This window comes from Eupeodes corollae, chromosome 1, assembly GCF_945859685.1.
Source record: "Eupeodes corollae chromosome 1, idEupCoro1.1, whole genome shotgun sequence".
Lineage (NCBI taxonomy): Eukaryota > Metazoa > Arthropoda > Insecta > Diptera > Syrphidae > Eupeodes > Eupeodes corollae.
In genome coordinates this window covers 272,278,525-272,566,882 of record NC_079147.1, presented here as the reverse complement: position 1 = coordinate 272,566,882, position 288,358 = coordinate 272,278,525, and the positions used below count along the sequence as shown (strand labels likewise).

The window sequence follows — 288,358 nt, the reverse complement described above, 5'->3', positions numbered from 1 at the left end:
CCATGCCATGGATAACTCTAGCATTCTTATTTTTGAAAAAGCTATGACTAGAAAACAGTTTTTGCCACCAAGTTTAGTCTTTATTTTATTCACCCAAGAGCTAGCTTCTTCTTTTAAGTCTAAGTTTTAGCTTTATATAATTTAGCTCACAGAAATGTTTGATTATTTAATGAATAAGGAAAATTACAAAACTCTAAGTTGTGCAAAATTTTAGGTCCGTAAAGATGGAAACACCGCATTCAAAATTTTAAATTTGAATGATGTGGGAATTTTGGTCTATTTTGGGCTTATTTAGTGCTCCGAAATCCCTTTGCCCTCCAACTTGTGGTGTTTCAATCTAGACACAAAACAAGATAAAAAAGTAATGATTTTGGTATTTAGTTTATTTTTTTAAGGAAATCAAATTTTTGTAATTAAATTTATGACCTTTCAAATTAAGACGAGAACCTCAAAGTTTTAGAGACCCCCCAAATTACAATAATGGATGAATTTAGATTTTTGTGCTCTATAGTTCTCTAGACTTTACCATTACAAACCTAAGGTGTGAAATGTCGAGCTATTAACACAACAGGTTCTGGCTATTAGCACAAAGGCACCTTAACTTCTGCATCATTGGAAATTTCAATTTTAATTTTGTTTAATTTTTAGCTTAACGTAGCCCAAGATTTTGATTCAAATTTCAGTAACAAATGGATTTCATTTTCCTTCCATGTAAAGCTGTAAAACAGTTTTGTAACTATGGGCTTATAAGTACATTAAAAGTAAATTCTTTAATAATTTTCGTAAACTATTCAGAAAATTGCACATATCGTTATTAAAATTTCAAAATATTTAATCCAAAAATTCCATTAAAGCTCATTTGTTTTTTGTTGACGTATTGAAATTCCTTTTAAAATGAATCACTCTAGAGAAATGTAAGGGAGGAACACTGTGTTCTTGTAGAAATGGAGTGGTAATGTTTTAAAAGAGATTTATATAACAATTGGGGATTACGTAATTGTTTTCATATTCATAGACAACAAAAAAAAAAACAGATATATACACAAATTCCATATGTTCCAAAATGATTGATAGGGTCATCCTCTCCGTTAGTAACCAAAAAATAAAACATGTTATGTTTACGTGTTCTCATTGCTTTTTGTTGATGGATGACGCTGCGTAAATTTTCTTTTATATATTTATCTAAAATTTTACAAAAACTCCTTGTAGCAGAATTCAAAGGAAGAGGAAACACATTTTCCAACCGGAAGTGACTACAAGATTATTTTTCTCACATCCATTCACATCAGGATCAACAGAATATTTTAAATACAGAACTTAAAAAACATTACCAACAGAAATATGTTTAAACAAAATAAATACTTTTTATAAAATCCATTTAGGATTAAGATTATAAATAAATTTAAAAAATAATTATAAAATTCATGAGAATTCCATTAGGAATAAAAATATAATACATTTTCTCTAGAACTTTCTGCCGCAATTAGTTGGAAAAGCGGAAATTAGGTGCTCATTAGGATTAACAATTTGAGAGGGAGCGCGCGTTTGTTGTTAATGGAAAATTATTGATTTTTGCTGACTAATGGCATCCGCAGCTATCCAAGGATGAATAGTGGTTTTTATAGGGGGTTTCTGGGAAGCGAGATTGAGAGTGGGGCTTCGTGGTGAAGGGAAACTGTTTTCTATATATACTTAGTTGGAAATTGTACATCACACTTCCTCTGCATGGGGATGTATATAGTCTATAGAGTAGATAACATTTGAACCACGCCAAGCGAGTGAGTAATTAAAGGAAAACTAATTATTATTATAAGTTTGCTGTATACATTATAGGGTATGTTATATGTGTTTATATCGATCGATATCTTATATTGTTTTCTACATACACTGAAGGAAAGTTGAATAGACTCAACATAGATGCTTTTATGTAAAATGCTTAGACTGATATTCTCATGAAACCTCTTTTCAATCAATAAAGTTAACATGTAATGGTTACATCTCAATTACGCTTACGTATTTAGTCAATAATAAATTCCAGATAAAAAAGATACAGACAAAAAGCACTAAGAAAATAAGTCTCACAGATAAGATATGTCTTCAATAATCCTTCATCAACATCCAGCGAAATAGATCACAGAAAAAAAGAAACATGTATTTGTACTTATTTTTTAAGTAATGAACGCATATAGCATAAAGTAAAGTTAATGTTCGATGAAGTAGAAAATATATGTATCAAGTGTCAAGCTATTCACTTTTGTTACAAGCGACATAATTTTGAACTGGGTAAGGGCTTAGTGGTTTGTATCCTTGCTTGATAACTTGAAGAAATATGTGAAAACATAAATAAGGCTCATGCAATGAGTACATAAATGTATGCTAAGAATACATACATTTATTTAATAAGTAAATGTGTTTATGTAATGAGTACTTCGATTTATGTAATGAGTACATATGTGTATCTTCTCAGTACGTATAATATTTTAATATTAATTCATCATCCTGTGCTTATTCTGGATACGTTGCGATTAATTTTTGTAATAAGTACAAAAAAGTATTTAAACTCATGTCATATTTACATAAAATCGTTAAGAAAAAAACAAGTGCTCGCAGTTGCCTCGTATAATGTTTATTTAATAATTCCTTTATTAAAGATACGTATGTGATAAGTGATTAAGATAATGACTGAAAATGCTTATGAGACCATGAAGTCCTTATTGACTACATGAATACCTTTTAGGCGTTAAAGTGGCTGTCAGGGTTGAAATAGGAGCCTCTTTAGAGCAATTGTGATATAACGAGAATCTTGAAACTTTCTTCAAAATCTAAGAAGTCGAAAGGAGAGGCCTAGTTTTATCCAAAGCAAGCAATGATTTCATAATGTAATGAATACATAAAATAAGGTTTTAGATCAGTAAATACATGTTTGTACTGAATTCATATATATATTTCTCCCAGTGCACAAATGTATATAATATTCAATCCTATATACACCGATACATATGTATATGAACATTTACATGTATTTTATTTTATAGATTATGTGCAAATGTTTGTCATCATTTATCTCAAGGCGGCAGAAGGCTTCATTATGTATAGTAATTCGTAACGTATAGGTGGTTTGATGATTTTAATCAAAGTGGATTTTGGTTTTGAAGCGACAGACACAAGTGTCACACAAACAGTGGAAGAAATTCACTAACCAAACCACTGGAAACTAACAATTAATTGGAATCGCATAGTGGAAATACATAAAGACGTACAGTCAATTTATACACATACATACATTTGTCTGGTTGTTTGTTTATTTGTTTGTCTGTGATAGATATTTCTTTTTCCATAAATAGCCAAATTAAGAGGAACTTTATAATGCCAGGAAACCCAAGGAGGAAATGGTCATTTGATATGGTGTTATAGTCACACTAAGCGACTGGAATGGCGCCTGTCGTCCCCGCATAGGTGGGGGTGAGAATGAGTTTTTAATTTTGTTCGATATTGGCAACATGAGTGAAGCAAGTTGTTGGCTGTAGATGCTTTTAAAAATCCATAGACTGAGATTAATGAGTTTTGTATTTTGGAAAAAAGCCAATAGTATTATTTGTTTTTGGTTTCAGCAATACAATACGAAGCTATAGGTGTACATATTTTTAAAGTGTTACGTAAAACTTTCCGGAACTTATGACGAAATCATTAAAGATAACGTCTTCCCAATGGTTTTCATATTTAAACTAAGAGAAGATATAACATTTCTTAAAAAATGAATAGATAGGAATTACTTTTTAAGCGATCTAGAAGAGGCTTTTACTGTGTATATCATTTTATGGTACTCGTAGACCTCAAAATTCTAGAGTTATTTTCAACAGCCTGATTTTTTTTTTCAAAATTCATGTTCCAACAATTCTAAGTTTTTTTTTCAATTCATGTCCGATTTTAAAGTTTTAATGATAATTATGGATTTTTTGCAATAACCTTCAAAATCAAGTCTACAGTTTTTGGTTAAATACAAGATTTTCTCATATTGTTATACTTTTTTTATAGAAGTTTTGAAATTGTATTTCTTTTAATATCTTAAATATAAATTATTGAATAAGAACATAGCTTATTTTTTCACTTATCCAGGCTTTTTACTTAAACTAAAAAAAGTAAAAGCCCGAGCTTTAAAGAAGACGATTTTGAATCCCCAGTATCATTCAAAAAAGTCACAAAAGCCAAAATTAGCAAAAGACAACTTCAAGCACCCACAACTGGGCAAGGATTCCACAAAGAAAATTGTGACCATCAGTCACAACATAGGTTAAGGCCACCCAAGCCCAAAACATAAAAAGACACACTTCAACAAAGCAAAACCCCAGGCATTGTAAGGAAATAGATCTCTTAACTTTACTCCGAAGAACCTCAACACGAAATCAATTTCAATCAGCGCTGGAAACAGATAATCCTTCGACACCATAAGAAAATTCTAGCTAGAGATGAAAATACGCTCCACAACATTTACGCCAAAGGAGGACAAGAAGAGCTACCTGCTACTTAAAGGAATCCACTATTCGTTTGCTTCAAAAGGGGGGTTAGACCAATTGAGGATAGAGGGACTTCCTGTGATCAAGGCATTTCTGTTCAAATCAAAGAAGGCATAAGGGAAGACTAACAACAACTTGCCAAACTCTACAGAAAGACATTGATCATGAGGACACTTTAATTCACCGACATCAGGCCTTATCATAAATGTCAGAGTCTTTTACACGTCACCATTTGCGGAAGCAATTATGTGTGCACCAAATGCAAGAAGACCAAGAGGGACAGTGCAAAAGTAATGAAATCACCGTGTTTGAAGTGTGGTAAACAAACTGCCAAAGAATTCAACAGTATCCAACTTCATCTCTCAGCGCTCACAAGCAGTGTTTGTATTCCTGACTATCGTCTTCAACAACTGCCTCAACAATGACTACTTTCCCCAAAAATGGAGTTTTCTTACATCGTGGCAATTCCCAAGAAGAAGATCGGATGAACATCTGCATCCAGAGGCCCTTAGCAATATCAGATAAGTTGCAGTTTCAACACAACATCACCTCAGCCCTTTTTTGATAGCGTATGGATTGAAGGCCTTATCCATAAGCTTAACATGCTTCGCTTTCCAATTGAATTAATACAAATTATTATTTCTTTTCTTTCTACCAGATAATTCTACCTACAACTGGAGAAGTGATCATCGTCAATCAAGAACATTAGGGCTAGAGTTGCCAAGGTTCGAAGCTCGGCCGGTTACCATATACCATCTTGACTTCCAAACAAACTTAAGGCGGTCAACTGCGAGACTTTTCTTTAAGACGATGATCCCTTGACCTAATGCTTCTCAATGTCACTACTTATAGCTGTGAGGAAAGCAGAAGCACGCATAACCAACAACTCTTTGATTTTTACCATAAGTGGGTTATTGAAGTCAATGCTGCAAAGTTGGAACTCATTTGTTTCAGAAGACCGTAACTGTCGTTTGTAAAGGATCTCAAATAGCGACAACCCGCAAAAACTCCCAGACGGATCTGTCAGCCAAGAGGACCGTCCAGTACTTGGGAATTTTGATGAAGAAGAGTAATGTTCTAGGAACAGACCAAGATATACTGATGTACAAGCAGGTTTTAAGACCAGTCATTAGTTACAGCTTTCCCATTGGGTATACCAATTCCAAAACTGACATGAATCAGCTAAAATCTTTCGACAGGGAGGGTCAAATACAAGTCAACAACGAAGTTGCCGTTGCATTCTAAGCTGACACCGGGTCAGTCCATCGCCGCCTTGGCAGAGACTGCCACCAACCCTTAAACGAATCAAAAATAATAACAGGGATAGAACAACCTAAGAATAACCAAGTCAACCGACTTTAATTATAATAGTGTGGTACATATTAAATAATATTTTAATTTAATCCTAAGCCAATTTATTAAGTTAGGTCCCCGGTGTGCCAAAAAACTATTTTATTATTCAATGCATCTATTTAATCTTAAAACTATTAAATTGTATATACAAAATTTTAATAAACATATCTTGAAACTAAAAGAATAAATCTTGAAATTAAAAGTTCCATAAGCGGTTGTATTTTTTCTTTGAAGTTGTGAATGAAAAAGAGATAAAAACGTTCACCTTATTTTAAGTTTCTTTAAATGGCCAAAAATGTAGCTTTATTATAAAGAAAAGGGTTTGCTATTATGTTTAAAAAATGATTTCGGATATATGGATATCATGCTGCCATAGTAAGCTCGAATAAACTCCAGCCTAGAGGTTCAGGTTTTGACCACTTTTTGTAGCAGCTGTGACCGTATTTCAGCAATAATGGGAAAATAGTGTTCCAAGGCGTTAGTTGTATCAGACAGACAAGTGACTTTACATAACATAATAGAGGCTTTAAATCGCACGATCTATCATTAAAAGTTAACTTCTATAAATTAATGCGTCTCTCGTAAACTTGCACGATTTCTAAAGGCGTTATTTAGAAGTAAGTCTCTTCATTGTAAAATGGCAAACTAAACTGAGCAAAAATCAACTCACAACTGTCAAACACAAAAACTCCAACAAAAGTATTAACAGATAGAAAAACACCTGTTCAAAAACAACAAATTTACCCAAAAATCCCCGACTAATACTCAGGGATGAACAAACATTTTTCACATCTTAAGCTGGTTTTATTGTAGTTTTTATTCTTTTAATTAAATAAACAGATTTGTTATTGTTATTTGTTATGTCATAAATAAACTGTTCTAACTGCACTCAAGTCACTTTTGAGAAAACAGAGATTGAATTTTTGTTTGTCATTAAACTGGCCTAAGTGTGTCCGTTTCCATCTTGGACAGCCACTTCAACCTTGGATCTATACGAGTTTTTGAAAACACAATTTTTTTACTAAGTAATGTTGCAATAAAACGTAGTTAAAAAAATATAGAACCTTCTTACTCAATGCTTAGGCATTTGAACATAGAACAATAAGGTTCTTACCTGATAGAACTTAGTGCCATGATACAAAATTTAATTGTACAGACAGAACCTTGTTAGCTAAAAGAAAAACACATTTTTGTAAAAGGAAGTATAGTTAGTAGTTGTTATTTTTCATTTAAAACAAAAATAAATAAAGTCTTAAATTTGAATTTATAAAAAGTGGAAACAAGTTTTTGTTTTGTTCACCTTCATCATCTTAAAAAAAGTTTTAAATATTAAATTAAAATCACATTTTTATACTTTTGCTATACATACCAAGCTTAAGAATGGTCTTGAAATAAGCTTTGTCAGACGGACTCATTTATTTGAACATCGACAAAAGATATTTCTCTGTTCTTCGAGATACCGCCTCTTTCTGGACCACTTTAGATATTATCTATGGGTAAGGAAGTTGGTGTTTCTAAATGTGCAGGTGTTATTGTTTTCTTTCTTCTGGTTTTCGCTAAAGTCTCCTTTCGTATTAAAAGTCGTCCTTTCGTATTTCGTCATCATCGACGTAACTCAATGAAAACCCAACTTCATTTTCTACTTGGGTTATTTTTAATTTTTAAGCTTCGTGAACGGTACGTTCTTATATTCAAAACAGGTTTTTGAAACTTTCGCGACATCCTTGCAATTAGTACATTTCATTTGTATCATCACTAATGGGTTCCTTCTGTTCAGAGCTTTAAGGAGCCGGATGAGTCCCATCGGTGAAAAATACTCATTAACAGACAACTGTTTTTCTATTTGGCTGTGAGCATTGTCAAATTCCTGCAATCCTGAATGACCTGGTAAGGAGTACTTCATTGTTACTTTTTCGATATCAGAGTGAGCTTTTATACAATTCTGGACAGCGAATGTCATAAATCATAATGGAATTTTTATTTGTGGCACGTAAGAGTCGGACCAGGTTATAAAATTTGTAATAACATTTTCTTTGAAGACCCTTTCCAATATTTTTGGTAATTCTGAGGCAATGTCGTTTAAACTTCGCACACTGGTGTATTCGGTCAAATAGCGTAGTATTTTTTTTTGTAGTGGATATTTGAGCTGTTAAGTTGTAAACGTTTAGGTTTGAACCATTAAACATAGGACCAATCTCAGCATTGGGCGTGATAAAACATTTCGTAAAAAAGTTAAAATAGGAATTACTGATTCTTTGTCATAAGCTTTTTTTCTCTCATCATCTTCTTTAAATTTAAATTCATCTCATGTTCCTTTGTTAATTTGTCACTTTACGCTTTCTCTTCTTTTTTTGCTGCATTATAGGCCATATTTATCCGACTTGGGATGGGTAAAATCAAGGTTAAAGTTCGTATTGAAAAAATGCCTAGAAAAGCTTTCATTTACACGATCAAAAACAGTATCATTATATAAGGTATACATTTTCGTTATATTTAAGTTTGGATCTAAATACAGTTTATTTGTTTTGGCTCTACAATAATACGATTCTATTGTTGGAAAAGATCGTATATTACAGACTTAACTCTTCGTTTGTCTTTTTTGGCCATACTAGATGTTGCACTTTTTTTCGTGCGCATTTTAAACGAATTTTTGGGAAATAGAAAATGTTCAAAGGTCAAAACGACTTGCAGACCTGGATCTTGTTTCCAAGTACCTCCAAAAAATACTAAAATGTGAAATTTCGTCGAGAAGGAGTAGTTTTTTTTTTTTGTTTTTCGAAAAGTTTCCATTTTAGTTGTCGATTTTAAAATTCACGATCTCACAAATAAAAGTATTCCAAAATTTGCTTACGTTCTGATGTTATCAATTTCTCGGTACAGTGCAGTGGAATGCACTTAGGTTAACAATTTTTTGTCGTTTTAAGTTCTTTTTTTTTACCCCTTTTCCCCCGAGAACTTGACTCACCAGCCTGATGTTTTCTTTTTAAGATATTCTTTTTTCAATTTTTTTTCATCGTGCACATCCGCAACGGATGTACAGCTGTTCTTCCTGACAAAGTTTTCTTCTACTCCTGAAGAAACAATTAAACAATCCTGGATGACAAGTGAAACATTTTCTTAATTTATTATTTCTCCCTCCAAAAGAAATTGCGAATGCGAAGTCATCTGAATAAAGTTATCAAAGAAGAGGATATTTTAAATGAGTGATATATTTAAAACATCGAATCGAACAAAGATCTATGTAATTTAAAATGCATTTCTGATAAAATTCAAATTTATCACAAAATTCATAGCCTACAAAGTTTTAAGTACGGGAAACGTTTAAAAATAGTTAAAAGCAACACATTTCAATCTGCATCTTGTTGTGTAATAAAGTTTTATCTAAATCTATATATAGGAAGCTAAAAGAGATAGACAAATATGGATGAAAGGAATCGAAAGAGCATACTCGATTTACTATACGACCACATATGTATAACTTAGTTTTTTTTTACTTTAAATGTCAAATAGAACCCTGTTGTTCTAAGGTCGCTATTTACCTTGGATAAGACGTTAAAATCGGAAATTGCGATTTGAAAAGGTACTGAAATTTGAGCCGTAATAGAGCACGTAATTTTTGTAAAATTGTTCAGGTTCACATATAAAGATATTTACACTCTGGAGAAAATAGTTTGGTTTCATGTTTTTTCTATTTTTACAAAAGTAAGCTTTAAAACAAATTATTTGAATTCAAACTCTCTTTAAAGGCTTGAATGATTTTTTCCACGCACATGCTTCAAGAAATAAAAATACTGATAAATTAAAATTAGTGTTTTTCAATAGTTTTTCCCTCTAATTTATTTTGTCTATATGCAATGCTGAGTCACAATAGCAACTTGGCGTGCGATGCATTTTAATCTTTCTACATTCTTTATGATGTCAGATCGGAACTTCCAAATCATCTCAATGACTCATCAAAAACTAAAAAAAAACTAAAATAACAATAATGGCGTGAGTCGCTCTTCAGAAAAAACATCAACACTGACAATATAGATACTTTACGTTTTCCACAATCTCGTCTCGTTTCGTCTCGTCTCTAACCATCAAAAGAAAATTTTGAATATATAGGAAACAAAATAAAATAAATTTCTACATTCCATGCAATTTCTAGCTATACATAAGATGGAGCTTGATGCTTATGCTTAACTCACCTGCCATGATTCACAGACATCATCTTTTCTTCATCGTTCTTGAACGAGAGGTGTGAGTTGTTTTCTTCTTTCATCAACAAAAAAAAAAACGAAAATGAAAAACCATCTTACATATGTTTGGGAATTTTCACGAAAGAAGAAAAATCACTCTTCAACTTACCAAAATATATATTTGGTTCATACCTACTTTAAAGAAATATGCACATAGATATTTAGATATGATGCCAGGAAATTTCCTCAAGCAACCATTTTATCCTTGTATTTTTTAGTAGATATTTTTTTTTACTTTCATACTAAAAATGTTCTTACAATGGCTTCCCGTCCTTCAAAAAGAAACCCATACCCAACCCATATTTCATTTTAATATCTTAAAAAAAAGATTAAAATTAAAAAACTTTATAAATAACTCATACTCGTGTCTTATAAACATAGTTATATACACATAAATACATATATGAAGTAAAATGGAAACATGAAGTTATGAAAGGAAAATGATAGATGGGTATACTGCCCTGAGGGAAAACATAAGAAAAGTACCAACAATTTTCCATTAAATTATGCTCAAAAATGAAAACTTCAAAAAATTTGTTTTGATATAATACGTGTGTATAAGTATAACTACGTTAGTATGTATGTATATAATTTCGTTTGTTTCTTTTCTCTGACACTTCAATTCGTTATCTTATTGCACAATCTAATTTGAACCAGGAGAATTTCACCAAAAATAAACAATTTTATGTTTGAAAATGTTGTTATTCACGATGTTCTTGGTTTACAAATCCAGTTTGTTTTTTTAAATTTGGTATTTTTATGTGAATCGTCAAAATTATCAGGATCTTTAATGTAAGAAAGTATGAAAATGTATGTATATTCTTATCACACTGATATATAAAATTATTAAACATAAAATATTATATATTATATTTTCTTATAACACTTTTCCAAAGGTTTATATGCTCATAGTTCAAATGCTACTTCAAAATGTTCTTTAAAGAAAAAAATATTTTTTTTACAGATGAAACCTATTTTAAGAAAAATATTTTTTTAAATTTCATTTCATTCATGACTAATAATAATTTCTAAAAACCAAGTAAGACACTAAATTGTTCCGCACAGAAAATGGTTTGTACTTTGAAAAATCATCTTACAGTTAATTTTTTGAATATTATGTTGAGTTTAACTAAACGGTGATTTTTTAAGAGCTTGAGAACTTTTTAAAAAAAAAAAAAACGCATACAATTTGCAAAATCTCATCGATTCTTTATTTGAAACGTTAGATTGGTCCATGACATTTACTTTTTGAAGATAATTTCATTTAAATGTTGACCGCGGCTGCGTCTTAGGTGGTCCATTCGGAAAGTCCAATTTTGGGTAACTTTTTCGAGCATTTCGGCCGGAATAGCCCGAATTTCTTCGGAAATGTTGTCTTCCAAAGCTGGAATAGTTGCTGGCTTATTTGTGTAGACTTTAGACTTGACGTAGCCCCACAAAAAATAGTCTAAAGGCGTAAAATCGCATGATCTTGGTGGCCAACTTACCGGTCCATTCCTTGAGATGAATTGTTCTTCGAAGTTTTCCTTCTGATTGCTCTCCAAATGCGGCAATTTTGCTTATTTACGTAGCCATTCAACCAGAAATGAGCCTCATCGCTGAACAAAATTTGAACATTTCGAACCGAACACTGATTTTGGTAATAAAATTCAATGATTTGCAAGCGTTGCTCGTTAGTAAGTCTATTCATGATGAAATGTCAAAGCATACTGAGCATCTTTCTCTTTGACACCATGTCTGAAATACCTCGTGATCTGTCAAATACTAATGCATGAAAATCCTAACCTCAAAAAAATCACCCTTTATAACCTTAAGAACATCATATTAGGCTTTGTTTTATAACATATAAAAAAGCCTCTTCATTCGCCGAAGGTTATCGTTTAGATAAGTGTAGTAGCGGAAGGATTCAAACAGTTGTTAAACGAATTTATGCTGCCGAAACCGTGACGGAAAAAGAAACAAGACGAACCTGGTTAAAAGAAGACGGTTAGTGGAACGTTTCATACCGCCGCTCAAACTATGGATTGTTTACGCAAAATGTTTGGCAAATTATCATATGGTCATCCAAAGTGTGTCAAACTAAACCGCTGAAATCTTCGTTCCACAACATTCTGCAAACATTTCAATAGCTATGATAAGGAAAGCATACGAATCACATTTAACTTCTTGGAGCTCTTAACTCCAGCATCTGGCCATGCTCTTCGAATGAGAGAAGAAAATCAACTCTCCCCGTAAATTTAATTTAACACTAATCATACCAAGACTTAATATATACCTATTTCTACCATAGCGGGTAAAATGACCCGACTTTATGTTTCATGCTTGAATGTATGAAATATGGATGTTAGGTAGGAAATAAAAATATAAATTAAATTTATTATAATTAAACAAAATGGTATGTTGAGCATTTCTATTACAAAAGCAAAAAATAAAAACTTTTAATTCATAGTTCATCGCATTTTTTACATATAAGTGTTTCCATTGTACATTTTCCGCAAACATATTTTTTACATTTAGTGCAAATTTTGTTGGTTTTATTTCCTTTACAGTATCCTATTTGACATCTTATACGTTTATAAGCATCTGTAGTAGATTTAGGCAACGATCCTTTCGTATTTGTTTCTTGTTTTGGTTGTTCACGGGCTTCTCGAAAATCGGCGCCAAGTTCTTCTGCTAGCTTGAGTAAAAAATCTTGTCTCGAAATATTTTCTCCTGTCGTTTGCTTGTACAAAATCCAGGCATTTATGCCAGCTAAATCAAGGATATTGAAAAAAACTTGGAGAGGCCATCTGCAAGACTTAGATTTTGTAGTAAATTTTCTCGCCATTTGATCGGTCATGTCCACACCAAATTTGGTTTTATTGTAATATGAAACAGTTTCATGTAAACGTTTATTATTGTTTTCTACTTTAACGAATTTATGTTTAGAACTAAGTAAAAGTACTTTTTTTGTTGGCTTACTTTTATAGATTGTAAGAGTACAATTATCTTATTTTCGATGAAAATCGTTCCATATCATCTTTCTTTTTCTTCGCAATTAGTGGTAATTCTCTTTTATTTGACCGAATAGTTCCAACTAACGTAGTTTTTTTGGCTAGGAGTTGTGTTGCTAGGGATTTGCTTGTGAAGAAGTTGTCTGTGGTCACATTTCTTCCGCAACCCGTAAATGGCTCAATGAGTTTGAGTACAACATATTCAGAGAGTGGTACTGAAGAGGGCCTATATTCATCTTTTCCAAGATATGGAAGTGCATTTATGACGTATTTGCTATCAACGTCCGATGCTAACCAAAATTTGATTCCAAATTTATCCGGCTTGTTAGGCATGTATTGCGTGAACCGACATCGTACTTTAGTCGGAAATAGCTGTTCGTCTATAGTAATATTTTCACCCGGTTTGTAACAGTTTTGGCTGTTCTCAATGAAAATATTCCAAATTGCAGATACCATAGCGAATTTATCTGTGTTCAAACGTTGACTCCGCTGACTTTTTTTATGAAAACGAATAAATCTAAGAATTTCGGTAAAATTATTTCTGCTCATAGTTTCAGAAAAAAATTTAGGCCCCCATAAGTTATTCCACAAAAAGGAAATATTCAAATTATTTGCTCCATATGCAGCTCGAGCATATAAAATTGCAATAAATGCTTCTAATTTTTTTTTAGATAAACTCCAATCGGAACCTAACACTCTCTTTGCTTCTTCTATTGTGCATGTTCTTATATGGTTCATAATACGGTGGTCAATTATCAATGAAAATGAAGTACTAACTTTACCTTTCATTATATGGCGTTTTGCATATCCTGTTGGGCCTACTTCTTGCCTAAAAATGTTATGAAGTGGTGCTCTTCCAGGTGTGCCACCTACTTGCATTTGTTGCCAAACAGATCCATCATTCGCAACATTTTGTTCATTTATTTCTACTTCACTTTCTTCCGAACTTGGGAGTAATCTTATTCTTTTTCGGCCACTACATACATTCACAATATTTTCCTCTTCATCGTCAGTATCTGTAGAATCAAACTCATTTTTATTTGCCACCAATATATCTTCATTTTCAGAAAATTCATCTTCACTAATCTCTGAAAACTCTTCGCCAATATTATTTATGTGTTCTAAGAACTTGTACTGTCTTGTTTGCTTCGACATTTTTCTGGGTAAAAAATGATCTGTATTTCTATAGCTATCAAAATAAAATATAAGCTAGGTACTTACCAAGACTTTCAATTTTTGCCACTTTTTCTTACACTAAAAAGCTATTTTCAATCTAAATTTTGATATTATCTTGAAATTATTCTGAGCTATTTTCGTTGAACTACTTTACGCAACAGCCTTTGGAAGAATGTGCAACTTACTGACTACAAATATGACTAGATAATCTCATAAAACAAAAAATTCTCAACGGGTCAAATGACCCGTTGTGGTAGATATCGGTATATATACAACAAGGATTACTCAGAATAAACAAAACAAAACAAAACAAAAATATTTTTAAACTGTACATTAATTACATAGAAAAAGTCATGAAGTCAAATGTGCAAACGCAATAAAATTATACGTGCATTTTCAATGCAAAAGTTTAAAATGGGTCATTTGACCCGTTATGGTATGTTTAGTGTTAAAATCAGACATTTTCAAAGGTGCAGGGTCCGGCAAAAAGATCTCCCATGTTTTAAAAAGCAATGACAAATAATAAACAATTTAACAGGCAAATTAAATTTAATACTATGCCATTTTACATAAAATAAAATAATTACTAAGTTTTAAACATTATGCGTTGAAAATTTTCCTCTATTATTATTGCTCGTCGAGTAATTTGTGGTGTAATGGCTGCCACTTCCTGAGAGATTGCCTCCTTAAGTGCTTCCAAAGATGTTGGGCGATGAGTGTAGACTTGGGCCTTTAAATGTCCCCAAAGAAAAAAATCACAAGGTGATGAATCGGGGGACCTTGGTGGCCAGGTAATATCTCCTCGTAAAGAAAGAAGATGCCGTGGAAACATCTCTCTCAAAATGGTTAGTGAACTCCGTGAAGTGTGTGTTGTGGCTCCGTCTTGTTGGAAACAGACTTCTTTTGTGGTTTCTAGTAAACTGATTAAAGTTTGGTTCGAGGAAGGTCTCAATCATTTGTCACTAACGATATTGCAACGAACCAAAATCATTAATGCGTCAAGACTTTTTTTAAGGGTATATTCGATAGGATCGAATATCAAGCAATATAAAGGATATTTTTTCTCAATAAAACGGTCAATACTTTTTAAATCGAAAAATTAACTAAAGTATGAACATGAAGCTTCTAAAGAGAGTTCCAAAAAAAGTGGTGCAAAGATTTGTATGTTTATAAAGGGTGATTGTTTTGAGGTTAGGATTTTCATGCATTAGTATTTGACAGATCACGCGGGATTTCAGACATGGTGTCAAAGAGAAAGATGCTCAGTATGCTTTGACATTTCATCATGAATAGACTTACTAACGAGCAACGCTTGCAAATCATTGAATTTTATAACCAAAATCAGTGTTCGGTTCGAAATGTGTTTCGCGCTTTACGTCCGATTTATGGTCTACATAATCGACCAAGTGAGCAAACAATTAATGCGATTATGACCAAGTTTCGCACTCAGTTTACTTTATTGGAAATTAAGCCAACCACACGAATGCGTACAGTGCGTACAGAAGAGAATATTGCGTCTGTTTCTGAGAGTGTTGCTGAAGACCGTGAAATATCGATTCGTCGCCGTTCGCAGCAATTGGGTTTGTGTTATTCGACCACATGGAAGATTTTACGCAAAGATCTTGGTGTAAAACCGTATAAAATACAGCTCGTGCAAGAACTGAAGCCGAACGATCTGCCACAACGTCGAATTTTCAGTGAATGGGCCCTAGAAAAGTTGGCAGAAAATCCGCTTTTTTATCGACAAATTTTGTTCAGCGATGAGGCTCATTTCTGGTTGAATGGCTACGTAAATAAGCAAAATTGCCGCATTTGGAGTGAAGAGCAACCAGAAGCCGTTCAAGAACTGCCCATGCATCCCGAAAAATACACTGTTTGGTGTGGTTTGTATGCTGGTTGAATCATTGGACTGTATTTTTTCAAAGATGCTGTTGGACGCAACGTTACGGTGAATGGCGATCGCTATCGTTCAATGCTAACAAACTTTTTGTTACCAAAAATGGAAGAACTGAACTTGGTTGACATGTGGTTTCAACAAGATGGCGCTACATGCCACACAGCTCGCGTTACCCAAAATTGGACTTTCCGAATGGACCACCTAAGACGCAGCCGCGGTCAATATTTAAATGAAATTATCTTTAAAAAGTAAATGTCATGGACCAATCTAACGTTTCAAATAAAGAATCGATGAGATTTTGCAAATTTATGCGTTTTTTTTTTAAAAAAAAGTTCTCAAGCTCTTAAGAAATCACCGTTTACATTTTTTGTTGCTAAAAGTTTTGAAAAAAGGTATTTGAATCTTTGAAATTAGGAAAAATACAATTATTAGAAAACAATTGTATCCAAACAAAGGTTTTAATGAAGTATTTGGCTGTTTAACAGTCGAATTGTTTATTTCCTGAACAGCGTTTATTTTAAATAAATATGATTTAAAATCATGAATGAAAATAAAAATAAACCAGCATAGGTGTTCATATATGCGTTTCGCCCCGATATGTAATGGTTCAGCCCATCTTCTTTGAAAACTTGTAGCAACCATATAATTCGCAGTAGCTCTATGTAGCTCAGATTATATGGAATCTCGATGTATTCGAGAAAATATGCGTCAAGACAAGGTGTAATGGTCATCTTCTGATGAGCCCAACCATTACATGGGGGCGAAACGCATATATGAATACCTATGCTGGTTTGTTTTCATTTTCATGATTTTAAATCATATTTATTAAAAAAAAAAGGTTTTTATGTTAAGGAAACAAAAAATATTAATTTTAATATTTTGAATATTTTTTCAAGAATATAATTCAAGATTTTGAAGTAAGGTATTTCGTTCGTCTCAATTTTTCTAAAAGAAAAAGGGCAATGAAAGACTACAATCCTAACTTTTGAGCTTAAAAGTGCAGAGGAAGTTCGAAAAAAAATGTTTCCAACACTACTTAGAACAAAATTACCCTTTAGTATTTAAAGTCTGACTCAAGGTTTCTAAAAATTTAATCTTTAGCCTCTGATAAAAAATAATTGCGAAATATTGATACAGCCATTTTTCTAAACATACATTTATACAATTCATTTGCTTCTTCTCTTTTGTTCGCTATTATTTAACACTCCTTCTTAAATTTCATTTTGTTTATCCTGATTTGTATCTCCATTATCTATATCCAGTTATTCTTCCAAAAATGTTTTGTGGTGAAATTTCTTCAAATTAAGATTTTTTCAAAGAGATGCCTCCAGGTAATTGGTGTATGGCTTCAAATCGGAAAAGAACTTTATTGCAGGAAAGTTCCCTTAGTTTTTTTTTTGTTTGTTATGGTACTTGTATCTACACCTACAACTGTGTATATAAAATAGGTAAGGAAAGTACCTCCTGGGGGAGCAATACTATTTAATTTGTTCAATCAAAGCAACCCTCATATTATTCAAATGCAAAAGCCCGATTATTGCCAAGAAAACTTTGTTGTTTTGCCTTTTTTGTTGTTGTTGTTCATGTACTTTCTTTTATTCTGTATCTATAGTCAAGTACGGGTACGAGTTGCAGGTTCCAGCCAGGCTTAAAGATGACAATGATTTAGGTATAGTTAGCTAGTGGCCAAAAATAAGTTACATGAGCAAATTGCCGCCAGCTATCCGATACCTTCTCTTTTAAATGTGTGTCCAAAAAAAAAGGAAGAAAGATTCTAATGAAGGACATTCTCCTAGGGGGGACTCAAAGCTTATTATATGTTACATGTTCATAGCCTCAGATATACATATGTATGTATGTGTCACAAACAAGAGGTACTACTTTCAAGGTAAGAACACAGTTTCTTGGGATAATTCAATTGTATACAAAACCTTACCACACTAGCACATATACACATCGCATTACATACACATTCTCATGATGTCATCTTCTGGGATACAAGAAGATGGAAGTGCGGTGGTGAAGAAGGAAAGGGAAGTAAATTTCACTGAGGTGCTTAGTAGCACGTTGACAGTTTTATCCTTTCTTTTAAGGATGTTTACTTTCACTTGCACCGAGTGAAACTAATTTTCCTATTTAATTCTTAATGTGTGGGTGTGTATATTTTTGTATGAACATAGTATATGACTAGGGTTGCCATGTCTTAAACTAATTAAAGACACCAATTTTAAAAGTTTATGTTTTAAATTATAGCCCAAAATGCTAGCCGAAAAAGTGGCCTAAATTTAAACCCAATAACTTTATCGGAGTAATTTTATTTTGCGCCGTAGTTAATTTTTTAATAGCTTTAAGACCTCGTACTGACTGATAGAATTGAAGTTAATGTAGAAAACTTTCTTGAAAGTATTATATGAAGAGTCCAAAAACATCGACACTAAGGTATTCTTCATCCGTTCAGTCATGAAATTAGGCTAAACGAAAAGCTTTAAAGACTTCTAAAATTATGCGAAGGGTATTAACGGAACTAAATATAAAAATGGTACAAGTATTTTAACCGAAATCGTTGCCAATTAATTTAAGGGCCTACTCTACAGCAACTCTAGAAGAGCATTCAAACCGTTGAACCTTTAGTCATTGATCGAACGTTAGATGTAGATAGAAAGTTTGACGAAATACAGGATAGGGTGGTTCAGGGGAATGGGACAAAACAAAGTAGATATAACTCATGATGTTTTAGAGGTAAAATTATTTTATTAATATTTTATCATACACAAATAAGCTTCATTTTAAGTTTTGAAAAGAACATCGAGAATATGATGTCTATCTTGTTCGTGGCATGAAAAAAGTCTTCCTTAAGTTCGTCTAGTGTACGTAGTTTTGACAGATAACTTCAAAAGAAAAATCCTACACCCTCAAGCATTTTTGTAATAATTTCCGTTGTTCGAAAAGCATTGACTCTTCTCATTATTGTTTTCCAATTTGGTACTGGACCGTGACGGCTAATGTAAAACATTAATTCTGAATGCACGCTGTATTTTTAATACTGATTCGCGAACAAACGGCGAAGGACACTGCACTGCGCCGTTGTGGAAACTAAATACCATTATCTAACGGATGGAATGAGACCTTTTCGACTTACTCACACCCAACCTACGTCAAAAAAACCCATCTATTTTTAGGCCTGTTCCTTGAACAACCCCGAACGCAACAAATTAAAAAATCGAAAAATATAAAAGCACCTGGTGAAGATGAAATTACTTACAGTTTTTTTTAAATGCAATGCCTACGCTTTTCACTCATTTAAAACCCTTTTCAATAAAATCTTTCCAATAGCCAACATACCTTCTTCACTTAGAAAATCTGTAATATTTCAATTCACAAAAAGGCTCTCTAAAGTGTTTTGAAAACTATATAGGCATTTCATTAATGAATATAATAGCGTAAATATTCTATGGCGTAGTGTAGTCAAGACACTAAGCCCAGAACAAAAAAGTTCGTTGACTTCAAAATTGCCTTTGACCTAGTTAACAGAAACCTACTTGTTTATAAGATGTCAGGGATCGGGCTGTCTACAAAATGCATAAAAGGCAGCTTATTGAGATGGAGAAGAATTTTCGGAATGGTTGAATATAAGTACAGGAATAAAACAAAGATGTCCGCTAAGTGCTCCTGTGTTCTCTTTGTTTATTAACGATATTGCAGATGATCTCCCTGGAAAAATAAGAATTCACAACACAACTGCTAGCATACAATTGCAAGCCAATGATCTCATCGTGATAACTGCATTAAATGAGGACTTACTATTAACGCTGATAAATTCAAAATAATTTTCTTCGCTAGAACTTTAAGTGACTGAAATATTAGAATATGGAGCTACAATGATACTCCACTAGAAACAGAAAAGGAGATTAAATATCTAGGTCTGAAAATAAATCAGACATAAGTTTACAGTAAACACCTATTTGAGAAATCCAATAGTGCTAAAACCTTGGTAAATCGAAAATGAAAATGAAAATTTTTGATTCAACTGTGTAATCAACTTTGTGCTATGTTCTCCAAGTTTGGGGACCAGATGAATATGAATACATCGTTATACTGCGTTATACAAAAGAATGCGGACTCAATTCTACGTGATCTAAAAGCAAAGGCTCGTGTATCTGACAGCAGGATAATTTACTTTTTCCTAAATTACAATCTCTCTAGCAGAAACTACTTCAATTAAGGGTATGTTGCGAAGTTCTTCGATTAAACTGCAATCCTTACAATGGTAGTTTTAACCAATTTAGAACATTATGTAATTTAAAATAAAAAAAAGATTGTCTCCCCTTCTTCAGAATATTTCCAATATTCAAACCACAAAGGCGTTCTTTTTTCGTACAAAATATTCCTATTCTGCAGTAAACTATCTACATCCTAAACGAGCACGACTGGAAAACTTTAATTACTGAATCACCAACACGATTCAGCTGCGTCTGCGTTACGATGGGCCTGGTTCGAGGTTGCTTTGAATGACATTTCTATTACTTCATGTCTCCAAAGAGCAAATATTTTGTCAAAGCATGCATTCAATTCCTATGGCTGAACTCATAAACGTCAGGTGAAACCGAAACTGAATCATGTTTCTGATTCAGCCATAAAGAATTTTAATCTTTAATATTCCAAATATTGTATTCAATTGTTAAGAGCTGAATGTTAATACATTAATTACTTACTTACTTACTGAATGGTATCGGTCTTTGATCGATCATTTTCTGATAGTCCTGAAATGTTCTTGTACAGGGTCTTTCAACAGGGATGCTTCAAAAGCAGAGCGACAGTTACAGCAAACGACGCCATATTTCTTGCCGCTCTTTTGACACTTCTCTTAAGTAAGTTTTGCCATATCATGATGGAAAGATATACGAGCCATTACCTAGTCCAAATTATTAAAATTTACTACCGAAATTTGGAGTCAGTTTCTTCAACGTTAAGAGCACTACGTCCAAATAATGGTCATCATAATCGTCCTAGCAGGTCAACAATTGAGCGTCTAGTGGAAAAATTTGAATCTATAGGAACAGTACAAAATGTTCCTGCCAGTTAGGCAAGGAATTGCTCGTAGTGTCGAGAATATTGCTGCCGCTGCGGCTTCAGATGCAAAAAGCCCAAATGTGTCTCTCACACGTCGTTCTCAAGCGTTGGGCATCTTTGTGACGTCGTTGTGGTGAATTTTGCGAAAAGATTTTGGCTTACATCCTTAGAAGATTTTTCACGGGTACTGCCTCTTGCGAGGAATTCACAGATTCTCCAAGAGTAAAGTGCTTTCTTAAGTTTGCCGTTTGGATTCGGCTTAAAACTGTAGTTCCCTTCCATCCCTGCCAACAGTATTCGCACACAGCAATGGTTGAGACTTGTCAGTCACTAGGCCCTAATTCTCAAACGGTACTTGTGGTACTTCTTCCGTGATGATCAAGACAGGCACATTACTGTGAATGTTGATAGCTACCGTTCAATGATAACCGAATATTTTAGGCCATAATTGGATGATATAGACTTGGTTCCACGAAGCCACAAGCCACACAGCCAATGTCACAATCAATTTATTGGAAACCCAGTTTGGAGAACGCGTTATCTCACGAAATGGTCAAGTCGCTTGGCCGAATCGATGGTACGATTTGACGCCGTTAGACTATTTCCTGTGGGACTACGTTAAGTCTGTGGTCTATGCCAATAAGCCAGGAACGATTGATGAACTTCGTATGAATATCGCAATCGAAATTGCAGCAGTATCGGCTGAATTATGCTTGAAAACCGTCGAAAATTGGGTTCAGCGTCTGGAAATTTGCAAGCGTCCCCGTGGTGGCCATGCAAAAGAAATCGAGCTTACAAAATGACAGCAAACGTACTTTTACAGGAATAAAGAATTTCATTGAAAATAGACTATGTTTTATTTAAAACAAAATTGTAGCGCTTTTATTACTTCCCAAATTCCTGTATTTAATTGGCCTCCACGTTTTCCAGATTAAACTCTACCAGACGTTTAAGTTTTCGACGTTAATAAACATACCTCAGTTCTGCAATCGAAGGAGAACATTCGTGCTAAAGTACAGACTATGATCCAGGATTTTAGCATGAAGCTGATGCTTATTTGAGGGACATTATATTCAATACTTACTTTATGATTCTAAAATAAATTAATAATATATAATAATTAAATCTATAAAAGATAGGTTAATTTGAATAAGGAAACCATTTTTGAGACTCCCTGTATAACTTTTATTTGTACATTGAAAAAATGCCCCGATATAATATTCGGTAATATTTATAGTCAAATTATAATTTGCCTTTCATAGATAAAGATATAGCCCAATTTTCGATAATATCCCAATCTGGCAAGCCTGCATACGATTACCCTTTTGGGTAGACAGACATAGATAAATGCTGCAACCGTCAACTGTCATGTATTCCATGGCAAAGCTTAAGACAAGAGACAAGAGAAACGAAGAGAAGTTTGCCATGCGATGCGATGAAATGTCAGAAATTCTTCTGGGGATTAGTTTAATACAATTTCCTGTGTATTAGTATAACGGTATAGTAACTATAGTAGAAAGTGTGTATAGAGAGAAAGTATACGTCGTCGCAGCACTAAACATTAGCCCCAGGCAAATGTGACGGCGGCAGTGGCAGCAGCGGCGGCGGTGTAGCAGCGGCAAACGGCAGTATTATGATAAAAGTTGGATAGCATCAGCAAACCCTTGGGATTGCAGCTTACATAATTAAATTTACTGTTTTTAGCACTTCCGCTGCTGGAGAGGATGGCCTTTTGGGTTTGCCAAACAGGGGGATCGTGTATAGGTATATTCAAATCATAAGATTAAAAAGGTTACTTATTGAAAGGTCCTGGATGCTGGCGTTCGCTGTGCTGAGTTGGGAAAGAAGGGGTAAGGTATATCAAGTTAATTTCACTGTAAAACACACAGATTGCCCTTCTTTTAAAAAGGATCAGTTGGAGAGTGAGTTTTTCAATCGATTTGGGATTATTTCTTATAAAGAAGATGCGAAAAAGTGAGTTTGTTAGTGAAGATTGGAGTTTTGGTAATTATCTATCAGCAAGTAATGGATTTATTTTTTTAATTTTACCCTTTTTGAGCAAATTGTGATTAAATATTATTTACATCGGGTGATTAATCTTTTGCCTTTTCTTTAGTTTTAAGTTCTTTATTTAATGGTTCAAGGTTTGTATGAGTTGACTTCTAAGTCAAGAAAGCATGCACAAGATAATCGAGGTAGAAGGAACATAGAGGCAAAATTGCAGCAGTGGCATTTCATGAAATTATGTCCATGGCTTAATCACACGTTTGTATGTCATTGATATTTTCCTGAATTCCATCTTCAAGGCCTTGAATCGATTGTAAAGCATTCATTTTATCTCTTACACGGCCCTTAAAGTTAAGTCAGCACTAAAGATGATTTTTCGATGAATATATTGATCCATTTTAAGTACTCATTCGCGAAAATACGACGACGTTTTTGTGTTGATTAAGCTTTTGAAGAATGCATAAAATATATCGACGCGAAATCTAAGTTTTCGTCAATACTATGGGCTAGAATTTTCAGTTTCTCTTCGGTATATAATCAGATTTTTTACACCACTAACTTATCCTCGTTGCTCAAAGGTTTTCTACTAGTTTCAATATTACCTTTCTATATGGTTTTAATATACAAAGATATCGTCAAAAGTTTAAAAATTGCACTTTGTATTCTATCGGAAAGTCGATGAATATTATTTTTTTTAATCATTCTGAAGTATTACAATTCTTTTTAAGCAAAATTAAGGCTGTCCTTAACAAAAAAGACTTATGTATAGCTGGACTTAAATCTAAGAAATTACTGATCTGGAAGTGACGTTGTAAGCTAAGCGCAGTATTCTTGCAATACGTTCAAAAAGGTCTTAATTTGTATGGTCATGAAGAAGTCGAAAGAGAGGGGCTGTCTGATGTTCCTTGGATTGACATAAATAGAAATCTTTCCTAATAGAAGACATTGCTAGTTTAGAAAAAGCGACTTCGCTGCGATTTTGGAGTGCTTGCATTAATAAGTTTAAAACGATGTTTATAGGTGATAAGAGTAGATTAAGAAGACCGCAAAGTGCAAATCGAAGAAATCATAGTTGTGTTAATTCAATTCTCTGAGAGTGTGAGTTCTGATGGAAAAACCAGACTTGACTAGCGTTGTCAAGTTAGAGGTCTGACAAAGGTGGTGGATTAAATGATATAGGGTTCAAGAATTCTTTAGACCAACGTTTGATGAAGCCAAGGGATAACTGGACTTGTTAATAATAAACGGTTAATTTTTAAGAGCTTGAGAACTTTAAAAAAAAAAACGCATACAATTTGCAAAATCCATTCGGAAAGTCCAATTTTGGGTAACTTTTTCGAGCATTTCGGCCGGAATAGCCCGAATTTCTTCGGAAATGTTGTCTTCCAAAGCTGGAATAGTTGCTGGCTTATTTGTGTAGACTTTAGACTTGACGTAGCCCCACAAAAAATAGTCTAAAGGCGTCAAATCGCATGATCTTGGTGGCCAACTTACCGGTCCATTCCTTGAGATGAATTGTTCTCCGAAGTTTTCCCTCAAAATGGCCATAGAATCGCGAGCTGTGTGGCATGTAGCGCCATCTTGTTGAAACCACATGTCAACCAAGTTCAGTTCTTCCATTTTTGGCAACAAAAAGTTTGTTAGCATTGAACGATAGCGATCGCCATTCACCGTAACGTTGCGTCCAACAGCATCTTTGAAAAAATACGGTCCAATGATTCCACCAGCGTACAAACCACACCAAACAGTGCATTTTTCGGGATGCATGGGCAGTTCTTGAATGGCTTCTGGTTGCTCTTCACTCCAAATGCGGCAATTTTGCTTATTTACGTAGCCATTCAACCAGAAATGAGCCTCATCGCTGAACAAAATTTGTCAATAAAAAAGCGGATTTTCTGCCAACTTTTCTAGGGCCCATTCACTGAAAATTCGACGTTGTGGAAGATCGTTCCGCTTCAGTTCTTGCACGAGCTGTATTTTATACGGTTTTACACCAAGATCTTTGCGTAAAATCTTCCATGTGGTCGAATAACACAAACCCAATTGCTGCGAACGGCGACGAATCGATATTTCACGGTCTTCAGCAACACTCTCAGAAACAGACGCAATATTCTCTTCTGTACGCACTGTACGCATTCGTGTGGTTGGTTTAATGTCCAATAAAGTAAACTGAGTGCGAAACTTGGTCACAATCGCATTAATTGTTTGCTCACTTGGTCGATTATGTAGACCATAAATCGGACGTAAAGCGCGAAACACATTTCGAACCAAACACTGATTTTGGTAATAAAATTCAATGATTTGCAAGCGTTGCTCGTTAGTAAGTCTATTCATGATGAAATGTCAAAGCATACTGAGCATCTTTCTCTTTGACACCATGTCTGAAATCCCGCGTGATCTGTCAAATACTAATGCATGAAAATCCTAACCTAAAAAAAATCACCCTTTATAATCAAAATGGGCTCGAAAATTTAAATGAGTGTCTCTTATAACTCTTAGGTCTCGAATAGAACAGACAGAATGAATAGTGCTGACTGTAAAATCGGTATTCAAGATGTAAATGTTATGAATTGGCATTCACCAACATTAAGATCTAAGAAATTTGTATCGCACTAAGTTTGAAATGAGTCAAGATTAATTTGGAGGAAGATGGAGTAGAAATAACCAATGTAATTTTCATGTCATCAGCGTAAATGAACACAGTTGAATTATCAATGACATTAATAACGTCGTTGATAGTTAAAACAAATAACAAAGGACCAAGGTGGCTCCCTTGAGGAACTCCTGAGTATTCCTAAATACGACCTAAAAACAACTCTATATCGGGCGTTCTCAAGGTAAGATCTGAGCCATGAAATAAAAAAGGGTACGAAATCAAGGGCTTTAAGTTTAAGACAAATAATTTGAGACTGATTTTATCAAAAGATTTACTCAAGTCTGTAGTGATAATGTTCACTTCATTTCCTTTCTCTAATTTGTTTAGAGGTTTGGACACAAATTCAGTAACATTGGTTTTAGTTGATCTTGCTTTTAAGAAGCCATGTTGTTGGGAAGTAAAAAAGTTCTACAATTATAATAGAGAGAGTCGTAGACAATGCTTTTCGGTAGATGTAATTTTAATGTTAAAGGTAAGCCATCGAATTTACGTTTAATGTTTATAATTTGGTAGAAGCGTCTGGGCTTCGTAATCAGCCTATCAAGCATTTTTGTATTCTAGATATAGGAATTTACAAAGAGATGAAAATTTGCATTGTTTTATAGGTGGCACGATGACAAAGGAGAACGTTAGGATTTCGTTCTAAAAATTTGATTTTTCAATTCGTTTGGTCCAATCTTTGAGGGTCCAGGTTACACCAAAAACTACATTGTATTTTTGAAAAATTATCGGTCGCAGCAACTTTGATAAGAAGTGGTATTGGTTTCAAGTTAAAGGGGAGTATAGGAAGTTAAAGAAGCTTATTGATGACGATGTTGACACATAACCCCCAAGAATTAGTTAAACATGAGTAACAGCTTTGAATATATTTGAGTCTTTCACAGAACCTATAAACTCATCAACGTTTTCCCTGGTTGTCACAAGCTAAAAACTAAAATTACCGATATATTTCATTGCGTCATCAATAAGAGAAACATTGACTTGATTGATTAAAGAAATCACTTGAGAAATACTTTGCAGCTAAAGGGTTAGGTCTGTACGGATGGAATTAATAATATTCGCGGAAGAGTTTAATTCTTTTCGTATCAAATCTTACGCTATTGAGTTCGGATTTTAATTTCGATATATATTGCAAGATCTGAGGTTCAAGTTCGTGATCTGAGAGAGATGAATTTCTAATCCTGCTCTGACACCAATATTTTACTTTTAGATGATTTTAATTTACCACACATTGACTGGATACATTCGAAAGACGAATCTTGCTTTGAAGCCTCTCTCTCTTCTTCACAATTGGAACTATCTTTTCTCGATAAAATCCTTTTTACTGCCTTACAGCAAACAAATTGTATCAAAAACTCAAAAAATCGAATTCTCGATTTAGTATTTTCTTCTGACGCTCTTGTTGCTTAAGCAATCACCTTACTGAGCACAGTAATTCTCAAATAATTTTGATTTCAAAAGAGATAATTTCCAGTTGTTGTCTAAAGATTTACAAATTTCTGGAATTGCTGATACTTTACCATTTTCTAATATTAACGAAGCAGTTTAAAATTTTTATTAGATCATTAATAAATGTTTAGAAAAAATCTAAAAACTTTAGCCACTCTTGGTACACGAAAGAATTGCGTTTATAGCGTAACAAAATAAATAAGAGATAGAAAACTTACCTCAAAACTCTGTCTCCAATCAATTTCTCTTTTTATGTTTAACTCTTTAATGAATGCATGTCTCTTTCTTATTTTGTATACGCTAGGTATTTTTTTTTTTTTTTTTTTCAAATTCATTTTTATTTATTCAATCTTAAACCTATCTTAAAGCTAGACAAAAATTCATAAAACTAGCCTAATTATCCATAACTTACAACTAACTTAATGGTCCCATACGGACACTCTAAGCTAAACTATAACACTAATTACTAATGCCTTTCGGCCTTAAGATCTATTTTACTTCAATTAAAATTTTATTTGTTTTGTTTTTATTAGAAAATTTTGAAAAAACTAATATCAATAACCTTTTTTTATTTATTTTTACTTACAAACTACTTAACATAAGGTCCTTAAATAAAACTTAAAAACTAACTTAAACTACCTATTCTACCTATAAACTACTTAAAACTAGAACAACCACAGCAGCAAATCTAACGTTTTTTGTTTTTATATTTTACTGTCTTTTTTGTATGGTTTTTTTTTTTTTTTTAATTTTTTTTTTATTCCATGTTTTTTTTTTTCTTTGTTTTTTTTTCTTTTTATTTTTTTTTTGTTTTTTTTTTTTTATTTTTATTTTTTAATTTTTTTTTGTATTTTTTTTTTGTGCCACCATGCCTATTCTACTTAAAACTAAACCCTAAAACTATAAAACAAGTATGTAAGCCGGCCAAGGCTTAAAGCCCCATCCCGACTACCCAATATCAAGTGCCGATTGAAGCCACCAAAACTGGTTCTCCTGCTTCCCGATTGTACAGGAGTCGCCTATCCACGGTTCTTCGTCTGACGTGGTAGATTAACGGAACTGCCAATCTATCCTGTATCAGACCGCATTTGTCTAAAAAGAGGAATGCCTCTGGTGGAATGAACCCGCTCAAGCGTGCACTTTCAAAATACTCGTCTTTCGGATAGAACGCCCCGAAAATTAAATTGTTGGTCGAAGACATAGCTCTTGCAATGTGACCTCGAACGAGTTTTATCACGAAATTGTCAATTCTGTTGATTCGAGCCCCGTTGTATAGGACCTCGTTGGAATAGTAATGCACATAAGAAGATTCGGCTGTTCGATATAAGCCGGTACAGCGTCGTAAACACTGCCGCTCGAACACCCGAAACTTCTCCATCTGGGAAGGGGCAACGTTGAACCACACAGGACAACCATAAACGATCATTGGCCGTATGAGGGCCATGTAGCAAATTACCTTCACTCTGGGGTCAAGCCGACTGCTAAAAAACAGTCGTTTCGTCAGAGCGAAGGCTCCTCTGGCCCTGGTCAGAGCAGCATTTATATGTCTGTCGAAATATAAATACTGATCTAACCAGATACCGAGGTACTTCACTACACTTCTGCTCGCCAATGGCTGCCCGTGAAGATCAACGATGACCATCTTGCGCCAATTCTTACACGTATCCCTCGTGGCCCTAGCCAACGGAGTCCGGAACAGAATTGTCTCTGACTTCTGGACATTTATTTTCAGTTTCCAGTCGTCGCAATATCGCTGAATCTTGTCGAAATCACGCTGCAAGAGAATTCTAATAACCTCAACCTTTCGGGCCGTTCTGTACGCAATTAGATCGTCGGCGTACGCAATTGCCTTTGTAAGACTACCTATCAGATCGCTGGTGTAAATGCTGAAGAGAATCGGCGAATTCACCGCTCCCTGTTGAAGACCATTTTTAATTGCGAATGTTGTAGTAGAAGTTACATTGCCACTTTTGACAACAAACTTTCTACCGTTAAGCATATCATAAAGTATATACAACAATGGCTTGCTTATGCCAAGCCTGCTCAGTTTTAGGTAAAGACCCTCTAACCATACGGTGTCAAAGGCCTTTTCCAAATCAACCAGAACAGCACCTGTGCATTGTTGTTTTGATTTATTCCATTGGATATCAGAAACGAGTTTAGACGCAGCATGAATTGTGTCATGACCCGCCTTGAACCCGAACTGTTTATCCGGAATTATTTTGTTGTCCGCAGCCCACTTAGTCAGAGCCCTATTAATGATCTTTTCGAAAACTTTGCTGATGCTCGGAAGAAGACTTATCGACCGAAGATTTGACGGGTTGGAGTTGTCCCTTCCCTTTTTCGGGAGAGGATGAACCACAGCGGTCTTCCAATGCACTGGATAATATGCATTATTCAGTGCATTGTTGAAGAGTGTGGTGTAAATGTCAATTGCTTCCGTCGGTAAATGTCTTAGTACAACGTTGGATATACCATCGAACCCTGCTGACTTTTTATTTTTTATTGAATTGAAGATGAGTTGAAGCTCAACCTTCGTCACTAACAAGGGACTTGGTCCCGTTTGCTCGGCGATTATGGCATTTGCCAAGGAATCGTCATTGAACCGCATGAAACCGCGGTTCTCAGATCGCCATTGTGTCATATCATTTCGAAGGTAAAAGTGATTAAGTAGGGCTCTGTTTTCCAGGTCGTGGTTGGGGCGAATGCTAACATTCACCTTGTACACTTGCTGGAAAGCAGCTCCCACCGCCTCCACTTTTTCCTTCGGATCTTCAATTATATAAAAGTCATCGTCAAAGATGGCTTCTTCTGGATCTATTTGCGCTGTCATGAGTACGTCTCTGTTTTCTTCGGTTCTTTGGAGTTTCAGACTCGGAAGGTCATTGTCGTTCTTTTTTCTGAATATTTTGTTGATTTTAGGGAACATACTAGGGTCGCTCGAATTAACTGACCGGATCTTGCGGTCCCAGTACTTGTTAATTGATAGCCTGTAGTTCTCCTTAATCAACAGATTGACATTTTTTATTGACGACTTCAGTGTCCTAACCTCCAAGTCGTGTGGGTCTGTAAGTCGTCTGTACAAGTTTTTGAGTCTTGTCAGTAAGCCACTCTTGTGCTTTCGCAGTGCGTCAATTGTCGCGTTTCTGTAAGCGTCCATTTGGTCCCGTTCTCTGTACTTTGGAATTGTCCGTTCCATCGTTCGTTTTATTGTTTCGTCCATCTGTTGTAAATGTTGGTCAATCTCTGTATTTGTCAGGTTTCTGTTGTTTGGTGGGGCTATGTCACTCGAACGAAGTTCTCTCGCTAAGGCGTTGGTGAAACGAGGCCAACGCATCTTACTGTAATTGTAAGAGTGCGTTGCAACGTATTCCTCCAACTCTACGCGTTCGTTCGGAATCTGCATTACAGCAGCCAGTCCGCAGTGATCACTGTCGTACTCGACTGTCCGTAAGCAGTTTCGAGGGTGATTACCCACTTTGTCTGTTACTGTCAGTCTAGTGTCGTATAGCAAAAGATCCAGAAAGGAGCCGCTTCTTGGATACGATGGCTTTTCGGTAGCCAGCAGGTCGACGCCATATTCAACGCTGTAAAGATTCATCAAATTAAAAAGATGATTACCTCTCGGATTACTATGTTGATTTCCCCAATCTTCATGTTTTGCGTTCAAATCACCGGCCAAGATGAAATAGTTTTCTTCCAAGCTCAGTTTCAGTTCCCTAAAAAGAATATCGAGTTCTGAAGCAAAGTAAGTAACCTGCGGAGCTCCAGCCGCATAAGCCGCAATCATATACATCCGCTTCCCTTGAGTGAGAGAGATGCATACAACGCAAACTTCTATCGTCTTGAGCTTTCGCAATTCATTGTTGTATATGACTTTATAATTAATGCCTTTTCGTATAAAGAGAGCGACACCACCCCCTTGAGTGGAGTCGGGCCGGTCTCTTCTTACGATATTGTAATTTTTATGAGTCAATTTGTGTTTGTGGTTTAGCTTAGTTTCGCTAGCCATAAACACATCGGGACTGTAGTCTGTCAACAATTGGAACATATTGGCTCTTCGTTCAATCCTAATCAGTGAATTTACATTCACAGCTAGGACTTTAAGGCGCGTCTCCGGCAGCGCGCCCATTATGATCTAAATTGCGCCAGGCCAGGCAACAAAGAGTAGAGATGATCTACCCTTTTGCCTTGCTCCTTTATCTGACTTTGCAGTCCTGTTAGTTGACCTTGAATGCTCAACAACAAGGCTACAATGTCAGGCTGCACCTCTGGTGCCTTAGGCACAGGGGCCTTTGGGGCAACCGTTGGTGGAGCCTGTCTCGTGTTCCCATTCCCTGACACCATTTGGGCGTAGGAAAATTTGGGATCTACGAATTTTTGTGTTGGAGCCTGTCGACTAACTGTTCGACTTTTTTCGGCTTTTTGACTGGCCTGTTTCTGTTTCATTTGTTGGACCTTAGGGCAACCCCTATAGTTAGCCGGGTGCCCTTGGTTTCCACAAAGGACACACTTGAGCAGGGTCAAATCCTCAACCCGCTCATTCCCCAGCTTGCACTCTCCTTCTTTGTGGGTTTCTCCGCACCTCACACAACGCAACTGCATATTGCAGTTGGCATTGGCATGGCCTAACCTCTGGCACTTCGTACATTGTAGAATGTCGTCGTGCCTTTTTAATGTCTCCCAGCGTACAGCTTGATTGTCGAGAGTTGTGATTCTCTCGACACTATTCAAACTGCTTTGGGGCGATAATGTTACGAGGAACATTGGCAGCTTATAACCCCCTCGTCTTGACTTCACCGTAGTGAAAGGCTTGACCCCGATAAAATCGAGATCGTCACTGGCTTTTTGGCGGAGCTCAGCTAAGAGCTCCTCCGGTTCCGTGCAGGAACTTATGCCCTTCAGAAGGACCGTCTTAAACTTTTCACTTTTTGGCGTGTAGCTGAAGAACTCAGCTGTGGCCTCTTTTAACAATTCTTTCACAAGCTTGTATTCGGCCAGTGAGAAGCACTGGACCGAATAATTCTTTTCTTTTTCGCTTAAGAGTTTAATTAAAAATTTGCCCTTAGTGGCCGACTTACATACCTGTTTTATGTCGTCCAGGTCAACTCTATGAGTTCTTATCGGTGGTATTTTTTCTTTCTTGGGCTGTGGTTGTTTCTGTTGTTGCTGCTGCTGTTTCTGCTGCTGTTGCTGCTGCTGCTGCTGTTGTTTCTGCTGCTGCTGTTTCTGCTGCTGCTGTTTCTGCTCCTGTTGTTGCTGCTCCAATGCTTTAGTTGAGGTCGATGGGCCCTCAACATTTGGGCCTGTCACTGCTGAAGGCGGTTTTTTCTTTTGCTCCGCTCCTGTGTTTTTGGTAGCGAGCTTGGTTTGTGGTTGGTTTTGCTGCTGTGGTTGTTGTTGCTGTTGTTTTTGCTGCAGTTGTTTTTGCTGCAGTTGTTTTTGTTGCCGTTGAGCTGCCTCTTGTTGTCGGCGCGCCTCTTGTTTTAATTTTAACTGGCTGAGGAGGGGCTCCATTTCCTCCTTGAGCTTTCTGAGGTTTTCCTCGAATTGGCTTATTTGTGCTTGTTTGGCTTGCAGGGCCTTTACAAGCGTTGTCTCCTCTTGGAGGTCCGCCTCTACCTCCAAAGCCTTCGTTGTCGGCGGGACTGGCTCTGGCTCCGATATGATTAAATGCATATTCGGAGACCTGAAGAGCCCCTCTCCACCTTCGGAAACATACTCTGTTTTCTCAGACTCGGCGTAGTCTGAGAACTCACTCTCGGTGGTAATTCCTCCCTTACCACCTTCCATTTCTCTCCTCATATCCCGCCGCTTAGCAGAGTTGGCCCTCTCCACTTTATTTGGGCTATGTTTTTTGATTTTTCTTTTTTTGTTGGTTGTTATTTTCATCCATTGGTCAGTTGCCTGACCTGATGTTGTTGCAGTTGCTTGCGGTACCGCTGCTGGCACCACCGCAACATCGAACGATGTGTTGGCAGAGGTATCTTTCGATACCCCTGCTTTCTTCTCCTTAACCATTTGCTTCTCTTCCCAACTAATAAAGTCCACAATTTCTCGGTTGTGAAAAAAAGCAATTAATTTTTTGGTAGACTCCGACTGGGACTCGAACCCACGACCCTTGGATCTGCCTTCGGACGCCACCTCCACTAAGCTATCGATTGTTAATTTCTTTGGTGGCAAACTGCCAACTTTACTTTTTAAATATAACTTGCACTAATTTAACTTTGAAATAAAATATGAAATACACTTCTTTACACTTTGGAAGTCAAAGAACGACTGATATACGCTAGGTATGTTACTGATGATGTGGGCACGCTTTCTCAACCAATTTTCGTGAGTCATTTGTCAATAGCCCTGAAGTAGTTGATGAAGTATATTTTCATAATTTTCACTGCTTTTCGCAAACTTGCTGTAGTCACATCCCTTTGCTACAAAGTACGGTCCTTAATCTTTTATCCGTGTTGACTGCTCAGCCGGTCCCTATGGTATTCCCCCAATAGTATTAATAAAGTGTGGTAATGCTTTAGTTGAACCCTTTACATTCATATTCAAACTTTCTCTAAAAACAGGCAAATTTTCAAGTATATGGTAAAAGTAATTTCTAACACCAATCCTCAAGGAAGGTAACAAGGCGAATATAACAAACTACAGGCCCATTGCAAAGCTTTCTTGCATGCCGAAATTGTAAGAAAAGTAAGAATCTCATTTGCGAACATGGTGGTACCCGTTACATTGGGATGTCACGTCAAAGGTCTTGTCTTGGTTGCAGTCTCTGCCTGTGCCATCTAAAGTTTTTTTTTTTTCACTGGTACTGCCTCTTGCGAGGAATTGACAAATTATCCAAGATTAATTCTTGTCATGAAAAGTGCCTTTTCAAATCAGACATTCTGATTCGGCTTAAAACCTACAGGTTGAGAGTTGTAAGTCACTAGGCCCTAGTTCTCAACGGGCTGTTGAGCCACCTAATTTATTTTATTTTATACTTCACAGGCTTGTTCAAGGTTATAATAGACACTTTTTCTGAAATAATTATAACTTTTGTTATTTCCAGCAAGATCTTAGGTTCAAATTCGTTATCTGAGATAGATGTATTTCCTAAGCAACCCAATATAGGAGACTTTGGTCCTATAGGTCTAGAATACAGCTTAGCATTATATCCATTGACCCTGAAACAGTGCCTATTACTAGTATAATCTTGACTGACTAAAAAATTCTAGGTGACATCATAATCGATAAACATATGTTTTGTCATATCAGCATTTAAATTTTCTATAACAATAATTGCGTTAAATAACTTTTTGTTTTCATTGCTTTGTTTAAAAATCGAATATATGAATCAACTTAAATCGATGTGTTTACAAAAATCATTATAAAGTCATAATTTCATATGACCTTAATTACAATCATCAAATTTAATTATAGATAATTATATTTTTCCCATTTTTGCTTATTTTTCGATTAAATATATAAGCAAACGAATCACAGAAATCAGCACGTTTATCACGTAAATATACTAAATAAAATATCACAAAATCACATTTTTCATATATGTATATACAAACCTATATAAAGATTTCTAGGAATTCAAATCCATTAATCATTGATTGAGAATTAAATGGAATCAACATCATCAAAAACAATAATATGGTGCGTAATTATTGTATACAGAACATGATTCTATTGTTGTGTCAAAAACAAGTCATTTATAGGCTTAGAGATGCACAGTAACAAAACTAAAGATCTTATTTTGTTTTTTAAATAAATTGGAAAAAACCACCCAGAGCCATGCGAATAAATATCGAACGTGTTTAATAAATGATGAGGCTATTAATGGAAAGTCAAAAGCTAAGCAATCGTTTTTCGTGATAAGTTTTCGGAGAAATTTGCAAGTGTTTGTTAAAATCTTTATTAGAAATGTTTTTCTAAAATACAGACACTGTTTGATTCTTTTTTATTTATGTGAAGATTTCAGACACAAAAATCTTATAGACATTTGTACATGACACTAGTTAACCGTAGTTAACGTTGTAAGCTATCATTACACAGTGTACAATTAAAAAAAAGGACATTGTATATTTCAAAAATATTATGTGAGAATTTCAAAGCTATTGGTCTAATATTCTCCTAATAGCAACCCCTTTGGATCTTTAAAAGTCTTTTTTTATAAAATAAGATTTTTCAAATTTACTAACATTACTCATTTTATTTAAAAAGGAATACCTTTTGCCGAGGTACAAGTGACAGTTCTACTTTGCGCTCATGACTTAGTATTACGGGCTGACAATGTACAGGCTGAATACTTTCCGACAGAAATGGGGAGTAGCCATTAATACAAGTAAGACTAACGTGATGATCTTTGAAGCAAACAGAAGGCAGCTCCAAGAATTGTATTCACTGAATAATGTAAATTAATATTGCAATTGTGCAAGAATTTAACTACCTGGGTGTTTGAATTACACATACATTTAATTTTCCAAAGCACTATAAATAAAATAGCTGGACGGCTAATTGGTCTTCGAATCCAATCCCGAGGGACGGCGCAGTAGAGGAAGACCGCGACTCAGGTGGCGCACCCAGGTGGGAGAGGACCTCAACCAACTTGGCGTGCGAAACTGGAGACAGCTAGCTAGGGACCGAGCTGGCTGGAGACGCTTGTTGGTTGAGGCCCAGGTCCGCCCCGGACTGTAGCGCCACCTTAAGTAAGTAAGTAAGTAAGTAAGGACGGCTAATCTGGCTTTGAGATTAATGTGGCCTAAGTTCTTTGCTAACCAGGATATCGATCTCGAGTCAAAATACCGTGTTTTCCATGCAACGGTCAACGCATGTATGTACTATGGTGCACAGGTTTTTGGTTTTGTGTTCTTTGAGGTGTTTAAAACGGTGGAGGGATACTTCTTTAAAAGCTTATTGAGACTGCCTAATTCATAGCCAAACTATGCCATCTATGTGTAATCTGGTATAATGTCTCTGTACAAACAAAATCCGACGATTGCCGGCAAGCTCACGCAGCCAGACAAGAGGCATACAAAACGGCGCTGCACAAAAGGACTAGAGCTGCTCGCGAGCTCTACGAGCAGAAGAGGAGAGAGGAACACCGGCTTCTTAGACGGAAAAAAGAGAGCATGAGAAGCACGCGATCGAGGAGATAGGGGGATGTCACAACAGGAATGAGGTTCCTAAATTTTCCAAAAGGTAAAAAAAACCTCCCAAGGGTACCAGCCACGAACCGAAGCCTGTAAAGACGATCAAGGGAACATCGTAGTAGAACCACAGTCGATGCTGAGAATATGGAAAGATCACTTCTCCAAATTATATAACGGCGATGACGAACCGAATTCCGCTGTAAGGGAGATAGAACCACTCAACCTCGGCGACGCAGATCAACAATTCCGCCTACCCGACCTTGACGAAGTGAAGATAGCTATATCTAAACTTAAGTCAAACAAAGCTGCTGGAGCTGACGGCATCGCTGCCGAACTATTCAAAGCAGCAGGCGATGACTTGGTACGGAGCATGCACCAACTCATCTGCAAAATATGGTCAGAAGAAAGCATGCCCGATGAGTGGAATCTCAGCATAGTGTGCCCAATACATAAGAAAGGAGACCTTCTAAACTGCGCCAACTACAGAGGCATCAGTGTCCTTAACATTGCGTATAAGATCCTCTCTGCCGTATTATGTGAACGTCTGAAGCCATTCGTCAACAACCTGATTGGTCCTTATCAGTGTGGCTTCAGACCAGGAAAGTCCACTATCGACCAAATATTCACAATACGGCAGATCTTGGAAAAAACCCAGGAGCTTCAAATCGATACCCACCATCTCCTTATCGATTTTAAAGCCGCGTATGACAGCATCTATAGGGAAGAGCTCTACCGAGCAATGTCTAGTCTTGGCATCCCTGTCAAACTTATCCGTTTGTGCAGAATGACGATGGAGAATGCACGCTGCTCTATCAAGGTCGGAAAAGATCTTACCGATGCATTTGATGTCAAAAAAGGTTTTAGACAAGGCGATGCACTGTCATGCGACTTCTTCAACATCGTTCTGGAAAGAATTGTGCAAAACTCAACCGTCAACACTAGAGGCACAATCTTCCAAAGATCCATCCAATTACTTGGCGTGCGAAACTGGAGACAGCTAGCTAGGGACCGAGCTGGCTGGAGACGCTTTTTGGTTGAGGCCCAGGTCCGCCCCAGACTGTAGCGCCACCTTAAGTAAGTAAGTAAGTAAGTACAAACAAAATCATAAAGCCAACTATTATTATTTGATAAGGGTTATGAAAATAAGTTTAATAAGTCATCATAAGTATAACATGGTTAGACTGTTTGAAACAAACAGGCTCATCATTCAAATACTCTGACGAAGCTATTAGCTTAATTTTTAGATCACGTGTTGAAGTTTTTAACTTAAACTTTATGCCCCATAGAGCTGATTTACCTCAAATCTGTAATCTTTGCAATAGACGCGAAATTTATTTTCTTGACAATTTTCTTAAACTGCAAGAACTGCAACAGTTTTGCCTTTTAATACATCCAGTCACTTAAGTTCAAAATACTCTCGTAAAATAATGTACAATTTTTGCTTTAAATACGGTCGAAATTACTGTGCCAGTCACAAACGTCTGGTTTTAATAGCATGTTATTTATAAATAAATATTAATTGAATTATTCTAGATCTGTTCAATTATCGAAAACGTCCTTTTTTTTAATCCTAATGATTCTAAAGGTGAAGGTATCATAATCGTCTAAAACAACGAGCTTTCCTACATACAAACAAATACATAACTTTAAAAACTATTGATTTATATTCAATGATTCAAAATGGATACAATACGAGTTTGTCTAATATGATTCAAAAAACCTTAAACTGTTTCTTGCATTACCCGTGTTTTTTTGGCATTCTATAAATAGTATAGTAGAAAGTTCCTAAGAAAACCCGTCGGCAGTAGACAGATTTTTGTATTTAAAAATTGGCACAACTGAAAGAAGACCGTCAGAATAATAATAAAAGAAAAAAATACAGATAGAAGAAAGTTTTGTGAAAATCAAAAGTTGAAAATTAACTTCAGCAAAAAAAAACTAACTAAAACTAATAAAATGGAGAATTTTCAAGAAGAAAAGGCAAGAAAACATATGGAAATTGAGGTTATAAGCTAAAATTACTTTTTTTTAACCTTTTTCCTGTTTTCTTTTTATTTTTCATTTTTCAGTTTCACACTTGGCGGTCGATTTCAAACTTTTAACCAAACAAATTGACATAAAATAATAAATTCCAGAAGGCGGTTTGTTTGTAGACTCCTACAATAAAATGTGGTGTTGAAGCGAGCTTGAAGCTCGCCTTAATTCTTTACATACCTGAAATGAGCTCAAAGGCGGATCCAGACTTTTCATCAGTGTGCACACTCTTAGATGAATTTTTACTCACCGCTTAAAAATGTTCTTTAATGCTTTGTAAAGGAGGCTAACAAAATTTAATAATTGCTAAAATGACAACTTTAGTTATCAAATTTTTAAAGAACACTGTTGTCCATCAAGGTATGGTTTAACTATTTAATTTGGATGACTCCTTAAATAGAAAGCATTCCAAGATTATAACAGTTTTCTAAACATGCCATATTTAAGAGCTAAAACACAATAGTTTAGAGAGTTTTTGGTGCATTTCGCGCAGAAATTGTTTTGAAACGTTGTTTTTTTTTCCAAAAATACAATACACTTTTCTTGTTTTCATTTCTATTAATGCAAGAAAATTATCGAGGATCTGATGTGTATGTCAGGTTTTTTTGAACAAAGTTTTTTTGAACTCAATTTCCGGGAGTCTCTTATTACTATCGTTATTAATCTGCTTATTCGTATTTTGATCTTAAAGGCGTCAACATAACTTACAAATTGTAGCGATATAAAGGTTTTGTTCTTGAATTTAAGGAAATAGTTGCATTTAAGTACACAATTTCGCAAAAAAATAAAATTAAAACAAAGTAAGGTAGGTAAACAAATAAGTTGGGAAGAAAAGTTTTTGTGGCTCCCTGAAATTACGCCATAGGAAATCACGCCAAAAAAATAAAATGGAAAAAACGCCAAAAATTCTCCATACAATTGTTTGCCTTTTTTTCGTAGGAAAAAGAACCTAAAGAGTTTGTTGTTAATTCCGGATTTTTTGGCTATTTTTCCGTTTGGCGTTTTTACCTTTTAGAATAATGAAAAAAGGCAAAACAATTTTTGTTTGAAAAAAAAACGCCAAAAATTTGCTTTTGGACTTTTTTTCCAAACAAAAAAGGAAAAAACGACCAAAAATAAACTTTTTAGTTTTTTTTCCAAATCTTAAAGCAAAAAACGCCACAAAACAACTTTTTGGCTTTTTTTCCTAATCAAATAAGGAAAAAAAAACTGAAAATTAACCGTTCGTTCTTCCAAATCAAAAACAAAAAAGTACATGTTTGTCGAATGTATTCATAGGGTAGGGGAAGCCGGGGCATAATGGGCCCTTTAAGGATTATTGTTAATAAAAATTTCAAAAATGTGTTAGGAATATCTGAACAATTTTTATTTAAAAGAAGGTTTATTAAGGAATAAATATAAATTAGACAGTTTGTTAAAAATAAATGATTAAATATTTTTTTTTGCAATTTCAAACATCATTCAATTTGCCCATTGTGCCCCGCTGCTGGGGCACAATGGGCATAGGTGGGGCATGATGGGCATGGAGCTAAATTGGATTGCAACGTGAGCATATGTGGTTGGATTCATCATCAACATCATCCTCTCCAGCACATGAACAATGAGCCCACTTGCCGCAAGCTCTACAGGAAACCCATCCTTCGATAGACTGGGAGTATAAATACCCACAATACAAGCACTCCTCGTCTTCTTCGCTGTCTGAAGTTTCTGCCTTTTTGTTTTTTTTAACTTTTGCGATGATTTTCTTTTTCCTCATTGTGGGAGGCTTGGACTTGGTGATTTCAGCCTCCAGCTGCTCTTTGTAAGGAGAGCTTGTAATAATTGCAGTTTTTCCCCGACACTTAGAAGCTCTCTTTTTTTGTGGTGCTTTGGGAACTGCTACAATCTGAGATGGTGAACAATTATGGAAAGAAGTTGAGGGCGTTGGCGCATCGTCAATTGCTAAAACATGGTTTGTAGATTGTATCAATGCATTTATTGGCATTTCGGATTTCTGGTAAGAAATTGGTGTCGTGGATTGATCATTCAGTCGAAACAGGGGTTGTAGATAACGTAAGTGGATGGGACAGCATTGATGCGTCTACCGCTCTTGTAAATGAAGCTTCTGTTAACATAAGTGGATCAGTGGTTGATAAGCCTGTTTGTTGCACTTGAGAAGCTTGCAAATTTAGGTCAAAAGTAGGTTGCTCTTCATATAACATATCCGTGGTTTTGCAAGGCAAGAAGTCATGGTCTTCGAATATATTTGGGTTTACCGGCCATGTGCCAGGGTTTTGTCTGAGCCATTTCTTTACTTCATCTCAATAATATGAGCTCAGAGGCTTCATAAACGTTACATCCAAGGGTTGCATTCGATGTGTGCAGTGTGGTGGAAAGCAGAGCATGACAACACCACTTGCTCTTGCAACATCTATGACTTCAATGCTCTTAACATGGCTTGCATGCCCGTCTAAAAGTAACAAAACTGGTTGTTCTTTGGTTGCGCGTGACCATTCTATAAATCTTTTGAACCACTTCAAAAACAGATCCTTAGTTATCCATCCATTTTTGTTGCATTCGCCCCATGAATTAGGTGGTGTTCCATCCATCAGCTCGGCTTTCATTCTTTTTCGAGGGAAAATAAACATTGGCGGCATATACGAACCATCAGCGCTCATACAAATTTCCACGGTTAGTAGTTGTCCTCGCTCTGAAGAAGATAACGATCCTACTTGCTTCCTCCCTCTAGTTGCTAGAATTTTTCCTAAACTCTTTGCAACGGTAGTGATCCCAGTTTCGTCTACGTTGAATATCCTGCTTGAGGAAAATCCATATTTTTCAATACACTCCTCCAGCAAATTATAAAAATTTGCCACAGCTACTCGGTTAAACCCCATAGCTCGAGCCGCAGATGTTGCTTCTGGCTTTCTTAATGAAATTGTTGCATTACGTTTCAAAAAATTGTTTGCCCAGTCTTCTCCGGCGATTCGTGCTTCGGCATCAAAGTTATTGGCCAACCCATTTTTTTCCGCTAGCTCATACGCTAATTCACGAAATTCTTTCATCGAGAAGCCAAATAAGCGGCCTTCCATGTCTTTAAGATATTCGGCCAGCTCTTTTTCTTGAGCTTCTGAAAAACGGGCTTAAAGTTTCCCACTTTTGCAATCACAAGTGGAAGGTCGGGGTTCTGATCAGCTTTTTTTACAAATCTTTGCAAGGTGCTTCGAGGAATTTCGTAATTTCGAGCAGCAGCTTTACAGCTCATTTTTTTGACCTTACATCTTGAACAGCTCGGAGCATCCTGTCTTTGCTCCATTCTTGTCGCTGGGTCTTCCTCACATAGTTCCGAACCATCTAAAATAAGAAAAATGCTGATAGGATCGTAGTTCAAAACAAAGGAGTAAAATGGCTTTTCATGCAAGTAAACGGGGCATAATGGGCACCCATGCCCATTATGCCTCGCCCATTCTGCCCCGAAACACTTTTTATAGACACATTGCAAAAATAAGTTACAAACGTAGCATAAATGGAAAAACAAACTGATATATATAAACTATATTCACTTACCTTGATAAAAAATAAATGGAATCAAAAATTCACTTGCCCAGTTTTCAGAAAAATACACTTTTAAATGCCTCTAAATAACATAAACACTATGTAAAATCTTATTTGGCTCAAAACACAAAGCAACTGCGATCTCAAATCAAAAAAGGGTTTTCCCCCAATAGCGAGCGATATGTCTGAGCAGGTAGATTGCGTTTCAAAGCTGCCACTTTATTCGATATGGAAATACAAACAGGACCCATTATGCCCCGGGTGCCCGTTATGCCCCGCCTTCCCCTATACAGAATTATATAACGGCAAATAACAGTATTTTACATGTATTTCACGAATTTTGAAGAGCATATTTTGTTAAATTTTTTAACGTGATCAGTAGTGATTGATAGTTTGTTGTTTCCCTACCGTTAGTAGAAGAGCATTTTGATAAAGCGATGGACAAAATGGAAAGTTTTGATTATGAAATTATAAGTGGTAAACAAAAAAATAGCAAACTTTTGTACGTAACAGAACAAAAACAAATATACAAAAAAAAAAATGTGTGTATAAAAAAGATATTCGTTACATTTGTAATATTAACAATTGTAGTGCTAAAATGAAAGTAAAAAGTGATGGATTGTGTGTAAAAGCAAAGAACTTCGTTGACCAATGTCCGTGTTGTCGGGAAAATGTGGCAGATGTCCTTCAGGTTTACATTTAATAACTATACAAAAATTGACAAATTGAAATAAACAAATTTATAAGAAAATGTGTTCTACAAAACAAATGCACAAGTACCTATGATAAAATCAACGGCGGGGGAGGCAGCAAGTACGCGTCGCGTTCGCCGTTGCGGCGCGACGCGCGCGGCGCCGCGCCACGCGGGTTGCACCGCGCCGCTCCATGTTACGTCGTACGTTTAGATTCTTTTATAGACTTTTTGGGCTTTAATTCCAAATTAATTTTGGAAATTAAGCCAGAAAAAGCTCTGTTCATTCTTTAAAGGCTTAATTTCCAATACTAACTTGGAAATTAAACCAACAAGTTCTTATTTTTTGGCGTTTTTTCCATTTTAGTATTTTGGCTCTTTTTCCAAAAGTTTGGCGTAATTTCCACACTTTTTGGCGTATTTTCCTTTTTGTTTTTGGGCGCTTTTTTCTATTTTTTTACGCCAAAATTATTTGGGCTTTTTTTCCAAAACAGTTTTTGGCATAATTTCCTATGGCGTAATTTCAGGGAGCCGTTTTTGTAGCCCTCACATACTACACGTTTTGAATATGAAAAAAATGTTGTCCCCTTTCTGAGATATCGAGTTTCGTAAACAAAATTAGTATTTTTTTAAAATAAAAAAAAAATACATTTTTGATCATTGATGATCTCTTATTCAAGGTTTATTCTTAAGAACTTGAATATTTACTCTTTTTTAAAGCAATGTCTATTAAAATAATTTTAAGTATGACAAAAGTTTTTTCAAATTCTAAATTGAGTAAAAATAAAAGTTTTAGTTGTTTTTGACAGCAAACCACTTAATGGCGAATATCTTTAAATTACTAACAAACCTTTAGATGAAATCTTTACTTATACAACTTAACTGTATAGGCTATATTATATCATGGCTCATATGACTCCCCCCCTGGATCGTCCATTGGTCAAAAGTTGAAAAATTTGTGCTGTGTTTTTGGAATAGGGCTGAATATCCGATTTATATTATGATCATAATCCAATCTTCAGTCAAAAGTAGTACTTTTAACAACAAAGTTTAAGGAAGTAAACTACAAAATTTTGTTTTCATATAAAAGAAATTAATAATTTAAAATATAATGGGGGTCATGTCCATTAACGCTACACGATTAGTTTTGAATTAAAGGGAATTCCTTCGAAAAAAACAAACAAATTATCTCCCTGGGGGGGTAATGACCCCTATGACCCCCCGTGGTTCCGCCATTGAATGAGCTCAAATCAGGTGATCGGAGTCGAGTCAACATTTGTGGCGAAAAACCTGTGTGGAGGAGTTGATCTTGCAGATAATGCATTATGATCTGTTTATTTTATTTTTAGTTTTGTTTTAATCTAATAAAAAAAAATTGAACATGGAGTAGGTAGCATATTCTTATATTGTGCTGAACTATTCAGTTCTTAATTGTTTAACACGAATAAAACTAACTCACTTGCACTTCATAAGAAACATCGGAACACCATTTGCATTTTAGAAAGTGCTGTCAAACTTAATCATTTTTAAATCTCCTTCTGCGGTGGAAACACCAACAAGATTTATTTAATCTTAACTGAAATAAACCTTTGGCGGAAACAGAGTAAAGCTTTATTATCTTCTCTGTTGTTTTCTCTTGCAAAAAATGTCAGTTAGTCCATTTTCATTAACAAAACTAAATAATATCAACAGTAACAGATTGATTTTTTCCCTAATGAAAACCACATGATTCAAAATGTATAACTATCCGCAATTGCGGATTTTTCGCAATAATTCCAACATCAGCATCCGCATCCGCATAAACTGATGCGGAGTTTGTTGCGGATGCGGATGTTTTTCAACGCTTTTTTCAAATTCAAAAAATAGCAATACACGGCATACGGTATAGTATGATCAATAAAAACGACCCTTTCAACCTTAGCAAAAATTTAAAATTAAAAAATCTAAAATTAAAAAAGACTAGAATTTGATAATAATCCACTTAATTGGTGGAAAGTCCATCAAACAGACTTTAAAAGGCTCTCCAAAGTTGCATTAAGGTATTTATCACTTCCACCAGCCAGTGTTCCTAGCGAACAACCATTTAGCGGAGCTGGATTAATATACGATCCACTAAGAAACAGATTACAGTTTGAGAAGGCTACAATCTTGCTTTTTATTAAATATAACTCACCCATTTTTAAATTTAATTATTAAATTCAAAGATAATCAATACGATTTTCCTTTATTTACGGACTTAAAATTGTTTTTGTGTAATAAATTCTAAAATTCGCATCCGCATCCGCGGATGTGAGTCTCAAAAAATCCGCATCCGCATCCGCTTCCGCGCATGTCAAAATTTGTAGATCCGCAACAACCCTGTTTCAAAGTTCTACTATCTAAATCAAAGGGTTCTAGAACGATGACTGATGTGTTTGTGTGCATTAGGGCCTCCCCTAACAAAGTTCTGCGTCTAGATCGTGGCGTGGGCTTGGATTCGAAATTTTTCGACCCGGAGCATTTGTTTCCATGCGCTCTACCATGACCCAATCATGACAGTCATTGGACTTTTATCCTTGTTGAAAAAAGTCTACGTCACTGTATTGGTATGAGGGTCTTATATATCTCGAGAGAGGGTCTTACTACTCAATTCCTTCAATTCGGCGCCAACATCTTGAGAATAAATACAATCGGTGTTTTTTTATCAGACATACAAACTTTCAAACAGTGTTATTAAAATTGGTAAAAATGGATTTTGACTAAAATATCGATCCCTTCCCGCAAATTTAACTTAAGCGCCAAAATAAATTGTATATAGTAAACGACCAGCTTACTGCTGGTCTTTGAAACAACCTGTACCCATAGCCAGCATCGGAAATTATAAATTATGCTCAAGTTTAGACATGACAATTGCCTTTAAGGTTCTATGTGTTACTAACAAATTTTAATACTTAAGTTCTCTTTCTTATTGAAAATGTCGCTTATGATAAAATGGTGGGAAGGGCTCGATATCTCGGGAACGAAAACAGATTTTATAGAATGCAAATATTTTTGCTAGAATTTTTTGGAAAACCAAACAACAACTAATAACCTATACAAAATGGATTTCGACTCAAGTGCCTTAAGAACATAGAAAGACATGGACTTTATCTTTAACAATATATTGTTTTTATTATATTGTAAGACTTTTAGACTTGTTTACAGACGGCCACGAATGGGAAGAGTTACAGTGTGGGTCTTATCCCAGCTTTGGTCCCTATCGCTACTTACTATTTATCTTTACCAACAAAGCGTTTTTTGATTTAACTGTACGTATTGGGATTTTGAAGGACCTTATCCATGCTTAAACATCCTGTTATGGTACCTGAATCGAACAATAGCACTCACTCATATCGTACATTATAAAATATAACGATGACGTGATAGCATCACACAAACGATTATAATTATTATAAAAGCAAAGCACTACAGTACATTATATTTTATACAACGTACAATATTGAGAGTGCTGATATTCTGACAGGAAAAAAATAACATTACATTAAGTTTAAGTACAATTCTGTAACATTCCTATATACGGTACAGACATCATATATGTAATAAAAGTACTTTTATGGCATTAAATTGGGATTTTTATGGCGACATTTAAAGTATTAAGTCGGTGTGGTTTTTATTATGGTCATACAATGTTTGTTCTATAATGTGCAACTTTATATTATATACAAACATATAGAATACATAAGTACGTGTGTGTGTTTATTTAAAAGTTATAAATATTTTGTGTGTTCTTATGTTAGGGTGATTCAAATGAATTAAAACATAGTATTTAGTATACAACCTGAAAATTCGAACTGGGGTCGATATACTGTAAGGGTCTTAATCTTTTTAGAATTCCTATGTCAAAACTCTGTATATCAAAATTATATATTTCAACATTGGATTCTGTAATTCAAAATGTGTTTTGAGAATTTAAAAAAGTGTTTATTTGAGAAAATTCTCAATTCTTTATTTTGACCGCTCCCTTGAATTTCTTGTTTTTGTCCAAAAATATTAAAGTTAATATTTTAATCTTTGAAATCTAAACAGTCTACACTGCTGTTCAAATAAAAGGGTGTTTAAAAAGTATAAGGCTTGAATTCGACATCTTTCAAACTAAGTTGTTAAATCAATTTTTTTAGTTGAAAGTCTGACATTTACGAAAATGGATCGCTTAATTATTCAACAACGCATACAAAATGGCCGCGTAGTTTCTCGTCGTAGTGATATGAACTGACCACCATGATCATGTGATTTGACACTGCTCGACTTTTTTTGCGGGGCTACGCGAAAGACCGTGTTTATGCATATAAAACTTTATCTCTTGAGCACTTAAATACCAACATTCGTCAAGTTATGGCTGAATTACCGCCCAATATGTCCGTCCAAATGGTCGAAAATTACGCGCTGTGGTCATTTAAATGATGTAGTGTTTCACACTAAAATTTGTCAACGTTCAAACTTTATAATAAAAAAGAAATATCATGAAACAAAATATTTTATATGTATCTTATTTAAGTTTATTATTGAAACCGCAAAATGGATAACCTCGTATTTAACAAGAAGCACTCTTTGCCCTATTCATTTAAATAATTAAATAAAATATTTATAAAATAAATAAATTATTAGAAATAAATTATACTTTTTCTAATGGCTTTAGTTTCAATCCGACTTCAAAATCAATCTATCACGATAGGTTTTTGTAGTTCAAAAAGAACTTATACTAAGCGTTTTAAGGCTATATATTATGAAGTAATACTAAGATGGCTTTGTCACGTAGAGCGCATGGAAACCAATGCTCCGGCCCGGAAAGTCATCAAATCCACACCCACAGGACAGCGCAGTAGAGGAAGACCACGCATCAGATGGCGCGCACAAGTGTGAAAGTGACCTCACCCAACCTGGAGCGCGAAACTGGATAAATCCAGCTAGGGACCGAGCTAGATAAAGAAGTTTTTTGGTTGAGGCCCTAGTTCACACAGGACTGTAGCGCCACCATAAGTAAGTTTTTTTTCAACAAAATTCGTGATGGCAATTGCTTACTTCAATATTCCGTATAAAAACTTTCGGCGTTTCACTTATTTTTTAAAAATCCTCATAAGTTGTAAGTATTCACCTGCCATTATGAACTTTAAAAGAACGCTGAAGTATTTATGCCAATACAACTCTAAACAAAAAACCTTAAAACGGTAATAAAACAATTTTTCAATCTTATTATAAAATTGAATTATTAATTACGTGACGAGCAAAAGGGGGCAAATGTTTTCAATTATTTGAATAACTTACTAAAACTGAGCGTTTAAAATAAAATTAAAATATTTTTATTTTTTATTATGAAGATTATTAACCATACGTTTATTTTATTTATAATATTTTTTTTCAAAAAAGGGTATATTTTACAAAACGAACATTCTTTAAATTATTTTTTAACTTGTCCAACTATGCACGCTTAGAAAAATGTTTCAGAATTTTAGTATTTAGTACATAATCCCTTATTTTTTATTACTTGTGAGCAAGGCTTAGGCATAATTTCCACCCAATTATGAAGAAATTCTTTTGGAATATGACTCCATTCCAACTCTATTCGTTGCCAAAGCTCCTGAATATTCGATGGGTGATTTTGGTTATGCCCCAACCGTCGTTTCACAATTGACCATACATTTTCCATTGGATTGAGGTCAGGGCTTTGTGCTGGCAATGTCATTCTTAACCATTCTGTGACAATTTTTGAAGTGTGTTTGGCATCTCCGTCCTGCTGAAAAGTTATTTCACACTCATTGTAGCCCATTGATGCAGTAAAAGGCGGTAAATTTATGTTAACAATATCCAAATAATTCACTTTGTTCATGATACCATCGATTTTTACTAAAGGTCCGACAGAGTTCCACGAGAAACAGCCCCAAGCCATTACCGAGCCTTCTCCATGTCTTCTGAACTTGATGTTGTTGAAGTCCTTCTCCAGGACGTGACCAATAAAAAGCTCTTACATCCGGTCATATTCTATAGACCTTCGTCTCATCGGACCAAATTACTTTTTTCCATTGGTCTATGGTCCATTGTCTATGCTTTTTAGCTTTAATATTTTTCGCTAAAAGCAGAGGCTTCCTTGGATGCTATTTAGCGAGTTATCCAATTCTTTTGAGTGCCCGGCGTGCAGGCCATTCATTAACTGACTTGTCTATGTTTTTGGCTGCCTGCTTATGTGTTTTGGATCCACAACTTCTCAACTCCCTTTCCATTCTTCTAGAATCCAAATCAGTAAGTAGTCTTTTCCGTCCTTTTTTTTATTGATGGTACATCGATATTCACCCTTTTTTAATATTAAGCACAGAAGTTTTTGAAATTTGTAGTAGTTTTGATATTTTGCGAGATGATTCACCATTTTTTAGTAAAAAAAATAGCGCGGTCCACAATATTTTTACAATTTTTTCTCATTTTAACAATAATACGCACTTGACGTTTAAAAATGAACTTTTATTTACAAGAAACTACAAAAATGATAATTATCTAAACTGTTAATTGTAGAATAACAGTAAAATAAACAAAGCACAGTAGAGATTCAATTAAATGACGATGTTTAATCTCTTAAAACTTAAACGTGCATAATTGGACATATCGAAAAATTATTATTATTTTAATTTTTTGTTTTTTTTTTTTTTAAATATATTCTTTTTTAAAAATCTTTCTACACATAATAATTGCTAGTTGAATAAAGAAAATAAGAAAAATTAAAAAAATGTTAATTTTATTCAAAACTCTTACTTTTGAACAATTTGTTTAGATAGTCGAAAACATTTGACCACTTTTGTTCGTCACGAATATCGTCAAGTTTTTGGAATATGTTTAATATTAATGTAAAAATAATAGTGAAAATAGGTATTTCTGAGATTAAGAGATTGAGATGGGAATTAGAACTGAAAATTAATTATTCAAAATCATAAAGAAATTTCATTCAAAGTTTTTCAAAAAGGTAAATAGAATCAAATTTTTAAAAACTAAATTAGATACTTAAATGACAACAAATTTTAAAAAACCTGGTTTGATAGAAAATTTTAAAGAAAGGATTCCTATTCAAGACATCTAGCACGACTGAGTCTGTTTAAAAATATTTCTTGTATTTTATGATTTAAAAATGTACCTGTATAAAATGTGAACATATTCAAAAATGTAAATGCCATTTTACGAGTATATCTCAATAAAACCTTAGTTTTTAAAATTTGTATTTGAAATTCGTTGGACGTTTTTTTTAAACACTTTTATTATATATAACATTTTTCAATCTGAGTTTAAAAATGTTTTTAGCATGTAAAGGGTGATTTTTTTGAGGTTAGGATTTTCATGCATTAGTATTTGACAGATCACGCGGGATTTCAGACATGGTGTCAAAGAGAAAGATGCTCAGTATGCTTTGACATTTCATCATGAATAGACTTACTAACGAGCAACGCTTGCAAATCATTGAATTTTATTACCAAAATCAGTGTTCGGTTCGAAATGTTCAAATGTTCAAATTTTGTTCAGCGATGAGGCTCATTTCTGGTTGAATGGCTACGTAAATAAGCAAAATTGCCGCATTTGGAGAGCAATCAGAAGCCGTTCAAGAACTGCCCATGCATCCCGAAAAATGCACTTTTTGGTGTGATTTGTACGCTGGTGGAATCATTGGACCGTATTTTTTCAAAGATGCTGTTGGACGCAACGTTACGGTGAATGGCGATCGCTATCGTTCAATGCTAACAAACTTTTTGTTGCCAAAAATGGAAGAACTGAACTTGGTTGACATGTGGTTTCAACAAGATGGCGCTACATGCCACAAAGTAATTTGCTCGCGATTCTATGGCCATTTTGAGGGAAAACTTCGAAGAACAATTCATCTCAAGGAATGGACCGGTAAGTTGGCCACCAAGATCATGCGATTTGACGCCTTTAGACTATTTTTTGTGGGGCTACGTCAAGTCTAAAGTCTACACAAATAAGCCAGCAACTATTCCAGCTTTGGAAGACAACATTTCCGAAGAAATTCGAGCTATTCCGGCCGAAATGCTCGAAAAAGTTACCCAAAATTGGACTTTCCGAATGGACCACCTAAGACGCAGCCGCGGTCAACATTTAAATGAAATTATCTTCAAAAAGTAAATGTCATGGACCAATCTAACGTTTCAAATAAAGAATCGATGAGATTTTGCAAATTTTATGTGTTTTTTTTTTTTAAAGTTCTCAAGCTCTTAAAAAATCACCGTTTAGTTATTTAGATCTAATTAAAAAACGTTTTACATTTGATTTTTGTAAAAAACTAATGACCCATTTTTGTGATATCGAATTTAAAAAAAAAATCAATAAATCAAGAACCAGAAGATATATCGAATTTAAATAAACTTTGTTATACAAATAAAAACGCAGAAAGATGCAGAAAGGGCTCTCAGGAAAATTGCGTGTTGGTTTTTTTTACCATAGCAGTTGAAAAAAAAATTGAAAATTTTGGTCAACTCTAAATATTTTACGAAGAAAATCGCTAGAGACTTAAATCAAATTTTATATAATATATTGTAAAGTGATACCAAATAAGTATACTTTTTGAAAAAAAATCCAAATAACGTTATTTTTTTAAATCAAAAAAAAACTGAAAAAGAAATTTGTTACCTCGAAAATTTTACGATTACAAAACGATTTTACTCGAAAAAAAATTTTGTGCCACAAAAAATACGAAAAATAATGTCCTTACCATCTGGTAAAATTTTGAGAAAAATCAAATTGACAGTTTTTTTTATAAAAAATAAAACCTGAACAAAAAAATTAATAAAAGTTGGTAAAAATTGATTTTCGACTCAAATATCTTTTCATAATTTGAGATTATGGCTTCCAACTAATTTTAAATTATGAGAAATATTGTTCATGATTCGGAAAAATAAAAGTCGAATTGACAGTTTTCTTACAAAAAATAAAAACTTAACTTAAAAATTTAACAAAAGTTGGTAAAAATTGAATTTCGACTCAAAAATCTTTTCAAGACTTTATGATATTGGCTTAAAACTAATTTTATCTCTTAAAAAATACTGTTGTCAACACTGAGTAAAATTTTGAGGAAAGTATATTTTTTCTACAAAAAATAAAAACCTAAACAAAAAAACAATACTAAAAATTGGTTAAAATTTACTTTCGACAGAAAAAGATTTTTAAAAATTAAAAATATTGTTTTCAATAATTTTTTTTATAGAAATCCAACAGTCCGTTTTTCCATAAAAAGATAAAACCTACAAGTAATAGTACGCAAATTTGGTAAAAATTGATGTTCGGTTCTTGATATCTCTCAAATTAATTTCATTCATCCAATTTGTAAAAATTTAAGAAATGCTACTCGAATTGGTAAAAATAAGTTTTCGACTAAAAATCTGTTTAACAAAACTAGATTTCCAAACTAAACTATTTCTTTATATGAAAAATATGTTTGGTAATTTAAAATTTGTTTAAGAATAATTCAACTGACAACTTTTGTAACCCAACATAAAAACCTACAAACTTTTAAGCAAAACAAATAGACAAGACAGACGGGATGGGAAGTTATCAGTGTGGGTCACATCCCAGCCTCTTTTTTTGAAAAATAAATTCAAACACTAATGAACTAAAATCCTCAATTTCCAGTTGTTCCGGCTGTAGGGACGAAGACAGACAGATGAGCAGCAACCACTTGTATCCGACTTCCTTACCATCGTAGTGTCATGTTTGATTAAATTCTCTAGTTCGAAATTTTGTACGAATGAAAAACTTGCTATATAGTTCATATTATGTCGTAAGTAAAAATGAAGCAGCAGTTAAAATGTTGGTTTAGTACAAAAAAATTTAGTTTATCCAAATTACGTTTTAAGCTGTAAATAAATTGCCCCTTGCAGATTCTGGTTCTTGTTGCTTGCTAGGATTGAATTGTAGAAAAAATTTAGTAATACTTTTTGCTTGGTTTTTTGCTCTAAGTTTTATTTAAAAATAAATAAAGTGTTTAGCTTATCTTTTTCATCTCATTTATTTATTTTACCAAATAAATTATATGGCACATTTATTTCTGTCAAATACACTAAAAACTTTCAAATATTGATCTCTAAAAACTTTTGACCTTTAGTAGATTTAGAAAAATTGATAAAATTCAGAAGAATTCTATGGAAATAGAAATATAATTCTCAAGGACTGATATTTTAATTGCATTTAAATCAGAACTAAACTTTGAGTCTGTTTGCAATTTTTTTTTCTGAAACACCCCAATACTTCAAATATATGTACGTTGCTCGATATATGTATGTATGTATATATGTTTGTAATTTTATATATGATTATTGTGTATGTAAAGAAATGTTGAACTGAAAGTTTCGCCCACGCAACAAACAAACAAACAACAATCATCGACAAGAAAGAAAAAGGGGCGAAGTTGGGATGACGGATGGAGAGCTTTTGTTTTTGTAAACATGTGTGATTTGCATTGTTTTTGAGAAATTCATCATCAAATGCAATTTATTTCATTATGTACATAAATAATTTAATTTATTGTGAAATTTAAATGTTTATTTCGTTCTTTTATCTTTTTTTCTTTTCTTTTTTTGTTTGAAATATGATAACTATAGTCATGTGTTTGTTCTTGGAAATGATATATCTACAATTCGAGATATTTTTAAATTATGTACATACATTTTGTTATTGAATTTCACTTTTTATTAAAAATATACTGTATACCGCAAAGAACTTTTCAAATTTCTTACTACTGAAAATAATTTTAGTCAGCTTCCTATCGGAAGTTACAATTTAAAACGTCAAATGTCTCACAAGAAAATGTAATGCTGTCGGCTAAAACTAAATGTTTTCTAAGCAGCAATTTGATGTTATATAGAACTAAAATGAATGTAAAAACTTCAAATATAAAAATAAATAACTTCTGAAAAATTGTATATTACGAGGAAACGTTTTTGGATGTACTTACATACAGTGATTTGCATAATTATAACCGCATCTGTAAAAATGCGTTTAATAGAAAACTTGAAATGGAGAAATAACTCCTTATTATTTTATTTATTGAATAGCATCACTCAACAATAATTAAATTGAGGGATTATGCTGCCTCTATTTTCAAGTTTTCAATTGTCTAGATAGGAGTTCCGTTCTTTCACAGTTGGCTCCCCAGCTCAGCTAAACTGAAAAATTGCTATTATGTTCATAAATTTTGTGCGTCAAAATTCCCCAAAGATTTTTAATAAGTTTACAAGCTCCGGCCACTCCATAAAATGAATGTATTAGACCCGAACTAATCCATACTTTGATGACTAATGTGAATTGTGGCCTTATCTTGCTTGAAGTCATGCTGAATTCGAAAAAAAACCGTTGTTTGCTCCATATGTAACTAAGGAGGATTCAATCATGAACTATATGCAATTTACCTCGAAGCAGACATTGTATGAGCGAAGAGGAACAAGCTCGTAGAGTCCTTTGTATTACGTTTTATTGTAAGTACAATCGAGAAATGCCGTAAACCAGGACGCCCGAAGCCTTATAGTGCGCAACTGGATAGCATGGGCTAGCGATCGGGATCCGGCTTATAGGAAATTCTACCAATTTTTTTAACTTCCCATAGGAAGTTATTGTAATGGGTCCGATTTGTCAAATTGAAAATTTTGACATTTCTCGACGTTTCAAGGTCCCTAGAGTCGAAATAAAAGATTTTTAGAAAGATGTCTGTGCGTGCGTGTGTACGTACGTTTGTACGTCCGTACGTCCGTACGTTCGCGACGTTTTTTTCGTCGTCCATAGCACAAGAACCAGAAGAGATATCGACTTCAAATAAATTTTGTTATACAGATAATAAGGCAGAAAGATGCAGAAAGGGCTCTCAAGAAAATTGCGTGGGTGAACATTTTGGTTAACGCTAAATATCTTACGAACCAAGAACGCTAGAGACTTGAATTAAATTTTATATAATATATTGTAACGTGATACCAAACAGGTATATTTTTTGAAAAGAATCAATATAACGGGTTTTTTTATAAATCAATAAAACTGAAAAAAAAAATTTGTCACCTCCAAAATTTTACGACTGAAATATGATTTCATCTTTAAAACAATTTTGTGCAACGAAGAATAATGTTTTTGACATCTGATAAAATTTTGAGAAAAATCTAATTGACAGTTTTTTTTACAAAAAATAAAAACCAAAAAAAAATTTATAAAAGTTGGTAAAAATTGATTTTCGACTCAAATAATTTAATAATTTACTTTAATCTTTCAAAAAATCTTGTTGTTAACATTCAGTTAAAGTTAGAAAAAAATCGAAATGACAATTTTTTTACAAAAAATAAAAACCTATACAAAAATTTATAAAAGTTGGTAAAAATTGATTTTCGACTCGAATATCTTTTCAACACTTTGAGATATTGGCTTTAATTTTCTTTTATCTTTCAAAAAATCTTGTTGTCAACATACAATTAAAGTTTGAAAAAATCGAATTGACAGTTTTTTACAAAAAATAAAAACCTAAAAAAAAATTAACGAAAGTTGGTAAAAATTGATTTTCGACTCAAATATCTTTTCAAAAATTTTAAATATTGGCTTCAAAGTAATTTTATCTCATAAGAAATATTGTTTCCAACATTTGGTAAAATTTTTAAAAAATCGAATTGACAGTTTTTTTTTCCAAAAAATAAAACTCTAAAAAAAAACCAATACTAAAACTTCGTAAAAATTACTTTCGACTCAAATAGCTTTTCAAAACTTAAAAATATTGGCTTGAAACTTATTTTATTTCACAGAAAATATTGTTTTCGATATTCAGTAATTTTTATATAAAAATCCAACAGTCCGTTTTTTCATAAAAAATAAAATCTACAAAAATTAGTACTCAAATTTGGTAAAAATTGATACGAGTACATATAGACAAACTTTTAAGCAAGACAAATCGACAGACGGGATGGGAAGTTATCAGTGTGGGTCGCATCCCAGCCTTTTTTTTTTTATATTATCATTCGAATAGCTTCGAATGCTATGTGTTAAATTTAAAATTCTTCTTAAGATTTAATACAAATTTTATGAAATTTCAATACAAAGTACGTATACGCCTTATTTTTCAATCAAATAATAATCGCCATGGACTTCGAAAAACTGTTATACAAACATATTGCCAAGAGCATCGCATTCAATTATGTCAAACACATTTGCGCAAGAAGATGAAATGTTTGACTGTTAACAGTCGAACTGTTTGTTCCTGAACACCAATAATTTTTAAAAAATATGATTTAAAATCATGAAAATGAAATTTTTATTTTTAAAATCATGAAATGATTCGCTGAGGATATGGAAGGACCACTTCTGCAGACTGTATAACGGCGACGACGAACTGAATTCCATTGTCAGGCAGGATGATCCATTCAACATAGACGACGAAAGCCAACAATCCCGTCCTCCCGACTTAGACGAAGTAAAGATTGCCATATCTAAGCTGAAGTCTAATAAAGCCGCTGGAGCGGATGGCTTGAATTCCGAACTCTTTAATGCAACTGGAGAAAAGTTGGTTAGAAGCATGCACCAACTTATCGGTCGGAAGAAAACATGCCCGATGAATGGAACCTCAGTATTGTTTACCCGATCCTGAAAAAAGGAGACCCTCTAAACTGCTCCAACTATAGAGGAATCAGTCTACTTAACATCGCCTATAAAATCTTGTCTGCCGTAATATGTGAACGTCTAAAGCCCATCGTTAACAACCTTATAACCCCTTTATCAGTGTGTTTTTAGACCAGGAAAGCCCACAGTTGATCAAATATTCACATTACGGCAGATCCTGGAAAAAACCCAAGAACACCATATCGACGCCCACCATCTTTTCATCGATTTTAAGGACAGGATATACAGGGATGAGCTGTATAGAGCCATGTCTAGTTTTGGCATCCCTGCCAAACTCGTCCGTTTGTGCAGGATGACCATGGAGAATTCACGCTGCTCCATAAAGTTTGGAAACAACTTAACCAAATCTTTCGATGTCAAAAAAGGTTTTAGACAAGGTGATGCGCTGCCACGCGATTTTTTTAACATCGTACTTGAAAGACTAGTGCAGAGCTCACACGTCAACACTAGAGGCACTATTTTTCAAAAGTCTGTCCAATTACCAGCATATGCTATGACGTTGACATAATCGGAAGAACTCAGCGTGATGTCAATGGGGCATTTGTGAGTATTGAGGCAGAGGTTAAAAAAAAGGTCAATGAGGGAAAAACAAAGTACATTCTGTCGTCAAGAAAGGGCATACAACACTGATGGACGTCTTGGTCAAAACGTCACCATCGACAGACGTAACTTTGAGGTAGTCAAGGACTTTGTCTACCTAGGCTCCGCTGTAAACGCAGAAAACAACTACAGCGCTGAGATCAAACGCAGAACAACTCTTGCTAACCGCTGTTTCTTTGGACTAAGAAAGCAATTAAGTGGTAAAGTGCTCTCTCGAGGGACCAAAGTGTTGCTGTATAAGACCCTTATCATCCCCGTCCTGCTATACGGTGCAGAAGCATGGACTATGACAAAAGCGGATGATGCACCTTGGGTCGTTTCGAAAGAAAGGTCCTTCGTGTAATCTACGGTCCCGTATGCATCGAAGAGGAGTGGTGGAGAAGAAAGAACGACGAGCTGTACGGGCTGTACAGCGACGTAGACTTAGCCAGAAGGGTAAAAGTCCAAAGACAAGGTGTAATAGTCATCTTATGATGAGCCCAACCATTACATCGGGACGAAACGCATATAAGAACACCTATGCTGGTTTATTTCTATTTTTATTTTCATTTCATGATTTTAAAAATAAAAATTTCTTTTTCAGGATTTTAAATCATATTTTTTAAACATTTCCAGTAATTTATTTTTTTAAATAGACTTTTTTAAAAATAAAAATTCCATAAATTCAATAGAATGGCTGAAACTTCGGGTTTTTGAGGTCTTAAATTATGTAGCCCTCCGCAACTGTGATATATGAATGCCATCCTGTTTAATTTTAATTTTACAATACTTATGAGAAGAGACTCTGGATTATTTCGTAAAAAGTGACTTCTCAATATTAAATGTAGGTCACTTTTTGATAAGCTTCAATACAAACTTCGAGAGATTGATTATGTTTATCATTAAAAGAATGACAAAAATATGCTATCTGTCAATTGGCATTAAATCCCAGCTTGAACATAAGTGGACCTGAACATGCGCAAACGTACAGACTCAAATCAGACAATCATCTATTGTTTATTTAAAAAAAAAAAGTTTTTAATGCCCTTTTGAGTATGACTAATCTAAGAGCTGGACTTTAACCACAAGATAGCTCTACATAGAGCTCAATAAGGGTTATAAAGTCGATAGATAGCTCTATCCTAAATTTCGATTTAAAAGACGCACTGATTAGGAGAAATTTTATCTTCATGGAATTCCCTCAGCCTAGGCTCTTAGGATAAAAATATGTGGTAAAGGTACTTAATCCTCAAATTTCCTAACATTTTTTTTTTCAAGTTTTAAAAAAAAGCTCAATATAAAAACAAATTATAAAACTGAAGTCATAAAATTTTACAATTTTAAATTTTTGTCTATAAACATAAATAAATTTGTATTATTTTGATGAATCATTATTTATTAATGTCTGGTTTTATCTGTTTTTATCTCATGAGATTAAAAACGAAAACAAAACACCACTGATGGAAAGTGATTAATAAAAATGAACAACATCAACAAAAAATATCTGAAAATATTTCAATGCATTTATGGCTTCTGTTAAAAGTGTTAATCAGGCAAAACAAAGGAGAACAGTATTTTAATTTAATGAGGCAATATGCATTTCGAATGAAAAATCTGAATGCATTCGATTCATATACGAGATATGGGAATATGGGAATATTGCATTTATACAGCTCCATGATGCACCTCATTTATCTCGAGCGCCAAAATATATGTACTGAACACATTTGTTTTGTATTCGTTTTATGATGATGCAGTTTTTTTATTTGTAAGTTGGATTTATAATCATAACTTTCTCTAGTGTATATAAATTTTATCTGAACACACCCCAAATGCTTTGATTGGGACAGAAAATATTGAAGACTTATAATTTGACAGTAAGCTGACAGCTGTTTATGTCAAAATGGATAATAGCACGAGAAAACAACTTTGATATTTGAAATATGCTTCAATTATGAACACACATATAACCAGGGGCGGATCAGTACACAGTTTTTGACTAAGGCATAACACTAGTGGAATTCTGTTGTTTATAGTTTTCATAATTTATTTATTGAACATATATTATAGGTTATTGTTTGTCAGTTTTAAATATTGGAATGTTTGGTGAATTCAGAGTGGATTTTAGCAACATTAGTGGTCTTAGAAAGAATTTCTATGCCCCATTTGTTCACATTGAGACACACAGGCCAGCTGTTTTGGCATTAAGAGAAACTCAAATAAGTGCAAATTTCGATCATTTGAAATTTAATCTAAAAACAGTTGCATACCATCTTCAACAACAATATGGTTATGCTCTAAAGCATCTTGCATATAAGCTACAAAAAGGAACTGTCTTCACTTTTTTTTCACACGATCTTTATTTCTATTCGCGGACTGCGACGAATTGTCAATTCATAATAAGACTTTTCCACTAACAAAACAAGAGTGGTATAGTTTTGAGGTTACGTTGAGCGAATTTTACAGTTCGTAGCAACCACACTGCAATTCGTTACTACCAAATTGTTTTTACAAAATTGTCTTGTTTTAGAGAAGAAAAAGAAAACATAAGTGTCAATTGGTTTCTTATAAAATTAATGTGTTTTTATTTGAAATTGAATTTTTGAAATGTGTAAAATCACATCTGTTCGTCCATTCGCTCTCATGTGCAAGGTTCTTAACAAAAGCTTTAACTTCATGTGGTAAAAATTCAATATAAATATGCACATCATCCACGTATACTTTGTTTTTCGAAGTCTTAAATTAAACCTTTAACGAATTTAATGCTCTGTCCGACTCTATCCAAAGAATTGTGGCGCATTATCCTTACACTGAAATCGCTATTGTACACTGAAATCAATTAACTCAGATTTTAGACGAGCCAACTCGAGCCAACTCGAATTCCTGACGTGGCAGGTCAATCCGCCAACACCATAGACTTGTTTTTTATCTCTGAACCTAATTAATACACGATCAGTGTATTACCGCCTCTAGGCACATCAGACCATTGAATCGGATCTCCAAATTTCTTATGTCAAAAAAAAGCAGTTAAAGAAAAAACTCCTTAGGGAACCATTTGACCATATGATGAAGCCAACTGGGACGATCTTAATGAATACTACAAGAACTTTAACTGGTCACTATGCGTCCTCGATAGTGACGTGGATTCCAGCGCAGATATGGTTACAAATTAAATTATTTTATTCTGAATAGGGTAAAATCTATCAAACTCAAATAAAACTCATGGTTTGATCCGAGCTGTAAAGAGGTTATTAGGTTCAAAGTTGTAAGTCACCCGAATAAGTTCAAACAAGCTAGAAAAACCTGCAACTGTAATGTTCAACGAACCAAATTTTTGTATGACCAAAATTAAGGCAAAACATACTACAATGTCCCGAAGGTAGTACTAATTTCTGATCATTTGTAAAAAACGTATGAAACACGACATCATCCTAGGTTCCAACGCTCGTCCACAATGACACTCCCTATGAAAGCTTGATTGTTCAGTTTGCTGTTAATTCGACGCTACCGGAGAGTCTCATGAGTCGTCCTGTTCCTGATAGCGTAACGATCCTATGGGACGAATCTTCTTTCGCACTCATCCCGCTGCAAGAGTACTGAAAGGCCTTGACATACAAAATCCGCTGGACCAGATAGTATCCTCTCTATTGTTCTAAAGAGGTGTTCTTCAACGCTGGAAAACCACTGCGTAAGCTTTTCCAATTTTTCCTACTCTGCAGGGCTCTTTCCGAGGGGATGGAAAACAACATTTGTCCAGCTTGTCCCTTAAAAAGGCGAATCCTCCCCTCCTTTCAACATCGTCCACTAGCATTCACGTCAATGCTTTCCAAGGCCATGAAAACGCTGATTAATTATCAGTTTAAGAAATATCTTGAAGAACAGAAGCTTCTTAATGACTGGCAGTTTAGCTTTCGTAGCAATAGGTCCACTGGTGATCTCAAGGTTTATCTCACCAAACTACGGAACAAATCTTTACATCGTTTTGGAGAAAGTTAGATTATTGCACTTGATATATCAAAGGCATTCAATAGAGTTTTGGACCAAGCTCTCTTATCGGAAATGCGTGGTTTTGGTAATGATGAATCTCTTCTTTTTTTGAATTGGAAACTACTTTTCGAACCGTTCAAATGAGTTTTATTGGATGGTTTAAATCTAAAACTCATAAAATAATTGCTGGTATCCCCCAGGGCTCCGTCTTGTCTCCCACTCTCTTTCTCATGTTCATAATCTACTGTTTCGCTGACGCCAGTACCCTCAGCTTTTCATATTGGTTTCTAGGTTCACATCCTTGTCCTTCGGATGAGGAACTTAAATAACTATATTTTGACAGCTGCCAAAACAATAATCCATTGGGACAGAAAACTCGCCATTGCTTGTTGAATTCGTTCAAAGGTGAAAGAGTCAAACAAGATTTAAATAAGCGGCCAATTTGATTGTCAATAGTTAAAAAAAGACTATTTGACACTTGACAGCTGTTTATGGTAAGCTAACATGGAGAATTGAACAAGAAAACTGCTCTCATTATTTTTGAAATATTGTACAACATATCTTTCAGTTTTGAACTTCCCTTTGGAAGTTATCGCATCTATGTCTATTTTTGAAATATTGTGCAACAACGAAAACACACTAATTTATGGTCAATGCTCCATTTTTGCCAATTCTAGTTTGACACTTGTCAAATATTGAATTTTGATGATGACTTACATTTCACAACTCAAGTAGGAAAAACGTTAGTGAATCTTGGTACACCCTTAAAAAACCTAACATAGCTTGAAATAAACATCATATCACTTTCAGAGACGTTTGTCACCTAAAAGTGTTCCCATACTGATCGTTAAATAAAAATTATTAAAATTCATTTGACTATAATCAAAGTGTTTGGATTGTAAATGTAATTTCAGTTTTTATTTGGATAAAGAATAAAATTAATGCCTCCACACCATTACACTTCCTACTCACATGCCATCAACAGTTGTGATTTTTATCATTTCCGTTCATTAATATGTAGGTACAGTTACATAGTATAAATTATCACACACATGAGACTTCCTCCCTCCCACAATCAAGCAAAACAAAGTTTGAACAATGAGATTCAATTTCAGGATTTTATGCAAAATAATTTTCATGCAAAGACCGACAAAAGTTTTTAAGGTAAATATATGTACGTATTGCATAAAGGTAAGTCTGGGTACCCACTAAGCTATATACCTACCTGCAATGTCTTTCTTTTATGTAAATGGGTATACAAATAGAAACAAGCTTATTAATTCAGTCAGACTCCTTTTATCTTTTAACACATGCATCAAGGTAAGTTTAATGGGACTCAAGTGGACCTCCACTCTTTGACTCTGGCCATGGCTTATAGATGGTTTGAAAAGCTACATGTGATGTATCTTCTTTTTGGAGCGACACTTTTTCACCCATCATCATTATCATCATAATATCGTATCAGCTCTTTTCCTTGGTATATCTTTACGGAAATTTATATTATGCAGATGCCTATACTTGTCTCCCTAACTCTCACATCACACATTAATATAAGTTCTTAAGCCAATTCCGCAACCCTTAATTAATTCCGCGCTGATTTTTAATTAAAATTGCTAATGACTTTTTCATAGTCTACATGCAGAGTGGCGCGGTGGCATAAGCGTAGTGTGTCTTGCATTTGCAAATTAAATTTTCTCATACTTATATAAAATTCTAAAAATTACTTCGTTGACTTCCATTTTATTTTGTTTAAAGAGTTTTTCTCTTAAAGTTAAACAAAAACGAAAATTGATATAAGGTTTCCGAGCTAAACAACAGAATAATGACCGCTGCAAAACTTTTTCTGATAAGGGTTTCGTTTTTTATTGTTTGATACTTTATTTGTATTTATACATATCTGTCTTTTTTGTCTCTTGTCTCTATATACATACATCTGTATGTGTAGACAGCTATGACCAACATAATAGGAACACGAGATAATTTTTGGTAATCATGCTTGTTTCTTGATTTGTGATTTCTTTAAAGTCATTGTCATTTCAACATTTCGGAGTACATTTGTTGTTCAAACTTACTTACTTAAGATGGCGCCACAGTCCGGGGAGGACCTGGGCCTAAACCAACATGCGTCTCCAGCCATCTCGGTCCCTAGCTAGCTGTCTCCTGTTTCGCACGTCAAGTTGGTTGAGGTCTTCAGTCAACTGTGTGCACCTGAGTCGTGGTCTTTCTCTAATGCGCCGTCCCTTGGGTTTGAATTCAAAGACCTTCCGGGCTGGAGCGTTTTCTCCATCTAAGCCATCTAGGTCATCAGGGTCGCTGTACAGTCCGTATAGTTCGTCGTTGCATCTTCTCAAAACTCACCCGAAGAATTTTTCTCTCGAAGCATCCTAAGACGCTCTCATCTTTCTTTGACAGGATCCAGGCCTCAGCGCAATAAATGAGAACCGGGATAATGAATGTCTTATAGATTTGATTTTAGATGCTCGAGAGAGGACTTAACTTCTCAATTGCCTTCTAAGTCCAAAGAAACAACGATTTGCAAGATATTCTTCGTTTGATTTCAGTGCTCGTGTCTAGGTAGACAAAGTCCTCAACTACCTCAAAGTTATAGCTGTCCATGGTGACGTTTTGTAGCAGACGTTGTTGTTCAATGTACTTTACTGATGACAGCGTATTGGTCTTGGTCTTGTTCCCATTGACCACTAAACCCATCTTCTTCGCTTCCGTCGCAATGCTCAAAAACGCTTTCATCTGCCAATTATGACATTGCTCTCTAGAGCTCTTCCCTTTCCTGGTCTGAAGAGGAAAGGCTTCAGACGTTTACATAATACGGCAGATCCGAAGTTCGTTGTCCTTATTTCGTTTGCTTGGGTTATCAACAGTAAATCCGTTCGTATCCGAGGCTTGTTGGTGCTTTTGCAACAAAGGTATTTTTACGTGGTCTGGAAGTCACCCCGACGCCACAACTCACCACCTGGAGGACCAGTTCCTTAGTATAACTCCAAAAACGGCGAGCCGGGTAAACCGGTAAAAGGTGTTCACTAAGTAGTTCAACCATACTGGAATTGTAAACGCCACCGTTGATTCCATCTCGAAAATTCGTCCGCTGCCGTCTGGATAAGAAGAGGTGCCCTAGTGGAAACACCTCTTTCACCTTTCTCGTTTGCTGCCCCCAACAAATTTCCACTGGGGTTAGAACCCAATTGTGGTTGAAGTTGAGGTACTAGGCATCCGATGTTTACCGCGTGGAGGTGAGAGTAGGAGTTGATAGACAGAGGTGAGTTTTGAGAAAAACCTGTGAACGCTTGTGTCCTCTTGAATGCACATGTCTACCATTTGAACATTTGTTGTAGACTTTATAAAAGTCTGCCCAACAAAAGTAGAAACACTTAATTTAAACTTAAAAAAACCAAACATTTCTTCAAAACATGTCAAAAATGTTTATTTCTTGATAGATTATGCAAGTGAGTTACTGAGTTCCTAATTGAAAATGATAATCCTTACATTTCTTGGATGCATGAATTTTTCAATTGCCTATGAAGAAGGGTGTATTCCCTGTTTGTCAGTTTTGTGTCCAAGAAAAATGATAGATTTGGTACCTGACATTTCGCTTTATCTAGTGTAACTCCACTCTGTTTAAGTTTCTTAAGACTTGCTAGTCAAGTTTAACAACATGAGGAGAATAAGCTGTATTTGTTTTTGATACATCTCCAGATCGGTTCAAATACAAAAGGGCAACTTTTAGAAGCAAAACTTTTCAAAAGGGTGTGAGGAGAGTTGTAAGAGGCTGTGATTTGGGAATAAGTTTTATCTGCCAGAATCCAAATTTGAATCTTACTTGCGCCAGTGAATGATCAGCTACAGGCATCGAAAAACCCGGTGAATTGCCGTGTTGAGCTTTGCGAGCTGGACCACTCCCTATTATAGCATTTCACCAAGTTTTGCTTCGAGTATACCGACTACATAGGGTTCCGCGTTCGCATCGCATGTTATTTAATTTCGTGCTCGGGTTCTAGATACCGAATGCTGTTAAGTAACTTTGAATTTTTTGTTTCGATTTTTACGGATTTTTTGTTAAGATTTTACATGCACGAGCAGTGTGCTCAGTGACTTTATCCTGCTTAAACCACATCTCAGGGTTACCAAAAAGTTACCGATCGTAGTCCGATACCTTTTACCGATTATATTTACAGCATTGCCGGCAGCGCTGGATCGAGTTAAATTGGAGCCCCAAGAAAGCTTTATCCATGGCACCCTCAATTAAGGTAATTTAAACCAAAGCGTAGTTTTTCAATTCACTTTTTTAAAGAGAAGCGGTATATTTCATCCTCGGTCATATTTATAATAATAATAATAAATAGGATTTTTATTAAAAACCAGGAATTCAAAATAATATCACAAAAATAACAGTAACTAAAGAATACAAAAATAACTCTAAACTAAAATCAAAAAATACAACAATATAAAAATAAAAACTTAACTTATTAAATAAAAAAAATTAGGTGGCGCAACAGTCCGTTGAGAACTAGGCCCTAGTGAATAACAACTCTCAACCATATGTGAGTACTGTTGTCAGGGATGGAGGGGACCCACATTTGTAAGCCGAATCTTAACGGCTAATTTGGGCTAGCAGCTCTGTTTCTATGATTAACTAATCTTTTTTTGTCCTATGGTAGTTTTATATTAATTTTCAACGTTTTAAGCTTCAAATATTTCCTGAGCTGTTTTGTAATGGTTTTAAGGAATCTAGTCTATTTGCCCATTCGGATTCAAGTAGGGGTTTTAAGGTCAAATCCAGGCACATTTTTTGAATATATTCCCAACTCAATGTTGTATAGGCATTAAACAATGCTAAAAAACTGCGTATTTGCATAGCTTGCAAGTATAGCATGCTTGCATTGATAACCGGTATCATTTTTAAAACTCGATATTTCTAAACTATCCTCAACACTATCAAAAATGCGTTCGTCATTCGCCTCAGTTCAGGCAGTAAAAAGTATTTCATCTTGAGGAAGATTAACTTTAGCTCCTTGTTGAGAAATTAAAATGGCGACCTTAGGCTTAAAATGATTGAGTGATTATTTTCAAAATCAAATTTAAAAAGAAGAGTTACGAGTTTTTTGACCCACCCTGTACTTGGTATTTAGTTGAAAAATTCTTATTTTAAATTAAAAAATAAAACTTTTCTCATAGAAAAAACTAGGCACTGATATTTTTCTTGAGGAGTTAAGTACCAAATTTGAATGACAACTCTTCATGGATAATAAGACAAACTTTTTCTACAATAAATAAATTCAGGCAATTTCAAATCAATGCTAGATTAAAAATCTTTGCAAAAACTTGGTTTCTCACGTGTACTTATTTAGATATTGCATCCCATTATTTTGGCCAACTAAATTTAAAATATTTATGAAATTAGAAAACATATTAACAGTCAGTATAATATAACCTTTTATGGCTTGTAAGGAATGTTCATATTATTTTGGTCATAGCTGTATGCTTTATACCTAAACATAAATTTACCCTTAGAAACTTTGGATTGCGTGTTGTATGTGTTGGGCACTTACTTGCTAATTACATGAGAAATTAAACAAAAGTTAGAAACATTTTGTTTACAATGAATTTGTGTTCAATTGTAACTTTCAAGAACAAATTAAATTGGATAGCTCTGATGACGGAAACAAAGACATTGACGAATTGATTGGGGTTCTTTAGATGTTAGTATGAATAATGTATATCATCAATTGAACTTGCATTGTTCTTTGGGGGAGGGGGGAGGAAGAGGAAAGTTATCTGAAAGTTTTAGTGCTGTAAACATATATAAGACAGGTATAGATGAATTGGAGTTTAAACTAAAGTTTCTATGCATATAAGGAAGTAAATTTGTACCTGCACGAAACTATATATATTTGAATAAATCAATTAATAAGCAACTAGTTACTAAACAGGCAATATGATGCACATAAGTTCATGTTATGAGGGAGGAAGTTACAGTAATTGGCCCGATTTGTCAAATTTCTAGACGTTTGAAGGTTTCTAGAGTACAAGGTATTATATACATATAGTTCTTGGCCATATTATTAGACGCAATGCAGAATTTTTATAATTATTAGATTACTCGCAAGATTATTCCATGCCACACATCCCGGTCCATACAAAATTATTTGAGGGAAGAAAACATCCCTATGTTGGACTGGCCGGGAAACAGCCCTGATATGAACCCAATTGAAAACGTGTGGGAGCTGATGAAGAGGAAAGTTGCTAAAGATGCAGTCACTTATTAGATAATCTATCATGATTTCCAGCCTAAAAAAGAAACTAAAATCTCTTTACATTTTGTATTTTGAGATTTGTTTAATTTTATATTAAATTATGATTCTCTGATTATGGCAGTTAGTCTTAAGATTAGTTTAGATAGTTATTCGTTCATTTGTTTCACCCTAAGAATGTTAGTCCCAAAAGAGCTAGATGCGATTAACTCTGTTGGAAATTTACCTATTTAAATGAATCTTATTTCATTTCAGGCCTTTTTAAAATTTAAAAAAGAATCAGATCCGATGCAAGCTAGATTTGTCGGTTTCGGTTGACATGCGCAGTGTAAACACTCGCACATTCATTAAAATATCCACCTTAATCTTTACGGTCTTAAAAATTATTATACATCCAACCTTAGCTTTGATTTCATCCTTACGATATCCGACCACCATTTTGTATTTAGCCATTAAAATAGTTCTTTTACATTCATATGTTGGAATGATGAAGTCGTGTCATCTAATTAGATATTTAAAAAAAAAATTAAAATACTTAAAGGTAAACGTTGCAAGAAAATACTCGTATATGAAGTAATTCCATTATTGTATAATTATATTTAATAAAGGATTTTTAACCATCTACACCCATAATATTGCGCTTGGTTAGCAAAAAGTTTAGCTGACGGTCACTTAGCCGTCATAGGCTCTTTTAAAAAAAAAGTATTATTAATTAATTAAAGTTAATTGTATACTGCCAATAAGTGTCATGACTGCACCTGTACTTAAAGCGTAAATAATTCTATGGGACGAATTCTCTTTCGCACACTTACAGTTGGTAGAGTAACTAAAGATCTTGACGTAAACAAATCCACTGGTCCGGAGAGTATCCCCGCTATTGTTCTGAAGAGATGTTATTCAACGCTGTCAAAACTACTGCGATAATTTTTCCATCTTTCCTATTCTAGTGCATGTAAAACAGCGTATGTCCAGCCTGTCCCTAAAAAAGGCAAAACTTCCTCACCCTTTGACTTTCGTCCAACTGTACTTACGTCCCTTCTTTCCAAGGTCATAAAAACGATGATCAATCAGAATCAAAGCTTCTTAATGACTGGCAGTATGGCTTTTGTAGCAATAAATTAGTGATCGTTTGGTTTATCATATCAAACAGTTTAACAAATCTTTTAATCGTGAAAGCAAAATTAACATCTTCTTTCCGATCGTTCAATGCAAGTAATATTGGACTTGTTAAAATTTCAACAATTTGTTTTTCTTTCCGTTCTGCAATTTCCAAACGTCAAGATGGCTGAGGTTGATGAAACTTTTAAAAAGAAGCGTGCGTTCAAGAAGTTCAACTACCGAGGTGTTGACTGGGACCACCTTTTGAACATGCCGAACAACCAACTTGTCGAATTGATGCACATCCGTGCTCGCAGGAGGTTCTCCCGTGGTCTTAAGCGCAAGCCAATGGCCCTTATCAAGAAAATAAGGGAGCTCAAGAAGGAGGCACCACCAAATGAGAAACCCGACATTATTAAGACTCATTTGAGGAACATGATTATTGTTCCAGAGATGACCGGATCCATCATTGATGTGTACAATGGCAAAGATTTCAGCCAAGTTGAAATCAAACCAGAAATGATTGGACACTACTTGGGAGAATTCTACTTCAAGTTCACATACAAACCCGTTAAGCACAGTAGGCCCGGTGTTGGTGCCACCCACAGCTCTAGATTTATTCCACTTAAGTAAAAGAAATCATGGCTAACGTTTCATAGTTTTAATAAACAAACTTTTTAGGGAAAGAAAAGAAAAATTTGATATTTACAAAATAAACGCTGGTGTGCCTCAGGGCTACGTTTTGTCTCCGACATTCTTCCTTATTTTTATGAATGATATTTTGACTTCAAACCCAATAAATTGTTTCGCTGATGACAGTACTGTCAGTTTTTCATATTCGTTTCTAGATTCACACCTTGTTCTTCGGATGTGTACTAAAAACGGGTCATTAATATAATTAAATTCTGAACTTGACAGTTTTTTTTTTCAATGAAAAATCAAATACCATTTTGCTTCTAAAATTCAATTCTATCTACTGTCGCAAGAGCATAACCAATGATACTATCCATGATTGGAGACTAAATTGCTTTCAGTTCACTTTTCTGGAGTGATCACATATTAAATAATCCTAAAAATTCTTTAGGGTTTCTCAAACTCTTTACCTCTTCTGATCTGGCTACAATTTACAAACTGGAGGACAATTCCTATAAGTGGGCTTAAGGGTATGTCTCCCGCAGAAGCGAACTCAGAACTCATGTAAATGAATTTGAATGTATTAGTGAAAGATCGTTACTCTCTTCATTATCAAATTCAAAATTTGAATTTCCAATTACTCTATATTTGCCTCTTGATCTTTTTTGTCTCTCAGAGCGAGGGATATATTTCCGCACAAGCAGCCAATCAAAGAAATAAGAAACAGAACAACGTTGCATGATAAACCGGTTTTTTTTGGTATGTCTAGTTAGGTAGATTTGTTGTTGTCTTTTGCATATGGTTCGAATTTTATAAAGCAAGTGGGTATTTTGCTATCGAAGGAGATGTTTTTTTCTTGAATTTCTTTTTTTGGTCGACATTTTCTAATTATTGAAAATACCTATTTTATTTTAATATTTTTTTACTTCCCATTGGAAATTATTGTAATGGGTCCGATTTGTTAAATTGAAAATTTTGACATTTCTCGAGGTTTCAAGGTCCCTAGAGTCAAAATAAAAGGTTTTTAGAAACATGGCTGTGCGTGCGTGTGTACGTACGTTCGTACGTCCGAACTTTCGCGACGTTTTTTTCGTCGTCCATAGCTCAAGAACCAGAAGAGATATCGACTTCAAATAAATTTTGTTATACAGATAATAAGGCAGAAAGCTGCAGAAAGGGCTCTCAAGAAAATTGCGTAGGTGTTTTTTTTACCATAGCAGTTTAAAAAAAAGGTGAAAATTTTAGATAACCCTAAATATCTAACGAACCAAAAACGCTAGAGACTTGAATTAAATTTTATATAATATATTGTAACGTGATATCAACCAAGTATATTTTTTGAAAAAAATCCATTTAACGGTTTTTTTATAAATCAAAAAACTGAAAAAAAAAATGTGTCACCTACCAAATTTTACGACTAAAATATGATTTCATCTCCAAAACAATTTTGTGCAACGAAAAATAATGTTTTTCAAATCTGATAAAATTTTGAGAAAAATCGAATTGACAGTTTTTTTATAAAAAATAAAAACCTAAACAAAAATTAATAAAAGTTGGTAAAAATTGACTTTCGACTCAAATATCTTTTCAAAACTTTGAGATATTGGCTTTAATTTACTTTTATCTTTCAAAAAATATTGTTGTCAACATTTAATAAAATTTTGAGAAAAGTCAAATTGACAGTTTGTTTACAAAAAATTAAAAACCGAAAAAAATTAACAAAAATTGGTAACAATTGAATATCGATTCAAATATCTTTTCAAAAAGTTAATAAAAGTTATTCTTATATATATAAGAAATATTGTTATCAACAATGTTGAGAAAATTGAATTGACAGTTTTTTTTATACAAAATAAAAATCTAAAAAACTTTACTCAAAGTTGGTAAAAATTGAATATCGATTCAAAACTCTTTTCATTTCATTTTTATATAAAAATCCAACAGTCCGTTTTTTCATAAAAAATAAAATCTACAAAAAATAGTATGCAAATTTGTTCAAAATTGATACGAATACATATAGACAAACTTTTAAGCAAGACAAATTGACAGACGGGATGGGAAGTTATAAGTGTGGGTCACATCCCAGCATCTTTTTTGAAATAGTTTGACAGGATTGTGCACACTGATAACTTCCCATCACGTCTGTCGATTTGTCTTGCTTAAAAGTTTGTCTATCAATTTTTAGCAAATTTGCGTTTTATTTTTTGTAGATTTTATTTTTATGAAAAAACGGACTGATGGATTTTTATATAAAAATCACTAAATATCGAAAACAATATTTTCTGTGAAATAAAAAAAGTTTTGAAGCCAATATTTTTAATTTTTGAAAAGCTATTTGAGTCGAAAGTAAATGTTTACCAAGTTTTAGTATTGTTTTTTTTTTTGAGTTTTATTTTTTGTAAAAAAAACTGTCAATGAGATTTTCTTCAAATTTCTATCAAATGTTGAAAACAATATTTCATATAAGATAAAATTAGTTTGAATCCAATATTTCAAATTTTTGAAAAGATATTTGAGGTGAAAATCAATTTTTACCAACTTTTGTTAAATTTTTTTTTAGGTTTTTAATTTTTTGTACAAAAACTGTCAATTTGATTTTGTTCAAAATTTGACTGAATGTTCAAAATTTTCAATTTGACAAATCGGACCCATTATAATAACTTCGTATGGGAAGTTAAAAAAATGCAATACCCAGGAGTGATAGTACGCAAAAAAAATCAAGAAAACAAAATATATGACAGCGAATTCACGATACCTACAATACCTCTTTACCCTTTTTTATACCTACAATACAATGTGCAACCACAAAACTTGCCGAAAGTTGAACCAAAAATCAAATTCTGCGTATACGATTGACTCCGTAACACCCAAATCACGAGTCCATGACCTTACATCATACCACATACTAGAAAAAAAAATATTTCTAAGAAAAGTCTTTTTTTTGTTGTATTTTCTGTTATTGTATACCGCAAGCAAAACAAAGAATACAAAAACTAAATGAGCCATGAGTCCAACAACAAAAAAAAAAATCTAAGAGAGGATGGCCGGGCGCAATTCTTTTGCAAAGAATTCTCTTCTTGAGCGCTGAGATGCAGTGGCATTCTTGGGAACTGGAAACTTCATTGTGTGCGTTTACAAAGCAATTTGTTGTTAAAAAATGCAAAATAGACCTCTTTTATAAAAATTAAATTAAATAAACAGTAGACGCAAGAACTTTTTACTTTTTTAAATAGAATAAACAAAATGCCAAAAAAAAATAAAAAAAATATTTTGCAATTATATAAACTCCCAATCCCTCACAATTGCACCACAAATGTTGTTATATTGAAATGCATTTTTAATTATGTTGCGACAAATATTTTTTTTTTTCAAAATCGATAGTAAGAGTAATATATATGGTCCTTTTTTTTAAAAAAAAAATTAAAACTAAAAAAATAAAAATCAGCTCGCCCCATGAATTCGCAAAAAATATTGGAAAAAAAAGAATGCATTTTGGATTTGTTGTCTAAAAAAGTTACTATAACTATTTTAAAAAAAAAAATTTAAAAGCAAATATCTGAACATATATTTAGAATTTGAAAAAAAGTTAAATTGACTTAGCTAGCTGTTATACTTTGGAAGTTTTATCAAATATTGCACCTATGCCACAATGCAAATTTGCCCTATTTTTCATAGTTTTCTACAATTTTTCTTGGAATAAATAAATAAATTAAAAAAAAAAGAAAATCGATACTATTTATAAAAATTTATTGTTTTTTGGAAAAAAATATAAAAAAAATAAAAAATTATATTTTACACACTGCCCCATTGATTTTCGCAAGTAACTACCTGAATTTAATGATTTTTTAGTGATTCTAGTGCTGTTAAGGAACAAACAATTTTTTTAAATTTTTTATTCCTTTATACATATTTAGCCCAATATATTTTCAATCAAAACCCGTTTATTTCGTTTAAATATTTAAAAAAATGTGAACGCTACAAAGCTAAGCGCAAAGCACCAATCAATTTTTTTGCATGCGACATGCCCTTAAGCTTCAATTACGTACTTGAGTCTTTTGGATTAGAATTGAGAAAAGTGCTTTGAAAATGAAAGGTGATCGTTCTATTATTGAGACATTATCGTCATCGTCACTAGAACACAGTATAGGAAATCTTTCTTAAGCCGCACTACACGAATGTGGTATGCTTTTTTAGGCATTCAAAATAATTATAATAATAATAAAAATAATATCATCATTTTCTAATTGCTCGTACTTTGTCTTATCATTATAAGGGTATTCATAACCCCTTTAGTGCACGCACAATAGAAACTAAATTAAAATTAGATTTAAGAAATATCGTACAAAAACATGTCAAATAATAAAATAATAAAGGGGTTTTTAATAAGGGCGAGTAGATGTAAAAATGGAATAAAACAAACTGCGTGTGAGGTATTATCAAAATTATGTTTTTATTTAAAAAGGCCCGCCTCGGCTTCTTACGGTCACACGGATCCCAGTGGTCCAATTTTCATTGACTCTTCCACATAGATCCGGCTGAATTTGTCCGATGGCCTGTGCTACGTTCACCTTTAGGGCATCCGTCAATTGTGGTTTATTTGCATAGACCTGCGACTTCAAGAAAACCCACAAGAAAAAGTCTAGCAGTTGTAAATCGCCTGACCTTGGTGACCGATTTACATAATCCCTGCGAGATATAACCTTACCTTCAAATCGTTCTTACAAAATGCTCAAACGTGGAGTTTGCTGTGTGGCACGTGGTGCCGTCTTGCTGGAACCACATGTCGTCTAGGTGCATATGTTTTTAATTTGGGCTTAAGAAATTAGTTACCATCGTTATGCAGCGCTAACTGTTGACGGTGACTGCCTCATTACCGTCGTTTTCAAAAAATTACGGAGCAATTACGGCCAAAATCCACACCAAACGGCAACTTTTTGAGGATGCATTATCACCTGGTGAACCTCGTGTGGATTAGTGTCGCCCCATATACTGCAAATTTTAATTGCTAACACAGCCATTCATCCAAAAATGCGCCTCGTCACTAAAGATGATTTTTCGACCAAAATTTTGGGTCCTCTTCCAAACGATTCGAAGCCCATTCAGCGAACAAACGGCCGGCGTTGTCTATGGTCATGAACTTTGGGCTCCTGAGTCAGTTGGATCTTTTACGGGTATAGGCTCAAGTTCCGATCATTTCCACTAATTTTGATGATAAAGTTTTACCATTTGAACATGTTCAATTGTGTAACTTGCCATAATGATTTGGCATAAGCAACTGAATAAAAAACAAAGGATTTAACAGATTTCAACAAAACAAAATGGCAGTCACCAGTACCATATACGAATATTATTTTTCTTAATATTGGTGTACTACGTAAAGGTTCAAAATAGATGTGTTTTAATTCTTTATGAATTTGCAGCAGAATACAGAAAACGTTAACTTTTCCTTAACGATATTTTTATATAAATCCCCAATTTGAAAGTTCATATATGGATTATTAATATTTTTAGCGTAGAAACTTGAAATTAATGTTTCTTAACCATTTTATTTTCACAGCCTTTAGCTTTGTGGAAGTAAAAGTTAATTTCAATCTTAGAATTAAGTTATTTCAAAACAATCAATTGTTGTGATATAGTTTTGATAAATGTTTTAATTAATCAAAGTACATTCGCATATTTCCAAAATATTATGAAAAATTGACTTCCTAAAATAGAATCCTAAAAACATCCCAAATCCACCATACGATTAAATATTTTGTCAATATCCTCTAAAAGCAGTTTAGGATTCAACTCTAAATCTACATATTAGCAATAAAACTTAAGCCCACTCGCTCTCAGTCAGTTATATGGGATTATTATAAATGTTCTTAATATTTTTATCATTTCATATTCCAAACAGCCAACATAACATTTACTCCGAATAATAATAACACTCGTAATAATTCCAAGGAACCCAACTTTAACATCGTCACGTCACATCTGTATTTTATTGATCGTCAACTGGGAATCCATTAATGTGCAAAACTTTTATTTTTATTTTTGTTTTTGTTTTTATTTTTAATATGAACAAGAATTATATTTATGATTGTTTCGTTTTATATTTTGTTATTAATGGTTTTGCAGTTATTATGTTTATTATATGAGGAGAGGAGTATTTGAATAAATACGGTTCATTCGAAAAAAGAAAACGAATCATTATTTTATGGCTTTATTTTTTTATAACTTTTTGATAGTTAATTTCAAACAAAAATATTCACTCTCATTGATAAAACAAAAATAATCCTTGTCGCTGAATTTTGTTCCTTTTTTGTTTTCTGTTTTATTGGAACGATAAATTTTAACTCGTATAACATTCAAATGATTGGTATATAGTATAATAATCCTGATTATGATATTGTTTAAATTCAGAGAATATTTGAAGGCAATGCATAGGTATAGCTAAATGCATAAAGCTGATAAATAAGTTTTATTGTGGTCGTCATTTAAAACAAATGAACTTTTATTATTACTTTTTTTTTGTATCAAGAGTTGACATTTAAAAAGTTCATAATAATAAAAACAAATGATTTCGCTTTGAAATATGCATAATTTTAATTTCATTTGATTTGAAATAATTCATGAATTAGGTTTTTGTTTTCTTCTATATTTCACAACTTAAACCAAAAAGTAAATTATATTTGGTCCCAAATATGTTTCGATTTAATTAAATTTTACGATACTTAAAATTGATTTAAATTTAAAGTAAACACAAATAATAGCAAACAAAGGGTACCTAGTAAATCAGGTGGAGATTGGGTTATAACAAAAGTGAGCCCAGACGGTAGAGGAAGAATTCCCAAATTGAAATCAACGGTGACGCTACAGTTCTTTAGGTTACAATACCTAGTAAACACCTTATAGGGCTACTACGACATATTCGGAGCTGAGGCCTGCAAGGAGCAGTTATGCCTGCTCTCGCTCTTTGAGTTTAGATCTAAAACCTTGCCTTTCTGGTTGAAGGTCGTCTGTCAGGGTGACTTCCTGATCAATTAAAAAAAATCTTGTTGCGAAGCATCAACCAGCCTACGGACAAAATTACGCAAACGATTTAAGTCCTAGATTCTATAAAGCAGATATCATCGCCATCCACGAAATACCGAAAAAATCAACAACGCTTATTTGCCTGCGGCTTTGTAATTGGAGCTTGACTTAGGCAATTAGTCTTGAGCCTCTATCGAGCGCCTCATTACCATTCGCATTAAGGCTAAATTCAGTAATAAAAGGCTAATATGTGCATACGCTCTCACAGAAAAGAAGGATGACAACGCCAACGATATGGTCAGTTGTTGGACAAAGCATATAGCAGTGTCCTAGCTACAATATTACAATTTTTCTGAGCGATTGCCAAGTAAGGAAGGGAAGACATTTTTGGAGGAATAATCGGAAAAAAACAGAATGTATGACAATTTTTTCGAAAACGGATTTAGTTGCATCGATTTTGCTGAGGTGTGAGACATCGTGGTAGACCGAACGCGTTTTCCAAAACTTAACATCCTAAAATTTAGTTATGGAGTTCTCCAGGTCAACCTACCGTCAACCAGATTGACCATGTTACGATCGACGATAGACACGCTTCCAGCATCACGGATATCTGAAGTTTGTGAGGAGCCAAGCCCGACTCGGACCACTACCTCTTTGTAGCAAAGGTAGCACTTCAGCACCCCGTTCGAAGTTCTATGTCACTAACACAATGTATCGGGAACCAGTAGCAACATTGCCAAGATGCATTCAGAAATGCAGCTCTGACGTGATGGGCTACAAACAACCACGAACAAGAAACACCTGGTTTGATGAGGATTGTCAGTAGGCAAATGCTGTCAAACAACAGGTACGCAAAAAGGCGATGCATAGAAGTACATACATTACGGCATATACTGGAAAAAACTCAAGAACACCAAATCGACACCCACCATCTTTTCATCGATTTCAAGGCCGCATATGACAGCATCTACTAGGACGATTTGTATAGAGCCATATAATTTTCTCATTCCTGCCAAACTAGTCTGATTTTGCAGGATGACCATGGAGAATTCACGCTGCTCCATAAGGGTTGCACAAAACTTAACAGAATCTTTCGATGTCAAAAAATGTTTTAGACAAGGTGATGCGCTGCCATGCGATTTTTTTAACATCGTACTTGAAAGACTAGTGCAGAGCTCACACGTCAACACTAGAGGCAATATTTTTCAAAAGTCTGTCCAATTACCAGCATATCCTATGACGTTGACATAGTCGGAAGAACTCAGCGTGATGTCAATGGGTCATTTGTGAATATTGAGGTAGAGGTTAAAAAAAAGGTCAATGAGGGAAAAACAAAGTACATTCTGTCGTCAAGAAAGGGCATACAACACTGATGGACGTCTTGGTCAAAACGTCACCATCGACAGACCTAACTTTGAAGTAGTCAAGGACTTTGTCTACCTAGGCTCCGCTGTAAACGCAGAAAACAACTACAGCGCTGAGATAAAACGCAGAACAACTCTTGCTAACCGCTGTTTTTTTGGACTAAGAAAGCAATTGAGTGGTAAAGTACTCTCTCGAGGGACCAAAGTGTTGTTTTATAAGACCCTTATCATCTCCGTCCTGCTATACGGTGCAGAAGCATGTACTATGACAAAAGCGGATGAAAGCACCTTGGGTCGGTTCGAGAGAAAAGTTCTTCGTGTGATCTACGGTCCCATATGCATCGAAGGGGAGTGGAGGAGAAGATGGAACGACGAGCTGTACGGGCTGTGCAGCGACGTAGACTTAGCCAGAAGAGTAAAAGTCCAACGACTAAGATGGCTGGGTCATGTAGAGCGTATCGAAACCAATGCTCCGGCCCGGAAAGACTTCGAATCCGCACCCACAGGACAGCGTAGTAGAGGAAGACCGCGGATCAGGTGGCGCGCACAAGTGGAAAGTGACCTCACCCCACTTGGAATGCTAAACTGGAGACATCTAGCTAGGGACCGAGCTAGATGGAGAAGTTTGATGGGTGAGGCCCTAGTTCACACAGGACTGTAGCGCCACCTTAAGTAAGTAAGTAAGTATTCTTGCTCTTCTATCCTTGTGTCTTATATTAATGTCTTGTGTTGTTATCTTTTTACATAGTCAAATCGCTCAAGGTGCTGTGTTCTCTACTCTGTACATTTATGTACTGAGTAGTGAAATGTAATGTGTTGCGGTAAAATTTACCACAACAAGTTTCACTAGCCTAACTCATATTCTTTTTCCTTTTTTAACCTTCCTTTCGTCGTTGCGGCTCCAAGATATTTTAAGAGTTCAGTAGAACCCTGCTTTCCATCAGTCAGTGACCTGCTCTTATTGTATTTTGGAAACGCAAACAAAATAGGTTTCAGTGGTAATGCGGTTGTGTGACAGAGGGTCCACATTTTCATTCAGTTTAGACATTTGTGACGGGCGGTCACAAAATACACAATTGTGTGACGGATGAGTCACACATGGAGAAAACGAAAGTGTGCATCCTTTCTATAATTTGCACACCAACCTAAAATTAGTATGGCTTAATGCCCAACGTTAAGTGTCGGAATACTAAGTAAGGTCACCTTGCGATGTGTTTTTCCCTTTCCCTAAAATTGTCTGCACGAAAGTCTAAGGGTTTATAGTCTAAATTGCGAAATATCGGATTCTGCCTCTTAATCGTGGTTGAAAACGCTTTCCTCAAGTTATTAAACTAGGCCGGTTTGGGCTGGGGGATTTTATTCGCGAACTTTCAAAAAAATTTCGTTTACTTTTTAGACCAATTGAACTGAAGTCGTCCATTAAGCCAAGGTTGGTGTTCAAATCATCAATGTGAAAGAGACCACAAAGGTTTGACTGGTTTTTGAATCGGCATGGACCCCAGCGAAAAAGCCGGGTGTCGCAGTTAGACCGAAAGAGAAAACCAGATCATAACAAAAGGTCAGAGTAGGATGGCATACTTGTGGTGGCCTTTGTGGATGAGGAAAGTTCGCCATGAATATGGCACTTTTGAGAGCGGCTAAGAGAGTGAGGTTGGAAAAAAAAGAGGTAGTGAAAAATTTTTGAGAAGACAAAAAAAAGAAGAAAAAGTCGTGTTGGGAAATAACCAAATTAAAATTAAAAATTGGAAAAAAAAACCGACATAAAATTTGTGAGGAATGGAGTTCGATTAATAAAATCTACCTTTTCCAAACCCACCCCCAAACTGAGCTACTGGGTGACAGGAATGTTTTTGCTATCGGTGGTAAAATTAACAAACCAACCTTTTTGGAATTTGACATTTGTTGATTGTTTTCAATAAGTAGATATCCAGTCCTGCGCGCCGGCTACCTACCCATTGTTATTTTAAATAATTTCGTTTTGTTTTCTTGTAGTTTTGTTTTTTTTAAATTGCAGATCATTTTTCCGCCAACATAAATATGTTTTCTAAATATGCGATATTTAAGAGCTAAATTACAATCGTTTAGAGGGTTTTTCGGGCATTTCAAAAATATTAGAAATTGTGTTGAAACATAGATCTTTTCCAACAATAATATATTCTGTTCTTGTTGGCGTTTCTATAGATACGAAGAACGCTGCTTACTCGTCGATTATAGCTGATTCCAGAAGACAATTTTTCAAACAATTAAATAAAAAAAGTCAAACAAATAAGTTGGAAAGAAACTTTTATAAAACTTTAACTTTAAGTCTGTATTTCAAAACAATGAAATCTTAAAATATTGTACACCAAAACGCTGTATGAGTAAAACACTACATACCATCTCAGAATTTTTTCTCACAAAATATTGTGTTTTTAAAATGTGTGTTTCTGAAAAATTTGTTGAATCAGAATATCAGAACCAATTTTGTATCCGAATTTAATAAAAAGGAATGTAGAAGATGATGAATCCTTAAAACTTGAAAACTAACAACTTTTAAGAATTATGTAGATTATTTTATCGGAACGATAAAATACATAATTTTAATAAACACTGACTTTTTATTTAAAAATGTTTTTTTTTTATTTTAAATTCATTAGCCTTTTAAACTTAAATAGATTGCATCATACCTAAAAATTTGTGTATCGCTTACACATACATGGGTATATGTATTTATATTTCCGGTGTAAGTATCAGAACACCCACAACCTTCGCATAGTTTTACCATTTCTGATGTATAATTAAGACTTAATTGAAACCTATAATTAAGAAGTTCAAGATCTCTGTTTCCTAAAAGAAGACTAAGATATACATATTACCATATTATGTATAGAAATTACCACACCCTCTAATACTTGCTTAAACTTACGAACATTTACCACAGCGCCACAGCAAACATTGCTACCTACATACACGGAAGCTTTTTCGTAGAATCTATTTGAAGTGCCTAAATAAGTCTATAATATAAAGCATCTCTATATACTTAGATCTAAAAGCTATAACATTAAGTGACCTTTGAAGAACTTAATGTAGATATGTCTTATTTGAAACCTTAAGTGGCTTGGTTGCAAGTCCGCATTAAGTATATGTATAATATGCTACGTAATATGGACTACGAAATGTAATTCTCTGCCTCCCCTGAGGTTTAATCCACCATCCATGGATCTATACTTTTGGCTCTCCCTTTCATTTGGTTCTTCTGATCCACCTTCCGTTTTCATTACCATCATCATCATCATGTATAATGCTTAATTGACGGACTTTGCAATTAAAATTATTCCATTACGGAGCGAATTAATTCTAAGCAATGTCCGTTGGCACTGTCTGCCGTAAAGAAATATATATGTTTTATATACTATATAGACTTATGTTATATATCTACATATAGTTTTTTATACTTGCTGCATAAATCCGAATTGTAAATTGAAGCTAAATTGAATAATTGAGTATATGGACGGTTCTGAGGTAGTTTTGTATAAATTTTACCTTATCTGGTGTCTCTTTTAAGTTCCCATTAATATTTATGATCAAAATAAATTTAAAAATATAAAACAAGAAATAAGAAAAGAAAGGAACAAAAACAAAACGCAAAAAGATTACCTTTTTCAAAGTCAATCAATGCAATGACCTTTATAAAAAGGGAAAAATGAACGGATAGACCATGTAAATATATGGATACATGCATACATATAGAATATTTAGTGTAATTTTGTTTACAAGGAAAAATAAAAGAATTAAAAATTTAAATAATAATAATATGAAGCTGAAGATTTTCATAGATTGACAAAAACGTGTTGAAAAAGTAACTATAGAACTAAGTAACTAAAAACTAATGCTCTTCCTGGCTTTGTTAGAACACTTTCTGCATTTGGCAAGTTTTTTAAAAGTTAGCAGTTTTCCACGTATTTAAAAATGTCCTACATATTTCAAAATGTTAACCATTTGGAAACTAGTGGATATTCAATTTCTTACAATAACCGTGCATTTGTACATGTTAAAAAAAAAACAGAGCAAGTAAACTCTAGATCTTTAGAATGAGCCTGTTTATTTGTAATGCCAAAAACTCAGAAATTATTTAAATTTAGCTGATAAGTAAATGAAGCTGTTATGAGATTTAGACCCGTTTGTTGATACGACTCATAACCATTTAAGTTCCACATAAGTTACAAAGTTCTACTTACTGGTTTGCACAGAACTCAAAGTTTGAGATAAATGAACCTAAGTTAGACTTATTTTATGGGGAAGAAATAGTAGGGCATTAAACAATAAGTTTCACTTAGGAGATTATGTTGTGTGATGACATTTCAGTAAATTGTTGTGCCAAAAAAGTAGTCTTTGTTCAAACTAAAATAAATAAAAATGAATTTTGAATTAGCCGATTTGCTGGAAGATGATGTGGAGGTCAATTGATTGAAGTTGGTGTCCCCCGCCAGGCTTACGATAGGAATGAGTACTTTTTTAGTTTCGATGAATTGACCTTCTCAAAAGATTTCGTTTGACTAAAAAGATGAATATTCATGTATAAGAACAAATCGAGAAAGAAATAGAATGGTCTTATAACAGGTTTGATACATGACTTTTATAAAAAATCGTTGAACAAAGTTTTCCGTCTTCTAGAAATAATGCATTTGCACAAATAAACCAACCATTGGTAGCTCTACGATTCTTTGCTACAAGCAATCATCTTTTAAGAATTGCTGATTTTGGAGGATTGCATTTCCAACTATTTTAAGAATAGTTTTAAGAGTTGCCACGGGAATTGAAAAGCTGTATAGGAAATGTATTAACATTTTATCAACATCATCAGAGGTAAAGATAAAAAGGATTCTTTTGATATATCATCTTTTTCTGCTGTTATTGGTGCTGTTAACGGAGTACATGTACAAATTCAGTCTCCAGGTAAGATGAAATATGGTTTCATTTCACACAAAATCCAAGTTTGTCTCAGGGGGATCCGACGCGGAAATTTCTTGGAATAGAAAAAGCTATAGCTATAGCAAGAATGGTGTTTACTGATATGGTTGCAAGGTGGCAACAATTTTTAATAACAGTAAAGTAAGAGCCAAGATGCTTCTGATATAATTGCGCCAATCCTTGAGGCAATTTTTACCAGCTGTCTTTACCTGGTCCATGTTTCCTCGGCATGGAGAGAAGTTAAAGTTGTTTTTATACCTAAAGCAGGTAAATGCTCCCAAGTCAATCCTAAAGATCTACGACCTATAAGTCTATCATCATTCCTTCTTAAGACCCTGGAAAGATTGATTGATATCCATTTAAGGGCACGTATCGATACAAGACTTCTGTCTTCGTCTCAACATGCCTACTGTAAAGGTAAATCGGTGGAAACAGCGTTACACACTTTAGTTCGCACCATCGAATATTCCCTCCATCATAAAGAGTTCACTATGGTTGCTTTCCTTGACATCGAAGGTGCCTTTAACAACGTGGACACATCTGCAATCACATCTGCACTGACATCTCTAAATGTAGAGAGTTCGCTTCGGGAGTTAATTCATTTAATGCTTACTAGCAGAATAATTAACTCAAAACTGGGCAACTCTTCTAGCAGACGATTCGTTAGTAGAGGGACACAGCAAGGTGGTGTTCTATCCCCTCTCCTCTGGAACCTAGTGGTGAATGAAATCCTAACTAGTCTGGATGCGGAGGATTTCAGAATGATAGCCTATGCGGACGACGTTGCTATAGCAGTTTCAGGAAAGCATCTTAATATCCTAAAATAACTCTTACAAAATGCCTTGGACAGACTAATACTTTGGGCTGATCGGTGTGGACTGGGTGTTAACCCACACAAAACCGATCTGGTCTTATTCTCGAGGAGATAGAAAATTCCATTTGTCAACCCTCCTTATATTAAAGGAATCCAATTAAAATTCTCAGACAAGGCTAAATACCTAAGTCTTGTCTTAGATAAAAAACTAAATTGGAAACGCAACGCACAGGAAAGAGTCAAAAAAGCTACTGTAGCTCTCTTTTCTTGCAAAAAAACTATTGGCAATAAATGGGGTTTACAACCCAGAATCACTCATTGGCTATACACATCGGTAATCATCGGGTGGACTGCTTTAGAGAGAGGTATAAACAGGGATAAGTTAAATAAAGTCCAACGTTCAGCCTGCCTATGTATAAGCGGATCGCTTCGCACGACCTCGTCTGCAGCACTGGACACCTTGCTCTACTTTACACCTCTTGACATATTTAGGAAACAAATAGCTGCAAGCTCTGCTATTCGCCTCAATGCTTCGTCGCAGTGGACTAACAACAACAACAACAACAACACTCCTTAATTCTAAGGTACTTATAGAATCAATTCCAAAGCACACAGCCTACATAATCCCCCAACTACAATTCGACAGAAACTACCAGATTTCTATACCTACCAGATCTTTTTGGGAGGATAGGACATTCTTGGAGGATGAGTCAATCCATTTTTACACAGATGGCTCAACAACCAAAGAAGGGATTGGTGGAGGTGTGTGCTCTGAACGACTGAAATTAAGTCTCTCATTCCGCCTTCCCAATCATTGTAGCGTGTTCCAGGCGGAACTTTTGGCGATTAAGGAAGTTTTGTCTTCGCTCAAAGAAAACGTGATATCAACATCTAATATCCGTATTTTCTCTAACAGCCAGGCCGCTATCAAATGAATCTCTGGCCTCTGTCTCTACAAACTCTATAACAGTCCATAACTGTCGATCATCTAATGGAGATGGCGCAACAATTTAATATTCACCTTTGCTGGGTAACTTCATCGGATACATTCTCATGACTTCTCTTCAATTTTGGATGGATCAGTTTTCTCAATTGGCTAGGTTTGTATTTTCCCCAATCCTTAGCTGCTTCATCATCCTGTCTTTCGCCTCACAATATTTTTATAAATTTTCCGTTTTTGAAATATCACAAATTACTTTTACCATTGAATAATTACAATTTACACAATTTGAATTTTTTGACATTGTGCATCTCAACGAAGTTAGTTACATTTCATTTTATGTGTAACTTGGTGAAACATACAAATTTTCTGACAACAAAAATAAATTATGTTATACTTAGAATTTAAGATGTACTTGGTTATGGCGCAGATTTAAGAAGAGTAGCAGCAAACTAAATGCTTAAGATTGAGTATGATGTTAAAATCGTTTCGGTTGTCTTCATGCATATTTCCAGTTAAACCATTCGAACGGTGGAACTGAGAGTTTCTTTTGGCGATATATTTGTAATAATGACTTGGACCTTAGATGTCACCAGTATGAAAGTTTTCATTGAATTTAATTACCTAGGTTTTCGTTATTTCCAGTGATTTGATCATCAGTCCTTATATAATAGAAAAACTTGTTTTAGCCAAGTCAGCAGTTAACTGAATGTGGTCACAACTTTTTTCGAAGTCCTTTGTGGACGAAACGTCAAAATTCAAATTTCTCAACGCCTCAATTAACACCTGATTCTGCTTTGGTAATGAAGTCTACGGCTATCACTGAATGGAGGATATTATGAAAAAATCAAAAGAATACTCAAATTATCCTCGTTCAAACAATGCCATCTACGTTTAGTTTGGTTTACTTCTAATCATTATACAAAACCTTAAGACTAATGCTGACTTTTTAACCACAGTTATAAAAAGAACTGACAACAACTTACATAGAAGAATAAATACTTCTTTTTTCTTTTCTTTGAGGTTATAATCCTTTTTAAGAATTTTCAAGAACTTGCTTTGGAAAATGGTGTAACTTTCAATTTAAGTACAAAACCATGTAGCAGAAATATTTTGTATGAGTGCATATTTCTGTTTAAACATAATTTTTAAAACTGTTACAAGTATTTAAAACAGTCAAATTTTTAATCTTTATTTCACATAAAAAGAATAAGTAGAAGATTGAAACTGTCCTTTGTTTCTCTTTTTACATTATAATTTATAATTCCATTGTTTAATTACATTTTTTTTATATTATTTTTATTAATTTTTAATTTCTATATTTAATTCTTCTTTGCCTAAATTTGTATATAATGTTTAATTTACTGAACTGCACATGTAAAGCAGCAACCGGCTTTATAATCTTTAAAAAAAATTGTACTTATTTATTATTATTTAAAAAAAATCTTTTATATTAGCAAAGTCATTGTTTAAACTTATATTAGCAAAGTCATTGTTTAAACTTACAAAGATAAATTCATTATTACATATAACAAAAACGTGTAAGTTCTTTGCTTAAATTCATTTTTGATAAACTGGACTTTTACGTTCAAAGAACATTAAAAATTTTACAAAATTGTAGTTCTTAATGTCAAGACGTCAAAGGAAGATTGTTTGAGAAAGCTGTGTTTGAAGGTGACATAGCTTAATTAAAATTGAAACAGGCTTATATGTTGAGCCACTGAGAGCCTTAGAATGCATTTTTCATCGGACTACAAAATATTAATTGTGGAAAGTATAACAAGAGCAACTGAGAAGTCAAAATAAACCGATCGCAAATCCCATGAAAATTCAATGGAAAAATGTCCATACTTCGATAAATTAAATGATTTTTTGTTCTCATTTTCGTTTATACGTACCAAATACTTCCTAAAAAGTATTCTAAATCTAGAATGGAGACTATAAAATTTGAGGAGGGTGAGGAGTAGAGTGCAGTTATATACAAATTTCTCATAAACTTTCTTCATTTTTCATAACAATTAGAAAACAACTTCCATGTTCGTCCGTCGATTTTTCTAAAACTTTGACAAAATATTAACAACAATGTTTTATGTGAGATAAAAGGATTTGAAGTAAATATCATTTTTGCTCCATAATACTTGAGTCGAAATTGTGTTTTTTAAAAAAAGTTGTAAATTCAATTTTTTTTGTTCAAATTAATTCAAAATAACCAACAATATTGTTCATCTTAAAAAATAAATTTTATTTCAAAATATTTTTATTGAAGAGATTTTTAATCCAAAACCAATTTTTGTAGCATTTTTTGAAAGTTTTTATTTCTTATATAACAAAAAGATTGGATATTACTGAGAAAATTATCGTCCGTTAACAACAAAATTTAGCACAAATTAAAATTATTTTAAAGTCAATACCTTCACTTATTCACATGGTATCAAATATGAAATTAAACCAATTTTGTGTAGTATTTTAAAAGATTCTAATTTGTATGTAAAAAAAACAGATTTTTGGATTTTTATAAAAAAAAACATCTTTTATAAGATAAAATTAGTTTGAATTCAAGTTCTTATTTTTGAAAAAATATGTTAGTCGAAAATTACTTACTTTTAACTTTTAGCAATGTTTATTTTAGGTTTGTATTTAAAAAAAAAACTGTCACATCGATTTTTCTCAAAATTTTAGCAGATGTCAAAAAATTTATTCTTCGTTGCATTAAATTATTTTGGAGATAATGTATGTTTTGTTCGTAAAATATTCGGGTGTGATAGTTAAATTAAGTTTGTTAATTATCTGTTGGATATGTATCCCAAGAGAGGAAGTTTTTAATCAAGATGAATTCCAAGATATTTATCACTTTTTTCCCAATTAGGAATAGAACCACCAGTTTGTAGGCTCTTGCTTGCCCGAGTCTTAGAAAAATTTATTTTATCTTCCAGTCATGGAAGTACCTTTGGTTTGTATTTAAATCAAATTTCAAGCCGGTTTTTCTTAAGAAAATGCATAAATACAGGTGGCGTCTTCAAAAATTCATTTTTTTTTTAGTAGGTATCTTAAATTTAAACTATCAGATCTAAATAAAATTTATAAGATAGAACAAACTATTGCTTATAAAAACTTTTAATTTTCTCGAATAAAGAAAAGACTTTATTATCTTAATAAGCTTTTGTATAACGTTATAATGCCTAATAGTATCAAATGTCTTTTCAATATGCAGTAAGAAGACCGTTCCAGTACTTTTCCGTACTCTAAATTACTTTTTACATATTTTGTTATTCTCTGAACTTTATGTAAGAAGCTCTGGAATTAACATTTAATTTAATGCATTTGACAAATGAAGTAAGAAGACTAAATTCCCTAAAGTTAAGTGAATAGCTTGCTTGTTTAATTATCGAGTTTTCAGAGTTAACAACATAGTTTGTATGCCATTTGTACAAAACACACTATTATTTGTTCCAATTGAACTTATGTACTAAACTTACGGATTTATTGACTGCAGATTCAACGGCTGCAATACAATTAATGTTTCTGGGCAATAAATGGTTTCCATGAAAAGTATCCGACAAAGCGTTTGATTTTTTGGAACTTGTAAACATAACCTGTGTTTTTTTGGCATTCTATAAAAAATGTAGAAGGAAATTCCCAAGAAAACCCATCACTTGCACTTTATAAGAAACATCAAAACACCACTTGCATTTTAGAAAGTGCTTTCAAACTTAATAGTTTTTAAATCTTCTTGTGCGGAGGAAACATCAAAAACATTTATTTGGTGAAAACACAGAATGACTTAATTATCTTTTCTATTGTTTTGTCTTGCAAAATAAGCCCAGTTATTTCATTTTTACCAACATAACTTAATAATATCAACAGTAATAGATTGATTTTTTTCCCCCAATGAAAAACACACATGCTTCCAAAAGCACAACTACTCAACGAACACAGCCATCGAAATACAAATGCAATATCAATCGTATCAAAATTTGTGAACGAAATCACATCAGATCCATTCGAGACTTAACTTTTATCGGCAGTATTCATACTGCGGATATTGTTTTTATCATTCGTTTGAAAAGCCTACTATACTATTGAGATATTCCAACAAAACATGGGTATTAACGATTTACCAACTTTCAAAGCGGGAATAAACGCATCCTTTTGCTTAATTACTTTTACATATTACTAGAATCATTTAAATCTTAGAAGTTACGATTCCATCGGTTTATTTTAAAGCAATAATAAAATGTTTAATAAAGACATTGAGTATTTTGACATTGAGAGCAGGTTGATGTCTCTAGCTCTTATTCATCTAGCCCTTAAATTGTTCCTAACTTTAATCATTACAAAAATATTGGAATACTTATCTTTCGTAGTTTAATGTTTAATTTGATCTTGTATGTAGATACATAAGTAGCTCGAGTAGGATTGGAAAGCCCCGGTAGTGGTAGGCAGATGATCCGAACTTAATTCATTAATTTCCATAGGTTAACTGAAAAGCAATGACATATGTTTTAAAAAAGATCTAAAGTCGAGGAATTCGATCGATTTTATTGGAAGGATAATAAGTTGGTGAGATGGCTACAAACTATCAAACGAGTGGCTCTGATTCGAATTAGCAAGAATATTTCCTAAACACCGCCAGTCTCTACTTCAGATCATTATTAGAATCAAAACGTTGTGGTGGTGTAGTAGTTCTTCCTGTCACATAAAAAGAATTTATTTTGATTTAGGTATGTGAACGAAACCGTCTGTCTTTTTTCGTTGATTTGTATTTTTGTTTAATATTTTCTTATTCAGATTTGTCTAAAAAATGTTATGCAAAATGTATCTGGTGCCACTAAAACACTTTTTAAAATAACAGAGATATCGAAAATTTTAAAAACGAATGAAATATTTTTAAAGTTTTTTTGAACTTATTTAAGGTGGAAGGAGTAGTTTTATTTTTTTACAAACAAAACCCCATTAGAACGTGATCTCAACTTCAAGCTCTCAATATTCAAAAATCGCTAAAATCAACGTTATTTTTATTTAAAAAAAAACATGTGGTTAAAAACTTTGTATAGAGAACTTTGTTCAGTACAACTTCCACGTAATTCAGTTCGGCGTCATTTGTAAAGAAGCAAAATTGCTTGAACTGAATATGATTGATTGTGTATGTTGAAAAGGTTCTTTATTTTACCCATATATAAGTTTTCTTGGAACTCCATGCACTTATGTCAGATTTCCAAGTTTGTATAGTTTATACCTCCGTAGATATGTACGTTATTTTAAGGCCATTCAAGTGCCTTATACAAACAATCTTTTCATACACATAACACATTGACGCACAAACAAACATAATTAATATACAAAAATCCTGTCCTCGGATAGAGCAATTATTCTAAATAATGCTAAGTGGCACAAGTGGTGCCAGTGCCAGCAAGTGCCACCGCATTTCTCCGCATACCGCTTTTGGCATCCATTTATACCTATATGAGATTCCAAGTTGTGTTGTCTTGAGTATATGAAATCTCCTTAAGTCTCTTTGCTCAGTTCGGTGTGTCCATTGACCCAGTTCACCAAAAAGTGCTGCAAATATAAAATAAAACCAGCAAAGCATTTTCTTTGTCTCTTTGTGAATCAACTTCAAACAACCAAACCTATAGAACGGAGAGATCGCTTGCTAGCGTTGGTTTTGTTGTATCTTTCGTGTCACACAAAAGACTCGTTTGTCTATAGAAAAACAAAAACAAAGATTTAAAAAATTGCTTTTTTCCTACACGTTAATGTCTCTCCTTGAAGCCTTATTTATGTATGAATGCTTTACATTTCCTATTTTGCCTCATTCGAAAACTACAAACGAATACGAAAACTAAAAACTACAAACTTCAAAACAGATGTAATAAACGACTTGTCCTGTCCAATTTCTACATTCAAGCTGCGGTGATAATCGCCGACGACGCGACGATCGGAGACCGACGATCGACACGACGAGTCGTTGGGAAAGACAACAACAACGACAACGACGTCATCAGAGTCTGATGCCATAGAAAATACATTTATCTATCTTAAAGATACTTTACTATCTATCTTTCATTGATTTGTGCTTGTCACGACTGCTTTAGCGCTATTGCGGATCGGATCTCCTCTTTTCTTCCCATAGACCGATCGAACATTGATCTCTATTATAATAGTCTTCCTCATATAGGAAGGTAGGCTCTAGACAGGCTTGGGCTGGCTATGGTTATGTCTTTCTCGTATTTCATTGTTTTGTAAAATTTTGTCGTTTTGTCGATGAAATACAAAAATATGTAACCTCTCCTCGCGCTCGCATAGCTTCAGCTTTTGAGTTGCCACAAAATTTGTAAGCCGCCATGTTGCATGCTGAATGTGATGTGGTGTGGTGTTTTTTAGTTGGAAAACAATGAGATCTTGGCATTTTGGTATCACACGAACCCCACCGGTCTACCCACCTTCCTTACCACCGCCGCCGCCGCCGGGCCACCGACCTGACATCAGAGCCGACACCACAAATGATGGATGTGGGTATGTTTTGGAATTTGTGTTTCTCATTTTAAGTTTTATGGTTCGGTTTGGTTTGGCTTAGCTGCTTTCTGCGCCTGCGGAACACACCCAATCTTCGCAATATAGCTTATAGTTTAAAGCCCCGAAAAGATTCAAATGAATTATTATACTGTTAGAAGAAAGACACGGATAAGCTTAAAGCATAAAATCAATTGTAATTAGGCAAATACTTGCACGTTTTTTATTTTGTCTTTCTTGGATTTCAATTTAGATTTGAAGTCTCTGTGGTGGCGATGATGATAAAGACCGACTCTGTGACCGCGACCACTCCTATTCATCTTCTATATGGTATAAACTGGGCCTAGCCTATAATAGGCAATTCTTTTTTGAAAGTTCAAATTTAATGCAAAACTAATAGCAAAGCCAATATATGGCTGGTGGTGGTGAGACTTTAAGGCTTGAAGCTTCTAGTTAATTGATTTCATCTGATATTTATCAATATGGGATTATTTTTCAAAAGATTTACATAGGAAATGTTGCGGGGTCAACATAAAATGGGAGGGACTTAATTATTTCTGGGTTGGCGCGAGACACATCGCCGAGATTAAGGACAATCAAATAGATAATAATATCACATTTCCTGATATCCAAAAATGTATAATATAAATAAGATGTAAGAAAGCCCAACATAACCCTTATTTTTCAAATATCTACATTTGAGTTAAGTTTTCGCAGTTTATTTGAAATACTATTTCCTGGATGCATCCACTGATGGGAGAATTGAACGGTTTACCAATTTATTAAAATCTTTTCTTTCTTTGGCTGTATAAGTAAAAAGGTCTAGCCAAAAACTGTGGTTCAAAAAATCAATTATCAGGGATTTTTGTTGACGCTTCTTCTGAAAAACTACTTTTTAAAGTCAAAATTTCGACTGAATTTTTCAACTTGTCAACGCTGCATCAATGTTTTTGGCAGTAACATTGCCCTCATTAAGTAAACCTTTTTGTTTTGCTGTCTTGATGGTGGCTTATGCCAAAATGGTGTAAATTAATATAAACCTAATTTATTAAATTTGGATATTATGTTCGGTCAATATTTTGTTCTTAAATTTGATCAAATTGACATTAAACTCTTATGGATGTCATTGTGTTAACTGTAAAAGATGCGGAAATGAAAAATGATAATTGCTTTTTTCTACAATTAGGATTTGCCTTAACTTAACAGTTTCGTTACTTTTTGTAACATATAAAAGGTTTTCCAACAGGGACGCTACAAAAGTAGAGCGACAGGAACAGCAAACGATGCCATATTTCTTTCCGTTCTTTTGACATTTCTCTTAAGTAAGGTTTGCCATTTCTTCATGAAAAGATATACGACCCAACAACAAGTCGAAATTATAAAAATAAACAACCGAAAATTTGGAGTCAGTGGCCTCAACGTTAAGGGCGCTACGTCCAGTTTATGGTCGTCGTAATCGTCCTAGCAGATCAACAATTGAGTGTCTAGTCGAAAAATTTGAATCCACAGGCACAGACAAGGAAGAGCCCGTAGTGTCGAGAATATTGCTGCCGCTAATGCTTCAGTTGCAGAAAGCCCAATTGTCTCTAACACATCGATTTGAAGCGTTGGGCATCTCTGTGATATAGTTGTGGCGAATTTTGCGAAAAGATCTTGGGCTACATCCTTACAAGTATAAATTAACGCAAGAACTGAAGCTGCTTAACCACCAGAAGCGTCGTATATTCTTTAATTGGGCTGAGCAACAACTTGAAAATGTTTCGAATCTTTATCGAAAAATCATCTTCAGCGATGAGGCTCATTTCTTCCTAAATGGCGTGCTCAATAAACAAAATATGCGGTATTGGTCACGCACCAATCTACACGTACTCCATTAGTCATCATTGGATCCCGAAAAAATACGATTTCGTGTGGTTTATGACCGGCAGCGTCATTGGGCCGTACTTCTTCCATGATGATCAAGACCAAGTTTGGAGAACGTGTTTTCTCACGAAGTGGTCCAGCCTCCTCGGTCGTGCGATTTGATCCCGCGCCGTTATACTATTTCCTGTAAGGCTACATCAAACCTATGGTCTATGTCAACAAGCCAGCGACGATTGACGAACTTCGTACGAATAACGAAAGTGAAATTGCAGCATGCTTGAAAATGGTTGAAAATTGGTTTCAGCATCTGAACTTCTGTAAGCGTGCCCGTGGTGGCCATGTAAATAAATCCAGTTTTATAATTGATATTTAAAACCGTTTTTGTTTTAGTTAAAAAAAAAAATTGTAGCGCTCTTATTGAAAAACGTAATATAAAGTGCCGAAGGGCACTAACAACCGAAAAGCTTTGTTTGCCCGCTCAGTGCACTGTCCTCTTCTCTTAATTGAAAAATTGCGATAAAAACAGTGACAACAACGAAGATGACGACAACGACGACACAGATGACGATTTTGACGAAGAATAAGAGGAGTAGGAAATTTAAATTAAGAACTAATATTTGTACTGTTCGTATTACTTTTAAATTAATCACTAATGTTAATAAAAACTTCTTTATTGAATTAATAAAAAAGAATAAAATTAAAATATAAGTTGCATTATTTTCTATAAAAGCTTCCTAATAAATTAAATAAAAGAGAGTGAGGGAGAAAAAGCAAAAGGGAGTAGAAAAGGGAGGGAGGGAGAGAGAGATAGAGAAATGAAAATAAGAAAGAGAGAGAGAGTGAGTCTAGTAAACTAGTATCAAAAAAAGAGAAAGGGAGATCATTTACTCGCTATGATCAAGATGAAAAAGGTTGGCTTTTTGCTGTCGTCCTCATTTGATCCTAAACATCGTATTTTGTCCGATAACTGCCTCGACTAGGTTCAAATGAGGAGCTAAATTTAAGCAAAAAGTGATCCTCTTGTCTATATCTTTGAACCTCAGGGAACCGGAATTTCAGGGGCGAAAATAGGGCCTAAATTTCGACTCGCGATGTCCATTGTTAAAGTTTATATAAAAGCCATGTTTCCGGTTTTGATGCCATTTCTTATATACCTAAAACTTAGAAGATCTAGTTTTTAACAGCAGTATTAGGTATAATTTATAAAAATGAGAACAAAATAGGAACACCATTAGCATATTTTACATTTCAGACTTTAAGAGAAAACGGGCAATTTAAAAAACAAACGAATAATTCATAGCAAATGTTTGAATGTTGCATGTCACGTCAAAATCTGCCTTTTGTATAACTGGGTTTCGTCTTAGGGAAGGTGTTTTTCTAGTGTACACTTTTCCAGTATCGTATCTTTTAATTAAGTGTAGTCTAGTTAGTGTAGATCCAAAATTATGAGGGGTTTACATTTGTTTAAATGTTGCTTACAAAATTAAGCACTACAGTGATGTTTTTTAAAACTCTTATTCCAAAATTCAGTTACCCATACAACATTTTGCAAATAACAAAATGAAGTTTTGAAGAATCTTGTAGCTTTAACCATTTTGTTTAGTTATTGCTGAGAAATACTTTAGTCGAAATAATAAGTGGCAACCTTGCCTATCTGCAGATTACATGCAAGAATTTTTAGGAAAATGTCAATAATGAAGAATTGATATAAATAAACATAGAACCAAAGGTTGTAAATACGAAACTGGAAACATCATAGTGGAATCGCGGTCAATGCTGAGGATATGGAAGGACCACTTCTGCAGACTGTATAATGGCGACGACCGACGACCAGATTCCGCTGTCAGACGGGATGATCAATTCAATATAGACGACCAAAGATAACAAACCCGTCTTTCCGACGTAGACGAAGTAAAGATTGCCATATCTAAGCTGAAGTCTAATTAAGCCGTTGGACCAGATGGCTTGAATGCCGAACTCTTCAAAGCAGCTGGATACAATTTGGTTAGGAGCATGACCCAAATTATTTTTAAGATATGGTCGGAAGAAAGCATGAATGATGAATGGAACCTCATCAGTATTCTTTGCCCGATTCTGAAAAAAGGAGACCTTCTAAAGTGCACCAACTATAGAGGAATCAGTCTTCTTAACATCGCTTGTATAATCTTCTCTGCGGTAATATGTGAGCGTTTAAAGCCCACCGTCAACAACCTGATAGCCCCTTATCAGACCAGATATGACAGTTTCTATAGCGACGAGCTGTATAGAGCCATGTTTAGTCCGTTTGTGCAGGATGACCATTGAGAATTCACGCTGCTCCATAAAGGTTGCAAACAACTTAACCGAACCTTTCGGTGTCAAAAAAGGCTTCAGACAAGGTGATGCGCTGTCAGGCGATTTCTTTAACATCGTACTTTAAAGAATAGTGCAGAGCTCACACGTCAACACTAGAGGCACTATCTTTCAAAGTCTGTACAAATACTAGCATATCCTGATGACATTGACATAATCGGAACAACTCAGGAAGAGGCGGTAAAAATGGGTTTAACGGTTAATGAGGGCAAATCAAAGTACATGCTGTTGTCAAAAAAGGACATACAACAACGATGTCTTGGTCAAAACGTCACGACACCATCGACAGACGTAACTTAGAGGTAATCAAGGACTTCGTCTACCTAGGCTCCGCTGTAAACGCAGAAAACAACACCAGCACTGAGATCAAACGAAGAATAACTCTTTCTTACCGCTGTTTCTTTGGGTACCAAAGCCCTCTCTCGAGGGACAAAGCGTCGCTATATAAGACCTCACCATTCCCGTTCTGCTATACGGTGAAGAAGCATGCGGCTGAAAGAACCTTCCATCGTTTTCAGAGAAAAATTCTTCGTGTGATCTACGGTCCCGTATGAATAGAAGAGGAGTGGAGGAGAAGATGGAACGACGAGCTATACGGGCTGTACAGTGATGTAGACTTAGCCAGAACGATAAAAGTCTAACGACTAAAATGACTGGGTCACGTAGAGCGCATGAAACCCAAAACTCCGGCCCGGAAAGTCTTCGAATATACACCCATAGGACAACGCAGTATAGGAAGAGCACGAATCAGGTGGCACGCACAAGTAGAAAGTGACCTCACCCAACTTGGAGCCCATCGGGAGACATGTAGCTAGGGACCGAGCTAGATGGAGAAATTTGTTGGATGATTCCCTAGTTCACACAGGAATGTAGCGCCACCTTAAGTAAGGAAATAGGTAAGTAAAAGAACACATTTAGACCAGTTGTTGGCGCTTTGTGATTTCACACGAATCTCAAGGCCTTTTTTTTGTCTCAATGATTCAATGAGAATACGCTTAGCCTCGTGGGGCTTATACACAATTCGCTTAGAAATATTAAGCACCTTGCGCACTTTGTCGTTTCACCTGATGTTTATTTCGTTTATAGCATCTTATTTAAGCAAAAGCTTCCATTTAGCGATTGGTATGCCAACATTAGCCAATAGTGGTAGAATGGGTTGTATAGTACAATTTCTGGTGAGTTCATCTGGCTTACAATTTCTTGGAATGTCTCTAATTCCTGTCACTTAGCAAAGGTAAATGCTAAACTGTTTGACCATCTAAATTAGAGATGATCAACAGTAAAGGATTGTTGCAGAGTTTAGAGATTCTATGGCGACCTGAATTATAACAAAATCTGAATATCGGGCGTTTTCTTTAAGCCAAGACAAGACTTCTTCTATCTCCAAATTTCTGCTTGAAACAAGTTGGCTGCAGTGTTTGGAAAGGCGAATTGAAAGGCTTAATTTTAGTTGTTCACAGTTAACTCCTCCACCAAGCCGGTCATTTGTTTTTGATTCATCTGTTTAAAATTGTAAAGCCTAATCCTCCAAGTAAGTTCTCAAAGGTATACAAATCTGGAAGTTTCTATCGAACTGTAGTTTGGGTAATGGTTTAGTTTATTTATTTTAATTCGTAAGTTACTGATGGAAGCAGTACTTATATAAAATAGTTATAAATTATTTATTCAAGCTGTTAAAGAACAAAGTTATAAATTTAATGCATTTAAGGTCTGACAATTTTTTATGATAAAACCAAAATAAAATAAAACTGGACCTAAATGACTTCCCTGAGGGACACCAGAATTTACAACAAATCGATCCCATTACTCTTAACAAAACACAAAACTAGCAATTCTATTCTTTAAATACGATGAGATCCAATTTAAGAAGTTGTTATTAAAGCCTTCTATTGTCCAACAACTTGTAAAGACTTTACTTAAATCAGTAAATACAAAATCGACTTAAAGCATCTGCACTATCGAATTGATTCTTAAGAATTAGCAAGTGGCCAATGCTGTTATAAGTCTACTTCTATGAAGCTTTGAATCGAATAGCAGAGACTACAGCTATTTGATCGTTACGTACAGGGTCCGGCAATTAAACTCCCGTATTTTTAGACGTTTATATTTAAAGTTATTTATAGATAAAATGGTATTACGGGTATAGAGAGATAGAGGTCTACGTGCCGTTTTTGTAATCATAATGGCCCTTATGTGACAGTTTGGTGTGCAGTTGCTGAATTTGATGTGTTAGGTCCGTATTTTTTCAAAGAAAATGGACAAAAAGTTACAGTTCATGCGGATTGCTACTGTCACATGATTGAGACCTAACTCCAACCAAACTTAAATCATAAATCAGAAGTCTGGTTCCAATTTAAAAAATTCAATAAAATTTGTCATTGCCTTTTAAAATATGGGAGATCTTTTTGACGGACCCTTTATATCAAGAGGTGTCAGATAAAGTAGGGTGTCCAGTGCTGAAGAAGAGGTCGTACTAAGCGATCTGCTTATACATATTCAAGCTTAACTTTGGACTCTGCTTAGTTTATCGCGGTTAAGACATTTTTCTAAAGCAGTCTACTATTTTTTTTTGGAAGTCTTTAAATTCATTTAATTTTTGCAAGCATTTATTTTTATTTCTATTTCTACTTTGATTTATTAATGTTTGTATTTCAGTTAAATATCGTATTTTTTAGCATTTCTTGAGGTTTAATTTTGAAGAAAAACAAAGCAAACACAAGACATATACCGCCTATTTATTATTCTTTCATAATTTTCATCTCTCAATCAAACTAAAAAAATGTTTCTCTGCTACAAAAAAATCAAAAAAAAATCAACGATGCATTAAAATCATTTTCCGCGACTGCACGTGAATTTTCCAATCCCCAAATTATCAACCTTCTCCTCTCTTTAGGGGTCCCACTTTCAAAAGAAATATATATCGCCCGGTCCGCCTCTCAAACCCCAACAACCTTCGTTCTTTGCAAAACTCTTTCAAGGAAGTTAACAAACACATTTCACGGTAGATTGGATCTGCATCAGGCAATTACAATTTATTTGTAGCAAAAATATTGCCAAGGAGCAAAATGCATTCATGAAAACAAGACACAGCCTCTTAAGGAACATCTAAGTTCGTGTTCGAACTTATGTACCGCAACTATAATACCACCAACTATATACTCAACTGCAACTGCACCCAGAAATGACGCTTTAGCGTTCCCGTCTTGCGCGCTCTTTGAAACAAAATCTAAAACATAAGCATCCATAGGTACACCTAAATGGTCTATAGGGAGGGGGGAGGGGTGCATGATGCATTTATCACGCCAAAGGCAAACCAAAAGGTGGGTAATTAAAGTTAAAAAACAAAAAAAAATAGCTGAAAAATTTCATGCGAAGACATTAAAAGCCGTCTTACCGTGTCGTTGGTCGCGTCACGTCGTCGCGTCGGTCGGCCAAATAGCGTTGTCGACAAGCTACAACAACCCGGTTTTTGAACTAACATACTTAGAGCAGAAAGCTATTATCCATTCAGCAGCAGAGCAGCGTCTGGAGAAAACTCCAGGTCAAACGAAGGGAATTAGTGAGGAAGGTAGGAGCCGAAAGCAGGAGGGAAGGAACGTGATATTTTCTTCCAATTTCACACTTTTGTGAGATTAAAACCGAGTGTGACGGCGCAAATTGCCGCTGCACTCTTAGAAATTATCTTCAATACTTTTTTTTAAGTTTTTAATTTTTGCTCTTTGTGGTTTTGGTTGAAAAGTCTCAACAAAACAAAAAAAGATACAAAAGTATCTAAGTTGTGGATATTTAGGATATAGCTAGAGATACAGAAACAGATCTATCTATTCTACTTTACGTCCACAGCAACGAACGGCATCTCATATGCAAATTTAAATTTCATTTTGGCGCGAACGGATCGCAAAGAGCGAGATCTTGATTGAGACAAACAGAAGAGCGATATCTTCAATCCAAAAATGGAGGATGTGCGAATCGAGAAGAAATCGCAGAAGCAAAGAAGGCAAAGGATACAAAATATAAGCCTACACGCGTTCTAAAAAAGACTGCGATGCTGGGTGATTGAGAAAAAGGAGCGGGAAAAATGTACCTCAAAGATTTTCGCGCGCGCAATACGTAGATACTTTTTTTGTCTCTTATAAGCTAAGGAAGGTATAGTAAAGGTAGGTATTCCGATTCGACTTTATATAAGATACAAAATTGAATCCAAATTATATTTATGTACTACATAAACTATACAAGTTGTCACACACACACTCCGCTCCAGAACTTGGATGGATTTATCGTAAAAAATGTTATATGGATCCATTACTCTATCTACCCATGAGTTATAGTTCGGTGTAATGGCAGTTTTCAGATTGGATTGCATTGGATTCTAATGCTCCAAAACTTAATATGGATGGAGATGCAGATGGAGAATGTACATTGAAGTACATATAAGTGTCTATATAGAGATTGAAGATAGATGGATGATGTTGATGATAGTTTGTGTTGGTGTGATGACCTGATAGATATGTAATAAAGTCGCTCAAAACGAGATACCCTATACTATTGTGATTTTATATACGGTAAAGTAAGTGCACTTTTTAACTGACGTTATAAAAAATACACGCCACAATGAGCACATATAACGATGATGATGATGATGATGACGATGAGGAGGAGGTCGCTGTTGATGAGAACTTTACGAAGGAACTACCCACGTTCATTTCAAACCCCTGATTGTACATATTGTGGAGCAGTAATTGATGGAGCGTAAAGAATTTTTGAAAGATGTTACCAGCTGAAAATGCGCTTGTGCTACTTGTGTATGCTGAAGTCCAAAAAAAAAAAACAAAGTAAGGAACATAGTTGTTTAAACTTAAGACACTACCGGACAAAAATGTCGGATCGAACAAGTTTGAAAAATTTTCGTATTGAAGCTTTAGGTTCTTATTTTGAGATCTTTTGAAAAAAAGTCAACTTGAAAAAAAAATGGTTTTATTTCGGACGGGATCAAAGAAAATTGTAGTTTGTTCATTGAGCATCACAATAACCTTTTTTCAAACCTTCAGTACAACCATTTTTGGTTGAGATATTAAGCTGTAAATAAGAAATTATTTCTTTGCCTCTAATCGACAATATCTCTTCAACCAATGATTGCACCGAAAACTTTTTATTTAGATTAAAATTTTTCAATACATTTATAAAAATAAATGCAAACAACATATAAATTACAAGATACAAATTAAAATATTTTGTCTTAAGAAATATTTGCATACAAAAACTTGTAATAGGGGGTGGTTAAATTTTAAGGGCCGATGTTGAATGTGAACAACAACTAAACGTCAATTTTTTTTTGTATTATTTGACATTTTTCAATTTCAGACTAATTCCATTAAGACCATGAAAAGATACATAATCAAGCAACGCGTTTATGTTATTCAGGTGTATTAGAAAATGGGCATTCGAATCAAAGTTCATGTCAAGCACTTCATGCTTTTTGCGGTCAAGAGCCTTCCACCTCAACTCGTCGTTGTCGTGCCAACAATTGCACGTCTCACACTCTTCGTTTTTGAACATTATGCATAAAGCCTTGCATTTTCACGCTTACATAGTCAGGGTGCAATTGACTCAGTTACTAAAACCTCTTGACCATTTCAAGCGTCGTCAATGGTCAAGTTTATGGCAAAAAATGGCAACAGTGAATGTGGAAAATCAGTGGATTTGCCAATAAAGACAATTTTGGCATTTGGGCGAATGATAATCCAAGCGTGATTGTCGCAAAACCAATGCCACAAAAAAAATGACTGGTGCTGCTTAAAAGCTTGCGGAATAAATTGGCCGTATTATTTCCTAAATGAGGCCGTCCAAGCAGTTACTGTGATTAGTGTTTGCTTTCGTGAGACGATGAAAAAGTAGTTTTTGGCCCGAATGTTAATTTATTAGTAGTACCCGTGGCATGATGGTTAGGTCTTGGGTTCGATCCCTGCCTATGCCATCTAAAGTCTTTTCACAGGTACTGCCTCTTGCGAGGAATTGACCAATTCTCCAAGAGTAACTCTTGTCATGAAAAAGTGCTTTCTCAAATTAGCCATTTGGATTCGGCATATTAACTGTAGGTCCCCTCCATTTCTGGCAACATTACTCGCACACATAAATAGATGAGAGTTGTAAGTCACTAGGCCCTAGCTCTCAACGGACTGTTGCGCCACCCAATTTATTTTATTTAGTTAATTTATTAAATTATTTGTGTTTTATTCAAAATCAATATCGGCCCTCAAAATGTAACCACCCTTTAGAAGTTTGTCAACAAATTTTTATTTCAAATCAATTTTTCAACACCAACAAATTTTCAATTAAATCTACAAGGAATCACTTTTCATTACCAAAATCTCCAATTCTCAATTTTGCTGGTAGACACATATTTCAACACTATTTCTCTAGTGGCATTTTGTAACCGTAATATTATGGTAACGAATAACATTTCTAACAAGGTTTTGTGCGATGCAATCACATTATAGTTTTTCACTTTCTTTTTTTTTCAAAATCGCTGTATCATCTCATTTTTTTAAATATTCATATTAGGATGTTACCCTTAAATATTGGGAAAAAACTATTTACTGGGATTTCGGAGACTACGAAAATTATATAAGTATTTTTTAGTAAAATTTACTAGATCAAATAGTGAACATATTTGTTTTTTCTAACTGGTTTTTGACATAGAAGTTTTTTCTTTAGAAATTTCAACAATGGGGATTTCAGTTTCGAGAATTTTGACCATTTGTCAAAAAATTCACTTTTCGTACTCATATTTATATAGTTGAGTAAGAAAACAATGTTTTCTTCAGTTTTTTTTTTGTATTTGGTTTTATAAAAAACTTTCTTTGATTTTTTTAAAAACTTCATATGAATTATGTGCATTCGTATAATTTTTGTATGAGAAGATTGAAACTAACCCTTAATTATTTTATTCAAATTTTATATTGCAAAAAAATCGGCACATCCCAATGTTATTATCATTACAAAAAGTATTTAAAATCGATACAGCTCGGGATTCCTTAGATTATAATGTCAAAAAAGAGGTCTACCTAACATAAACACACAAATGTTTCAGTCTAATTCAGCCTGAAGAAAACCAAAAGCGGTGGGGCCTGCAGCTTGCATGACTCCAATCTCTCAATTGATTTTCCACGAACATTAAAGATGAGTTTTTAATGACTCCTTAGACCGAAAATTTAATTTTTTTCATTCGAAAAATGTTAAGATATCAGTGATCAGAAAAAAACATCAGAAAACTTGAAATACCAAATAATAAAAGATAATATTTTGTCTGATGCTGAAAAGCAAAACAAAATAAATAACCGATTAAATTGTGTCACACAACAATTTTTTCCAACTGAAACCTTTCTATGGAATAAAAATCAAGTCCAAGAAAAGGTTGACAATAACTTCAAGGGTTTATAGAAAGCAGCTTCATTACTACGTAGTTAACACTCCTAAAAAAATCCTTTTATTTTGGACCGAAGCTTGTACATTTATTTGGAAATTACTATACAAAACATTATTTTGAGCGTTTTTAGGTGGAGAATTTTTGTATTGTGTTATGTCTAAAAATATAGCTATATACTTGAGACGTTTTTTTTTTTCTTCAAAAGATTGTCTGAAAACAATTTAAAAGTAAAATAGTTACAAGCAAAAAAAGAGGCTGGGATGCGACCCACACTGAAAACTTACCATCCCGTCTGTCGATTTGTCTGGCTTAAAAGTTTGAAGGTTTTCGTGTTGAGTTTAAAAAGAAAAGTTGTCAGTTGAATTATTCTTAAAAAATTAAAAATTACCAACAATATTTTTTCTTATCAAGAAACAGATTAGTTTGAAAATCTAGTTTGGTTAAATAGATTTTTAGTCGAAAACAATTTTTTACCAATTTTAGTATCATTTCTTAAATTTTTACAAACTGATTAAATAAAATTAATTTGAGAGATCAAGAATATCAATTTTCATGCTTACTATTTTTTGTAGATTTAATTTTTTTTATGAAAAACAACCGATTATCGAAAACAATATTTTTTGTGAAATAAAAAAGTTTGAAACAATATTTTTAATTTTTGGAAAGCTATTTTTTTTAGTAATGTTTTTTTTTTTTTGTCCTGTGGGTATGGATTCTAAGACTTTTTAGGCCGGAGCATTGGTTTCCATGCGACCCAACTATCTTAGTCGTTGGACTTTTACCCTTCTGGCTAGTCTACCTCGCTGTACAGCCCGTACAGCTCGTCGTTCCATCTTCTCCTCCACTCCCCTTCGATGCATACGGGGCCGGTAGATCACACGAAGAATTTTTCTCTCGAAGCGACCCAAGGTGCTTTCATCCGCTTTTGTCATATTCCATGCTTCTCCACCGTATAGCAGAACGGGGATGATAAGGGTCTCATATAACAACAGTTTGGTCCCTCGAGAGCGGACTTTACCACTCAATTGCTTTCTTAGTCCAAAGAAACAGCGGTTAGCAAGAGTTATTCTGCGTTTGATCTCAGCGCCGCGATGGTGTTGTTTTCTGCGTTTATAGCGGAGCCTAGTTAGACGAAGTCCTTGATTACCTCAAAGTTACGTCTGTCGATTGTGACGTTTTGACCAAGTCGTAGGTGTTGTATGTCCTTTCTTGACTACAGCATGTACTTTGTTTTGCCCTCATTAACCGTTAAACCCATTTTTGCCGCCTCTGCCTCAATACTAACAAAAGTCCCATTGACATCATGCTGAGTTCTTCCGATTATGTCAATTTCATCAGCATATTCTAGTAATTGGAGAGACTTTTGAAGGATAGTGCCTCTAGTGTTGACCTGTGAGCTCTGCACTATTCTTTAAAGTACGATGTTGAAGAAATCGCATGACAGCGCATCACCTTGTCTAAAGCCTTTTTTGACATCGAAAGGTTCTGTTAAGTTGTTTCCAACCTTTATATAGAGCAGCGTGAATTCTCCATGGTCATTCTGCACAAACGGACGAGTTTGGCAGGGATGCCAAAACTAGACATGACTCTATACAGCTCGTCCCTGTAGATGCTGTCGATGAAAAGATGGTGGGTGTCAATTTGGTGTCCTTTTGTTTTTTTCCAGGATCTGCCGTAATGTGAATATTTGATCAACTGTGGACTTTCCTGGTCTAAAACCACACTGATAAAGACTTATCAGGTTGTTGACGATGGGCTTTAGACGTTCACATATTACGGCAGAGAAGATTTTATAGGCGATGTTAAGTAGACTGATTCCTCTATACCTAGTTGGTGCAGTTTAGAGGGCCTCTCAGATCGGGCAAACAATACTGAGGTTCCATTCATCGGGCATACTTTCTTCCGACCATATCTTACAGATAAGTTGGTGCATGCTCCTAACCAACTTATCTCCAGCTGCTTTAAAGAGTTCGGTATTCAAGCCATCCGCTCCAGCAGCTTTATTAGACTTCAGCTTAGATATGGCAATCTTTACTTTGTATAAGTCGGAAGACGGGATTGTCGGGTATCGTCGTCTATGTTGAATTGATCATCCTGCCTGACAGCGGAATTCATTTCCTCGTCGCCATTATACAGTCTGCAGTTTAGGTATTTTTTTAAAAAAAAAGCTGTCAATTCGATTTTTCTCAAAATTTTTCCGAATGTTGAAAACAATATTTCTTATAAGTAAGTTTGAACCCTAATCTTTAGTTTTTGAAAAGATATTTGAGACGAAATTAAATTTTTACGAACTTTGAGTAATTTTTTGTTAGGATTTTATTTTTTATAAATAAAAACTGTACATTTGTTTTTTCTCAAAATTTTACCAGATATTAAAAACGTTATTTTTCGTTGCAAAAAATTGTTTTTGAAATGAAATAGTTTTTTATTCGTAACATTTTCAAGGTGAACATTTTTTTTCTGTTTTTTTGATTTATAAAAAAAAACGTAAATTGAATTTTTTGCAAAAAATATACTTGCTTGGAATCACGTTACAATATATTATATAAAATTTAATTCAAGTCTCTAGCGTTTTTGGGTCGTAAGATATTTTGCGTTACCCAAAATGTTGACCTTTTTGAAACTGCTATGGTAAAAAACCACAAATGCAATTTTCTTGAGAGCCCTTTCTGCATCTTCTGCATTATTATCTGTATTATAAAATTTATTTGAAGTCGATATCTCTTCTGGTTTTTGAGCTATGGACAACGAAAAAACATCGCGAACATACGTACGTACACACGCAGGCACAGACATCTTCCCAAAAATCTTTTATTTCGACTATAGGGACTTGGAAACGTCGAGAAATGTCAAAATTTTCAATTTGACAAATCGGACCCATTACAGAAGTTAAAAATAATATATTTATTACGTCTGGAGTTACAACAACAGTACAAACTTAATTTTATTCGTCAATATGGGGTTAGAAAGACTTGGGCGTGTTTTTCTGGAATTATACAAATAACTTTTTTTTTTGATAATGCTCATAACGTTATTTATAGTTTTTAAAACCTTAAAAATGTTTAATTAATCATGAATATCGGTTTACATATCCTTGATTTTAAAAACTTACGGGAAATATTTTATCGTATACTCATGTTCTTTTTAAACGCAGCTAAAATTCTAAAAAAAATTGGTTTAGAAGCAACTCTCAATGTTAACTTTCCATTGTTTCATTAGAAACTTCCAGCTGATAAACCTACTTTTGCAATAAGCGTAATTGTCATTTGAAAAATTTTGAATTGTATAGAATTGTTGGTTAAATTTTATTAATACAGTATTACCCTTTTAATTGCACTGCCATTTTTTATGTGGTTCAATTAGCAAAACATCAATAGAAGGAACCTGAATAAAACAACAACAATTACTTGTGTGTGCTTAGAAAAATGCTAATCGGTTCAGTATAGTTCGATAGAACGAAAAAACCTGTAATTGGCTTACAACTTTCATGTGGGTGCGGTGGCGTAGTGCGTAGTGCACTAGCTCCTCACACGCTAGATCGCTTGTTCAAGCTCAGCTCGGGCAAAAGTTCTTCAAAAATTAAATTAAACATAAAGCGATTAAGCACCACTAAAGGAGTCTGATGATCGGGTTGGTCCCCGTGAAATAGCTATAACTCCAGCCTATGAACTTGGTGGTAGCACACACAAGTTGTTGTTGTTTCATTCTAAATATTCAAAACATCACTTCATTGACATATATGTTCAATTAGTAAAAACCGTATAATTGCACTAGTAGGTCAACTAAAAAATCAAATATTCATCCCAGAAATTTACTCTCTAAACACTTCAGTGTCAACTTAATTTCGGCGTCTCAGTTAGTTAGAAAAAGCATTGAAATCTGCATTGTCCTCAAGAACGTTATCACGATCACGAGGCCAAGAGATCATTTTCCTCTTGCTCTTCTTCTTGGATGGATCCTGCCTTTAAAAAATGAACTGGAAAATGTAGGTTTAGTAGTAAAATATTTCCAATATTACCTTTCTAAAACAATTTCTTATAGTACAAGGTGTTATAAGCCACAAACAATGTTTGCTTAAGTGCATTGCTTGCAAAGATGTGATCGACTTCGAAAATTCTTCGATAGTCTTTCCACGTTCGATGGCTGTAAGTTGCTTCCTTATTATATTTTGCTGAAAGTAAGCTTTGAAAAAATAAATAATGCCTTGTCTTGTGGGTGCAAACTGCACGCTTACATTATTTAAATCGTCCAACTTCTTATGACAGGCAGCATTGTCGACAAAAAGAATTATTTATATAAAATCCATCCCGATAAATGTTGGGTCATCTATGCCTTTCTATTGAAGAAATATTGGAAAGGTACAACCTTATTTAAAAAAACACCTTGGAGTTTTGGTTTTCCCAATCACAATCATATTTTTGTCCGTCCAACTATCCGAAAAATGTCCATGTATTAAGTTTTTCTGCTACATATTTTTAATATCAATTAAGCAAGTAATTCAACTAAGAGGGGTTCAATTAACCGTCTAAAAAGCTTTGCTACTAATAAGGGAAATTTCCTTAGCCAATTTTGTCGATCAATTAAGCAGAATGTTTAATTAAGCGAGGTGCAACCAAGCGGGGATTACTGTATTATAAATTTTTTCAATTTGTGAAATTTCAACAATAATATGATTTTTATAAAAATAATACGAGTCTCAAGTCAATATTTGTATTTGTTCTTAAAGTATTCGATTTTTAATAATTTTTGTAAGCATGTTTTCTTAAAAAAAACGTCCTTCTTTGATATTGTTAAGAAATAATGCTTGATCTCAGGTTTTTGTAAAATATTGGTTGACTTTTATTAATACATTAAAAAAGTTTCAAGATACATATTTGTTTCTTTTAATATAATAAAAATACTTTTTTTATATTTAACTGCCAACTAAGAAAGTATATATACCTAACAAATTTTATTAACATCTAATTTTTCATAAACTCTTTATTTATTCACTCTTCCTAAAGTTAAATAATTATCATTCAAAGTTATATTTATATTACATTCCATGTTTTTTTTTTAAATAAAATAACAATCATAACACCATTTGTATTCATTTTAACTATCACCCTGTGATTAAGTCGTTTTTTTTTGTTTGGCAAAATCATCGTCAAAAAGTGCAAGCTCATTCAAACTAATCCCAATCCCACATCACTGCTGGCAATGCCATTAAGTCTTTCTTTTACTGTATATATGGTACACTTCGTTTTGTACACATTTAGATATATGTACTGTTTATATAGTACATACACCATGATGAGCCAGCAGCAGCGAAGAACCCAATATACCTCTCTATACCTCTTCCCCAAAAACCCCAACCCGCAAGCCAATGTGAAAAACTACTCTCATACAGAAAAAATAAGGTCGACGAACCTTGTACAATGATAGTTTCACATTTTGTTGTTGTAGCTTTTTATATACAAACGTAAATATGTTTGTATATTCCAGCTGTGTGACAATGTCTTTGTGTGCAATTTTCACACACAAGTACATAGACAAAGACTCTTGGGCTCCACCATACCACACCACCGATGCGACCGACACGACGACTAGGCTTGCCATATTCCGTGATATATCGAAAAAAAGCATAATGAAAATTTGGTTTGTGTTATCGATCTATTGCTTCAGTTGTTTGCGATGAAGTATCAACTAGTTTGAAGAGTTTGATCCTAAACCAACATCGGATGATAGTGGATATGGTTTAAGCCCGGGCGCCACTTAGCATTCACTTCTAATGTCATATTTTTTTAACTATTTTAAGAGTTTAATCATGAGCCAATATCATATTATATTGGGTATAGTCATAATTTTTAACTGGTTTGAAGAGTTTAATCCTGAGCCAACATCGGATTATATTGGGTATGGTTTAAGCCCGGGCCCACTTAGCATTCACTAGTATTGTCATAATTTTCAACCAACATCGGATAAAAATGCTTGCAATTTTATTTTTACTTGATTTACGGTTTATGTGATTTTTATTTCGCTGTAGTTTGCTTTTAACAATACAATTGTTTTATTAACATACAACATTTTGGCAACCCTACCGCCAACGACGTCGACGGACGCTGGCAAGGTTCTGGGGGCAAAAGAGGAAGCATGCAGAAAATGCACCGGTGTACGGTAGTAAGAAAGAAAAAGGCAACTTTTAGTATTAGATACTTATTCCCTTTCCCATTGCAGTAGCAATTGGTTCTTGAAATATATCTAACCCCCCATCCCCAACTCCTCCCCTTTTTAAAAAACTTACAGGCATTCTGTAAAGGTGTTTATATAGGCGAATCCTATTGCTGGCTCCACGACTGCTCCACTAAACGCACCACTTTTGTGGAACATTTTTACGATAATTGTTCACACGTTGTAACACATTTTGCCACTCTTTTCGGTCGTCGTCGTTCCTCGTGGTTTTTGTGATGGTTACACGCTGCAGTTAGTTAGAACGAAGGTAGGTTGGTTTGGTTTTGTATAGATACTGGTTTTGTGCAATGATCTCTTTTGCAGCTTCTTTGTTACAATCTTGAATTTGGAGCCATTTTCAAGACTCGCAATATTAAGAATGAGAATATTCTTCTTGTTGGAATTTTGTGTGTTGCAGCTCCTATGTATTCTTCTTGTATCCAAGACTCTTAGACCAAATCTTATGCCCTTTGAGGCTAAAGTTTTGGTTTGCTTTTTGAATTTATCGTTCATCATCGCCAAAGTTGGCTGCAACATTATTTAGAAAAATGATAATGGAATTCACTTTTGGGGTCAACCGCATTGGTTCGGTTATATGTAAGTGGTGATTTCTCCCATCCCCCTTTCCCCTTCCACATCACCACCGTCATTGTCACGTTCGTCGCTTCACGTCGCGTCGCGTCGGTCGCTCGTTGGTCGTCGAAGACTTTGGGAAAAAAGCAAAAGAGAGGAATAAAAATATACAAAACTCCTAAAGCAAAGCTGAACAGATTTCAAGCGGGCAAAAACGATGGTAACGAGATGAAGCAACGCGGTGCGGCTGAATGGTGGGACGATGGCAGCGACCAACGCCAACAGCGGGCGACAATGGCAATGTCGTCGGTCGTCTCGGTTGTTATGGTCGTCGGTCTTCGACCATACGATGTTGTGCGATGCACTTAAAACCGCACAAGTTTGCTTTATGTGCAAATTAAAATCCTCTCTGCAACCGACAGCGCGGAAAATATGGAAATTTTTTCTCTCCCATCCTCGAGACAAGTTTTCGAGCCAAAAGTTATAGATGATGATGCCCGGAGCTACATGCATATATATCTAAATATTTGAATGCAATGTACTCGTAACTATGTATATCCATACAAATAGTTAGGTATTTGAGATACACATATTCTTTTTCTTGTTTAAAATCTGTGTACCTCAATGTGATGCACTTAAACTTTCGAAGTTATCTACATAAATATGAATGTATGTACCTAACTACTTACCATGTACAGAATGTGCTAAAACATTTTTGGCGGGGCTTCAAAGTTGAAGGTTTCTTTTCTAAATATGGTAAAATAAGTTTGCCAAATAGTTTTGCTATATGGATGTATCACCCTACAACCTTCACTCTTTTGAAGGGTTAAAGCCCCAAATTTATTCAACAATGCCATGTTGAAAATTTTAGGATGTTTCCGAAGGTAAAATAATATATAAGATTACTAAATATGTTGAAGTTTTCAAAAAACAACATTCAGTCTTTGTTTTAGCATCATCAAAAATGGTTTTAGAATCCATAGTTGGGCGCCATTTATACAAAAATATTGAATTCTTCTCAAATGACTGCTGATGTTGCTGATGTTTTTGTTATTCTCCTCCTATGAAGAGCAAGCGTTCAAGACACATTTTTCCTTCTTCATGATGATGATGATGATTGGGAATTGGAATTTCTTTTCTTTGCACTGACCTCAAATTTAGTTCGATTCACTTTCTTCTTACTTAAGGTGGAACTACAGTCCTGTATTAGCTAGCGCCACCCAAGACCCAACAAACGTCTCTATCTAGCTCGGAAGCTAGTTGGATGTCTCCAGTTGCGCACTCCAAGCTGGTCAATTTCCACTTATGCGCGCCACCCGACCCCTGGTCTTTCTCTACTGCTCTGTCCTGTGGGCGTAGATTCGAAGACTTTTCCGGACCGGAGCATTGGCTTTTAAAAACTAATGCAATTGATACACAGACAACGTCATCGTTGATAGCAGATTGTTGATAACAAAAATTTTACTATTGCTTCCTTTATCGAAGCCCCAATCTAAACAGAGTGTCAACTTCTCGTGAATTTGATGCTTTGTCTGATTCCATCCAAAGAATTGTTTCGTCCTATCCTCGTACTGAAATCGTTGTTACGGGCGATTTCAATGTACACAATTCTTCTTGGTGTGTGCTGAGATCTTCGCTGAGTAAAATTACCTAACTCAGCTGGTCAACGAGCCCACTCGAATATCGGACGTGGTAGGTCGAGCAGAAAATACTCTTGACTTGTTTCTTACCTCTGACCCTGGTAAGTACACTATTAGTGTTCTATCTCCTCTAGGCACAACTGACCATTGTGTCATATCAGCAAATTTCTCATGTAAAAACTCTCTAGTTAAAGAAAGAGCTCCCAAGAGAACCGTTTGGCAATACAAGAAAGCCAACTGGGACGGTCTCAATAATTATTTTAGGATCTTTAACTGGTCACTATGCTTCTCGATAGTGACGTTGACGCCAGCGCTGATATGATCACAAGTTTTATTCTTCTTGGAATGAAAACTTTTATCCCGAATAGGGTTAAAAGCATCAGACCTAAGGAAAACGCATTGTTCGATGCAAGCTCTAAAGAGGTAATTAGGGTCAAGAAGGTAAGTTTCCGTTGTTTTAAAGCGAATCGAACTGGGGAAAACCGGAATAAGATCAAGCAAGCCAGGAAGCGCTGTAACGCCCATATTCGACGGAACGAATTTTTACATGACCAAAAATTACTGCAAAAAATACTGCAATGTCCCAAAGGCAGTAAAAAGTGTTGGTCATTTGTAAAAAATATGATGAATTCTTCCTCTTCCTCAGTTCCAACGCTCGTTGTGAATGACACTCCATTTGTTAGCTCTTTAGAGAAAGCAAACCTCTTTGATAGGCAGTTCGCCATAAATTCAACGCTGCCAGTGAGTGTTATGGCACAGACGGAGAGTACTTGATCGAGTTAATGATTCTATGGGGCAAATCTTTTTTCGCAGTCGTACTGTAGCGAGAGTCCTAAAAGATCTTAACATACATAAATCTGCTGGTCCGGATGGTATCCCCGCTATTGTTCTGAATAGGTGTTCTTCTTCGCTAGCAAAACCACTGAGTAAGCTTTTTCATCTGTCCTACTCCTCAGGTCTCGTTCCGAGCGAATGGAAAACCGCATTCGTCCAGCCTATTCCCAAAACAGGCGTATCTTCCTCACCGTCTAATTATCGACCGATTGCACTTACGTCCCTTCTTTCCAAGGTCATGGAAACGTTGATTAATTATCAGCTCAAGAAATATCTCGAAGATCGAAAACTTCTTAATAACCGACCATACGGCTTTCGTAGCAATAGGTCCACTGGTGATCTCATGGTTCATCTCACCGAACAGTGGAGCAAATTTTAACATCGTTTTAGAGAAAGTAATATTATTGCACTTGATATTTCAAAAGCATTTGATAGGGTTTGGCATCAGGCTCTCTTATCGAAAATGCGTGCTTTCGGTTTTCATGAATCCCTTCTTTATTAGACTAGTAATTACCTTTCGAATCGTTCAATACAAGTTGCATTGGATGGATTCAAGTCGGAAATGCATAAAATAAATGCTGGTGTGCCCCAGGGCTCCGTTTTATCTCCAACACTCTTTCTAATTGTTATTAATGATCTCCTGTCTGCAACTTTTAATCCAATACATGTTTTGCTGATGATAGTACTCTTAGCTTTCCATATTCGTTTTCAGATTCACACCCCTCTTCTTCGGATGTGGAACTGCAACGACAAAATATGATAAGCTCATTAAATTCTGACCTAAACAGCATTGTACAATGGGGATTAAGAAACCGCGTGGAATTTAATGCTTCGAAAACCCAATGCTGTCTTGTATCGTCAAAGCGAAATATAGCCCACCTGCCATTATCCATAAATGGCACTTGCATCGAGGAAACTGAACATCTCGATATTTTCGGTATGTGTATCACCAACCACCTTTTGTGGAACGATCACATACGCGATGTCGTCAAAAATGCCGCAAGATGTTTGGGTTATCTAAAGCGATGCAAGAAGTTTGTCTCCCCTTTGATCTGGCTGTTATTTACAAGACTTATAAATGTATGTCCAAAGCTTGAGTATAACTCCCATATCTGGGCTGGCGTCCTGCAACTTACATAACCCTCTTGGATAGTATTGAACGTAGAGTATTTAGATTGATTGGTGATATTACCATCATAAGATCATTTACGTCACTTGAATATCGTCGAAATGTTCCTTGTCTCACCCTCTTTTACCGTTATTTTAATGGTTTAAGCTCTAGAGAAATAGTCAGCTGTATTCCTTCCCTTAATTAGTTCAACCGTAATACTCGCACTTCTAGGAATGCTCATCAATATACCCTCGAGCCCAACTTCGGCCGTACTGTAAAATACAGAGATTCGATCTTTAGCCGTACTATGCGAATGTGGAATGTCTTGCCACACTCTGTTTTTACCAGCCATTGCAATATTCAGGAATTCAAAACCAATGTCAACCGACATCTTCTTTCAACCCCTCTCTCCCTTTCCTAGTACTCACACTATGTCTACATAATAAGGGTAATATATCCCTTTGAGTGAACGCTTATTATAACAAAAAAAAATTGGTTTCTATCTCAATCGTTGGACCCAAAGAAACAGCGGTTAGCAAGAGTAATTTTTGGTTTGATCTTTGGTGCTGTTTTCTGTGTTCATAGAAGAACCTAATTACACAATGTCCTTAATTTCCTCAAAATTATATATGTCGATGGTTTAACCATTAAGGCAATTTTTGCCGCATCTGCCTCAATACTCACAAGAGCCCCATTGACATCACACTGGATTCTTTTGATTATGTCAATGTCATTAGAATATGACAGTAATTGAACAGACTTTTGATAGAAATTGCCTCTAGTGTTGACGTGGGAGCTCTACACTATTCTTTCAATGTTAAGGAAATCTCATGACATCATATCACATTGTCTAATGTCTTCTTTGATATTTAAAGGTTCGGTTAAGTTGTTTTGAACCTTTATGGAGCAGCTCGAACTCTCTATGGTCATCTTACACTAACGAACTAGTTTGGCTCTTTGAAGTTTGTCCCTGTAAATCCTGTCATATGCGGCCTTAAAATCGGTGAAAAGATGGTGAGTGTCGATTTTTGTCTGTCCACTTTCTTGGTCTAAAACACACACTAACAAGGACCTATCAGGTTGTTGAGTTGACGATGGGCATTAGACGTTCACATATTATGACAGAGAAGATTTAACCCATTTAAACTTTAAACGATTGATAAAAGATATAAGATAAATAAAACAATGAACCATAATTTAATCTCATTACATATTAAATTAACAATAGGCAATTAACATCCCGATTAACGCAAACCCTATTTAAACAATTTACAAGTATTGCAAATTTCATCGTAAATTCATCCTATTGCTTGGAAATAATACATTATACCTTGCAATTTTGAAAAGTAGAAAGCCAATAACTTTATTTAACGTTTTTGTTGTACTACGATGAAACTGTTTTGAAATCCCAAATTGGGCGCCAGTTAAGCCTAACAGCGACTGAGTTAAGTTTTAATACAAACCATACATTTAGATTGAAAAAAGGTTGGAATCTTTATATTTACATTACAACTTCAAACATATGTAAGTTAATTATTTCAATTCATCTCTAATGGTTGCCTTTTAAAGCATATGCTTTAGCTAAGCATTGTATCATGCAGTCTCTAAAAGAGGATTGTAATTGGATAAATTTGGAATTGAATGTCCTCAAACGATATCTTAACAAACTAATATCTTTCAATATAATTTATTGAACTCCCAAGTTGAGAGTTACAACGATCGTTTAAGGCACATGAATTAAATTAAGAAAAAATCAATAATTTAGGAAAAATCAACGACATCGAATTATTATATTCGTCATGAAAAGGCAAATTATTGAATGAACTGTTTTATGTCATCCAACGTATGTTTATATAACCTTGATTTGCCATCTGTCTTGAAGAATTCGTCAAAAACAATAAAACTTTTTGAAATTAAATATTAATGGGTTATCACTGTTAGGGTTATCATTGTTATTAATGGGTTATCATTGTTAAATATTAATGGGTTATCATTGTTAAAAATAACAACGCTCATACTAAAAAAAGCATTAATTAAAAAAAAAAAAAAAAAAAAACAATTTGAAAACTTTAATTGGGCGCCATTTAAAACATTTTCTTGTTTTTATTATTAATTAAAAACTTCTTAAGTAACAAAAAGTATCATAAAATTAAATTCACTTTTCCTTTCCATCGCTTATATTGTGTTAAAAAATCTTTAAAATAAATCTAAGTTAAAGAATCACACGATTTATTATGCAATCTTTTAAAACGCTGGCTATAAAACAAGCAATTTCGTGATATTGATAACAATCTATTACGACCAAGCATTTCAGATGTCAAAATAAGTTATATGTCAAATGCAATAAGTTTCTATAGCTTTGTATCTACACACAAAAACAATCAATGCTAATGTCCAATCCAAAAGCAAAACCTATGCTCGAATGTCGCTCTTATCGTGTATTTAGCCCACCCGGTGACAGAGGGTCTGATGTTTAACAATCTTCAATAAGATAAGATTTCATTGTCACGAAAACATGATGTCGCTTTATAATCTGAAGCAATATTGAAGCTAGACAGAAGACATTCGACATAAAATAAGTTAGTCAGGTCGAAGTCATTTCTTAATCTTTTTTTTCCTAAACGAAATTCATATTTCAAAGCCACGAAGAAGCGAACGGCCGCGCCAAGCCGGCCAACCATCAGGGTTTAATTTCCCTTTTTCTTTGTTTTGACATAATGCAGACGCAGAGTTCAGAGTTTATAATCTTTTTTTCTTGTGCTCTGCCCTCTTGCGGGAATCTACTTAATCTTTAGCTGTCAATCAAAGTGTGGCATGTTGTGGTGGTCGCGTTCGCCGTCGTCGTCTTCGTTTGCATTATTATTATGAGTTCTATTTTTTTTCCAAATTATTATTTCTAAGCGGTTTCGGCTCATTACTCGTTCATAAAGCCATTATTTGTCTCCGTTAATTCGTTTCTTTTTTCATTCTTTCTTTCTTTCACTTCATACTTTCTAACCACGTTTTGGTTTTATTTTTTGTTTTGTAAAATTCTGTTCTTTATTTTCGTGTTTGAATGAGTTCATTGGCCACGAGTTTTTATCCATTGTGCATTGAAAATACAAACTAGAAGAATATGGTAGCGGAGCGGCACGGCGAGCGGCGGCGGCGGTGGTGACTGGTGGTGGGTTGCCCGGAAGTAAAATAATCTAAGCGTACATTAATTTGCCACGACCAAGTATGGCGACCTCGTAGTCGTGTCGGTCGGCACAAACGGTATTGCGATGGCATTTCCAATTGATACCAAAGAATACCAGAGCGGATTTGACAGTAGTATTTTATTGCTTAAAGTTGAGGCTCCCGTGAAATGTACACTGAATTCAAAATGGCTAGCTTTATCTAGGTCTATAAAAGTGCAAACAATTTTTCTGATGACGACGTCATCATACTGACAGAAACTTAGCTGAACAGCACTATTCTTGACTCTGAGCTTTTTGATACATTGCAACAGATCATTAGACTTGATCGTCACCACATTGATAATTCCAACACTCTGGGAGGTGGAATTCTTTAAGCGATCAAATACAGTATTATTTGCTATCTGATCGATGACAATGTTCTATTGAAAGATGAAAATTTTATCGAAGCTGACGTTAACCTACCATACTTGAATTTGGTTTAAATTTATGACGATAACTTGGAGTAAGTAATAATAAGATTTCACAAATTGATGGTAGGTCTTCTTGTGGATTTAACCAGTTTAATGGAGTAAAAAATAGTTAAGCACGAACAAGTCTTGATCTAGTATTCTTCTCCAATTTCATGAGCTCTGAAACTGCAGTATTAGACTCAACTAATAGATGAAGATCGACATCAATACGCGTTACATATTGCACTTAACTTAAACCTATTTTTGGTCATATCCAAGGGCGGCTGTACCTTAAGTGCGCTCGTGCGCTGAACACCCAATTCAAAAGATTCTATATTTTTATATTACCATATAAATATTTATTTTTTACTTTTAAACATAAAAAAACATAAAAAAAAAACTGAAATTTCCAGCTATGCCTCAACAATTTAAATGAAAATAAGTTTTATTTTCCCTGTGCAGAAAAATTCTCGTGCGCTTCGGCGAGTGCACGAGAATTGCTTGTATAACTTGTATGAGTTTACATGCTTATAGGCCTGACGCGTGAAACAAAAGATATTTCATTGAAATATACCGATTAATGAGTCTGCTCTCGTGCGCCGCACGAGCTCATCGAAAATTGCAGAAATATACAGAGCACCCGTTCGATGTTTGAATTTTTTGTATGTTTGAAGCTGGCAAGGATGACTAGATGATTATTCATCATATTCATAGTAGCTGTATTATGTTCTGTGCCGAGTTATTAACTTCAAATAGAAAGTTATTGTAATGGTTCCGATTTGTCAAATTGAAAATTTTGACATTTCTCGACGTTTCAAGGTCCCTAGAGTCGAAATAAAAGATTTTTAGAAAGATGTCTGTGCGTGCGTGTGTACGTACTTTTGTACATCCGTACGTTCGAGACGTTTTTTTCGTCGTCCATAGCTCAAGAACCAAAAGAGATATCGATATCAAATAAATTTTGTTATACAGATAATAAGGGACAAAGATGCAGAAAGGGCTCTCAAGAAAATTGCGTGGTTTGTTTTTTTTTTTACCATAGCAGCTTGAAAAAAAGGTGAAAATTTTGCTTAGCCCTAAATATCTTACAAACCAAAAACGCTAGAGACTTGAATATAATATATAATAAATAGATGCGTGGTATCAACATTTTTTGAAAAAAAAAATCCATTTAACGGTTTTTTTTATAAATCAAAAATTAATAAAAACATTACTCAAAGTTGGTAAAAACTGATTATGGATTCAAATATCTTTTCAAAAACTTGTAATTTAGGCTTCAAACTTATTTTATCTTAAGAGAAATATTTTTTTTTTTTCAAAATTCTGAAAAATGTTGAGAAATATCGAATTGATACCTTTTTTACAAAGAATAAAAACCTAATCAAAAAAATCAATATAAGTTGTTAAAAATTGATTTTCAACTCAAATATCTTTTTAAAACTTTGAGATATTGGCTTTTATTTACTTTTATCTTTCAAAAAATATTGTTGTCAACATTCGGTAAATATTTGAAAAAAAATCGAATTGACAGTTTTTTTTACAAAAAAGTAAAAACCGAAAAGAAATGATATTCGACTTAAATATATTTTCAAACCTTGTAGATATTCGTTTTGTGGATGTGAACGTCTTAATGCACTTTTGTTTTCCTTGCATTATTTTTAGTGGAGAATCAATTTGGACAGAAACTGAAATATTTGACGCATTTAAGTGAAAAAATAAAAAAACACGATTCTTCGCAAGTACATTTACAAAATGTAATGAGTTTGTCTGTGTAAGGCACGGTTAACATTCGTAATCAGCTTGATTCTGTGTATAGAAATAATATCCAAAAGTCGAACAAACAAGTTGATAAAAACAGGTACATATATTTTATCACGTCTTATCGATTGTGTTAAGTTTTGTGGTGCATTTCAAATTGGCTTTGCGAGGTCACGATGAAGCAATTGAGTCAAATAATTCTGGGGTATTTCGCAGATTAGTAGACTTTGTATCAGAGTTTGATACAGTCATGAAGGAGCATCTCACATCGTCTACAGTCTTCAAAGGTACAAAAGTGTAAGTCAAAACAAAAGCGTACAGACATTTTTTGCCAGCCTTCAAGCTTCCAAAGTTTTTTACGATCTCCGAAGCGTACAGAGATTTTGAAAAATATTGTATGAAAGAAGATTACAGCTGCTCCGCAAACGTGATGGATCTTTAATTCTTGAACGGTTAACTCAGTACATAGATACATGGAGCCTTTAAAAGAATGCATGGCCACCATTATAGAAACAGAAAGGGATACAAATTCTGTAAATCAAGCTGATATGCTACAAAGATATTTAAACGATGATACTTTTTTATATTGGCTTAATTTTTTTCAATCTATTCTGCCACATATTGAAATTTTATTCAAGCAATTTCAGAAAAGTAATATTGATTTGGTTCATATAAAAAACTGTGTTAATGATTTTGAAATCAGTATACAAAGTGTACGTAATACGTAGATCAACTTGAAGAAACTCCTCAAAAAAGGTTTAAATCGGCCATCTCTGTCATAGCAAAAGAAGTGTGCGATATAATTATTACTCAAGTGAAAGATACATTTAATTTTTGTAATCATTTGATTGCGGCTAAATTATTTTCCTGCAAAACTTTAAAACATACCGTTCTACTTTTCCCGATAAAGATTTCACGATCACAGTTTGCACTTACGCTGCTTTGGACGAAAAAAAATCGAAAATCTACAATTACAATCGCAACGATTTCATCAGTGTAAATAGAGCAGTTGCAATTTTAAAACTGTTTCATAATAATGACCTCTCTGAATCATTTTCAGAGTCAATGCAACTACTTCGAATTCTGTGCACTATACCAATGACGTCGGTAGGGAGCGAGCGATGTTTTTCGACTCTAAAAAGAATAAAAACTTTTTTTGCGAAACACCATGTCTCAGCATCGACTAAATGCACTTTCTGTACTAAGCATTGACAAAAAATGTATACAAACAATACCTGATTTCAATAAAAAAGTGATTGAACATTTTGCTTCCGAAAAATGTCGTCGCATTGATTTAATTGTATAAAAAATACTAAAAAATCAATATATTTTATTTAAATTGTTTTTTGTTTTCAATTCTAATCATCAAACTTTGATAACAGGAAAAGTGCACCACCAGTTCGAAAACTCACCAGCCGCCACTGGTCATATCATAACGCTATTAAAAAACTTGAATTTAATTTTAGTAAATGTAATTTTGTAGAACTTTTTAGTTTGTTATGAACCATTGACTGGTATCAATTATTTTTTAGTTGCAATATTAACGATATGTGTAACGATTTTTAGTATACACTCTTAAACTCTTTGGCTGTTTTTACAAGACAATTCCTACTTAAAAGGTTCCTAGTAACTCAAACATACCACTGTTTTGACTCACATTTTAAAAATATACAAAAAAAAAGAGCCTGGGATAACTGATAACTTTCCATCCCGTCTGTCGATTTGTTTTGCTTAAAACTTTGTAGGTTTTCGTGTTGGGTTAAAAAAGTTATCAGTTGAATTATTTTCAAAAAAATTTAAATTACGAATAATATTTTTTTTATAAAGAAATAGTTTAGTTTGAAAATCTAGTTTTGTTAAACAGAAATTTTTACAAATTGAATGTATAAAATTAATTTGAGAGATACGAAGAACCGAACATCAATTTTCACTAAATTTGCGTACTATTTTTAGTAAATTTTATTTTTGTATCAAAAAACATAATGTTGGATTTTTATTAAAGAAACTACTTTATATCGAAACAATATTTTCTGTGAAATAAAAAAAGTTTGAAGACAATATTTTTAATTTTTGAAAAGCTATTTGAGTCGAAAATCAATTTTGACCAACTTTTATAAATTTTTTGATTAGGTTTTTATTTTTTGTAAGAAAAACTTTAGATTTTTCTTAAAATTGGTCCAAATGTTGAAAACAACATTTCTTATAGTAAGTTAAAATTAGTTGGAAGCCATAATCTCAAATTTTTGAAAAGATATTTGGGTCGAAAATCAATTTTTTATTTTTTATTTTTTGTAAAAAGACTGTCAATTTGATTTTTCTCAAAATTTAACCAGATGTTAAAAACGTTAGTTTTCGTTGCACAAAATTGTTTTGGAGATGAAATCTTTTTGTGTTTGTAAAATTTTCGAGGTGACAATTTTTTTTTTTATTTATAAAAAAAGCGTGGATTGGATATTTTTTTCAAAAAATATGCTTGTTTGGTATCACGTTACAATATGTTCTATAAAATTTTTTGGTCCGTAAGATATTTAGTGTTAACCAAAATGTTCACCTCTTTTAAACGGTTATGGTAAAAAAAAAAACCACGCAATTTTCTTGACAGCCCTTTTGAAGTCGATATCTCTTCTGGTTCTTGAGCTATGGACGACGAAAAAACGTCGCGAACGTACGTACATACGCATGCACAGACATCTTTCTAAAAATCTTTTATTTCGACTCTATGGACCTTGAAACGTCGAGAAATGTCAAAATTTTTAAATCGACAAATCGGACCGATTGCAATAATTCCTTCGGGAAATTAATTTAAAAAAAACAATGCCAGGGTAATACATAGGGTCCGCCATCTACCCTTTTTTTCAACTAGTGCTTATTTCGTGAATGGTAACACTTAGCTTACGTCTGATTTTTTAGATAATTAGTTTTATTCTTCTGCGGAATGAATACGGTTGTGTAGGTATACGCTTGAACAACGCTGGGAACAACGCTTACAGAAGAAGCCGATTTTGCCAAAAAAATCATCTTTTCAGATGAAGCTCATTTTGATCTTCGCGGGTATGTAAAAAATTAAAATTTACGCATTTGGGACACAGAAAACCCACATGCATAAATTGAAAAGTGGATTTCGGTTCAGAGGCATAATTGGGCCACGTTTCTTTGCAAATGAGCACGAAGTGGTTGTTACAGTCCATGGCGATCGTTCGGGCCTGTTGAACGAATTTTTTTTTGACAAAAATTGAAGAGGAGGATATTGAAAACATTTGGTTTCAACAGAACTGCGCTATGTGCCACACAGCCATAGCTAAACCCCGATGTTTTTATAGCATTTAAAAAAAAGTTATTCGGCGGTCCCTATATATTAGGACAAGACCTAAGGAAACTTTTTTAATTCTAAAACGAGTACTTACAGACTATTCTATAGTTTATTCAACTTCACTTCCTTTTATTAAGGTGTTTTTGAAAAACGTGACAAGTCGATTGCGTATTTACTGATTTTAAAATAGCCTTTGATAAGTTGTGTCACAATATCATTAATTTTAAAGCAAATAATCAAACATTTTACAACAACTTAAATTGTATGTCATCGTTTTTAAAAAATGGAACTCATAGTATTTTAATGAGTATTTATTTCAATTTGTTGTAAATTCTGGCGTCCCTCAGGGGAGCCATTTATAGGTCAAATTGTATTTATTTTATTCTTCCGTCTTTATTTATGCTGATGACATTAAGCTTTTCAAAAGTATAAAATAAACTTCTGACTATTTACTTTTGCAAGAAGAATTGTTAATATTAAGGGAGTGGTGCAATATAAATCTCGTCTCGTAAAACCATGTGTTTTTGAAGCAAAAAAGTTCTCTTTGGTTTTACGTTTAAAACATGTCATTTAAGTAAAGTCTCTAAAGAGATTTCCGTGACCTTTATGGCTGAAACACAAACACGCTTCACCTTCGTCTAACGTTTACGAGTTCAGCCATAGGAATGCAATGCATGCTATCGTTTGACAATCGTAGGGAAAAGAACGTAATATAACGTAACGTGACTCTAAACGGAAGCTCTATGTCAAATTTTCTTTGTCTGACAGCTCAACAGCTGTAAAAAAAAGTAAAAAAACAAAATACATTTGCTTGTGGAGGGATTCCCATTTGGTTATTAAAGGCTGTGTAAGCTCCTTCCGCGAAAAATTAATTTTTTTCGATTTCAAAATACATATTTTATACTGACGGAAGTGCCATTTTAGAAATATCATTCAAAGCAACCTCGAAGCAGGCCCATCGTAACGCAGCCGAAGCCTGAAGCGTGTTTGTGTTTCAGCTATTACGTTCTTAAGGTTCTCTTCTTCGTTTCATTGGTTACTCCATTCATATAAGAAGACTTGAAGCAATTCAGAGAATTGAAAGTATTTGCTAATTTGTTTAATGGTTGGAAATATCAATTAGTTTTAAGTGAGTTAAATTTTAGTTTTAGTCGTAGAATTATAAGACAACAGCAACAATTGTGCCATATATGTCCAAATAAGGGTTACTTTTGTATAGAGTCTATAAATGATAACCTTAGGTGCATTCAATTTAAAACTTTGTCCTTTTACAGCTTAAAATAATTAATTTAGATTATAAGTTTTATGAAAAAGTATTGTTTTCGTTAGTATTAAACAAATTTAAATTAAAGTGTTCATAAATGCCAACAATTGTTCTTATTTTTTCAGAGCTGTTAAAACTGATGAGTAAAGATATTAATAGAAATGTCAAAGTGACAAATCAAATAAAAATGTCGGATAAGACTTCAGGTCAATTCCCTGACCTTCCCTTTACTTTCAACTATTGAATCAAGTTATTAAAAGAAACTTACGGATTCTTTTGAAATTTTAAATTCAATGAAAGTCAGCAACAAAACATAGGTACTGTAAGACACTTCATATTAAAATGGCGAACGAGTCTACTTGTCATCTAATAGTGCTGTCTGTGAACGATTAAATCAACTATAACCAAAATAATCTACGAATTTCTATCAAAGTTAGACTCTCTCTGAGCTTTTGAAAACAATGATATTCAGAGGTTTAAGCAAAGAGGGAAATTCTTTTTAACTGATTTTTTGAAACCAATTTAATTCAGGGTTTTAAGCAAATGTCAGAGTGACACCTTAAAATAAAAAGCGGTACGAGTCTACTTGTCAATTTTTCAAGAGCTCTGAACGAATAAATCAAGTCACTTAAATCAATTTACGAATCAATACCTCAAATAAAATAGCAAAAGAGACTATTTGAAAATTAAACGAGTGTTTTGAACGGTTAACTTAAGTCGTCAAAAAAAGCTTACAATTCCTTTCACATTTAAAAACAAATCTAGGGTTTTAAGCAAATTTTAAAGTCACACATGCAATTAAAATGGCGGCCAAGTCCACTTGTCAATTCTTCGAGTGATCTGAACGATTAAATAAAGTCACTAAAAGAAACTTACGAAGTCTTATAAATATGAAAAGTGAGACTCCTTTTCTCTGACGTTTTAAAACTAATGAAATTCAGAGTTTTAAGCAAAGGTCAAAGTGACAACTACAATTAAAATGGCGGCCAAGTCTAATTGTCTATTCTTTGAATTCTATGACTAAATCAAGTCATTTAATTAAACTAACGATATCTTTTGAAACTGAAGACTGTTCCTTATGAGTTTGCTAATGAAAAAGGGCCCTACATTCATCGAGATCCAGCAATGTTCTGAGTAAGTGGGTTGGAAGAGAAGTTGAGGAAAAGTCATGATTGCCAAACGATTGCAAGGAAATTACGCTCTATTCTGACATTTGTATTGAATTTTCTGTTTCAGCGTTTGTGAGGTTGATGGTGATGGGATTAATAATTCCCTCCATTAAGAGGAAATAATGTTGTAGAAGATAGGAAGTGACAGAACGCATATGCTTCTTAAAATTACTCACAATATATAGGTACACTAAATTCCTACAGTATGTATATGATTTTGCTTATATCTACAAAGTAGGTATATAATGTGGGTGGTTTTTGATGTAAGTTTATGGATGGGTTATATATTAGATAAAATTTAGATATATCCATATTGGTTTTATATGAATATATTCATCAGATACACATTCTAAATTTTATATGCTTCTTCATCCAGAACGACAGTGAAATTTAATTCACTATGCTTCTCTCAGAATATCACATCATCATAAATTCAAACATCACAACACCAGAAATATGATTTATTTTATGAAAGTAGGTGTTCTATTAAAATATTTTTAGAATAATTATTCACGATAGCATAGCATGACGACGACGACAAGACGACTACGATGATGATGATGAGGATGACGGTGGACGGATGGACGGAAAGAGTATATTATGGCGACTTTGACGTTACTGGGATTACTTAATTTATGGACGTCTCTTTTCTAAAAGTGTGATGGGAAGTAAAACGTATAAGTTGAACGTAAATGGAATTTGTGAGGTTGCAAAATAATGTACCTACGTTATTTATTTTAAAAAGGTGTTTTACTATTTTAGTAAAAAACATAAACAAGGTGCTTAAATTTAATAATTCTTTATTAATTTATTTTCAGATCTGGTGGTAACAGAATTATTTGTATTATGTGTGTTTTTAGGCATATCTAAAACGCTTTTACGCAAAGCCACAAGTTTCCTACTTTTTTTGTGTGGTAAACCACAAGTTTTTGATAAAATTTCTTGAAACCGCAATATTCCACAGAAAAGTTTACTTGTAATATTTGTTTAAGGTCGAATTTTGAAACAATCAGCTCTAAATAAAAAGTCGTGTTACGTGGAAAAGGACTATAAATATATATACCTATGTGACTTACAATTCAGCTAAATCTATGCTTAAAAGCAATGTACTAAAAAGTGGATTATTAACTTTACAATTTATGTATAAGAATGATAGGTTGGTACCCATGAAACATTTGTAATTCCAGACTTGTAGTATAGCAGAATCAAGTTGTTGTAGTATTCAAACCCTTTTAATGTTCTAGACTTGAGACGGGTCATTGCTCACATGTTAAATTCTATTAAACTTAAGTTATGTAAAAAAATCTTAACTTATCTTCTTAAAAATGATTTATCTAAAATTTAACAGAATTTAAAAAAATGTTTCTTTTTTAGCTACAAGTTTCAGATAGAAACGGAAAAATGCATAATGGCTGAAACACAAACACACTTCAGTTTCGGCTTCGTCTGCGTTACGGTGGGCCTGTTTCGGGGTTGCTTTGAATGACACTTCCAATATGACATTTCTAAAATGGCACTTCTGTCATTAGCAGCTGTTATTTTTTCCCAAAATTAAAAAAATATGAGTTTTTAAATCGAAAAAATTAAATAAGCATAATAATAACCAATGGGAATACCTCCAAAAGCAAATGTATTTTGTTTGTTGACTTTTTTCAAGCTGTTGAGCTGTCAGACAAAGCAAATGATAAGAAAAAGAAAGATATACTTTTAACTGCTCTTATTTGAAGCTTAACTATTGAATACTTCAAAAATATTTTCTATATATTTCTGAGGTAATTAAAAAACATCTCAGTTAAAATTGAAGAGGATGTGTTTTTAGGCGTGTGATCTACATTTCTGTATGCGAAATCAGAACGGCTAATTTGAGAAAGCACTTTTCATGACAGGATTTAATCTTGGAGGATTTGTCAATTCCTCACAAAAGGAAGTGGAAAAAACTTTAGGGGAAACAATCAAGGTTTGGGCCCAAGACCTCTAGCACGATAGTTATATGCATTAGCCATCACGAGTATTTGATAATATGGTCAAGAATTTTGCTTTTGAGCAGCAGTCTCTATAAATTTTCAGTCTAAAAGCTCAAATTTTTAAAATATTTTAGCCGAGTGAGCCGAAGGTCAGCAATAACACGACTATTTTCCAAGTTTTCAATCGTGTCAGGTTTATCTGTCCAAAGTTATTAAATGGCACGATTTTGGAGTCCATCCCACACATCCCACGTGATAGCTGCCAAAAATGTAATTTCTGAAAAAAGTACAGGGCTATCCATTTTCAAAATTTTGACACATATTGGGCGGTATGTCAGCCATAACTTAAGGAATTTTGGTTCTTAAGTGCTCAAGAGTTAAAGGTTTATCTGCATGAATACAGTAGCCCAACAAAAAAAAAGTCAAGTGGTGTCAAATCGCATGATTTTGGTGGCCAGTTGATATCGCCACAACGAGAAATCACGCAGTTAGGAAATGTCTCTTGCAATAGAGCGGTATTTGCTCGAGTTGTGTGGCATGTGGTACCGTCTTGTTGACATCACATATTCTTCAATACTCGCAAAAAAATTCGGTTATCGTGTGACCGCATAACGTTCTGAATTGACGGTGACAGTCGTTGTATCGTCGTTTCGAAGAAGTAAGGTCTAATCTCAACTCCGGACCAAAGAGCGTACGAAACAGTGACTTTTTGTTGATGCAATGGCCTCCTTTCAATTACTTGATGGTTCTCAGAACCCTAAATCGCCAGCCACCGCCTGTTGTTCAAGCACCCATTCGACGTTTTTATGACGACGTTGTGAATGGTCAGTTGGCTTCAGTTGTTGTGGGCTCTGGACTAATGATTGTCACCTGAACTATCATAGCAAAAAATGATTTTATATCCAAATAATTTTATGCATCGAAAAATAACGTGTTTGTCATCTGGTAAAGCTTAACTTGCAATTTTCGTACAAAAAATAAAAAAACTAAGAAAAACAATAATAAAATTTGGTAAAAACTGATTTTCGGCAAAATATATTTCAATCCCTATTGACAGAAGTACGGCCCAATGAGGCCGGCGGCGGCCGGCCCATAAACCAGACCAAACCGTAATTTTTTTCGGGATGCAATGATGACTCATGGAGTACGTATGGATTGCCAATACCGCATATTTTTTTTATTTCGGTTGTAAATTTTATTAATTTCAACGCTTTGTTGGCTCGTATATCTTTCCATCATGAAAAGGCAAACCTTACTGAAGAGATATGTCAAAAGAGCAGCGAGAAATATGGCGTCATTTTCGCCTAAAAAATTCGCTAGCAAAAATATATTTTGAAATCAAACTATTTGAGAAGGATGTAGTGATATTAAAAATTTGGTAATTAATCAGTATAATACCATACAAATAAATAAATTGCGAGGCGCAACAGTCCGTTTGAGAACTAGGGCCTAGTGACTGACAACTCTCAACCATTCCTGTGTGCGAGTACTGTTGTTAGGGATGGAAGGACCGAATCCGAATGGCAAATTTGAGAAAGCGCTTTTCATGACAAGAATCACTCTTGGAGGATTTGTTAATTCCTCGCAAGAGGCAGTACCCGTGAAAAAAACCTTAGGTGGCATATTCAGGGATCGAACCCATGACCGCCTAACGCCCTTTTTTTAAATTCATTTTTATTAATTCAATCTTAAACCTATCTTTAAGCTAGACAAAAATTCATAAAACTAGCCTAATGAACCATAATTTACAACTTATTGCTCCCATACGGACACTCTAAGTTAAAATATAACACTTAATACTAATGCCTTTCGGCAATAAAATCTATTTTACTTCAATTAAATTTTATTTATTTTTGTATTTATTACAAAACTTTGAAAAACTAATAACGTTTTTATTTCTATATTTTACTGTCTTTTTTTGTATGTTTTTTTTTGTTTTTTTTTCTTTGATTTTTTTTGTTTTTTTTTAATTTTTTTTTTTGTTTTTTTTTTTTTTATTTTTTAATATGTTTTTGTATTTTTTTTTGTGCCACAATGCCTATTCTTCTTAAAACTAAACCCTTAAACTATAAAACAAGTATGTAAGCCGGCCAAGGCTTAAAACCCCATCACGACTTACCACTATCAAGTGCCGGTTGAAGCCACTAAAACTGGTTCTCTTGCTTCACCTTATCAGTTCGTTCCCGTACGGACACAGCCTTACTGAACAGAAGGAGCTCTGATCCGACTTGTGCCTTGACGTACAGGAGTCGCCTATCCACGGTTTGTCGTTTGACGTGGTAGATTAGCGGAACTACCAATCTATCCTGTTACAGACCGCATCTATTTTAGAAGAGGAATGCTTCTTCGAGCGAGTCTTATCACGAAATTGTCGATTCTGTTGATTCGAGCCCCGTTGTATAGGACCACGTTGGAATAGTAATGCATACATAAGACGATTCGGCTGTTCGATATAATCCAGTACAGCGTCGTAAACACTGCCGAATGAGGGCCATGTAGCAAATTACCTGCACTCTGGGGTCAAGTCGACTTCTGTAAAACAACGGTTTCGTCAAAGCGAAGGCTTCTCTGGTGCTGGTCAGGTCAGCATTTATATGTCTGTCGAAATATAAATACTGATCAAACCAGATGCCGAGGTACTTCACTACACATTTGGTCGCTAATGGCTGCCCGTGAAGATCAACGATGACCATCTTGCGTCAATTCTTGCACGTGTCCCTCATGGCCCTAGCCTACGGAGTCCAGAACAGAATTGTCTCCGACTTGTGGACATTTATTTTCAGTTTTCAGTCATCGCAATATCGTTGAATCTTGTCGAAATCACTCTGCAAGAGAATTCTAATAACCTCAACTTTTTGGGCCGTTCTGTACGCAATTAGATCATCGGCGTACGCAATTGCCTTTGTAAGACTACCTATCAAATCGCTGGTGTAAATGCTGAAGGGAATCGGCGAATTCACCGCTCCCTGTTGAAGACCATTTTTAATTGAGAATGTTGTGGTAGAAGTTACATTGCCACTTTTGACAACAAACTTTCTACCTTTAAGCATATCATAAAGTATATACAACAATGACTTGCTTATGCCAAGCCTGCTCAGTTTTAGGTAAAGACTCTCTAACCATACGGTATCAAAGGTCTTTTCCAAATCAACCAGAACAGCCCCTGTGCATTGTTGTTTTGATTTATTCCATTGGATGTCAGAAACGAGTTTAAACGCAGTATGAATTGTGTCATGGCCCTCCTTGAACCCATAACTGTTTATCCGGAATTATTTTGTTGTCCGCAGCCCACTTAGTATAAGAGCCCTATTGATGATCTTTTCGAAAACTTTGCTGCTGCTCGGAAGAAGACTTATCGGGTGCAAAACTGTATTCTTTCGATTTTTTCAAAGTGCACCTTTAAGAAATGAGTCACAAAATAAGCAAACAAAATTTGGCTGCATCGGTCTACAATAATATATGTAAGAAAAACAGGGCGCATACGTACTTTTTTGTTTAATTTCTCGAAACTACTCATTTGTGTTAATAGCTTCTAAATGATGAAACGTCAAATTTATATTATGTTAGTGCACAGTCGATTCTATCTAAGTAAAAAAACAAAATACTTTTTTATCGTAATTCATAAGTTTTATAAAAAGAACGGTACGAAGCTAGAGCGGTTGCACAAACTACATATCGGGCGAAGGTCAGTTCTATGAGGTCTATAATTTAAACATACTATTTCAGTCATTGCTTTAAAAATAACACTTATTTGATTAAGAGTGAGTTTTTCGTTAAAATAATTTCAATAAAAAGTGTGTGGTTTAATTCTTTAAAGCCTACTTGTCGATGTTTGAGCTCTATTCAAACATTGCAAATACTGAGAATCATCTATTTTTGCTATGCAGTTGTAGAATAAGTGCTGCCAATTGGTATGGGCTGTATTATTAAGGTCGAAGTCTACGCTGAGAGACCTGTGGCTCTCAGCATCTGAAGCCAAACGGGTTTGTGTCTGTTCTTCGGACTCTTGGCTTCTAGATATTTTCGCAGCTCGAGCTCTGCTACATCAATGATCTTCCGTCATGTCCACTGAACTCTTCTGCGCACGTGTATGCAGACGACGTTAATTATACAACAATTTTCAACTAGGCATTCTTGAGAATAGTGTGCACTAAGTCAATGAGTATTTGAATACAATTGTTATGTTGTCACGAAAAAAACATCTTTGTTTTAAATCCGAAAAAAAAACTAATTGCTTAGTCATCTCTAGAACTATAACGGATACCTCACATTTTCCAGAGATATATTTAAGAAACTGTGCTATCTACTTCGTCGATTCTGTCAAAAATCTTGGGATCACATTTGATAAAACACCAAGTTGGAGTATCATATTAATCAAACGCTAGGTAGGGCATATGGAGGTTGACTGCTCTGGGCGTCTCATCGCATAACGCCTTTGAAAACACCCCTTATGCTTTTTTGTTGCGAGATGCTTAAAAATTGTGACTTCGAACACAAGCGAAAACTCAAAGTTGCATTCAACAGTATCACCCGTTATGTTTATGGTCTTAGGAGATATGACCACATCTCCATACCAAATTTCATGCAAATTGTTCAGAAGTTTAGGCGTGATTGAGTAACAGACAAAGTTACTTTCGCATTTATAATATTAGTATAGATGTGCGGAAATCAAGGTTACGAGTTACCAAAAAACCTAAGTATTTGAAATGCTTTATACTATTTCTATTGGTTCACGTTCCAAAACCATTATTCTTGGAAAGTTGTTCCTTGCTAAGTGTCTTTAAAAACACTTGATTCTCAACTTTGCAACATTTATAATTAAATCCTATAAATCACAAAAACGCTTGAGCTTTCTTATTTGTAACTTCAAAGCTATGGGATTATCGGCACATAGTACAATGTCATCCGCGCATAGAAGCATTTTTATTAATGTTTCACCAACCTCAATACCACCAGAAAAATCTTTGGATACGTCATCAATATATAGTGAAAACATTAACGGGCTTAATCCACAACCTTGTAGAACACCAGCACTTTTATTAAAGAAATTAGACATTTTACTATCATTCCAGTTTTTTTTTGTTGTCTAAAGGCATTTTGACTATAGCAGTGAGTGTAAATGTATGATCAACTGCTGATATACCCGAGCCAAAACCGGCTTGGAAAATACTAAGTGGTTGATTCTCTTTAAGCCATTTCGTCAACCTATAACATAGAAGATGAATTGAAAATTTTGATATTTCCCGACGTTTCAAGTTCCCTAGAGTCGCAATAAAAGATTTTTAGAAAGGTGTCTGTGCGTGCGTGTGTAAGTAGGTTTGTTTGTTCGTACGTTCGCAACGTTTTTTTCGTGGTTCATAGCTCAAGAACCAGAAGAGATATCGACTTCAAATAAATTTTGTTATACAGATAATAAGGCAGAAAGATGCAGAAAGGGCTATCAAAAAAATTGCGTTGGTTGTTTTTTTACCATACCAATTTTAAAAAAAAGGTACAAATTTTGGTTGAACCTAAATAACTTACAAACCAAAAACGCTAGTATATTTTATTATTACAAGTAAATTTTTTGAAAAAAATCCAATTAACGGGTTTTTATATAAATCAAAAAGACTGAACAAAAAATGTATTATCTCCAAAACAATTTTGTGCAACGAAAAACAACGTTTCCAACATTTGGTAAGATTTTAAGAAAAATTGATTTGACAATTTTTTTATAAAAAAATAAAAATCTAAAAAAGACATGAAGAACCTGTCAAAATCAATTATTTAATGCAACACTTACCTTTAAGTATACCATCTCACTTTAAGTATTTTGTATAATTCTACTTTATGTTTAAGAACATATTCATAAATAAAATTTCCTTTCTTGCTTGTTAATAGTCATATAGTCAACTTGTTTTCTTGAAGCTTTAAGTCAACTGCGAACATCCTGTACTCAATAGAATTTCTACAGGTTATGGGCAACTGGTGTTACATAATTTTTGAATATAATAAAAAGTTTGTATCGCACTAGCAAAATTTTAAAATGGAAGGAGTATTGCACAAGCTTCGTCTTCTCAAAATAATCCAAGGAAAGAAAGAACGACCAACCGAAAACAGGGATGAGCAGGAAAAATGGAATGACAGGGATTTGGATGCAAGAAGTGAACTATTACTCGCCATGGAAGCACACGTAGTAGCTCTTGTCAAGAAATTTCAAACATCTAAAAAGATGTGGGATTTCTTGGCTTCAAGCTATGATAGGAAAAGTGTACGAAAAAGGCTGAAGAATTAAAAAAATTATTGAACATTCGTATGGAAAGAACTCAAACTATGGACGGATATCTGCGGGAATTCTGTGGTATAATCAGTCGTTTGACGGAAGTAGAAGCAAAGCTCGATGATGATCTTCTCGTGGTCCCACTTCTTGATATTCTCTACGAAAGTTATACAAATGTTCAAGCAGCATTAGCAGAGCAAAAAGGATTCCCTTCATTAGAAACAGTACGTAAAAGGTTGATGAAAGTTGGTAATTCAAAGCAAAAATTATCAAATGATAATGCACTGAAAGTAAGAGGTAAATTTAACAATTTTTCATCTCATTCCAACAAACCCAAGAAATTTGGTCAATCAACACAACAAACTTCCGGTACAAGTTCATTTGGCCCAAGGTATTGCAACTACAATTGTCGACATTGTGGACGCAGAGGGCATAAGGCAAGTAATTGCTGATCTAATGATGAAGTGGCAAGAAAAGTTGATGACTCGTATTCCGAAACTGGTTTTATGATGGAGGAGTCTTTAAAGCTTTCTCTCACAAGAGCACTCGAGGTAACAGATAGTGCTTGGATAGTGGAGCTACTTCTCACATGTGCCACAGCGAAACATTTATTTCATCGTTATCAAAACGTCACGTTAGGTATGTTAAACTTTCAAATGATAAACAAATAAAGATCATGGGTATTAGTGCTGTTGATATAGTAAGCAAAGTTAATGGCAACATTTTTTTCTGTTCGCTCTTCAATACACTTCTTGTTCCAGACCTTAAAGAAAACTTAATTTCCATCAAAAAAGCCACCATGAATGGTGTGAAAGTTTATTTTGAAGCCTACAACGCAAGTCTTGTGAGCAAGAGAGGAAAACATCTGTTGAATGCGAAAAAGTCAGTTTACGAACTATGAACTCGACTGTGACGCATGCTTCAGAGGCAAGCAAACACTTCTACCATTTGATAAGAAATATGGAAAATCAACATCATCTTGTTTGGAACTCATACATTCGGACATCTGCGGAAAACAGAATCTCTGAGTAAGGCATTTCGTAATTTTCAGAGATGATTTTTCTAGAAAAATATTCATTTATACATTGCGAACAAAGTCCGAAATGATAGACACATTTATTTTATTTAAAAAACTTGTCGAAATTTAGTTCACAGTATACACCACGGCAAAATGGTGTTGCTGAACGTGCCAACCGCACACTTGTCGAAATGGCTAGGTGCTTGAAAATCAAAGCGAATTTGCCAGATTTTCTATGTTTCGTTCTTTAAAGAGATAGGTTCATGCGCATTCGTTTTGAATTAATCTGGAAACCAAAGCAAGTTCGATGCCAGAAGCGATGAATTTGTTTTGATAGGATATTGTCACGATGCGAAAGCGTATAGGCTTTGGAAAAGGGGTACAAGATCCGTGTTTATAAGTAGAGACATTGTTTTTATCGAAAATAAAGAAAACAAAAAGTTGTCAAAATTCGTTGATTTTGAATGGATAAACGAAGAACCACGATCGATAGAAGCTAAGAAGCCTGAGAAAAAGTCAGATTTCCCTGATGATGATGGTGGAGCTGAGGAACCGATGGAGCTGAAGAGAATGAAAATGAAAAAACGACAGAGGTACCAATAAAAAATGGTAGGCAAGAAGAAACTTCAGACTCTGAAAAATTTGAGGAAGCCCTATAGATGACCAAGATGTAAACAAATTCGATGTTGAAGAAATTCCAAACTCAAAAAGGGGGAAAGAACTTAAGCCCACTACATCAAACCCCAGACCCAAACCAATCAAAAGACGATGATCCTAAAACCCTAAAAAAAGTTGAAAATTCTTCAAATATTGACGAATGGAAAGAAGCCATGAAAATCGAAATAGATTTTTTAAATAAAAATGAAACCTGGAAGATTGTAGATCACCCCAAGGATAAAAACGTAATTGAATGCCGATGGGTATTCAAGAGTAAGAGAAACGCGGATGGAACCATCGAAAAAAGGAAAGCTAGGTTAGTAGCTAAAGGCTATTCTCAACTGTATGGTGTTGATTATTTTGACACATTTGCTTCAGTTGCTCAGATAAGCTCTATCCGTATGCTCTATGCTATTGCTACGGAACATGACCTAGATCTTTACACATAGATGTATCAACGGCATTTTTATATGGTGACTTGGACGAGGAAATCTTGATGGAACAGCCTGCAGGTTTTGTGAATGACAAATCAAAGGTCTGTAAGCTTTAAAAGTCAATTTATGGATTAAAACAATCTGCCCATCAATGGAACAAGAAACTTGAAAGCAAACTTCAAGAAATCGGCTATATAAATTCAAACTATGACCAATGCATTTATTTCAAAAAACAAAACGGTATTTTCACTTTAATTACTGCATATGTTGATGACTTAATTGTAGCAACAAACAGCCAATCCGATTTTGTAAATTTCAAACAGCATCTTTTGAAATAAGCGACATGGGTGAACCCACCTTAACCATAGGACTCAAGAGATCGTAAAAAAGGAACTTTAACGATCAGCCAGTTAAATTATATCAAGAGCTTAATTTCAAAATATGATCTCACGAATTGCAAACCACGAACATTACCGTTACCACCTAAAAACAAAACTCCAAAAAGAACCTGAAATTGATGGAGAAACTGAACCTGTGAACCAAAAGTCATATCAAGAACTCATTGGCAGCTTACTTCATCTTTCTACATACAGTAGACCAGATATAGCTTATACAGTGAATACTCTTTCACAGTTTAATCAAGATCCAAGAGTTCAACATTGGAATTCAGCTATTTCAGTTCTTAGGTATTTGAAAGGTACTCCTAACACAAAACTTTTCTATTGAAGAACTGGAAAGCCGATTGAAGCATATTATGCTGACTCAAGCTATGGTGAAGACGAAAATGACCGAAGGTCGCAATCTGGTGTTATTTTTGTGGTGCACCAATTGATTGGGAATCTCGCAAACAGCCCATAGTTACTTTGTCCAGCGCAGAAGCAGAGTATGTCACATTAGTTATAACTGCAAAACGAGCCAAGGACTTTAAGCTTTTACTTGTTGAACTTTCTCTACATTGTGCTAATGAACCGATTACCATATATCTACCGATAGTCAAAGTGCACAATATATAGCGAACTTTAAGGGAAGACGGTCGCCAACCAAGCATCTACATATAAGATACCTCTACATCCGTGAAGCCATATCAGATGGAACAGTTATCCATTAACTAAAAATTTGTCTTTTGCTAAACATTGTGCTTTAAATTAATAGAAACCAAACTGTCTTGAACTTAAATTTATGTTTTAATTGTTAAGTGTTGAGGAGGTATGTTAAAATGAATTATTTAATGCAACACTTACCTTTAAGTACACCATTTCACTTTATAACTACTTTGTTTAATTCTACTTTATGTTTAAGAACTTATTCTTCAGATATTCATTGGATTTGTGTATTTTTCTTCATAAATAAAATTTCCTTACTTGCTTGTTAATAGTCATATAGTCAACTTGTTTTCCTGAAGCTTTAAGTCAACTTCGAACATCCTGTACTCAATAGAATTTCTACAGTACCCGTGGCATGATGGTAAGAACGATGGAAAAAAAGGGGGTGGACTGTCATGCGAGAGGTCTTGGGTTCGATCCCTGCCTATACCACCTAAAGTTTTTTTCACGGGTACTTCCTCTTGCGAGGAATTGACAAATTCTCCAAGAGTAATTCTTGTCAGTTTTACAGAAAATATTCAGTAGTCCGTTTTTTCATAAGAAAATAAAATCTACAAAGAATAGTACGCAAATTTGGTAAAAATTGACGTTCGGTTCTTGATATCTCTCAAAATAATTTCACTCAACCAATTTGTATAAATTTAAGAAATGCTACTAAAATTGGTAAAAATTTGTTTTCGGCTAAAAATCTATGTAACAAAACTAAATTTTCAAACTAAACTATTTCTTTACATGAAAAACAATGTTGGTAATTTTAAAATGTTTAAGATTAATTAAACTGACAACTTTTTAAACCCAACACGAAAACCTACAAACTTTAAGCAAGAGACAAATCGACAGACGGGATGGTAAGCTATCAGTGTGGGTCGCATTCCAGCCTCTTTTTTTACTTAGGCACTGTAAAATTGATATGCCCCTGTAGTTGTCTTGGCGCTGGGGATCATCTTTTTTAAATATTGAGCAAATCAATGCTCTTAAAAATGGTTTCTTCCTTAAGAAACCTGTTAAAGAATAAATTAATATGAACCAAAAAAATTACTGCTGTGTATTGTAAAATTCAACGGGAATGTCGTCAATTCCCGTAGACTTATAATCTTTCATGGAAATTGGCCCATCAAGTTCCTATATTTTCACTTAAGGTATAAGAGCATATTCAAACGTATGGAGAACCAATAATGGGTTCAGAAGAACTTTGAAGTGATCAGCAAGTTTTTTAACTGCCAAAATCGACGATGACACATTTTTACAACCACCTAGCAACCTCACCTTTGACCAAAATGTCTTTGAGTCCTTACATAATGAGAGACCGGTTTGCAACACCTCTAAAATGAAGTCACAGTTTTTAAACTAAAAGCTTTTTTTATTGTTTGTTCGCCTCTAAGTAAAGTGTTTTGAAAATACGTAATTGTTCTTCCTGAAAAGGTTAAGAAGAGCAAATTTCTTTTTGCGAAGTTTCATACATTCCCAGTCAAACCATTTAGCCACGAATATGTCACCAAGTTGAGGTTTCTTTTCTCATACTAAATGCTTGCCCTACAATGTCTAAAATATTTTCACTAGCCTGGTCACTACTCCAATTTTCTTGTGAAGGCATCACGTAGTTTAACTGAGCATCAAGTCGTCGTCTGTACTCTTAAGCATGATTTCCAACCCATACTTTATGCTCTTAATTGCGTTATTTATCCCCACCGTCATCCCTGGCAATATTAGAAAAGTAGCTATTGGAATAAGACCAGAGTAATTAGCAGTTTGAACTCCGAAGTCACTAATAATACTAAGCCAGTTTCCACTAGCGAAACAGTAATCGATTACTGAACTGCCTTAAACGGATACGAAAGTGAGTTTGCCATTTTTGTCTGCTTCAGTTATTTCATTTAATACCATAAAACCAAAGTCGTCAACAAGTTCTAGAAGTTACCTCCAGCATCTATTAATCACTTCATCCATAGATTTCCTTACACCTTCAAACACATGTGAAACATTTTGTACCAGTGAAGCTGGGTACTAAAAAAGTTTCGTTATATTTTTCAATAATGATCTGTTATTACTTCTGTTAAAAGAAGGATTTTCTATAAATATGAGAGATCTATAACCAGGATTTCGTTAGGATGATTTCGCTCTGCAGTGTTTTTGTGTAAAATCAAATTTAAATAAAAACTTTTGTTAAAAGCGAATCAAGTGACATTGAGGGTGGACTCCACATTCTATCTAAACAATCCATCTATAGCTAAGGCCTAATTCGGATATTTTCAAGTGTAGAGTTTCCTTAGTTCATATCTTATAGATCTGTCTTATCTAAGAGAATCGAAATGCAAGCTTTTTGTACTAATAAAATGCTTTTTCAAAAATGATTACCAATAATTTATATTTATTTACAGAATAGAAAGGTATTCACATTCTTATGGGAGTATATCTCAATATACACAAATATACATAAAGCTAACTAATCAATCACTTTCATATATACTTTCTTACATATTATCCTATGAACATATATATTTTTAGCTGCCTAGCAACCCTAACAGCTTCCTTATCATAAACCCAAAGGACCTCTTACATCATATTCCCTATACATACATAGATATGCTACAACTGCTTTTACACAAGTTTAATGTGTGTATACTTACACGTATATGGCCCCTAAAGTCTGTGCCTAAGAACCTAGCCATAAATAATACATAATGCATTGGTTTGTATACTAAAATATAAGGAACCTACCCTTAAGTACATTCTATATACATATAAGTTTTTATGTTTTTCTATATCTGTATTTATATACAACATACAATCATAAAGGATATATAGCTTTTTGCTCTTAGCTATACCTCCTTTCGGTGGGTATACATAAATACTTTTACCTTAGCAACATCTACGGTTATTTTTTATTTTCCGAACGTGCTTGCAAATTTTTCCAACTTTTCCCAAAAACATAATCCGTTTTTATGTATAAAAATATAAGTAGGTACTCTTGGGTTTTTATATAGTATATAGAAAATCCTTTAAAAAAAAGCAACTTTTCCTCCCCATCCCTACAAGAACCCCAAAATAAAGCACCTCATGACCTCCACCACCTTCCCCCAACCTCGCTATCCTTTTTTGACCCAAAAAAGAAGAAAAAGTCGCAAAAATAAAAAGTGGACTTAATGTGTGCAAGCACCACTATAAAATTATTTTCGTCCTTTTTCTCTTACAAAACTTGACTAAGGTAGGTATACTCTGGACTCGGTGGTATGAGAGTGGTGGGGAAGGGTTAATGGCAAAAAGGGTAAATCATATACCTCACTCCCAATTTAGCCCAACACCATTACCACATCGAGGTTCTTTTTTAAAATTCGGGAAAATCCCAGCTCCCTATTATGTGATATTCCCTATACCTCCCTACCTCTGCCTCATAGAACATAAAGAAATCTCCATTTTATTGATTTTTCTTTTCCTTTTCAAGCACGCCCCCCCCCCCCCTCAAGTATCCCTTCCCACTTCTCCATACCCATCCTCATCCCCCAACCCCAACCTGCAAAACCCCATATTTTCCATCATTCCTAAACGAAACCCATGCAGAAGCATAAAGAAGAAAAAGAAACGGAAATTATTTTTTTATTGCCCGTTTTCTCTACCCCCAACCCCCAAGTCCTTTCAGCTTTCTCTGCTTTTCCTCTGATGGAAGTTCTAAATCCATCCATGGCAACTAAAATGACCAAAAGTTCACATAAACTTTGAAGAAATTTATTTTCCTTAGCATTTTGACCATCTACATCTTATACGAAGAAGAATTTATATCACTCGCTCATTCCAACCCCCCAAGCCCCATTCTCATCCCCTTTAGTGGAAACCACTCTTTGGAGGGAAACTTCAAGACGACGATGACGAGACGAGACGACGAAGTATAGCCACCCCTCTCAGCCCCACATCAATCCTTGCTGCGCCACCAAGAAAAAGAACACGGACACGCTTCACAAATCCATCCGTCAAGAGAAAGCTTTCGAAAGTTTTCTCCTGCTTTTTCGTTTTTGAGGTAGCATAACAACGCCCTAAGCTGATGCAAACACACACTCAGCCATTCCATGGATACACGCAGAATATCAGGGCGGCAGGACAGCAGGACGGCAGGACCCATGTGGCGTTCTTTTGCTGGCAATGATAAGGGTTGCTTTCTACTCACTATCACCATGGGGTGGCGCTGGTGATGCAATTAATTAAATTTAATTAAAATCGATCGAGGATGTAGATAGATATATAAAAACGATATGCTATCCAATTTCCTTCCCTCTCTGACAAATTACATATTCGAGGATTATTCATGGTGGGTGGAAGGGAGGAGGCATGTATATCGAAAACTACATCATATACACACTTTAAAGGCATTTGACAGCTGCTTTTGCTGCTGCTGGTAGATAATCTAATTAATTGTCAATGTCATCCGCAGCAGCTGTCATATGTCATCTTTAATTTATTTTGATTCTCATTCCCTCATATGTATACATACATATGTTTTTTTGTGTGTATATGTATTTAATGTGTGCGGTTTAATATCTGCATGAATGGCGCCCCACCGAAAACCCATAAAGGCGGGGCTTTAATGCAGCATTTTCCTCACAGGAGGCGTTCACTTTTATATCGTTTTTCTTCACTTGCCACTTGGTGGTATATTTCTTCCCTTTTTCGATGTTTTGTTTGTTTGTTGGTTCTGTCGTTCGTACGTTCGTAAGTTCGTTTGTTTGTTAGCCTCTCTCACTCTTTCCACTGACTTTCGTTTTCACTTCTGTCAATAATAACAAACAACAAAAATAGTGATATACAATTTTTGCCTGCTGTGTTGATTCTCTTATTCTTAGTCAATTAAACGTCAATATTTTTGTATTCTCTCGGTCTCTCGGACTCTTTTTGAGTACAGAAAATGTTGGATTATATTCATTCCTAAAAATCGAGTTCATTAGATAAATCGATGAATTCGGAACCGATGTTGAAAAATAGAAGAACAATTTTTTGAGAGAGATACGAGTTCAAGTATGAGATGAGAATGAGAGAAAATGTTTCCCGCGGTTTTTGTTTTGCTTTGAATATTGAATTGAATTGAAAGAGGAATATAAGAGAATTGGGAGTTTTATGAATCAAAATAATAATTGTGCCGGTTTAGATGTGTATGTGCATTTTTGAGATATACATTTTTGTAAGTATCTACACTTTCGGCATTTTTGTTGTTTTTGTTGTTGCATTTTTCTTAAAAAGAGATATAACCGTTGCTGTATAGATTTTGTGGAACTTAAATAGGAAGGCGATTATTTAAAAAGCGGTATAGGTTAAGTACGGTATACAATACATACAAAATAAATGTAATGTGAACAGTGGCAAGTTTTATGGGAAAACATAAATATTATTAGTGTTACCATCTCTTGCCAGCTGATTTTGGTTTGTTTTCGGGAAACAAGCTGACTTTTATTTAAATTCAATGAGTTTTTCAAATCAGCGATATTTTTCAAGTCACTCAAATTAAATTACAGATTCATTCATTTTAAAGTTTCGCAGGTATTTGACACATGTCAAACTCAAAAGTCATTTAAAGCGTCATAACATTATCTACATAATATGCGTAACCTATAAGAATAACTTAATAAACAATCGAACAACTCTTTAAAATTATTCAGAATTAGTAAAAAAACAAGTAATAATTGAAAAGATCATCCCACGATGATTATGGTCGACTATGCAAGCAACCAGGAAAATTGTGAGGAACTGGAAGCGTTACCAGAGATTGAGCAAGAAAAGGGAAGTTTGTTGGGTGAGGCCGTAGTTCATACAGGATTGTTGTGCTACTTTAATAAAGTACTAGGAATTCCTCTGCATCAACAAATGCTGCTATAAGTGCAAGTGGTGCTGATGATTTCAATTCACACAGTAAATATATTTTTTAAACTTAAAGCAATGTTTCCCAAACATAACATTTATTTCATATGGCAGTTTCTGCGAAAAACACAATGTTTATTGCTGGACAACTAATTATAAACAAAGAGAAAAATCATATCTAATTATAAAATTTATAACTTTATAATATCATTTACCTTATATTTATCTTTAATACCTTGTTGCGAAACCTTTTTGCTCCAAAACTTCCCGACATCTTCGTTCCGTTGATGAAATAAGCCGCCTGCACTGCTCTACGGGTACAGCCTTCCAAGCAGCTTATTATTATCTTTAATACCTTCGTAAGAACGTCATTCTTGGAGTTAATTTTGAGAGCAACAGCTCTTTTAACATCTGCCCCAAGGTGCTCTATCGGATTTAGATCTGCACTTGATGAGGCCCATTCCAGAACTGTTATCGATTGATTCCTAAAGAACTGTTTCGTAATTTCAACAGTGTGCTTGGGGTCGTTGTCTTGCTGAAACTTCCATATCACTGGCATATTTTCATCGCCCCAATCCACTAATCGTTCCTTAAGAATGTCAATGTATTTAACGGCTGTCAGCGTTCCATCAATTCGATGGAATGGGCAGCTCCAGACCACGAGAAACAACCCAAAAATTAAGGGTGGAACGCTGTTCCTTTTGGCCATCGGACATAATGTGCATCATCTTGGCCGATCCTATTTATTTTAGTTTCGTCACTCCACACTATGTACTTCCATTCCTTTGTTGTCCAGTTGTCGTGTGATCTTGCGAACTCTATTCTAAGACTACGTTGCCTTGCGGTTACTAATGGTATATCTTCCAAGAAACACGACCATGCAATCCAACTTCTATTAATCTTCTTCTGATTGTACGTGGCCCTATCGGGACATTGAATGCAACCGAGAGTTGGCGGTGTATCTCTGTGGAACTTATTTTTGGGTCTTTTTTGGCCAGTCTACTAATTGCTCGATCTATCTTATGCACATATGATGCTTTTTCAAACAATTATCTAATAACGCTTGCATTAAATCGTTTTGGATACCGCTATTCTAGTCACACTTGATAAAGTGAATGTGGAAATGAGAAGCAAGTAATATGTGTACCTATTCAGATAGGAAATTTCCTATTGTAGTTATTTAACGCTTTAGCGACACCACGATTATGCGATTTGACAGGTGCCGTGATACAAATCCAAGTAAAATAAGGCTAACATTAAGAAATTGGCAGTATCTACATATCAAAACCGATGGAAGACATCGACAATTGTTCCCATCCTAAAACAAGGAAGAGAAGAAGGAATATAGACCAATTGCTATCCTATCTTTTCTATCTAAAGTTTTTGAAAGTCTGATAAGTAACCAGATAAAATATTATATTGAAGACAAGAATTATTGAATCCTTTCCAATTTGCATTTCGGTCTGGACATAGTTGTGTTTCAGCTTTCCTCAACGTATTTGATGACATAAGACATGCTTTAGACAAAAAATGTACAACTGTGATAACTTTACTTGACTTTTCAAAGGCATTTGACTGCGTTAGCCATAATCTTCTTTGTGATAAATTGACGACCCTATTTAGCTTCTCTGACACTACTAAAAAACTTATTTTCTCATATTTGACCAATCGTATGCAAGCCGTGTCTTAAAATGGTAGAATGTCCTCGTTCTTCCCTGTTAATAATAGTGTTCCTCTAGGAGCAATCTTTGGACATTTACTGTTTTCATTGTTCATTTATGATCTGCCCTCTGTTTTGTCTTACTGTCAGTTTCATATGTATGTGGATGATGTCCAATTATATATTAGTTTTCCTGAGATGATGCTTAAGGATGCAATATCTAAAATGAACATTAATTTACAGGCTATATATGATTGGTCGACACGGAACAGACTTAAACTCAATTCTGTAAAAACGAAAGCTCTTCCAATTTCAATAAACAAACCAAACCCAGATAATTTCCCTCCGGTTATGTTGAATAATTGTATTATTAATTATGTTGTCCAAGTTAAAAATTTAGGTTTGGTCTTTAACAACTGGTTAACTTGTTATAACCATGTCGATACAGTTGTGTCAAAGATTTATGCTTCACTTAGAGGACTTTCTGTTACTAAATTCGTACTACCTACCCATACTTAATTAAAGCTGGTAAAAGAACTTGTCCTACCAATAATAATAATAACAGTGTAAGCTGTTTGCTGATCTTGATTCTCAATCAGCTCACAAACTAAAGGTGGCATTTAATGCAATAGCTTTGTTTTTAATCTACTTAGGTTCCATCACGTCTCTTTTCAAGCTCGTCAGCTTTTCAATTGTGATCTGGTAGTTTTCTTTAAATATCGTTGTTGTAATTTACTTTTCAAATTGATTGTTAAAAAGACTCCAAGCTATCTATGTAACAGGCTTAATTTTTGTGTTTCTAGACGTTTTATTTTATTGTGCTCGTCCACCTTTACGTGTTTGACATCGCGCAGGCAATTTTTCGTTCATGCTATTAGACTGTGGAATAACCTTCCCAGAAAGTATCAAGCAATTTGTTTTGAATATTTCTCAAACTTAAACTGAACATACTTTTAAATTAATCATTTTTAACTTTATTCAACTTTATTTTGCTTGCGTCTTAATTCAGATAACTTTTAATTATTGTTATTAATTGTTCTTTTTATGTTCTGAAATGTTTAATTATTACTATTTTTAGTCCATTTTTAATGTACAATTAATTTTAACTAATTATTTGTTAATTTTGTTCTCACACGTTTGTATAAATATATCTTTTGTTAATTGAACCTTAAATAAAAGTTTTATATTCTGTACTAAGTTTAACTTGATGTACAGCTGACATACAAATAACTAAATATCAAATATCAAAAATATTGCACTTTAAAAAAGTTGCCAATTTTCAGTGGTTAATCTCATTGCTCTTTGACAAAGTGAAATAAGGCCAAACTATTTTGAGAAATAAAACCAAAATATTTTTACGGAAAGGAACGCTTTACCGCACTCTGTTTTTCATCTCATCTTGGTATTCAAAACTTTAACACCAATGTGCATTGTGCACGGGTTTCTATTATTATATCCTTCTCTTTTTACCTAAGCTCTCACTGTGTTTAGGCTTTAAACGTGTTAAGGGTAGTAATAAACTCTTTAATGTATGCAAATTACAAAAAACAAGGAGTTACTTGTTGCAAAGTCCAAACTTCATAATGCAATGAAAGTTCCATTAAAAATTTAACGTTGTCTGATTTTTAGCTTAACTTTCAAAAACTATTAAATTATGATCATTATTATTTATAGGGAATTGAATTGTGTACATTTTTTCTTAAAATACAAAATAATACACTTTTGTGTAAACACTAAAAATATTTATCAAGTACGGTTTTTAAAAATATAATATTGATTACTTTTAAATCTCGAAACAGTTAATTCTTGGACTCATTTGTAAACTTAATGTTGAAAGAATCAACTAGCATGTGATATATTTTCAAAAAGTTTTCTTTCGCCGATTGGATGAAAGCAGTTAATACAAAATATCCGTAAAAACGTTCTCAACAGTTGAATCAGTTTTGACTTTACTTTTATCTAAGTTATTCCTATTTGTTTCTTAATATTTTTTTTTCAAAGAGAAATCATGTAAATCGGTTAAAGCCGTTTTACGAAATTAGATTACGATGGATATGATTTTTTTTGTATTTTTGGAATATATTGCAAAATGTATTCCTACCAACAACTCTATGTTGAGTTTTTAAATAAGTTAAGAACTTCCTAATTAAATTTGTTAAAAACTTTAGACTCTGAGATCGAGTTAAAAACTATAGATTTTGCTCTTAATTCTCAATTCTGAAAAACATTATAATTTTCATAACATTCAACTAAAATCAAAGAATATCAGAGTTAATCGAATTATAGGTTTTTAACATTTTGCTAAAAATATTCATTTATAACCAAACAACTTATTTAAAAACTGACATAAAGTGCACCATTGTTTTATTTATGATTACTTAAATAAAACATCAAAAATATTTTTAGATTTCAAGAAAATTCCATTTGCCCCACTGTACCTTAAAATAAAGATAGATAATTAGCAAAACAAAAAATAATTCAACCTTTACCCAACTCTCTTCCATTTGAAAACCTGAAAACTACTGTAAACACCATCAACAGCCACACCACACCCCATTCACCATCATCATAATCATCATCAGCCATATCACCCCACTCACCACACCACGCCAAACCACACCAAGCAACCAACCAACCAGTGGCAAAATGTCACATCGTAAGAAATACAAAAATAAAACCGGATACCGGATACCGGAACATCTACAAAATTCTGACGTCACAAAACAACCCAGCCTCAGCCAGGAGCCAGATCCACATTCACATCCACATCCAAAGTGTCAAAGGCACCATAGGCACGGCACAACCAATGTTACACAGTCACAGCTCATTTAGGTACGTATAGTATTCCTTTCCTGTCAAAGTGCAGCAAATTCTTATGATTCATTTTCGTAGTGATAACAAAAAAGATTCATCCGGGGGCCAATGTTCCATTTATTTTCCTTCATTCTAAATCAAAAGAGATAAATGTACACAAACGTCACAATAAATTTGGCATTCCATGAAAGAGTGTGTGTAACAAACTAACACATTCACCAACTACTGTCATTTTTTGTGTGTCTGAGAAAAGAGACACACACTCTTCGCATTGTACGCCGAGTGCCGCTTTGCCGTTTCAACTACAACACAACAGTGCTAGTGCTCGACGGACAGTGAAACGATGATGAACTTCGAAAATGTACAGTGGAATGTGACGGCGACGACAACTACTACCACGGTGGCTCCTCCGCGCGCATTCACCAATGCAACTTCTCACTTCTAGAGCACCTCTAGATGTTGAGTTGAGCACAAAAAACAACAAAAACAAATCGTTACGAATTTGTCTCTAAAACAAAAACGAGAAATACACAAATAATCGTCCCTCTTTTGTACACAAAAGTGAATAAGCCAGAGAGTGAGACAAGCATACGAGTGAATAAAACAAAAATACAACTACCAAACACCACATACGGTATAATTCCTTTTCCTTCGAATCAGAGAATAATCAATTACAAGTGTCAAACGTGAACGTACGGAACCCGAACCGTCGTCGCTCGTCGCCGTGTGGTGAATTTGTTCATCTTTTATTTTCTCCTCCTCTCAAAGCAGGGAGTGAAGAAAAATTCAAAAGAATTAAACAAATATAAATAAATAAAATACCTACAAATATTTTCCACAACAAAAATATTACTTCAATTACACGAATTCCGAAATTCAATCTCACTAAAGTGAAATAATCAAAATCAAAATATAAAAATCTCAATTAAAATTATTCGAGTGTAGAGAAATTCAAAGGAGGAAAGAAAAAATTGATTCTTCCTACCTACCTACTTATAAGCAAGTGCATATTTTTCTTTTTATTTGTTAAATAAATTCTCTACCAGTTTCCAAGTGACAAGTGCAATAGTCCATAAAGTTTAGAAAATTTAGTCCCGTTAGAAAATTGTACAAATAAGAAAATTTCGTGAGGTGGAAAAAGAAAAATAGAAGAAAAAAATTCCAATCCAATTCCAACCGGAACGTAAATTACGAGAAGAAAAAAGAAAAATACATAAATCCATGAAAACCTTTTTTGGAAAACCCCCTGTGAAAATTTTAGTAAATAAATAAAAATTTCTCTATTCGCAGAGCGAGAAAGAGAAAACCCCATCATACAGAAAAAAAAGTGTGTATGCAAGGTGTCCGTTCAAGTTCTTTCGTTCAGTAGAAATAAAACACACAATCGCTGTCTCTGTCCCTCTCAAAATTATTGCCAAGATTCAAAACGCGTTGTCCCTTTCGAAAAATCTATTCACCCTCTCCCATATCGCTATTTCAAAGGAAAATAAAACCATAACAAAACAGCTGAGCGCGCCGAGAACGAGAACGAGAACGAAAACGAGAAAAGAAAAATTATTATACCCAGAGCTCGAAAGAGAAAAAATATTGTGAATGAGTGTGAATTTGTAGAAAGAAAAATAAGCAATACAAAATATACCCTCTCTCTTACCCAAAATTGGATTAGTGGAAGAGAGAGTGATAAAAGTGTCAAAACAAATTAAAATTCGAAATTGTTTATAAATAAATAAATTTACGCGAAAGAGAGAGAGAGAAAAAAAAGAGCATTTATTTATTAAATGCATTTGTTTATACTGCAAAAATAAAATAAATCAAAGAAGTGTCAAAATAATATTCCCAATAGAAGTGTCAAGTGTCAACATAAATATTATACAAAAAGTCTCCAATTGGGAGAGTTTAGTGTGTTTTTTTGTTTGTCGAATAAGAAGTGTAAATTCCAATGAGTTAAGTGTGTATACAACACGTTTTTGTGCGAAAAATCTCTCTTTTTTCGCGATTTTGCGTACTACATCGCGATTGTATATCTATTTTGTTGTTGTGGAATTTTTAGAAAGTTTCTTTTTCTATTTTTTCCAATCGTATTTTATTAAAAAAGAATAAAATCTAAAAAAGAAAATGCAACCGTGAATTGCACATTGTTTTTATTTTTTTTGGAAAAAATAAGTCGTGTGTGAATAGATAAGTAATTCACAATAAGAGAAACAAAAAATTATGAGCATTGAGGTTGTTGGTGTGAACCAATCATGGACACAGCTATCATCATCAATATTGCTCCCCGTTTCAACAACAACAACATCACCAGCAACAACACGAAATTTAACAACATCAGCAAAAATAACGAAAAAAATAACATCACAAACCGCTCCACCACCATCACTATCGCCAACAACATCCGAGAAAGCAATAACAATAACAGAAACCGAGATAGAAACAATCGACGACAGTGGCAACTCTCCGCTGTCAACAGTACCTCCTAGCGATCCTCTATCTGACAGTTGTCTTGCTGTAAGTAGTATTGAGGACGACGGTCAAGAAAACGACGACGAAGAAGAGGAAGAAGAAGAAGACGAACTGTCACAACTGACTACCGCAACTGCTGCTGATGACAGTGATGCAGGTCAGCAACAACAAGAAGAAGAAGATCAGCTGTTGTCAGTGACATCATTGCCGCCATTGCCGGATTTAATACCGATTCGTAAGGCCCAACAACAACAGTTACAAGGAATTGAAGATAGTTGTCAAGAACAAGAAGAAGAAGAGCAACAACAACAACAAACACAATCACCAACAACAGCATCATCATCTAGTCAAATTTTATCAATTAGTAATAAACGCACTGTGGGAGTGGATGTAGAACAGGAAGAAGAAGAAGAAGCAGACGAAGACGACGGCAACACAACAACTAACAACAACGAAGAAGAAGAAGAAGACCCGCAACATTCCACCTTCGAAGAAGCAACATCAACAAGTCTAGCAACAACTTTCACAGTTTTAGACAATCAATCAATATCAACATCTACAACATTCAATATATATCCAACCGATAGCAACATGTCTCAGCAACATTCTTCGTCAACGTCGACAATGTTGCTTGATCAAACACTAACACCAATATCGTCTTTGACCGGTCTCGCCAAGACCGGTGCCAAGAAACGCGGTAGAAAAATTAAGACTGAGATTGAAGATCCCGAATTGTGTCCGATACCACATCGCAAATCCGATCGCCGGAGAGTGGCTCGTGATATATTTTTAGTCTTCGAGGAGCATCCGGCGAATAGGCGTCGCGGGAAAGGTGGCAAAGCTAAACAACCCAAAGCGCGTCCAAAACCTAAATTCGCACATTTAATGACAGAGCCTAAGAGGCAGAATAAGAAGATACTAACAGCGGGTGTTGGAGCAATGGGGACAGTGGCGCCAGTTCGGATCAAATCCGAGCCGAAGACCCCTACTACGACATCAGCGATACGTAAGAATGCTTCAGCACTGCCAGGTGCATCCTCAGCAACAAAATCATCAAAAACCCCAACAACAAAGACCACACCAACTAAAACTCCAACAACAACTAAAACAAAACCCTCGACATCATCAACAGTTCCTCGGGTGAATCCGATCTTTTTATGGGTCAAACAAGAGGATACCCGGATTGTGGAGGTGCGCTGTGAGGATTACGACAAACGAAATCGCATACGATTGACAAAGACAGCGAATGGCTGGCGAGCGATACCACGGACAGATCCATCGTCATCCCGCGTTGCCAAGCTTCTACCCAATCCTGCAGTTAAAGTGAAGCAGGAGATGGTTGAAGAAGCACTAGCTCTCAGAAATGCTTCAGTTCCTGTTCATACACAACAACCGCCATCGCCTTCTCCGCCTCCACAACAATCTGAACCACCTTCCTCCCCAGGTCCAATTATTCCCCCCTCAGAAGCAGATGTGGTCGCTCCAATTGAACCTCTTAAACCTCTTAAGATCCTGCAGCCTGCGGAGCTTCTCAAAGTGTCACTCAAAAATGCTGCCTCCCATGCAGCCAAGAAGAAAAAGAAAAAGAAGAAGAAGAAAAAGCGCAAACTTGCAGATGCTGCAGATTTGAAAGAACAACAAAGAGAAGAAGAACCAGAGGTAGAGTTAGAGCCAGAAAACAACGTGAACTTGAACATAAACGTGGAAGAAAACAGCAAAAAGCCAATGGAAGCAGAAGAAGAAGAAGAAGAAAAAGAAGAAGCAGCAGAACAACTTCCACCAACAATCACAGAGAATCCAATCATATCAACAGAACCAAATCATTTAGTATACGAAAGCACAAATCACGAACGAGAAGAGGTGGCAGTGGAAGAAGAACCAGAAAAGGAAGAAGTAAAAGAAATAGAAGAAGAGGAGGACATGGAAGTGGAAGAAGTACCAATCTTAGTGGAAACTCCTCAAATTTCCACAGAATCTGAACCTAGAGAACAAGAAGAAGAAGACCTTGAAAACCTCATACCACACTATGAAGTAGAAGATGATGGCCAAATGCTTCCTCAACACCATATGGAACCAAATAAAGAAGAAGATGAAGACATTGAGGAGTTAATACCAAACTACGAACAACAAGATAATGGTCTGATGCTTCACCAGCATCACCATCACCACCACCAACAACACATGGAACCAAATAATAACGAACCGACCGAGGAACTCGCCAAGAATCTCACACAAATCTCTGACGACCTCGAGTTGGACGATATGCCTCAATTCATGCGGGGGGTGAATCCAATTGGCCCACTACAACTTTGTCCAAAAACTGGACTTTTCATCCAAAAGACTCCAATTGTTGAAGAAGATCATGAGATCGATCGCCAACCAGAGCCCGAACCAGATCAAGAGCTCAGTCATCACGAAGATCATGGTCATGATGCTCCAGTGGTTCTTTCGGATAGTTATGACGATTCCGACGTCGATACCAAAAACCTTAAGGACCTCCTTGATGATGCAGACCTACTGCAGCATTGCAGTGATAACGCAATGAGCGGAGCTGAGCTCCTCGACTCACTGGTGAAACGCGGTTGCGAGGACAATCACATATCAGGCGATGAGCCATCGATCAAGGAGACCATTTGCCTGGATGACTTCGAAAACGAAGACGATGACGTTCTGTTGCAACCAGAACCAGTGGCTGACATCATTTCCCGGCTGGGTGGATCGCTGGCAGCATCACCCAAGTGTTTGTCGTTCAATGAAGCCGGAGAAATCGAAGACTTACATGGCGAACTCTTCCAATCGAACACACAGAACGATCCGTTCAGCCGACACACCCTCGAAGAACTCTCGATCACAATCAAGGATCTTGAGAAATCAGCCGAAGAGAGCTACAATTCACCTGTGAAACCGAAGCCCGCCGAGTCGGTGACCATTGTGTCGCCGGATTCGTGCGCCGATGAAATGCCAAAGGACCTGACCTGCAAGAAATCACAAATTTCTGCCGAAAAGGAGAAACCCCCTCAGCCAGCGCTGCTCGAACGCCCCAATTCGAGAAGCTCTGATGCCATTCAATCGCCACAGCCTAGCGGCCTGCCAGCGGTACCGCCTTCACCAGACTTAGTGCATTCCAATAAGTCGTCAAAGAATGTCTTCCTCGAGCAATTGCTCAACTCAAGTAATTCGATTAGTCCGAAGATTTGCTCCTCAGTCACTGTGACTCCCATAAAAATTCCTAATGCGCCTGCTAAGCAGCAACAAAAAGAACCCCTCGATCTGGGGAAGCATCGAAAGTCTGCGAGTCCAACGGTGAGTTGCTCCGAAGAAGCGAAACGCGTCCAAACGGTCACCATCGATGAAGAAAGTCCCGATGAACCGCTGCAGAAGCGCATCAAACGCGAGGAGACCGAAGAGGATGCCTCCTCAGAAAAGAGTCACACCGAAAACCTTATCGAGATGTTATCGTCTGGAAAGGACCCTGATCCTCTTACACAATTACGCTTGCTTATACGAAATCCTGAATGGAAAGTACCTGATCCTATTCTTGTGCCAAAGGATCGTTTAAGTGCGGTTTTGGCCTCGCCAGCCCGTGAAATTCCACTCCTGCTCACAACCCGACCTGAACTCAGACTGCCAGAGGCTTTTGCATACCCGGCTATTCTTCAGGATCCAGACATTCTGGTTATATCGATGGCTCAGTTGGAGACAATTCTGCAAAAGCAGGTAGAGATTACGAAACCGAAAGCGAAAACGCCTCCGATTCCTCAGGTCACCATAGAGGCTATTCCAAATCCTGCTAAGAACCGAGTTTCCGAAAAGCCTGTCACTGCACCATCTCCCGACATAACTGTCTCGAGTAAAAAGCCTGCACCGTCCTCCACGCCGCAGGCGGCCAAACAGAACAACTCCTTCTTGAATCCTCTGATGGGAGACATCGATGCGGCAACTTTGGCGGCCTTCAATCAAATGCTTTGGCTTCCGTACATAGGCCAAATGGCACCGGAATTCATCAAAGCTATCGCCGGTCTTCAGAATGGCAGTGGTTTGGCTGAACTTATGCCTCTGCTGCAACAGCAGCAAAACGCCCAACACGCAACTCAACAGCAGCAAAATCAAAAATCCGCCTTCCCCACGCCGCCGCAGTTCAACCCTATGGCTGCGGCCGCCGCCGCTGCAGGTCTTACTAACCCCATGGCCGCAGCGGCTGCATTCCAGAACCCCCTCGAGATGGCCATGTGGCAGGAAGCTCTTACACAAGCCCAAATGCAGCGCATGATGAAGATGAATGCATTGGCCGCCCAGCAGCGGGATACTTCCAAAAAGCCTGCCAACTCAGAAGCGAAAGCCAGTGCCAACCGAACTCACTACGGTGCATCCAACTCTGGCTCAAAGCAAACTCCTACCAATCCTCCCCCGCCCTATCATCACCCACAAGCCAGTCAGTCTAATCAGCGCCATCAAGCGTCGTCATCAGAGAAAAACAATTTGTCTTCGTCGCGATCGGTTCCAAATCCCTTCTATCGACCACCGGGCAGTGGCAACAGCGATTCATCGTCGTCGTCAGCCCATCGCGCTAAACAGAAAACACAACAACACCATCAAGACCAAAAACCTCGCGTCACGTGTAAGTCCCTGTCAAATCTCTTGCAACCGGAACGCTTGTCTGACGCGAAAATGTCTAATCTCATGGCCATGCCAGGCTTCGATTTTGGCTTTAATGGCAGTGCAGGTAATGTTGCCGCAGCCGCTGCCGCCGCTGCAAATCCATTCCAATTCGCTTCTGCTGCAGCCGCTGCAGCAGCTGCTGCATCAGCTGGCCGGTCCAGTGGTGCTGGGCAATATGGCGGCATTAGCAGTGGCGGTGGTGGTGGTGGGGTTGGCAGTGTTGGTGGTAGTGGAAATGGTGTTGGTGGCAACAGTAATGGAAACCATGCAGCAGCCTTACATCGTAACAATCAATCAGCTTCCAATATGCATGGCAATCTGACTCCTAATCAGCAACATCAACAACAACTGCAACAGCATCACCAACAACAATTGCAACATCACCAGCAACAACAACATCAACTCCAACATCAGCAACAACAACAACAGCAACAACACCAGCAGCAGCAGCAACATCACCAACAGCAACAGGCTAAGCTTAAAGTTAAGCCTGGCTCGCATCTCATTGATCCGGCTGCTCTGCAAAGGCGTTTGCTAAACTGCGAGGACATGTCCGAAGTTGGTAGTACCACCAATGGATTGGAGGAAATGATGACGGACCCAAATGCAGCCCTATGGCATCCCTTATTTGGAAAGTAAGTACTGTTCAAGAGTTTTTTTTTACTCTTCTCAATTGACAGATGTTTATGTATGTGTACCTTTGCGGATAGTTACGCCCGCCAAATTAATTTCCCTATAAAAATTAATACTTTTGAAAACCCAGTGCCAGAGGTCTTCATGCACTTAGAAGAGCGTAGTTAGAACTCCCAAATTCCCAACGTGCAACAAGTGTTTTCCATTAAATTCTTGATCAAAATTAGAGAGATTGAAGCTTCCAATTCCTTCCCCATTCCCTTATTCATATCATTTAATTTGTTCTTCTCCAAATTTTAAAAATAAACTTGAAGTATCTATTTTTTCGACATTAAGTTATTTATAAAAATCTTTTATAACCAATTTTTTAGTTTTGACGTAACTTTTGTTAAATTGTATTTAAACTTAAACCTCTAATTTCTTTGTACAATACAAAATCCCGTCAGGGATAATTGCGCTGTAAAAATTAAATAATAGAAACACTCAAAACGCAATTATAATATTGTTGATAAAATTATAGTAAAGGTACTGCGCCGCACCGCACCCTTAATTTATCTTTCTATAATTATTGTCTTTGATGTTTTTGTGCAAAAAATAACTTAATGTAGGTATTTGTATTTATCTCGTTATTTTTATATTTTTATGATAATTGAATCTAAATTTTTCAAGTACATGCACACGTGCGGTAGGTAAATATCATTTAGCTAAAAACTCAAGATAACACCCACAATCGCTTCTGAATAATTTGGAATTAATTTTTGATAAACAGCAACGTCATAATTCCAAATGGGAAACTGGTGAAATTTTATGGCTAAATTTTATGGTCAGAAAAAATCCCCAAAATATTCAATTTTTGTAATTTTTTAACTAGCGATCCTTCCCTTTTCCTGTTAAAGGATGATTCAAAAATAATTTAAGAGTTTAAAACGCAGGAAATAAGTAAAAAACGCAGCATTGAAGTTTATTTTAAAAGGAGTTAAATTAAATTAAATTCATAAAAATGGATGAACATTTTATTTGGTTCAAGTGCGGCTACGCCTCTAATTTGACTTTCAGTGCGTCAATAGTATCGGACTTGTCACTTTAGACATCGACCTTAACATAGCACATCAAAATATAGTCTTATGGCGTTAAATTACACGATCTAGAAATTAACTTCTAACAGAAAAAATCCTTCAACTGATACATTCGACAGGTTCAAACGACATAAGGGACTTGAAAGTAAGGCAAGTTTCTAGTATTCGATTGGCCAATAGCCAGCTGCCAAAAAATCACCTTCCAATTAAGTCAACTTTATTGGAAAAAGTACTGGAAAGTTAGCTAAGTAAAATTTTAGTTAAGTCAACTTATGTCAAAATGACATTTGATCATGTTTTTTTTTTTCATTCAACTGAAAGCTGAACTTCATTGCTCTATAATTTATTTATTTTCTGCACAATTTTATTTAATGTTTTTTGTAAAAGGATTATTTGTCAAATTTTTAAAATAAATAAAAAAATATTTCTTTACAATTATAAATGCAAATCGTGATGGACTTGTAGTTTGCCTGAGAAGTTTTTTGTAGACAATAAAATGTTTTTAATAGATTCTGTTCCATGAACTGAAGGTAGAGCTTAGTAAAGTAAAGATCCAAATTTAAAATGTTTGACACTTGAAAAAACGAACTATAGCTGCCTTAGTCAAAATTTACGTTCAAAGAACACAGTTGACTGCAAATGAAGTTTCTTTTGTTGACTGAACCTGCTCATTGTTGCGTATAATTTGTGACACCATCTGGTTGGAAGACACGAGTCTAGCGTTTCCATTTTGATAAGAAGCTTATGACCGTCGAATGGTACCGTTTATAATATCGTTGTGATACGCTTAATATCGTTGTGATAGCTTCATCTTCGAAGAAATACGGCTGAATGATTCTGACAGCCCATAATCCGCATTAAACTTTTTATGAATACATAGTAGGTCCTGCAATGGTTCTAGCTTCTCTTCATTCCCGCTGGTTCACGTAACTATTCAACCAGAAATGAGCTTTGTCGTTGAACACAATTTTTCGATTAAAAAAATTGAAACTTCGTCAACTTTTTAAGATCCCATTCACAGCAAATTCGGCATTGTAGTAGGTCATTCGGCTTCAATTAAATTGCACCAGATATATTTTGAAAAGCTTCATAACCACGTACTGCAATTACAGAAGCCCGGCGGAACCGAAGCGATAATTCATATAGTCATCACTAACACTGGCTGACTCAGCTGCGATATCTTCCTCAATTCACACTCTAAGTAAGCATGTTACTTACTTACTTAAGGTGGCGCTACAGTCCGGGCGGACCTGGGCCTCAACCAACAAGCGTCTCCAGCCAGCTCGGTCCCTAGCTAGCTGTCTCCAGTTTCGCACGCCAAGTTGGTTGAGGTTCTCTCCCACCTGGGTGCGCCACCTGAGTCGCGGTCTTCCTCTACTGCGCCGTCCCTCGGGATTGGATTCAAAGACCTTCCGGGCTTGGAGCGTTGATGTCCATCCGCTCTACATGACCTAGCCATCTAAGCCGTTGGACTTTAATTCTGCTAACTAGGTCAGTGTCGCTGTACAGCCCGTACAGTTCGTCGTTATATCTTCTCCTCCATTCTCCATCTATGCATCCTAAGGCACTCTCATCTTTCTTTGACAGGGTCCAGGCCTCAGCGCCATAGATGAGAACCGGGATGATGAGTGTCTTATAGATGGTGATTTTACATGCTCGAGAGAGGACTTTACTTCTCAAGTCCAAAGAAGCAGCGATTTGCAAGAGTTATTCTTCGTTTGATTTCAGCGCTGGTGTCGTTGTCTGCATTAATAGCGGTGCCTAGGTAGACAAAGTCCTTAACTACCTCAAAGTTATAGCTGTCCATGGTGACGTTTTGTCCAATACGTCGTCGTTCAGTGTCCTTTTTTGATGACAGCATATACTTGGTCTTGCCCTCATTGACCACTAAACCCATCTTCTTCCTTCCGTCGCAATGCTCAAAAACGCTCCACTGACATCACGCTTTGATCTTCCAATTATGTCAATATCATCTGCGTATCCGAGTAATTGGATGGATCTTTGGAAGATTGTGCCTCTAGTGTTGACGGTTGAGTTTTGCACAATTCTTTCCAGAACGATGTTGAAGAAGTCGCATGACAGTGCATCGCCTTGTCTAAAACCTTTTTTGACATCAAATGCATCGGTAAGATCTTTTCCGACCTTGATAGAGCAGCGTGCATTCTCCATCGTCATTCTGCACAAACGGATAAGTTTGACAGGGATGCCAAAACTAGACATTGTTCGGTAGAGCTCTTCCCTATAGATGCTGTCATACGCGGCTTTAAAATCGATAAAGAGATGGTGGGTATCGATTTGAAGCTCCTGGGTTTTTTCCAAGATCTGCCGTAGTGTGAATATTTGGTCGATAGTGGACTTTCCTGGTCTAAAGTCACACTGATAAGGACCAATCAGGTTGTTGACGAATGGCTTCAGACGTTCACATAGTACGGCAGAGAGGATCTTATACGCAATGTTAAGGAGACTGATGCCTCTGTAGTTGGCGCAGTTTAGAGGGTCTCCTTTCTTATGTATCGGGCATACTATGCTGAGATTCCACTCATCGGGTATGCTTTCTTCCGACCATATTATGCAGATGAGTTGGTGCATGCTCCGTACCAAGTCACCGCCTGCTGCTTTGAATAGTTCGGTGGTGATGCCGTCAGCTCCAGCAGCTTTGTTTGGCTTAAGTTTAGATATAGCTATCTTCACTTCGTCAAGGTCAGGTAGGCGGAATTGTTGATCTGCGTCGCCGAGGTTGAGTGGTTCTATCTCCCTTACAGCGGAATTCGGTTCGTCATCGCCGTTATATAATTTGGAGAAGTGATCTTTTCATATTCTCAGCATCGACTGCGGTTCTACTACGATGTTCCCTTGATCGTCTTTAGGCTTCGGTTCGTGGCTGGTACCCTTGGGAGGATTTTTTTACCTTTTGGTAAAATTTACGAACCTCATTCCTGTTGTGACATCCCTCTATCTCCTCGATCGCGCGCTTCTCATGCTCTCTTTTTTTCCGTCTAAGAAGCCGGTGTTCCTCTCTCCTCTTCTGCTCGTAAGCATGTTAGTGGTTTGAAATCCATCCAATATACCTTATAGCCGCTTCAGAGGGTTGAATAAACTTACCACAAAATAGATAAGGCGTGCGATGAACTTTTTCTTACAGATCGCCAATTTTGATAAAAAAAAACCAATAGTTGTTTGTTTGTAAGACGAAGAATATATGGTTAAATATTATAGACCAAACTGAAGACGTTTGACATTCACACAAAACACGAAACGTACATAGGTGAGTTGTCAAAATTTGTGTGGCAAAAAAGGAAAATGGCAAACCATAAATCACACATTGTGTACAGATCTGTCAATTTTGTTCTTGCAGTTTGACGTTAGTTCTGTATCAGAGTTTTCCAAAAATCTGCACCACAATTTAATATCAGGTGGAGGTATAGCCTTGTAATCTGTAAATGGGTTTCGAAAATCATCATCTATTATAAAAAGAATTACTTTTATCCTAGAGCAGGGAAAAAGCTTTTCTTTTTTTCTCTTAAGACTAGAATGTTCTAAGCAAGATATGCAGACTATTCTTTGTCTTATAGGGGAAAGGTTAAAGTGGCTGTCCTTGGTGGAATAGGACGAATGGTCCATTGTGATACCACATTAATCTTGAGGTTTCCTCCTAATCTCAATGGAACCAGTTTGAGTCCCCTACGAAACGTGAGAGGCTGATTTTATACTGATATGGTTTAGATCATTTAGAACGTCAAAGAAGAATTCTCCTAGGTTATTCTTGCTTTTTTGAGCTAGGACAGGGCATGTACAGAAGAACTATTTTCTCCTCTTCCTCGTCCATACAGCTTCTGCAAAAGTCAATTGAGAATACGTCTAACCGCGTGATGTGCTTTCCTTTTCGACAGTGTCGGGTTATGACACCTATTATCAAACTTAGATGCGATCTGCTTAGAGATAGCAATCACCTTGATCGCTTTAAATCTAGTGTTGGCCAGATGTTTTTTGTGTCCTGACACGTGGTGATGTTGCTCCACCTGTTGCATTAGCAACAGTTTACAAGTAGCGATTAGTATGGCTGCATTTGCCAAACGTAGTAGAAGAATGGGCTGCACTGTACCGTTCCGGATGGTGAGTTCTTCTTTCTTCTGCTGTTGTAAAGAAATATTTTTTAAAATTAGGCATACATCAAAATTAATGGTTTTTTAATTTTTATTTTTTAACGTTGATGTCGTGGAATTAATATAATAGCTCATGTTATGCGTAATCATACTTCTTTTATGAGGCGTTTGTGCGAAAAAAATTATCTTCTCAGATGAAGCTCATTTTGATCTTAGCGGGTAAGTAAACAAGCCCCAGGGTTCTGTTCTATCTCCAAAACTCTTTCTCATTTTTATTAATGATTCCGGTCTGCAACATTTAATCCAATACACTGTTTCGCTGACGATAGTACTCTTAGCTTTTCATATTCGTTTTCAGACTCACATCCCTCTTTTTCGGATGTGGAACTGCAACAACAAAATATGATAAGCTCATTAAATGGGGATTAAAAAATTGAGTGGAATTTAATGCTTCGAATACGCAATGCTGTCTTGTATCGGTAAAGCGAAATATACACCCACTGCCATTATCCATGGATGGCACTTGCATCTAGGAGACTGAACATCTCGATATTAGGCGACGCAAGAAATATTTCACCCCTTCTGATCTGGCTATTATCTACAAGACTTATATACGTCCAAAGCTTGAGTATAACTCCCATCTATAGGCTGGTACCATTGCAACTTACTTAAGCCTCTTGGATAGTATTGAACGTAGACCATTTTAATTGATAGTTGATAACATCATCATAAGTTAATTTAATTCGCTTGAATATCGTGGTAAGATCTTTTGTCTGACCCTTTTTTATCGTAATTTTAACGGCTTATGCTCTAGTGAAATAGCTAGGTGCATTCCTCCCCTTAAACAGTTCAACCGTTATACTCGCACTTCTGGAAGTGCTCATCAGTATACCCTCGAGACCAACTTCGGCCGTACTGTCAAATACAGAGATTCGTTCTTTAGCCGTACTTCGTGAATATGAAATAACTTACCACACTCTGTATTTCCTAGTCATTACAACATTGACGAATTCAAAACCACTGTGCACCGACATCTCCTTTAAAGCCCTCTCTCGTCTTCCAAGTGCTCACACTGTGCCTCTGCATAATAAGGGTAGTGATATCCCCTGTAGTACCGGTGGCATGTTGGTTAGTGCGTTGGACTGTCATGACAGAGGTCTTGGGTTCGATCCCTGCCTATGTCATCTAAAGTCTTTAAAGTCACGGGAACTGCCTCTTGCGAGGAATTGACAAATTCTCCAAGAGTAACTCTTGTCATGAAAAAGTGCTTTCTCAAATTAGTCGTTCGGATTCAGCATATAAACTGTAGGTCCCCTCCATTCCTGACAACATTGCTCGCACACAGGAACGGTTGAGAGTTGTAAGTCACTGGGCACTAGTTCTCAACGAACTGTTGCGCCACCCAATTTATTTATTTATTTAATATTCCCTTGAGTGTGTGCGTATTATAAAAAAAACGCAGACATACATTGAAGAGCCGATAAACCTAAAACGAGTAACTGTCGATTGTGTGGATTTTGGTCCGTGCCACAAAGCTGAAGCTATACTCGATGTTTTGCATCTTTTTTAAAAAAAAATAAGTTATTTAGCTGACCCTATATCATATAATTTTACAGCTTCGTAAGAAAAATCAATTGAACGAACCGGAAAAAGTTTATAATAAACCATTTTCGACATTTACCGGACTAGACCACCAGATCATGTAGCCGTGATTTTTCGAAATTTTAAAGACAATACTTTCTCTTTTCCTTACGTACAAATCCTTCTTTTGTGTGTTTGGAGGCCCATTAAGTACCGCAGGGTCCCATATGTTAACATGAGGAGGGCTTTTATATATTTAGGCTCTCAAAGCTCTAAACGGTGTAAAAGAGCGGCTACCAATGTTTAAAACTAATTGAAGGAATGTTGTTTAGTCTGAAGCCTTTCCATTTAGAACTGAAGTGTGGTGATTTTAGAGAAAGACTCACAGATCTTTTTTAACAGCTCAATTCTCTGTTCTTAGCTTAAAAGCAGCCGTTCATTTACACGAGATATATTAAATGGCTCTTGGATTTAAGGGTCCCTAGAGTTATTATCAAAAAACAAGGGGGCCACCCAATGCCCTAAATAATTTAAAAGAGATTTAAGTTTGGTGTGGGGTCTGCTAAGATTTTACTGATCAAATATTTTCAAAATATTTTGATTTAGATATTATTAAATAAATATTTATACAAAAGGATGCACTTTTATAGAACTTTAAAATTTAAACACTAAGAATTTAACGTAGAAAAGAATCATCTAAAATCCTTTAATCAACCCTCAAAACATTCCGTCAAACGTCAAAATTATTTCTTTTCCTTACTTTCCCATATTTGTGCACTATTAAAATAATAACAAAGCAATCGAGAGAATGGTAACATGAAACCAATAAAGACAACTTTGAAGAAACGTTTGTTAAGGTCAACTTTTTGAATAATTAAGTTAAATAATAAACAATATTTTGGTGCTGCTTTTTTATTTTTACGAAATGCAATTGAAAACAACAACTTCTGCATATTTATAAATTTTGTTCTGAATGAATAAACAAAATAACACACAACTTACTATCAAAACCTTTCTACAAAATATAGTTTCTAATAAAATATATTATAACTCAAAATTGTTCACATTTCCGGTAGATACTTAAAAGTAACCACCTCGTTTTAAATATGTATTTGAATACAAGCAATCACAGAAACAATATAATTATTTTTTATTGTTTTGTTATAAACTAGTATATTGGACAGATATTAACCTAATCTATACCTATACATGCTATTAAATTTAAATAATTTAAAAAGTTTAACTTCACATACATACATTTTATTATCATTGACATTCGTATCGCAATTTTGTGTTTATTGCATTTACATATACTTCACAATCACATGCAATCACTGAAAACAAATCTGTGTTTACGTATCAATCAACCACTTATCGTAAAATAGCACAATAACGACGCTAAGCGACGGACGACGACGACGTGCTTCATCAAAAATAAAATGAATACCTACAAAAATACACAAAAAAGAATTAAACAAATTGCTACCTTTGAATAACACAATTTAATGTTATATATCATTAAAAAAGAAAAATAACAACAGACGTGATTATAAATAGCGATACAAAAATACTCGAATACACGAATATAAAAAAGGGATGATAATTAAAAAGTGAGAAGTTCATTGTTTTTATTTTTTATTCCATTGGATTATACGTATTGATATTGTTGGTGATTTATTAAATGGCCAAAAATTACAATTCAAATGTATTTTAAATAAAACAATAAAAAGTGGATTTATAAATATCAATGTCCTCTTAAAACTTTATAGGCTCTAAAAACTTAATTCAATTTTTTTAAGTCGTGTTTTGTGTGTTTCATGGAAAGTTTTTATTTCAACTTTGATGTTGTTTATTTATTTTTCCTTTAAACTTAATGAAAACAGAAAAAATCTCAATTTTCCTTAACTGGCGCCCAACATGGAACCCTGTTTTTTTGTTACTTTTATTACTTAAATCATAATTAAATGGAGTTTTTTTTGTAAAGTAATATTTATTTCTTAAATGTCACAAGAGGCCATCCCAAATGTTAAGTGATTATTTCCGTCGTCGGTGTTTGAGCTATGTCTAGTTTACACTTTTCATGATGCAAAAACTTAATTTAACGTTTATAGTTATGTTTCGTGTGTTTAATGGATACTATTTGTATCAACTTTAAATTTATCCATTAATTGTGTATTTAAGCTGAACGAAAATAGACAAAATCTTAGCTTTGCTTAACTGGCGCCCAACATAAAACCTTGTTCTTATCAATTTTTATAGTTAAAATCATAATTTAATGTAGAATTAATTTCTTATCACACCGTTCTATCGCTAAATTCGAAAACCTCCCTTTTCGAACTCAGAAATTTTGAATATATTAATGTCCTCTTAAAACTTTGGAGATTCTAAATACTTATTTTATTTTATTTTAGTGTGTTTTATGGAAAGTTTTAATGTCAAATTTAATGTTGTGTATTCATTTCTTCTTTAATCTTAAGGAAAACAGTAAAAAATCTTAATTTTGCTTAACTGGCGCCCAACATGAAATCATGTTCTTATACATTTTTAGAACTAAAACCATAAATTAAATGGAGCTATTTTTGTAGTGATATTAATTTCTCTTCACATTGCAAACTCAAAAACCTACGTCTTCGAACTGTGACCTTTTGTCAATATCAATGTCCGCTTAAGTTTGTTTAGGATCTAAAAACTTAATTTATTTTTGTTGTGTGTGTTTTATGGAAAGGTTTTATGTCAACTTAGAGGTTATTCATTCATTTCTTCTTTTAACTTAAAGATGACTGAAAAAATCTTAGCTTTTATTAGCTGGCGCCCAACATGAAACCCAGTTTTTATCATTTTTATAACATTTTTGTATAATATCGCTATCACTACCATTACTATGCCAATAAATAGTGTGAGCATTAAAAAAGGGAGAGAAAGGTTGAAAGGGCGGTGTCGGTGCAAGTTGGTTTCTATTTCCTTAATATTGTAATGACTACTAAAGAAAGAATCTCTGTAATTGACAGTACGACTAAAGTTGGAATCGAGCGTATACTGATGACGATGAGCATTCCCAGAAGCGGAGTATTACGGTTGAACTGTTTAACGAGAGGAATGCAGCTGACTTTTTTCGCAGAGCATACACCATAAAAAAAAAGAAGAGTGAGACAAGTTTACCACGATCCAATTAAGGCATTATCACCAATCAAATTAAATGCTCTACGTTCAATGTTGTCCACGAAGTTAAAGTAAGCAGTCCAGAGATGATACAATCCTGATCAGAGGGGAATCTTTTTCCATTGCTTTAGAAAACCTATACGTCTTGTTGCTAGACCCTGGATCAAATGCTTTTGAAGTATCAAGTTCAATAACCTTACCTTCCCATAACTGAATTAAGCTATTTTTATAGTATTATTATTTTATTTTCACATGGTTCTATCACAAAATTTGAAAGACTACCTCTTCGAAATCTGAATTTTTACAAATACAAATGTTCCCTCAACACTTTTTTGGACTTACTTACTTACTTAAGGTGGCCATACAGTATGGGGCAAACCTGGACCTCAACCAACATGCGTCTCCAGCCACCTCGGTCCCTAGCTAGCTTTCTCCAGTTTTGCACGCCAAGTTGGTTAAGGTCACCCACCTGAGTGCTCCACCTGAGTCGCGGTCTTCCTCTACTGCGCCGTCCCTCGGGATTGGATTCTAAGACCTTTCTAGCTGGAGCGTTGATATCCATTCGCTCTACATGACCCAGCCATCTTAGCCGTTGGATCCTAATTCTGCCAACTAGGTCAGTGTCGCTATGGTCTTGCCTTCATTGACCACTAAACCCATCTTCTTCGCTTAAATCGCAATGCTCAAAAACACTCCACTGACATCACGCTTTGAACTTCCAATTATGTCAATATCATCTGCGTATCCGAGTAGTTGGATGGACCTTTGAAAGATTGTACCTCTAGTGTTGATGGTTGAGCTTTGAACAATTCTTTCCAGAACGATGTTGAAGAAGTCGCATGACAGTGCAACGCCTTGTCTAAAACCTTTTTTGACATCAAATGCATCGCTAAGATCTTTTCCGACCTTGATAGAGCAGCGTTCATTCTATATTTTCATTCTTCACAGACTTAAAAGTTTGATAAGGATGTCAAAACTAGACATTGCTTTGTAGAGCTCTTCCCTATAGATGCTGTCATACGCGGCTTTAAAATCGATAAAGAGATGATGGGTATCGAATTGAAGTTCCTAAGTTTTTTCCAAGATCTGTCGTAGTGTGAATAAGCCACACTGATAAGGAGCTATCAGGTTGTTGACGAACGGCTTCAGACGTTTACATAATAAGGCAGAAAGGATCTTATATGCAATGTTTAGGACGTAAAAACTTAATTTATGTTTTATGTGCTCAAGGAATACTTTTTTATCAACTGTGAGCTTATTCATGAATTTCGTCTCCAAATTGAAAGAGAATAGAAATAGTCTTGCTTAAGTGGCGCCCAACATGAAACTTTTGTATCGTTAAAATCATAAATAAATGAAGCTTTTGTGGTATAAAAAACTTAATTTATTATTTTAAGTCATGTTTTGAATGTTTAATGGATATGTTTTGTACTAAACATGAAAAAAAATTGTCTTTAAATTGAAGGAAAACAGAAATAATCTTAATTTTGCTTAAATGGCGCCCAACGAGAAACCTTGCTTTTATCATTTTTATCACTAAATTCTTTACGGAATTAAATTTTTTTCTATTTTGGTACTTTTCCCAAATCCCAAACAATGTTCTCTTTCGTCCTTTTATTCGTTACAAAATATTTCTAAACCAAAAATTTTTCAATTTATGGTAGAATTGTGATATTTTTTGAACACATTTCTTATTTATTTCGATAAATATAAATTCAACAACCCCAGTTCTTCATATATGGGCTCAAATCATGCATAAAAATACACTTTCCCCCATATCACCATCACATATCGTGTTGTTTTCGTCCTATAACAACACAACTTTAACGTCTACGTCGCTCGTCGTTGTCGTCGTCTTAATCATCTGACTCGTTGCAGCCATATCGCCTCTTCAACATCAATTACTGTCCATTAGCGATGCACTTTTCTGCTTTCCGATGCACTTTGTGGTTTCACATTCATAATAAATGTTGTCAATAATCTCTTTTTCTCAAAGGACCGATACGACTATACGACCCAAAGACATTATATCGAGACTGAATCGAGACGAATATGCACCACCAAAGTGCTTCTTGCTGCCCCTGACGATGATGATGATGAAGATGATGCCTTGTTTGAGGGTAAATAAAACCAAAACCAGATCCTCAGTATATATCAAAATATGTACATAAACTCTTATATATACGATTATGGTATGAATGTCAATGAATTAAGTTAAATGGGATGCTATGCTATGTGCCATTGAATCTTAATTTTTCATATCAGATTTCACAACAACAAACCTTCTTCAGGCCAAAAGATTCATAAATCCCAAATTTAGAAGAAAATAAATGGAAACATTTCACATGAAAAATTCATTGACGAAGAAAATTTCTTTCGTTTTTTGATTTATTATCATCAACTGTATTTATATTAAAATTGATGGTTCTTGCCAAGGGAAGGGGTAAAGTGCGATCGTAAATTAATAAATTAAAAAAAAAAAAAACAAAATACATAATACATAATCTATTTTTAAAAAGTAAAAATTTCATCAACGCTCATACAAAACTCTAACCAGATGTGTTTTGCTGGCGATGGTGGTGGTGATTGAAATAAATTTAATTGAAACCATAATTCAAATTTGTATTTTAAAAAATAAACCCCAAGGTTAAAATTTTTGTTTGCAATATTATATTTGATATGAATCAATTGATGAAATGTGGCAGTTAATCAATCAGCAAATACGCTATCAATTATTAGAATAAGACAAACAGCTGCCTAATGAAGAGAGCTTTTTTGGCTTTATCTGTTTGTCTGTATGACAAAGACTCTCTCCAAAACTGTTGATTTTAACAATTTCTTCCATCACTGTGTGACATAAGGCTGTAAGACATTGGCCACATTTTAAAAACACTTTTTGATTTTTTCTTCATTGTAATTGTCACTTCAGTGTTATTTTCCAACAAGTCACTTAAAAATTCGGTTCGTTACCCTCAGAACTTGAGCTAGTTTACTAAAGTTAATAAATGTTTCCCGATAAGAGTTTTGAATCCGTTGATTAAGAAATTGTCTCTTTAGAAGCTGTCATCTTTTGACATTTGATAAGTTAAAACTTATAAATTGAATTTGTTTAAATTTACTACAAAAATGCTGAACACTTTGAAGTTTTCTCGCCTAACTTACGAGAAGTTCTTCGATAGATTTCGAAGTCACTAGTGAAACTAGTGGAAAAGTTTCAGGAATTTTTTGTAGTCAGGTATTCCAAAAGCGAGAAAGGAGCTATTTTGTAAAAACAGAAACGTGTGAGGGCTTTTAAATATAAGTTAATACATAGAACTCAAGTTGATCGATTACCAGCAATGTCGCATTTTCGCTGGTTAGATCCTTGAAATGCCTTTAAAATGATTCTTATTTTCATATAAAAATAAACTTCAGTGATGAGGCTCATTTTCAGTAATGAGACTATAACAGAATTGTCTCATTTGGGGCCTCTCTTTGCTCAATGTTTCGTTTTATTTTGTTTTGTTGTGATTGGACTTTATATGCTTAATCGAAAATGACACCGATTCAATAAGCTATGTAACAAACGAGAAAGGGGGGGGGGAGAAGTGTTTCCACTAAGGCACCTCACCTTATCCAGGCGACAACGGAAGAATTCCGTAGATGGAATCAACGTTGACGTCTTCAGTTCCATTAAGGTTGAACTACTTAGTAAACACCTAATATGGCATATTCGGAACCCAGGCCTATAAGGAGCGGTTTAACTGGCACCCCGTCTTCGGAGTTAAACTAAAGATCTGGCCCTACAGTTTGGGGACTTTCTGACCTGGTAACATATCCTAGCTGTGAAGCACCATAACAAGCCACAAGGGTTGAACATAGATTCAAAACCTTAACGATGGAATTGCTGGAGATGGTCACAACAAATTTAAAGAAACGGATATGGTATTACAGCACGGGTGGATCCAGATTTTTAATTAGGGGGGGGGGGGGAGGTGGCTCACGCACTTAACATATAGAGGAGTTTTTACTTACCGCTTAAAAATGTTCTTTCAAGAAGAATAACAACATTTAATGTACACATTTCAAGGGCTAAATCAAACTTTAGTTATTAAATTATTTTAGAACGCTTTTGTCCAACAAGGTATAGTCTAGCTATTTAATTTAGTAGGCTTTCTTCATATGAAAGCATTCCAAGATTCTAACAGTTTTTTAAATATGCCATATTTAAGAGCAAAATACAATTGTTTAAAGGCTTCTTATTTTCTTTCATTTAGGAATGTACGAAATTGTTTTGAAACTTAGCTTTTTTCAAAAAAAATTTTTTTGTTGCCATTTATATTAATGCAAAAAACGCTACAAAAATTCAAAACCCAGAAAATCAGAAAGAATCTGATATTAAGAAATTTCTGTTTTTTTTGGCGTAGTTTTTTCGGACTCAACTTTCGGGAATCTATTATTACTATCGCTACCAGTCTGTGTACTCGTAAATTGGAGCTGATGCTTCTCCTTAAAGGAGTCAAACAAACTTTAAAATTGTAGAGAGAAAATGTTTAGTTCTTGAATTTAAGGAAATAAGTGCATTTAAGTACGTAATTTATCTGAATATAAAATAAAAACAAACTAAGGTAAACAAATAAGCTGGGAAGAAACTTTAGTGTCACAGTCACAAATTACACGTTTTAGAATCTCTTTTCACTTCAGTTCTGAAAATATTCATAGCTTATATATTAATAAATATGGGACTTTTATATTCTGGAAATTCATGTTTAAATCTCAGTTCTATAACATCTAAAGCAAATTCACTTCAAAACGTTGATTTCTTTAATTTGTTACGACCTTAAAAGTTTTATTCAACAGAAAATCAATTTTGAAAGAAATATATTTCCCGGCTGCAAAAGATGCAAACAAAATTTTTTCAAAAATGTAAATGCCATAGAAAAAAAATCGTTATCAATTTGAAAATTTGAAGATCGACAAGAGCTTGGATTGAAAGACAAGATTTTTGAAATCTGATTAAGTTCTTGAGAAAATTTTAAAACAAAATAACGGCTTTATGAGGGGTACACTACAGGAGCAATACCAAAATATGTTTTTCTAGTAAAAAGAAAAAAGTTATGAAAAAAATTAGAGAAAGTTCTAAAAAAATCTATCGGTTTATTCGAATTTTTGAATTTACAAAAAAAAAATTAGTATTAAAAAACGCCTTAAGCTTATCGGCTTAGTTAGAATCGGTACAGTGGTTTATGCTTTACAGACACAAAGATAGACGGATGGAATGGGGGACCCACTTTTTTGACTTTTCTAACATCATAATGTGATGTTTGATTCGGATCTTTTTACGAACGCAATACTTGCCATATACATAGTTCCTGTGTGTCGCAAGTAAAAATCACTTCAATGTTCACTATTTACATAATGTGCATACAAAAAATAAGATGGAACTGAAGTCTAGTTTTCGGAATTTAAAGGGAACTTAATATAAAACTAAAGTTACTCTCAAGGTTTCTTTGTAAAAACCTGAATATTTGCTCTTCTTCTTGGAAATACATTTTATGAAAATAGTTTAAAGCATTAATCAAGTTACAAAAATGTTGAATGTTTTTGACAACAAACCGTTTTTTGGTGAATGTCGTTAAATTACTAACATATCGTTACTTACACAACTTAACTGCATAAGCTTTATAACTCATATTACCCCCCCCCCCCCCCTTTGATCGTCCATTGGTCAAAATTTGATGAATTTGTGCTAGTAGAGGTCATTTCCATGGATTTCTTTTAAAAAAATAATCGTTATTTTTCAATTTTTCAAAGTTGGCAGAACATTTTTTAAAGCACATTGAAAAATACCTTGCAATTAATAATAGATAGATAGGGTCAGATTGGTTGTAGAGTAGGGTGATTCATTTCCGCAAAACATTTTTTTTTTCTCGGTGCTCAAGCAAAATATTAATTTACTAGGAATTTCGAATTTAATAGAAAAAAATTCTCACCAAGGTAGAGCTCTTAATATCAAATTTAAGTAGTTACAATTCAAAATTGAAGTTTTCCCATTTAAAATGCATGTTAAAAAACGCTTTTTTTCAAAGTTCTAATGTTCAATATTGTCAACCGGTTTAATGGACCTTATAGGGACTTTCACGCTCTCTAAAATTGCTTCAGTGTTTTTTTGTGTAACTCGCACTGGTTCGCCAGTAGATGTCATCAGAGTTCAATTTTTTGAATGAATAGCTTTTTCCAATTTTTTTGAGCAATTCGCAAAAAGTAGGGAGAAAAAAGGGCTGATTTGTAAAAAATAGTCCTTTGACCAGTATTTATTTAATTTACAGCCATTTTTATTCCTCAAAACTTAAGAAATTGATAAACAAATGAAGATATGATAAACAAATAAAGATATGTTCATCAGTTCTGGCCATCAGATCATTGAACAAATTGGACTCCAAAAAGAATAGATTACTGCCATTTGAAGAAGCTATCCGGTTCTATTCCTTAAACGGGGAGGCATTTGTTTGCATAGGCCTTGTCATAATGTATTTGTGAAGGCTTCTTTCATCCATTCTCATAACTTTCAATATGTGGTCTGAGTTGGTTTTAAAGTTTGTAATGTAAAGAGGTGTTATGCCAGCGTTGAAGAAGCCAATCTGAACAAGCATTGGAAGAAATACCTGTGTAGGGCTTCAAACTCCTCCAGTTCTAAATATCCAAAAACTTCGGTACCGTAGCATTTGCTGAAGTTCAAAGCTGCTTGAAAAACACGATATTTGGATTGAGGATCGATTTTTTGGTTAGAGTAAAACTTAGGCCACATCAAGTTTAGAACTACTTTGGCTACATTAAGATTATAAAACAGTAACACTCCAAAATATTTGAAATAATAAACGACTACAATAGGCGCGTTGTTAGGAACCAGTTCTCCTCGGCGAGTCTTTCTTTCTGATGCTGTTCAAAAATCATTATAATTGTCTTCTTAGTGTTGACGCAGAGACTCCAGGATCCAAAAAACATATTAAGTTTGTTATTGATTTGCAGCTGAAGGGTAGATGGATCAGCCAGTAAAACTAAATCGTCCGTCGGCGTAGAGCAAAACTTTAATTTGTATACCGGCAAAGATAATTCCCCCCTGAAGTACATCGCAAACGTCGTCAATAAACAAGAGCGAATAATATCGGGTTTGTTTCAAACCATTCAGAGGATTTAGTTCCGTCCCACACTGATGCAGTAGATGAGGCAAGAAAGTTGAAATAAAACATAATAAAACATCATGACGATTTTTACATTAAGGCATTTCTATTTAGATTGCCAAAGGCTGCTTTAAAATCCACAAAACAGGCACATAATTCCGTTTTCTGTTCAATCGATATCCGGGCAATACTCGTCAAAGCGAATATATTGTTTTGCGTTGAGGAACCCGATCGAAATCCTGACTTGAACATGGTGAGTCGGTTATTGTTCTCAATCCATTCCGTCAACCTTTCATAAAGAATTGAAGCTAGAAAATTTCTTAGCGAGTTGAGAAGCTCGATTCCTCTTTAGCTCTCTGGCTGATTGGTATTAATTAGTTTGTCTTATTTTCGTTCAACTCAAAATAGACTAATTTAATAGTAAAAAGTTTTCCACAAACAATAATGAAATATTTAAAGGTACTTTTATGTTAATATCGATAAGATCCATCAATAATAAGATTGCCTTCATAAGCCACTTGAATTTATTTTTAAATACAAATCTCAAAATTAAAATTCTTGAAATAAAAAAACTAGAACATTAACAAGTAGGTACGTATGTAGTACATAATTAGATTACAGAAAAGCTTCACTTGAATGAAATACAATGAGATTTATAATTTTGATAAAATTATACAAGGGCGATAAATTATTCTATTCATATAGTTAAATAGTTCTGTCAAGTTAAATTAGTTGTTTCTTTGACTATCTTAAATTATAAAGAAAGTGTAAAAATTTGTAAGAAATTGTTGTCCAAAAATTAAATCAAGATCTTAATTTTTTTTTTTGTAAAATACTGGGAATACCAAATCAGAAAAGTAAATAAGTAAATAAAGATCTAAATTTTATATTTTATATTTTGTTAGCAATTTATAGCTCTTATTTGTATATCTTAATAGAGAGGGCCAAGGTGGTCATGGACAAGACACGCCGACACTAGCTAGAAACTTCCCTTGGTTGTTTCCAGCCTAGCTACGGTGGTATCTTTGTCACTGAAATAATGGAGTAAAAATACATTAATGCTACGTTTCACTAGTATGTAAGATCTAGGTTCACCTTTAACTGTCACACACAGTGTGTAGTACCCAGGAGTCCTCAGTCCTCGAACAACGGATCCCACAATCCATGGCTCTTGGATCAGGACAATGTCTTCCCCGTTTCTTGCCAGACGGAGAAGAAGTGAGGCCGAGTCCTTTATGGAGTGTTGGAGATTAATCTGTACTAACTGCAGCATTTTGACTACAATTAGGCAGATCAACCTCCACCACGGTTTCGTTCTGATCCTCTGAGTCTGAGGATGAACCCAAGAGATCGTCCTCGCTCAGAAGGATCATATTAAGGTCGTCCTCAGTCTCCATTAAGGATGGACTGTCTACGACTTTTGTAGAGTGTGGAGTCATGATTGGAGAGGGCATGAGTGCATCGTCACCCTCTGTTAGGAGAGAAGACGACGTTACAGGCCCACCAACCGCTAGTTCACCTTCCGTTGTTTTTGGGGCCCGCTTTCCACGTTAACTTCATCTTTTGTATAGATTCGAATTTTAATGGATTCGAAACTATAGTTAATGGAGCCCTCGTTTAGGGCTAGAGGAGCTAAGGATTCTTTATTGAGTACCACAATGGCACTGTTATAAAGACCCTTCACATCCTCTAGCTTGGCTATCTTTCAGTTATGCGTCGAAAAGGTTACGGGTTACAAACTCTGATCATCTCGAGAATGTCCTCGATACCAGCAGGCTCGATTAGTATCTAAATGCGGGCTCTAGGTCTGCTAGGAATGTCTTCCATAGCGACAACCTAGAGCTACGCACCTGGCCAAACTTCACCTAACCGGCTGACAGCGAGCTTGTATAGGTCACAAGAACTCTGGTCGCCACAAACCATGAGTTTGGCATGGCCTTGATGCCAACCCCCATTGCTTATGGAAGGAAGTGGTCTTGGAAGCTCCCTCAAAATGCTCAAAAAGCCACCCGAAAGCTTAACCTTGACCCTGCCTTGACAACTGCCAACGATCCGCCGATATTGTGCCATCTTCATCGCTCCTGTCAATGACCGCAACCACAACTTTGCCCTTCGCGACGTCACTGAAACTATATTGATTCTTGATGGGATTGAGGGGAGTACTGGTGTTGTGCACCCGAGGCCGTTTTGGTGTCGGTACGGCCCCCTCAAGAGACCTTTCTCTTTTAGACGCAGAGCCCTTACTGGTCCTTGTTGTAGCAAGTATGCTCTTAGCTCAGTCGACGCTAGCGGTTTGCTGAGTTTAATTTCAGCCCCCGATGATGCACCAGAGGCCTTTAAGATTTTCGACGCTTGCTGCCTTTGTCTATAAGGACAAAGTGGCAGCAGGCTTTGACGTTAAGCTGCCGCCCGGTCCTGAAGAGATACCGGTCTCATTGTTTTTTTTCATTTTTGTTTTTAGTTTTGGTTTTGTACATCTTGGTCCCACGAGATGCGAAGAAATGGGGTCCATCTGCACAGAGATTTGCATGTACAAATAAGGCTAGTTAATCCGGAGGTCGCCAGGTATCCGGATACTCCGTTAGAGACTGGGCTATTTTTGAATTGGGCCCCCAGCCAGGCTGATCATCGGCACGGGTCGTTTAACACCTTAGATCCAGCTCAATAAAGATGAGAGGTGGTGAGGAGTCAGTTGATGTTAAATTATCATTCTGATATGTAAGGAAAAGATTGGGATTCGGTAACAGCAATTCAGCATAGGAGATAGGCGCGCTGCTAGCTTTTTCGCCATTTCAACGTGGGAGGTGGGATGGGAGTTGGTGACATAAACGTAGGCTGGTATGCCTTGTTTATGTGGGAATGGATGATGATTTTGGGAAGGTAGAGGGATAAGAATGTCCTTTAGTTTCAGGACTCATCTGGAGAAAATTCTCGAGAATCATTGACCTTACTCAGCTTCTACAGCTCGACAAGGTCGACGTTCTACCGATCTCTTTTTTTTTAATTTTTGTAAAAAAAAACCTATTTCATCTAATTTTTAAAAATTGTGTCCTGAAATTGAAATTTTAGTCAAATTATTTTACTTTAAATTGTAGAACAAAAATTCCATTAGAAAAAATGTTTTTTTCAGGATGAAAAACAAAAGTAAGTGAAAGAAGCATGAGGGCAGAAATTTGGATTATTAATAAGGCCATACACACCACAAGTAACCAAAAATCAAAACTATTTGATCTAACTTATGGTCTTATGTTTGTACTTACTGGACTTAGCAAGAATATAATAATTGAGATTATTGGCTACAATAGCAAATGAAAGCCAAAAACCCTATCAGAGTTCAAACGACACATCTCAGGGACAAACTCCACGTAGACATATATTTTTAACTGTGGCCCTTTTTTACTGTTGTAAAATAGAATATGCATATATTTTTTAACCACTACTTGATATTCATTATGATTTATAAACCCTCATCATAAATCATTCGTTTTTTAATCCATCAAAAGGTGTCTAAAATTCAAATCCTAATATAATATTCATACCTCGCTTTCTTCGTTCAAAGATAAAAATCAAAACCTCTAAAGGGTACCTGCTTATAGAGGCTACGTTCCCACGAAATTCAAATTCAATCTAGAAAAAATGCTTTCGACTTAATAAAATAGGAGATAGATACGACATATTGTTTTTGACTCATATACCTAATGTTGAAACATTAAAACAATTTTCTAAATATTCGTTAGAAAATGCGGAAGCAAAGTATCATCATTGCTTTGAAACATCACTTTTTAAATTATTCTTTTATAGTGTTTTGTTTAATTTATATCAATGAAAACTATACAAGAATTAGAACATAATTCAAACATAAATTAAAAACAAAAATAATAAAAGTATACAGCTCAACATTCCAATTCATTGTTCTCGTTAGCAAATTGTCAAAAAACAATATTTTTAAATAATATGTTTTTGTATGTAGTATATTCTCATTCCCACTTCCCACACAACATTCTATAATTTTTGTTATTTTTTTCTGCACATTAATTTAATTAATTTAAATTTGTATTCCAAAAATAAATCACATTCCAAAAGATAAAAAATAATAAATATTTTGTTTTTGTTGTTGTTGCTTGCACTTAAATTATATTAAAATACTTTCACTTTGTCAGTCACTCAACTCAACTCAGCACAATTCAACCACCAACACCCCCCAGCATCCACCCACATTAATCTTATTATAAAAATCTTTTAAATATTTTGCTAAAGAACAAAAAAAAGTTAAAGAATTTATCTTTTTTTTTATTTATTTTTAGCTACTTATATTCTGTTTGGCAGCACTAATTTCGAAAGCCAAATTTTGAATATTGTCATTGTAAGTAAAATAAACAATAAACAAAACAAAAAAATAAATAAGTTAAATAGAACTTAGTTAGAAACAGTAATTAAAAAAAAATATACATAAATTATATAAAAATAGTTTGTAAATAGCAATAAAACAAAAATAATTAAAATTTGCTTTGAATTCGTGTTGCCAAATAAAATAAAAAAATATTATAAACTAATTAGAAATTGAAAATTTAAAAAAGTAGTTATGGATTGCGACCCTGCCAGGAGTCGAACCTGGAATCTTCTGATCCGTAGTCAGACGCGTTATCCATTGCGCCACAGGGCCAGATGGCAACCTTGAGATTCAAAGTTCTATATTCATACGTGGCAAATGTGTAGAAATAGAGAGTAGAATAGACCGAGTCTCGTCTGTCATTATTTTGTATAGATATTCTGCTTGTTGTTTTTGTAGAGTTAACTGTTACTGTAGACGTCATCTGTTCTGTATTTTTGTTGTGTAATTTAGCACATGTTTGATTTCATATACAAAGAAATGATGTTTAAAATATTGATTTATTTTTTGTTACTTTTGATTTTAATTAAATTGGAGTCAAATGCAAAAAGTATACTATTTACATATATCTTAACAGAAAAAGGTTCATGCATCCAAGAACTTTTGTGTGAATAAATTAAGAAGTTCTGTTTGATTTCGCATAGATAAAGTGGAGATTTCTAAACATATTCTGTGTAAGACATGCAGGTCTCTTGAAAGAATATTGTCAAACCTTCAAAGTAAGTTTATAACTAGATACCTATATTGGAAAACCTAAGGGCCATTAAGATTTGTCTAAACAAGCTATTTAACGAATTAATTGGTGAAGCATAAAATAAAAAATAACGAAATTATGTAAATTTTTACATCACCTATACTTCCAAAAAGTTCCTTTGACTTACAGAGTTAAGCAACAAATATTAAGACGTGGGAATGTTTTAAGCGCAGTTTTATCCAAATCCCTTTTTTCCAAAAAGGTGTAAAGTAAAAATGGTCAAAACATTAGGATTCAGTAATTTTTTCGTAATGTAACGAGTGCATTCTGAGACGTATGGCAAATCTGGCAATAGTTTTTTCGGAGTCTGACAGCTCACAGTTTTGTTTGTCATTTCATAAAGAAAAGACTCACTCCTGAATAAATATTGAAAATAGTGCAAATTTGATAAAATAATGGTTCGCTTCACGAGACGTCGACAAACTAATCAATTAATGAAAAGAAACTTTTGGAAACCGTGGACCTGTCGTGAGTCCACCAAGATCGTGCGACTCAAGACCGCAATTTTTGTGTGGCTATGTGAAGTTTTATGCAGTTAAGGGTCAGACGATTGACGCATTGGAAGAGAATATCCATCGCGTTATTGCTGACATACGGCCCCAAAGTGGCTGCACATGGCAAAAATTGGGATTCTCAACTTGAATTAATTAATTAATCTCTGACATTATATTCTCAAACAAGAAATATAAACCACCCATCTTCTCCTCTTCCGTCAAAATGCTCAAAAACGATTCACTGACATCACGTTTTGATCTTCCAATTATGTCAATATCATCGGCGTACGCGAGTAGCTGAAAAGACCTTTGGAAGATTGTGCCTCTAGTGTTGACGGTTGAGTTTTGCACATTTTTTTCCGGAAGGAAGTTGTATGACAGTGCTTCATCTTGTCTAAAACCTTATTTGACATCAAATGTATTGGTGATATCTTTCGACCTTGATGGAGCAACGTGCATTCTCTATTGTCATTCGTCACAAAACAAAATTTTTGCGTGGATGTCAAAACTAGACATTGCTTTGTAAAGCTCTTCCCCATAGATGCTTTCATACGCGGCTTTGAAATCGATAACAACTGATGGGTATCGCTTTGAAGTTCCTGGGTTTGTTCCAAGATCTACCGTAGTGCAAATGCCAATGGTGGACTTTCTTGATCCACGCTTATAAGGACTTACTAGGTTGTTGAAAAACGGCTTCAAACGATCACATAATACGTTCTTACATGCGATGTTCAGAAGACTAAAGCTGTGTGATCAAGAACAGTAAAACGCATTTATCCTAAAACTACCAAAATTGCTTAGGACCACACCACACTACAAAAAGGCTTTTTCAACAAACTCTTTTTTTCCACTGAAGGACATCGCATACAATTCTCCCAAAATTCAGATTTATTCAGACAGGTCCTTAAACTAAATATCTACATATTGTTTTATCTACACATTTAAAAACTTTTGCTTGAGGGGTTTAGGGGGCTTAATACAAATTTGTTAGTGTTACCATGTGAGCTAGAGTTGCATATGTTTCAAGAGTGAAAAGTCGATCACTCTTTACTTGGTTTTTAATGTCAATTGATAAACTTTGCAATATCCACGAAATGTGGATATTGTCCATCTTTTTCCACTTCTGCTTACTTTCTAAAAAACCCAGAGCTATAGCTCTAAGGATTATGAAATTTTGTTATACCTACACTAAAAGTGTAGAAGTGTGCCGAAAAGTTTTGATTTTTGGAATTAAGAATTTCTGCTGAAATACTTCCTCCAATATTATTTTGAAAAATGTATAAGACACAACTATTGTGAAGGTAGCATTACAAAGGTGACACTGTAATTTGTACCAATTTTTATTTGTAATAATTTTCCAATTTAAAAATTATCATTAAAATTCACCATCAATGAAGATAATACATTTTTAAGAAGTATTTAAGAAACTTCTCTTCAGTTATATTCCCTTTTCCATTAAAAAAGTTTGGTTTCATTGTAAGGGTCTATGTTGATTTTGAATAAAACCAAAACCCTATTTATGAAATTAGTGTCATTTTTTTGTGATGGTCCAATTTTCTATGACGCTGAGGCATGCTTGAGGTTCTATGTTGTTAATGTGACAAATTATCTCATCCTTTAGCCTTTGAAATGTTGCTGGTTTACCGACGATGTATGCACCTTTTCTTTCAAATAACCCAACATAAAAGAAGTCCAACCAACTGACATCGCCACCACGTGAGATAACCCCGCCATTAAATTTGTCGCTCAAAATATAGCCATTGTTTCGTTGTGTGGCAAGTGGTCCCATCCATGTCGAAATAACATAACGTCCACATCCATATCTTCCAATTCGAGCCATACAAAGTTCGTTATCATCTTACGATAGCGAACACCATTCATGGTTACTGACTGACCGGCTTCATTTTGATAAAAACACGGCCCGATGATGCTTCAAGAGCCCCTAAAACGGTACTTTATAGTCACTCTTTGTGGGTGAATTTGTTTTTCGACAATCACTCTTGGATTATCATTTGCCAAAATGCAGCAATTGTTCTTCTAATTGACGAAAATCCACTGAGGTGAAAATTTACCTCATCACTGAAGATAATTTTCTTCGAAAATTGATCATCTGCTGTTAGCATTTCTTGCCACCATTCTGACCATTGACGACGACGCTTGAAATGATCAAAAGGCTTTAGTGCATATGCAAGTCTTTATGCATAATCCTTATAAATAACGAGCATGAGAGGTACATACATTTGTTGGGCACGATGACGAGTTGAGGTGGACAGCACTTCAGCCACGCTTTCGCGTACAGCAGCAATATTTTCTGCAGTACGAGATGAACAAGCTTGCACTGGTATTTTCACATCTCCTACAGACCCAGTTTTGCCCAAATGTTTTTCCGATTGACCGACAAAATCACGATATGTATTTTGATTTGAACAACTATTTTCATAACAAGTCTGAAAAACTTTAACGCCTTGCTCGATTTTCCATCTAAAATGTCAAAAGAAATGCTGAACAAAATTTGATGTTAAGTTGTGGGTCACATTCAACATCAGCTCTTATATTTTACCACCCTTTTTAAAACCAAGAAAACATTTTGAATATGAATTAAAAACAGTACAAATAGTTAAGAATTTCGAACCTGTTACTAAAGTCAATTTGACACTTAGGTACAAAGAAAATCCATTTTTAACTATCATTTTTAGCCAATGTATCCTATACCCTGATGTAGAAATTGTATAAAGCGTGATATTGAAAAGGTTTTATTTCACTTTTTTTTTAATATACCTTACCTTACAAAAATGGACGGGTTTCCAAAGATGATAGGATAAACCAAATGAGTTTAGCAAAAATTACCATTTAGAAACCTTTAACGAGGGGCGTCAAGAGATTAATTTTTTCCAATTATAAATGAAGGATCGCTTTGAAGCTTTAGCCAAAAATGAAAAAATGGGAGGTAAGAACCCACCTCGTTAACATTTTTAAAGATCATGAATTAAGCTGTGTATAGAAAAAAGGGATGATTTTCATATTTTCGAAATAAAAAAAAACAATAAAGTAAATTCCAAGAGGGTTGAATTTTTCTTAAAAAGAAATGGAAAAGTAAACGTTATTACTTTCGTCCCTTCTTTGATTGCTTTTTTTCGGGAGAAAATTAATAAGTTTTGTTTTGCTTTTGTATTCCCCCTCTTTGTACCACCGCACCATATACCATTATATTTCTGCACTTGCCTCATATCTCAATCGAAACTCAATCTCTGTATGTACTGAGTATTTGCTTTTATTTTTTTGAAAATGGAAATTCTATGATTTCGAAAATATTTTCATATAAATAACTTACAAAAATAATTCCAAAATTGACACTTGAGAAATGGAATGAAAAAATTCCTTTAAAAAAGTCTGTATCGTGATTTATATATATGCGCGGACATTGAAGTTAAAGTAAAAAACATTGAAGATTGAAGAACAAATAAAAAGATTCTTTCGATTTTCGTATAAAAATCTCAGAAAATCTCAGAGAACCAGATGTTAGCAGGAGGAAAAAATCTCATAGAACTTAAGACATGTTTATGTCAAAAAAATAAGAATAATAAATACAAAATAAAAATACACTCTCAAGCTGGAAAAGATATAAAATTCCCACAATTTTGTTTCCATTGGGAGATACCTTACTTTTCATACATATTTATGTACATACATTAGACTGACTCGAAAAATAAAAATAATAAAATGCCTTTGATTTTCAATGAAACTGGAGTCTGGTGGAATAATACTTTTGTTAAAATTTTAGCTTTTTAGTTTGATACAGGGTTATCCGTTAAGGGGATTCAAAAGTAAACGTATCTAAATAAAACACATATGAAATATTTGTTCTTAAGATTTTTTTTTTTATTACAAAGATTGAACTATGACCTTATGTGTGAAATACTATATCATGTTAATTTTTAATATGATAATTGTTGCAAGCATACTTTTTGAAACATATTGGGCGGTATCTCAGCCCTAACTTGACGAATATAGGTTTTTAACTGCTCAAGAGTTAAAGATTTATCTGACAAGGTCTTTTACGTAGCCCCACAAAAAAAAGTCCAGCAAAGTCCAATTGCATGGTCTTGAAGGACAGTTGATATCGCCAGGACAGAAATTATAAGCGGCCAGGAAATGTCTCTGGCAATAAAGCTATATTCGCTCAAGTTGTGTGGCATGTGTCTCACCGTCTTGGTGAAACCACATATTCTCCAAGTCGCATTCTTCAATAGCAGGCAAGAAGTCGGTTATCATATGAACACTCGGAATTTACGGTGACAGTCGCTCCATTGCCATTTTCGAAGAATTCAGGTCCAATAACACCTTTGGACCAAAAAGTGAAATTTTGTGGATCTAATGTCATCTCTTCAATTACTTGAAAAATGTGCTGTGCTGAAGAAAATATTGTTCTGAAAGAGCCGTACACCACCTGTTGTTCAAACACCCATTGGACGTATCTACGACGTTGTAAATGGTCAGCTGGCTTCAGATGTTGTGTGAGTTAGTCTTTATATCGATGTAGGTGTAGATCTAAATTCAAATCATGCCATAATGTGCCGAAAAACAGTCCTGTTTCGACACATTCAGGTCTTCGACAGCACTTTACCTTACAGCAGCGATATTTTCAGTGGTACGAGCTAAACGATGATCCACAGGCCTTACAATATCTGTAACTATTCTAGTCTCTTCACATTTTTTCACAATTTCGCCTCTTAAATCACGATATATTGCTGTGGCAGAATCACCATTTTTGTATGAGCTAAGCGATCCATTTTCGCTAATGTAAATCTTTCAAAAACGAGTTGTAGATATTGTTTTTTAAGGGAAGAAGGTCTGATTTTGAAGTCAAACGTGGTGTGCACGTTTTTAGCTAAGCGCAGAAAAAATGATTTGTATAGTTATTAGGAAGGTGAATGAGAGGAGTCTGTCTGACGCGTCTTGGATAGATAGAAATCTTTTCTAGAAGAAATCCTGAAGCTATGGTACCTGTTAAAAGCTTGTGTAAAAAGAGAATATCAGCAACTTCGTGGCGTTTTTGGAGGGTTTGCAAATTAATACATAAGTCTGAAACGATCTTCTTAATAAGAATAGAGTTTTATCCAAAAGAAGACCGGGAAGTGAATCGAAGAAATCAGCGTTGTACAGATTCAATTTTTTAAGAGTAAAAGTTCTGATGGGGAGAATTTGACTAACTAATTCAAGTAGAGGTCTAATAAAGATATTGCATAGAAATTTAGTTACACAGGAGTTGGCCTTCTCAATAATATAATGAAAATGGGCTCGAGCATTTAACTGAGTGTCTATAATAGAATAGACAGAATGAATGGTAACACCGTGCAGACTGTAAGTTCCGTAGGGAAGATGTGATCGCTTAAGAAATTTTTGTCACACCAAGTCCGAAATAAGAAATAAGACAGGATCAGATGGAGTAGAAATAACCTTTTTTTATGTCATCAGGTTAAAAAAAGACAGCTTAATTATCGATGACATTTATAACTTCGTTGATAGTTAAAACAAATAACAAGGGATCAAGGTGACTTCCTTGAGGAACTCATGAGTTCGAACAAAATATATCGGAGATTGAGCTTCTGAAGAACGTTTTAAGGTAAATTCTGATCCATGAAATAAAAAAGGGTGAGAAATCAAGGACTTTATGTCAAAGGTAAATAATTTGGTGACTTATTTTATCAAAGTCTTTACTCAAGTCTCTAGTTATAACATCGTTTAGAATTTTGAACACAAATAAAGTAAGATTGGTTGTAGTCGATCTGCCATTTTAAGGAGACATGTTGTTGGGAGGAAAAAAATATCTTCAATGAAAGAAGAGAGAGTTGTAGACAATGTTTTCGAAAAGCTTTGAAATTTAAGAAAGCTCGGCTATAGCCCTGTAGTTCATAACATCATTTTTGCCTCCTTTTTCATGGACAGGAAAAAAAAGGTAACTTTTTTAAATGTTAAAGAATTGGTAGAAGCGTTTGTTATTCGTAATCAGGCTATCTTACAATTTTTCAATGTGTTTTAGATATAAGAACTCACAAAAGATGAAAATCTGCATTGATCTTGATAATAGTTTGAGAAGTCAACACCGAAACTGATTCTCGAATATGTTTTTCATAGTGAATTTCTCACATGTGGAAGGGTTCGTAGATATTTATTATACCAAAGGAAAAGACACATTTTTACGTGGAACTTATGGTACGGCTTAAACGAGAATTTAGTAGAACAATTTTAGGGTGTTGTTATCGAAGAACGAATTAAAACAGATATTGTTGATGAGTAAATTAAGTTAAGCGCCGTCAGCCTGGCGCGCAGAAATTAAAACAAAATAACTTTGCAGACAACACGGAATCATTATCGCAATCAAGTGAAAAGCGACTGGTGGAATTGGTCAAGGGTAGATAATTAATGAGTACTTTTTGAAATGAGAGAACTCAAGGCATCTGAAGATAAAATTAAGTCGACTTGTCTACCTTTGTGTGTTGTTGGTAGTTAATAAACTTCAATTGAAAAACTTTGCTAATTTTGCTATTTTGTACATCTCCTCTGTTGAAACTTTTGAAGATATTTTAGTTTCTTTTATGAACCAGTCTAATGTAGATATCTGTTGGTCTTCAACGTTCGTCGTATGGGTTTTGCACTGAAACTATAAAACAGAGGAATATGTGAACATGCACGTGATGGCTCAAAAATTGTTATTACATTTTCCTCTTTTTTTTGGTTGTTGTTGTTGTTAAAGGATAAGTGTCTTTTAGAGTTGATGTCAAAGCCACACAGAAACGTTTTGTATCTAGATATCAAAAAACGAAAAAGAAGAGAAAATAGATTCTGGTCACTCAAATCCAATGACGTGCATTACTAAAAGCAATCACAATTCACCAAACCAAAAGTCACACACAAAACATAGAGAAGAAAAATACCTAGAATCAGGGAGCTGCCATAAAGCTTGATCCTATCCTCTGTCCATGTTCCATGGTTTGCCTTTTGCCATCATTACGCTACACCAACCATCATCTACCATCATCATCATCATCGTCATCATCATGAGTCTTGATATAGTTCTTTTTGTATGCTCGTATACTCGTACTCGTACTACTTACCCTTCTCCCCTCGACTCTTAAAATGTTCGAGTACAATGGTTTCGTACTTTCTGGTATGATGTGATGGTAGGTTAGGCTATATCTTTATGTATAGATACATTCGTTTGATGTATACCAACATCCACCAACAACATGAACAACAATAAAGCACAATAAAGTACAATAAAGTTTTATATTAAAATAATTTTCGGGAGAAGTTCGAAGGAGGGAATAACATTGTGTTGTGTTCTAGTGAAATTCATAATTTAATTCCCACAAAAAGAATATAATAGGAACGATGTACCATCATCATCATCAGCGGAATATAGTAATATAAAATAAAATAGATATATACTCAACTCAATTCGCCAAACAATGAGCTGAAGTGAGTTCAATGTTCACGAAGTGGAAAAATCATTTTTGAAGAGATTTCATGGTTACCGCATGTCGAAGTGTACAAACAATTCACTTGAATAAAACTTACGGAATTTGCTTTTCGAGCTTTTAACTTTTTAAAAGCCAAATTAAAAAAGAATGCAATCTTTTGAATACACACATACAATATTCATTTTGTGAAATCAATTTTATATTTACCTTGACTCTGGAACATGGAATGTAGCAAATGTTATTTATTCGACATTTAAACAATTGCAATCAGCAATTAAAGACGCGATTTTAAATGGTTTTATGTATATTAATTTTAAGTTAAAAAAAATCCGAAAAAGATGTAAGGTATAACACTTTTTGAAAGTATCCGAAATTTGGAGTGGAGCAAAACCAAACTTTGTTTTTGAAAACACGTCGAACAAGTAGGAACTTATTTAATTAAACACAAAGAAGATTTTAACATTCTTTAAACACAATTGATAGATTTTGATAAAAACAGTCGATACACTAGAGTGTATTTCATTTGTTCAAATATTTTTTAATAACATTACATTTTTGGTTGGCAAATTTTTGATTCTCTGTTATTTTACTAGCTGACCCGGCCAACTCTGTTCCGCCTTAAAGGCAATAAATAAGGTGATTTTTGAATTTAATATTTTTCTTTTTATTAGAAAATGGAAACAAAATCAATTAGTTACATGAATCATTCATTATTGTATAATGTATTTTAGTATATAGCTGGGTTGCTTTTTACTTAAGTGCCTTGTGATACACGAAATTTTTTGTTTAATAAAAAGGCGCGAATCAAAACAACTCAGATGGGCTTCCGACTCCAGAACATGTAACATATAATAGACCATTGGAAAAACATGGATTTTCTAGATTCAAACCACAAACATTTAATGATTGACATTCCGATTTGTTGGTTGATGGTCATGAGAAATGCAAGACGGGTACGAAATTGAAGTCTTTTAAATTCAAACGGCATGCCGGTTGGGATCATCGGGATCCTAGGAATGAGAACTTCCTCACCTTTGAATGTTCCTTTCCTTTCAATATCGTCGCGTAAATTACATTGGTCAACAATTTTCTAACTACCAAACTCTTATTGTTGCACAGTTTTGGTTGGTTTATGGTTCGAAGCATGTTTACAACGCAGCCAACCTTTAGTCGTAAATTGTGTGGTGATAAGCCAGTTTAAATAAGATTTGAATGAATGCATTATTCCAATGTTCTTTTTATGAATTATGTAGTTCAAGTCATCTATATCTTTATTCTTAGCCGCTAAAATTGCTCTCTCACTCAATCATTCATTATTTTTGTAGTTTAAAATAATGTTTGGAAATACATTGTTGATAAGTTCATCTTTTGATGGGACAAAATTACAGAAATTATTTGCAAATGATATCCGTCAGCTGGATTTATCGACATATACTTGACCATAATGTAAAAGGGATGGAGGGGACCTACAGTCTATACGTCGTCTAATTTGAGAAAGCATTTTTAATGATAAGAATTACTTTTTAAGGATTTGTTAATTCATCGCAAGAAGCAGTAGTCGTGATTGATTCAGACCTCTAGCGTGACTGTTTTACGTACTTACCATCTCGCAACGGGTTCTACAGAATGATATCTTCGTCAAAATGTTTGAAGATTTGATCTTTTTTTGAAGTATCTTAAATACTTTTCGTTATTTATTGTAATAATCAAAACACTTAAAGCCAACTCATTGACAAAATTCTAAAATCAATCTAAAACTCTATCAAATAACTCTGGGTTTAACTTTTAAATTTGGTTTTAAAAATATTTAGAACTCGAGCTTTTTTTTTTGACTTTTTATGATTTTTAATAACTATGTATTGTAAATTTATTATTGAGTTTTAAAGATATTGATCTAGGTTTAATAAAATAAAATTCTTACGAATAATAAAATACTTTCGTAGCACTTTATAGGATTTTTTGACATATATGTAGATTTCTGACATTTTATTGAGTAATAATATTGATTAATTGACAGTTTTGATTTAGCAGCAAAATGTTTTGTCATTTGATTTGTGATTTCAGTTTGTTAAATAAATTTTCGATTTACAATTATGTAGTTTTCATTTTTATTTTTCTGTAAACCCATGTATTATTTTGTGTTTTTAAGTTCTTTGTTTATTCGGTTCTAATACATTTTTGAAGTGCTCGCTGGGACTAGACCTGAGGCATTATTGATTTACATAATATCAGCCTTGGACTTTAAGATTACAGAAATTGAAACAGAGTCTATGGACCTTTGGACGCCTTTCTTGGATCGTTCATAGAATTGAAATATCTGTGGCGAGGGTAAAAGGGTCGCGTCCGTTGTTGGAAGAACATTATTCAGATTAACACAGATAATATTCAAAACTTCAAGATGTGCACCGATTCGTCAATTCTTCCCAAGAGACAGCACCCGTAAAAAAAAACCTTTAGATGGCACAGGCAGTGATTGAACCCAAGACCTCTGGCATTATAGTCCGACGCACTTACCATTACGCCTCGGGTACAAATAATGTGTACCAATATTAATCTTAAATCTTTTCATATTTTTTAATGATCGCAGTACGTTTAAATACAATCATGTGAAGGGTATTAAGGGGTATAACCCTTTGAGTGCCTGTAAGCTTAAAAAAGAAGATAGACATAGTAAGGAGAATATTAAACCAAATAAAGAGTGACAAAAATTAACGTTGTAAACTTCTATTTACTTTGAAATTTTTATCAAAAATGACAACACACTGGGTGAGTTGTGTGAATCATAACACCCCCTGGCAGAGTATTTTTATTTTTGTTTTCTTTAAATTAAAAACTACTCGTATATCGTAAACCCTCTTTATATATTGTATTTTAGTGCTTTCCCCTTTGTATCAGGAAGTGCTACTTTTAATAGAGGCCTCGAACAAGAACACAACATTAATCGGAAATCCAACAATATTTCAATTGTTCCGACAAATTTATCAACTTATAATCAATGGAGGATCCAGGGCGGTGTCATAGAAACAATAAAGCTCATACAGTTTAGTTGTATAAGTATAGATTTTATCTAAGGAATTGTTAGTAAAGTTTAAGGCATTCCTTAACTGATTATCTATTAAATACAAACACTTTTAAAATCTTTATAAATTGAAAAGTTTTATTTTTTGAGGTGAATTTGCATTGAATGCTCTAGAATTGAAATTTAAACACGATTTTCAAGAATATAAATACCTTCCCAAAAACAGCAATAGTGACACATTTATGTAAGACAAATGGCTTATTGAAAAACGTAATGACTGTTCCATATCTATTGATTTAATATACGAGCTTTTAATCTCACTAGAATTGAAGTGAGAAAATATTCTGCAACTTTTGATTTATGATGTTACAGTATATATTACTCGAAACTTATTATTTTAATTTTTATACAAATAATTTATACATTTCTCTCTCTCAAATTCGTAAGTTTTTTTGAGTCTTTTAAGATCAAAATATTTTGAAAGGTTTCACGCGAAACAGTAATTTAAATAAAAACTACTTTTTTCTGCCAAACTTTCACATTTTCTAGTGTTTGCATCTTTATTTTTGTAGTGTTCTTCGTATTTATAGTAATGAGAACAAGAAAATAATATATTATTTTTTGAAAAAACCTATGTTTCAACACAATTTTTAACATTTCTGAATGAAATGCTAAGAAAACGCCTCCAAACTATTGCATTTTTTCGCTTAAGAAAATCTAATAGCAAAAATTATTACTTTAATCGTTAAAATATGTTAAGATAGAATATGTAATCTTATTTTTGTCAGTGTCCTTTAGAGAACAGTAAAAAATAATTTAAGCACTCGTTTTTATGTTAAGTATGTCAATGATCAAAAGTGGACGAAGAAAATCTTTTAATTGTAAAATTCGTTAAAGAAATGCATCTTCTCTCTTATTTTTGGCAGCTGCTGCAATACTTAAATTGCTTTTACTCATATTAGAATTAATTGTTACAATAAAGAATAAATACAAAATATGTACCGTAGTTTTGATCTTACAATAAAAGTAATACAACCTTGTAAAAGTTTCACTACTAACAACTTCTAATACAATTTTCACTCACTTTTGAAGTTTAGAAGATAAAAACATTTTGTTCAAAAATATCGCTGTTTGATGTTTAGAATATATTAGATCTTTCATAAAATCATCAAAAACGAAAAGTTTTCGTAACATCAGCAGATGTAAAAATTATTATATTATATTATGGTAAATTTTATATCTTTTTTTTTTGTTCTCATAACAATTTCAATTTCGTTAAATTTTTTAATAATTTTTGTTGTCGACCTGTGTAACTCACCATCAAACAACACTCTATGGCAACCCTATTCACATGAAATCTCCAACCAAAAAATTTAAAAAGGGGTTTTTTGGTAGTTTGGCGGGCTTTTTGTTTATACATTTTTTGTTTTATCTTATTGTTTACTTACTTACTCCCAGTATATAGATGGTACATTCTGTACGCATGGATGGTACCAACAACTATCTACTTATTCCGTATTTTTATTGAAATTATGTACAATCTGAAAGAGTGAGTACCTATGTACGTCTACGCGCTCTACCTACGGATATATCTTTTGTTTGAATACAATTTTAGAATCAAGTTCTTCTTTTTCTTGTTATACCTACTTTCAAACCTATATCAAGAGTGAATGTCTGAATGAGCTCTGTGATGCGATGCAATGCACGTTTTTCCTCAAGAGCTTCCTTCATAACGATGGTGATGGCGATGGTGATGATGATGATGGGAATAGTAGCGGTGGGCAGTATGAGATAGTGCAGAGTAGACACTATAGAAACTGGTAGGATACCGTCGAAATGGCTCGGGACGGGCGTCTTCGTCTACTTCGTTGTTTGCTCTTCGTCATCATCATTGCAATTGAAGTTAATCGCTTTATATGTAATTAAATTGAGAAATAAATGTTCTTCTGCAAGTTTGGATGAGTGTAGACTAAATAGAAGATGAAGAGTGTAGACTTTTATATAAAAGAAAACATTTTATTTTTCTTTTGTTTACAATTCCCACAAAACTCAAAATCAAATTGAATGTGTACCAAACCAAAACCTATCTATCTAGATACTTCTTATTTAACAAAGAGGAAGAGAGAAGGTGATGGTAAGTAAAAGAGAGAAAAATGATAGAATAACGAGTTGATGATGAAGATGATGAGGATGATGATGATGGTTATGGTATGCCCTTTAGGTACACAAAGGTTGAGTTTTGTCCATTGAGATTGTCCTTGGCCACAAAAATATACAAAAAGAAGTGAAGTCAAAAGAGGATAAAAATGCAACTGAAGAAAAATAGGCATAACAGTAGTTGTGTGGAGTTTCAATTCATGAATAAGTTATCAAAAAAATGAACCTCTTCATCGTAGTCGTTCATTTTTAAACAATGGTTAAAAATGTTAGTTTTCAAAGGAAAGGTAATAAATAGGTATGAATATTTCTATTAAAATATGTCTGGCACTCAGTACTTAAGTCTATGTTCTTTTTTATTTGTCTGGTTTTAATGTACATAAAGTGCTTTGAGTAGTAAAAGAGGAAGAAATTATTTTTGAAAATTTCGTGCTTCTGCAAAAATCAATTTTTGAAGAGAGACATTAAGGTAAAATCAAACAGAATTGTATACATTATTTCAATATTGATAAAAAAAAATATTTCACTATGGAATCGTTTCTTAAAAACCAACTTACCTACAATTCCAGACAGTTATTATTATATACTTACATCAGTCTATGTGTTAAATCTGATTTTTACTTATTTATGAAGTTGGTCTAAATAATAAACCTAGAGCAAAGAACGCAGGATGTTCAGACATCAATTAATTTATAATTCAAACGGCGGTGTTAGAATTGTGGTTTTCAAGACGAGTTTAACTTTCCTATAAAGATAATGGGTTGACATTGTTTTAAAAATGTTGTCGGCAAGTGGCTTCCGCGGCAGGCTCAAATAAGTTCCAGCCGCGAGGCCCAATGTTTTAATACTTTTAGCAATTTTTAACAGCTGTCAAAAAATACGATTCCGAAAAAAGTATTGCCATATTAAAAACCACAATAAAAAAAAAAACATTCAATAACAATACGTTTTTTAAAATTATTTGGATGAATATAATATGTACATATATAAATTAAATGGACTAGAAAATGTGGGTTTAAAAAAAAAATGTGTGTGCCTAACAAAATTCGTTGGTTCAATTGTATGTTTTTTCTAATATGGGAGAATTTCAGTTTGAAAGTTTTCATTTAAAAGATTTAAACAAAAAATTGAATGAAATTTCGAGTACGAGTTTTAGGACGAGTACGATAATTCAAGCGACAAAGTATAATGACGGATTTGTATAGAACAAAAGTAAGCATTTTTTACTATGGGCGGAGGCAAGAAAAAATAATTAAATTAAAATATTAACTAGAAGACATAAAATCATCTAGTTTTCATTTTTTTATAAAAAACAAATAAGACTAGTAAATTCTAAAAAAATAAATTAAAATTAATTAAAAAATTACACTTTAAACCTTTTTTAACTTTTTTTACTCAAATTTTTAGCTTACAATTATTTTTTCCAAAAACTAGACATAGTTTTGACTTGATATAAGAACTGGCTAATAGAACAGAATGTTGGCCTTAAAAAATGTATTTTACCTACTTAATTATAAGGATTGCCGTTATTATTGAACTATTTTATTTCCATTTTAAATAATATTTTTTTTAAATTGCCCTACCCGTCTAAGGGGGGGGAGGGGTAGACCTCCCTTCCATAGCAAAAATGCTTGTTTTTAACTGTTCTACACAAATTCAAATCTAGAATATCTCGTTATTGCCAAGTTTTTGTTAGATGTGTAACACATTTGTTTTGTTTTAGAGAGAAAATGTAGAAGTAATCGATAAGAAATGTTAATAATCATAAAATATTGACAGAAAGTAACTTTCTAAGTATTGTAAGATTATTTGTTATCCTTTTTTGAGTTTCTGTTATTAAAAATATAAAAAGTTTGGTTGTTGTCTATTTTCCGACAATTTGATGCACTGCAAAAATCGGAACTTTACTTCATTCATTTTTCGGTCACCTATTTAGCTATGAAAAATTAAAAGAACAACTAGAAAAGAAAAGCAATTTTGTGTAAGCTATCTAAGTATGCTTAAGAAAAAGTAGCCCTATATTTATGAAGAGACCATTATTAATATTATTAGATATAGGTAAACTCAATGGTTCTAAGCTTAATTTTAATACATATTTCGAAGAAACCTTAAATTAAGGTTAAGAAAAATGGCCTTCAATAACATGGACGAAACACGAGGAATTGAATACTTAACTCCATCCAATAATCTTAAAACAGATATAACCTCGAGCTTTCTTTAATTCATATAGGTACTACAATACTATACCTGATATACCCTTTACCTGACTACCCGGTTGATATTCTTAAGCCACAAGTAGAAGACACGATTAGCTCACTACTAGAGTTAAGAGTGCCTACTAGACAAGATTTCTTTTAATATTTGCAATTAGTTTTATTTTCATGGCAAATAATATAGAAAAATCAATTTTTTAAAATACGTTATTTGTATCATTAAAATAAAATAAATTGTATAATCAAAGCTCAAAAAATGAATTTGGAATAATATCTTTTCCACACCAAATACTGAACTTTTACATGTTTTTGTTTGGTATTTAAATGATTGCAACATTGACTTTCAAATTTTGTTATTGATGCAAAATTTGTAAGTAGATTTAGTTCTTTAATTATTATCTATTTGTGAAAATAAAATGCATTCTGACGAATTGGAATTGGTTTTAATACAAATCTGAAGATTTTTTCTTACCATTACAAACATCTATCACTAGAAAATAAGTAGTTTTCTTTTGCAAATCCTAAAACTTTGGAAGAAAATAAAAGTTTTAATATTTTTCTGAGATTGTGTATTTTCATTTCTACTTCTTTCGAAGTGTACTGAACCAGCCCTTACACAGCCCTATATGCGGCCGCTAACTCCTTTTCGGCCGAAAGTTCAAGCAGGTATCCTAGTCTTCACTACCCTACAATTTTCTTTACTTATTTTTTGCCTTCCATGCTTTGTGAATAAGAAACAAAAAAAGAGGCTGGGATGCGACCCACACTGATAACTTCCCATCCCGTCTGTCGATTTGTCTTGCTTAAAAGTTTGTCTATATGTACTCGTATCAATTTTTACCAAATTTGCGTACTATTTTTTGTAGATTTTATTTTTTACGAAAAAACGAACTGTTAGATTTTTATATAAAAATTACTGAATATCGAAAACAATATTTTCTGTGAAATAAAATAATTTTGAAGCCAATATTTTTAATTTTTGAAAAGCTATTTGAGTCGAAAGTAAATTTGTACCAAGTTTTAGTACTGTTTTTTTTTAGAGTTTTATTTTTTGTAAAAAAAACTTTTATACATTTTTTTATAGGTTTTTATGTTTTGTAAAAAAACTGTCAATTCGATTTTTCTCAAAATGTGTCTTAATGTTGAAATCAATATTTCAATCAATATTTTTTACCAACTTTTGTTAATTTCTTTTCGGTTTTAAATTTTTTTCTAAAAAAACTGTCAATTCGATTTTTTTTTAAATTTTACTGAATCTTAACAACAATATTTCTTATGAGATAAATAAGTTTGAAGCCTAAATTTCAAGTTTTTGAAAAGATATTTGAATCGATATTCAATTTTTACCAACTTTGAGTAATGTTTTTTAGATTTTTATTTTTTATATCGATTTTTCTCAAAATTTTATCAGATGTCAAAAACATTATTCTTCGTTGCACAAAATTGCTTTGGAGATGAAATCATATTTAAGTCGTAAAATTTTGGAGGTTAAACTTTTTTTTTTTAGTTTTTTTGATTTATTAAAAAAAAAACGGAAATGGATTTTTTTTCAAAAAATATATTTCTTTGATTCCACGTTACAATATATTATATACAATTTAATTCAAGTCCCTAGCGTTTTTGGTTCGTAAGATATTTAGGGTTAACCAAAATGTTCACCTTTTTTTCAAACTGCTATGGTAAAAAAACCACCCATGCAATTTTCTTGAGAGCCCTTTCTGCATCTTTCTGCCTTTTTATCTGTATAACAAAATTTATTTGAAATCGATATCTCTTCTGGTTCTTGAGCTATGGACGACGAAAAAACGTACGTACACACGCACTCACAGACGTCTTTCTTAAAATCTTTTATTTCGACTCTAGAGACCTTGAAACATCGAGAAATGTCAAAATTTTCAATTTGACAAATCGGACACATTACAATAACTTCCTATGGGAAGTTAATAAACAATAATTCGTGTTGTAAGAAATCTGTACAAATAAAATTACTTACTACTACCAAATTATAAGTTTAATTAACTAAACTATTTTATTTAAATTGAAACCTCTGCAATTGTAAACAAAAATTCATCAAATTCAAAGTAAAATATTTCTTTTGACAGTAGACGTCAATTGTTTTGTTTACAAATGATCAGCGCTCACGTTTCCGAAGGGTTGTTGTTTAGTTTATATTTGAATTACTGCTATTTTATACAACTTGTGGCTTACGAATAATGTATGGGAAAACTTTAGTTTTCGTTGTCGGTTTTCGACCAAACCCCTTAATTTCGCAAAAATCGGGATTTGGTGTGAAAAGTCTATAAAATTCAAATTATACAAAAATTTAATTTCCCAATTATTGAAGCAACATTTTCTACGATCTAGTACAATTTTAGACAATTTGTTTAAGAAAGTATCACATTTAAAAGATGGTTTCGATAATTGTATGTTTTAATATTTTAATACAAAATGACAAAACAACATATCACTTTTTAGTTTGTGTGTGAAATGAATATTTTTGTTTCCAAGCTTAAGGTGTGTTCACTTTGTTTATTTCCCCCCAAACTTTCGACGAGTTTAGATTCACTTTTTTTAATTAATGGGTAAAGCAAATCGACAGAAATTTTGGATTGCCTTAGACAAAAACAATTTAAACTAGTTTCGGTTCCTAACAGCCCAGATCTCTTGAGTCGTGAAAACTAACCCTATAGCTACTTATAGGGTTGGTACTCGGTTCGAAGCAGATTGTAAGCAAACAAACTTTTAATTTGCAAATTAAAAAAAAAAAAACGATTTGTAAATACGAACATTTTTTAATTTCTTGACGTTTCAAGGTCTCTTAAGAAAAATGTAATTATAATAAGAAACAACACACATTTTTGACTTGAATATTAAATTCCACAAAAACATTTGATAAAATATCTGGAAAAGAAATAAAGACATTGATTTTTTTTCTAATTGAAAACATTTAGTAGCCTTTTTAAAAAAAAATCCATTAACAGCCTTTCTAAGAAACAAAATGCTACCTCAAAAAACCACTACACTGTTCTATAGCCACAGCTTAACTACAACTATTGAGCGCATAATTTTGAAAGTTCTTAAAATGACAGTTTGGGAAGTTATCAATTGCCTCTTTTTTGGAACTTACTGTACAGTTCAGAAAAAAATATTATCTATGTAAACAAATTATGGCTTAAATCTTGTAATTTTTACTTTTTAAAGTTCCTATTCTCATAAAGTTTGTTTCAAACGCTCTATTCACAAGCTCTTGTTGCAATATGTTCAAACAAAATAATGAAAACTCCGATTTTCTCTCCTAAAGAAAACAGCAAAATTTTGATTATAAATTTAGTTTATTCAGTTATGAAATACCAAATTTAAAAAAAAATAGGTACATTTTTGATAAAACCTCCTTTAAATGTTCATATTTTATAATTAAACATGCGCACATTGAAAACTATCGCATTTAATAATGTGGGATTTTTAAGTTATCCTAATCTAATAAAAGTGTCAAAATGAATTAACTCCTGCACATCATGAACATTACATTTATGTAGCATATCCTTTTAAGCCCTTATTATATTTATCAAACTTTTATTTTGAACAACAAAATTCTCATGAGATCTTTTTCTACAAATCTTTCATTTAACTTAAGTAATTCTTCGTGTATTTTATTTATTCTCCCCCAAAAAAATTTTGAAAAAAAGCAATATATGTATATTTATGTACCTACCTACCCGCATATGTCCTATCTAATTACTCATCACCAAATAAAACAATTTTTATATTTCGGTGGTTCTCTCACTTGAAAGATAACAAGCATTTTTAATTACTGGGGCCTCTTTCAACTCTATACCTACCCTACCCATGTACACTGATACCTCTGATACCCCCGCCCTGCACCGCATTTTAATGAACAAGAACACAATCTCTTTAAAGCCCGCAGCTGTTTCTTTGATGATGATGATGATTTCGGCCCACAGAAATGATTGTACAAAAAGAAATACAGTGATGTGGAGACAATTCTTACTTAATTTCTTAAAAACATTTTTCTTGAATTAACAAAAAAACATATCTTACACGTGTTTTATTTCGAAAGTTTATTCAGTTTTTTTTCCAAATAATGAAGTTCTTGTTCTTGTAATTTTTAAATGCAAATTATGCAAAAGCAATCTAAATAAATTTAACCATATATTTGTTATATCTAAAAATTGTGAATTCTATATCCAAACCATGCTTCACAAAATTAGGTTCCTTGTGGTCTACGAAGGAATGACACCAAAGAGTAGATAAACTAAAAACACAATAAATATGCTTTCTTTTTAAGTAATACCCCTACAAATGCCACTTCTGTATGGGCCCAATCGATTTTTATAAAGAAGTATTTCCTTCGGATTATAAATGTCTTCAGAAAAAATTCAAAATATGGATACCAATTACCCATGCGTGGGTTTTTCATCGGCCTTGAAAAAAGGTAATCAAACAAAATATGAAGACATCAAAATATGGAGATAAAATACCCATTCCATATATTATGATACATGAAGACAAAAACGCCCAGAAGACCTGAAACAAAAAGTACCACGCCAAGTTACACACCAAAAAATAACTACAAATAGACCTTCGAAATGGGTATATTTCCCAATTTTTCCAATAAAATATTTCAAAGCCCTCTCGCGACCTCCCTGAATGCTCCTTCTAAAGAAACAAAAAAGGGAACATCCTAACAAAATCTATACAACTCTTTTAATCCTCTTTTACTACCAATACAGTCAAATTTACTCAGCAAACCGCGGATTCTACTGAATATTGCTAAGTTCTCTCTAGGCTTAGAAAATACAAGAAGGTTTATAAAAATGTCCGTATTTTTCTAGCGTGTCTTCATGAATTGATGAATCGGATACTTTCCGTCAATACTTACAGTCTAAGCGAATATCTCACCTGCAACGCAACAGAAATAATACTTTCTTACTTAAGGTGGCTCTGGATTCCAGGGTGGACCTGATCTTCAACCAACAGCTGTCTCCAGTTTTGCACGCAAAGTTGGTTGAGGTCTCCTCCCACTTGCAGCGCCACCTGAGTTACGGTCTTCCTCTACTGCACCATCTCTCGGGATTGGATTCGAAGACCTACTGGGCTGGAGCTTTGATGTTCATTAGCTCTTCATGGCCCATCTAAGTCGTTGGACTTTTATTCTTCTATATCTTCTCCTCTACTCTCCATCTCTGCAGACGGAACCAAAAATCAACCGAAGAATGAATTTTTCTCTTCAAGCATCATAAGATGCTTTCATCTTTCTTAGACAGGGTCCAGGCCATAGCGCCATATGTGTGAACCTTGACTTTAGAGAGGACCTTACTACTCAATTTCCTTTTTAGTCCAAGGAAGCAGTGATTTGAAAGAGTTATTTGATTTCAGCGCCGGTGTCGTTGTCTGGATTTATAGTGGTGCCTAGGTAGAAAAAGTCCTTAAATACCCCAAAGTTATAGCTGTCCATGGTGACGTTTTGTCCAAGATGTCGTCGTTAAATATACTTTTTTCATGATCAAATATTCATGGTCTTGCACTCATTACCCACTAAACACATCTTTTTAGTTTCCGTCGCACTGCTCAAAAACTCTCCACTGACATTATGCTTTGATCTTCCAATTATGTCAATATCATAGGAATATCCAATTAATTAAACGGACCTTTTAAAGATTTAACCTCTAGTGCTAGTGGGTGATTTTTGAACAATTATTTTCAAACCGATGTTCAAAAAGTTGCATTACAGTGCATCGCACGGTTCCAGATATTTACATAATACAGCAGTAATAATCAGAACCGTGTTTTCGTTTATAATCAGTCAATCCTAATCCCTCCCTTTTGATGTCTACGCTTTGACTGAACCTCACCCCAAATACCCAAAAAAATAAGTCCAAAGCTAATAATTGTTGCGTTATACAATCTAGTTAGCCTTAGAAATAAATGGATGCACACTGGAGCTTCAAACAAAGAAAAAGTATACAGGTATAAACATTTCTCTTGAAAAATATGCACCCCACTGTAAACCTAATTCCTTTGCCCCTTCTTACTAAATGTCCATCAGTCAAAGAAGAAATTAAACTCACTCTCAAAAACTGAGGGTTAGGTTTATTTTCTATTTTTGAAAATTGTTTTCTTGTTTTTCTTACGAAAATAATTCGAATTTCTCAGCACTTCCGTGCTTCGTTCCACCATCCAAATCACTCTTTGCCTCTTTTTTGGTTGAACGAAGATTTTTCGGTTAAATTACAAAATGATTTTTCCCTTCCAAAAAAATATAGAAAATTCCAAACTATTTGGTAGAATTTTTGTATCTTTTCGTGCGTTTCCAACGATTCACGCTTAAATTACAATTTCGGGGTTCCCTATACTCAGGGTATATACATTTACACACTTTACGACGAATCTTTCTATTTCTGGAACTGGACGTAATATTGATCCTTTTGAAATTCATCAGTGCAGAACAGAGAAACGTGCCAAAGCGTAAATTGCATTTCAAAAGAATTTCCACTTCCAACATCACAATCGCCTCATCAGCTATTTTGGAAGCCTTTACCGAGACGGAAGCCCATAATATATCAGCTGACCACCATATCGGAGCCGCATCAGGTCTCTTGTGTTCTTTGTTAGTCGTAGTATGATATTGACCATGCAAAAGTCCTGCCCAGCCCATTTCTTGTTCTAGATTTTTTGTTAATTTGTTTTTTTTTTTTATTTACCTTTTTGTAACTTTTGCTCGTTTCTTTGTCGAAATTGTATCTCTAGAACGTATAGCCCTACATTAAGCCTCTTTTTGTGTGTATGGTTGTTTCGTCGATATAAGAGTCGGTATTTGGAGGTCTTAATTTAGTAGTTTGGTTTTCATTGCAAATCTTTTAGACCATGAACCTATTGTCATAGCTGATGATGGTAAGGTAGTTTTTTTTTGTTTTTGTTATTGTTCTTGTTGTTGTAATGGATTTTCGGTGTTAAAGTTGTGATGTTTTGACGTTTTATAGGAGTGGATGTGTCACGCATTGAAGCGCGTGTTAAGGCTTCTGTGAGAAATCTTATACCTATCAGCCTAAACGACTTACCTTACCTTACTTTATACTTTAGTGTCTTGAAAGTAAAACTTAATGCGCTCTTGACGTTCTATAAGTGTAAATTGACACGAGAGCAGTCAAGCGAACTTAAATTAAGCTAGATTAGCTTCTTTTTTGTGTTAATTTCTTTTTTTTGTTTGTTGTGAATTAATTTGGTTATAAAAAGCAGAGCTGAATTTGTTTAGCTACAGAGTAGATATGGCAACAAGAGTGAAACATTTTGACGACCTTATTTAAAATAAATTGGGTTTCTCAAAAAACCTAAAATATCCATAATGTTATGGCCAAGAATTAGGTTTTATTATAAAGAAAATGGTTTGCCATTATGTTTTGAAACTGATTTCGGCAATTGTCTGCTTTCTGTATTAAAAAGCGACTTCACACTTGGCCTAAGCATGATTTTATACAAAATGCCATTTGTTAAAACAAATGGCGACCTTCATGACTGATTTTTTACTACTTTTACCCTTAATTACAATGAAATTATTAAGTACGAACGAAGACGGAAACTTTAAAGCTTTTATAGAAATTCACTGATTTGAAATTTGAGTTCGAAAGATTTTAAACACAATTGATCTACATTTTCGTACAATTAAAAATCAATACAAAAGAATAAAATTTAAAATTCATTATAACTTATATTCAAGTTTTTAATAAATGAGAATATTATAAAGTTTTAAGTAAATAAAATGTGACAGTTAAACTTATGAATTAGGTAGGTAGGCGGATAGTTTAAAATCTTTCAACAATCATATTTATTATTTTGAAGTATAATTACTTTTAATTTCAATTTAATTAAGCACTAATCCGGGCACAAATTTTTGGTTAAACTGTCTTCGCCAACACAAATAGGTTCGATGGTTTATCTACACGTTAAGATGCAACAAATAGTTGCTCATGAGAAAAACATGTATTTTCCAAATTTATACCACAAATAGACACTATTTGGCCTTGAGGCAAAAGCTACACGAATTAAAAACTGTAACCTTCTAAAGGTTATGCGGTAGACGGTATCATTGTAACACGTGGCAAAAGGAACACTGTTCCTTTGAACTTTTCAATTAAAATGGTTGCTTCAAGAATATTTCCGATGCTCTATTTGATGATCAAACGTGAACCATTGCATAATTAAGGTGGATTCATTTTATGCAGGTGAAATAATAATTATAGGTGAAATAATCTTCAATCAAAGATTATGTGGCGGCATTCCAGGTATTTAATTTAAAAATTCATTTGGAAAATGTACACTATCATTTATATTAACAAGAATATTGATTGATAAGACATCAGCTCGCCTGGTAAAAACGGTTGTATCTGGAAGTTAATTTCGTCAACATTTTTGGCTGTCAATATAGCCCCATGACTGAGCCAGTTACGAAAAAGTAAAATTCTCTGTATTTGGTTTACTACAAAATAAATGTAACCTATAGGCTCGTTTCAAACTACACGGTTTTAAACGTAAGGCAAAAACCGGACGGCGATATTTTGTTAGAGGTGCGAGGAAGGGCATACACGCTTTCATATTATACGGTCACGGCGAAATGCCGGTACCGCACAGTATAGAAACAGTCTACTGTCACCAAGGGCAGATGCAGACTTTTCATCAGGGGGGGAATCACACCCTTAGATGAGTTTTTACTCACCGCTTAAAAATATTCTTTAATGTTTTCTGAAGGATGCTAACAAAATTTAATAATTGCTAAAATGCCAACTTTAGTTATGAAATTATTTAGAACACTTCCTTGAATTCAAGAAAATGGCTGCATTTAAGTACATAATTTCTCTGAAAAAATTAGATTAAAACAAAGTAAGGTATAAGTAAACAAATTAGTTGGGAAGAAAAGTTGTGTAGTACTTACAAATTACACGTTCCAAAACGTTTATATCAATAGATACGAAACGATTATTATGTTTTTCACTTAGCCATTCATTTAACAAAAGTGTCACTTGATTTTTTTGGGACATTTGTATTGTTGAAATCCGTGTTTGAATCTCAGTTCTAGAGCATACAAAGCAAATTCACTTCAAAAGTAGATTTATTTAATTTTTTTAAATCTTTTGTATTCAACTGAAAACCAATTTTTAAAAAAATGAAACGCACGGCTGGGTCGCTAGAACTTGATAATTTCTTCTAAAAAGTCTGTTTAAAAATATTTCCTATATTTTAAGATTTAGAAATGTACCTGCAAAATAAGTTTTTTTTCAAAAATTTAAATGCCATTTTATTTTTCAAAAAAATCTACATTAAACTATTTTTTTCGAAAATCATTTTAAATTTTGTCTTAAAAATATTTTTGGTATAAGCACTAATTAAAGAGCTTATAAATATATGAACATTTTACATTAAAATTTCGTCAAAAATGTTGTCTCCTTTCTGAAATATCGGGTTTTGTAAACAAAATTAGTATTTTATTAAAAATCAAAAAAAAAAAAATACATTTTTGATCATAAAAAATCATCATCGATTTGGTTATTGACAAGAGCTTGCACAGAAAGAGAAGAATTTTCCATTCCATTAGTTCTTAAGAAAACTTAAAAAACAAAATTAATGTTTCTGAATGGTACCCTTCTGGAGCAATACGAAAATATTTTTTATCTTGTAGAAAGAAGCCAAATTAAGAACACAAAATTTAGAGAAAGTTTTAGAAAAATCACATCTTGAACCAACAAATTTGTGTGGGGACTACTGTTATTTTTCGTATTAATAAAATGAAAAAAAAAACGCCTTATACTAATCGGCTCCAAATCTTTATTTCAATCAACACAATTCAATTGTTTGGACTGTAAGGGCCAGGAAAGACAGACAGACGAAAGGAATCGGGGTACAAACTTTTTTCGGTTCTCTACCGTCGTAATGTCATACATATTTGATTAAAAACTCTAGTTTGAAATTGTTTACTTATGTAAAACTTGCTATATAGTTCCTATATGTCGCAGTAAAAATCACTTTAATAATCACTATTTATGTATGTCAAAAAAAATGTATTCAAATGGAATTCAAAGGCAACTTAATATAAAATTCATGATCTCTTATTCGATGTTTTTTCTTAAGAACCTGAATATTTACACTTTTTCTTAGAAACAATTTTTATAAAAGTAATTTAAAGCATTACTAAAGTTTTTTTCAAATTCTAAATTGAGCGAAAATCAAAAGTTGAGTTGTTTTTGACAGCAAACCACTTTTTGGTGAATGTCGTTAAATTACTAATAAACTTTAAATGCAATCTTTACCTGTACAACTTAACTGTTATAAGCTTTTTGGCTTATGTGACCCCCCCCCTGGATCGTCAACTGGTCAAAAGTTGATGAATTTGTGCTGTTTTTTTTTTTGGAATAAGGCTGAATATCCGATTCATGGTCCAATCTCCAGTCAAAAGCATTACTTTTAGCAACAAAGTTTAAGGAAGTAAAATATAAATGTTGTTTTCATGTACCAAATATAAATAATTCAAAATATAATGGGGGTCATATCCATTAACTTAATACGATTAGTTTTGAATTGAAGGGAATTCCTGGAAAAAAAGCAAACAAATTATCTCCCAGGGGGGGGGGTCATGACCCCTACGACCTCCCCCCTTGGATCCGCCATTGACTGTCACTACAGTATACAGTAGCGGGACGGCGCGATAAGCTTAGTGGCGTACGTGACGAAATGCATGTTTTCACATCATACCATTTTATTCGTGCGGCAGAGTTCGATCACCCACTTGAAGGCATTGTGAAAAAGTATATTAAGCACAGGAACCCTGATCCGGTTTATGCCGTCCGATTTTTTGCCGTAAGGTCAAAACCGGACAGTTAAGTTGATAAGTAATTTCATCTAAAGATTTGTAGTAAATTATTGATAAAATCTTTTATAATACACTTTATATTATTTTCATAAGATCTTTTCTGAGAGAAAGAGCTAATATTGAGGTTCTAAAGAAGAAACCTTGAATAATAGACCGCCAATTTGATATTAAGTTGGACTTAAATTGCTGAAACTCGTATTCAATTTCATCTTATTATCCTAAATAGTGAAAGTCTTTCTTAAAGTCTTTGCTCTTTAAACATTAATTTTCTATTACATACACACAATTTTAATACCTTAGCTAATTAAAGAAGTCTACTTTTTGAATTAAATTTTGGATTCTCTAGAACCGAGATTTAAACACGAATTTCAAGAATATAAATGTCCCAAAAACAGAAAAATGACACTTTCGTTGAACTAAAGGCTAATTCAAAAAACATTAATGCTTCGTATCTTATAATTTAATATAAAAGCTCTGTATCTCTCGTGAACTGAAGTGGAAAGAGATTACCCGTGCTTTTTTGGCAGTCTATAAATAGTACAGTAGAACACTACCAACAAAACGCATCGGCAGTAGCCAGTTTTTTGTATTTAAACATTGGTAAAACTGAAAGAAGATCTGTCATTATAATAATAAAAAAAACACAAATAGAAGAAAGTTTTGTGAAAATCAAAAGTTAAAATTAACTTCAGCAAAAAATTGTCAGTCACACTAACGTTAAGTGTGTGAACCCCCCGCCCCCTGATTTAAAGTCTGGATCCACCCTTGTCTAGAGTCTGTTCCAGATGCCTTTTTTCAGCAATTACATAACCTTCAAAAAATAGTGTTCTACAAAAAATTGTGATTTTTACATCTAGATGTAGTTTTTTAAAAATCCAACTCAAATTTTATTAAAAAGAAAATTACTAAAAATAATTAAAAATTGAGTTTCGACACGAATTTCTTAAGAATTTTTCTAAACAGTTATAAATTTTCTCTCTATTTAGAATGTGTAAACCTTTTATTAGTAAGTTATAAAGTTTTTATTCTCAAAACAGTACATCTAAACACTTATTAATTCGAAATTTCAGAAACTCCGTAAGTCGAAATTAGAATATTACGAAAAGTTATTTAAATTTTTATAAAATTTAAAGAAGAACTAAGATGCTAACATTTTCAATTATCATTTTATGTTAGTAACTTACTTAATTTGGTTAAACATTTTACTAAATGGTTTAAAATATAACAAAACGGGCTCAAAAATTATTCAATTCTATACAAAATATTTGTTTTAATGTTTTTAAGAAGTTTAAGCAACATTCAGTAATTCACAAAATACTACTGAATTGGTTAAACGTAAAGAATTTCTTAACAGAAAATGGATTAAACTTCAAATATTGATCACATGTTTTTCAAAGTTTCTTTTGAACAAAATATAGTAATAATTATTAAGAGCATGTCCTACCCTTATTTTTAAAATGTTTAATTTTTTTCAGGGCTCTTTTTACGTTAAAAATGAAATTGCAATTTATTTTGTAAAATTGTATTCCAAAATCAACAATTTTTAGGAAACCCGAAGTAAAACGTTTATAAAAATTAATTTTTTTGATCAATGTGTAGTAATAAATAAAATGCGCAACTCTAAAATTAAAAAAAAAATTGGCTAACAAATATTATTTCAAATTTTCTGTTCAACAAATTTTGATAAAAATGTTTATAAATTAAATTTTGGCAGGTATTAAAACCCTGCCTCATGTCTTCTAACCATCACTTTAATAAATTGTTCACTTATCTGTGATCTTCTTTTTCCAAAAAATGGTCTTTTTAACTAAACTTAAAAAATTCCATAACCTACATTTATTTTTGTTTTTAAAAGTCAGTTGAATTTAATAATAATTTATAAACTAGGTCATAAATCAATTTAAATATCACATCAAAAATAGATTTTATCTTATAAATCCAATCAAATGTTTGCTTCGTTATCATTCACCTTTAATCTTTTAAATAATCTCGCACCTATCTCATGTGAAGATATAATATATAAGTGTGTATAAAAATACCTTACAAAAATAAAAACAAAATAAAATAATAATTTATAGATCTTGCTGCAACACCTCTAGGTATTAATAATAATAACAGCAATTCTGATTGACTTTCCTTGAAATCCAATAATAATAAATTTTAAACATCAACATCGTGTTGGAATTTGATTTAATTACATTAAAAAAGAACCAACCTCTATGTACTGGTGTACACTTGGTGCAACTATAAATGCAAGAATGTTTTCTTCTTTAACTTCATACAACGTGCATTTTCGAGCATTTATGTAGATATAGCCTCAGGTGAGCTTTGAATTAATATTCATAGAAAACAAACTTATCTTATTTATTATCTTTTACAAAATCATAATGGACTAGGAGACTTTGACAAGTAAAAATAAAAAGAAGTATTATTATTTGATCGACGAAGACGAAGACCCTGTCAGGAGTCGAATCTGGAATCTTCTGATCCGTAGTCAGACGCGTTATCCATTGCGCCACAGGGCCATAATAATGGTATAAAAGTGTAACTTTACTTACAGCCTTCAATCTTAAAGTAGCCCATCTAAAAGTTGACTAGGGCAGTGCGTGGTGGGGTAGCCTGTAAAGTGCTTTGGACTTATTAACTTAAGATGTAGCAATACATTTATGCTCTATCAGGGTTAAATACTTTTTAAGTTTCAAGATATATACTTAATCAGGGTTGCCAAGTTCCTTTTTACGATAAATTTTAACTTTGGAAAATTTTGAAGCCTACAGCTTGGTTTCAAACTTTCATGTGTAACAAAAACGGTTTTTTTGGTTAAACTGTGGTTTGAAACTCAACATTAGATCCGAGCTTAAGACTGTTTATCTTACCGATTTTTGAGAATTAACTAAGGTTCAAACCTGATAAAAGTCGATTTTATTTTTAAACTTCAGTTAATCCATGAAACTCAATGAGTTAATATTTCTGAAGGTACGATTAAGAATTCAGCCACAAATGTTAAACTAACCCAAGGGGTTAGACTCCAAGTATTATTTCACAGCTTTTTGTGGATTAAACTCAGGTTAAACCTTCATTATAAGACTGTTATATCTTTGAACCTCTCTTGAACCTTAATCAATGCACAAAAATTTGTAAAGTAAGGATTAAAAATTGAACTACAAATATTCAACTAAAATGTCAGTCCGACGGTTTTTGTGAATTAACTGAGGTTCAACCCTGATTAAAAGTCAATTACATATTTGAAGCTCGATAAAACCTAAGCTAATCACCGAAAATCAATGAGTTAATGCTTTTAAAGCAGGGATAAAATATTCAACTAAGACTAGATGACCGATTTCAAGATCTATCTCACCGCTTTATGTCGATTAACAGAAGTCATTATTACAAGACTATTATATTTTTGAAGCTCGCTTGATTCTCAATAAATCCACAAAAATTGAGGTGTTAACATTTTTCAACGACGGATTAAATATTGAACTAGACATTTTGTTGGACTTTAAGTTTTATCCCACCGAATTTGGTGAATTAACGGTTCAACCTTTATTAAAAGACTATAGTACTTTTGGACTCGAAATTTCAACTCCACGATTTTTGTGGATCGACTGGGGTTCAACCGCGATTAGAAGTTTAATATAATTTGTTGAACCTCATTTAATTCATGAATTGAATGTTTAACCACGATTGTACAATTCCTTCCATGACTAGAAACGAAATCAAAAATTATCATTTCTTCATTTAATCGCTTCTTAACAAGCTTTTCGGTGAGTGAAGCAACTCAGATGAATGATAAATTCGGTTCATGATGGCAACCCTGAAAACAAATCACAAACCGATCAACAAAACTATTCACAGCGATCCAGTGTGTTTTCAGTCGACCCACTTCAATAATTTTTGTCTGTATGTGTTTTGTGTATTACATCTTGTCACACACGGTGATCATAATAAATTAAATATATTAACCAAAAACAAAAAGAACAACAACAATTATTATTTAGTTCATTATGATCGGAGGAGCAAAACGCTCTCAAAAAGTAACAAACTTGTTTTGCTGTTCGATGGTGATGATGATCGGTGGTGGTGATCTTTCATAAATTTATATTTATTTTTATTTTATTTTATTAAATTTTGTTGTTGTTTGCTTTTTTGCATCTGTTTTTTTCTTCTTCTTCTTCTCTTTGTATAAACGTTCGTTTATTGTATAAATATCTTTTACTCCGCGATATATAAGTAAATCTTTATGAGAATAAGAATTTATAGGGTTTTAGTTTGGTCTAAACGGAGGACGATCTTCATTCAACTTGCAAATCAACAAGAAGCAAACATTATAAACTTATTTTACCCATAAACGAAGACGAAAGAGGCCCTGAAAATATTTCATTGAATAAATATAAATCGAACGATCGCATCTTTTTCTTTTTGCAAAATAAAAACAAAAATATCTTTGAGGTATTTTGTGTTGGTTTGGTGTCATCGAAAGGAAGAAGAGAAGGAAAGAAGATAGCTGCAGATGCGCGCCTTTTTTATAGCATAATTCATTTTGTAAAAGAAAAAAGATTGGTTGTTCGGTTTGTAAAGGGTGGTAGACTTGGAAAAGGTTAACATTCAAGGCTAACAAATAATTCCTATGTAATAAAACGATAAATAGTTTTGTTGATACTTTTTTTTAAATACAGCCCAATTAAAATACATATTAAAATCCACACATTTGATTTCATTTATAAGATCTAAAAAGTTCCTAAGAAGTCCACATAACATTGGTTTTTCTGTTGAAAAACATACACATTTTTAAAAGTATATTAAGATGTTCTGAGTTCGGTTCTTAAAAAGGCCGTTTTAAAAATGCTAAAGACCAAAAACGGGGTTTTTTGAGCTAAGTAGAAACTCAAAAAATCACTCAACAATTAATTTTAAATTGTGTGATGATTTTCCAAGCATAAATATTTGTCTTCTAAATACAGTTTGAATCATTTCAGCAACTTAATCAGTTTCTGTAAACTTTTATAGTTTTGAAAAACACGTTTTGGAGTTAATTTTTCGTGCTGAAATCGATTTTGAACTTTGAATACTGTTTAGAACATATTGTTTAGTATATTACAAAAATTTAAAGGTCTGGAATAGATTTTGAACTTTGAATACCTCTAAGAACATATTGTTTAATATATTTCAAAAACTTGATGTAAAAGAAATGTTTAGAGGACGGATTCGTTACATGAAAAAAATTATTTTCAATCCATTTTACCTTTATGTAGAATACTCTTTTTTTAGCAGAAATGGTTCAACGTAAGATTAATTTGATAAACGTGAAATTTGTTCACTTGTGAAAATGGTATGAAATACTAAAATATTTCAACTGATATCGAAGATTAAACATACCTGGGTTTATACAAGAATTTGTTCAACTTAATCTTTGATGAAAATTAAGGGAAATTAGTCGCACTGATCAATTTTTTAACAACGATAAAGCAACGTTAAATGGAAATTTACCCACTAACGTCAAAATTGGGTTCGTAATATCGTTCAAACTTGTTTACAAAATTTGGTCTCAAAATCATGATCTATCAAAATACATCAATTAAAATAAGACACTTGCAAAAACATACGGCAAAGTAGGGCTACTTTAACACGTTTTTTGCACAGTTTTTGAGATACAAAAAATTAGGTTGACGTAATTAAAATATGTTCATCGTACCGACCTTACAATCGGATCTTTGTTCGATCCACAGGTTGTTATGTAAAGTGCAGCACAAGGATCCAAGAATGCCGCGTTACTTTAAAAATAATGTTTCATTGAGTTGACTGACGAAGTGACGACCTAGACCCCTTTAGGTTAGGTTAGGTTAAAGTGAATGTAAAAGATGGAAACAGAAAGTTTAATGGCCTATTGTGATACACCATGAATCTTGAGGCTTCCTCCTAAGCTCAATGAACCAGTTTGAGTCCCTTACGAAACGTGAAAGGCTGATTTTGCTGATATGATTTAGATCGTTTAAGCAGAATTCTCCTAGGTAATTCTTGCGTTTTCGAGCCAGAGCAGGGCATGTATTTAAGTCATTGGAGAATACGCCTAGTCTCGTGGAGTGCTCTCCTATTGGACAGTGTCCGTTTATGACACCTATTATCGAGCTTATAGGCGATCTGCTTAGAGATTGTGACCTGACACGTGGTGATGTTGTTCCACCTGGTGCCTGCCCTCCTCACAGCGTCTTGCATTAGCAGCAGTTTACAAGTAGCAATTGGTATGCCAGTACTTGCCAAACGTGGTAGGATGGGCTCTACTGTACCATTCCTGGCGAGTTCATCTGCCTTACAGTTACCTGGATGATGTCTGGAATGCAAAGGTGAACATTAATTGTTGTGCCATCTCCATTAGAAATAATCGACAGTTATGGACTGTTATAGAGTTTGTAGAGACAGATTCCAGTGATTTGATAGCAGTATGACTATCTGAGAAAATACGGATTTAGGCCAGGACAAGACTTCTTTAATCGCCAAAAGTTCCATCTGGAACACGCTACAATGATTGGGAAGGCGGAATGAGAGACTTAATTTCAGTCGTTCAGAGAACACACCCCCACTAACCTTCTTTTGTGTTTTAAATTGGCACAATTCTGACCGTCATTTTGTTTTTAGCGACGATGAAATCGATAAAATCTGACCCTAGGGTTTTGTTCTTGAAGACATTGCCATTGAAAAGACTGGTTGACTTATTTATCCAGATATTTGATGTTCGCTACAATTCAATAATCAACTGGTCATTACACGTATCAAAACTAATTTGTCAGTTATCATATTTCTGCTATCTTCAGTACTAGGGTTTGGACGAGGCACTTTGAATGTTTGTGCAGCCTTTTTCTTTGACCTCCCGACGAACTGCATCCATAGCTTTTCCCAGGTTATCCACTGTATAATTCTTGTAAGGTTTTGATAGGAGATTCTTTTGATATACATCCACGCAGCATTCTTATACATTGACTATCTCTAACAACACAAATAAAGCACTTGTTTTATTGGACTGAATCTGAAATTTGGCTAACTAAAGCGATTTTCTTAAATATTTTAAGTTTTTCCAAAACGAGGTGTCATTTTGATTCTTATAAAAATTAGAATTTTTTAACAGAAAGCAATTAATAGAAAAAGTAATGATTGTCGTTCTCGATACCTTAAAGAATTCCATATTTATGATCTTGAATCAGAACTGGTAAAGATATTATTTTCTAGAAATAATACGACCAAGAAGCATTCCTTGCAAAACTGGTAAATGTGATGGACAAAATTGAAGGCTTTTCAAAATAAAACCTTTCAATGAAAAATCTTAGGTTAAATAATTGTGGAGATATTGAAAAACCCCACTTATATCAAAAGAACTTTAACAAGGCTCACTTAAGACTGATTCCTGTTAAAACCTTCGTTCTATGTAAATTTTACACCATCATCGTCGTGGACAAGATTTCAAAAAAAACCTTCTTTTCTTTAAATAAATAAAAATAAAAATTTGTTTTTTTTTCTTTGAGTTGTTTAATTACACGTAAACACCCTGTTTGTTTATGCATTTATTTTAGCTGATATTTGTTTTACTTCGTTTTGAATGAAGGTGAATTGATTGAGGAAGGCTTTATAGGTAGGTAGGTATAAGGCGTAAGGTACTCACATGTACCGACTTCAACAACGACGACGATGAAGATGATGATGACGACGAACCCAACCTTCGGATGTGTATTTATATTTGATGTCAGACGCCTTTTTATTCATCTCTCTCTCTTTCAAAACAGTCACACAAGTCCCATCCCAGAACCTCTAGAGACCCGAGCAAGCCTGAGATTGCATTAAGAAAAGATGGCACAAAATAAAGTATCTATACCTACCTTCTAGATTGTATATTGTGCGCGATATCTTTCCTCATTTGCATATGTAAATGCAATTTGCACAACCTAATGGCGAATATGTTCAAATTCACTATAAACATAATAATGTATATACACAATGATGCAGAGGCAGATAGACAGAGAAGACTGTTGTGATATTTCTTCTCTTTTTTTATATAAACATATATGTATGTATATTTTCGACTGCACAAATAAAAAATTAAGATGCAAGGAAGGGTGCGCTGCCGATACCGATGCCGCTGTCACTGCCACTGCACTGGATGCAAAAACAAAATGTATATAGATACATCTGTAAATGTATCTGAAAGATATATACACAGGGAGAGGTGTATTGAATTTTAAATTAAAATAAATTATTGAGATTTAGAATTATATTTTTTTTTTGTTTTAATGTAATTTTATTATTTATGTTATGAATTTTGAATCTCTACCTTAGCCTAGATACTAAAGAAAGGGACAAAAATGTATATGGAAAGATACTTACATAGATATGCACATTAATAAGAATGTGAAAGATCTTTTATAAAATCGGATTATTACCTTCGTTATGTTTGGTTAAAATTGTAGGGCAGTATTCTATTTGTTTATTTGGTAAAGGCGCTCGGGCTCAGGCTCAGGCTCAGGCTCGCTCAGTTAAGCCGATTAAGTTGAAGTTAAAAGGGCAATATAGAAATGATTTTGAAAACAAAAAACAATCAGAATTGTAAAAATCCATTCAGCTTTGTCAAAGTACACATTTTTCCATTTAATCATAAGAAATCAAAAAAATACTGACGTTTCGATTGATTTTTTAACCTTTTTCTGACAATTGAGTGGGTATAGGTATTTAAACTTTAAGTTTAAGTGATTTAGGAACATCATATGAGGCTGATGTTAGGCATTTAAAAGTAATAATGTTCAACAAATTGATGGGTTTTGTCATTAATCTTCAGCAAAAGAAAGGAGATACCTTATTTTTTTTAATGACAATCAGCTTTGAAAACTACATAGGATTATTCCAATGGCATTTTAAAGCACTTAAAGATTTGTTCTTCACATCAACACATGTAGTAACCTTAAAAATGTTTATTTTTCACAAAAAAGGATCAAAATTGGAATCCAATTTCAAAGAATCTAAGTTTCAATTTTTAATTATTTTCGATGAACTTTTGATTTTTGTATACAACATCGTTTTACACAAAAAGTCTTTAAAGTTAAATTCCCAAAATTAAATAAGTCTTTGCGGCAAAGGTCCTTACCAAAAAAATAATTTGAACTAAAGCAGTGTGGCAATTTTCATGATGAATTTTAAGTTTCCAGTATTTTTTCACGTTTTAAACCAAAAATTCACATTTCTATAAACATGTCTTTTTAATACTTGGCGAAGTTTCTAAAAAAAGACAGTTTTTGAATTAAAAACATGTCTTGCAACTTATTATTTCAAACAATTTTTGTTGATGTGACATATGAATGACAACTCCAACCCTGACATGACTCGCACACAAAAATGGTTAAGAGTTGTAAGCCACTAGGCTCTGGTCCTCTGTGGACTCTTAAGCCAAATAATTTATTTATATTTTACGTAATAAAGGGGCGTTTCATCCACTTACTTTTTGAATTGTTATCAACAATTTATGATGCTTTTCCAATTATTGTTAAATAATGAAATTTGGTACGCCTGTCAATCACTTGATATTTCAAGTCAATGTCACCCCTTAAACACATTGAGATCCAGATAGAAAGTGAAAAAATCGATTAAGCGCAGGCTGTCACAAAAACCATACACTTTTTAGAAAAGGTTGTCTGAAATCAATGGTTCTCGTTATCAAAAACAAAAGCCACAGAAATGAGATTTAAGGCGAATAAAAATGGAGACATAACGATCTTTATTGTGTTTGACAAAAAATTAAATCAAAATTTTTTATAACTTTCAGTTCTTTGCCGTGAAAGAAAAAAAAATTAAAATTTCAACGAAAAAATTCGAAATACTTTATTTTTAAAATTTTTGAAACTTAAATGTTTAGATGTGTCATTTTCTTGTGATTGTGCAACAGAACAGAGTTTTTAAGAAAACACTTAAACAAAATTGAAAACTCGTATTTTTTTATCTCAACGTTGTCAAAAGAACAGCGGATTGGAACTAACAATAGGTCTTTGTGTTTTACCAATTGCCGCTGTTAATGTTTACGAATTAATTACTTTTTAGTGCTTGATTGATACGAGTATGTGGCGGTATTTTTAAAAAAATGAAGTTTTGGGATTCAGTTTTGTTTCATAACATTTTTGTATACATTAATATGGAAGCAGTTTTTTGTTAACGATATTCAATGATAGTACTGCAATTTGCAAACACAAATTTTGGGGACTTCCTAATATTTTTATTGTGAAATACAATAGCAAAAATACAATAGACAAAAATGGTTGCACCAATTTCAGCCCTTAAACAAATTAAAAGGTCCATCTTCGATTTTCATTCCTTATAGATTGATTATGGTTAGAATTTTGTAAATAACGTTATTAAACGTAATTAAATGATCTAAGAAACACGTACGTGTTTAATTTTTGTAAATACATTGAACTCTTCAAAAGTTATTCATCATTGAAGTCAAAATTAAGGTAAATTGTAGTTTTAACCGTTTTTGACCTATTTACTCGACTCAACAGACCAAATTGATATTGCACATTATTTTTTAAATAAAACTTAGGACTCAAATTTTTGATTTCACACGATATGATATATTTTGAATTAAGAAAAGTTTTGGGTTCCTTGTAATAACGCGTTTTGGATTCAATAAATACAAATTTGATCATAAATAAATATAACAGTGGTGCTCAAAAGATATAAACAGTAATGACTACTTTTGGAGTATCGGCGCCGATAACTATTCACTTTCGTAGACCTTACAAATTTCAAGGTATTCTCGAAAACAACATTTAATTTAAGTCGGTTTAAGTTCAACATTCCGAATAAAACAGAAAATGTATGCATTAACAATGTTTATATCTCAAAACTTCATCTCTTTGAGTCTGACATTCTCAAAATTAAAATCTAGCTCAAACTCTGCTCCAGATGAAATTCCATCTCTGGGTCTGAAGCAATTTCAATTCACATTAATGTTCCCACTACTAATAAATTTTAATAAATCTCTCTGTACTGGCGAATTTCTTGATGAGTGGAAGTTCTCATATGTATGTAAGTCCTATTTACAAAGCTGGTCCAAAAAATCTTGTAAAAAATTACATCTCTCTGCAATACCTAAATTATTTGAGCTTATAGTAAAAGATCGTTTGTATTTTAGTATAAAAGTGCATATTTGCGTTGAACAACATGGGCTTATGTCAGGCAAGTCTACTTCAACAAATCTTAATCTTTATTGTAAATATGTCGTCGATTCATTAGAATCTGGTTATCAGGTAGATATTTTCTACACAGACTTTGTAAAAGCTTTTGATTCTTTTTGTCATGAAATTGTTCTAGCTAAACTTCGAGCTTTTGGCATTCACGGATTGCTTCTGAAATGGATTTCCAGCTAAGCTACCTTTATAAAAGAACACAATGTGTGAAATTGGGGAGATTTTTCTCTAATATCGTACAAGCTTCATCAGGATGTAGCCATCTGGGACCATTTATTTTCAATATATATGTTAATGATATCCCCTCTCTTCTTAAAAATGCATCTTGTTTGATGTATGCTGATGACATGAACATTTTTCTTTGTATCCAAAATGGAATTGATCAGCAAAATCTTCAAAATGATTTAAATGTTGTATCTGATTGGTGTAATAGAAATATCCTTCCATTAAATATCACAAAGTGTTTACGGCACATCGTATTTTAGTTCCAATGATCCACAACTAAACTACCATATGTTCAACCAGATACTTGATCGCCAATTTGAGATTCGTGATCTTGGAGTCATTTTTGATCCGAAGTTGTCTTTTTCGTTACATGTAGATTATGTAATTCCAAAGGCTAATTTAATGCATGGTTTCGTCAAGCGAAACAGCAACGAGTTTTCTAACCCATATGCTCTGAAATCAGTGTACATGTCATTAGTTCGTCCGATCCTTGAGTATTGTTCAATTGTTTGGTGTCCTTCTACTTCGATTGGGATAACTCCTATTCAAAGAGTTCAAAAGAAATGGAGAATTGATACTCCTTCATATCCGTCAAGATGTGCTTTGATTGGACTTGACTCTTTACAAAAAAGCTTTCTGTTCATTGTGTACTGTTTGTACATGATGTATTTTGGTACCGTATCAAATGCCCACAAATCATTTATAATTTTGAAATCTGTATTCCGGAGAGAAGATTGCGTCTTCGTCGTTTCTTTAACAATCCTAAACATAGATGTAATTATGGTTGCAATGAACCATTTTCTAGATGCATACAATTTTTCAACACTATATGTAATGAACTTGATCTTTCTACAAACAGATGTGAATTTAAAATCCAATTACAAAGCATATTATAAGTTAGCTTTAAGTATTTAATTATATTTTTATATACAAATTGTAAGTAATCTGTAAGATTTATATCGGTAGATGAATAAATAAATACATTTTTACTTTTCTTACTTTCATACATTAATGAATACAAATTTTGATTAGTTTTTGAACAATATCAAAATTTCTTGAAACAATTTTAAAAATCTAGTGCAAAATTGGATACAAAATTCCACAAAATTTCCTCTCGCATTTTTTTAAAAACATTTATTAACATCAGACAGAAATTGTGACAACTTTGATTTTCTTCTTGACTGTGTAGTAGAAACATTTAAATTCGGTTGTTGTCTTATTCCAACAGTATGGCTCATCGCTCAACAACTTTTTCAAAATAAAATGCCACAAGGCCCAAAATCAATGTCATATTACTTAAATCAATTATAAAATATTATAACGACCAAATTACTAATTGAAATGTCACCCAAAAGATGTCATGTGTTTCAACATTCGGATATTCTGACAAAACGTTTGTTTATTTTTGATATTCTTTAAAAACGTTTGTTCATTTTGATGCTACGTCATTTTGAGTTTTAAATTTTACCCCCAAACCGAATCATTAAACCAAAAAATGTTAGATCGGTTAAAAACTCAAAACATCAAGAAAGCGTAACAAATGTGTTTGGCCTTATTTTAATTTCAAAAAGCGAAATACGGGCAATTTTCAAAGCGATATACAAATAAATGTAGTTTGCTTCCAAATCCTATAGTGAGCCCATGCAGGAGGATTGCAGAGAAGCACATCTAAAAGCTCAACCATCCAAAATGTTATGGAAATTATTACATTACTAAATTTGGCCGTTACGATATTGAAAGGCGGTTTTGATGATATGACATTTGTCATCAAGCTAACGAGTAAAGCTTTTTAAAATCAATTTACTTTTTTTACTATATTTCAAAAACACTTTGCTTCATTTTTTCAATCATTTTCCCTTACTTAAATTTCATCGTTTTTTTCTAAATTTGTCGATACAATATTTTCATTTGTTCATCAACTGTTTTCAACAATCAAAAAATAATTCAATTCCTGTTTGTTTCGCCCTTTATAAAATACCAATTTGTAAGTTTTTATTTATGTACGTATTTTACTTTTAGTAATTTAAGTATTAATTCTGTTTGGAAAATAAACAATTCCAAGAATATTTCTTGTTTCTCGTTTTGAATTTGGAAGATTTAATCTTGTCCCTATATTTATTATTTGGCAATCCAATTGGCGAAGAAACAACATTTATTTCGGCTTTGTGACGTTTCCTTAGTGACAATTTCTACGACGTTTCTCTTTTTGGGCTTTTTTTCATAACTTGGTTTTAATATTGTTGGGTGATATGGCATAAGAAACGATAAATATACCATAATCTTCGTAATACCCAAATTAAATGTCAAAAAGGCCAACCCCTATGTCATAAAACCCAACTTCAAAATTAAAAATATTTTAAGGCAAAATCAAATTTTACAATTTGGGCGATCATTATTTAAGATTTATTTGGGCATTACGACATTTGTTTTGGGTTGTTTTTGGCGATTTTCTTTTATGTTTTTTGGTGACCAATTTTGGGCTTCACGACAATTTAGTTTGATCACTTCATATTTTCAAAACTTTCATTGTTTTATCAATGAAACCATTTTCTCTAAAGATTCTAAATTAAAACGTCGGAAAGTAATTGTTTATTGTATTTATTCAACTGAAAAATGATGCCTAATCAATGAAGATTAATGATTCCGTGAGAATTTCAAATTTAACCATTTATTTTCAAAAAATTATTACCGTGTTTCTTTGTTCTATTTTTAGGATCAGAGCAAATTCTTTTGTATAAAATGTATTAAAATTGAGGAACTGCATAAATTTTTCTTTTTTTTGTGCCCACTTTAGTTGCTGAGAATAAGTTGATCAACGAAAAAACAAGTAAGAAATAGTCCAGCGGATTTAAATCGATAGAACTTGAAGGCCACGCCACGCCAAAGGCCCGCGACGCTACATAATGATTTCACCAAAAGTTTCTTTCAATAAATATATTATTTAGTTAGCTTTACCGGAACCGAAGTAAAAAGAAAGTCTATTCATTATGAAATATCCAACTAAATTGTCCCTGAATCCTGTGACAGCTGTCAAAAAGACAGACTACGGAAAAAGTTTTACCAGATTGAAAAAAATTCTTTAAAAGAACATTCGTTAGTAAATATATTCACTTTCCATATGAAGTTATTGTAATGGGTCCGATGTATCAAATTGAAATTTTAGACATTGCTCGACGTTTCAAGGTCCCTAGAGTCGAAATAAAACATTTTTAGAAAGATGTCTGTGTGTACGTAAAATCGAAAATTGTACGAATAAAAAATAATTTCATCTCCAAAAAAAATTTTTTGCAACAAAAAATAACGATTTTAACCCCTGGTAACATTTTGAGAAAAATCGAATTAACAGCTTTTTTTACAAAAAATAAAATCAAAAAGAAAATTTAACAAAATTTCGTAAAAAATTAATTTTCGACTCAAATATCTTTTCAGAACTTTGAAATTATGGCTTCCAACTTATTTTAACATATAAGAAATATTGTTTTCAACTTTCGGAACAATTTAACTATCATGACAGTGTTTTTACAAAAAATAAAAACTTTATTAAAAAAAATTAATAAAAGTTGGTAAAATTGGTTTTCGACTCAAATATCTCTTTAAAACTTTGAGATACTGGCTTTTAACTACTTTTATCTTTACAAAAAAAATTGTTTTCAACATTCATTAAAATTTTGAGAAAAATCGCATTGAAATTTTTCTTACAAAAAATAAAAAAAATTTGTTTGATTTCTCAAATCATTTGTTAAAAGCCACTTTTGCCTATATAAGAAAGCCTTAAATACGTCAATGTCCATAATCTGACCGAAATTTAAAGAAAAAAACTTCTTTTATGACCTTTTTTGAACAAAAAAAGAATTAAACTTTCAAAAACATCAAAATACAAAATTTATTGCAGCTACCACTTAGCGTATCTTAATGCTTTGACACGAATGCCCCAGAATACATATGTACATATAGGACTATAGGTATATCGATATACATATAAATACTTTAAAATGTGTAAAACTAAACATGTAATTTATAAAACTTAAAAAGAGCTCTCTACCTTTATAAAGATGCATAAAACTATACATAGTATCTTATAGATACAAATATATCTAAACATTAAAACCACTTTAAAAACGAAAGAAGCAAAATAATAAAAATGAAAAAGTTCAACTTATAATTGGCGGTTGTTGGGTTGCATGTCACCTCATTATTTATTAATCCGAATGTGATGTTTAATTAGAGTATAGGAAGCCAGGGGCGGACTTGGAGGTGGGTTCGACTTGAATGTGGTGACGTTTGAAAAGAGTTTTTGTTTTTCGTCAAACTTATATGAATTTTAAATTAGTCATTCTGACGCAATACCTATCGATTATTAATTGTGGTTTAGGTTTTATTTTTCTTTCTGGTGATTTGTATAAGAAAAAAACACATCATCGAGGCATGAGTTTTGCTTTGAAGTGAGTAGGTGTCATTTTGCGGCATGACACATGCAACAACATATGTCACTGGTGTTCTCATGGCTCACGCAGTGACACATAATTATTTTTGTGTGTGTTTTAAGATATTTTATGTTATTTAACAAACATTCTGGAATGTCTTTTTGTTTGCTGTCAAGGTTTGTGCCCCCTCAAGTGGCACAATGCACAAATATTTGTCAAGATTATTGGAAATGGAAGAGCCCGAGATGTCTCTGATGTGTCTCTTGCGTCGCTATAAAAATGTGTGGAACTCAAAACCCAGGGGTACACTCTATTATACCACTCTAACTCCATATGCACGGAATCCGGAAAGTAGAAGTAGGTATACAAGGGTGTGGTGCCCTACCTGATGTGCTACAATGTCTGAAGAATGACATATGAACAAGTGTTGAAATATACATTACACTTACACTCCTCCTCCTCCTACTTTTGGGTCGGGTTCAGTTCGAGTTTGGGTATGAACGAACTTACATAATACAAAGTTTACTGACTTTTTACAATAATTTATACCCATAAGATGGGAACTGTACATTTTTGTATGTTTATAGAAAGTTAAAATAATTGAAAAATTTAATCAAAACACGAAAGAAGAGAAAAACAAATTTATAGAGACAGACGTCACACAACATATATCGACATCGAAAAGAAATTACCACCCGATTTGAGATACAATGCTGTCTTGATGATGCTTTTATAGATATTGTTACTGTCGGATACATATTTTATTTCATGGATAATGGATTTGAGATGTTTTATTTTTTAAATTTAAGTACCTACCCATACAAAATACACTTTTTTAATGTTATTTTTTATAAAATATGTATGTAGATATGTATTTTGCAATTTCTACTTAGTAAAGGCAGGAAGGTACAAATAAATAAAAAAAAAAAACACTTATTGGTCTTATTTAGCTTCGCAAGTTTAATGGTATTATAGCCTCTCGTGATCATGGTAGGTATAATAAATAAAGATTATTGATATAATATAAATAATTTATTGGAGCTCGTTTAAAAGAACCACCGAACTACAAACATATGACGGTCGTTTTTATTAAATCTATTTTTCTTTCTTTCGTTGCCTGATATTCATGGTTGCCACTTTCAATACATCTACAAAAGTAAAAAAAAATGTAAGGACATTTTGCAGAAAAGTTTTTATATATACATTATTTCTTAAATTAATTTAGTAAATACAGATTTTATGTCAAATGCACAATACTTTAAATTACTGAATATTTCAATGACAGGGAAAAACAGAGAACGTTAGAGCATTCTACATTCGCGAAGTCCGGTAAAAAAAAAAACGATTCTCTATATTTTACAGAAAGACCTCAGTTAGGTATGAGGATATACCTACTATGATGATAATTTCTGTGGCCGATTGCGGATTGTAGAGCTTATTTATATTCAAGGGAAGAAATATTATGAAAGATTTCATCACAAACTTATTTTTTCAGTTTTTTAGTGTTTTTTTTTTTGAAGAGTCGAATTTTTTTCAGGTGATTCTTAGCCCTAGAAAGATAATCTACGTCTGCGGGACGTATGGCGCGGGGAAAAATTGTTATATCTTTTCAATTATAAGCCGTATTACATTAGTTTTTATATTTGCTCAGGACTAGGTCAGAGCTTGCATGGTGCATCTTAAAATTCACGCTGAAGATGCATTAGGGCCAGTAATGACTATGTTATACGTCTGGGAGACGTATGATTATCTTTTATGAAACTTTTGTGCACTGAACAAAAGTATATGGGGAAAAAACTTTTTTTCTCAAAAATTACTAAAACTATTTTTTATAGTTAGCTTTCCCCTCAATGAACTAATTTACCAAATATTAAGACTCAAATTCAACTCAAAGGTTTCTTTAAAAAATAAAGAATTTTGTTCGTTCTGTTTTCAAAGGTGGTTGAGATTTTTTATAAATTTTGCTCAAATTTTACTTCTTTTGTACTTAATTATTGATTCATTTTACTTAAAATAACCCAAATAAAATGAATTAAAATACAAAATAATGATAAAAAATCAATTGTCATCTTTAAACGCGCTTAATAAGTGCCATACGTCTCTAAGACGTATGATTATCTTTTACGCACTAAAAAATATGATTATCTTTCTAGGGTTAAGCTTAAGAGTACCAACTTCTTTTAAGAAACCTTTTCGACATAACCATATAAGATTGAACACAGTTCTTTTTGTAGAATAATTTCAGCTTAGATTCTGTACCATTGTTTACCATTGTACAATTGTTTAAAGGGATTGTGCTCTAGCGAAATAAACAGTTGTATTCCTCCCCTCAAAAAATTCTACCGTAATACTCGCCTCTTCAGGCATGATCATCAGTATACCCTTAAGGCCAACTTCAGCTATGCACTGTCAAATACAGAGATTCGTTCTTTAGTGGTACTACACTAATGTCGAATGCACTTTGATATTTTCAATAGTTAACACTTTACACAAAACTTGTTGTATCTTATGAATGTAAAAATATCCGTCGAAAATATCTCGGGGGTAAAAATTATCCCCTATAGAATTAAATTATGAATTCAAAATTGTGATTTAAATTGATTTCAGAAAAACTTTAAACTAAATGAAAAAAAAACTTTTCAGAACGAAGTCTTAGAAATAATTAAAGAAAAAGTAAATATTGTAAATATTCACCATAATCTCAGTCTTACAAATTGTAGAAATTTCATTTGATATGTGTCTAAAATTCTAACAGTGCAAATTTAAAAAAGAACTGTATGAACAGTAAACTGAATTTTAAAATTCTTCATCTCAAAATACTGCCATGCTGTTTTTTGAAAGCTATAGACAAAATTAAATCTAAAATTACAATGATAACAACATTTAACAAAAAAAAAAAGATAGCAATATTCTAGTTAAGAATATGGACTAGGCAAAATTTGCCGTATATGACCTTTTATAAAAAGAAGTTTTACCCGAGAATCATTGAATATATCGCAGAGACAGTTTATCGTCAGAAAACTTTCCTGGAAGCAAAACCTCTGGGTTTCTTGTAAAATATGAACATTTGCTGTAAAATTTAAGATATTTTTAGGTTCTTTCATGTTGCATAAATAAGAGTTTTGCTGAAGATCTGCTCTGTAAGGCATAAGATTCAGACTTAATAACTCGACCCTTATTTTAAAAATGGGGCTTATCACCTCAGATGAGTACATGAGTAACTATTGAAATAATTTTCTTTAGTAGGCAACTGATGGTTGTGGCTCTTGTAGAACAGTCTAAAACCTGATGATGAAGCTCTAGCTATGATCATAGAAAATAGATCCTTTCATCCACGAATGTTATTCTCATTGGTTTTCAACAATCTTAAAGGGATTGATCTATGAAAACAATTTATATTTCTTTTCATCACTTTTATCTTATGGCTGAAACACAAACTTCCAAGCGGAAGCTCTAGTGCAATTATCTGAACATTTGCTTTGTCTGACAGCTCAACTGCTGTAAAAAAATGTCAACAAACAAAATATTTGGTTTTTGGAGGAATAAAATAATAGAAATGTCATTCAAAGCAACCTCGAAGCAGGCCCACCCTAACGCAGACAAAGCCGAAGCTGAAGCGTGTTTGTGATTCAGCCATTTTGGTTGAAACACAGACACGCTTCAGCTTCGGCTTCATCTGCTTTACCTTCGGCCTGCTTCGAGGTTGCTTTCAATGACACTTCCAATATGACATTTCTAAAATGACACTTCTGTCTTAGCAGCTGTTATTTTTTCTTAAAATTAAAAAATATATGAGTTTTAAAATCGAAAAAATTAAATTTATCGCGGAAGTAGCTTACACAGCCTATAATAACCAATATGGGAATCCCTCCAAAAGCAAATGTATTTTTTTTTGTTGGCTTTTTTACAGCTGTTGAGCTATAAGCTAGAGCTTCCGTTTAGATTCAAATTACGTAACATTACGTTGTTTCCTAACGATTGTCAAATGCAATGTGAGGTCGAAGCTTTATTGTGAAAGCATGCATTGAATTCCTATGGCTGAACTAATAAACGTCAGTCGAAGCCGAAGCTGAAGCGTGTTTGTGTTTGCGAGGTAAATCAGTTTAAAGAAATATCTTTGAAAAGCATCAAATTCTTCAATGAGACTGACCCCAAACGTCTGTCAACCAAGTTTCTTTGTTTTCATTTTCAATATGTTGATATGAAGATCCCACGGCTTGTAGTACATTTCTAATCTATTTATTGGAAGTTAAAGTGAAAATTGATTACCTGATATCAACACTAATTCATCTGCATAGAGAAGAACATTTATTAAATCAGCTACACCATCAATACCCGTGTTTTGTTGAAAAATCTATCAATAGTATAGTAGGATTTTACACGAATAACAAAAACAATATCCGTAGTATGAATACTAACGATAAAAGTTAAAGTAGGATCTTACTACGGCTGATTTCTTGGACATTTATAGGAGTCTCGAATGTATCTTATGTGATTTGGTTCTCAAATGTTGGTAGGATTGATATTGCATTCGTTTCTCGATGGCAGTGTTCGTTGAGTAGTTGTGCATTTGGAATTATGTGTTTTCCATGGGGAAAAAATCAATCTATTTCTGTTGATATTATTTAGTTTTTTTAAGGAAAATGGACTAAGTGGGCTTATTTTGCAAGAATAGATAAGATAATTAAGTTTTGCTATGTTTCCACTAAAGGTTTATCTCAGTTTAGATTTAAGTTTAACAGCACTTTCTAAAATGCAAATGGTGTTTCTATGTTTCTTATGAAGTGCAAGTGACAAAGTTTGATTCGTGTTAAACAAGGAAGAGCTTATTAGTTCAGCAATATATAAGAATACGTTACATACTCTATGTGCAATTTTTTTTAAATTTAATTAAAACAAAAATTATATTTTTTTACACAAACATGCAAATAACCAGACCATAATGCATTGTCTGGTTTTTCTTCACAAATTTTGAATCGACTCCGATCCCCGACCGAAATCGAGTCAAATCAATCTCATTTTAACTCAATTCAGTGATATAAAGAACTGAGACGAGCTTCAAACTCGCTTCAATACAACAGGTTAATATAGTAGTTTACGAACAAACAACCTTCTTGAAGTTTTTATTTTTTGTCAAAGCTGCAATTGTTAAAAACCTATTTTTATAGAATCTGAATTTCCAGATTTTTTCTTACCATTTCTTCTTAAAAATTGTCCATTTTAGTTTTAGTTTGTTTTTTTTTTTTGCGGAAGTTAATATTACCCTTTGATTTTCACAAAACTTTCTTCTATTTGTGTGTGTGTTTTTTTATTATTATTCTGACAGTTTTTTTTCAGTTGTAACAATTTCTAAATACAAAAATCTGGCTACTGCCGATGCGTTTTCTTGGAGATTTTCTAATATACTATTTATAGAATGCCAAAAAAAACTCTGGTACTGGTACACCTGAAGACGTATAAGACCATTTCGAAAAATTAGAACCATCCCATACAATTGCACTTGATGCCGCTAGGAAATTTCGTAAACAACTTTAAAAACTTTGTTGAAAGTCCAATCGATGCAAGTTTATAAATCAATGCCGGCTTATCAACCGTGTCGAATGCAGCTTCAAAGTCCACAAAACATACATAAAGATTCTTATTTCTCTCGATATATTTTCTAGCAATGCTAGTAATAGCAAAATATGATTTGTAATTGAAAATCCAAGTCGGAAACCAGCTTAGCTGCAGTTTTTCGGTTCCATTTTTAAAGAATTCAGCCGAAATACCATCAATCTCCGAAGCTGTGTTCTGCTTCATAATCCGAAAAGTGTTCTCAAGTTCTCTTAGTGAAATTTGAGAATCAAGTTCAGACATATGCATATCCTGTAGAGCAAACCTAAGAAACCTAAAATTCGCTTATCAGCTTAAAGAACGTTCTTCATACCATGGTAGAAATGGCGATCTCAAGGCAACCTAGCCTGAGATCCAATTAGCGCTGTAGTGCGCCGTTCATACCATGGTAACTGCCAGTATTTTGTACATACAGAATTTAATAACACATCATTTTGGCCTACAAGATTGTGTAAAAAAAATTACGGCCGATTTAGTATTTCGACCCCAACACCCAAATTTCTAAAAACCTTCATCATCAAAAAAAAGTGGAAAGTAAAATTGTAAGACAACTTTCTCCAACTTCTTCATTCTAATTTTGATCTTTTCTCAAAGTTTGAGAATAGTTATAATAATACCTCTAAATGGCATAAAAATGATACTTTTAAGGAAACTTAACTTTTCAAAAATGTAACGTAATTAGTGGTTTTTAATCATCAAAAAAACTCACTATTTTTTTTTCTTGTCATATGGCAACTCTATTAGCAACAAAATGTTTACTTTATTGTAAATAAAAGCCATTACTTCCATCGCGACTAAAGTATATACAAATATATTAAGTCAATAATATCCATTTATATCAATATTTATGGAATATTTTAATTAATATTGATTTCTTTCCTTTTTTAACTTTATTTTAATGGCATATACTACGAGTACAAACCTTTCTATATACTCAAACTATATGTACAGTACATACGTATATACTTGTAATAATGTAACTAAAGTTGTTGGAAGTTGGATAATTGGTAAATACATTTTTAATGGTAATCGCCTTAGGACTCTCTGACGACTTCAATTTACGACCAAGGCATAAAAATATAAAAGGAAAAAGAACATTTTCTGCTTGACATAATATTCCCCAAAGAAACCTTCGTTTCAAGTAATATTTCTTATAATATATAATTATCAAGGATTTATTATCTATTTATGTACATATGTCCGTGAATTTGATACTTTTAGATATATTTTGTATGTATGTATAATGTATGACGTGACGTGTAGTGTTTTTAGTATATAAGAGTCATTTATTGATTCAATTATAATTTTAAATTGAATTATAAATATTTGAAGAGAATCAATCAATTGTTTAATTGACTTTTGAATTTATTATAATTAGTTTTTAGTTACGTGCGTCCTCATTTTTAACTTTATAGGTACTCATAAATATCCACTTGTATATAAAAAGGAAGAAAGTAATTCAATTAAATGTTATTTTAAAGGGAATTTATTGTATATACATAAATAAATGTAGAAAAACAAATAAAATGCATACTTTCGAATTAAAGATAATTATAATTAATATCTATTTTTTCTTTTCTTTTCAGGTAAGTTAACATAAATATTTCCGGCAAGTAAAATTCTTATTTTGAAAAATAATGTTCGATATAAAATATTTAAATTTTTGCTGTTAAAATAATTGGTTTTTTGAGTATTTCGATAATCTTCCTTATGAAATAGAGACATATTTCCCCATAATGATGTTAAAATTCAGAAAATGAAAATCTAACCTTAATTTGTTGAGAATGGCAACGTAACCTTATTTATTTTCATATTTAAATGTTCCTGTTCGGCATAGATAAAAATATGGTATTATTTCCAAAAACGGAAAATATATCACAAAAATTCGCACCATTATAAGTTTAACACTTAAAATTTGTACAAGATTCTAGAACATACGGGATTATCCGGCTTCAAAAGTAAACGTAAATAAAACACACATAAGATATTTGTTATCATGATACTTCTTTTTTATTATAAAGATAAACGTTTACATTATGTGTCAAACACTAATTTTTTTGTTGTTAATTGTTTATTTGTGTTCCCTTAAAGTGTAACAGTTAATATCTTAGTTAAATAAACTTAAACTTATTAGTACGTGACCTAGAGTTCTCAGTACCTACTTATTTATTTATTTCTCGTATACAATTAATTATTGTTTACATTTATATTGTTATTAATTGTGTCTATGTTTTTTTTCATAGTAAAGGAAATGAGATTAAAAAAAACTTTTCGAAATCTTTTTGTTTTCTTAAAACTAATTCTTAAAAATAGTTAAAATACTTAAAAACTCACTAACCTAACCACCTTAATGTGCCCTGGTATAAGATCTCTAACCTTTCGAGATATAAACACGATCGACAATTGTTTCCAATTATCTAGCTTGCCTTCTCGACTGATCAGAAGCCGTAAATCAAAACGTTATGGTAAAAGGAACTACGCGTCTGCAACGACCCAGTCAAGCCACCAATATCTTTCGCTATTATAACGATAGAAATTTTGTTCATCTCTTTGAGGTATGCTTACCCATATTTCCACTTGCTAGTTCAGAAGGTTCATATAGTATTCTTTTATCTGTAGTTCTTCTTGCCATATGGTATATTATCGGTACTTTCATTGAGTCAGACAAATAGCAATGTGCATTTAGAAACATGAAATCCTCGGGAGGTATAAATCCACTCGTAAGTGTGTTTTTGAAGAATTCGGGGTCAAAGTAGAATAACTCAGAAACAAGATCGTTCTCAACAACGTTTGCCAACCTCTCAAAATGATTCCTCACAAGGTTCAGAATGACATTGTCAATTCTGGACACACCTGAAGCATCCAAAAGTTGTTGGCTTTCCCATATACGACGGATTAATTTTTCAACATACTGCACTCGCATAAGTCATAATTTTACGTATAAATGCTTGATAGCAAATAATCTTTACATCGAATGCGGATCTCAGATAGTTGGAGAAGACGTTTAAGCGACATAAATTCCGTACCCAGGTACTTCACGTTTACAACAGTCTTTGATTTGATGGGGAGACCCTCCGAACTTATTATTTTTATATTTTTCCAAATTCGTCTCATCTGAATTTCCTCGTTTTATTGGGCTGCGGAACAGTATGGTTTCACACTTAGTGTTTTTTATTTTAAGCTTCAGCTCTGAGCAGCATGATCGAACTATCGCAGCTTATCAAATTTTCTTTTGCAGTTCTGTTTGAACATCTGCAATTCTTGATCGCCTTGCATACAAAGTGGTATCGTCAGCAAACGCTATCGAGTCATCGATTTCACTTAATATGTCAGAAACATATAAACTAAACAAGTGAGGTGCCTACACAGTGCCCTGTGGCAAACCATTGGTGATACTAAAATTCTTGGTTGTAGTGTTTTGTCTATCAAAACAAATTTCTTATGTTTCACCATAGATGAAATTACTTTAACAAGATTGTGAAACAATACATCATTCAACGCGAATTGTTGCAAGCATTGATTTTTTTGAGGTAATTTTCTACCACATATTGGGCGGTATCTTAGCCATAGCTTGAGGAATGTTGGTTTTAAGTGCTCAAGAGTTTTAGGTATATCTGCATGGTCTTTAGCGTATATCCACAAACAAAAAAGTCCGGTGGTGTAAGTCGCATGATCTTGGTAGGCGGTTAATATCACCCCGACGAGAAACTATACTCGTCCAGGAAATATCTCTTGCAATAAACCCATATTCGCTCGAGTTGTAGCACATGATGCACCGTCTGTTGAAACCACATACTCTTCAATAGCAGACAAAAAAAGTCAGCGATAATGTTCCGAACGGACGATGAGAGAATTTTTCGAAAAAGTTAGGTCCAATCACATCTCTAGACCCAAGAGTGACTTTTTGTGGATGAAATAGCCGCTCTTAAATTACTTAAAGATTCTCAGAACCCTAAATACGACAATTTTGTTCATAACATACGCACCGAGTGAGAAATGTGCTTCGTCGCTGAAGTCAATCTAGTTCGATATTCGAAAAATCGCCGTACACCGCCTCCTGTTGTTCAAGCGTTCGACGTATCTACCAAGTTGTAATTGGTCAGCTGCCTTCAGTTGTTGTGTGGGCTCGGACTTTATATGGATGAAGGTGAAGATTCAAATGCAAAATACGCCATAATCTGTCCTAATTCCTGAGAACGACGTGAAATCGACATTTTCGGGTCTTCCAACAAATTCACTTATAGCAGCGATATTGTCAGTGCTACGAGCGAAACGATGATGCACAGGCCTTAAAATTTTGCCAATTCCTTGCGTAATTACGAGTATGGACGATTAAGTAAACCATAATGACTGACCTCTTAAAGCACGATATGTGGCTGTAGCAGAAACACCATTTTTTAGTAGGTTTTAACAGTGATACATTTTCTGAATGTAAATGTCAAACTTTCAACTGAAACAAACAAAATTAGTTTGAAAGATGTCGAATTCCAGCCCTATACTTTTAAAACCGCACAATGGATAACCGGTAACATTCTTATAGACATGTGGTTTTTAATCTGGCAATACTTTTTTGTGGTTGGTCTTTTCTGACAGCTGTCACTTGATTAAGGTCAGTTTGGTGCTCCATTCCGTAATAATTAGATTTACTCCTGAACAACAATTGCGTATCGTTAAAATTTGTAACCAAAATGAAATTCTTATCTAACTAAGCTTAATTCTTAGTCACATTTTAAAATTATATATAAATTGTAGAAAAATTGTACAGAAAACGTCTAAGCTTTCCAAACCTTATTTTTAGATAACAAAACCAACGGATTGAAGAACTGACGACCGAAATATGTTACTTTGTAGATAATTATAATGTCTACAAGTCTCGCAAATTATTCAACAAAATGAAAAAAAATCATTTTTATCATTAGATTTATAGACCCACAAACATAATTCTTTTACATGTTTGGACTAATTGTACTAGAACTCAATATTCTCGAACGTTTCCAAATTTTCGGTGAAGAATTAATAAGAAATCCGAAATTCCTGCAAAAAAATCTTACAGTTTAATTTAGTAGAATTCGCTAAACAGATGAATAGTCACACATTGCATAGGGATTCATGTAGTTCTAAGCTGGTCCCAAAAAGAAGTTGGCATTTTAATGAACAAAGGTCTTTTTGGTGCCAATGCTCTTGCCACTTGCTTACAAATTTAGCAAGGCGTAGGTTTTTTAAAACCGTGAATGTCTACTCCATCGCCTTGAATCTATATAAACAAATAATAAAAGGTACGGATTTCGAATTGGTGTGAACATTTAGTACAAGCTTTCATCGTTCTATGGGAATGTGGCCTCCTATATTGTCGCTGCTGAGATTCGAACGGATACTTCCAATTATTTGTATGATATTCCTTTTCCAAAATCTATATATTTTTTTTCAAATTCTTCGTTTCTTAAGCTCATTGAGTTGAACCTTTTTTATACCGGCTTCTCGGAGTTACTAAAACGCTATTTAAATTATTTAAATCATAAATAAACGAGCTAAACTGGAAAGGCATTATTGTTTTCATTTTAATTTCAATAATAGAGAGAAATGACATTGACGAAATACGAGTAATAATAACAATAATTTCCTTAAATAGGCTCTATTCAACCTCCGTTAAGGTTATTATGGGACCATGCAACTTTACATAAATTTTATAAATAGCATTTTTGCGTTCAGATTTTAAATAAGACTATTAGAGTTTTACGTAGCCGTCTCTGAATTGAAAATGAGCCTCATTGATAATAATCCAAACACATTTCAAGAACCCAAACAGCAAAAATACCCCACGTAACTGTTGATTGATTTACATGAGTTTTTATGTTTGCTAAACTTTTTAAAGTCCTTATAACCTAAGTTTTTGTGTAAAATACGGTGTTATATTGTTTGTTGGCTTTTTTGTTAACTTCAAATTGCTAAACTTGGCTAACAACAACTTGGTGAAACAGCTATAATCTCAGGTGTATCAATACACTAAATTGCACACCTCAATACGACTCAAAAGTACTCTAGTTATGTAGTGTTCACAATTTCTGAAAATATCTATGCGGTGTTGAATCGCAGGTCGCTTAATTTCTTAGCAATGGCGTAATTTTTATTTTTCAACTGTGAAAAGATGTGAGCTAAACTTTAAATTTCTAAGTAAATGTAAAACAATTTTGCTTACAAATTATCACTTCAAACGCATTTATACTATCCATACTAATATTATAAAAGTTAAAGCAACTCTGTCTGTCTGTTACTTAATCATGCCTAAACTACTGAACCAATTTGCATGAAATAGTGTGGAGATAGTTTGAGACTTAAGAAAGGACATGAGTTACTTTTGACCTAGGGAAAACAACGCATTCCCATGGGAAAAATTACTTTCCGGGGAATCTTAAAGGTCGAGGTACTAAGGTATTACACCTGGAATGCAACGCGAAAAGAATGACAACGTCGCGTTCAAAGAGTGTCAGTGCAAAATGGGCCTGGTGTCAAATCCAGAGATGCCTTAGGACGAGTATACACGGTCCATGTTAGTAGAATGGAATATTTCTGTTTGAGAATGCTATAAGTGGGCCAATCTCTTTTAAAGATCTAAATAAACCTAGCATTTACGACAACCGGTGGAAACTAACTCTAGAAGAGGCCGCACAATGCAAATCTGCTCCCAAAGTACGAGAGATGGTGGATGAATGATATTTTTCACAGAGTTCAAGATCAAAATCTGAATGATATAATTTACAATGAAGCGTTAACTTTTGTAGAAGATCACGTTGTAAATATTACTGGGAAAGATTTGTCTGAATTTGGGATGACCAGACCACAGAGAATGTGATTTAGTTCGAGAATTAAATTCTGATACTGTCGCTCTAGAGCGTTGTTCCACTTTTAAATTCAGAACAAAACATGATTTCCAGCGAAGAAGGCTATTTAAAATTTGTAGATGCTCCAGGAGGCACAGGCAAAACTTGTCCTTTGAATCTATTGTTAGCTCAAATTCGTAAAAACAATGGAGTTGCTTTAGCAGTAGCTTCCTCAGTATTAGCAGCTAAGGTGCTTAGTGGTGGATGGACACCGCACTCGGTTCTGAAGCTGCCGATTAACTTAGCTCATGAGGAAACTCCAGTATGTAATATCAGCGAAAGTAGTGAGCGTGGAAGAATATTGCATAAGTGTAAATTGTTGGTTTGGGATGGACGTACAATGTCTCACAAAAAAAAAAAAAAAAAAAAACAGTTTAAGCACTAGATCGTACACTGAAAGGCATCAAGAACAACCAGGCTATCATGGGAGGGATGGTGGTTCTCTTAGGCAGATGAACTAAAGTCATGTTTGAAAGCATCTGTGTTACAGATACATGTAAAAGAATATTGTCTGGCTACGAATATGCGAGTACAGCTACACAATGATTCTCAAACAGGAAAATATTCCGATAATCTTCTTAAAATCGGAGAAGATTGTATTCCAACAGACTGTTACGGCTCGATTACGTTAAGTAACGAATTCTGTCAAATTTTGTGTTGCACAGATGAATTAAAAAGTATTGTCTACCCAAACCTGCATATAAATATGGTCAATCGAAAGTGGTTGTGATAGAGGGCAGCTTTAGCTCCAACTAATGAGATAGTTAGCCAGATAAACGAAAAAATTATGTCGGACGTGCAGGGGGTTATCGTCGAGTACCTCTCAGTAGATATCATTATTGACACGGAGCAAGTAACATCATACCCTATAGAGTTTCTTAATTCTTTGGAATTATCAGGGGTTCCTTCTCATAAGTATAGAGATTGAAAGTTGATTTTCCAGGCCTGTTTGCCGATTTGCCGTTTCAGTTTAAAAGATTGTCGTTTCCTCTGAAAGCAGCATTTGCAATAACAATACATAAAGCTCAGGGGCAAAATTGCAGGTGTACCCACAAAATCTTTAAGTTCTGTCCAAGGAAGGAAAAACAAAAAGCATACAAAAATGTATTGCAGTAACTTATCTTCTTCTTGAAATGTATTAACCTAACCTTACCAAACCTATGGCAATCACACTAAATATGGCCTCATCCCATCTCGGCACAATTCAAACATACGTACAAACAAGTACAGCATAGATTTTTTATACTACTATTCAAAAAAACTATCTAATGCGAAGGAATTCGCGGGTAAAGGCTAGAGTGTTATAAATTAAACAGCAACAAAACAATACGAAATGCATTTTTCTAAAGTTTCCGTTAATTGAGGAGGTTTCTTCTATCTTATCAAAACCTCCTTAATCCCAACCTTGTTTTTTCCTAAAAATCACTTAATTTAACTCGAACTGACTAAAACATTTCAAACTTCTCATACCCTTTTCCAAGCTTAAAATCTGGTAGAAAATTGCAATTCATTTCCATTAACCAAAAAAGATCATCCCATTTTATAACCATTAGACGAAAAACCCCTTTTTTCACCATCATCATAGGGCCAAGAGGAAATTGCTGAAAATCATTTCTCTCAATTTTCATTATTTTCCTTAATTAATAGATAGAAATATTTTCTATGTACTGTAACGCCGCGCGCCGTACGCTAACCCTAAAATATTATTTCATTCCTTGTAATCCTACTTCATTATCTTAACCATTAAGCCATGTATATTCGTATCTCTATCTTTTAGCCTATACTTAGATATGAAATGTTGGTATTGTTGTATAGGTATATGAAAAATCTACATTTTGAAAATTTTAATCCTTTCACAAAAGTCACGGATATGACCAACCAACCATCCATTCATTCTATTCATTCAATTTAATTTCCTTATGAACCAAAACATCACAAAACTGCGAGACTCTCTATAGTTAACCACCTATCCTATACCTTAACCTAGGAACAGGATAGGTTAGGTATGTAGGGTAGGTATGACAACCGAGAGGTGAATGACTGCAAGTCCGGGACATCATTTATAACATCATGGAATCCTTTTGAATATTCCATACCTCTATTCGCATATATCCTCTTCCTCCTGGTTGCTAGATGGAATACGGAATGCTGATGGTATGGCACACCCTTAGCACGTTCTCATTCAAAACGTATGTACTTCTAAAGTTATATATGTTTGCATACAATGAACGCACATACTATAATGAAGAATTTCAAATGAAAATTTAATTTTAACAACAAAACCAACACCTCCTATAACGTCCCGTCCTGGCTTCGATATAAAAATGGTTAAAGGGATACGAAAGCGAATAACGAACGAAACGATACGATACGACGACGATACATCATGGATGTTGTATTGTGATGACGCGTGTCAGGATACAGGATAGGGTTTCAACCAAAAGGGCCAGGGCCAGGATCAGGATCAGGACCAAGACCAGGAGAAGGGTTGAGTGCTAAGTTGAGACATGACGAATCATACAGGTGATACAGCACGTGGATCGTGATATAATGTCGATGTTTGGTAACCTTATACCTTACGTACCGTTTGTACGAATATACATGCAACACCCTTAAATGAAGCGAAAAAAGGGTAGGTAACGCAGGCTGATGTCTGTTGCAGGGAAAAGCGTGCCCTAAGGGACCGTGAATTTTACATTCCCCTTTACTATAGGTATAGTACGACTATACGAGTAACACAAGTCAGAAACAGGACCATGCTCGAATCAGGACTGGCAAAAGTCCTCCCTTTTCACAGCTCACATATAGTCACAGGTCGTCTAACAAATGCATATAATTGGAAACGTTTGTCGTCGTTTTACAGCTACAACAATACAAAACTATAGTCCTCCTTTGATGTGTTTCGATGTTTTGCAGCAGTGATTTTGTGGGGGAAGGAGGTGGAGGAGGAGGTGCACATCAGCGAACTGCGAACAGCAAAAGCCACAAGGATCAAGGGTAAATTTGCATGCATTTTTGCCCGCCCAAGGGTGAATACTATAGTTACGAATATAATACAATTATCGTTCCATCACCAAAAACTCAGAGTTACATTGGGGAAGGTTGAAGGACTCCGAGAATCGAGAGTTCTGGAGTTGAGTCAATTGGGTGCTCTTTCACATTTTTGTATATCTTTCTTTCTGGCGACCGACGACGATGGATAAAGGAAAGGTGACTGACAGTGGCCAGGCGACGTCGACGACGACGCGATGGGGGGTTCCATCATCATAGAGGTTGTGCAGTGCATCTTTGGTTCCATTGTCCTTGGCTGCCATCATGAAGCAAAAGGATGGGGTCATTGAAAGGACACTCTCTCTGTCTTTTTTCATTGTGTATATACTCCTCGCCATCACTTTATCCTCCCCTCCGCAAATCATCATCATCAGGAGGACGCGGCAAGTGGTGACCCTGAGATGTTTCAGAAAGTTCAGGATTCAGGTTTCAAAGGAAGATGAAAGATGAACTGAACAGAATGCAGAATGCCAGAGCCAGAGTAGTTGAGTTAAGATACTTTTATAATACAATAAAATGCTAAACGACAGACATCGCAGCTTAGTTCAGTTAAGGTTCAGCTCATCTCACAGCTTGTGAAAAGAAGTACATAGATAAGTACCTACGAGGCAGTTCTTTTGGTGTGAGACAAGAATTCGATTTGTCTGCTGGAGCTTGCTACCATTTTATTCATTTTGTTTTTCATTTTGATTTTCATGAATTTACATCGAACAATGGAAAGGAATTCACAATTCATTTTATATACGATGAAATGGTTATTTATTTTCAAATAATTGCCATTGTTGTCGTTATTGATTGTTATAGAGTATCTTTGTATCTATTTATATAAACGTAAATATAGAAACAAGGATATTTTTATTCTTTATTCAATGAAAACGAGAGAGAGAGCCGAAGGATATAGAGAAAAGAGAAGGTGAATTTTTGGATGGATGTTCCATAATAAAAGTGAAATGAAATACCAGAGAGAGAAATTGTTTAACAAAGTGAATTTGTATATAAAATAATGCAGATGCAGATGATGCTAGTTATGGTATTTTGTTGATGCATTGATGGTTTGAGTTGCGCACCAGTCAACTTCGAGGACGCTCTGATGTTCTACAGATATCAATGTATGACGATGGCGATGAAATTTCATTGAATTTTTGATATTTAATTAAAATTCAAAAAAATAAACGAAAAATTTTCAGAAGGAATTTTTAATCGAATTATTCGTTTGGATGGATTGTTGGAAATTATTATTTTGTATTTGAAATATTGAAACAAAATTAAAAGAATGCCACTTAAATTGATAATTTTCCATTAGTGTCCTTGAAAAATTGTAAATGGAAGGCTTAAAACAAATTGCCATTTAAATCCATATTAAAATGTTGCTTGTTGAGAAGTTTCAAGTCGTTAAACCCATTTAATAGTAAAGGGTGTTTTTGACGTGTGGTTTTTAAAACAAAAATAAAACGTATGTAATTTAATGTTATGGTTTGCTATTACATCTTAACTTCCCATAGGAAGTTATTGCAATGGGTCCGATTTTTCGAAAATTTTGAAATTTTTCGCCGTTTCAAGGTCCCTAGAGTCGAAATAAAAGATTTTTAGATAGATATCTGTGCGTCCGCTACGTTTTTAGCTCAAGAATCAGAAGAGATATCGACTTCAAATAATAATGCAGAAAGATGCAGAAAGGGCTCTCAATGAAATTGCGTGGGTGGTTTTCTTAACATAGCAGTTTAAAACAACTTTGAACATTTTGGTTAACCTCACGAACCATTGGCGCTAGAGCCTTGAAATACATTTTATATTGTATATTGTAATCTGATACCAAACCAGTATACTTTTGGAAAAAAATCTAATTACCTAAAAGTTTTTTTTATAAATCAATAAAACTGAAAAAACAAATTTGTCACCTCGAAAATTTTACGAATACGAAATGATTTCATCTCCAAAACAATTTTGTGCAACGAAAAATAACGTTTTTAACTTCTCGTAAATTTTGATAAAAATCAAATTGACAGTTTTTTTTTCCATAAATAATAAAAACATAAAAAAAACATTCCTCAAGATTGGTAAAAATTGAATAAGACTCAAATATCTTTACAAAAACTTAAGATTATGGCTTTAAACTAATTTTATCTCATAGAAAATATTGTTTTTAATATTCGGTACAATTTTCGGAAAAATCGAATCGACAGTTTTTTTTACAAAAAAAAAAAATAAAAACCTAAAGAAAAGTTGATAAAAATTGATTTTCGGCACAAATATCTTTTAAAAAATTTGAGATTATGGCTTCTAACAAATTTTAACTTATAAGAAATATTGTTTTCAACTTGACAGTGTTTTGACTAAAAATAAAATCCTAATCAAAAAAATTAACAAAAGTTGGTAAAATTGATTTTCGACTTAAATATATTTTCAAAATTTTGAGATATTGGCTTTTAACTATTTTTATCTTTTAAAAATATTGTTGTCAACATTCAGTAAAGTTTTAAAAAAATCTAATTGACAGTTTCTTACGAAAAAAACGATACTAAAACTTTTTAAAAATTTACTTCGACTCAAAAAGCTTTTCAAAAATTAAACATATTTTCTTCAAACTTGTTTAATTGCACAGAAAATATTATTTTGGATTTATAAAAATCCAATGGTCCGTTTTTTCATAAACAAAATAAAATCTACACAAAATAGTAAGCAATTTTAATATAAAATTGGAAAGGCATAAAAATCAAAGGCCTGATTTTTTTAAGGGACGCGACGAAATGGCTAAATCGCTAAATTTTATCAATATAAATCCGAGTTGCGTAGCAAGAGCTGCTTCTGGCTTCCATCTTTACCTACCTACCTACCTGCCTTCCTTGGGTTAAAAAGAAGCTATGGCTAACAGATACCCAAAATGGTATGAAATAGTATACAAAATCGGCCTTATGTATAACTCGTCCATCATTGGTTCCCAAATATTAAGTATAGCGTTCTGGGAAATCAAGAAGCCCGATGGGCCGATGGGAAGCGCCTGCCATATTTTGGACCTTTCCATATAATGCACTAAAAATTTTGGAGCCACTGGAACTACCTTTGCTTATCATTTTTAATGAACAGACAATGTGCATCAAGTCAGAGATGCCCACATTTGGAACTCTGGACTTCATTTTGCGTGTTTAATTAAAAAGCAAAATGTGTACCTTCAGACCATGAACAAAATCAAGGTAAACATTCTTTCTTCATTACTATTGTAACACTCAAGTCTCACTAAAAGAGGAAATGGCATATATTGGGCTGAATTTCGTCATTTGACATTATCAAATTGACTTTCGATAAAGTGAAGGTTTATGGTTAAAACTTGATAAAAGTCGTCTAAATTCAAAACTTCCAATGTTGTGACAGTTCGGTTTTACTGAAATACACCTTTACTTACTTACTTAGGTCCTCAGACCAGTTAAGGCTGTTGGGAACCCCTTAAAGCGCATAGGGCTTCTCTGTTCTAGCTCTTCTTTTTCTTTTGTGTGAGTGGATTGCACTGCATTGCTTGGCCTGCAAAGCAGTCGTTACCTTTTCAAAGCGTATGCCCAATCCATTGCCACTTACGCCTTTGTTTCATAGAGTCTATAGGTTCTTGGCCTATCCTTCTATTAAGGACCTCATTTGATATACGGTTTGGCCAGAAAATACTTAGGATGTTACGAAGACATCTATTTACGAATTTTTGCAGCATTCTTGTAATAGCTGAAGTAACCTTCTAAGTTCTGCACCCATAAAGAAGCACAGATTCGACATTTGTTCGAAACAGTCGTAGCTTTGTTCTTAAGCTGATAGAGTTATTCTTCCAAAATTTTTGACAGCATAACGAACCCCGCTTTTGCTTTGCCGATGTGGCAGGTGACGTCTTGTTCGGTTTCGCCTTCGATGGAAACGATACTTCCAATGCATTGAAAGTTCTCCAATTTTTCCACCGGTTGCGAGAAAATGTTTATTTGAGAGAATGGTGGGGTTAATTTTTGTTTTGCCGGAATTAATTTTCAGCCCCACAATTTCTGCTTCTCTCTCCACACTTGTTGTCATTTAATGGAGATCTATGATCCTATGAGAGAGTAAGCAAACATCGTCAGCGTAATCCAAGTGCTTTAAATAAGGATGTCAAAGTCCATTGGATCCCTCCGCTACCTGACAGAGCTGAGCGAAGTACATCGCTTATCACTAACAAAAACAATATTGGCGACAGAATACAGCCCTGTCTGACTCCGCTACGGATTTCAAAATCATCTGACAACCTACCATCGTGCAGAGCGTGACACTTGGATCCATCATATGTTCCTTTAATAATTACAATTAGTTTTTTTGATATGACTCTCCTTCGTAAAGCTAACCAGATATACTCCTTGTTAACATTATCAAAGGCCTTTTCGAAGTCGATGAAGAGCAGGTTTAGTGGTGATAGAAATTCAACGCACTTTTCAATAATGCTCCGTAGGGTGTTGATATGGTCAATTTGTTCGGCATCAAGTGTGGCCTAAATTTTTTCTAATATTTTGGCAACGGCAGGTCGAACGCAAATTCCTCTCCACTTTTCGCACTTTGTTTGATCTCCTTTTTTTGGGAGCTTAACGATAATTCCCTTCTTCCACTCATCGGGGAAGCTTTAGGTGGTTCAGGCTTCTTTTATGAGCGGATGAAGCAGTTCGCTTGATGACGTTGGCGCTGTTTGCGGTTCAGAAGGCATCGGCTGTACGTTGTTTGCAACACTCGGTTTAAAACCGAGGAAAAGTGTTATTTCCACCTTCGGACTTGCTTATACACCGAACTTATCACAGTACCGTCTACTTCTTTCACCAGGTGTTGCTTTGAGCTGTGTGCACCGGTGCTCTTTGGTTATTCTGTAAACGGTCTTGCTGTCGCACTTGTTGCAGAATCTTCTACTTCTTGCGCCAATGCGTTGATGTAGTAACGCTTGTCACTGCGCACACTGCGGTGAACCTCTATCTTTTTCATGTGGTACGAGGAAGAACTCCAGCTCATTTCTTTCTTCACTTTGTGCAGCAATTATTCGAGTCCTTTAGGTACAGTTTGCGTTCATTGATCCTTGCCCAAGATTCTTCTGAAAGCCAAGTGTCGTTGCTTCCCTATATCCGACCGACAATTCTGTCAGCACCTGATTGAAAACATTTTGGAACATTTTGATGACGAGTCAGTAGTTGAATCGATATTAAAAAAATGTCCTCCATTGATAATACGTTCAACATTCAATTAAGGTTCGGCATTTTCCAACAAAAATAACAGTTCGGACCTATTAAATATTGCTGAATCTGATAATAGGAACTTGGAATAATCTAACCAAATGCAATTAAATTCGTATTGAAAATTCAAAATTGTAATTATCAATTTTCAACCAAACACTTTAAGTGAAGATTTGAAATAAAAGATTACATTTTTAAGTGGAAATTTAAAACTAAATTTTAGGGCTCTTCGAAAGATTAAGTTTCAAATTATCTGGTTTAATACAAAAATATCATGGTTACGTAAATCAAAAATGATTTAGCTGAACTTTAAGAACAAAGTTATAAAGCAGAAAACTATAGGGGCTTAAATTGACAACAATTGCGTCACCGTGAATTAAAAATAGAACGCAAGTGTAAATAGATAAATTTTGTGGCGCAACAGTCCGTTTGAGAACTAGGGCCTAGTGACTGACAACTCTCAAATATTCCTGTATGCGAGTACTATTGTCAGGGATGGAAGGGACCAACAGTTTTGAGCCAGTTTTGAGAGAGCACTTTTCATGACAAAAATTACTCTTGGACAATTTGTCAATTCCTCGCAAGAGGCAGTACCCTTGAAAAAAACTTTAGGTGGCATAGGCAGCGATTGAACCCAAGACCTCTCGCATGATAGTCCAATGGACTTACCATCATGCCACGGGTACTACAAGTGTGCATAGGAACTAATTCCTTAAAAACAAACACGCTTCAGCTTCGGCTGCGTTATGTCTTGCAGCTGCTTCTAGGTTGCTTGAAATGACAATTCCAATATGACATTTTTAAAATGCCACTTCTGTCATTGGCATTTGTTATTTTTTCACAAATTAAAAAATAAAATATGAGTTTTGAAATCGATTAAATTAAATTTATCACGGACGTACCTTACACAGTCTATAATAACGACTGGGAATTCCTACAAAAGCTAATGTATTTTGTTGACTTTTTTACAGCTGTTGAGCTGTCAGACAAAGCAAATGTTCAGAGAAATTGAACTAGAGCCTCCGTTTGGAGTCACATTACGTAACATTACGTTATTTCCTTAGGATTGTCAAATGAAAGGTGAGGTCAAAGCTTCATTGTGATAGCATGCATTGAATTCCTATGGCTGAACTCGTAAACTACAGGCGAAGCCGAAGCTAAAGCTTGTTTGTGTGTCAGCCAAAAAAGCTAAGTTTGATAAATTAATGTCAAAAATAAATACATCATGATATTCGGACTTCTAATCCGTCAAATGGTAGGCAAACAAGAAAGGGTTGTGCAAACTACTGGTCAGATTCTCGATACAATACACTTCTAGAATATAAATGTTCAAGAAACCCGCTTTATGTCTTCATAACTGAAGCCAAAAAAAAAACAACACTTTAAGTATATTTGAGTTTCTTTTGAAAGTAATTTGTTCCCACAAAGCTAAACACAAATAAAACGTGTTTTTTTGATTCTTATTCAAGCTATGTATCTACATTTATTATTATTCTTCTATTCCAACATTATAAAGTTCAAAAAAATTCAAAATGGTACTTTTGTTTGTCACACGCACGATTTATTTTATTCAAAATACACAATGTATTTTATATATCTTATCCCCATTTTGTCAATATTTATACATAATACGAGTATATAAGCTCATCTGCATATAAATACTGTGCAGTGCATATTATGCAAAGGTATTTTTGGTATAAATTTACGTTTATGTGAAATCCTTTAATTAATTTCAATTTAATTCACATGAACTACAATCCATGAACGTGACAATTTCAATACCTATAATAACAAAAACAACAACAAAAAATAACAAAAATTCTAAAGGAAAATAATCAAATCTGCATGCATAATGCATGCAGAATTGTATAGGTACTTCTATGCATATACGAGTACATATATGCTAAATGTATATAGGAGTCTATTGTGTATTTTCTGTGTATATATATAAAGTATCTTCTTTATCTCACTATATGTCCTCAGCACCGCATCAATTCATTATAATATTCGAGAATGTATCTGCTGCAGAAAAGAGATTCGAAAATGGCAGAAAGATGTGCAAACGAACAAAATGCTTCATTAAAATTTCGCATGCGAATTTGGATTTTTGTTTTGTTAATTTTTGTTTTTTTTTACTTTTATCCAACGGGGGAATATAAATTTTCCTGATGGTTTGAAAATTAAAGGAGTATTTTTTTGTTGCTTGTTTGCATTGCCAAAAGAATATATATCTAAGGAATGACAAAAGGAGGCTTTGGAAGAAGCCTCTGAGAGAGTTATTCGCACTGATAATGATACAACTTAAGGAAAGACGTATAAAGGTACTAGACGTTGATTTTAATGAATTTTATTCGGATGAAAATAAGGTAAACACTCCATGTCACTTGATTAATGTTTTCTACACATTCAAGGTAAACAACTTTCTGGTAAAAGGTTGATAACTGAGTTATTAAGACTAAAAGTCTTCAAGTGACTGCAGTTATGTTATGACTTTGACTTTTTTTTATTCTTTTGACAAAATAAATTTAACTTTTAAATAAAAAGTTAAAAGTCAATTTGAGAAACATGACTTGAATCTAAATCAAAATCAATTTTACTTCAGTTTCCTTTAATTTATTTGTTGAGTCAATTTTGAATTTCAATAAGTAATTTGAATTAAATTCTAGCGAAATATAGGTAAGCTCCTCAACTTCAAAATGTCAAAATTCAGCTTAAGATGTGTCCAGAAGCGCTGAATGAAGTAACGAAAGTTCTGTTTAATCCACTTGACGAAAATTATAGAAACAAAATCAAAAAGCCGATAATTTCCGAAAATATAAATTGAGAAGATGATGATACATGTAGAAAAAAAAATTCATGATGATAAAACACTTTAACTTTTTCTTCTTTATTGTAGCATCAATTTTAAAATATTTTTTCTTTAACTTAAGGGGGTATTCTGGTCTAGAAATTAAAAAAATCGATTTTTTTTTGTTTTCATATTTTCATAGTATAACTATTTTAGAATATGTCTACGAGTGGATTTTCCCCAATTCAAATTATTTTCGGAGAAATAAGTATTTTGCTGAGCAGCCATCCAAATCGGTTGGGCTGCAACTAATAGAACAAAAGACATAATGGGGTACTTTAAACGCGTTTTTCTCAGAACTGTCTTTTTGAATCTGATACCCACGATTTCTCAGGTTCTGCCGAACCGATTTACTTGAAATTTTAAGAGATTCTTCTTTAGGGACTTGTCTACGTCCGGAACTACGGCCATCCCCAAATTTTCATTTTTAATATTTTTAACAAATCGAAGAATGTTCAAAAAAATGGTAAATTTTTTATATTTTTCTTTAGACAGCCGCCATTTTGTAAAAAGAAATGTTTGTAACTTTTCCGTAGTTCCAGACATTGCGACATTATTGTAGATTAATAATCTTTTTTAGTTTTTGATTTCAGATTTCTAGGAGAGTTAAAATCGTGGGTATGGTCACGCACCAAATTTTTGAGACGCACCACTCCATGAACTGATAACTAACGGAATTTTGATTTTTTTTTTACTTTTTTATTTTTTTTGTATGCTTCTAATGTGAATAAATAATGTATAAAAAAATGTATGGTAAAATTGTTGCTTGCTTTTTTCTACAGCACTTCAAAAATTACCTAAAATTCATGTCTCTAGACCAGAATACCCCCTTAATTGAACAATTTACAGAAACATGGTATAAGCCTAACTTACTACTGTCAATATTATAATTATTATATCAATCAACCAAGAATATAAAAAGGAATAATGTTGAAGGAAAAGCTACATAAGAACCTTCATTGAAACAATAAAAAAGAGAATGATAAAACACTTACTTCAGAACACATTTTTTAAAATACATTTCTGAAATTGTTCATATTTGCTTAGAAACATTACAGAAATGTTTCATATTTACTCAGAAACATTACAATACTGTTTTTGATTTGATTTTTTGATGTGGACACTTTGAGAAACATTTCTGTAATGTTTGTTTTTGAAAGGAAACCTCAAAAACTGTAATAACTCACGCGGTATCACAGTTCTGTCCATTTTTCCGAATTCAATGGCAACTATTATTCTCAAGAGGATTAAGTCCAGGATCAAGTCTACCCTCAATAGGCACCAAGCACATCAACACCTTGCGAATCATACCCGAACAATCTTCTGAGTACCAATCACCGCTGTACCTAATTTTTGTAGATTTTGAGAATTTGGTTGATAGGGCAATCGTGAATGCATTTGGCGATTGCTTATTGCGCGAGGAATCCCTGAGAAAATTGTCGCTGTTATTAAAGAATCGTACAACAACGCAAGGTGTTTTGTGTTGCACAATGAACAGCTTTGATGTGCTTAGCCACATAGATTATGCTGATGATATACATATGTCTCATGGCAAACACTGCAGGCTTAAATCAGATATGTCATTCGCTGCAATTGAATGGAGAGGTGGCTGGCTTTAGGATTAACACACATAAGACCAAAGTAAAAAACACTGGCGAAAGCACACAAGGTATTCTAAGGCAGGGGACCATAGAGAAGGTCGAGCACTTTAATTATCTAGGAAGTTTTATAGCTTTCGATGGCGGAACGGACCTGGTTGTTAACAGTAGAATAAACAATCCTTTCTCCTTTGTGGAACTCTAGCCAAATATCGCTACGTACCAAGTTGAAACTCTTCGAATATCAGTGCTGTTATATGCTTCTGAAGCATGGAAATGCTCTTTCAACATCTCTAGCAGACTAGACAGCAGGTGGCCGCAAACCATTTCTAACGTGTGACTGTGGAATAGGATCGGACAGAAAAAATTGGACGTAGACATCATGCAACGGAAATGGCGTTGGATAGGCCATAAACAGTGGAAACCGGACGACAACATAGCAAAACAATTCGTCAAATATAGAATCCCCAGGGTAATAGATGCGTTGGAAGACCAAAGACAACTTGGAAGTCATCAGTTTTGAAGGAGGCTCGGTCTCAAGGTAGTCAATCGTGGCCAAATATTATCAATTTCTCTGTTTTTTTATTTCTGAAATGTTCGTCAAGTCTCTTTTAATGTATAAATTTGTATCAATTGGGTAACATTTTCGTTGCTCAAGACTTTGTGTGACATTTTACATTGCGAAGGTCCAGACCAAAGAAAACATTTCAGAAAAAATGTTTCACTGTTTCTGAAATGTTTTTTTTTAATGTTTCTGAAATATTTTAAAAATGTTTCTTTTTGTCTGGAAAAAGCTTAATACATTTTCCTCCAAAAAAAAAAACAAAATTACGTCAAACAAATTCATTTAAGTAAGTCAAAAAGTTCATTTAAATACTTATTGATGATTAAAAATTGGCTTAAATTTAAAAATTGCTTTTAAATGGATTTAAATGCTTTAAACAATCAACAAACATAGAATCAACTACTTTAATTGACTTCAAGTCCTGGCATCTAAAAATCACTTTTAACATATATTTTTAAATTCAAAGTAAATTTATGAGTCTTTGAATTTGACTTTAGTGGACCTAATTTATTACACATATAGCAACGTAAGATTAACCGATACGGTTACCAGTTTCAACATATTTCCAAGGTATTGCAAACTCTACTTTTTCTACTGGTGTTGTGCACTGTTTACTAGATAGGGAATGAGTTGGAGGTCCCTGATGAAGGTACACATACATTACCCCGTAAGATAGCATGCATACATCGTCTGCATACTCAAGATGTTTACGGTATGTTGTCGGAGTCCATCCTCGACTCCTCTGTTTCCTTCTGAGGTCACCGTCAGAACATCACTAATCACCAATAAGAAAAGAATTGGTGACAGTATCAAACCCTGCCTGACAACACTTTTAGACTTTAACACTTCCGACAACCAACCTCCGAACAAGACGTGACATTAAGACCCATCAAAGCTGTCAAAAGCCTTCACATAATCGATTTGCAGCACGTGATCGATATCGTCAACCATTTGACTCTAAAACTATTTCTAATCATTTGTTCATCCTTTTCATTCCTTTTCAAAATCAAAAAATAGAAAATCAAGGTAAAACACGAAAAATTTGATCATTTTATAATTTCGATGGAGAAGTTAGCTGGTTACAAATTAAAGATGGCGCTGTCCTGCGATCAATGCGCATAAAATCGATGGTAAGTATTATGCGTTGGCTTATAACCTTTTCACAATAAATCCAAAACCGGGTTTTCGGCAAAATGTTTTCGAAAACCCGAAAATCGTTCACACCGAATACTTAAAATTGTTTAACACTTGTCAAGTTTTGTATTGATATAAAACTTGTGGTTTACGAAACCTTGTGGTTTACCAAAAATGTATGGAAAAATTTGAGTTTTCGATGTAGGTTTTCGACGAAAACCAGGTTTTGGATTTGGTGTGAACAGGTAGACCTTAAATGACGATTATTTCAACCGATATCAGGCAATAAATGACAAAAGTAATAGTTGGAAGTTTGTAGAATTAGTATCGAAATTTTCCTGTTCGCTTGTTGGCCAACAATCCACGTTGTAGTGTACTTTCCAAATCGAAAAACATTATTTATATTATCACTTTCTATTGATTGAAATACTATTTGAGAGAGTTCTCGACTAGGCAGTTTTTTAACTAGAATTAATTTTTAAAACTTTAGCCTCAAAAGAACAAATTAGACCATTTTTAAGCCCTTGAGTTTATTTACCCTTAAAATTGAAATTCTAAGTTCAAAAGGTTTAAGAAAATGATGAAAGATCTATACGCAGAAGATCTATTACAAACCCAGTCAACAGAAAAGAAGTTTGGCCCAAATCTAAGGAAACGGCGAGTATAAAAATTATTATTTGTGTATATAATTTTGTTGATTGTTGCTAATTAATGATTATTTTTTTTCAAAAGTATAAAAACCTCTTTGCATGATTATAAAATGCATATACTGAAATTTAAAAACATTATTTCGTAATATGCGAAGCAATCATTTATTTTTAATTTTTATTTTCCCCCTTTTATTTTCTTTTTTTGTTCATGTTTTGTAATTCTATATCATCTTCTAATTGGCCTCATTAGTGTTTCAGAATGTTTTCTCTCGTGGAAAAGATACTTTACTCAAATAATGAACCTACAGAACGTATGCATGAACGAAGAACGTATATTTAAGATTGAAAACAGCAACAAAAACACCAAGAAATAAAAACTGCAACTAGGTATATAATTATTAAGAATGAGATGATGCAAATATCTCTTATGAAGATGCCATGTAACTTACTTACATATACTAAGCCTATGTAGCCTTTAAATGATAAGAAGCTTTAAGGTAGGTGAGCAAAGTGGTGAAACAAAAATGTGCAATTTTGATGGTTGAACGATTGGAAAATTCATACGATTTTTGAAAAAGAAGTCAATACATTCTCAATTGTTTCCGAGTAAGTCCTCAATCAGGGGAAACTATAGTTCTGAGCTAATGAACAAACAAGTTAAAAACTTCAGCATTCGTTAAAAGTTTTTACTCAACATGAGAAATGACTTTAAAAAACTTGAGCATTTGCTCCGAAGTGATTATATTCTTGATTGTTTTCTAAGAATGCCTTGATCAAAATAAATTAAAGTTCTAAGCTGTATGGTCAGTAAAATTTAACACGCTTTAAAGTTTTTCGTTTCGTTTGTATTAAATAAATTCTATGAAAAACTCAAAAAGTATTTGGTGGAAAATAAGTACATTTTTAATAATTCAAAGCCTATGATAAACTAAGTTAAACAATTTCCTTATTATTTTTTTTATATAAAAAAACACTATAAAATGTCTGAGTTGAGAAATACACTATTTATAAATCGAGCATTTGCTCGAAATTAAATTATTTCGCAATTTCTAAGAAATGTCTCGTAATTGAAAAAAAAATTGATCAATCGACTTAAAATACTTAGAACCTGTTCTAGCTTGAGAAAAATACTTTTAAATATTCTAGCATTTGCTTAAAGTTAGTACATTCTCAATTATTTTCTAGCAATCTCTTAATCAAGAGAAACTATAATTATAAGCTAATGAAGAAGTAAGTTGAAAAATTCAGCATTTGTTAAAAGTTTTTGCTTAACTTGGGAAAAGACTTTGAAAAACTTGAGCGTTTGCTCAAAAATGAGTACATTCTAAATTATGCTCTAATAATGTCTTAATCAAAAGAAAGTAAAGCTTTATGATCAACAAAGTTTTAAAATTCAACAAATCTTAACATTAATTGTTTGTATTGAATAAATTCTATAAAAAGCATTTGCTGATTAATGAGTACATTCTCATTAATTTTTGAGCAATATCTTAATCAAAAAATGTATAGTTCAGAGCTTATGATCATTAAGTTAAAAAATTCAACACAACTTTCATAATTTTTGCTTAGATTGAAAAAAATACGGTAAAATGGTTTGACTATTTAAAAACCAATTATTTTCTCAAAATTGAGTAATTTCGTAATTTTTAAGAAGTGCCTCTTATAAGTGTAGTAATTGAAAGAAAATGTTTAATTCTGAGCACCTTCAAATACTTTTAAACATTCTAGCATTTGCTTCGAAGTTATTACATTCTCAATTATTTCCTAGAAATTATTTCCTTAATGAAAAGAATTTATAGTTCTTAGCTTTTGGATCAAAATTGAATAAATTCTTTGAAAAAACAGGGCGTTTGCTAAAAACGAGTGCATTCTTAATAATTTTCAAGTAATGTCTTTATCAAAACAAAAAAAAATAAACGGGCTGATGATCAATAAAATCAAAACATTTAATAAACTTTCACAGTATTTATTTGACTTAAGAAAACACTCTTAAATATTTGACTTGAGAAAACACTATCAAAAAATCATGTATTTGCTCAAAAGTCAGTAATTTTTCAATTTCAAGGAAAAGTCTTGATCAAAGAACAATCTTACTTTGAAAAAGTGATCAATAAGGTCCAAATACTGATAACACCTTCTTTTTACCTGAGAAAAGACTTTTAAAAATTCTAGCATTTGCTTAAAAGTAAGTAAATTTTAAATTGCTTCCTATCAGTGTCAGAATTAAAGAAAATGTAAGGTCTAAGAAGGAGATTATGAGAACATACATAACTTTAAATAGACGACACACCTTCAATAGTTTTGTTTGATTTGAGAAAATGGAGCTTTTACTTAAAAGCAAGTCTATTCTCAAAACCTTGATCAAAAAATGCAAAATCCTTAGAAAATAGTCAATCAAGTTGGAAAATTCAACAATTTCTTAAACTTTTTGTTTAACTTTCCTGGTTTGAGAAAAAACTATACAAAAACGAGCATTTGCTCAGTTCTTATTTAAATATAAATATACTAATTTATTTAAAAAAAAAAAACTAAATCGATTTCTTGATGGCTCAGTCCACTTTTTACAAAACATCACGCCATCTATAGAATTACAGAGAGGTAAAGAAGATGCGTCTATCGGAGAGAATGAACTTTAAGTAATTAAATTGTGGTTCCCCATTTATGGCCTTCGATCGGAAAACAATCAACTTTGGACTTAATTTAGCAATTCCAATGAATCGTTACGTTGACTATCCCCGATACCAACACCCTCCCTTCCGATTGTAAAAGGACATCTCTAGCTTCACCCTTTACATCAGGAGAATACTATACGCCATATAAGGTATTCGGCATTCGCTTACCGTGGGTGGTTAACTTGGTAATGGTTTTATGTATGTAAAACGCATCAAATCGTGCACTTGGGCTTGGGCTGTTTGAGCCGGGTAATAAGGGATGCATGTCACGCACAAAAACCTCTATCCCCAGGGAACACTTGTGCAAAATTATCTCATCGCCCTGCTTCATTCTATGTAGATACAAGTGGTGGAGTATTATATGCGTTTACTTTCTACCTCTGTTGCTGCTAAGTGGTTCTAGAGAGTGGTCTTGGTCGGGGATGGATGGTGGCGGTGGTGGTTTAGGTTTTTGTCTCGTGCGGCCTGTCAAAAGGTGGAGGTTTATTCCTTGAAATGTATTCCTTCAATCATGCATCGGGTTTCGGGTGAAAAGGTAAGGTAAGGCAAGTTATAGGTATTCCCTTTTTTTCGTCTTACAAATATTCTGGAGGTATAGGTATCGCCTCGAGACTTCAATGCGGAATTCTGGATCCTTCTCTCCCTGCGCTGCGCGTCTGTTCGTTTTGTTTGTTCGCACTTTGTGTGTCTTGTTTGGCATGTGGCAGTTTTTTTCACTTAAAAACAGAAAAACAACGAAAACCCCAGCTGTCGTGTCGTTTTCTAATGAAAATAGTTTCCAAAGAGTCTCAGTCTTTCAGATTCAGTCCCATCCCGGGAAGGAATCTGTTTGTTTTCTTCTAAAATTTTTGTTCGTCGAAAACGAAGAAACAAGAGAGCGGCGCTTGATTGACATTTTTAGTTTCTTTTGGGATGATGGGAGTTTGTTATGTTTTTTTTTTGTTTTGTTTTAAATTTTTAAAGTGTGCCAGAAGTTCTATTTTATTATTTTTTGTTTTTGGTTTCTGAAAGAGCGTGCAAACATGGACCCCTTGTGTCGGTTCGCGTGCGTCGGTCGTCGTCGGGCTTGGGATACTTCTATTGGCATTTTTAATTGCACAAAACTAGGACGATAAAAACATTTTTAAAATTCCTCTCAATGTTTTTAGTTAAGTTTTTTGTTTTTGTATGGTCTTAAAAATTAATTGGAGCGTGAAGAAAAATGCAGATGTGTCATTTGCTGGTTGTTTTTTTTTTAATATTTTCAAAAGCGTATCTTCTTAATAGGATGGTAATAAAAGATCTTGTCATAAATTAAATTGGCCTTAAAATGCAATAATCTATTTTTTTAATGAAATTAGGAAGATTTATGAGTTGCAATATAAAAAGAAACATGTGCTTATTAATTTGCATTAACGAGAGCTACGGAGAAGTATTGTTAAAAATATATGTAAAGTAGATAACGCTTATATGACGCCTTACATTTTTAGTCAGTTTTTTGTCCTTAATAAATCTACATTTTGAATTTTTCCTACCTTGATTGTGAAAGGTATAGAACTAACGAAGAAAATAATTGTAAAACTAGTTGCAATAATAATAATCCACCGAATTTGAAATTATAATTTTAAAGTTCTGTGCCTCGATTAGAGGAATACCGCATACTTATATCATACATGTCTCAAACTTCCAATAAAAAATAAACTAGGAGACCCAAAAGACGTTGTTTTGCTATTTTATGTAGGTAGGGGACAATGACGCTTTAACTTTGATTTCAGTTTGGTCTTAATTTAGAAATTGTAATTCGTGATAAATTTAAAAATTAGCGTAAGCGCATAATTCATTGATATATTAGATATGACCTTCTAGTCGGTTAATATTCCAATAGAAAATCCTCTTGAAAGTGATACCACCTACTTACCCACATTTATAATTAATATTATAACGTCATCTCTAGTTTCTAGTCCTCAACATAGTTTTTTCAAGAAAACTAAAGACATATGTAATTAGCTTTGTTCAACCAGAAAATAACCAGTGCATAGAAATGTAGTGCAGTGTAGATTTATGACAGCTGTCAAATTCAAGTCAAAACTTTGTACGTTGGATTTTAATGAACGAACGAGCAAAAACACAATTTTAGAAGAGTTATTAAACTATGTAATAATAAGTAATTAAATTTTAAGATTATATTTCTTTCCATTTCCTACTGGCTTTTTAAAAGTTTGGTTAGGTGTTTTTAAAACAATGAATTCTGTTTCACTAAAAATTTGCTGTAATTTATTTCTAAATAATAAGATTTAAATAAAAAAATCAATTACTGCGGCAACAAAATAATATTATATAATAAATAACATCAGCTGACAGTTCACAGTTTTCATCAACTATTTTAGCCAAATATCAGTGAAAGTCAGTTTAGAAAATTGAGAAACACATAAAACTATATTTTTCTTCCAAAAGTCCTGTCCAGTGCAACAGGTTGAACAAAGCTATTACAAAGATGAAGTTCCAAGAGTTTATCCATATTTTCGCTAAACCTAAAGCCTAGTACGCAGCTGAAGTGCAACGAATTTTTTCGGCGTTCTCCAAGTGCAGAGCAAAATGAAAATGAAAACCACAGCGAAAAAATATATGCGGAGAGTTCTGTCAGCTGTCAAAAACAATTGACAAGTTCTGACAGTCAGCTGCTGGTAAACAAAAGTGAAAAGGAATTCCATTTATTAACATTTTGTTTAGCAGTTAGTACATAGTTTTTTCATTTCTGCAGCTATATTACCTCAGAGGCTTGCAACGGCTGAATTATTTTTGTGAAGCCTATGCTCCAAATAGATTCACTGGCTTCAACCAACAAAGCCAGTTTCTTTTTTTCCTCCGAAGAGAAATCAATTTTTTATCTTCGTCTTCTTCACTTCTTGCACATCACCAATAACATCTTCAACATCCTAAGTTTCCGATTCAGAAATGTATATTTGGAACGCATTAGACAAATCCATTTTATTTTTAATTTTAAATCAAAGTCAAAACACCGAAAGTCACTAGTACACAATTTTTTTTTTCAATACAAAACTAAATGTCAAAATTTCGCAAGCAATAAATATGCCGGGGAATTAAATTGAGAACGAAAATAGTGAAGAATTGTACTAAGAAATCTAATACAGCTATCCACTAAAAAGCACAGCGAATTTTTTCGTTCATGATTTCGTCATGTCATTTTTGTATGGAAATTTTCGTTTCGCATCAGCAGCGTACTAGGCTTAAAGAAGGACTAGTACCGTTAAGGAACAAATGACATCAATGTGAAGTTGGCTACAAGCAGTCTTTATATTTAGTTGGTCAAAGGCTTAACTGTTCAATCTCATTTTAAAGTTGAACAAAATAATTTGGAACTTTAACTAATATTGAAAGTTATCAAGAGAAATCAAACATCTTTTTATCTTTAAGTTCTTTAACGGCAAATATCAGATTCACTTAATGGAGATGTGATGCCAATAGAAATCTTCCAAGAAAAATTATGAATGTGACCGAATCATGTAAAAAAGCTCCAAAAACCCGAAATTAAATTATATAGGGACTTTATATTTATAGATTTTGATATCTTCTTTCTTTCTCAATTTACTTTCAAATTCTTTAATCAATTACAAGCAATTGAATGCATCCCTCAAACTTTCTCGTATTCTTACTCTTTTATCAAAAGCACCAACTTTCAACTCCTAAATTTTATCAGAAAATATTTTAGCTACAATTTTTCATGAAAATTTACTAAGATAAAAGATTGTTTTTACCATTGAATGATTTGTGTTTTTACTATAGTTGAGTTTTAAATTAAGAAAATGATATCAGGGTATGGTATGGATTTTGAAGCAGAAGGACTCGGATTTCTACGATACGAGTACGATGTTTTATGTCCTTCCTAAGAGCTGGATGATGAGAATAGACACTTGAGGTTGGACATCAAATAAGCTTTTAAGAACAGTGAATTGAATATTCCAGTCTACAGTTGTGAATTCCAGCTAATAGGTCCGTTTGAGTTTACTTGCTTTTGAAGAAGAAATATTTGACTGTTAACAGTCGAATTGTTTTTTCCGTTTATTTTAATAAATATGATTTAAAATCATGAAAATGAAAATAAATATAAACCAGCATAACCGAAGTAATGGTTGGGGGATTCTCGATTCAGTCGAGAAAATATGCGTTAAGACAAGGTGTAATGGTCATCTTCTGATGAGCCCAACCATTACATAGGGCGAAACGCATATATGAACACTTATACTTCCATTCTTTACTTTCACCAACTGCCATTGCTTAGACATGATTCGATGCTTTGTTTTTAACTAAAGGGAATTAGCATTTTACTAATTAGCAAAATGAAAAAAAAGGTTAACAATTTTGTATCTCACTAAAAAATTGCTAAATATTTGGAAGATTGCAATGTTAAGCCCTCAACAATTATTTTTGTTGAAAATCATGATTCGTACCTATAATAAATGTATTTTCAAAAATGTTAATTCATGAATACTTAAACAAATTTCGTACATTATATTTTAAAATAATAGTGTTCTATTTTTCAACTATTTACATACATATTTACAAGAAAACATGTTCAAAAAAGGAACAGAAAATAAAACACCCCAGACAGACGTCATGCAAATAATATATATTTTCAATTTCTATTATAATGGATGAGTACCTTATAGCGTCAGCAAAAACATGTTATATGTACACTGTGAACCAATAGGATGAGGCCGAAAATTTTGGAATTGATTTTCGCTTGTTATAGCTGGTGGAAGTGTTGTACCCGAAAACTTTAACTGATATGTACATACGTTTTTAACCATTACAAATTTATACAAATAAAGGGTTAACTGAAAACGAGTGTTGGATTACCCTAAGATCAAAAAATAAACTACTTTAAAAGCATTAACAAAAATGCGTCACTAAAATAAGGCAACATGCAAAATTTCAGAAAGAATCGAAAAAATTAATGAAATATTTACATTTTATGGTTTAACAACATTTATTTGTAACGTAAGTAATAAACCAGTGCAAGGATTCTTATGTATTTTCATATCTTTTTCCCGCATAAATAGAAGCTTTCGAATAAGACAGTTTGGCGAATCATAAAATTTTCTTTTAAATGACATTTATTTGTTATTTCATATTTTTGCATATTTTGTTATAAATATATCGATTTGTTGTGCATAGTTTATACATGTTTTAATAATACAGACATATTTTTGCGTCATATTTTTGAAAAAGGGAGACATTTTTGTGATTTTAATTTATATGTGATTTAAGTGCGTACGAACCTTAATCATTTTAATTACAAAATCTTTGCAGCACCTAACACAATTCCTACTGGCATGGTTTCCAGTCTATCAATGTGAACCTTCTGTTTATTAAAAACTTAATTGGATTTAATGGAAGATGCTTTTAAAAAAAGTAGGTGCAGTTGAGGGTTCAATTGGTAAAACCATTTTTTAAGAAAATTGAAAATGTTTTAAACAAAAATGAAGGGTACTTTAAACTTAAAAACATTTCCATCATTTTATCAAATTCTGATCTTTAAGAGGTTTTATAAAACTTGTCGGGTAGTGAGATACTGTCGGTCAAAAATGCTCCAATGACCTCGACTAAAGTTGAACGGTCATTTTCCATGTTCAAAAGTTTTTTCAAGCCAAATATGCAGAATTTTAATTTTGAAAATTTCAGAAAGTATCTATTTTATGGTATACCGATGAATAGGTTTTGTATTTGTTAAATTTAAATTTTATGTTTTTTGTTTTGTTCTGAATGATTTTATGTTTTGTGTTTGTATTGTTATTTTGTGTTAAATAAAAGCTGAATTCTGATTTTTTTCTTAAATTTTTATATAATAAAACCTGTCTTTTTAAAGAACATATTTTCAGATGTAAGGAGCATATTTTGGAGTTTTATTTGGATACAAATCCTTGCCTGGTAATAACTATGTCCTTTATTTCCGAAAATAACCTCTATATAATGGTTTTGAAACAAAGGAATCACGAAAAACTACGGTAAAGGTGTCCTTATCTTCAAATAGTCTGCGAACTTCATACATTTTATTGAAAAAGCCATCACCAGGCTTTTTTTCAATTATGTTAAAATGAGGTGAATATAGGAGCCATTGCAAATTCCATTCACTGCCATTCCACTTCTTCTGATTAAATTCAGCTTCTAATTCTAACATTCCTCGAATAGTTAATGGGGCATTGTCTTTTTTGAAAATCCAAGACAGAGGTCAAAAAACGCTTTTCATGCAAACATTAATAGTTTCTACCGTTCATTTTTGTGAATAAAAACCTTAAATCGTTTGTGTTTTAGTAGGTTATAACTCCTTATGTCCTGATATAATGTCTTTACAAAATAAGCTCATCTGTTCTCAAATAAAGGGAATACAAGTTTTAACCAACAAGCTGTCAAGGTTAAAATTTTATTGACCCAAAAAGGTAACGCGTTTATATTCACTGCTCCAAGTAATATGTTCTCATGCAAAACTCATCCGATGCTTCTTGTGTACCTGTCTTTTTAGTTTTTCCTCTGGATAGTATCACTTTTTAGTTTTATCATTAGAACCGTTGTTATTTTTGCTGATAGTCAGCTTTTGGCTTCGAAAATTTGAGACAAGTTGTAGAATTACCCGCTTTTCTCGCAATGGTGTTTTTTATGCCTTAAACTCTTTTTGAATTTTACCATAATTTTGTGGATCAGCTATATAATTGCTTACAACTTTCTTGCTTCTGTTAAGTCTTCTTGCTATTTGACGTCCTGAGACACCTTAATTCTTGAAAGCATCTATTTTTGCTCATTCTTTACCTGTCAAAATTTTTCCAGAGCTCTTGTGTGTTTCAAATTAGTTTTCACAAGCGAAAATCGATTCCAAAATTTAAGACCTAATTCTAGTGGTTGGCAGTGTTTTTCCCATTACATCAAAACAACAAAATTATACTCTTTTTTCTCCCTTAGAATATAAATTTAATAATCTCTGACATATAAATACGAATATGGTATTATAATTTCAAATTGAAATGACCTTTTTGACGTTTATGTAGATCTGTTCGATGTTTCGGTGTGTCTATAGACAGTTGGATGAATTAATTTGTTGCCATGATGAGTCTGCGATTTAGCAGTAGATAAACTGACAGACAAAAGCACTCACACCCCATTAAAAAACAGTGAGTTATGTCACCTTTCCTTGACCTATTTTTATAAACGACTGTTTTTTTTATTATAATTATTGTTATTTTCTCATGAGAAGATACATTTTCGCATTGTGATGTATTTAAATTCTAATGAGAGGGTGACCATGAGAACAACAATAAACCTCATCAATTAGTAAAAAACAAATATTACAATCTAATTAAAATGGTTTTATGACAAATTATATGTACGTCCGAAAGTGTTATTCACTGTCATAAAATTGTATAATCCTGCCTTCGTATCCAAAGTATGATGATGACGAAAGTTATAAGCTCATAATTTATTGCGCAGTATTATTTGTCAAAATTATATTACAAACAACGACGTTACGTACCCTCTTATCCTCTATTACAATAACATGTGTCATTTTTAAATATTTCGCAAGACAATTTGACATTAAAGTATTTAATTATTCAATCCTAATGTGACGTTTTCAGAAAAGGGGTGATTTTTGTTTGTTATTTTTATGCGCTTAACTTGTGTAATCTAATTTCTTAAATTAAAAATGTTACATGAGGACATTTTGAAACTCTGTATATATTATATAAAATATTACAACATATTGCAAGCAAAATCTGCTGCAGAGAAATAAAAATGAAATTAAAAGATTTATTTTATATATACAAATGGGAATGCATATAATTTGACGAGCGTGACAACCGCATGAGATATGAAAATATATAAACAAACATACCTACAATTAATTGAGGAAATCATCTGTCACTTTTTAAATGAAGCAAAATAAATGGAATTTAAAGTAAAGCTAAAAAAATAAAAAGAAATGCTCTGATGGAAAGCGTGATTTCTTGACATAATGATTTTAGTATTTTAACAAGTTAATGGTTTGACATTAAAAATTTAATCGGGATTAAAGAGTAATTTGTTCAAATTAAAAATACTTTTAAGTAATAAAAAATGAGCGTGTATAATAAATGTATGTAGGAATACAAGTATGCATAAAATAAATGAAAGGTTTTCTTAGAAACCATTAAACACTTGCGTATGTTTAAAATCGTAGTCTTCTGTCAGAAAGCAGATTTTAGCTTGTTTTAGGGACAAGCAACTTGACGAAAGTCTTGATATTTTTACCATTTGCATAAGTCAATCTTTTGGTTATTAATGATCTGTCAAATTTTGAGAAGTAAATGAGACAAAATTGTGCAAAAAACATACAATTTTAAATTCAAATTAAATTTAAATTAAATTTTAAGCGTGTTTAGACAGCTAAACCTTGTACTCTGATCTTGTTCCGTAAATATTGTGATGCGATTATTTGGAAATCAAAGTTAAAAATTAAATGAAAAGAATTTAAAAGCTGTTTATGAAACGAGAATAAGCGGCTAAATTTACTGATTAGCCAAATGAAACATAATCTTTTAATACATTTTGTCATTACTTAACAAATTCTATCTTAAGGCTCTTGGATCGATTATGTAGCATTGGTTAATCTTTCAAGATACTCCAAAAAAGGATAAAGGTGTTATTTTACAACATGAGCATCTCTTAGAAATTGAAATGTCAACCATTTTTCTAGTGGATTTTAACAAAGATGCGTCATTAAAGGAAGCATCGTTCCATTTATAATTAATGCATAACTTTTACTTTTTAAATGTCAAAAGATGATCTTATTAGATAACTCATAAGTTTACCGAATGAAGAATGGAAAAAATTATCCTTCGTCTTTTTTTCGTTGTCGACTTTAACTTTGTTTGTTTTAGTTTCATGAATTGCACTTAGAGTAGTCCACACTTCCAGAAAAAAAAACTTAACGAAAGATAAAAAAAAACATTATTGGCGCACTGTATGATATTTTGGTATTTACTCATTATATTTCTAAAATCCATTATTAAACATGGCTTGAGTATAATCCGTTTTTTATTGGCTCGAGGCATTAAGCTATTAATTTGCAATAGGTTTAAAAATAACATCGACACATGAAAACTTCTTATCTGTCACACACCTTATCTGTCAAATATTAACGAAGGATTACTTCAATTACATAACATTCAACTAAACTTCAGTAGAACTTGTGTGCAATAATATAAATCTTATTCTGTTTGATCTTAACAAAATTTGGCATCCGTTTTAACTGCAATAAAACTGGACATAAAAAAAACAGTAGACAGTAGATAATATGTCATAAAAAGAAGGATTTTGAGGTTATTTAACTCAAAATTCAAAATTGACAAATAATCACGAAATCTTTAAAACCAATATCAAAAATCAATAACTATCAATTTTGTTCATTATGAGAATTATAAAAGGAATTGTTTTCTTCTTTAAGGTTATATTCAAACTATTTACTTGGGGAAAGAGAATTTAAAATTTGTATAAATATAGAGAAACTCTTTTTTGAAAACTTTTGCAAACAAATTAAACGACAAACCAACTGTTGCTCCATCTGACAGGCATGTACATATAATGTAGTTTGGTGTAGATCTTCCTTCTTCGCCATTGTTAGTTACACGATTCTAAAGACATTACAGCTAAAAGTCTTAAGATTACTGGCTTACAGGAATTAATATAATATCTTAATATTTAAAAATATGATGTGTTTTAAATGACAGGTAATGCACAATATATCTGACTATCACGACTGTCACTTTATTACACTTGTGGTGAGTGCCAAACCACCACAGTGTGGTGAACAAAACTGTCACCTAGAATGATAGATAATGTAAACCACGCTTTAGGTTCGAAATAAACCAAAACCACAAGATAATTTGCAGTTTGAGGTCAATCCAAATTATGTACTCTGTGTAGATAACTTTCGTCTGTTTATTTACGAAATTTTATCGTTTATTTATCGATCACGTTTTATAAATTGACTTTCTTTGTTCAGTTAATTTGTTATCAGTAATTTATTAAGTAATCAAATCAAAAACAACTCATCCATTAAGCTTTATACGAAATGAACTTACATAATTATTTATCAAGTATGTACTGTACATACATATATGGAAAATACATATGAGGGCTTAAATGATTATGACAAATGTCAATGAATTAATTATATGAAGCAGAGGTTTCAAGATATTTTTTAAAATTGTTAATGATTTCATAAAATTTTGATTATTATATAACTAGAGTAGTTTTTTTTATTTTTGAGTTCGTTTTGAGTTCTTTTTTATAGTTTTTATTTTTTTAATGTTCTATTTATCTTATTATATGAGCAGGTATGCTAAAAATAAATTTAAGTGACATCATGTTTTGCAAAAATATCACGCATTTGTTACACAAGCAAACTAAAAATAATTAAAAAAAGAAAGAAACAAAAATTAAACACGACTACGAGTACATATATAATGACAAGAATATTTGACGATATTGCTTTTGCTTTTGTTGGGCATATAAGTTCATTAGATTGATGATTTCATCATAGAAAAGAATTAAAAAAAAAAACAAAAATTAAGTCATACGCGTTTTATGACCCTGGGGCATTCTCACGATTGTATTTTGTTCTAGAAAGGTAAAAATTGGAGGATTTATTTTAGCTCTATATATAAATAAACATATTGGTATCTTTGGGAATATAAGCTTTAATCAAAGAAAAAATAAAATCTAAGTATACAAATTGTTTCACAATAAATCATGATAAAGTCAATTCATTAAAGATGTGATACCTTTAAGTTTGAGCTTTATCAAATGGTTCAATTGTTGCACCATTTTTCCGTACATATTTTGGTTCTTGATTCGTCAATAGTTCTGCGAAATTATCAGCGGTTTTCTTCGAAATGATCAATAGCTTCTGGTTTATCAACTTAAGCAAAAGAGTTGACGAATTTGCACAGAAAGTAGTTTATTGGTGTTAAAAATCACAAGAACTTGGTGGCCTAGTAATAGGTCAATTCCTTGAGATTATTTGATGACCAAACATTTGACTCAACAAAGTGATTGTTACACAATGCTAAATTCGCATGTAGCTTTCGGCACGGTTCCGAAACCATACCTACAAAACAGTGAGTTTCACCCGAGAGCAGTGCTTCGGGTAGTTGTCGTGTTGAAATATCCAAGCTAACGGTAAATTGTCAGCATAATCCCTATTTAAATGACTGTCCAAAATATTCTTGTACATTTCTCCTATCATATTTCCATGAATTTGCACCAATGGACCAACTCCTGATGATGTAAAATATCCCCAAAGCATCACGGAACACCCTCCATGTTTTACAGTTTTGTTTGTGTATTTCCGGTCCAATTCTTTCAATGGAGGATGCCTTACATACTGTCTCCCGTCACTGCCAAAAAAGTTGAACTTGGATTCGTCGATCCAAACGACTAAATTCCAAAAATTTGGACTTTGTTTGGGTAAAACGTCTAGCGATTCGTCCATTAATTTTTTTTTTCTTGGAGTCGCCTTCGTGTGGTTCTTGCTGATAATTGTACATCATAGTTCTCCTCCATTTAGGATTTAGATCCACTGTAGAAAGCCTAATTAATGTTCTGTCTTCAGCCGGAGTCGTTTTTCGTGGCTCTTTTCGAGGTAGGTTCTCAAACGTTTGGTGTTTTTTAAAATATTGAACTGCGTTCCTAGCTTTACCTCTTCCAAAACATAGCAATTGCTTACTTTCATAACATTTTTGTACTTTTGAAGCGTTTTACAATAATTTCTCTTTCACACGGAGTAGAGGTTTTATATTTTCCCATAACTGTTATCAGTTAAATATTTTAATTTTTGATAATACATTTCCTTAATAATAAAACAGTTTTAATACATTTTGTTTAAACATCTACAAGGAATAATATAAAAGTACCTGTTTTAAATGTAATGGCTTAATTATGCGACCACCTGCAGTGCGACTTAACAACAAATAAAGCGCTTTGCTTTAAAGCAAAACATCTTTGAACCTTAAGTGACATACGGTTTTCATATTGAGATAATGTTAGTTGTCAACCGTTAAAAAAAAATGGACACAAAGTGATACAGGAAAGCTTTTTGAAGAGAATAGGGTACACTCGTTTTGTGGCTTAATTGTATGACCACGACTGTATGCTGTTGCAAACGGCAGAAGAATTATTTAGCTTTCTCTGACAATAAACTAAACTCGTCTTTCAACAAACACCAGAATTCTGATAGACAAACATTTCTTTTATTGAAGAAACTGATGTCAGGTCAATCAAGCACTCAAACTACAGCGATGTCAGAGAAGGTGGTTTTTCCAACGCGACGAAAAAAACAGTGGATGAAGCTATCCAGCAAACCTACTAGGTGGATACGAAACTCATTTTAAATATCATCGGGAATGTCCAAATCTATTTCTTCTTTAAATTCAGTTATTGTCTTTCCCTGAAGTGATACCTACGTTTTTCCAGTCATAACCTTAGCACCGTCCGTACATACATTGACGCACTTAACCCATAGTATGTCATCTAGAATAAAAAAAAATATCAATCAAATTCAAAATTTCGTCACTAGTTGTAATAGTTGGCAACGGCTAGCAGAAGAGATTTTCTTGAAAAGACTAGATAGCTCACAAATACTATTACGATAGCCAACCCTGTAACATCCATTGATTCATCCATTTCCAGGGCAATTTTTGTGACTTTTATTCGTAAAAGTAAAGTCGCTTTCACATTCTCCGCTAAGTCTCCGATACGTCTTGATATTGTGTTAATTGACAAAGGAACGTCCATTAATTTTTTGGCCTTTTCACCCAACAAACATTCAACAATGTCTTTCACACATGGCTTTACTAAGTTTTCAGCAATGGTATGAGCTTCACCAGTTTGCGCTATTCGGAAACTTACCAACGCACTGTCTTTGAGTAATAATTGTTTGAGATTTAATAAGTTCAGTATACTTATACTTTGAAGAAATCAGTCGGTTTGCTTTTGCAATCTGGATAAATCCCTGCAAATTTTTGTTGGAAACATTGCACTGTTCGCAACACTTTTCCGCAAATTACGCATTGCGGTTGTTATCACCTGTCTCAGCAAATCCAAAATTTAAATATGATTCGTGGTATTTCCTTTTAACTGATTTATTTCTGCAGCATTGATCAGCGTGGAACTAGTACTAGGCAAATTATCACACTCTAAACCTTTAGAAATCTCTAACGTCGCTGTGTCTATTGCGTCATTTTTCTTCGCACTTAAATAAATACCTATATAGGAAACCGAAATTGAAGAAACAAAATATGATCATTGAAATTTTTTGTGCGAACATGCTTAAAAAGCAGAAGTTATTAACCGTGAATTACTATTTTACGGACATACCCGTTAGTTAGTGATTCTTTGGCAGCTTCAGGTGCTTTTTTGGGGAGCATTTACTTGCTTTTTTCAAAGATCCAGACTTAAGCAAGCGTTCCATTCGAAAATTGTATGTACAAAAACAAAATACAGTAAAACACACGCACTAAAAGCAACTTCAAAAAACAAAAAATTATTTGAAATTTGTTTGTAGTTTCCTATGCTGATTTATTTCAAATATGAATTTGAAATTCGACTGCTGCGATCAAATTTACAAGATCAGAAGCCCAACTAGTTACTAGTGCGTCTTGGAATTTTTATATTTTTTCAAATATTTCACGGAGCACTTGGATATTCTTCGTTGAGCACCAAATGCTCCGCGGAGCCAACTTTGGGAAACCCGTCTCTAAGTCATACTTTGACGATACAAATTAAATTCGTATCAAAAGTTCTGTGATTCTAAACCAAAAAAAAATAATTTATTCTTTCAAAGAAATCGACGTTTTGTACCACTTAGTTCAATAATTAAGCCACGCCTATCTTAAATAGAATCTAACCTGGAGATACAATTTTCAAAAACTTTTTCCAACATTTCTGGCCGTATATCGGCAATAAGTGATCAATCATTTAAAGTGTATCACCGTAAACACGCAACTTCAAATATCCCCACATAAAATAGTCAAGAGGATTTAAATCACATGATCTTGGAGCCTAATTCACGGGTCCGTAATAACAAATCATGCCGTTAACAAACTTGTTTTTTTTTTTCAATTAATCAATTGTGGCACGATCACATGCCGTGCATATCATGATTGTTCAATTAATAAACGAAAGTCAGTAATCATGGCTTTCTAGTTGTCACAATTGGCTGTAACGTTCTAGCCACCACCGATATTAAAGAAGTACGGACCATTTATTCCACTATCCGATAAAGCACAGCAAACAGTCAGTTTTTGTCGTTGTCTCTTAACATAAACTTACAAAATTGATCTACGAACATTTCGAAAAGAACCATGAATCTTAAAAACGTTGTTCAAACGTCATTCAATACATTATGAAATGTCAAACCAAACTAAACATCAATTGGCAGCTGACAAAATGGCCACTATATAAAAAAGTGTTGCAAATTTAAAGGTTTTATATCCTTAAAAAATGAACATTGGTATTGGACATATTTTACACAAGTATCACCATTAAAGTTTAGCACAGGAATGGTGTTTCTATTCTTTATCCTTTTTTTTCTTGTTGGAATTCAAAAGAGGGGCCTGCAATTTTTATTATTGTTAACTTTATTGAAAAAAAAAAAACAAATCAATAATTCCTAATTTTTAACAAGGTTGGTACCCAATACATCCTAAAAACCTGAAATATATCCCCCCAACTGTGTGAAAACACGGAGCAACGTTTATCGTTTCACCTAGTATCAAAACAATTCATTTTCACTGCTTTATTAAAGTCGGCAAACATTTAATAACGCACCACCCTATATACAAGTTGCTTTATATTTATTTTACACACGCAAACGTCTCTGCCTCAGTTCATTAATTAAAGTAAATAAAAAAGCAAACGTAAATCTATATGGTAAGATACTTGGCACATGGGTCTGTATCTCTGTCCATGGCTGTGTGCCTATGTTTTCCCTCCAGCAGGTTGCAGTTTCTTTTTCAGGTTTAGCTCGAAATTCCGTTGTTTTGTTGGCTTTGTTTCCTGTATTTTATATATCTTACCTACCTATACAGTAAAATTATTTCTTTGTTTTTATTACTTCACTGTTTTCATCCGATTCCATTTTATTTTAGCGCACTCGAGTCTCGAGACAAACTCGAGCGCAATAACAGCACTATTAAAGTAGTAGAAGCAGCAGCCAGCAGCGCACTCTGCTGGACAAACAATTAGAGTTAATGTTTTGTTTGCCTTTAATTTCATGTCAATATATCTGAGACAACAAAAATACAAAACCAACAACAAAAAGGAGATGTGAAGCATTCGAAAAGGAGATAGGGAAGAATACTAAAGTGAAGATAGGATGGAATAGTTTATTTCTATAAAATTGTGATTATTGTAAATGATATAAGGATAAAAAGATTCCTATCTACCCTTATCAATTGTTTGTTTATTCTCCGCACTGCCTTAGCATCAGTAAGCTGAAAGCAGAAGTCTTTTGTCTATTAATCTTTGTTTTTCCGCTTGATTCCCTTCAAATCCTCAGGAGACAACCTGTCAGCCTTTTCTTATTTGGTGTTCTGTCAAAGAGAGTGAGAAAGAGTGAGGAAGCATACAAAAAAAAGAAACAAACAATTTAATTTAGAAAATTGACAGCTCAATCGTACAATATAAGTACATTATATAAGAGAACTAGTGTGACGGTGCCTTAAGGTGCATCAATCAATCAGTTTGTTTAGCTGATGCATATTGATTGGTAAACACAAATTTTTACAAATACGTGTGTATAAGTAACTCTGTATTATAAGTATTCTCCATACTGATGCAAACATATGGTAGTTCATTAAAATGTACACTTACATCTATGGCCAAAATAATAGGAACATTTATTACTTTTGTAGTATAATAAATTGAAGAGATCAAGTGTAAGAAGACCATTACACTTGGTTTTCACTTCAACGATGGCAGCTACGCCTTACTTTGTAAAATTGTAGCCAACTTCATGAAAACGAAGATGAATTAATACGAATTCTAGCCAACAGCCATTGACGCTATATTTTTAGGATATTTTCCTTAAAAGAAAACCAAATTATAAATTAAAAACAGTTCAATAAACGTGTGAACCGCCTAGGATTTACCATGGCCAACCAGGCCCAGATCTGGGGCATCACGAAAAAAGGGGCCACAAAAGAAAGTAAGAGCAACTGAATCTTTATTGCTCATGCGAGCAAAATGAATAATAGATTTTGATGGTTTTGATTCAGAAGAGGAAATAATAATACCAAGTAAGTTGTAAGTCATTAATTTTTAGTGAACCTTCGCATAACGATAATTAAGGTACTCATAGAAATGTAGATGAATCTGGATCGGCCAGTATGATAAACAATGGAAAATCGGGAACTGAAACAATTGAAATAAAAGAAGCTAATGAAAATACAAATTCTGACCTTGTGTAGTAAGTTTTCCGCTGATGATATTGAATATTGGATTGTCTCTGGACCTTGCAAATGCAATAATCATGATGGTCCTTTTTTAAATCTCGGCAAACGGCGAACGTACACAGAAGGTAAAATTAGAGTTTGCCAATCGTCTTATTTTACTGGTAAAAAAAGCAAATGGCGAGAACTATCAATTTGAATAGATTTTGTATTCCATCTCAAAAGGAGCGTTGTTCTGCTTTTATTGTAAGCTGTTTCCTGATCACAGTAGGCCAGGAATAACTTTTAAAAATCGTGAAGGTTTTTCTGATTGGGAAAATGCGTATTTAATAAATAATTCTGAAAAATCGAGTTCTCATTAAGAAACGATGATGGATTACATTACACGATCTCACTGCGGAATTAAGACAGATTTTGACAAACAAATGCAAGAGTCATGTTCATACTGGAAACATATACTTAAAAGAGTGGTTACTGTTATTTGCACATTGTCTGAACGTGGTCTAGCATTTAGAGGATCTGAAGAAAAATTTGGTTCATCAGATAAGTGCAATTTTATAGGTCTTCTTAAATTAATAGCAAAGTTTCATCCTTTCTTGTCCACTCATATTTCAAAATTTGGACAACCCGGTTCAGGAGCAACTTCATATCTATCTAAAACTATATGTAAAGAATCGATTGAAATAATGGCTCATTAAGCAAATAAATATTTTTGGGTCTTTAAGCTTGTCTGTAGATTCTATGATGCACAAGCAATGAAAAATTCAACGTTATAGCCCGTGCCCAGTGTTTGGTGTCAAATTATCCGAATTATTTAAATTCAGAACTTACTGACGAGTTAATACAATTCCATCGTTATGTGATGCATAAAAATGGCAATAATTTTAAATTTTTCAATCAAGTTCATGTAAAACATACAATATATGTAATATAGGTAAAGGGGGCACCATTTACTCTTCAGGCCTAAGGCCCAAAAAAGCTAAATCCGGCACTGCGTGTTAAGCAACTAAACTTTCTTTGTATTATACTTTTGAGTTTTGCTGTCATGGAACACTGACGGTTAATGTGTTGTCAAACTATTTAATTAAGAATTGTATGAGTACACAAGTGATTTTGCGACATACTGTGCACTTAGTTTATAAAGAGATTGACAGTTTAGCTTGTCAAAATATTAGAAACAGTACATTTCACACAGTAAGTAAGTTGCTTAAAATAGAAAATATTCTCTAAATTCTTGACAGCCAATGTAACTTTGTAAAAACTCACAAATAAAGAAACATTTATCAATCAAATTAAATGGTTACATTTATAAAGTGCTGAGGGCCTACTTATCAATAATTAAGTGTTGTTCCTATAATGTTGGCTATAACTGTAACTATTTGTGCAATTTGAAGTCTTATTACAGTTCAATGGCACTTGTTCCTACAATGTAAGTATAAAGTTGATTGAATGGTTCTTTATTCTAAAAAGGGATATTGTTTGCACTTCAACTTCAGTCTGTTGCATCAGATGAATAAATATTGTCGCATTCAACTCATTAAAACAAAACAACAACAAAATAAAAAGAGAGTGTTGTCACTTTGTTGGTTTATTCATAAAAATACTTGTATAGGTAACAGAACAAAAGATAAATGCTACATTCTGTTTAAAATTTTTCATATTGAAGAAATATTCATTAGAATTCTTTTCTTCTTAAATGAACTTTAGTATAAAAATTGTTTTCAATGGAATTTCAATAAAAATGCACCATGATCATAAGTACTTGTACTTGGGCTTTAAATTAAAGACGGGTCGATTTTAAACTTTAAAAGGGGGCTGGGCACCGACCCACACTAATAACTTTTCATCCCTTCTGTCGATGTGTCTTGCTTTATACGTTAACAAAATAATCATAACAATATTTTGTGTGAGCTAAATAATTTTTTAATACATTAAATAATTGAGTAATTGAGTCGAAAACTATTTTTTATCAATTTTGTATTGTTTTTGTAGGTTTCGTTGTTTTTTTTCAAATATTTCAGTTGAATTTTTCTAAAAAAATAATTAAAAATAAATTTAAAACCAATTTTTATCAATTTTAGTAACATTTCTTCAAAGTTTTTATTTCTTATGCAAACAAAATATTGATAGGATATTTCTAAGAAAATTTAGGAAAGAATGAAATCTATTTGAAGTCAATACCTTCATTTATTAACGAGATATCGAGAATCGAATATCAATTTTTAAAATTTTTTCGTACTATCTTTAATATAATTAATTTCTATAATATGAAATAAGTGCTACGCCGTTATTCTTAATTTTTGAAAAGATATTTTAGTAGAAAACCAATTTTTACCAGGTTTCGATTTTTCTTAAAACTTTACCAAAAAACGTTATTCTTCGTTGCATACAATTTAAATAAAAACAAAACACTCAATTTTTTTAGAGTGCTTTCAGCTTCTTTCTGTGTTATCACACGTATAAAAAAAACTATTTGAAGTCGATATCTCTACTAATTCTTGAGATATGGACTACGAAAATAACTCCCAGAATGTACGTGGCATGTTTCAATGACTTTGGTGACTATGGCTTCGATTATGTCGTATTTGAGGTTAGCGGTGGTTTGGGATCGTTAGTATAGACCTGCAACTTAAGAAAGCCACAAAAGAAAAACTTAAAAGGGTTCAAACTTAAAAAGGTGGCAAATTCACCTCAACTTCAACGCGGAGCGAGAATTACGATTGTGTCTTGAGCTGTGTGGCCATCTAATGTCTTTGGTATCGATATCATTCAATTCAGGCCACGAAAAGTGGGGAAGCGCCTTTGACGACAAAAACCTGGCCCAATTTATTTTCGATTTTCTTTACAAACCGATGATGCACTGGTACCTTGTGAATTTGGAGAGGATTGAGGTCGTCCAAATCAGTCTTTGACCAAAATGAGGATCAACTTGCAATTTTTCCAAAATCCAATAAGCGAACACAAGACGCTTGTATGGTCCTGTCCTGGGTCAGTTAGATTTTGTATGGATGGAGGCTCAAATCACGATGCAATATTCGCCATTGTGTGGTTTGTAACAGGCCAAGTTCTTATAAGCGACTGGGAATTGACTGCCTCGGAACATCAGCGATGGTCCCGGCAGATCTTGCGTTTTTTTGACGTGCGGGTGTTGGCTGATTGTTCACTGAATCGGTGTACTCAAACTTGTTTACAAAATTTTGAATAGTTGGACCACCATGTACCTCATAAAAAGGGCGTAATGCCCGTATTGTTGCTATTATAGTACTCCCATTTTAATAATACAATTTTATCGTTTAAAAAGTGTTGCTCGACGCTGAAACTTCCTTTGATGATTTGTCCTTAATGACTTATTAAAAAACATATTAAAAAATATAAAAATATAGCCCGTCTCTATTGTAAAACACTCTACTTTAAAATTATACAGGATTATCCATTTTGCGGTTTCCAAAAAAATGTAATTAAAACAAGTATAAAATATTTTTTGTCATGGTATTTATTTTTTTTTATTCGGTTAGAACGTTGACATTATGTGTGAAACTGTACATCATTTAAACGAACAATACGTGAACTATTGCAAGCATCGATTCCTTTGGGTTAAATTTTGAAATTTGTTTGACACGTATTGGACGGTAAGTCCAAGTGCTCAAGAGTTTATGGTTTATCTGCATAAACACGGTCTTTTGCTTAGCTCAGCAAAAAAGAGTACAGCGGTGTCAAATCTCATGATCTTGATCACCAGTTGGTTGAACAGGAAAGAGTCAAAATAGCTACTGTAGCTCTCTTTTCTTGCAAAAAAGCTATTGGTAATAAATGGGGCTTACAACCCAGAATCACGCATTGGCTATACACATCGGTGATCAGACCGATTTTAATGTACGGTGTAGCAGTATGGTGGACTGCTTTAGAGAAAGTTATAAACAGGGATAAGCTAAATAAAGTCTGACGTTCAGCCTGCCTATGTATAAGCGGATCGCTTCGCACGACCCCGTCTGCGGCACTGGACATCTTGCTCTACCTTACACCTCTTGACATATTTAGCAAACAAATAGCTGCAAGCTCTGCTATTCGCCTCAAAGCTTCGTCGTAGTAGACTAACAACAACATTGGCCACTCCGTAATTCTTAGGTATTTAGAATCAATTCCAAAGCACACAGACTACACCATCCCCCAACTGCAATTCGATTGAAACTTCCAGATTTCTATACCTCCCAGATCTTTTTGGTAGGATAGGACATTCTTGGAGGATGAGTCAATCCATTTTTACACAGATCGGTCGAAAACAAAAGAAAGGGTTGGTGGAGGTGTGCACTCTGAACGACTGAAATTAAGTCTTTCATTCCGCCTTCCCAATCATTGTAGCGTGTCAGGCAGAACTTTCGGCGATAAAGAAAGTCTTGTCCTGGCTTAAAGAAAACGTGATATCAACATCTGATATCCGTATTTTTTCTGACAGCCAGGCCGCTATCAAATCTCCGGACTCTGTCTCTACAAACTCTATAACAGTCCATAACTGTCGATCATCTCTAATGGAGATGGCATAACAGTTTGATATTCACCTTTTCTGGGTGCCGGGCCATAGAGATATTTCAGGTAATTGTAAGGCAGATGAATTCGCCTGGAACGGTACAGTACAGCCCATCCTACCACTTTGGCAAGTAAACAGGCATACATGAACAGATCGCATATAAGCTCGATGATAGGTGTCATAACCGGACACTGTCTAATAAGAAAGCACGCCACGAGACTAGGCGTATACTCAAATGACTTTTGCAGTACCTGTATGGACGAGGAAGAGGAAGAAACGGTTCTTCACCTTCTCTGCACATGCCCTGCTCTGGCTCGAAAACGCAAGAATTACCTAGGAGAATTCTTTTTTTAACGATCTAAACGATCTAAATCATATCAGCATAATCAGCCTCTCACGTTTCCTAGGAGAAAACCTCAAGATTCATGTGGTACCACAATGGGCCATGAAACTGGCCTAAGTGTATCCGTTTCCATCTTGGACAGTCACTATAACCTAACTAACTACCATCGCCAGTTGATATCGCCACGAAGGGAAATTAGACCATTAAATGTCTCTTGGAATAAAGCCATATTCGCCGAGTTGTGTTGCATGTGGCACCGTTTTGTTGAAACCACATATCCTCCAATTCGTACTCTTAAACAGCAGGCAAAAACAGCCGGTTATCATATGACTATAACGCTCGGAATTTACGGTGACAATCGTTCCATTTTCGTTTTCGAAAAAGTATAGGCCCAAACACACCTCCGGAGCAAATAACGCACCAAATATTGACTTTTTATGGATGTAATAGCTCTTCTTCAATTCTCAGAGCCCTTGATACGACAATTTTGTGAATTAACAAGTAAAAAATCGCTTTAAGAAAAATTGGAGCAGTTTTTCTACTGTTTCGTATGATTTGTATCCTCACACTTGAGCTCAATTTAGCATTATTGATTTGGAAACTGCCTAGAATTATTTGTATTTGATTCTCATCGATATATGTTTGTCTTCCAGACAGTTTTTCTATGCGGCACTTACAACTGATTGGGAAGAAAAATTTAACACCTTTTGTCACTAGCCAGGGTTGCCAAACTCAAAATGGATAACCCGTTAGAAACACTTGATATTTTCAAAATTCAGCAAATTAGTATCGTCAAAATATTTTTTATATTCTCTTATTTGAATTCATTTGTAACAACTTTAGGATGTCCAGCATATTTATTGTAATTTAATTCACCTTTGACTACCTATATTTCAAGTATGAAAGGCTTCACGATCTTTAACAAAACAACAGTTTCTTACCAAGATTTTGATTTACCATTTTTTTCCATAATTTGTAAACATTTTTCTGGTCTTTCATTCTGAACACAGTTCATTATTGTGACAGATAATTTTACAGTTATAGCTTTCAAAATATTTTATTTGATCTTCTGTCACTTTCTAAACTTTCAAATTTTGTTATTTGACATGTAAAAACAAAAATAGTGAACATTTTGCAGCCATAGATTCCGAGTTTTGCTAGACATGTTTCCTGACTATCATATTTCTCAAAAATTTGGTCCATATGTCCACCGAGTCGTTATGATTATATACCTTTAGAGAGTTTAGTTTCTAAGAGCCTAAAAATGCCCATTATCTATTCAAGTATATTAAAATACATACATACAGCCGCAAATGTCCGAATTGGTCATGTAAAACTTTATGAAGAGGTGCTTAAACCGTAACCATTTTTCTAAATAATTGTACTTATTTGTCTTAAAAAACATTGTTTTTTTTTCAAAACATTAAAATGAAACATTTTATTGGAATTTTTGTTTCAAAAATACCGCGGTCCATTGTTAAAAATCGGATTAAAAGCTGTTCTCTTTTAGATTTTAAGATACCTAATTTAAGTTTCATCTCAATTGCAAGTAGGAGTATCGACGTAAATGATCTTTTTTGCAAAGTATCTACATATTATACAGGTGAGAACCACATTTTGTAAATAAACCTGAAATAAGCTTAGCACTTAAGTCAATAAAAAATAACAAAAACCTCACTAAAAAAATAATTTGTCATTTAACACCTGTTCAAGGCCTTGAATGTTTTTTTATAACTCAAATAATTTGTTTGTTTTTACTTTTTTTTTATAAATATACCAACATAACGAAAATTAAACAAAAGAGGCATTTGTTCTTTTTTTTTTTTAATTTTATGTATGGTTTATGGCCTTGTACTTAAACGTGCTAAAAATTAAAGGACGCCTTTATAGAGATATATAAGTAGGCCCCAACAAAATTTGCAAGATTTTGAAATTCATTTCATTAGCATCAAGACGTCTCATATATTTACTTGCCACCTTAAGCTAGAACTCATAAAAAATGAATTTGAAACTTTTATAAAAGCAAATACTCGTATACAAACATAAGTACATTCTTTGTTTGGCTTAGCATATACTATACAAAATATGAGTCGCATGCTTCTGAATCCAAGCACGGGAATTTGCCATAGAACTGCAAACTGTTTATTAATAAACATCGTCATAGTCAAAATAGAGTTAAACAAATATTCCACCATTTTGCAAATTAAGCAAATACTCACAATGACTATACGAATAAATGCTACAAACTCGAAAAGGACGACGACTACGGGTCAATTCAAGGACAAGTTAATAAAACACACCACGTCGTTATATTATTTACCTACGTCCGCGTCCGTCGTCGTGCGTCGTCGCCTTAGTCGCGTAGTTTTATACGCACTCAAAAAACACTATTTGATTATAAGTTTTGCGTAGGTTGGTAAATATTAAAATGTTTATACGAAAAACAACAACAACAAACTTAATAACAAATAAAGAAAAGAATAAATCCCATCAAGGTTAAATATTTGCACAAAACCATAATCAACTTTGGTATATTCATAAAATAGTAATTGTTAAATTAGGTAATTAAATAAAAATATATTTAATCCGAATTCGAATGTGATAAGATAAAAACAAAAATGTCACCTTCGATGATGAATTTGTTTAACGTTCTTTTAAATAAATTTTGCATTTTCTGACACAAATACCATGAATATAAATTTTGAAATTATGAAAACAAAATTAAATACAAAATATTGCTTATTTTATAGAGTTTCCGGTGGTTATTGATATTTATTAATTATTGATTAGCATATTATGAAGGCAGGTCAAGGCTGGTGGCACACCTTACATGACATATTAAGGCCTATTTGCACGCTTGCAACACGCTCGCTGGCCGTTGCTGGTGTAAAACTCAATTAACACAAAAGCTGACGATGTAGATTTGATTCTTTTAATTTTATTTTTCTTGCTTTCTTACTTCTTACAACTGACTTTATGTTGTTTCTAAAATACAAAAACAACGAAAAAATAAATAAATTCTTGACTGAAACGACATTGGCAGCACATCAAATGCATTGGAAGAGGGAGGCGGGGCTAAATGGGGAGGGAGCAAATTTATATAAACGACAATAATAACAAACAGCAGCAGAAAGTTTTTTTTTTATATTTTTTGTGTATAGTTAACTAGGCCACGTTCTTCAATTAATCACAGATACAATTTATTATTGGATTGAAATAAAAATAAATTAAAAAAAGAAAGAAATACAAATATTTAAAAAGGGGGAATATATTTGTACATAATATGTAGGTTTGCTTTGAGTTATATTAGGCCTAGAAGTTATGTTGAGGAAGGTTAAACAGATTAACGTTGATAAAATTTCAAAACTAACTATTTTCTGAGGAGCCTAGAGGTTATAAACAATTAGATACTATTGCACTAAGTTTTAAACTATGTATATTCTTAAGGGCTATGTAAGGACTATGTATATTCTTAAACCCGTGGCGGCCGGGTTGATGCTTATTGCGTCAGGGTTGTCAAGAATAATCAGAATTCGTACTTTCTTTGCTAAACAACAACCTTTGCTGAACATTTTAAATCACATTTCCTGCAAAATTATTTGAAAATTAAAACAAAAATATGAACAATACTCCACTGTGAATAACTAACTAAAGCGGCCCACAGACACCAAACTTGTGTTCGCAATCGGTGTTTGTTGATTTTTCTATGCTGGTATTTCGGTCCGTGTCATGCGTATAGGGATGTGTGGATACGTTTGCTATTCGGTTGCATCTGAATTGTTGTTGAATGCGAGGCGTCGCAAGTTGTTTCAAAAAAACATTCAAGCTTTATGGCTGAATCACAAACACGCTTCAGCTTTGGCTTCACCTGTCGTTTACGAATTCTTTGCTCTTAGGAGGGATGAAAGAAAAAAAGACGAAGCCGAAGCTCAAGCATGTTTGTGATTCAGCCATTAAAGTCACTCATTCTGATATTTAATGTTTGAGATCCCATTCACAACTTATGCGTGTACAATTTGGTGTGTGCAGGAATGCTTAAGTGGCAATGCAGTTTGCTTTCTGACCTTTCTTCCCATTATTGACACTCTAAACGTTTATTTGGAACAGCGGCTAGGTTCGCGGCCAACGTTTTGAATTTTTTTCGATTAAAAAATCTGAATTCAAGACAAATCTTTGGCTAAATTTTGCACTGAAGGTGAGAACAGAGTTGAACTACATGCCGAATGCCTGAATTTAAAAGAATATTTGAAAATAAGTCGACACGAAAATTAAAAAACTAACAATATTCAAGAACTTTAATTTTGTTCAAAATAAAATAAATAATCTAGGTGGCGCAACAGTCCATGAAGAACCAGTGCCTAGTGACTTACAACTCTCAAACGGCTAATTTGAGAAAGTACTTTTCATGACAATTTTGTTAAAATTAAATCTGAATTTCCAAATGTTGAATTTAACTAGGAATTTTCTTAATTGTAATGATAATCAATTACAGTGGGAAAGGTTCCTTCTCTAAGTTAGAAGGAATACAAAACAAAACCTTCAAAACTTCAATGATTCAGGAAAGAGATAATGTCTTTTAATTTTCGTAGGAATTCCCTTGAATTAAAAACTTATCATATTGCGTCAATGAATATATCCCCTTAGATTCATATAAGGATTACAAACTAATCTTAAACAAGCTACAGCACTAGCACTAAGCTTTTGGCTGAGGATTTGTTAGTAATTTAATGATATTTCAAAAAAAAACGGTTTGCTATCAAAAACAACTAAAACCTTTGTTTTCACACAATTTAGAATTTGGAAGATATATTTTTACTGTTTTCATAAAATCTTTTTTGACGGAAAGTGTAAATATACAGGTTCTTAAAGAAGAAACCTTGAATAAGACATCGTCAATTCGATATTAAGTTGCCTTTAAATTTCTCAAATTCGTCACATAAATTATAGGGTAAGGCTTTCTTCAAGTGTTTTTTCTTTCAAAATTGATAACCTATAAAATAGAAAAACTTTTAAGATCTTATTTGCTTTGGGTGCTCTAGAACTGAGATTTAAAAACGAATTTCAAGAATATAAATGTCTCAAAATCAGCAAGAGTTACACTTTCCATAACATAATGAAATGTGCATATCTCTCGAGAACTAAAGTAAAAAGAGATTCTGCAACATTTAATTTGTAAGTTTCACACTAAAGTGCACCTATTGACTGAAATTCAAGAACTTAACATTTGAATACCTACAATCTACGAGTAGGCAGACTGATAACTATATTAATAAAAAAGACTATTATTATAAGAATATTGAGTCCTCTATAGTGATGTTGACGCCAGCGCTGATATGATCACAAGATCACAAGTTTAATTAGTCTGGGAATGAGAACTGCAATGTCCCAAAGGCAGTAAAAATTATCATTTGTAAAAAACATGAGGATTTCTTCCTTTTGGCAAGAGTCCTTGGAGATCTAAACACACATTAATCCGCTGGTCCAGATGGTATCCCCGCTATTGTTCTGAAGAGATGTTCTTCAACGCTGTCATAACCACTGCGTAAGCTTTATCATCTTTCCTACTCCTCTCGTTCCGAGAGGATGGAAAACTGCATTTGTCCAGCCCACACCCAAAAAAAGCAAATCTTCCTCACCCTCTAATTATCGACCGATTGCACTTACGTCTTTTTTCTAAGGTCATGGAAACGCTAAATTTATTATTAGCTCAAGAAATATCTTGAAGATCGAGAGCTTCTTAATGATCGTCAGTACAGCTTTCGAAGCAATAGGTCCACTGGTGATCTCATGGGTCATCTCACCGAACAGTGGAGCAAATTTTTACAAAGTTTTAGAGAAAGTAAGATAATTGCAGTTGATATTTCAAAACCATTTGATAGGGTTTGGCATCAGGCTCCCTTATCGAAAATGCGTACTTTCGGTTTTCATGAATTTCTGTTTCATTGGATTAGTAATTACCTCTTGGATCGTTCGATACAAGTAGTATTGGATGGATTCAAGTCTGAAAACCACAAAATAAATGCTGGTGCGCCCCAGGGCTCTGTTCTATCTCCATCTGGAACTGCAACGACAAAATATTAAAAATTCATTAAATTCCGACCTAAACAGCATTGTACAATGGGGATTAAAAAACCGCGTAGAATTTAATGCTTCGAAAACCTTATGCTGTCTTGTATCATTAAAGCGAGCCCATTGCCATTATCCACGATTGGCACTTGCATCGAGGAGATTGAACACCTCGATATATTCGATATGTGTATCACCAACCACCTTTTGTGGAACGATCACATACGCGATGTAGCCAAAAATGTAGCAAGGTTTTTAGGTTTCCTTAGGCTATGCAAGAAATCTTTTACACCTTCTGATCTGGCTGTTATCTACAAAACTTATAAACGTCTGAAGCTTGAGTAGAACTCCCATCTCTAGACTGGTCCTCCTGCAACTTACTTAAGCCTCTTGGATAGTATTGAACGTAGAGCATTTAAATTGATAGAAGATAATATCATCACAAGTTCATTTACTTCGCTTGAACATCGTCGTTAGGTTAGGTTTCTTGTCTCACCCTTTTTTACCGATATTTTAACGGTTTATGCTCTAGTAAAATAGCCAGCTGCATTCCTCTCCTTTAACAATTCAATCGTAATACTCGCATTTCTAGGAATGCTCATAAGTATACCCTCGAGTCCAACTTCGCCCGTACTGTCAAATACAAAGAGTCGTTCTTTAGCCGTACTACGCGAATGCCATTGCAATATTCAAGAATTCAAAACCATTGTGTACCGAAATCTCCTTTTAAACCCTCTCTTTTCTTCCTAGTCTTCCAACTGTGCCTCTGCATAATAAGGGTAGTAATATCTTCTTGAGTGTGTGCTTATTATGAAAAAAAGGACATAAGAAAAAAGATCACATTTTCTGGCAAACTTTCTCATTTCTTCGGTTTTTGCATCTATATATTCGTAGCGTTCAGATTAATTTTTTTTTAAAGTAACGTTTTAACACAATGTCTTATGTTTCTGTGTGAAATGCACCAAAAACCCTCTTAACTATTGTATTTTAGCTCCTTAATATGGCATATTTACAAAACTGTTGGACCTAATTTTTCCTATACACATAAATATTTGCTGATATCTAAAGTTGTCACTTTAGCTCTTCAAATATTTAAAGGTCAGCTTAAGACACAAATAATGTTATTTAAATTTTGTCAGCTTCCTTTAGAGTACATTTAAGAATATTCTTATGTTAAGTGTGTGAAATTGTATTATTTGGTTTCTAATTTTCAGGTTTTTGATCAAGAATCGAACACTTAACATTCTCCAACCCCATCGTTACACTCTTTGAAGGTATTTGCCCCGGACTCAAAACATCGCACTTTTCCGATCAAAGCCGAGTCTTCAAATACTTCAAAGCATAAAAAAATGCATTAAGACCTTAAATCGAATGTGGAGAATTGGGAAAGATCTTAGCTTTCACGTGGATCTCATAAAATTGCTAAATGTCTTAAATTGCAAGATTTCGGTTATCATTTGTATTAACCTCTTCTGGAAATAAAACTTTTTTTTTTGTTGGTAAATTACGATTGTTTCGATGCTTTTGTGGCACGTAGCGCCACTTGTTTGAGCATGAGCATCGTTCACATTACCATCTTCCAATTTCAGCTACATATATAAGCTTTACCAGATTCATTTTCAAAATAGCACACTGCATCGCAATTTCCTAAAAACTTCACTAAAGAATAACATGTTGCGGATGGAAACAATAATTTTTGGAATCCGACAAGAAAATGTAAGGTGATTTTTTGATACTTTAATCAGGAAAGACCTTAAAGTCTTTTGTCATTGTAGTTTGCAATTTTTCTTGTTCTAGATAAACCTGGGATTTGCTTAAAATAATGACAGTAATTCTTCACATTATTTTAACAAGTCCCAACTGCTCAAATTTTTAAACCAGTTTCGCCATTGTTAAACGAGAAAATTTATTGTTGTAGCGTGTATCGTACAATTTTTAGCAATGGTGTAGTTTTTAGTTGTCAAATGTAAAAATATGACGGCTTTAAAAGTGACAGCTCCCAAAATGAAACGCTATTCAAAAAGAATCTTGTTCGTCGTTGTCAGGAATCGTCTAAAGATATTTTAAAAATTTTATTTTTAACTCAAGAAATTGTTTTTTTTTGTTTCAATATTTTGTAAAACTTAAATACTCAAATGCAACAAGTTGAGAATAATTAATGCATGACATTTATTGAGAAGCGTGTCCGAATTTCTTCAAAATTCTTCTAAGGCCTTTTTGTCAGATAGAGGTTTTGTGTTTCAGAAACTTTCTGTGCTCTAAATCGAATCGAAACTTCGTAAAGAGAAGGTCCACTTTTAACGATCACTGAAACTAATCTCAATATTTACATATTGAAATAATAAAATTTGAATACAAAAAAAATCATGCACCCTCCTTTAGAATGACTCTCAACTCTTTAATATTATTTTGTTCGTTTATAATTTTTGTTTTATTATATGAAATCTGTAAAACACAGCATACGGCAATTTAATTTAAAATTTCACTCGTGTTTATCATCAAAACGTGATGCCCTAAAAATATAAACAATATTTATTCAAACCTTCCGGTTATATTCATAATCAAAAAATGTTTGCATAGCTATTTAGTGTATGATGTCTATAAATTTACATATAAAACGTACGTACATGTGTACATATTATGTATGAAAAGAAATCGACTTTTGTATGTTACTTCTGTAAATATGTATATTTGAATTTGATGTTTGTTTCAAAAAGAAAAAATGTATTTGTCTATGGTAAAAACAAATAATGAAAGTCTAAATTAACAAACCTTAAAATTTATATTTACAATCTTTGATTAAATATTAAATTTTTTTTTATTGTTTCTTTTATACCCTTTTCATCGATTCGATATTTGAAATTTTCTTAAAACTTCATTGAATATTATGTTTATTTAAAAATATCCACGACAATAAAGTTATAACTATTTAAACAATATAAATATCTGATGATGATGTTTGGTTATTATGACCTAAATTTCTCTCAATTTTTCTTCTTTCGCCTTTTAGACGACTTTACATCAGTACACATAATTGTATGCACTTTACGGTCTTTTTTTTCGCATCAGCATCAAATTACTAGAGTCTAGCTTTATTTTTATATATATATTTTTTTTTTTTTAATTTTTGTATTTAGTTTTTGTTTTGCCAATTTATTTTGTGCTTTCTACACATAAATGGCATGAACAAGATGACTTTGTTGCTTTTTTAGTGTTGTTCGACTCCACTCGAACGGATGTTAACAGAGCTGTATTAAAGCTTTTCAGGGCCTGATGACATTGGATACAAAGAAAAAGATTGCATCTGCATCAGTTGAAAAGTAATTCATTCCGTAGTTTCAAGATGTCAGTACTGGTAAGTGGTATTTGACATCTGTCAAACTCAGCTATCATTTGAAGTGTCATATTATTAGTTGAATGTTTGACATTTATGCACCTGGAGTTCTTAACTATCAAACAAGGCGTTAAAACTTTGTGCAAAAGTGGTACAAATGAACAAAATTATATCAAACGATTTGCATGCTGCTAATCTTTATACGGCGGCTTAAATCAAAATGACCTTATACAAACACTTTCTAGCTATTTTAAAGTTTAAAGAAAACAAAACTCTTTGTACTAGTGCTTTACCAAAATTTGATAGGTTTGAATTGTATTTTGACATTTCTGAAGTATCTACAAATAATTCAACTGTATTGATAACTCCTACAAAATTCTTTAAATAGGTACATGGTCTTTAAGTTTTAAGCTAGAAAATAATGCTAAAATGAAGATACGCAGTATTAGACCCTTTAGATGTAATTTTAAAATACTTTTTCGGTATCCCGGTCATAACTTGGGTAATTTTTGTTTAATAAGCCTAAAATTCAGGAGTTATTAACATAAATATTGTTAATTGCCTATCGATGTCAAATTCGATGATCTTGGTAACCAATTGATTTCATTGAAACGTTATTTTATGCAACTTGGAAACTTCTGATACAGTCAGAAGGGTAACAAGTCTGACATATATGTAATTACAGACCAATCTCTTAACTGTTCTATGTTCAAAAAACTTTTTTAACCAGTTGTTTGTGAAATTTTAGCCGCAAGAATATTATAAGTATACCAGAAGATTAGAACTCAGTCAAGAGCTCCACTATATTTACATTAGTTATTTTTAAGCTTTTGACCAACTTTCTAATGATATCATCACATTTAAGCTTAAGGCGATGGAGTTTAATCCTCAGTTTATCACATGAAGTTCATCTTATCTTCAAATATGTTTTATCAAGTAAAATTCAGAACCTTTTCAATACCAAATCCGGAGTTCCCCAGGGTAGTCATTTAGGACCTATACTCTTTACCTTATCTATCAATGATGTACCCCTTTGAGTACGATATTGTTACATTTTATTCTATGAAGATGATATGAATATCTTCAAAAACATTGAATCTATAAACGATCCGTTACAATTCCAAGATGATATAAACAATTTTGTTATTTGATGCATACAGAAAGGACTTTCAACGACAGGCAACGACTTTCATTAAAAAAACGTACTTCTGGTTTCATAGGTTAGAAAATATCACAGAAATCTTAAAGTTCTTTTTGATTCTAATCTCCATTTAACGGAGAATATAAATTCGATCCTTAGTAAAGATAATTCTATGTTAGGATTTATTAAAAGTTGGTCTAAAGAATTTCAGGACTTTGGTTGGCCCTTATCTTGAGCACGCAACATGTGTATGGACTACTTTTTACGTTGGTAATTCTTTGGCCGTAAGATATAAATTGTATTAAGTTAAGTTTTTCTACGCTAAGTTCTAATAGTGTGTATACAAATTGGTCGTGTTGGGTGCTTATAGGCATGTGTTGAAGATCATGACTTAGAAGACATGTGGTTCCAACATGTTCTAAGTCATGATCTTCAATTGTCGGTCTTAAAAGAAGTGTACGAACACCGTGAACTCAGTAAATCCGGATCATCAGCAACAATTTCACTTGCATAGGAAATAGTTTTGACAAAGTCTGCATTATGATGATACACAGGTCTTATGACAATAGTAATGGATGCGATGAGTCACCACCTTTGAAGTCAGTTTTTACAATTGTAACAATTGCTAAGCCATTGATCGCAAATGGCAAACATTCAACTAATATTATGACATTTTAAATTACATTTGAGTTTGACAGGTGTCAAATTCCAGCGTAATGAGCTTGAAATCACGATATGAATTACCCTATTTTAATGGAAAATATATGCCATTTAAAAACCTCAGTATCTTCAAATCAAAAACGTCAAATCAATAAGTTCTCATTAAGTCCTTAAAAAAGGCCTTCAACGTCAAGTAAAGTCAAGTCCAGCCATGGACATAAAATACCAAGTCAAGATAGATAAAAAAGAAAATCTACTGTACAATGTTTACTTATGTATACTACAGAAATATCTTTCTATAGATACAACTTTATTTTTCTGTCTCATAAACATTCGAACTAAATCGAGATACAATCAACTTTACCTACTATAATGTTTCAGCAACCTTGAATGTAAGTTGCCATGCCATATTTTTTTTGTTTATGGCGCGTTACCTTTGTGTTAAAAGAATCGTTTGCAGTTAATTTAGGTGCAAACAAAAATATATTAATTAAAAATGTTTGTTGTTGATAGTTTGGTACACAAAAGAAAAATGAAATACTTTGTATATACGTGTAGATAAAAGCTATATGTTCATAAATGAGTACACAATGTTTATTGTTTTTCAGTATTTTGTGGTCGTTCTTTTATCAATTTTTTAAAGATGAGAGGAGAGATACTTTACCATTCCATCCCACCCTCTAAAGATGAAAAATAAAATTTATTGAGTATACAAAAATAAATGTCCTGCAACACAAACAAAATGTCTATAAACATTTTATTGTTTTATTATTGTTTGTTTTCTATTTGAATAATTGGTTCCATTAACTTTATGGAAATTTGAATAATTTATAACTATGAAAAAAAAAGTTTATATCAGGGTTCGAAAAGTCATGATATAATGACTGCTTTTGCTCACCCTTCATATAATTTATCACAAACAAATTGATTGCTTTTAAGGGTTGAGGGACCACAGAGTTTGGGGTTGAAATGTATACAAATAGTTGAAGTAATTAATACAAAATTAAACACAAAAAATAAAAACAACAACTCACGAACGTAGAGCTCCCTAATTAGTTTTTCTATAGATAAAGATAGTTTTGTTCGTTTTGTTGTTTTCTTTTTTTTGTTTGAACGAATTTTTAATGAACTACAAAGAAGAAAGTTCGTTAATTGCATACAAATGCATTGAAGTCAAAACTGAAAGCTAATAAATGATAAACGAACAAGACGGGAAATAATGTATTTGTCTTGGTCGCTTATTGTGGACTTTAATAATTATTTTCTGTCTAAGCAACGAACTTTATTGTTGGAAAATTTATTATCAGGGACTTCATTAGTTTCCCAGTCAAACGCAAATATATATGTAGGTCTTGACAATTGAAACAAAAATATTGAAATACTTGCGACATACAAGATCTACATATATGGCTCCAGATTTTAATCAAACAAATAACAGCAGTCCCGGTAAAAATTGTGTGTCCAAAAATCAAAAATTCGAATTTTTTCCCAAACAAACTGATATGTATTAATTTTTTTTTAAATATTTTTTTTTACTTTGCTTCTTTGAAGAAACAACACATATTTTTGTAGTGCTCCAGAATCCCTAGAGAACCTTTATTCTGTTTTCAGTTTTCTCAAGAATTAATCAACCGATTTTAATAATCTTTTTTCTGCACAAGGTCTCAATAATATTTAACGATCAAAAATGATTTTTATATTTAATTTTTAAGAAATATACACATTTTCTCGGAACTTGATATATCAAAAGTGGGGAGCTTGAAATGTAAAACATATATTAATAAGCTCTAAATAACTGCATACCAAAAATATTTAAAACTTACAAAGTTGTATTTATTAACAACATTTTTAAAAACCCTAAAAACTTTAAAATAAAAATATTGAAAAATTAATTTTATTTCTTTTGAAATCTTTACAAAAAAACAGCAAAATACTTGTGATTTTTTTTTACTTTTTAGAGGATTTTTATTCAAATTGGTTAAATTTTGAAAAAAACAAAAATTAATTAGTGACAAAATAAATTCGTCCCAACTTACCTCAGTGAAAGCATATGATTCACGTTATAGGTATAGTTATGTATAGATCCTTGAGAGACTCCATATTCATAACGTATCCTTGAAAACTTTGAATAACTTTAAACAGGTAAGACGGAAAAGTAAGAGAAATGCTTTTACAAATAATGCCACTGTGCCAAACTGATTCTTATGCCTTTTTAATGTCTAAAAATGTCATACCTGTTCTTCGGTTTTCAAAGCAAGGTCTTCAATTTCAGACAAGAGTTGAATATAAATGTGAGAAAGGTTATTAAAATGTTTGGTGACATTTGTATGCATAAGTCTTTAAATTGGTCGAGCCCTTGTAGTTTCTTTGTTTTAAACGCAGAAATGGTTTCAGCTACTTGTTTTTATTGAAAATATTTTAATGTGATTTTTTAAATTGAGAACACATTTTCAAAACTTTATTTAAATCTGGCTTGTTGCTGCATGCCAACCTAATGACATCATTTAGGTAGAAGTCCGTAAGTTTGTTTCGGTAAATATTATTTGCACATTTCATTCTGGAAAACGAAGATTCGCAAACAAATGTAGATCCAAATAATGTCAACAGAATCTGTGAACTTCTTTTGAGGAATGCATATTTTTCGGGGACGATACTCCAAAATTCTAAGTATTCCCCTTTTCCTTAAACAGAGCTTCAACATTAGAATCATTTTTAAAATCGATGATCTCATCAAAAAACTTTGCCTGATCATGATTTAAAACAGAAGCCACTTGTAAGATAGTCGTAGTTTCCAGATGCCATGAGTTTTCTACAGCGTTAAGCATTTCCTGAAACAGTTTTTTTAAAGGTTGCTGTCTATGTTTGTTTTTAATGAGTTTCATGATATTCCAGAATGGCTTGGCGTTTTCGTTTACGTTCGAACGTAGCTGATTTGTAATGCCTAACAACTTATTAAAAAAAGTCTATTTTGAATAAAAAAACATTTTCACGCTAAAAATATTGGCGATATCTCTTCCAGTTTCTTTGTGATGATTTATGATTTTAATAAGATTCAAGATAAAATGTTTTTTGACAGCTTTTGTGGGAGAATGATTGCTTGATGTAAGGGTATCTTGTGACAAGTTTTCTACGAACACTATACGAAGTTTCGTTCTTAGAGTTGATCTAAAACGTTTCGAGTTAGCATTTTTTAACAATTAAATATTATACCTCTTAAAACATAATAATACACTCGTCAACAATTCGTTGCTATTGTTAAAATATTCTTCAAAAATATTGAAGCACCCTCTTACTTACCCCCACAATTACTGATCTTAACAATCAAACAACAGAGAATATTGCAAGTTTGTCGATTTTCACCGAACTTTAGAATTATGCATACCACAAAAGAGATTACATCGTATTTTGCATAAAGAAGTTCAGGTAACAAAAATACTCAAGCCGGCCAATCACCAAATGTAACTGGCTTTTAATCGAAAATCTAGATTCTGGGGCTTTAGAGTGGTACCGAAAATGCCGCCATCTTGAAAAGAAAATATTTAGTACTATCTCCCGAGAATTTTATTTCACAGATACAGAATGGTCTTAAAAAGAAATTTTAAACAAACCGGCTTCTTTGCTTTAATTTGAACTTAAGTTTAAGCGCCAAAATACAGTTTCGGTGTTTTAAGATTGCTCATATTCTAATGTTCACATTTGATCCAGTCCAAATTTGGGGTTCTTTCTATGAAGGCTTTACTTACTACTTACTTACTTAAGGTTGCGCTATAGGCGGACCTGGGCCTCAAACCAACATGCGTCTCCAACCAGCTCGGTCCCTGAAGTGTTTATGTCCATTCGCTCCACATGACCTATCAATCTAAGCCGTGGACTTTAATTCTGCTGACAAGGTCAGTGTCGCTGTACAGCCCATACATCTCCATCTATGCATACGGGACCAAAAATCACCCGGAGAATTTTTCTCTCGAAGCATCCTAAGACGCTCGCATCTATCTTTGACAGGTTCAGGTCTCAGCGACATAAATGAGAACCGGGATGATGAGTATCTCATAGATGGTGATTTTAGCTGTTCGAGAGAGTGCTTTACTTTTGAATTGCCTTCTAAGTCCAAAGAACCAGCGATTTGAAAGAGTTATTCTCCGTTTCATTTCAGCGCTGGTGTCGTTGTCTGTGTTTATAGCGGTGCCTAGGTAGACAAAGTCCTTAACTACCTCAAAGTTATAGCTGTCCATGGTGACGTTTTTTCCAAGACGTCGTCGTTCAGTGTCCTTTTTTGATGACAGCATATACTTGGTCTTGCTCTCATTAACCACTAAACCCATCTTCTTCGCTTCCGTCGCAATGCTCAAAAACGATCCACTGACATCACGCTTTGATCTTCCAATTATGTCAATATCATCTGCACATCCGAGTTATTGGATGGACCTTTGGAAGACTGTGCCTCTAGTGTTTACGGTTGAGTTTTTCACAATTTTTTCCAGAACGATGTTGAAGAAGTCGCATGATAGTGAATCGCCTTGTCTAAAACCTTTTTTGACATCAAATGAATCGGCAAGATTTTTCCGACCTTAATAGAGCAGCGTGTATTCTCCATCGTCATTCTGCACAAACGGATAAGTTTGACAGGGATGCCAAAACAAGACATTACTCCTCTTCTTATGTCATACGCGGCTTTAAAATCGATAAAGAGATGGTGGGTATCGATTTGAAGTTCCTGGGTTTTACCAAGATCTGCCGTAGTGTGAATATTTGGTCGATAGTGGACTTTCCTGGTCTTAAGCCACACTGATAAGGACCTATCACGTTGTTGACGAAGTGCTTTAGACGTTCACATAATACGGCAGAAAGGATCTTATATGCAATGTTTAGGAAACTGATGCCTCTGTAGTTGGCGAAATTTAGAGGGTCTCATTTTGTATATATCGGGCAAACTATGCCAAGTCAACGTCTGCTGCTATGAAGGCTTTGGAACGTATTAATGAAGCTCTCCACCAAAGTTCAGCTGTATTGGAATGGTAGAAAATAATAGGTACATTTTTGTACCTGAATTTTTCTAAATTAATATTTTATTACATAGAACTAAGTCCTTTAGCTGTTTAAAACCTTGAACATTTGCAACTTTGCACTTAATCGAGAAAGGTTGACAAACATGCTGAAAAAGGATTTCAGATAACCGGGGTTTTCTTTTAAGAAAAGTTGCCTTACTTTTTTTATTCTAAAGTCGTTTTATACTATTATTTTGAATACCCTTTAAGTGTTTGTTTTCAAATAAAAAACGTAACCCCTCTAAATATTTGTTCTGTGCAGTACCTTTAACACAAGTTAGAAAAACAATTGAGTAGATATCTATTTCCAATTTCATAGTGTAGCACTTTAGTTTTTAAATTTGTTTGTAAAGTTTTTAAAAGTGTATCTATAAGTAGAAAGTACCTTTATCTAAATTTCATATCAGAAACAAACATCAGACATTTGAATTGCGTTTTAATATTATATATTTTGTTAATAACTCATTACATTGCATAATTTATTTTGAATTGTTTATTTGTTTTTGTTTTTTGTTTTTTGCAATAGTTTTGTTTTTGTTTGTGAATAATTTGACTGCGTATATTGTGGTTTTGAAAATTTATTACTAAAGTTTTATTTATTTAAATGGTTTTGTTAATTTGTAAGGTTTATTTATTTTAAGGTGTGACGTTTTTATTTATATTTTTGAATTCATAAAATTAATTTGTTGTTTCAAATGAAAAAATATGAGCCATATATCTATTAAAGGGAAAAAATCATCTGTTTTTTATTGAACCCTATATTATGGAAACAAACCAAAAATTTTAAACAAAAATAATAAATTATTCAAAAATATTTGTTTCTATTTGATCGATTTTTATTAATTTGTTATTTTTTCTCTTTTCTCTTTTTAGTACACAAAAAGCTGGCTATAATAGCCCGTGGCAATGGACGACTGTAACGGCAAGCGGCGAATGACATATAGGGGCTCGCAAAGAGCCCGCACTCAATGGTGGTGGTAATCAATCAAGTTCCAATAGCCAAAACACCAATAGCAATAATAATTCCAGCAACAACGTTCACAGCAGCAATAATACGAATAGTAGTACCAATAATGCCGCAACAAATGGCATGTTAAGTAGCAATACATCGTCTAGCAGCACAAATAACAATAATAATCACCAGAGTAACAATAATTCCTATGCCGATGGTAGCCTAATGCAACAACAGCAACAATATGCTGCTGCCGAAGCAGCCCTCGGTACTTATGCGGCAAATATGATGTTCCCCGGTGGAAAATATCATACGCAACATCATCATCAAAATCATCATCCGCAACAGCAGCATCAACAGCAACAACAACAACATTCAAATCATCAACAGAGCCAACAACAACAGCAACAATCATCAGCATATGCGGCAGCAACATCAAATCAAAACTCAACTAGCTTGCAACATCTCCATCAACAGCAACAGCAGCAGCAACAACAGCAACAACAACAACAGCAGCAACAGCAACAACAACAACTTCAGCAACAACACAGCAATTACAATTTCCACATGGGTGGCATGCCACCCGCCTTTGCTGCACATTCCCAGGCCGCTCTAGCAGCGGCTACTGCTGCTGCCGCAGCCGGTTACATGACACCCACCGCCCATCAGGCACCACCATCTTTGATGCAAACGGCCGCCCATCAGCAACAATTGCATCAGCAACAACAACAGCCACAGAGTCATCAGCACCAGCAGCAACATCCTACTACAGCTGCTCATCATCAACATAGCAGCGCTGCACAAAGTGTATTTGCTGCAAGAAACCTTCCATTTGCTGGATATGACTACAATTATCGAGCAGGAGGTTATCTATAAGAATAAATTTCAAAGAAAATAAAAATCATAAAAAATTAGCATAAATTAAAAACAAACAAAAAACAAAACTAAACATTTGATATAAATTTAGTACTGTCTTTAGCTCCCTATATTATATGAAACAAAAGAAAACAAGAAACACAAATAAAAGTAGTAAAACATAAATGACATCAAAAGTAGTTTATCCAAGAGAAAAATAAATAAAACAAAAATATCTTTAAAAAGAAACTGTTAAAAACAATAAATAAAGTGAATTGATTTAAATTTAATTTATTAAATAATGAAAGAAATTTAAAAAATAAACAACAACAAACAAAAAACTACTTTAAAAAAAAATAACAGAGAACTCTTTAAACAAAATAAAAAAGAAAACAAAAACAATTAAAAATAAAAATATTTCCAAGAAACAAAAACAACAAATAAAAACTAAAGAAAACTAAATAAATAAATTATATATATTATATATGAAAAAACAAAAAACAAAACAAATAAATATAAATAAATAAAAAAACAAAACTATATCCTAGACTCTAGTATATATATAACAATATTATTGTTTGTTTATTTTTTATTATTATTATTATTGATATCTATTAAAAAATTAAATATGATTATTACAAACTCTTGTACTGTTCTGTATTATTATTTATAGTTATTTTATTTTTGTTTTATTTCTTTTTTTTGTTTTAATAATAAAATTAATGTTTTATTTAATTGTTTATAAAAAAATATGTATCTATTTAAATTGCAGAGATGATAAAAACAGAATAAGAAGCAAAAACACAAAAAACACAAAATAAAATTTAGTTTTAAGACAAAGAAAATAAAAGCTATTATTATTATAATTATTATTATTAATTATTATTATTATAATGTATAAAGAAAATTTATTTAAATTAATTATTAAATAATTGTTAAAGAAAAAAAAACTGATGAAGAAGACGATGATGTAGAAGAAGATGAAGAAGAAGAGAAAAAACTAAAATAAACAATTTAAAAAAATGAAGAAAAAAAATAACTGAAGAAAACAAGAATCAAATAAAAGCAAAACATTGGATAGTTAGAAAAAAATAATACAATTTGTGTTTTTATTTCAAACTTTAAGAAACTTTCAAAGAAAACAAAGGATCTAGTTCGATAAACGAG

At 33.7% G+C, this 288,358-nt stretch overlaps 4 protein-coding genes and 1 non-coding gene across 6 annotated transcripts; 3 read left to right on the top strand and 2 right to left on the bottom strand.

The window, feature by feature from the left end:
- Window positions 1-40,836: 40,836 nt before the first annotated feature.
- Window positions 40,837-41,607, bottom strand: LOC129950541 (uncharacterized). Its single transcript, XM_056062473.1, has one exon. It carries the CDS (start codon window positions 41,605-41,607, stop codon window positions 40,837-40,839), a length of 771 nt encoding a protein of 256 aa, XP_055918448.1.
- Window positions 41,608-68,498: 26,891 nt separating this feature from the next.
- LOC129941256 (40S ribosomal protein S15-like) lies at window positions 68,499-69,036 on the top strand. Its single transcript, XM_056049844.1, has one exon. It carries the CDS (start codon window positions 68,540-68,542, stop codon window positions 68,987-68,989), a length of 450 nt encoding a protein of 149 aa, XP_055905819.1. The 5' UTR covers window positions 68,499-68,539; the 3' UTR covers window positions 68,990-69,036.
- Window positions 69,037-145,793: 76,757 nt separating this feature from the next.
- Window positions 145,794-286,396, top strand: LOC129943363 (titin). 2 transcript variants are annotated; one of them, XM_056052747.1, is made up of 3 exons: window positions 145,794-153,232; window positions 174,614-174,672; window positions 286,258-286,396. In XM_056052747.1, the coding sequence occupies exons 1-2, from the start codon at window positions 147,690-147,692 to the stop codon at window positions 174,639-174,641; spliced, it is 5,571 nt and encodes a 1,856-aa protein (XP_055908722.1). In that variant the 5' UTR covers window positions 145,794-147,689; the 3' UTR covers window positions 174,642-174,672; window positions 286,258-286,396. The 2 variants fall into 2 exon arrangements, with proteins under 2 accessions (XP_055908722.1, XP_055908721.1); XM_056052746.1 differs by lacking the exon at window positions 174,614-174,672 and having other exon boundaries at window positions 286,258-286,395.
- Window positions 174,900-174,972, bottom strand: Trnar-acg (transfer RNA arginine (anticodon ACG)). The gene has a single exon. It is a non-coding gene; the product is annotated as a tRNA-Arg (tRNA).
- Window positions 286,323-287,219, top strand: LOC129943364 (GATA zinc finger domain-containing protein 10-like). The gene has a single exon (XM_056052748.1). It carries the CDS (start codon window positions 286,475-286,477, stop codon window positions 287,210-287,212), a length of 738 nt encoding a protein of 245 aa, XP_055908723.1. The 5' UTR covers window positions 286,323-286,474; the 3' UTR covers window positions 287,213-287,219.
- The last annotated feature ends 1,139 nt before the right edge of the window (window positions 287,220-288,358 follow it).

Bases quoted from the DNA above. Each gene is read 5' to 3' on its own strand.
- LOC129941256 (XM_056049844.1), top strand. From the start codon at position 68,540: ATGGCTGAGGTTGATGAAACTTTTAAAAAGAAGCGTGCGTTCAAGAAG.
- LOC129950541 (XM_056062473.1), bottom strand. From the start codon at position 41,607: ATGGAAGGCCGCTTATTTGGCTTCTCGATGAAAGAATTTCGTGAATTA.
- LOC129943364 (XM_056052748.1), top strand. From the start codon at position 286,475: ATGTTAAGTAGCAATACATCGTCTAGCAGCACAAATAACAATAATAAT.
- LOC129943363 (XM_056052746.1), top strand. From the start codon at position 147,690: ATGAGCATTGAGGTTGTTGGTGTGAACCAATCATGGACACAGCTATCA. The intron at 153,233-286,257 runs GTAAGTACTGTT...TTCTCTTTTTAG, and splicing joins TGGCATCCCTTATTTGGAAA to TACACAAAAAGCTGGCTATA.